Here is a 288358-nt window from a genome sequence, read left to right on the forward strand (position 1 = left end):
GCCATCCAGAATTCACCGGAGAAAAAGATCACCCTAAACGGGATTTATCAGTTTATCATGGAGAGGTTCCCCTTCTACCGGGACAACAAGCAGGGCTGGCAGAACAGCATCAGGCACAATCTGTCTCTCAATGAGTGCTTTGTCAAAGTGCCCCGGGACGATAAGAAGCCCGGTAAGGGCAGCTACTGGACTCTTGACCCGGACTCTTACAACATGTTCGAGAACGGCAGCTTCCTACGGCGCCGGAGGAGGTTCAAAAAGAAGGACGTGCTGAAGGACAAGGATGAGCGCGACAGACAGGGCAAGGACCCCTCTGCCCGCACCCCTGGCAGGGAGCAGGACCCGTCGGTTCAGGGCTCTCAGCCGGTGCGGATCCAGGATATCAAGACGGAGAACGGGACGTCAACGCCGCCGCAGGCCGCGTCTCCGGCCCTGAGCGCCGTACCCAAGATCGAGAGCCCCGACAGCAGCAGCATGTCTTCAGGCAGCCCGCACAGCGTGCCCTCCAACCGGTCACTCGGCATAGATGGACCCGAGCACCACCAACACCACGGCCAGGCCCCGGGCTTCAGCGTGGATAACATCATGACCACCCTGCGGGGGTCTCCGCAGGCCGAGCTCTCCCCGCCACTCATCGCCTCCTCTCGGACAGGTATCACACCTTCACTGTCGCTCAACTATTCCCCCAACCAGCCGTCCGCGTACAGCTCAGCGACCTGCAACCAGAATGTCATCTCCTCCAACACCAACGCGACCTATCACTGCAACATGCAAGCCATGAGCCTGTACGCGGGGGACAGATCATCCGGCGGACACCTGGCGCCGTCCACCACGGTGGAGGAAGCTCTGCCCGACTATTGCATCACTACGACCACCGCGTCCCCGCTAGGACACGGCAACCTGAGCCAGGCGGGCCAGGACGGCCACCACGCGCACCAGGGACGGCTCGCGTCCTGGTACGGGGACCTGAGCCACTTGAGCCCGGGATACCCGGCGCAGCAGCAGAACTTCCACTCTGTGCGGGAGATGTTTGAGTCCCAGCGGATCGGGCTGAACGGCTCCCCGGTCAACGGGAATAATAGCTGTCAGATGGCTTTCCCATCCGGCCAGTCCATCTACCGCACCTCAGGAGCTTTTGTTTATGACTGCAGCAAGTTCTGAAAACCAAAGTGTGTCTTTTAAATTAATAACTCTAATATATGTTTTCTATATTTTTTGTACTTTTGGTCTTTTATTCTCACTCCGAATGGACATAAGAGAGACTTGTCTGTCGAGGCGTGTGTAACACCAAAAAACACGTAAGTTTCCTTCCCTCTCACTTTGAGAATTGTTTATAAAGATGGCTCAAATACCAGCTTTTATGACCATAGACTGTAAATTATAGCCTAATATAGTAATTTATTTTTTAGGAAAAGGGAGTGGTTGGATATTGAGGACCAAACACTTAAAAGTTTTTTCCAGTTTTCTTATTGCTGCCTTTATTTGTCCCAGTTCTTGTATAGAAATAGAGGGGGGACTGTGTAGTCTATACTGACTTATTTTATTCTTTTTGTCTTATTTGTTAAAAACTATTTTGAAGGCATTACATTTTGTTTGTTTAATAAAGTGCCGTCTATTTGATCTTAAGCTGAGTGATTTATTAGCAGTGGTAAGGGATAATTTTTAAATTAAGAGATATATAACCAGGTAGAAGTTAATATTTGTTTGGAATGTGAAATATTGATCATTATTTTTATCTTGCAAAAAAATGGTGCCCACTGAAAAACAGTCTTTTATAAAATATGTAAGGAGTGTGTAGTTTTAGTGGCGGTTTGGCCTGCGTGCATTAGAGTCTCTCAGTGAATCCACATAATTTGGATTTTCTAATTTATGAAAGAAAAAACTAATGAATTGTAAATTAGGGTTTATATGACCAGTCTTTTTCAAGAAGGACTATTTTATTAAAAGTTATAAGGGGGTCTGCGGCCCTGCCTCGCGCTGCACAGGCCAAATCTAACCGCACAGCCGAGGTTACCCAAAATATCAAACTGTGAGAAGTGAAACACATTAATATCTATCCTGACTCTCAGTATGACAGCCCCAGGCTGACCTGCAGGTTGTATATTTTCAACATTCATGTGTAAATGCAGGCGGTAAATAAATACACGTGTGGCAGCAGTTCAGCAGTGCGGTTTGAACTCACTAAAGGCCTTGTCAGCAAAACAAATCAGTCATTAGGAACCGAGCAGGCTTCCGTCTGACTGCTGCTTGTGAATCATGGGAGGGTTGGGATGCAAAAAGAACACGAAAAAAAAAAGATGCTGCAGCTGTATTTATTTTTAGGTGTCTTCAGAGGTACGTTTGCAGCACGAGCAGACCCTGAAGGTCCTGCTGATGCATGATGGGACGGTCTGATTGATATGGTGGTCTGAGGTGGAGGGAGATGGTGCAGCCTGCTCTGCGTCTTGTGTCCTGCAGGCTCCAGAATCACAGCAGCGCTGGCCTGTTCTCACTGACTGAAACATCGCTGCTGTCACATGTTTATTTATTTCAGTGCTTCCCTGATGACGTACGGCAACCCCTCCAAAACACACAGATGCTTATGGAGATCAAGCCTTTCTTTTTCTTTCTCTCTTTTTGAAAATGTTTATACGTGCAGGCAGATCCACGTGGCAGCGTGTATATCTACTGAATATCTAGATATTATCATTAAGATTATTGTATTTCTACAATATATTTACAATATTCTAGATAAAGAATGTCAACGAAAAGTTTGCATTATGAATCATTTAATAGACTGAACTTCTCAATGGTTTTGCGCACGCGATAATAAAGGTAAAGGTGACGTAAATATTTATAAGAAATTAAAATTAAAACCATTCTGACAACCTTCAAAAATAGCAGTAATAATAATAACAAAAAATACAAAATAAAATAACAACAATGATAATAATAACAATAAAAACAACATGGATAAAAAAAATTTTTTAAAAAATGGACAATTTGAATGTTGACTAAGAATAACCGGAATTTGTTTTGTGTTTATCTGAGCTCTTGCAGCGTCTCAGCCTCTTCACCTCTGCTCTGATCCTGCAGCCTGCAGGCGCTGACGAGACATTTTCACTCTCTGGCAGACAGTAAAACACCCTGGAACCAGAGCAGTGTGTGTGTGTGTGTGTATGTGTGTGTGGGGGTGTGTGTGTGCAGGTGTGAGTCCTTGCAAGGCCGAGCAGGCGGTGAAAGCTTAAACGTGACTGTCAGTTTCAGGCCTGTGTGGATGAGATTTTTAATGAGTCAGTGAAACAAAAAAATTCCAGCTCACAAACGCTCCCCAGGGCCCCCAGTCAGATGAGTCAAGCCCATAAAGCTAACGTAAACAATGCCCTTTTGGCTCCACTGCTGCACCTTCCACAGAGGGGTTTAATGCGAGCTCCACAATGACATTTAAGATCATAAGCTATTACAGAAAGCTGCCTAATGATAATAATAATGATAATAATAACCAGATTATTGCCTCTAAGCAAACGTCTTTGTGATTGATGCGGCACTCGAGGGTCAGGAAGGAAAACGCAGTCACGGCTGAGAATCATTTTTCATTGTAAGGACAAGACAGGAGGAGGTGATGGAGGTCAATGGAGAGGATGTCAACAATGCACTTTAGGAAAGGACGGCGAGAAGCCTGCAGCAGAGCCTGTCACAGCCTTATCTAAACCACCTTCACTGGGACTACAGGGCTCGGGCCGGTGCACTGCTGTATTGTTGTGGCAGTTTATAGGCCTGCAGCCTGCGAATGAAAAGACTCCCAGAGGAGGAGAGGAGGACTCTAGAGTGGAAGCGCTGCCAACACGCGTAAAAAGCGCACCAAAGACGCATTCAAAAGGCCTAATTAAGGATTTATTAGGTTATTGTGTCATGTTGTGTTTGAGGTATTTTAATGTTCTTTTAATAGACTTCGGTTTCAAATACACATCGCCTCAAGGGATCACAGTTGTGGAGGTGTCTGCAGATGTCATATTCGGCCAATTCACCGCAGTGTTCACACTATAATGAGCATTAAGACGAGTGCATTATTAACATATCCTACTGACGTGTTATAGCGAGTCTTAAAGCAACCCGATAGCCCACATCTAGTGTATCAAATGTCTGGCAGATAGAAGTATTTACAGAAAACGTATCAGCGGATTCACTGAGGAGGAACTATTTTCTTGCGCAGACAGCAGATTTTTAAGACGATTCTTTTTTCACCGTTGCACCGCTGAATTGAATGTATTTTTTTCATCTGATACATAGGCTAACAGCAACATTATTTATCTGTTATATTTTACTTTTAACGGTGTTTTTTTTGTCGAAACGCAAATATTAAAAAAAATCACATAGAGATAACTGATAAATAATTTTACTTTTATTTCTGTTCAGGTCGGAAGAAACCCCCCAAATATTAAATGTAATTTTACATGTGATGTCCTATACGCCTATTTAAATAAATAAAATGTGTATTTTATATAAAAACCTTACAAAAAGGACATCTAAGAATACTGGACTACAGGTTGAAGGGCTTAAAACTAATATGGAGGCCTCAGTGTGAGACTCACACACTCTTCACTTCTTCAATCCTGCGTGTGTGTGTGTGTGTGTGTGTGTGTGTGTTCAGCTCTGTCTGTTGTGTCTCGGAGGAGTAGGGGCGATGACTGATTCATTCTGTGTTTGATCCAAAAGCATTCTGGCACCAGAGATTTGCCTTTTGTGTGTTTTCAGCCTGATATGTTGGTGTTGGTGAAAACATCCACGCACTCTCACTGAGCTCAACCCTTGATACAGTTTACACATCAATACCCTCAAAGGAATGATGGCCGCCATTTAGCGCGTGTAAGGTGAAATAAAATGATAAATATGCCCTCTGACTGACTCAACAGTGATACTTTGATTTGGATTCTTTAAAAAGAAAACTTTACATTAAAACTTACACACTATATTTTTATCTCTTACAAAGATCTGCAGCCAGGGTTATTCATTTATTCACCCCCTTACAAGTTCATCCATTTCCTTTTAGTTACGCCAGGTAGCTTTTTATTTGTCTTTTAGGCATATGTTTATTTGGGAGGGCTGTAATATCAACAATGTTGTAAATTATATTGCTGGTATTTCTTTAGTATCCCAATTATACTCGGTTTCTAGCAAACAGCATCCAGTGTCCTCTGAAAAGGGAAAATTGATATGATAAATGATGCTCAGTGTATTTGAGGCCTATTATATCAAATAATGAAAACACCAGGTGTTGCCATGGACCAATGGTGATGATGATGATGATGATGATGATGATGATTTAGGTTATTAATAATACATTATTACACAACACAAACGACATATGGACATCGAATTTGTTTCCTTGGGATTAGTTTTTATGACATAGCCTAGGATAGGATTTATTACAGTAAACAGCTCTGTCAAAATGTGCTCACAAGCAGTTAACACAATATTAACTTCAGGTTTTTAATTGGCGCAGCTTTTTTTCTCCCTCCTCCAGCTTTAATTTGCGAGCTTATGTTTCCCTGAGGTCACTCACTGTGCATTAGGTCTGACAGAATAAGGCAGTAATATTCTTATCTTACAGGGACTTACGGCATCATGAGCTTAAATTGACCGTTTCATCCCCTTAAAATGTTTGTTTAGCTGCACGAAGGCCTTTTATTTCTTTACATCCGCGGTCCAAATCCAGATCAGCTCTACTTTCTTTGAGTGCCAACAGTAAACCTGATCACAAGGCTCGCCTAATTGTTGTTGAGCGGAACGCGGTGCACCTGCGTGAGGCTCCGGGCTCAGTGTGTGTTTTCTGCTCTCAGCGCGGTTTCAGGGGCCCAAACAACCTCAGAGCAACATCTGTTTCCAATCCGGAGTGCGCACAGACGCAGCGCTGTCCAGGACGATCACAGAGAAAGCTCTAAATGTCCTGTAGGTGTTGTCTCTGAAACACACAGAGGCGATCCCACCCTGCTCACACCGCTCACTGAGACCCTCCGGCCCCCGTACAAGTTCAATGTCAAACCGCTCTACCCCAAAATAACACCAGTGGTACAGAGTAACTCAGCACATTTACTCAAGTACTGTACTTTAGTACAATTTTGAAATACGTGTCATAAGTATTATATTTTCTGCTCCTATACACAGTGTCTTTTTTTTTATAACTTCTGTTTGTATGACAGCTATAATACCTATACAAATAAAGATTTTAGATATAAAATATTGGAAAAGTTCATAAATATGATGCAGGGCTGTAGATTAAACGGCATAATAATATGCAATGTGGTTAAAATTAACTGCAAGATTTAAATATTAGCCTACTTAAACTTAAATAGCTTTATCAATAACAATTATTAAATGATTTTAAATTCTGCTGCATCATGACAACTTTTAATGTAGATATTTTGCTGATGTAGGATTTGAATTCAGGACATTCATTTGTTTTTACATTGTGGTATTTCTCCTTAAGATCTGAATAGCCTACGTCTTCCACCGATAGTAAATCCCCCAAAATACTTTGAATACATCCACAGCTGTAGGCCACATGACGTTTGACGGATGAAAGACTAAAGAGACATTATTAAATATAATTAACATTATATTATAAAGCCTATACGTGCATTATATTAATTATTAAGTCGGGGGATGTAAGAAAATGAGAACTTGACATATGGATAAAGGAAACTCCTAAAAATAGCATTTTTTAAATTGCAGTCACGGACTCATTTTAAAGAGAGAAAAATATTAAAAGATGTTCAAGATTCAGGTGCTGCCATGCAAACCGCGTTGCTTGACAGAAAATGTTTTAATTATTCCCTCATAACAGTTTAAGGACTTAACTCTTGTATTGAGTGTGAACTTACTGCAGACTGAGGAGGGAAAATATGTTGTTTTTTTTAAAAAAGGAAGCAGACGTGTCAGTGGGCTTAAATAACTTCCGTACGATGGGAAGTGTTTTCAGTGTTTTAGCGTAAATAACTTACGACTATCATCAGGACCAGAGCAGCTCTGGGTCCAGACGCTCACTGCGCCCTCGCCATTAGCAGCCGGTGTGGACAGACAAGAGGCGTTTGAAAGCGGGACAGTGGGACTCCGAGCGTGGGGAGAAAACACACTTTCTGACGAAAAAAAGAGCGCAGTGTGCCCGCAAATACCTATGCATGGAATGTCAGTGCAGACAGGAGCAGAGTCTGGCGACCTCTGCACAACCTGGGCAACACACACACACACACACACACACACACACAAGCACAGACACACGCGCGCGCACACACTTGCGCGCGCGCGCACACACACACACACACACACACACTAATAATTAATATTTATATCAACATAATTTATCAGGGGTTGTGCAGCATTAAAAAAACAGAAGGACAATATGAAAAAAGATCCGTCTTTATTGTACCAAACCATTTGTTTCATCTATATGTCAGGACATTAATGATTCCTGTTTTCCAGTAAAAGATAAATTCTTCATTCTTCTATGTATTTATATAATCTGCCATTTCATCCTCTGATAGAAATCAATTCAGTCACAATCAACAGAAACAAAGACATAAATAAACCCTCAAAAGTTGTCATCAATATAAATTATGACATGATCAGTGTGGAAATATATAAGGCATCTCTGCTATGTGATAACAAAACAAAATCAAAATGGTATGATGCTGGAAATAGACACAAACACAAAGGCAATAATAGGTTGAGTCAAACCTCATTACAAATTAGAAAGGACACAATTACTTCATTTGGAAAAGTCATCAAGGTAAAAATACAACATGTTTCCTTCCACTGTCAGTAGAACGCAGGAGTGTCTAAATGGGACTGAAATGGACTCAGGCATTTGGGTTTTCCTTCATTAGCTTGATGTCTGAATCCAACATCTCCTTCACCAGCTCCTGCAGAGGGACACCATCATCACATGTTAACACTTAGTTTCATAAAGGAAGAGAACTGAACTCTGACTATTCAACTTACATGAAACAAATCTCTTATTAAAACACAGTTAAAAAACTGATTGTAATCAAAATGCTTTGTCTTTACTCATTTTATATTTAGGTCTGCTATTACTGAAGACGCCAACTCTGTTCAGTATCAGCAACAATGCAATATTATCATTTACTGACTTTCAGATGAAATGTATAATTCAGACTGAATGATGATGGAAGCTGGATACTGGACCTCCATATATATATAGATTTTTTTTCACGGACCTAAATGTGTGTATTGCACAGAATATAAAAACTGTGGGGTTAACTAGCATTTCGTGTCGGATCAGATCTGGAGTCTTGTTTGCTTATTCTTTCATCAGTTAGTGAGTTCACTCAAAATACTGCCAGTTTCATACCATATTTTATTTATGCAAACTCTGTGTTTGGCTTCCTGTGTTTATTATAAGCATTTAACATTTGTGAACTTTGCCTTTTTTTGTTTTCTTTGTAGAAGACAATGTTGTTACTTAAAAAAAACATACTTCTGGTATCAGTATCAAAACTCAAGCATCACATTAACAGTAACCAACATTTTTTAAACAATATGCAGCCATTTAGTTACTACAGCATATTATCATGTTATTTTTTTTTTTTTTTGACTAAATTCTGTTGTCCATATAAGTGCTTACACATAGTAAATGTAATTAAAAAACAAATCGTTATTTGAGTCTTTGCTTTACAAGTGTGGAGATTTTCATCTAATGTAATACAGCGCAGTCAAACACAGTTAAGAGCATCAGTTGATTTTTTAAAATGTGGCTTACCATTATTATATCTTGAAATATATTGGAAAATGATTTCCAATGTTACTACAATATTATTTTTATTAAATTTCATGTTATCCACCATGATGTTTGGCTGAAAAAACGTTTCCAGTAAAGGAAGTGATTTTATATTCCTTCCCATTTAAAATACAGTAGATTCATATCCAGCCAACGTAAGACTTGATTACTCTCTGTAAGACTATAAAAATAGGCCTGTACTCTGACATGCTGATAACTTGTTGGTTTTCTGCTGCTTCTTGTGTGGATCCATGGGCCTCTGTAGTCTAGTGACAAAATCTAGGCTACACTTACTCACTACAGAAAAAAATATCACATCCTTTATCTCACTATCCCACCCACATACCCCGCTAACCCCACCCACCTTCTACATTTGTAGATACATATGAAGACATACTCTCTTGTACTTTATCTTTGGACAATGGCTTTCTGTGACTAAATTATATTTCATCGAACATTCCATGTTCATAAGCGTGTGACAAAATATCCTCATTAATATCATCATATTGATTTCAACCACATCATCCTGTCAAGCTGTGCCAGGTGTGTGACACTTACCTCAAAAGTCACCTTCGGCTTCCAACCCAACTTCTGATATGCTTTGGTGCTGTCGCCCTGCAGGTAGTCCTGTTAAAAAGAAAGATAGAAAAGAGAGAGGGAGAAAGGGAGCAAGGGGGAGGGAAAAAGAGAGAGGGAAGAAAGAAAAACAAATTATCTGTCACGCCTAATGTGATGTCCTGCAGCCAGCTGATGGGTCGCCTTCGTATGAAGACATGCTGGATTCAACTCAATGTCCAAACTTGATGTCTTCAACAGGATGCGAGGGATGGAGGGTGATGATTACTCTCTCTCTCTAACACACACACACACACACACACACGCACACACAGTATCTCCTCTCTCGGGGAAAAAGGGAGGTCACAGAGTCTCGCTGGCCATCAATCCCCCCTCTCGGCTCCCCACCACCGATCTGTCCAGACAGCCCCCGTCGGTGCCAGAGGATGATGAATTGTGGGACTCTGGTGGTGTAACCCCCCAAGCCCAGGACCCCCGAGTCACCCCCCTCTCCTCAACCCCTTACTCATTTTCCCCCCCTGTTGTGTTTTGCACCGGGTTCAAGATCCAGCGAGACCCTGCTTAAGACCACCAAAGAGCCAGAAAAATCCTTTTCCCTGTACGTTCTGTTTGTAAAGGTTCCTTTCTTTCTCTCTCTGGCTCTCTCTTTCTCCCACTTCTATTTCCATCTCAATTTTTGGGAGGACTTTTTTTCATCTCTCAGGCATCATGCGTATTAAGTTTGTATCAAAAACACACATGTTGGCCTCAAGGGGTCTAATAAAACACTGTGGTGAAACCTGATACTGAAGAATCTCCTTTTTTCAATTAACTGACACTGTATGTTCCTTAATCCTGCAGCTAATTCCAAAATTAATGTCTACTCAGAGAAAAGCCTTTGTTGAAAGAAGAACAGAGACTTCTATTTTTCTTTCTTTTTAGTTTTTTTTTATGTTTAACACAGTCATGGTGCTTTCTCAAGAAGTATGTGCTGGTCTTCCCATTTCTTTCTTTGTTGTTTTCCCTCCGCATGGAGGTTAAAATTACATACACTTCATGGCCAGAAATATGTGGACACCCAAGAGTTTCACTCAAATGTGATTGCTGTGCATCTCACTCCAAAACCATGGATATTAATTGCTGCCATAATAGCCTACACATTTCTGGGAAGGCTTTCCACAAGGTTTTGGAACCTGGATGCAGGATTTGCTTCAATTCGGCCACAACAGCATTTAAGTTATTTTATACTTGAGCGTTAAGCAGTTGCAGTGTAGCTGCAGAGCTTATGCATGAAGCTGCTGTCGCTGACGCACCCCTTCTGAAAAATGGTGATGACGTGGATACCACATGGAAACCGGAAGAAACGCAATTGGTCAACTTGTTTCTGATGCCAGTAGAGATTGTTGAGAGCGAAGACAAAATGAAGCATGTTGAAAAACAGCACAGTTATCTTCTCCATTTTCTTTTACTAACACACATCAAGCAAAGTGAACCCCACAGCAAATTTTATTATCATTCTCCCTCATGGCGAATCAAAGTATGTAAACATCGTCAGCAACTGTCATTAAATAGTGTCATATTCACTAATGAAACCAGTCAGACCTTAAGTTGTGTCACAAAGTCAATCTAAGAATGTAAACACAATTACTGTGGGGAATATGCAGTATGCAGTACTTTCAGTGATGCAATCAACAGGTAAAATCCAAAAGGTTAAAACCCAGGACTCTGTGCAGGCCAGTTAAGTTCTTCCACACAAAAGTGGGAAAACCATTTCTTAATGGACCTGGCTTTGTGCACGCTCAATCTAACATATCAAAGTAACATAGTTCAGATTATATGAACATGAGATGAGTTCCTCATCAGAAGGGGGGGTGGTGGATGGTGTGACACATAGATGAGATGGCTAACCCCAGCCCTAACCCCTAACCCTACCAAGCAGCAGACAGCCACAGACTACTACTCCAGACTAATAAAAAACAAACAAACAAACAAAAGATATTTTTTAACATGTTGGGACATTTCAAGCTGAGATTGTGGCGACAAAACTGGGTATTTTAAGCCAAAACATGATCCTTCCGGACCAGAAACACATTGTTTTTGTGCCTGTACGTACCCATATATTAACCACAATGTTGTCCCACCTAGGATTTCAACAGTATGACATTTCTACAGTACAATAACCATATCAGAAAATATCATGGTTTCACAGTATAACTGCATATAGTATTAAACAACTATTACTATACCATTATCAGTTACAAGGAACAAAAACAGAGGTTTTTTTTTTTTTTTGATCGGACAAGTCCTTAATTATAATTAAAACTTGAAACCATTTATTTAACATAAAAAGGGAAAATTGAAATGTAAAGAAACATAAAGTTTCAACATATCTTTTACATATGAAGTGTAAAATAAAACATATCTGTGGTTTGCAGAAACGCACAATGCCAACTTTATTCTAGCGACTGGGTTGTTTGTGCACTGGGTCATTGTAATGTTAAAACAGGAAAGGGTCTTCCCCAATCTTGCCACAAAGAGGAACATCATTATTGTCTAACATGTTTGATGCTGTTGCATTACATAAATTGGAATTATGATGTTTAGCCCAAACCATGACAAACAGCAGAGACCAGAAGTACTCAGGCAGCCATATCGTGTAAAAAGAGAGCAGTGTTTTTATCTGACGCTGAACCTCTTGAAAATGTCTTTTCTGGGTGATCTTATTACAGAGGAACGCTCCCAGCAGCACTGGCATAGTTCAGCCTTTTAGAGAGCAGGGACCCACATCTCAGAGGCTCCACTGCGCTTAATCACACTCTTCTGATTACACACAAAGGCAAGAACACTGAACACACACATAGTGAACAAGTACAGGCCAATTCAGTCTGTGACACCGCTCAGTTTCAAAACGCAGTTCAATTGTGGGTCTTTTTTATTTTTAACTTCACGTGGTACACATACAGGCCAGCAGATGAAAGCTACAGCCCATTTTCTCCTCCGTCTGTAACGGCAGCACAAACAGCTCTTTCTCATGTGAGCAGCTCTGTACATTACTCACATCCATTTTTGGCTCTAAAGCCATAACTGGAAACATTTTCAGACTAATTACCTACAGCAATGAGACATAATTTATCATGGGGCTGAATGTAATTATTATAGGGTGACTTACTCCACAATTATATTAAATAATCCACTTGCTTCATAATTATATTGATTAGGGTTTGTAATGGAGAACATTTCGTAGCTGGCATAAAAGAAACATCAACTGGTCTCGTCACGAACACTGAAGCTGGTCTGAAGTCAAGTAATACAGATTAATACATTTTCTGTAGAAATTCAACCTTTTTTTTTTTTTTTTTTAAAGATTTCGATGTCCTTTGTTGATTGGTTGCTAAATGCCAAGAGGGAGGGTCTTAACCAATATTAGCCTGTCAGAGGCAGATGACAAATAAAAGGGAAGGAAAACAAAGAAAGCGGCTGCAGAGCAGTGAAAAAAAAAACCTGAAGTAGCCTTTTGTTTAGTTTCAGTCTGCGTGCATATGTAAATTCAGTGAAATGAAATAAACACCAAAATGTGATGTTGTGCCCCATTGACGACATGCCAAAGGACATTGCAACGAGTGAAAGAACGCCACAGGAGAAGGCCCCAGCTTACTGAGGCTCAGATAAGACCCTTAGCTGACCCATCTTGCTTTGGCAACAACAACCAATGCACTTAATATACACAGTGACCTGTAACTACCTGCTGAGAGTCAAGGTGCCATCCATCTCTCATTTACTTCAACTGGTACAACAGTGAAATTCAGAATATAGTCTCTGTGGGGCGTCGGTGGCTTAGTGGTAGAGCAGGCGCCCCATGTACAAGGCTGTTGCTGCAGCGGCCCGGGTTCGAATCCAGCCTGTGGCCCCCCTTCTCTCTCTCTCCCCCTTTCACGCTTACCTGTCCTGTCCATTAAAGGCAAAATGCCTAAAAAAATATTTAAAAGAGAATATAGTCTCTGTTACTAGTTGAGCTCCGATTGGTTCTGGCCGACTCACTGGTGAAAGTTCATCTATGCACAACTTTAACTAGTGAATTAGCAAAGAGTGTTGTTGTGATAAATCTTGTGTCAGGAGATGGAGAAGTCACTATTCTAACCATACGACACCACCCTGTTTTGTACAAGACTGCATGACCAGACTATAAACTGGGCTGCAGGCTGACTGTCCACATGGACTTTTGTGGAGATAGGCAGATGATTATGCTTACGTCACAAAGACCCTTGTGGCCACACGAATGTGGAATGCAAAAATGTGCTTATTGGCCGAATGCTTATCAGTTCCTCAATATGTAAGAGTGATCATTTTATTATAACCATGTGCCAAAACAGACACAGAAAATAATTACTGATAACTCATGTAGCAATGTTTATCACAGGGAAGATGATTGATTTTTAACTGTAGACCAATTACATGTTTTTGTGACTCCACCACTTGTAAAAATTCAGCTGACTTCTCTCTTTGCTCACCAGTTAAAATCATTGAGACCTGAGACAGGAAATAGTGCTGAGCATCAAATCTCCAAACTTTCTGAGTATGAACAAAAAATGTAATGCATCGGAAATTGACATCAGATGCTCTGTTAGATTGGTAATATTTTTTAATCTTGATTAAATATCCTTTTCAATTTTATTTTTCTCTGACACACTTTATGAAATTAAAACAGGATTTTGTGGAGGAAAAAAAAATTTAAACAGTGAATGTAGAGTCTGTAGTCAAACCCCAGAGACCTTGCCTTCAGAAGAAGAGCGGAAGAGCCCTGGTTTCCGGTTGTAGGTAGGGATTCACCGAAATGAAAATTTGTGGCCAAAGCCGAAGCCGAATAATATTAAACGCTTGGCCGAATACCGAGTACTGAATACCGAATATAGTTTAGTTTTTCATTAGTTTTTGCAGATGAACCCCCTCCAGATTAGTGTTGTCACGGTACCAATATTGGGACCCGCTGTGTGATAACAATGAAAATATCATGGTTCTGAGTAGTATCACGATACCACAACGAAAATGAGGCAGATGTGCCTTTTGTCATTTATAAAAAGATAAATCACTTTTCTATAACACATCAATAATATTTCAATGGAATAAATTGACTTATTCATACTTCAAAAACAGCATCAATAAGTGATTAACAAATAAAATAAATAAATAAATAAAATAAAAATCAACCAGCCACCCTCCTCCCCTGACAGTCCCTTCATAAGTAAAGAACAGTCCCTAAAGTGCGGTGAGGTTTGTGGGCCGTTACTGACACAAAGAGAGAAATGTGAACGGCTCGTTTCTCCTCTGACACATCACATACCTGTGTTCAGCTGGCCCGGCTGTAAAGGTACTTTTGGGCAGTCATGACACCAAGAAGAGGATATTATTGGAGCCGACTTCTCCATCTCCAGGTAAGCCGATGGCCGCCGTATTTGACAGGAATACATTAACGTTACTGTCTGTGTCTGTGACCCCCGTTCAACCCACAATCGGTGGGATTCGCCTTTTGTTTCTGCTGCTGGTTGAAATCTGTAGGCTGCTCGCACAGCGTGCTGAATGATTTAAGCCTATTTTGCTTGCTCAAAACTATTTTTAGTCGCAAATGCGAGTACCGTGACGGGCGCCACACTGCCGACATTTTATTCCGCCGGTCACGGCACGCTGTTTGATTGCATTATCAAAACACGCCGCTATTATTCGGCCTTGCTTTTAACTTATTCCACCGAATACCGAATGTGTTTTTTTTTGCAATATCCGGCCGAATATATTCGGTTACTGAATATTCGGTGCATCCCTAGTTGTAGGCTGTTTGTAGTCCATGTGATATTGATCAATCACATTTGAGCTGGCTGCAGTTGTTGCCATGTTAAACAGTCCGTGCTATGAACTAACGAGGCGGAACATAATTGGCGTCACTGCAAACTCTGAATCCATCAATGGTTCAGCATATTTACTTATATATAAATGGAAATTCGCCTCCTCCGCCCAAATCAAACCGGAATGCCAAAAAATCGGGGGTCAGCCCCCAGAGACTGTATTGCCGTCTGCCGGAAGTCAGATGCCGAATACAGCTGATGGGTTCCGAGAATGAGACATTCCAAAAATGTAAAATTTGTGACCAAAATCTGATTTAGGAATTAATATCAAAATGTTTCGAATTGAAGGGCACTTGGAGAACACAGACCTCTGCCTATGTTAAAAAAAGAGAAACATAATTTGCGTATCTGCCTCGTGATTCGGATCTGCTTTAAAACTGTTAAGTCTCATTCCAAGGTTGTCAGTTATCAATGATTTGGGGTTCAGTCCGACTACCAACACAAAGCATTGGTATTTGATGACCTCAAGTGAGACTCAACAATCAACTATCTTTCTCCAGAGTTACATACAGCACCTTTAATGGATTCTTCTTTGGCCCATGCTACACCCTTCCATCAAGTTTCCTGAAAATCCAGGCAGTAGTTTTATTGTCATCCTGATGATGAACAAACCAAATTGAAAACATAACCTCCTTGGGGGAGGTGATGATACCCAGTGGTAACAGAAAGTGTTGTGCCATGAATTATTATCAACTTCGTCATCATCATCGTCATGCCTGGCCTCTGAAATCTCCATCTGAGGTTGGCAGGAGAACATCTGTTGAAATCAGACTCCTGTCTGCTAAGTCTGCCGTCTTAGCAGACAACCACACAGTTCAGCATCCAGGAAGTTAATCCAGCGCCTGGTCTTTCTCAACCAGGATTTCAGCAGGTGACAGACAATCTCACCCTCTCAGATCCGTCTGCAGAGCGCGACTCAGTGGAATAAAAGCTGCTTCCAAACTGCTAACAAGAGCGTTCTGCGGCCAAGTGAACTCACCCCAAACAGAGCATGTAGCAAATAATTCAACACGAACTACTAACAGATGGAGGCACAATATAATCTTCATATGGATCCGATTTGGAACCAAACCCAACGTTTTGGTACATCCTGTTTAAAGCAGCGCTCTGCCCATGTCTGAAAATATGCAGCAGTAATAATAACAACAACTGGTACAAGAAAGCTGAAGATTAGCTGAGACAAAATGTGTCCCTCACCCTGTGAGCATTAGACACATTTTAGAGATTAAATGACATTATGGACTACACTCACTCACGATCTGACACCATGTTATAAGCTTGTAAGTCAGCATCACAGTCTCTGAGGACTGATGAATATTATGAGTAGGAATTAAGAAACCCATATGCAAAAGGATTTTATATGTGAACCAAAGTTGGAAATATTGAAAGCAGACATCGATTTCTTATGATGTCTGATGGATTTAGAGCAGGCGGAGTAGTGGGAATACCGAATCTTCACAGCTGTTACTGTTCAACATTACCACCATGATGAAGCCTATCGCAATCATCACCTTCACCACACAGTAGTGTGTGCAGGGATGGGAATTGCCCGTGGACTCACGACACTTAGGTCACGATACTTAGGCCACGATACAATATTATTGCAATATTGTGATATGCTGAGTATTGCGATACAATATATTGCAATATATCGCAATTTATTGCCTTTTTATCCAGCTGCTAATTATTTCCCCAAAAGGAAAACTTCAAACGTCAACATCAATTTTACCTAATAAGATAAGTTTTTCAGTCTGTTCATCTGACTTTCATCATTTTTATTACAACAAAATTTAACACCATCATAAAGCCTGCCAGAAATGCTACATACACCTGAACATACATACAAACTGAACTGCTGGCAGATTTAACGCCCTCTTCGAGGCCAGATTAAGCATGTGAGCACTTCCCATGCAGGTATCTTGCTAACTGAATGGCAACACCCACACTGAAGCATTGTCTGTTACAGTGACAGTCCCATATTTTTATGCTGCATTTTGCAGGAGGTCTGCAATGTTTTCTCTGGCGTGACTTTCGTGTACTGCTCTACTTTGGAGAACACGAGACAGCAGTCTCTAGTACTCTGTGAGATAATACACCGTTATATTCACATACGAATCCACTGACCTTAAATTCCAGACGCCACAAGTTAATGCCACCCTTCTTGCTGTACTCAGATTTCTCAACTTTATGCTTCACTTCCATGTAGAGCTTGGGTTCAACTGTGTTGGTGAAAAAACGTTGTGACAGAGTCACATACTGATGGTGTGTTTTTAGCATATAACAAAAGCTTCAATTTCAACAGCACTGTATGGACACAGATCTCTGCAGATGAAGTAGGTGACGGACTGTGTTATTTTCTTCGCTCTCTCACAGTTTGATGGTAGTTTTGTCAAGCTAAGTGTGTCCAGTGTTGATCTTTTGGTGGAGCGGGTTTAGCGTTAGCTTGGCTGTCAGCGGCTGACACTATCTCTGGATGGTGGAGTGGGAGGTGAGCCCTCATGTTTGTAGTATTCCCACAGTATTTTACTCTCATATGACACTGCTTGCAAATCACATAAGTCATATTCAAGTCCTTCTTTCCTTCCATGTTAAATTTTTTAAAAATAAGTCCAGACATTTAATTTAAATGCTAATGCCGCATCCCTGATTTCTTTTTTTCTGGTGCCTCCATCTTTGTTTTGATGAACATCCTGCCTCTGCTGACCTCACCAGGAAAAAGAAAACATCAGCACAATCCAGTGGACCAAAAAGCAATTGATTTTATTATTCTCATATCAAAAGTTGTATTAAAATGTGTATGTGTATGTATTAAAATGTACGTATATAATAAAAAAAACCATTGATACTCGGCGTCCGTGTATCGATACAATATCCTCATACAAAATATCGTGATACTATGCTGTATCGATTTTTTCCCCCACTCCTAAGTGTGAGCATATGCAGGTTTACTCATAACACAGAAAAACACAAGTGTTTGTTTAAGGGTCGTACCAAATGTCTTTTTCTTTAAGTTTCTATTGATATGAGGTTTCTGAAAGAAGCTTTGATTCTTTGGTGCTGATTGTTGCCAGACCACTTCATTAATACAGGTGGGGGCCTCCCCTGTGTGTGCTAAATGCCAACAAATATTGACTGAAGCAAAATATTTCCTTAAATAAAACCATATGGTGAATTTTGCGCATGCAAAACCCAACAAACAAACAAACAAACAAACAAACAAACAAATCATAATCAAGCTTCGAAGCTTTGAAGTATTTGGTACAGCCCTAATTTGTTTCAAGCTTTATAGTCAGTTTTATGTTCTACACAGTATCCATTAGCCTCAGTGGCTGATGCTACGCAAGAGACGCCAGAGCCATGAAATTTGGCACTAGCAAATTCAAAAAGCTATAACAACTGACTGCACCATAGTTGCTGAACAAATCCCAAATTGTTGCATAATCCAAAACTGAATTGTTTCAAGATTCTAAATTAAAGACAAAGCTTACCATCTAACTTCACCTCACCATATGCTGCACGGCAAATTAACCATAAGTCCTGATTGAATGTTCTCATTGCGATGATCTCAATGGGAGTTTCTCCTACTGTTGTCATGTACACAATTGTGTACATTTCATTTTTAAAATTCTTAACAATGCATTAGCTGGAAGTGGGTATGAAATGTGTTACAATTATGTGCTGGTAACACAAAAACAATGCCAATTCAAAGTCACTGAGGATCTTGTGTCCTGCGTGAAACCAAAGTCAACGTAGTTATGTGACATTACGGACTTTACATAAGCATGCAAAGTACACAAGTAAACTTCACTTACATCCCGTAGAGAGTTCTTATTACCTAAACCCCAATCTTTTTCTAAACTCAAACAAGTATTTTTATTCCCTAAACCAAACCAAATGTTTCTCTTCCTTAAACCTAGCTGTGACCTTTTCACAAGGTTAACCACATTAACAACATGTTTGAAACTGCGACTGTTAGTAATAGCCTTTGCACTGGCGTTATATTCATGTTGCCAGCACGTAAATAATAAATTTCATGTCCACCACCATGTAATGCATTGTTATTGTCCATTTCACATATTTCTGTGAGGCTGTGTTGACTCGTGGCCTCTGTTGCACTAGTATCTAAATGTCTCTGGGTTTTCTTGTTCTTCTAAAGTTCTTGAAATTCAAGTCCATATTTTATGATAAATCTCTACCTCTTCAGTGGACACCTTGTCATTTTAGCCAAGATGAATAAATAATTGTTTCGAGAGTATTCTCATGTAATACGACAGCACGGATACTTTGTTCAAATGCAAAAATAAAAAACTATTGCTAAACTTTGTGCCATGCTAAATATGACTTCTGAGCAAAGGCAGAAGTAGCATGACATGTTGTATTACTGGAAAACATACTAGAGAGGAAGACAACCATTCACACTTCATTTCTCACCAGCAGAGACCTTTAAATAAAATGTTTTTCTACCTAAACAGAACCAAATATTGCAAATCATCTCTGTAAGTGCAATTCTTAAATGGTTTAGGAAGGCTTTGACAAACAATGTCAACATCAGAGTATGTGGCACCAGATGAGAAAATGCAAAAACACTTGCTGATTATTTTGTTTGATCAGAAGCTAGCTACGAGAGGCGGCATGACCTTAGCTCTAAACAGGACTGTTAATGGCATAACACTGATGATACAATCTCACGCTCTGACATGAGGAGTGTAATTTCTCTTCAGCTCTTATAAAACATCTTAACTTCAATATCTGCTCACCAGCTACATGGCCCGTCCATCTCTCCCGTCTTGCATTTTTTCTGACACTCTCCTCTCTCATAAAGACGAGACGTCGTAAGAAAATAATCTTTTGAAATGTAAAAGTGAGAGATGAATAGAGTGTGATCATGGTCCATAAAGCACACAGGCAGTAAAAGGCACTCAAAGAAGGCATTTAACGCAAAGGAATTCTGGTATCACTGCAAGGCCTTTCAATAAATCACACAGCACACCGGGGCTGACCCCAGAACACATAAGGGCACACACACAAACATGTAGCAGCATGTGAACACACAAACACAAGCTGGAAAGGTGGAGAAAATGCTAAATTTCCCTAATTTTATTTAGTTTTCATCCTACTGGAAACCCACCCACTGACGGGAGACACATCAAACGTTCTCAAGAAAACAACTCTGTTCTCTGTTCTCTCTCTCTCTCTCTCTCTCTCTCTCTCTGTCTCTCTCTCTCTCTCTCTGTCTCTCTCTCTCTCTCTCTGAGGGGTGCATGCTGGGAGACTATGATGTGGTTTTGGAAGTCCAGTAGCGTCTTTGGTATTTGTACAGTAGTGGACATGAGGCTGCAAATACACAGACTTCAAAGAAAATCAGATAAAGCATCCGAGAATGCTGTGAGAGTCTGGAGCCCACGGTCTCCATGTCCCCAACAGACCCAGATGTTCCGGCCAGACCCAGATGTTCTGACCTTTGACCTTGTTGGGGTTATAAAGAAGGAACGCAACCCTGATCTTGAGCTTTTTATACCCAGAATGAAATGCTATTACGACAGCGACAGAGAATCAAAGAAGGGACGGAGAGGAAAAATCAGTTCTCTGTCCGGAGCCCCAAAACTGCTGCTTGGAGGCAGCTCGTTTCACCAGGTGTGTGAGCTGGTGTAAGTGTGTGCAGGTGGGAACACAAACCCAACAAAAAAAGGAGTGAGATTAATCTTTCGTAGTTGTTCAGACTCTGAGTCACAAATCTGTCACTGGTCAGTTTCTAATGCACCTCCACCAGCACTGCTTCAACTTAGCACTTCCTATAAAGCACAAAAGGCCCCCAGTTTCAGCTGAAGGGAGGAAATTATGTGGTAATGTGCATACAATAGGTTGTCTTTTTACTTAAAAATTCTGAATTTTATACTCATAGTACCCTGCACACCTTGCACAGTACCATTTGACATTAGTGCTTAATGGTCATGCCAATAAAACTAAACTGAAGTTGACTGAACAGTAGACTCATAAACATTAACTTGGGACAATGACATCACAAAACAGAAAAAGAGAAGACAGGACACACACAATTATGCTGACTGTTTAACCCAACTTTTCTGAAATATTTATGTGAGACTTTAAAAACTAAAGAGACTTTGACCTCTTCTCAGCTTTAAAACTATAACATTCCACTGCTGATAGCCGCTCACAGAAATATGAACATGTGATGTAATTTTGAAAGTAGAAATTTCTCGGTTCTAAAGGTTACGAGCCCCAAGATGTTGGGAAACTGCATACTACAAGGTAAGCAATATTTCTGATACTGTTTCATTTTCACTTGCACTTCACGCCATACCAATGAAGCAAATTTAAAACTCAAATGAAAAAGTGATGCAGAAAGAAAGTGAAAAACAGATCATACAGAATCATGTATTGAGAAATGCATTGATTGATTTACTCTGACATTTGTGGTACTTAAATGCATCATATTGCATCTATTTCCATCTGTGGACTGCTTTGGCAACATAAAAGTACATTACAGGAATAAAGCTCATTGACCTAAACTAAGCTGAGATATTACATGATGTGATGTTACAATGTATATACGTTTTTACATTTTTAAAAACTTAAAATACATTTTTTGTATATTCTCCTTTCAGTTAAGTGAAGGTAGGCAAAATAATTTAAAAATCAGTTAGCGCTTTATTTACACTAAATGTTTACACCAGGTGAAATCTGTAAACTCAAGACTTCATGCTTTTATTAGGCTGCACTGTTTCTTCCAGGAGAAACTTTCTACATTTAGCCTGATATATTTGGCATCTCACCACAGTTTAAATGAAGTTGTATAGGTTTGATTTTGATTTGTGTGGATTGGAGTATAAAAGGTTAACCGTCTGTGTCCTTGTGTAAAATACTTTGGTGACACAAACCACTGATTTTATGTTTATTTTTACATCAAGCTAATAAAGCATGACTGAAATACACTGAGATGAACTGTGAGATGCTGTGTCTCTAGGAGTCCAAGACAGTTATTAGCCACTCCCAGCCTGAGGGTAAAGGTCAGGTCCTGTGTGTGTGTGTGTGTGTGTGTGTGTGTGTGTGTGTGTGTGTGTGAGAGAGAGAGAGAGAGAGAGAGAGAGAGAGAGAGAGAGAGAGAGAGCTATGTGAGTTATAGCTCAGGTTTCCTTCCCTGACTCCCCATGCAGCTTGGCCTGCACACAATGTGTTGAGTGACCTCTAAAGGGTGGCCCTGTCACCCTGATGAGTATGTACACTACTCTACACTACACTACACCACACACACACACCCACACCCACACCCACACACCCACACCCACACCCAAACCCACACCCACACCCACACACACACCCACACACACACACACACACACACACACACACACACACACACACACACGTATGGCAATTTCAAATCCTAAAAGAGTAAACATCTTGATTTACGGACAGACCAATGCAGGACACCACGCACACACAGAATAACAACAGGAAACAATTACCAGAAAAGCAGGAAAGTGTGAATCTCCACAGGAAAACAGTAAAAGCCACTTGTGATATCTAAAAGCCAAAACATCACATCACAAACTGTCACTACACTTCATCTCCTCGCCTCCTCTCTCCTCTGGGCTCTGCTGTGTTGATTGCTCTCCATCAGTGCTCATTAAAATTCCTGGGGGAGCCGTGTGATAAATATTTACGCGGCTGAGGACACACTCCACACACACTCCAAACACACTCGAGAGCGGCTGGATCTAACTGCCGATAGTGTTAAGTGCCCAGAAGTCTCTGGCAGCTCTTTCGAGGGAGATCCGCAGCCTGCCGCGTGGTTGTGTACGTGAGGCGTTTACTGTCAAGATAACGAGAGGAGGGCGTCGATTTATGGCTGTTAATCAAGCTTTGAATTTGGGTTTCTGTGTGTGTGTCCACGTCAAAGGATAATCTCTTAATGTGTGAAGTTTATGGAAATGAAGAGGAAAATATCGCACATTCGCACATCTGGATATAAACGCATTTGCAGACACACACACACACAGTGTAACCACAGTAGAGCTGGACTCCTCACTACTGTTCCACAAAGCTGTTGCCGACCCCCCCTCCTCCTGTATTCTATTATTCCTGCGGACGGGAAACAGATCATAATTCCTGGAGTCAGCAGAAAGCTGCAGACTGAGAGAGTGAGAGATGGAGGGAGGGAGGGAGTGTGGGGAGGGGTGGGGTGGGGGTGGGGGGCTCAGGTGACTGTTCACTTCCACTGAGGTCAAACTGAAACTGTGCAGTTAAGTCATTTCCAGTGAAAAGTAAAATGTCTGTTTAGTCTGTTTGCGCGTTTGTATAATACAGTTTGGGTGAAGTAGCGCTTTGGGCTGTGTGTGTGTGTGTGTGTGTGTGTGTGTGTGAGATGAGTGCTTTTCTATCAGCCTCTGGGTGTTTCATATTTCAGGAGACATCAAAGGCAAACATAATTTGCCTTCTTTAAACAATCTTTGAACAACATTCTTTACAATTGTACTACAAAAAGAGGGAGAATGAGAGAGTTGGGGAGGGAGAGAGGAAAATGTCATCCAGTCTTATCTTAATTGTTGTGTAATCTCTGTAAAGCACTGAGGGGACTGTCTGGGCTTTGACACCCAGCCGCGATGTTTAGGTAGATGATGATTGTTGGACAGCCTCTTTAACTCTCACCTTTTTTTGGAGAAACAATCTGGCTTCAGTATTTGTAGTTTTGGCAATCACTCCAGTCAATTAAAATAAACTTGCTCTCACCAGCAACAATTCCAACAATGCTAGATACGTTTTAATAAGAGGGTGCAGGGGGCATTGCAAAACAGGCAAACCACTCATTTTGAAATGACAATTGTGTTTAATGTCGCTTATATTTGTTTTAACTTATTGTTTTGCAGACTGACACCAACATGTTCTTTATGGTTACTCAATATATTGCATAACTGCGTGCATGTTCATTCTTATCTATGATACAACTATGAGTCTCTCCTGACTGTGGTCTTCACGTGGGAGTAAGGGACATAATAGTATATTGTACTTGTGTTCTTGCACAACTTCACTTCGGGGGCTGCAGTTTTAAAGACACAGCAAACATATTTTAAAGTTTGTATTTTGTGTATTTTGTAACACAGACCCCAGGGTACCCAGGCCTAACTGGGGATCACCGGTTTGGATCAGCTGACTAAACTGGACCTGTCTAAAATACTGTTTGATTGCTGAGGTTGCAGTGCACTTTTAAAGCTGGTGGCTGATGAGTGAAATGTTATCATATCAACACCATCAATGAGAATGCTGAACACAAACTACAGTAAACTACAAAAATGTGCCAAGTTGACAGAGTGGGTTTTCCTCTATGCAGTTAGTCTAGATTTGGACATTTCAATTTGATCTACAGTCCACAACTGTGGCTCTGTATTTGATAGAATGAATCCAGGAAAAAAACATGTGGGCCGATATTATCCAAAAGTATATTACGACAGCTGTTTCGAACCTAGATGTTAGCAATCCTGTCTCCTCGAAATCAGGTTTGTATTTTACAAAAAATGTTTTCATAAACAAGTGTAATCGCTGCCTGAATTCTTTTTCTTTGGGTGAATGATACATAACATTTATGTATCACGCTGAATTCACAGGGAGGTGGTTAGGGTAAAAACGCGGACAAACAAAGTGTGGGACACTAGAATACCAAGTTCACATCCATATTGCTCTCTGTGGTTAGGGTTAGGCAACAAGAGCACTTTGGTTGAGGTTAGGGAAAGACCATGATTTCGGGTAAATGTTAAAACGAGGGAAATGATAAAAAAAATAATGCTGCTGTCACTACGAGTTAATGGTGTATTGCGAGATTGCCTATTCTGCACCAGAAATGTTGGGGTACTCACTCCTTGCACAGGAAACGGCACACCCTCCTGCCCTTAAGCGCTGGCCTCTATCACATGAACAATCTACATTCAGTCACCCATCAGCCCCGATTATACACAAACACACACCAATACATACATCCTACATGTAGGTTACATACCAACCCCCATTTGAGGAGCTGTTTTGGTAAAGGCGACATAGATGTTAGATGTGAGTGAGAGAGAGAGAGATACAGAGAAGAGTTATGGTTGTAGGACATACCGCACTATCACACAAGGTAGCACACACATGCACATACACAGTAAATGTGATATATGCGGTCTCATTCAGGCCCTGGCTGAGCGCTCGCGGTGTTGGGGTAAGGCGAAGTGGTTCCACACAAAATCTGCTGTCTGCAACTCTCAGCTCCCAACACGCTATTTATTAGTCTCTTGCTCTTTTTACCTCAGCTGCTCTCTGAGCACGCTAACGTACAACCACCTCCCTCTGACTCTCACTGCCATCGCTCACTGTGCATCGACTCCGGTTCGTTCAGGGTTACGAGAGGTGCTTTTTAATGCTTTGTTTTATATATGCACACACAAACACTCACACAGCTTGGATCAAGCAGTGTGGTAAAAAATGTGATCAAAGCCAATAAAACATTAAGTAGTTTTCAGAAATAAAAACTATTGAGAGTTTGATTTCTGATCATTGTTTCCATTCTGGATTTATTTAAAAGTTGATAAAATACCTGGATATGTTAAGCACCAAACCAACAAATCTCTTAGCCAATATTTTCTATTATTTATTTTTGTTGATGATATTTAAAAAAGGTCAGTGGTTGCAGGACAAATCTAAGGGACTGTGAGACAATTAAGAGGATAGATAAACAATTTTTCTTCTGACTTTTCTTGTATCTTGTTAATCAGAGTAAAGAAAATGTCAACATTTGGCTTCACAGATATTTTCTTCAAAGGCTTAAGCACTATACATGTTTCAAAAGGGTTCAAATTCAACAAGCAGCTTAAATTCTAGATTAAGCCTCAAGAAAATGATGTTAAATCCTGGCCCTATGTCCGAGTTGGTAGATATACCTCAAATACTGGTGATAATTTAATTTCCATAGTTCAAACAAACAAGTTATCACCTTGAAATGGCTGCAAAGCTTTTAGCATCAAAACCAGCCTTTAAGAATCCTAGAAAATGACTGAATACAGTGGATTCATATTAAAAATAGGGTGAAATGATCTCACCACAGACTGTTTTTGCATGTTTTAGGAGAAAAAAGTTTTAAATCATTCAACCAAATTAAGAAAAAGTGTATTTCTCTTTTTCCTCTGGCAGTATTTAGCCAAAGGAAAGTTTTTGACTTTTTCCCCCTAAGTTTTGAGATATCAGTCTTACTTTTTTTACACCGCAACACAATGTGGTGAAAAATCATACAACTCAACGGTAACATGTTTTTCCAGATACAGTTCTCTGGATATTTTGGATAATCTGCACACTTCTCTCAAACAATTTTCCTATGAGTGATTTATATCATTAGAAAGTGGTTCCAGTGAAACTGTTTACTGATTTTTTTTTTTTTTTGCAATGGCATTGCTAAATTTTCTTTTGCATGTCATTACTTAACGGACATTAAGTAAAAAGAAGGTAAAATGAGGGCGAGCAGGAGAAAGAAGAAGGTGTGAATGGGCATGCCCATCGGTTCTGGATCAATGGATTTTAATCCCTGCTCCTTTCCCTTCTTTCCCCCTGACATCTCTGACCCTCCACACCAGTGTGGAGAAAGACAGAAGCAGCGGAAAAGCCCAGTGTTGGTGTTGGGAGGGTTGGATGACATATTGGGAGGAGTGAGGGAACAATCTTCTATAGGCTACATCTCCTCCAGAACGGCGTTTCCTCTCTGAGCAGCATTCCTCATCTTATCAGCTCCAAGAATCTGCTGTTCTCATCGTGCCCAAACAGGGAGAGCCAGAACCTGAGAGAGTGTGAGTGTGTAGGAGAGACTCCTTCACCCACTCTCCCTCTCTCACACGAACTCTCTCTTTCTATGTCTGTTGGCTGGTGATAGAGCGATAAAGCCGGGAGAAAAACAGCCAGCTGCCTATTGCTCAGAGGAAGTGGTCGCTCCATCCCACAGACAGCAGAGTCTCAAAGAGGGGAAAGAAACTAAACACATTCAAGTACTGTGCTTAAGATCAGTTTTGAGATATTTTTGCTTTACTTGAGTATTTCCATTTAAGGGTATTTTATTCTTCATTTTACAGGTAAAGATTGTACTTTTAAAGGGATGGTTCACCCCCAAATCAAAAACACATATTTTTCTTCTTACCTGTTGTTCTATTTATCAATTTAGATTGTTTTGGTATGAGTTGCCAAGTGCTATGGAGTGAATACAATGGAACTAGTTGGCACTCAGCTTGTGGTGCTCAAAAACAAAAACAAAAAACTCAACAGCAATGTCTCTTTCCAGAAAGCATGACCCGGTTACTCAAGATAATCCAAAGATCTTGTTGTGAACAGTTTCATGTAGGAACTACTTTCTTTTTACCAAGCTACACCCACCAACTGTATGACCGAGCAGAAGGAAGCATGCACCTACTGCTAGCTCACCTAGCACCACTGAGCTAGCCAACATTACAGCTCAGCAAAGGAGGACGCCACTGACCCCACCGAGTTAACAGGTTATGATTTTTGGAAAGAGACATTGCTGTTGAGTTTTTCAAATGTAGTGTTTTGGAGCATTAAGCATCACAAGTCAAGTGCCACCTAATTCCATTATATTCACTCGGCAACACTCAGCAACTCACACCAAAACAATTTAGACTGATAAATAGCACTACAGGTAAGAGCAAAAAATATGTGTTTTTGACTTTGGGGTGAACTGTCCCTTTAATAGTTGCTTGGCTGATAAAGATTTTTCATACGGGGTGTCAGTGGCTTAGTGGTAGAGCAGGCGCCCCATGTACAAGGCTGTTGCCGCAGCAGCCCGGGTTCGAGTTCAGCCTGTGGCCCTTTGCTGCATGTAATATCCCTAACTAACTACATAACTACAACATTATAAGCTTTCTTATATGATAATGCATCAGCAGTAATAATCCAGTATAATCATTGCATCATCCTGTGGGAGGAGGGGTAGGTGTGTGGAAAAGCCTCCCAGCATGCACCGCTGGCATCAAACCTGTGGATACAAGTTTTATTTTGTGTATTCCTGCTTTGTTTTTGGTGTAAGTGAAAACATTGTGGTGCACAATGTAGAACAGTTTCCACACTTTACCTGTGGTTAGGCCGCAAGCTATGTCGGGTGCATGAATGATGACGTTCCACCCAATGTGACTACAAAGATTAGCATGTTGCTACCATAAATCTGCTGTTCATGTTGGAATCTGCTCTCCAGTCAGTCCTGCCTACCTGTGACTCCTCAATACCTAAAACACTAACACAATACTTTGAAAGGAGACATTCTGTATAACAGTGATGAAACTTTTGATAATCTAAAAACTTTCTGTAATACTTTACAGAAACACTGATATAACTTTTACTTTTTTTGATGTGACCATCAGTTCCTCTGCTTGTGATAGCTCCGAACACAGCAGCATCGCAAAGAAAAAAAAAAGGTCTGGTGGTGCCAGAAACATGAGCGGTCAAACTGCAGACAAGCAGATTAGACTAATTTATTTGGGACAGAGAACATCTTTAAAGGTAAGACTGTTATGTAAATTGTTTGTTGTAAACATCAATTACAGTTACAGACTGATTTACCGGTTGTACCACCATAACTGCAACTGCACACACATACAGTTTTATTGTGCCATAAGGTATTATTAGCAATAACTGCTGGAACGTTCACTTTCTGTTTTACTGTCAAATACAGGGGTACTGTTTATCTAAATAGACCGTTGTCTTGTTTACAATCTGTCTGGCTGCTTGTGCCATGTTGTGGAGATGCAAAGTAAAAGCCAAGTTGTGATAAAACTTTTTTGCCTATTCAAATTTAATATATTTGTGTGCCATTCTTTTAATTTGTACAGCACTTTGGTCAACTGCAACTAAATGCACTATATCACTAAACTTGATTTGATTTGATAAACTATAGTTTTTCATTATATATTCTTAATGCGGGACTTGGAGTGGAGTATTTTTACATTCTGGTACTGCTACTTTTGCGCAAGTGACAGAAGTGAATACTCTTCCACCACTCGAGTTGAGTGAGGCAGTGTAGAGGGAAGCAGGAGAGAGCACATTATGACGGACGAGCGAGTTTTGAGAATGATTAAGTGAGAAAGAGAAATAAATTGAGCAAGAGTAAGAGAGTGGGAGAGAGAGAGAGGAAAAGTAATGCGACGGAGCAGCCTTAGGGTTACAGGAATGTGGGGGCTCCTGAGTTCAGGAGGGTTCGAAAGTGTGTGTGTGTGCGCGTGTGTGTGTGTGTGTGTGTGTGTGTGTGTGTGTGAGAAAGAGAGACATATGAGTGTGTGAATAGTGGGGAGACTGAAGAGAGCAGCCCCAGAATTAATTACCCAATCAAGATAACAAGCCAGGGAAAGACATTAGGGAGGTCACACTACAATTAACCTCTTAGTCTAAACTTCTCACACAGACACACAGACACAGACACAGACACAGACACACACAGACACACACACACACACACACAATGAAAAAGTCATTGAGGTGGAGGCTCATTGCAGACAACACTGTGAATGAAAGTCACAGTTCGATATCAGCTTCCAGGACTGACTTTTGCTGACCACTTGTTTCAATGTGCTTTTATTTTGAAGCATTTCCTGTGGTCTGTTATTTTTTGGGGGGGTTGTAGTGACTCTACCTGTTCTGTTCCAGAAACTTTGGCAGAGGCGGGTTGTTTACAGTGGGATATTGAGTGAGTCGGGGGCTCGAATGGAGTCGGATGTGGTTCACACATTCCACCAGAGACTCAGATTACACTGCAGGAAACACCGGCCCTGCAAGACACACACTGCCTGACTCTGTGATTTATAAACACACCGCACACACTCTCACAGAGACACACATTAAAATCTCAGCGACTCACTCTGAGCTGGTGCTACACCTCCATCCCTCTTTACTTTTCTCTTTTTTCCTTTCCTTCCTTCCTGCCTTTCCTGTCATTCTCAAACTCTCGACTGTTAGCTCCACTTACGTTTCTATGGCCGATCACAATAAAGACAAGAGACACCAGAGGGATGACATCATCTCAAGCAGACATCATTTTAGGTATGTAAGAGGTGATTTCTTAGACTGACAACTATCACAGTAACCTGCATCCCAAGAATGCTACCAAAAGGTTATTTAAATAATATTATATTCAACACTGGCACATAAACATGTCATCGTAAGTAATTGTTGCCTTACTTTACATCAGCTGTATTTACATGGAGCCTTTCACTACAACCTCAGTAAGCATAAAGTGGTCATCTCCGATTTAAGCAAGACACATTCTACTAATGCCTGCCTTCATTGAAGGCATTATATTCAGTGTTCAAGGGAAGACTGTCCTAAGCAGAAAAACAAGTGCACTGGTCATTTGTTTCATCATTTTGTATGTTTAAAACAACTGCCTGGCTGTGTGAATAACAGCTATTGCGTGATGATTTCTAGCCTCCTCAAACCTGTTAGGGAGGAGGCTGAAGTGGATGGTTGGGCGTACAAAGTTTCTAACACAAAACCTATTTTGTCTTTTAGTTATGGGAATTTATTTGTGAGATTCTAAAATATGACAGGTGCAACAGGACAGGTGACAGTTCAGTAATCGCAGAAGTAATAATACCCAGACAGAACTGAAGCTTTAGTAAAAAGCATAGCAGATAATGATTTCATTAATTCAATAGAGAACTGTATTTTTCTAAACTTTGCACATGGCAGAACGTTGGATTTAGGTCCTGTCTACACTTCTACAGATATTTTTGAAAACGTGTATTTTCCTCTACGTTTAAGCCTTTTGTCCACATGCAAACAGAGTTTTAGGTCACTAAAATAGAGCTTTTACAATACTTCTTCTAAGGTGCAGAATTTTTAAAACTCAGGTTACTGGGCTTGAGTGTTTGAGCAACGGTGATGTAATCTCCTTAATCTGCACATCATTTGTTGCTTTGTGCAATGAGTATGCTACAGAAACAATAACAACAATGGCAGACTAGCAGTATGTTTACATTTTCTCAACACTGCTTGATCTATTGACTACTTTGTACTTATTCTTAGTACTGCTGCATCACTTCACGAATGAACGGAGGCATCTGCTGCGCCCAGTGTTATTTAGTCTGCCAGAAACGATAGTTTTGGATCAGGCCCTGTTGAACCAGCAGATTGTGGGACAATTTCAAGAGTGGGATTATTGTCGATGAGTAGTGGAAGACAAATTTTCGCAAGTCCAGAGCATCGCTTGTTGCGATGAGATCTCCAGTTGTCATTTGGAAAAAGGTAATGTTAGCCTATGCGCTTTACTGCCTTCGCAATGAGAAGAGACTGCGGATGACAGCCAACACTAGCGAGCGTTTGGAGTCCTTTTTGCATGTGAGTAGTATTTTGAGTGTATGGAGACATTTTTTAAAATGAAAGTAGTGAGGACAGAATTATCGTTTTTTAACAGAGGGGAAAAATATCTGGTTTTAAAAATATCTGTATATGTGTACACAGGGCCTTAGTGTCCTTCTCATGTTAAAACTCTTCTCTGTGTTTTGACCACTGTAAACAGGACACCTTGCTGTAATGTTTGTGACTAACTTGGTTTGCTTTATTGTTTTGCAATTTTGGCAAACATGCTGTTGTCAGTTCTTCTCAAAAGTGGAAAAAGCATAGAGTGTAGGGCTGGGCATTATGATAATACATACCATGAGATAAAAGAACTTTGTCAACAATCAGAGCTCTTTCCATAATATTATTAACCAAGGTTCCTATTGCCTTTGCACACTAACAAGCAGCACTTCCTCCTGGCAGTATTGGAATCACTGGAGTTTTGGAACAAAGTGACACACTACCTTGAATCTTTAAGTATTTACTTCATCTAATTAGCCAAAAATGGACATTCCCACTTGCTTATCCATGCTGCCCAAACTCAGTAGAGAAATCAATAAGAGTATACGATCATTTTCTTATTGGGGTAGATAGCAGCAGGCTTTATGGGAAATGTAGTCCAAATACTGACTATCAAAAATGCTGCATAACGACAGATAACCTTTAGGAACTGAACTACTTTGGGAAGATTCTTTGTTTTTTAATTTTCATTCTCATGATCCTCACATTACAGCCTAACATTCAAAACAGAAAACAACATCATTTATAAAAATGTCATAGCAGTGTAGGCGAGTGCTGGTCCCAGTTCAGTCCGGGGGTTGAGGTCTGAAAATCTGCCCAGCTCCTTCCCTCTTCTCTCCTCTGACAGTCTGACGGCCATGTTCCCTGAAGCTACTCAGTGGAGAACTCTGGGTAATCAAGTCCATCTGGGACTAGGGGGCAAAGACACAGGCTGACATAGCTCACCCTTCTCTCCCTCACCCTGTCAGCAAGACTCTCTCCCTCTCTTCCCCTTCTCTTTCCACCTTGTCTGGCAGGTTTCTCTCGTCAGGCCCAGCGCCGAGTAAGGCTGGCTGATAGCGCAGGAATCCTGGCCCACAATCCTTCGTGCTCCCTTGCTATCTCTGGGGCAGAATGCGGCCAACGAATTACTGTAAGGTGCTGAAGATACACCTATCCATCAAAAAACTGACATCGAAGTACAAATAACTGCAAAGCATGCAAATGCAGGCAACACAGAAACAACCAGACTCTCAGACCTTTGGATAGCTGCCTACAGCCTGAAGCAGAACTGGAGACACTGCCTTTGCTTGGCGAGACCACGCGTTCCTGCCTTAATAACAACCTACTCCACTGTTTGTCACCATCTTTATCAATGCTTCTTTATATTCATACATCTTCGTATCTAATGGGGCTCCACACTGCTGCCATGTCTCTCTGTTTCTTTCTGGGAGCAGTACCGGGTCAGTCTGTGGGTTGGACTGCTGAGGGGCCCAGGGTGGTTCCGCTCTGACGGTAGGAGGAAACTCCTTCAGGAAATACCAAACTGCCAGACACACACACTCACACACACACAATCCACAATCTCTCTTTTCTCCGACAAGCAGACTCAAGCTCCTGCTCAAACTGCTCGAGTTAAGAAGCCCAGCACTACTTTTTCAGTTAGTTTCAGCTCCGTCAGACTGAGCGTCAAACACAAAGAAGCTGTCAGAACACAGCTCTGTTTGGTGTAGTCTGTTATTCTCAGGTATAGTAGTTTGCATGCCAAAACTGTGGTGTTACACAACCCAGAGTTTGGCTGGCGGCCAGGCTTTTTATGGCATCAATTACAGCTAACTTTAACGAGTCAGCTCAATTAAACAATAAATCACTGTAGAGCCAAGTTTCTGCCCCTGAGAGCCCAACCTCTCCACTCAGACTAGTAAAAGCTGATTGAGTTATTTGCTACCTGAAGAGTGAGAAAATGAGGTCAATTAGCATGCAAGCATACAGACATCTTTAAACAAGATTTTACAAAAATGAGAAAAGACCTGCTGGCTGCAGTCTGGTTTAGTTTAGTATTGAGCCTCAACATCTTATTCTGTTTAAATAAGTTAATAAAATATGCAAATAGTGTGACATTTTCCATTAGACTTTCAGTTGATTTCTTGAATTAACAGACACAAAACTAACACTTTTTAACAAACATTTGAGTAGTTTTGAGACTATTTTCACTGCAGGTCAGACTGCACCTCTCCTCAACATCAGATTGAGGGATTTTTTTTTTCAGAGTAGGGGAAGACGGAAAGAGGAGAGATATGCATCCAAAAAAATAAATCATGTCCTCCTCCCCTGACATATTCAAATCCTTATAGGTGATGTGATGACGCAGCATGCTCATACTGTTTTGCATGCTGTTGACATCAGTGACGCTCAGTCAGTGTTCTCTGTAGATAAGCTCCGTCTCATTTTCATATTTTCTTGAAATCTTAATGGGCTCAAACACTAAAGGTCAAGTGAGAACATAAACTGTTTTTATGTGAATGAAAACCACACAAATGGTGGCAAGTTAGAAAACAAAGTTGCAGAGATTTCCATCATGGTATCTTCCTGATTTGATGTCTCTCACTGATGTAAGAACAGTACTCAGATTTGATAATTCAACTCACCTGAAGAATGTGAGTGCAGATGAGGTTGCTGCACTATAATTAAGAGAATGCCACTTGATTAGCCTAAAGAGAGTTCTCAAAACAAGTTGAGTCTTATTTTATGTGATGCAATGATTTCAGGTTTACAGCCATGTGCATCTGGAGTGAAACACAGAGACCCAGGTTCACTTCAACCCAATCGCCAAATTAAATGTTGGCATTGTATGTTTCTGCATATCACAGATATGCTACATTTGTACTGTTACGTAGAAGATACATCAAAAATTTACGTTTCATCTCAACAATGCTGTGGTTAAAGAGTGAATACGTTTAGGCAAAAAACCCACTTGGTTATGGTTAGTAAAAGATCATGTTTTGGCTTAAAATACTTGCTTTTTGAAGAACAATCCTTGCGGCATATGCAGCAACGTCTCAGTAAAAAAAAAAACAACAACTATTTTCCATGGTGCTACCTCTGCAGGAGATGCTGTGATGCTTTGGTACATAACGACCAGTTTTTGTGGCACTATCCTCAGTAGAAACACAGCGACGGGTCGCTGAAAAACACCAATGATTGGTGGCTAAAAAGCCACTGGAATCACAGCAACGACTTGCTAAAACAACTGGTTTTGTTGTTTGTTGGTCTTGAACAGTAGTCAGCAGCTTTTTCCAGTTTTAAGGTCAGATGCTGTTCATGGTGGCCTGATTCTACAATATTTGGCATGTTTGTTGAAAGATTCTTTTGCAGTCCAGCCCTGCCTAAGATGAGGTAGGTTTTGATTCGGACTGCAGAGCCAAATAGTTTTCAAAAAGCAAGATATTTGCCTGTTTTACATATATTTCAATGTACTGTTTGTCTGAAATGTATCTGTGTGTGTGTGTGTGTGTGTGTGTGTGTGTGTGTGTGTGTGTTTGTGTGTATTTGTGTGTTTCCAGGCTGTGGCTGACCACAGGAAATTCTAATCAGCAGCACAGTGTGGCTGCTACCTTCCCTTTCCCCTGGTGACCTCCTCCCCACCCCTCTCCCTCCACAATAGAGATACCAGGATCACATTACCGACTCTAAGGGTTAAGGGTCAATCCCATTTTTCAGCCCTCTCCGTCCCTTTTTCCCCTTACAGATCCTTTCTGAGGGGTTAAAGTCTCCTGTCACCTAAATTCACATCAGTTCACGCGTGGCGAGGGAGAGGCATACATCGGAAACCCTCCGTCATCTCTCATCCCTCCTCCCTCACCCACACACCGTTTTAGTGTCCCCTTGACGGACAGTTCTCTGATCTAAGGGACCACTCACACAAAGAATTGGACATGGTTAAAAACATGTTTAAAACACTGCAGGCCTCTTTGTGTCATTGTGTTGGTGTGTCTCTGTTACACCTCAGTTAAAGTCTGCACTTTAGTGCCACAGAGGATCAGGTTACTGGGAGGTAACACTGAGCTTCTGATGACCTCCTGCAAAGACAACAAACCATTTTACAATAATAATGCAAAGTAGGAGGATATATTTTGGGCGTCCAGGGTTTGAGGGGTAAAAGGCCTGTTTACATTCTGCACAATGAGCTCTTTTCCAGTACAGAGAAGGTAACCTGCTCCCTGAGGCTTCTAATAACCTGAACCTTAGGGCCCGAGAGCCTTTGGTGTTACTTGCACTTCTGTATATTTCAAGTAATGGGACATTTAGAATACTTAATAATAAGGCAACAGCCAGGCTGACTTCATAATTTTCATGTGCTGAATGTAGACAGACAAAAGGAAAAACTGGCACGGATATCATTACCGATAAACATAAGATACTAATTTATATGCCGTTAAAGAAACCAGCACATTGCAAGGGTCGGCACAAACCAGTCAGCGGCTAGCATATCAGACTGCTTTGTCATTTCTTGGTTTGCTCCACCACACTATGCTGTATTTTTCTATAATCTTACTACAGCTTTCTGTTTTTGTCCCTGCAACATTTGATTGCATGTAATATTACCATTTCAGGCTCTGGGATGTGTTTGTTGTAGTTGTTGTGATGCAGTAACACATCTGCGTGACCAGCCACAATTGACAGAACAGCTGACAACCCTTGAATATTCCTGGAACCTGTATTTTGTATAACCTTCTAAACTAATCTAAAATTCCTCCGTTAAATCATCAGAACAAATACTGAGCAACTGTATTAAAAAAATTATCTGGTGCTTTTATAAACAGTCAAAGGTTGAGAAGTATTTTGGTGAGAGGTATAAGCTGCTAACAGTGAAGACAAACTTAACATTAGGTTTTACATAGGACTGGGCAATATATCAATATTATACTGATATCATGATATTAGACTAGATATCGTCTTATATTTTAAATATTGGAAGAGTGAAAGCATTGTTTTTCCTGGTTTTAAAGTCTGCATTACATTAAAGTGATGTAATTTTCTTAACTTACTGATGTTCTAGCTGTTCTGTTATTTTCCTTTACCCACTGAGTTATTATATCCACATTACTGATGATTATTTATCAGAAATCTTTCTGAAAGCACCAATGATCAGTAAACCCATTATTGTCGCAATATCGACATTGAGTTATTTGATCAAAAATGTTGTGATCCTTGATTTTCCCCATATTGCCTGGCCTTAGTTTTGCGGAAACCTGATTACAACGTTCAGCAGGTCAAATCAGCACAATTTGGGGTTCTGGGTCACTTTTGGCTAAATTGACTATCTATTGTGCGGCATGGTGGTGCGGCGGTTAGCACTGTCGCCTCAGAGCAGTGTCAGCATGGGTTTTCTCCAGGTTCTCCCACAGTCCAAAGACATGCAAGACAGCTTAATTGGTGACTCTAACTTGCCTGCAGGTGTGAATGTGAGCGTATGTGAATTGCTGTCCCTCTGTATGTGTCAGCCCTGTGGTAGTCTGGCGACCTGTCCAGGGTGTACCCTGCCTCTCGCCCAATGTCAGTTGGGATAGGCTCCAATCCCCTCCATGACCCTAAATGGGTAAGTTGTTATGGATAATGAATGAATGGATAAATCATCTATGGCTCTGTGTGTTGTTTACAATTGCTACAACAAAGTGTTCTGAATTTGCTCCAGCTCTGATTCAATCCTCTGATTGTCCTCCTCTCCATAGCAATGGTCTCAGAGGCTCATGGATGTTGAAATCTTCTGCTTAACTTATTAAAAACATTTTTCTCACAAACCAAGCTGAAATAATTAAAAATGGTGGCCATATAATATAAATTTAAAGTAAAGAAGAGTCTCGTGTCTCTAAGTTGGGGATATTATTAAAAATAGGACATTAAAATGGGATTCAGCAAAAAAAAAAATACTTCTGTCACCAGCGGCTCCTTCCACTCTGCAACTCTATACATGTGGCTTACTCGAAGAAAAAGAATACAAGTCCAACAAGCCACTTAGTATGATATACACATGGCTGACAGCAGAGCAGTGCTTTAAATCATAGCTTCTATACTAAAGAAAACCGCACCCAAACCTAACATGAGTATGTGGGTGAACTGTGCGCAAATGTGCTCTCCCTCAACACAAATCTGCTTTTGATCATGTTGTGGTTCCTCAAGTACATAATCACTTTTAATTATAGTTTGACTCTCAATCAAACAAGGGAGCAAGAGCTTAATGTCACTGAAACTGACAGGTGATCATTTCCTCACATACTTCCACACACACATACACACATTAGATCCCCACATGTTTTGATGCTAACTCAGAACTAAACTTGGTGAGATTCATAGCCCACTTGCTTCTGTGGGTGTGCAAGTTTCTTTCTGTTTTTTAAATTTACATCACTTTTTAAAATATATTTATTGTAATTTCTGTCATATTTCTTTCTAACGTGCTTACTGCATGTATTGTGTACTCTGTTCATATACTATAAGCTTTGGCATCATGTTTTTTGATCAGTACATGTTATAAGGAATCACTAAACTGAACTAAAAAGAGAAGGAGGAAAGAGACAATGGCTTTATGAGGATAGAGTGATAGCTGGTGTGAAAGATCAGAGAGGAAGTTAAAGACCTTACCAGCCATCATCAGATAAGCAGGCATATGGAAATGTGAGTGGAGACATGACGAACATGCTGCCAAACAATAGATGGAAGCTGCTGTTACCATGAAGACACATCAAACCCTGCACTTTAACTCTGATTCATGGCTCAGTGGTTGGATGGATAAAAAAAAACTGAAAATAATAATTTTAAACAAATTTATTTCCATTTATACACTAAGCTCAGAATGTCCTAAGTTGATCAAGCAAATCATGTCCAAGACCTATAAAGTTATTGATCAGTATCTGCTATTTAAGGCCCATTTGACTGCCATTTTCTGTAATGTTAATCACTGTTGTAAAAACACCTACATTTAAGGGGAGGAGATGAAAGAGGCAGGAGATGAACTTAAATATGAGTCACACATATAGTAATTGTCTCAACGGATTGATGCACAGACATGTGATGTGTGTTTGAAACTACTGTGTTTATGGTACACCAAAAATCTGTAAATGTATAAAAGAAAACAGCTATACAAACATCTGCAAACAGCACCTGTGAACGTTCATTGACATGCTGTCAGGTTAGCAGCTGAACCATCAAGCAGCATCAAAAAAGTGATATCAAAAAAAGACTGTGAATGTCATGTACCTAGCTAATTTGGATGAATAAAACAGACACAATATCTCTATTTCAGTCACACTTTTTCCAGGTGCACCACACTTCTAAAAACACTGCTGTTGTTTTAGAATTAAACTTGAAGCTCAAATACATCATTCATGCAATGAAGAGGGAATGTCCAGGCCTAATTTAGGTGAAGTGTGCACTGTGCAGCTGTAAAATATTTAAAAACAACATGAGTGTTACAGGACAAAGGGCAAAAAACTTGACTGACTTTCCAAGCATTAAAAAGTCTACTAATCTAGACTAAGTAGATCTAGTCTAGTTGTCTAGTTATTTTAGCGAAACATCATTTTGAAAAGTTTCCGGTTCTTGCTTCATTAAAAGCATATCTAAATATATGTAGAAACTGGCTGACAAGCTGTAATGGACACTGACAAATTTTAACTATGAGAAATGTGCGACCACTTCTGCAACCTCGCCTTTTATCGTTTTTATCATTTTCCATCCAGAGCAGCAGAGAGCCTGGCTGTCAGCAGTCTTTCCAGGCAGCAGAATTCCAGGTAAGGGGAAAGTCAATGGCTTTACTGTGAACCATCTTGGAAAACGACACCCAATTTCTCCCTAATATACGGAAACCTTTTAAAATAATGCTAATATTTCATGCTTCCTTTCTGTGAAAGTACTGTGGACCTCTGCCAAACATCCAAACTCGGCACTGATAGGCGCTTCGTGTGTCAAGTACCATAAATTCAGCCGGCAGAGCTCGACAAAGCTTGTTCAACGGATAAATCTTGCTGCTCATAAAAGCCATTTGCTCCTTTATGTCTGTCTGGTGTTCAAACATTCACCTCAATCCATCAACGCTGCAAACTGCTGTCAGAACACTGGCCTCTCCTTACCTCACATTTCCCCTTATCACTGGCTTCTACTAAGAGGAATCTGAGGAATCCCGGAGCTCAGTCTGTTCGCCAACACCCAATATGACATGGTGAAATGCAGACACATGCTGCTTTTAAAACACAGACTAAATTCTGACACATAAATCACACAAATTGATCACAGATGCTGGTGCTAACTACTGCGGCTGAGAAACAAGTGTGGAATCAAACACCATAATTGACAATGATGTGTGAATCTGAGCTTTGGGACGATGTTTGCATGATAATAAAGTCACACACTGGCTCACAGCCGACCGCCACCTCTTCTTGTTTCAAGACCTATAGTACAGTATAGGAACTCCACCCAGTGAAACAGACTGAGTATGCTGCCTCAGCACTTCTCAATCCAAACGGCTGCGGTTCAGTTAGAGGTCTCGCTGCCTCGGCCCCCGAGATGAAGCACCTCAGAGAGCCAGCAGTCCTAACCGGGCCCTGGCTTCCACCGCCGGCCTCTGACTGACACCACTGCACTGCCAGAGACATAAAGCAGGATAATAATAGCTGCTCATTCCTCCCGAGCCTGTACCGACCAAACAGGCCCACATTGTCCAAATCCATATTTAACAGCATGATAAAGGTGAATGCCTCAGTCTACAGCCTTACTGAAATCAGATCTAAGAGTCCACTTCAACATATTTAGCGGGTCACTATCTTGGCAGGTCACTGACTCTGATGAATTTTGTGACAGTAGAAAAGAGATAGTCCCTTAAAAGGAAAATTCCATTATTCTTAATGACCATGGTGTTATTTTGGTCCATCTTTCCTTCTGCTTACGATGATACTACTTACTGATTGTGATTGATATAAACAGCTTTAACAGCGAATGCATATTGGTCATCACTAAACTTAGAAATAAAAAATGGCAGACATTCCCAAAACATCCACTGGACAAAAACAGCATGATCTACAGCGGAAGGGTTCCAAGTGGCATTGCCACATGAGCTATCAGTTATTTTAAACAGGTCCTCATTTAAAGTAAATTACCCAAGAAATCATCAGTAGTGAGAACTGATATATTAATACAAGAATGTTTCAGGCAAATGTGCTTCTTTAGCTTGTAAACTAGCGAAACTGGGAGCACAATGTCTGCGTGAATGATAGAGTTTTGGGTTTGTGTTTTTGGATTTAGCAACCAGCTATATGCAGTGGAGCGGAGTGTGTTGATTCATCATTAAATTCAATTACCTAAACCATATACTGAAACAGTCTGCTGCATTGTAAAACTGTGAGTGTTCACTACCAAGGCAGATACAGAAGGTTGAAGTTGGACCATGAAAAACCGCTGCAGAGTGATGGATGTTTAAGAGGGACAGACTGGAATGACTTTGACTTTTATTTTTATTTCTGACTCTGCCTGAATTTAAATTTTCCAAGTTGAATCTGAATCTGCAGTTTGTGCCATCGCTCACTGAAAATGTCATGGGCCAGTGCTAGTAAGGTTAGCATGTTGTATTTATGATGAAAACATGTTTAACAAAAGACAAGCATTTTTTTCTGTGAATCCTATAAGTTATGATGGAGCTGCATTTTGTACTTGTGTTTAATGTTGTGGCTATTAACTCATGTTTTATGTGTGTTTAAGGTATGTTAGTCGAATCAATCAAACTTAACAGCACTTCACATAAACTCCACTGCCAACTAGCATTTTGGAGATGTAATTGCAGAGTGACACAGACACGTATAAATGCTTGCAATGGCATAGGCCATTTGCGTAGGCTCTGCTCAGAGCCCATGCACAACTATAAATCAGCCTTTAGACAACACTACAGGAAGCAGAACATGAGTGGTAGCATGGTTTGGGAGTTACGTATGTAACGTGGTTACGAGGAGAAGTGAGCAGAAACAAGGGTGAAAAAAGGGGCAGCGTGTCCTTACAGTCCTTTCTACACATTTTCCATCACTCTTGTCCCAGTTTTCATTACAGTGAGGTTGACAGGTATGTAATTTTGAGACAAGATAGATCTGTATAAGTTTATTCTCTGTTGTATGTCTGTTCTTTATTGTAGTGTAGTATTGCAGTGTCACCATGGCATTGCATCTTTATAATCAAACTGGTGGTTAAAATGCTGAAAAAAACACAAAAGAATAATGGCCACAAGAATGAAAATAAGACCCACATTGTAAAAGAACTGCAATTTCCTTGAAGAAGAAGAATATGAAACAGCTGATGGGTTCAAGAGCCTCTTGTGCTTTGAAAAACCTCTCAACTGGATGCCTGAAGAAAATTCCAACCTAATACTGGGAAACTCTGAAATAGCCTCCATATTTCAAGCTTCATTAAATAGCAGATATTACGCAACAAAACAGGCCAACTGTTAAAATCTTCTCTGGGGCACAGGGACAGAAGTGTATGAGTTACTGCCTGCCAGGAGCCATTATGTCAGCAGCACACACATGTGTGTGTGGGGCCATACCTGTTTTTCTCATTGTTAGGATAAAGAATTTGCTCCACAGCGGGATCTGACACTGTGGTTGCTGAAATCTTACCATCTCTCACTGTGTCTATGCATGAGTTGTCTACCACTAGTGTTATGGTGTAATAGAAAGTTAAGAATGTAAAAACAGTAAGTGGTGTAGATTTAAGAAGTGTTCAACACTATCTGCTGAAAAACTATGACATTTTACAGCAACTCAAACAGAGCTTGTTTCGTCCTCTTTCAATCAAAGAAACTGTAATACTCATTCTGTGTGTGGAGACAGCACTACAAGGACCCTGGGAGTGGATTTATGAGGTCTGGACCGCCTGCACGGAGTCAAATGAAACCCAACACCAGCTCTGTTTCTTCAACAAGGCCTGAGAACCAAGCACCTCATGTCTCCTGCTGCAACAGACACCGTACTGACTCCAAAGGTGTCACTCTGCTTCCACCAAGATGCTTGTTGCAAAGTCAAACAGCATCTATAAACCCCTCTATTTACAATCCTCCTCAAACCAGTTATTGGTATCAGGATTTGGACGTCAGACAGAAATTTATTTTCCGAACTCAACAATGTGACAAGCAATGGTGGCAAAGCAGGCAGGGTTTGAACTTCTTTCTATGGCTCTTGTCTTTGTCCTTCATGCCAATACTTCTGTTATATTTCAGGCGAAAAACTATAAATGCCTTTGAGGAAAGGATGCCCAAAAGTTGGAAGCTTTATCTCCATTTTAATGAGTATAATGACTCTATAATGGACAGCAGTTAACCACACCTGCACTGTCACCATTCAGAATGGTTACAAAAATGCTTGCTTTCCAACATGGTTGGACGACACCTTTTACAAACTTAAGCATACCCTCTCCTTATGGTCCCTGATTGTCCTGATTGTCAATTGTTAATGGTCTTGTGGGGGAGTAAATCACAAGTTTCATTACGCTCAATATATTGATTCTTTGGATATCAATACGAAATTTGCTAATACTGGAATATATCCAGTCTTTTCTTGGCAGCCTGACATTGTCTGTCTGGTGTTAGGCCGCTGGCACTGTTTGAATATTTAGGCAGGAGGTGTGCTAGAATGGAAATGGTGACTTGCCAAAGGGAATTTCAAAATAAAGGCATATCTTCAAGATGACAATATGTATCAATGTTTTCACTTTGCATCAATGATATTGGATCGTAGATCAGTAAATCAATATATGAATCCAGATCATTGTAATGTTACACCCCTACATACATGAATTCATGACCTGCTCAAGGAATTATGGCTCAGGATTGACTCAAACCTGATACCTTGAAAAGATTGTATGGTCTACTGCTACTGCTACTACTGTAACTAACTTTGGTGAAATTTTTGGTTTACCTTACTCAATCTTTTATGTGTTTTAGTTCCTTGAGGAGTATTTATTTTATTTAAACACAGTTTTCCCATTTGCTTTTTAATGCTGTTGGTTTTTAATGATTGTCTTATAAGACGACCTGGTTTTGGAATCGTGTTTTACAATTTGGAATTACTATGAAATTATATTCTTTCCATCCCATAACTACTTTGTCAACCTTCATCTTTGCTTGTACTAAGACAGAAATGTAGTAATAAAATCAATCAAATGTTTTAGATACGTACTGTTCCTCTGCCTTGTTGTTCCAACTCTACTGAGCGACAGACTGCATAATCCTACAGCTGCAATGTAACATATGAAGTTTTATTTTTTTTCATTCTCTCTCTCTTTTTTTTAAGAAAGTAAGACGAGATAGAGATAAGAGAGATCAGAGATAAAGGATGGGGGTTCCACAATACTGCTCATTTGTTCAGCCCTGTACCACCTAGCAGACCTGCTTTATATATCATGAGGCTGTAAACTCTTGAACTCCTATTTTCTGCCTTAAATTTCTTTCTTAAGCAGCCCTGACGTTAGAAAATACAGCTCTTTTCCACACTGTATAACTACATCTCATATATGTTATGTCTCTGCATGTTGTAACACTTCATTGAAACTATATGATGCTTACACTGAATGAATTATTGAAACCACCATGTTTTCATGGCTGCACCATAACATCATTTGGAATTTTCAAGCTGTCATGTGATTTTGTACACACTTGTCATTTTATACACATTTTCCCACAGTTTCATCTGAAACGTTTTATATCTCTCGAGTCCTTAAGACCTTGACTAGGAGTTAAAACAAGGTTTGGTGGGTTTGAACAATGCCTGGCTATACAATCAATCAATTAATCAATCAATCAATTTTATTTATACAGCCCAATATCACAAATCACAATTTGCCTCACAGGGCTTTACAGCATACGACATCCCTCTGTCCTTATGACCCTCGCAGCGGATAAGGAAAAACTCCCCAAAAAAACCCTTTAACGGGGTCAAAAAACGGTAGAAACCTCAGGAAGAGCAACTGAGGAGGGATCCCTCTTCCAGGACGGACAGACGTGCAATAGATGTCGTACAGAACAGATCAACATAATAAATTAACAGTAACCCGTATGACACAATGAGACAGAGAGAGAGAGAGAGATGCAGGTAATGACAGTAGCTTACAACAACATTATTGAAAGTAATAATAAGAGAAAACTACGGAGTCCGACATCGTTTTTGCATATTCACACACCGAGGCAATATTCATTTTAGTGACCTCCGATTGGCGTAATCGGGTGTCATTGCCGCCGACGTGAATAACAATCTTACTGAATCTACGTTTAGCTTTAGCCAGCAGTTTTAAATTTGATTCAATGTCGCCCGCTCTGGCCCCAGGGATACATTTGACTATGGTCGCTGGTGTTGCTAACTTCACGTTCCTCAGAATAGAGCTGCCAATAACCAGAGTTTTATCCTCAGCGGGTGTGTCGCTGAGTGGGGAAAAGCGGTTGGAAACGTGAACAGGCTGGTGGTGAGCCGTGGGCTTGAGCTGTGCTTCTGGCGAACTGTAACCCAACCTCCCGGCTGAGCGGGAGTTACCGGAGGACAGTTAGCAGAGGCTAAGGCTATGCTATGTGGCTCCGCGGCTACAGGGGGCTGGCTAACTACCGCAGCTACTGAATGGTTTTCCATGGTGCGGAGCCACGCTTCTAATTCACTAAGCCTCGCCTCCAACGCAGCAAATAAGCTACACTTATTACAATTACCACTGTCGCTAAAGGAGGCAGAGGCATAAGTGAACATTTGGCACACAGAGCAAGAGAGAGCAGAGGGAGAAGCCATCGCTAACTGTAAAGCTAATGTAGCTACCAAGGCTGGTAACGTGCAAACAACAGCTAAGAGATTAGTGAGAAAGTCGTAGAAAGGAGGAGAGCTATAACGTTAAGTGCTTAAACAGAACCAGTGTGGGTTAAGACTTGAAGTAGACGTTAAAGCAACGTTAAAGCAACTGAAGTGAGAAAGCAGGCTAGTAGAATCCACCAGAGCAGTACAGAGACGCTGTCACAGAAACACCGGAAATGACACAACTCGCTTACCACAATACGTCAGCACGTCAACACCAGTGCCACATCCGCTCCGTCATATCTTAGAGAGCTCATAGTGCCTTATTATCCCACCAGAACACTGCGCTCTGAGAACGCAGGGTTACTCATGGTCCCTAAAGTCTCCAAAAGTAGATCAGGAGCCAGAGCCTTTAGCTATCAGGCTCCTCTCCTGTGGAGTCATCTTCCTGTTGCAGTCCAAGAGGCAGACACCGTCTCTACATTTAAGACTAGACTTAAGACTTTCCTCTTTGATAAAGCTTATAGTTAGGGCTGGCTCAGGCTTGCCCTGTACCAGCCCCTAGTTAGGCTGACTTAGGCCTAGTCTGCCGGAGGACCCCCCTATAATACACCGGGCACCTTCTCTTCTTCTTCTTCTCTCTCTCTCTCTCTCTCTCTCTCTCTCTCTCTGGTATTCTATTACTGCATCTTGCTAACCCGGCCATTCTGGATGTCACTAACTTGGCTTCTTCTCCGGAGCCTTTGTGCTCCACTGTCTCTCAGATTAACTCATATCGCAGCGGTGCCTGGACAGCGTGACGTGTGTGGTTGTGCCGCTGTCGTGGTCCTGCCAGATGCCTCCTGCTGCTGCTGCTGCTGCCATCATTAGTCATTAGTCATACTTCTACTGTTATTATACACGACTATTGTCACACATGTATACTGCCAGATATTAATACATACTTTCAACATATTGTACCATACCACATTATACAACAAACATTTGCAACAACAATTCAAGTTGAAAATGGTTCAAGGAAAAATGAGCTCAAACACACTTTGACAAAGTAATATATGAGTACCATACATTGTGTTTTTCTCGGTACTCTGAATATTTGGACAAAGACATTTAAAGTGCAGCTACAATTCAGCTTAGACCATTTTATTCACTCCATTTCAGTCCACTACTCTGCAATGTCTATATAGCTGTCTGTGTTTTGTTGTTTTGCCTCTGCTGATTGTTTCTGTTTTGTATTGTAATGTGTTTTTGTTACATAACAGATAGCAGCTGAAAACCAGTTTTTAACTGAGTTACGCCAGTCTTAACTGTAACACATGATGTTACTTTTAATTCCCTTGCTGTATAAATAAATAAATGAAATGAAGTGGTCACAGGTTATCATCTGTCATTTATAAGGCAAGTCTAATATAACATATACACAACCAATGTTCATGCTACTATCGCAGCAGGAAAAGAAGCACTGTCTCGATAAAAAAGACCAGCTTCATGTGCCTAGTAAGCTGCAGGAAAAACAGTGACATATTGCTACAAACCCCCACGTCTGGTGCCTAAAAAGCCGCTACAAACAAAGAAATGACTCACTAAATCAGTTTTGTTGTTTGTTGGTTGTGGTCTGCAGCTTGGCAAGCATCTCACCTGAATGTAATGCCATACATCATCCCCTTTTACCTCCCAGTGACAATGTCAACTCATATATTACATCACTTAAAAAATGCTGGTATGATACATATGAAACATGCACATGTAACACATTCATGGTTTGCATAAACGTACAATGCCAACATTGTCTTCTGGTGACTAGGCTGTTTGTGCATATGCATGTCAGGGCTCAGGGTCTTGTACCTTGTACTCTGCGATGGCTTTAATAGGGGTTTGAGTAACACACTGCTTGCAAACTAGTTTTCCCACTAGCTAGCAGGTTTTCTCATGTCCACCTTTGCTCAGTTGAGGCCCCGTCTGTGGGAGCAATCAAAAGACACTGTGAGACTCATGAGATCACTAACTGAAGTAGTAGAGGCAGGTCACAACACTTCATCACAAAGCCACAAGGAATGCATCACACACTGATCATATCTAACTGTGGCATAGTATTCAAGGGCAGAATTATCTTTTAAACTCAATAAAGCTTGACAATGCAAAACATTATTCAGTAACCCGATCAGTCAGGTATGTTTTTGTCATGTTGATGACCTCAACAGGTAGGATAACTCTGCTTGCCAACAGTTATAAAAACAGTTACCACAACAGCCGCCGTCTTTATTCTCCAGAGTCACTGGAACCATTGTCTGAGCTACTCTTCCAATGACGACAGGAATGATGACGTTTGAGAATATGCAGCATGCGTTTCTGGTGAATTCGTTACGTACATCTCACTACTGGAATGACAGCCATCCAAAGCAAGAAGGAAATTTAGAGTTGAGACTCTTGCACATGCATACCCACTCATGGACAGGAGGTTGACAGACACTGAGGTGTGGTGTGTCAACAGGGCTATTTTTAGGGGCTGATGTGGGAGCTTTTGATTCTTACCTACAGCCTGGATAAAACAAAAACAGGCCTGGCAACTGCTCTGTAAGAATCTCACAGGTGCGAATACAACCTGCATTTTTCTGCGTAACATTTCATGCCAGTTTTCGCCATGCTGCAGGAGCTCTTTAATTTCTGCATAAAGTTTCAGCATTTTGCATTTAACTTTGAGTTATTGCTCTCATCCAGTGTGAAAAAAGTGAAATTTAGCATTCAGAGGACTCCTACTGCCAATAAATAACAAACAACGGCACCACTAACCAGCCAGAACATGGTCTGACGCAGTATCAGGATGTTGCTTGGGGTCAGAGCAAAGATAAGAGCAGGATTTATTTGATCAGCGTCTTTCCTCTCTTTGCATGAACACAAAGATAAACCTTAACCTGGAATGTATTTTAGTGTGTCTGTTAATGTGTTTGCAGCATAAACTCAAGACTCTGAGTCACACAGGCCAGTGCAGCAGCAGTGGTATGCAGTAATCCTGCTTTTCACACTTGCTTGTGCTGCGCAAGAATTAACTTGCGTGTTTAAAATAAAAAGATGATCATTCACGTTATGACAAAACATGGCAGCACTACAGGGAATGTGTGTACGTGACTCTAACAAAGCCTAATTTACATTAGTCATTTTGGTACATGGGAACTTTTGATGGTGATTCCTCTCTGTCAATCAAAACATACCGCAGAGATAAATAGCCTCCAACTCATGCCACTGTGAGCCACAATAAATCAGCGTCATGATCAAACAGTGATCTTGTGCTGAATTACTTGATTAATTGACTAACAGAAAATTAAAAAACAATTTTGACAATCAATTAATCTTTGGTGTCATTAATCAAGCTTATCATTTAAGATGTCACTTTCCTACTATTTTCATATATATTTTTTTTAAACTAATATTGTCTTATCAATTAAAAAAAGATTGTTGATGAAAAGAGATTAGATAAAAATAAACGGCTCCACCCTGGAACTCAAGCAGAGGTGCCTCTGGCTAGCCTGCCTTACAGCTGCCAAGAGAATGATAGCTCATAGATTGAAATCTCTTCAATCTGTCAATAGACAAAGACAACTTCTAGATTTTATTGATAAAGATAGTGTGGAACACTCGGGAGCTATGCATCATGCTAAAACTGATCAAATCTGATGCCCAGAGCATGCTGTTGTCATCAAAGAATCTGGTCATGTATGAAATCACATTCTTCTCACTCATTTTTCCCTCACTCCTAAAAACCTGTGCCCATTCCTATGCCATTTTGATGGAACTTCAATATAAGCAATCAAAACAAGAGGGATATTGTTATAGTTGTAGTCCTACAATACTCAGAGTCTACTTCCATCATCAGTCCTGGCTGTCTGATGGAAAGATCTTCGGCAGAGTGAGTAAGTGGTAGGTGATAAAGGGGGCAAGTGTCTGACTGCTTTTTCTTACAGCAGGATAATCTTGCCTGGAAGGGCATTCCTGTGTTGCCGATCAATGCTCGTTACATCACTATGACAGAGACACAGACGTAAGTGCAAAAGGGTCATAAGGGCGAGGAGGTGTGCTAAGAAAATGACAGTGGAGGAGTCATACGAAACACTGATGGGCTACAGAGAAAGATAAAGACAGATTGAGAGACAACTTCCCATTAATCACCACTTCTCCTCCTCCTATGCATGAGATGTTGGACAAAAACCACAACGCTGTCACTCAACTCGCAGCAGTTTATCCCCCACAGCGACACATGAACTTGGAAGAATGACAGCCAGGCTGCATTAGCACGGACACACACAAGTGTGTGCATGCACATGGACACGCACTGATGTAAATACATGCACATACTGACTTGTGTACAAACATTATCGTTGCAGTCCAAAACTAAGTCTCCATGAACAATTCCAAATCAAACTGAGACAAACTGGGATTTGCAACAAATATTGTGAAAGAAACTCAAAGAACTTCTACAGCTCTTGTTAATCACATGACACAAGTTTTTAGGTACCTCAAAAACACAAGATCAGTTCATTGTACATGTGTTTTGTTTTGTTTTTTTTTAATAAATTTTTGGGCCAAATCAAACTGCTATACTGGATAGTAATTATGTGATGGGAGTATTAAAGGGAAACTGGAATGACATTTAAAGGAAACAATATTTCTGTATTAGAAGTCAGAGTAACATTAAACATTAAAACTTAACAGTAACATTAAAACTTAATTGTGATTGTAGATTTTGTTTTAGAACGTCTGTCAAATGACTATTTGTGGGATCATGTTTATTTTTATATTATATTAACATAATGTTGGATTTTTCCTTCTACGTATTATAATTTAAAGGTCTCTCCAGTAATTTTACATGTAACAAAAGATCAGTTTACAGGTCATGAAAATTATCCTCTGTGGCTTTGGCGGAGCTTTGTCAAGTCCAGGAAATACCCCTGATTATTTCATATTGATGTCATCAGGTTTATGATGGCTTTTCCTGGAGGAGTAAAAATTTTAATGCATGCAAATTCTAATGACGAACTGGGGCAAGGCTTGACGCTAACTTTTTTCCCAAGGAGCACATGTGCTCCTAAGTTGAAAAAGTAAGAAGCACACAAAGAACTTTAGGGGCACAATGTAAATTGATCAAATAATGTGTTTTCCGTGATAAACGTGATGCAAATAGACATTTACAAGCAAAATTATTTCATGAATTTGTATACAAAATGTACAGAAAGGTAAAATCATCAAGTTTTGAAAAAGTATTGCAATTTAATTTTGTCTTTAATATTATTATGTTATATATATTATCTTTGTAATATAATTATCTTTTATAATGTTATCTGAAACTCTGCAGGACTTATTTCCACTCTGCCCAGCAGCGGTACTGTGGCGAATGGTCCCTAACCGCGGGGAGAACGGAGCAGGCTTCCCTGGAGGTCTGCCACTTCTCCCGGTCCCTCGTCTACGCCACACTTTGACTTATCTCCACCCAGCCGACAGCCTGGCCATCCCTAACTGCATCAATAAGTGATTAACATGGGGGGATCAAAATAAAATAAATAAATAAAATAAAAATCAACCAGCCACCCTCCTCCCCTGACAAGTAAAGAACAGTCCCTCCATAAGTAAAGAACAGTCCCTAAAGTGCAGTGAGGTTTGTGGGCCATTACCTGACACAAACAGAGAAATGTGAACGGCTTGTTTCTAACATACCTGTGTGCTGCCATGGCTCGGTTGTCCAGGTACTACTGGGCAGTTATGACACCAACGAAAGAGGAAAATACTGGACCTGGAGTTGGACTTCTATGTCGCCGGTAAGCCTTTATCTTGCGCCGCAGAGCACTATGAGCCTCCGCCGTCATATTATGAGTGAAATAAGTTGCCAAAATCATGTCTTAATAGTTTCGCCATGGAACTGCAGTTTGTGCCAGTGACAGTCTCAAAAACACAGAATCAGACAGCAAGAGTTCCGTAGGTCACGAACCTTAGATGTAAACACAAACCTTACACATCATTAGCATAATGCCACAGTGAAACAAGGAGTATCAGAGGAGAAGCAGGTATAGCTAAGTAGCAGTGTTTTGCAAGCTAAGTTACACTTCCACTTGTCAGCGCTGGTGATCAGGACCACGGTTTATCTAACATTAGCAACACATTATGAGCTGTTTAATAACGCAGTCAAACTAAAGAATCATGCTATCTATTACTGTTTACAAGCAGGGGTTTGTGTGTTGAATTGAAGAGTTGAATGTCAGTCTTTGGAAACTTCGGAATTAGGAAGCGTAGGATTCAGCATTTTTTGTGTTGGACCCATACGAGAGAGTAAAAATCAGAATATGTTGGCTGAAAACAAATTGAATCCTTTTATTAAAATCCAACTCCCTGACTTACTGTATGGTGCAAAATTAAATTGCTGCAGTGCCCCTGTAATGGCTTTTGTAGTCTGCACTTTTCTTCTTTCTGACATATGCTTGTCTCAACTTTGCATGACAAAACACATGCACAAACCCCTAAGCGCAAGATTACTCCACCTAATTTGTCTATTATTGTGTACTAATTCACACATGAATTTTAGGATTTCTGCGCCCTTCATGAACCTCATTCACACATAGACAGTGATCATTTCCAGCCTTGTAAATCTCTCAACAAGGTCTAAACACAACCATGAGAACCAGACAAAGGGAAACATCGGAACACACCAGAAATATCCATGGCCATGATACTGTGTATCACCTGGCAACCAAAACTAATCGCAACTATTAGAGCATAATATGCAGTGACACACCTTTGCAAAGGCTCAGGCAGAGTCCGCTCACCTGAGCCAAACCTCAGCGCTGGCAGAAACCCACAAGCTGACAAGCGAGATTGGCAGCTCTGCAAATACAATGGAAACAAACAGCAGCCATGACAGTTGGAGCAGTTTTAAACTCACCTGGAGCTTTTTTCAAAACAACCCTGACGGCTTCAAACCACACATCTTTTGCTTTCACATCTGCAGAAAATGGTGGTAGCTTTACTTTTCTTTTTTAACCTACATGTTTCACATCCAGTAAACAGCTCCCACAAACAAAGACAAACTCGCCGTCACCTCTGAAGCCTCGGGGCATTGTACCCCAAATAAACACAGACAAGTGCACGCACGGTTATACACAAAGAAACACACACTTACACCACATGTGAAGCACACCTGCATATTTAACCCCCTCACACCCCACCCTGGTTGCTTGCCCCTGTCCCAAGGGGCTTGGGAGATAAATGAGCTTATGTCAGACACACACACTGACAGGGATAATGATGAATTACATATATATTAGCACACAGCCTGAGGACTCACTTCTCTTACGTACAGCCACACACACACACATCTGCACACAGGCCCCACACTAGTCCAAATTTTCTTGCACCTCAACAGCAAACACAACACACAGAGAGTCTTAGTCAGCTGGATTCTTAATGCACACCAACTCACACACACACACACACACACACACACACACTACTTGATGACAGGTATTTCCACTTCAGGAGAGCCACAATGCTGAGCTGTGAGCCTGGTGTCAGTCACTTCCTGTCTGAGGGGGTCAGAGGTTAAACACTCCTCAGCCTCTTTAACCCCTCACGCAGAAAAGAAAAGACAGTGAGACAGAGCAGAGAAACTGCCTTCTGTAACTGAACCTTTTCCTTCTCGTTATCTTAAACTGTGGTTAAAAGATTAAACAATGCCGTTTCCACATCACAGTGGAATTAGTAAAAGACTATTTTGTTTGCTAAAGGGTTGAATAGTATGTCTTGAGGTTGTAGTTAGTGGTGGCATTGTATTGGAGTTCTCTGCAACAAAAGGTGTTTTTAATATTGTTTACTTCCCTTATATGGAAGAGCAATGCTTGACAAAGGTCCATGACAACAATGTTGTATCTTTGATAAACTGAGAGCTGACTGTGCAGGAACATAACCTGATAAATGTTTTCTTTTTTCATAAGCACCTGTCTATCAGGAGCACACAAAATTTAATATGGAGGAGAAAAATCTGAGACATCTTTAAATATGATACAATTAGAGCCAGGCAATATGGCCTTCAAATAATATTGTGAACATTTGTGGGCTTTATAGCGATACACAATATAAAAATCTTAATAATTTGAAATCTCCTCTAAACTACTGTAGACTACTAAAATACTAAACCAATAAATAAACAACTTACAATAAAGATAAATTAAGTACTGTTACAACACAGTCAAATAAAGTAGTGTTGTAATAAAATCAAAGTACTGTTATAAAACTACAATTATCATAAAGTTATATAAAGTACTGTTATAATGAAGTTAAATTAAGTAATAAAATAAATCAAAGGGAAATCATTGTTGGTTTTGTTCTGAAGCACCCAGCTTGTCTCAGGCCCGAAGTGTTGATGTATTTTTACGGTTCGGTTAGCTATCAGCAAAAAGTTAAACCACTACAGTGGCACAGATAAACTTGACAATTTATTCATTGTGAGCAGGAAACAAATGAACAGCTCTCCAGTTCATATATTAATAATATTTGCAAGTTGCACTTGTGCCTCTCAGATCCAAAAACACACGCCTGGCCTGCTCACGCACTTATCACCCTGGAGAGCGGTCTGGATGGGTGATGGAGTGTGTGTAATGTATCATGTTTGTGTCTTTGGCTGAAAAAAAAGAAGTAAAATTGTGACAATTTATACCTGACGCTCAAAATATAGTCATTTCATACATCCTACATGCAACAAGCAACAATACATCAAGTATAATCAATATATTGCCCTGCAGCACCCCCTGCAATCCAATACAACAACACCACAAACACCAGCTGCCACCTAACTAACCTCCAATATAATAATAATAATAATAATAATAATAATAAATAACTCAATATCTCAAAGACCGCAGATTTATTACAGGGTAGTTGTGTTGGATTGCATTACAATGTACAGGAGGTTTTGTTTCTCTGGTCCCTTAACTTATAAAATATTGTTCAAAAAGGACATTTGGCATCTCTCAAATTCACCAATTAATCTCTACATAAACTATTTTTTTGTCATTCTGGCTGCCTAAGAGCCACCCTCACAAATTTCATCAGCTAAATAAGTCTGTAAGCGTATGTTGCAATTAGTTCTAGCTTTATTGATGGACGTTGCCTGATGGGTAGGAAGTTACTGACTACAGGGAATATCGCCCATTTGTTCATGTATCTCAAAGCTGTTGTTACATCCAACTTTTCCTTTACTGATAGGTCACCATTGGCTGACTTGACCAGTGTCTGGATTAGTTTTCAGTGTGGATTCAGGGTTAAGATCTTGAATGAATGAGCCAACATGCACAAAGAATACAGGCCCAGGTGTGTGACCAGTGCTTCCATCACCTCAGCAGTCAGTCAGCAGGGCCTCCTTGTTAATCCTCCGCTATCACTCAACGGGATCTTAGCTCTAATCTCGCCAGGCCAAAGCTCAGCAGAGGGGCGCTCCAGGCTTTTAACTGAGAACCTGACAGCTAATCTCAGCCACAACACCCCTGGGTAACCCTACACTCTCCCCAGGGAGCAGCCACAATACCCCTGGGCCACAGCGATGAGAGAAAGACCTCCCAAATATCAGACACTTCACACCTAGAGTAATCGAGGGATAATATGATGGTTCACTTTTGGTTTTGATGCTCACAGCTGTTATAAACATGAGTACAGGCACACTTTTCCATGTGCAAGCTGATAAAACAGACTCATAATTTTAACCTCTCATTCAGCAGAATTGCCTCACCAGCTGAGTGAGTCAATCCAGCACACGCCCTTCTTATTAAAGAAAAAAATTCAAGGTTGCTGCCTGAATATGAGCACCCATTCAGCACCAACTGGCAGGATGCAGCCTACATTACTCTTAAAAAGGCGGACTGGCTAGTTTCCAGCTGTTTAAAAGCATACAATAAGCAGCCTGAGCCTGTCAACTGGACCCGTTACAGCTGATAAGTGTACGGTCGCAGACACAATGACCGGCGATCAGATACATGCAGACAAAACATGTTACATTTATGTTAAGGTCAGGTATATAGAACAGGAAATATGTGCTGCGCTATGTCATGAATTATAGAGAACTACATGAATTGCATATTATTATAGTAGGCCACCTTCATTCTGCAGCAGTGAGTGAAGTGTGTTGATGCGGTCTGCAGTCCTGCCTGATAAACTGCACAGCAAGCAAGACATCAGATATTACAAACCATTTGATTCAGTTTATAAGTAAGTATCACATTTTTGTAGTTATTTAGCTTAAACATGGAAAACCACCAGTATGGTCCTCTGAGTTATCATTACGTGACATGTAAGCTTTGGCTGAAGTCATGAATTTCTAAAGTCAAATGTACAAATGAATATGCAGAGCGTGAAGATCACACTGGTCTGTGTGTTACTCAAGGTAATGTCAACAACACAACACACCAACACACATGACTAGGACAACTGCTGTCAACTTTGCTGTAGGTGTAGTCAGAGACTGTAGCAGCGCTTCTTATGTTAATATCAAGGAGCATATTTGACAAAATAATTTTGACTGAACAATGGGAAATGTGTCAGCTAATGCAGTTAATGCTAATGTGAACACACATTAAAGGAATACTTCCAATTTCTTAAAGTTGACTTGTAAGAGACCATTCATAGTCACTGTGTTACCCACAGCAAACAACAGTGGGCACGCTCCCTGGGTGGCATAGCAGGCAGTAGTACCACCATAGTTCAGCAATGTACTGCTGTGGACAGGGGGCAGCAGCAGAATGTATTTTAGATGCCTTAAAAAGGGTCTTTGTAAAGAAATAGCTATCAGTCTAAGTGGATGCTACATTGAAAATAATTTTACCGCTTTACCTCACCATCAGACAGCCTCTTTCATCTGGCACTACATTTTCTCAGCTATTGAACTTTGGTATTCCTACGCATAAGCACAGTGGTGTCGTGCACTGTATTATGCTGTCTAGGACAGACTTTCAGCTGTTGATGGAAGAGATAACAAATACAAGAAAACAAAACTAAAATTGCCATCCTGTGGTTGTGTGCCTCCTTGTACCAGTCAAGTTTCTCTTACAGTTTTAAATAATTCCCCTTCTGTTCCTGAGATATGGTGCTGAATAATGGACAGGAATGCAGAATATCATGATGTCACAGTGATACTGACCTCTGACCTTTTCAGTATAAAATGTCATCATTTCATCATTTGATCCTATTAGATATTTATGTTAAGTTTTGTCATAATTAGCATAAGAATCCTTGAGTTATGGCAAAAAAATGTGTTTTGTGAGGTTACAGAAGACTAAAGAATATCTTTATGTACCAGTGTATACAGAAAAATAACTGTTGAAGAGGGAGACTGAACCTGCAGAAAAAAAGAAGGGAACTTCTGTAGAAACTGGAGGTCGAGAAAGAGCCCAAGCTAACTGTGTGAACTGTAAACCCATGTCCATGGACCTACAGAGCTACTGCTGCCTGGACTTGATCAACATTACTTTATTTTAAAATTTCTCTGAACTAGAGGATGCAAGTGCCTAACACTTTACTGGTTATTTGGTGAGTTGTTTCATTTTTTTGCTGCTTTTCAGCATAATTGTACCTGACGGATGGGTAGAGCAGTGCTCCTCACTCTCTCTTGTTTATTTGGCGGTGGTTTAACATTACTGTCTTGTGAGAAATGTTTACCACAAATGCTAAGTTGTCTCAGTCTTGCAGCTGAAGTGCTGATGCTTAGTGCAACTAGCCACAGCTATTTTCATTTCTTTGTTTGAAAAGCTCAAAAAAGAAAAAGAAAAGCACTTCCTTTGAAATCTTGAATCTTGAAAGTGAAGTTTTATATTAGTCTGATCTCACTTTCTGACCTGAACATTTGACCCTCGGTGTAATACACTGCACAGCACAGTTGCATCTTTGCATAGACATAGCAAAGTTCTACAGCTGTGAAAATGTAGTACCAAAAGACAGGGCTGCCTGACGACAAGGTAAACTGTGAAAATATTCTCAATATAGCATCCACATAGACTGATATTGATTTTTTTTAGGTGGGCCTTTTTTTAAGTGGCTAAAACACATTTTGCTGAAAGCCTCCATCCACAGCAGTGCATTGCTTTGCTTCTATGGTGGTACTCCAGACCGCTTTTCAAACTTGGAGCGTGCAGACTGACAACTGCTGTATGTAATACACAGACTATGGTGAAGTACCTCATACTATCTCTTTGAGTTCCTTCAAAGAAAGCTAAACTCTAGCCCCATTGATGTTATACCAAGTAAATAACTCTTAAATACGTTGTTAAAATATTGTTCCATTAAGAAGGTATTAATGCCTAAATTTCAAGCCAGTAAATGATTTAAACCACGATAAACAACCAATACATACTCAAACAAAGGGAAAACTTTGACTTACCACTTCAGTAGGACGAAAGTATTTAGGGTCCACCTTCACATGTACCACCCCTGTCTCCTGGCAACGGCCAACTTCCTTCTCATCCTTACCTTCCCACCTGAAAAGACACAAATATTAGCAGGAAGGAAAAAAATTCCCACAGCTGCTGGAAGGCTCAGCTGTATGTTCCGCCGTCTCCCTGATAACTTCTTGTGTGGTTTGTTTCTTTAACATCTTGTGCAGACAAAACATGTCACCTGTCTTTATTTTCTGAAACCAACACAGCCGTCACATACGCCTTCACCAACATGTCAGTGTCTTCCAAGACACAAGAGGGAGGTGAATTAGAGGTGAGACAGAGGAGGGGACTGAGATGTGGCAGAGCACAGAAGTTTCCAAAATACAGCCTCTTCCAAAATACAGCCTCACAGAATCTGTAACATTGCCTGATTCTTAAATTTATTTACTTTTTTTTGCATTTTATAGCCTTGTCTTATATAATGTCATGTTCTCTCATATTATTTTGTGGTTTATTAGGTTTATTTAACTAACCTTTAAATGAAAAATTATAATTATATGACAAATTTATTACAGAACTCTCAAGAAGATGCAAACTGTGCATTTAGTATCTCTATGAGTGCATGCTATGACCTTTTTGTTGATGTGACAGCATTCAAATCAGGGTGGAAAAGCGTTCAAAGTGTTATAAAAGTGTTCACAGATATACTGTGATTTATGGAAAAGTGACTTGGGGGCTTATTCATTACAAAGACATGTAAAATTGGCAAAACATTCATATAATGTCTGAAATACTATGGTGTATGTGTGTCTGCAAGCACTCACACAATAGTCTTCCCCACATGTTTGAAGGCCTTCTCCACAAACTCCCTGACACTGTGCACCTCCCCCGTCGCTATGACAAAGTCCTCCGGCTCCTCCTGTTGTAGCATCAGCCACATAGCCTGAAAGAGACAGAGGGACAGAGAGGTTAAACCACTGAGAGATCATAAAGACAGTTCAGGGCTCCACGCTGGACCCTGCCCAACTTGGTGCTGACAGACAGGAAATGAACCTGCGACCTCTGAGCGGGGCATTCGCCCGTACCTCTGCCCTGACGTCACTGCAGGGGCTCATGGGACAAATACCGTGGGAAAGGAGGACAGTGGACTCCCACAGGCCCACTGTGGTGCTGGCACACAAATGCACACGTGGCCATGAATGCATATGCACCTATGCCCACAAACACATTCACACACAACTGACATGGTCCAGTGGCACCAAAACTAATGGCAAAGTTAAGGAGATGAAAATTTTCCAGAAATTAAAGTGCAGTAGCATCAAGTTCTAACTAAGTGACAACAACTGGGGCTTAATGATAAAGAATGAGGCTGGCTCCAACAGTCAGTTAATCCCCATAGACACCCATGTTAAAATGCCCAACTTTACAGCAGGCTGTAAACATGTTTACAGCCTGGTACAAATAACAGTTTTGTCCATATAGCTAATTTCCCGCTCCATGGTAAGTGAAAGGTGGTTGCATTTTTGTACAACTTACTTGTTTACATTTTATTAAGGTTTAAAATTACGAATAATTAAGGGTGTTGCCGCTGCGACTGACAGGCTGTCTGCAGATAGGGTCCTCGGGCGCTCAGTCAGATCCACCTGTCACTCCTCCACAGCTCTACCCGCTTGTCCAAATACAGTCACTTCTTGCTCCAAAAATCCAAGATGGCGACAGCCAAAATACCAAAATACCTCGAAGCTTCAAAGTGTGAGTCCGCAACCCAGTGGGTGATGCCACAGTGGCTACATCCATTATTTTTATACAGTCTATGGTTCTGAGTTATATTTCTAACTACACAGCACAAGCAGTATTATCATTAGCCTATATACCCAGTGAAAGCTGATAGTCTGAGTCCCTTAGTGGACCCAGCACTATATTAAACAGCCAGCGAGGGCGTTTGTGCGTGGTTCCATAATATTTATGGTGAACCAGAGCCAGCAGGTCAGAGCTGCAGACCTCTGGCACATCTAGCCTGATTAAAAGAGCTTCGAAGGGGACACAGACAGACAGACAGACAGACAGACAGGCAGGCAGACAGACAGACAGACAAATGCCCACATGCATGGACATGTATAAACAGTAAGGGTGGGTATCAGTTCGATTTTATTAATTCTGCTGATTGATTTCAGTTCATTCTAGTATGGACTCTTGGTAAACTATCAGAGCAAGAAACTAAAACCAACGTATTTTGAAATCTAAATCTGCTCATTTTCAGTACATTCACATTGTCATTAATAGTCATAGATGTCAACATATTCTGTGACTCCTCAGTGTCAGCCCTTACATATCTTAGACAAGAGTTCATGATTCCTAACCATAAAACTGCAGATAAAAAACTCAAAGCAGACGTGACATTTCCTGTCTAGGTCTCAGTCCAAATGCTTTAGTTGTGACACAGTTGCATCTTCTTGTAGTCTCAGTACCTGAAATTGAAGAGTCATTGCTGCACAAAAAATGTTTACATAGAGAAACTGATATTTTTTTGTGCATGACTCAGTTTAAAAAATTATAAAGAGGAATGCATAAAGAAGAAACAGCTGAAGTGAGCTGAGCAGATGAAGAGATAAATGCAACAAGTGCTTACAGATGTTTGGGTGAACATCAAACCTCCAGCACTTCATGAAGATAAGTGACACCTTTTACCTCTTCTGTTGCATGGAAAACTACTTGTGCAGTGAAGTTTTAGCCACACGGTTAACCACTAGTTCTGGCCTATTGTAAATGGGTCCAGCCACACACAGCTGCTGTCTGTTCTCTACAGCAGAAAGGTGGATATGTGTGGAGTTAGTTTCCTCTCTGTCTCTACAGAGGTAACTTAAACACTTTGCCTGTCTCATTCTCTGAGGAGCACATCAGCACAGTTTATGTGCTCTACTTCGATTTGTACGTAATGGTGTGCGTGTGTGTGCCATTTTTCATGTGTGTATATGCGTTCCATCCAGCCACATCAGGATGTTTTATGTGATGAACTTGGACGGGGCCAAGGCAGGCTGTCTCCCTACATTTAGCAGATTCTGTGTTCCCTCTGCAGTAGTATTCTTAGGTGTGTCTTTTGTAGACACAAACACAAAAAGACTAGCCCCTAGAAGCTTTAACGTTCGTCACAACTAGAGTTGTACGCAACTCAGAATTGTGTCAGTCGACTCAGATTTGACTGTTCAATACGAATATTCAATGACTGAATTTCTTTATAAAGTTTTAAAGTTTATTCACGTAATACAGTAAACAAGCTAACCTCACTAAATGTGCAACAACATTTTTTGCCTACACTAGATTTCAAACAAAAGCCAGGAACTGTTTGATATTAAGTAATTGTGAACTGTAAATTCACCACTTCCAAGCAGTAGAGAGAAGATTATATTATCTCAAAGCCTTGTGGTCCGGAGCCTCTCCTCCTCAGTGCTGCTGCACGTGTTCACAGCTGTCTGTATTAAAGAGTATTGTAAATGTCAAGAGCGCTCACTCTGCAGCAAAATGTGGGGCCAAAACGACCCCAGAAGTACACTATGCAGCACACTGACTAGCAAACAAACAAACAAATAAACCCAAACTGCCTGACTTGATGCAATCTCAGTTGACTGAGGCCATCTCCGACTGATGATTCTAATCTCCAACATTAAAGGAGCGGCCCTAATCACAACCAACAAAAAAGCGCAAAATGGAAACGTCCCCTTATTTACTGAAGAGCATAAATGTGCTTACTGAATGTCATAACAATCTGGCCATTAGATTAAGATATTTAATTTACATAAGTTAACATCTTTGCAATAAAGTGGTGCCAGAGGAAATGTCAGGGTGTCACCAAATTATTAGGATAAATGCTATGTTAGCCACAAACATCCACTGCAAATGACCATAAACTGTTTTTTAAAAGATACTTCTTCATGAGGACAGAGGGTCAAGAGAATCTTTGAAAAATCATCTTCTGGGGACCATGAATATTACAAAAAGGTAGTATGACTGTTAGACATGCAGTATACAAAGATTGCAATGTTTTGGGGGTGGGGGGTGTCACCAAAGTAATAAGGCATTATTCTTTGGAAGCATGCAACCTGATACCAACTGATATGTCTCTCTGGACCTAAGTGTCAAACAGGAAAGACAGATATGATATGTTGTGAAACGTATGTGCTAAAGTACTGTATGTGCTGATTGTGGTATTAAATAAGCACATGCCTTGCTCTGAAACACACTCATACACACACACACACAAACACACCAGCGGTGATGGAATGCTCCTCCTCGGGGAGGCGAGGCCATCCTATCTCAGGATCGTTCAGGGTCAACTGACCGCTCAACACTGATGGCTCCCCTGAGCCTGACCTCTCACCCTCCGGCCCCTGATGAACACACCAGATTCTCACACTGCCACATGAGCCAATAATAGCACCTCGGTGTATGACTGACAGCCGAACAAACGAATCAAAGCATGTTCAATTTTCCACGACCAGAGTGCCATCAGAATCTGTGTTTCCAATTATTTCCACATTTTGAGCTTGTTAAGTTGACAAGAGAATTAAATTATCTTACAAAACTATGTGCATCCTCACAGGTGTACGTGCAGGAGATCAACAAAACAAGGATCCACTCATAGAAAGCAGCTCCACAGTGCTACTAGACATCTAAAACGGCACAAGGGAACCTTTAAGGAGGTAGAACCATGAAAAACATACATGGAACGTCTTTTTCCTCTGTCAATGATAAAACAAAGCAGCATTTCAGCACGTGTAGGAAAATAAGTTACTGGTTAGGAAACAATGAAAACAATGAATTTCAACATAAAGTCAACAGACATAAAGTCAACTTTATGTCTATTTTTGTTTTTTAAATACATACACAACATACTTTGGATAACTGAAATAATCCTTTCATACATTCCTTTCAAGCTAAATGAGAAACTAAGCTGACATTTTAGTTTCTAAAATGTAAAGATTTGCTGCTTTTATGTCATTGTAAATGGAATATTTCGGGGTTTTAGAGGTTTGGTTAGACAAAACGAGCAATTTATAAGAAATGTGATGGCATTTTTTTTTTATAATGGTGGGGCTATTTTCTCAATAATAATAATTATAAAAAAAGCAATAATGACAAAAAATAATTAGTTGCAGCCTGATATATACACTGTAATGTCTAAGAACACATAAACAATACAGACCATAGATCTAGCCTGAGAATTTAACCAGATAAAACATTCACATTCTGCCATTTTAAAACAATTCAACCTTCCCCTTCTCGATGTGAGCAGGATTAATTATCACTGAAAACGGTGAAATATCAAACACTGACATCTAGACTGTGATTCTGTTTTGATCATCTTGACTGGCTGATTATTTGAACTTGTAATGAAGCAGGCTCTTTCCCTTTTCCTGCCGACCACACTGATGAATGTGTGGCCTGTAGTAAACTGGATGGCGGTGATGACGGGAGTTGGGAACGCGGCTCGGCTTCCCTCACAGCCAGAGAAAATGTTTACCGCCAGAGCTGAGTGATATGGCCTCTGCTGATTTTTAACCAGGAAATGTGATAAATAATATGATGTGTATTTTTCTGCGCATTGTAGTGGGAATAATGTGAAATCATGGGAGACTGTGGTACATTCTTCTAACCCCGTTCAGGGATAACTGCTGAGGGGGAGAGTGCTGGCTTTACTTTGGGTATTCCCACATTTTACTCATCGTCTTCTCAAACTACTTTGCATCAGCTCACTCTTCTTTCTCTTTCTCCTTTTACCTTTTGCCCCCTTTCTCTTTTCTGTCCCCCTCTGCTGCCCCCCTCCCATCCCTCTCAGGACTGCTCTGCTTCATTAGCTATCTGATAAACAGCTCAGAGGTTTGGCCCTTCACACTGAACCCGCACCTTCCTGTTCACATGGCCACAGGATGACCCCCATCACACACTCCACGCTCAACCCCAGCTCAGAGACAGACACTGACCCCTGCAACCACCCACAACCCCTTTACCTGAATTATATTCTGACACACACACACAAGGGGAAACCTGATGACCTAAGTTCTAATGCTGTGTTTTGTTCAGAGACAGCAGGAAAACATGGATGTATAAAATGTTTGCGACACTGATAATGTTGACATGCACAAAATATCTTTTACCCTTATTTCAAAAAGACAATATTCCTAGTAAGCTGTTTGCATGGCTAATGAAAATGAATATTTCATTATACAGAAAAGTGGAATGTCTGGAACTGCTTGTCATTTTGTTTCTTTGCATCAAATTAAGATTTTTTCATTGGTGGCAGTCTTGTTCGCCTGTGTGAACACAGCCTCCCTCTTTTATTCCTTCGATCACCGTCTTGAATAGGTTGGTGTTGCAGTATTTGCACATATCCAAAAACCTGCTGATATCCAAGCCTTTGATAATGTTGCCTGTTTCTCCTTCCAACCAGACATTTAGGCTTTTCTCCTGAGCATACATACATGCAAACTGTTGGCAAGTTTATTTGTGTACAACGTATTCATGAAAATGCACAGAGCTGACCATAAACAGGCAAGAAGCCACATGTCACAAACTGCAGTGAAACCCCAAATGCGATGCATATTTTGAATGCGCTGTATACATGTCCAAAGAATGCTCCTAAAACCCAAATAATAACAACATATCTCACATGTCTTAATTGGAAAAAGCTCTATTCGGCCTTATATATTGGAATATTAGTGTACATGTAAACAACGTCATTTTAAGTTTCTGATGAAATGATTTATATCGGGTTTACAGGATTTTTACACCAATGTGACTAAGTTACCTGTTCTGTCAGATAATCAGCCAATTTTTTTTTTTTTTTTTTGAATAATAACAATAAAACTAATATTAAAAACCAAACTAGTCAAATAGTTTCAATAAGATTTTAAATGAATTTAATATGATAAAATACTATTCAACCACATTACTGGCTGAAAGCCAACGGCTGAAACTACTTTTGGTCGAGTGAACCTGCTGTAACATACTCAACTATGAGGTTTTATATCTTCTTAATGGTACTGTAATTTTCAAAATAAAACTTTAAACAGCAATCACACACACACACACACACACACACACACACACACATTACATCAAAGTGAAAAAAAGCAGCAATTCTTCACGATCAGCAAATTTGAGGATGTACATTTCTGGTGAAAACTAAAACAGTGACTTTAATACAGTTTGAGTTTTCATGGCTTTAGTACTCAGCTGTGGTGGCTGCCACTTTTTTTTTCCTGAAAGTGTATTATATTTAATCCTTTCCATATGCCCCTGTCAGATAGAGCACAGATAGAGCACAACCAAAGCTACTAGGCTGCGGGAAAATCCCTGGTACAAACCAAAGGCAGCCTGCTGACTCAGAATACTTCTGTATAGGTCACACAGTGCATTCTCACCACTGTGATACCAAGGCTGCAAATATGCTCTTTCAGGCATAAACTCTTTATTGCTTATGCCTGAATGTATAAGAATGTAATACATTATCTATCTCTGTAGATTAAGCCATTCTAAATGCTACTACAAACCAGCCTCTCAAAATAAAAGAATAAATAAGTGCCTTGCTTGAAGACACCTCAGCAAGGTGAATGTTGAGGGGGTAAAAAAAAACATAAGTACAAACCAAACTCCAAACCGCAGCTTAAGTGATGACTTATCTGAACCTCCCTCTTCTGCAGCCAACTGACCCCTCCATCCTCCCTTTTCCCCCCTCTGTGTCTCGCCTCCCTCCCAGCGTCCCAGCCTGTTAGGGCCCCTCGGTCCTCCGTCTCTGCCTGCTTGACTACAGCTGACATGTGGAATGGCTCACAGTAAACACTTAATAGAGCTGCTATTATGGTCGCAGAAAGCCATCAGCCCCAATCACGGCCTGCTAATGCCATTAACCCCAGGGTTTCTCTCTCACTCACTCACACACACACACACACACACACACACGCACTTACACTTTCAGCCTCACCCATACATGCAAACATATGACAGAGTTGCTTTCACATGAAAGCCATAAATGCCCTTCTGCAGGGATTCATTCAAATTCCTGCACAAAAAAACAGAGCTTTAAGTTAAACATTCGAACTTTCAAACAAACTATAAATATATATATTCTAATCACTAAAGCCACATGAGTCTGTCTGAATAACTGTGGCTTTGCCAACAGACAGTGTATTCTCACAGAATTTAACATGAGCCTTGATGGTGGTGCAAACAGTTCTGCAGAAGCTGCAGGTTCACATCTTCCCCACTACAGATCTCGACCAGAGCCGGCTTTTCCAGACCATTAGTAGCTTAAGAGGTTCTCAGCTCTGTTCCACAACATGGTTGCACAGCTGCCAGACAAGAATGCATAAGTCTGAAAAATAAGAAGAAAAGTGCTCTTATTCTGGCGTGGGCCAGAGGGAAGCCTTGAATCGGAGCATACACAGCCCCAGCCTGCCAGACCCACCTCATACCACTGATAACTAGATTAATGACCTGCACTCACAGCTATGATACAAGACATTCATGCAACACAGTGTGACGTCACATTCGCGCTCAAACATGGTCTCGATCATGCACGTCATAAATTGGTGTTATCAGCTGGTCTTTTCGGACCCACATCCATCAAGGCCACTACTTCCCGGATACACTGGCAATCATCTGCAGCCATCTTGTCCTGAGATTAGGCAAATAGTATTGAAATTACAACTCCAGAATGACCTAGGCCCCCAAAACTAATACCACACTGAGGCCAGATAACCTCCTACTACTGTACATGTTTACATACGACTATATTTAACTCCAAATTAATCAGATTTCTAATTATGTACAGCTTAATTTGCATCACAACATTTCAGAGAAGAACAAACACCCTGGGTTCCTTCCTCTACATTCTCATACAGATCTCAATCTTGACTCCAGTTTTAGTTTTTAAACTTGGCCAATGTTTGAATGCCAAGCTTATCATTGTACAACTATGAACAAATACTTTGTACGTGTTATGCAAGTGCTTTTTGTATACTTTTCTATACTACTTCCAGTGCACAATGTACTGTATAAGCCGTTGTGAAAAAATGTCAGTGGGTAAGACCTTGTCCCTATTAAAGAGACTAAACTTTAAAATACGTATATTTCTCTCAGCTCTGGCCTTCTATCACCACAAAACAAGTATTTTTCATATTTAAAAACAATGTGTTCCACAGTGGATAAACATAGAAATGTTGGTCTTGAATTATGAGGTGAAAGAGGCAAAATGCAGATGACATACTGTGTGCCCTAACATATCACACTTACATTACTGGGGTGGCAGAGAACAACTGAACACATTTGCACAGAATTTGCACTGACAACAGAAGCTGAGATGTTTGTGCTGGTCACTGTTGGATTTGAATTTTTTTTTTTTTTTTTTTAAAGAAAATACCTGAGTTTATCATTGAGGTGCAGCTGCAGTAATAGGGGCTTACTTATTTTTGTCTCCAACCCAGATTCGTCTAGTGGTTAATTTGCCTGAAAACAGTACCATAAGAACATCTGTACTATGATTTGCTACACTACAACACTAGATAAATGATTATGGGGAGTAACTTATCCTGGGATGCACAATTTGAACTTTGCAAACACAATTACAAGCTCTGTTGCTTTAAAAAAATGTGTCACCTGGGAACTGCAGTTTAAAGAGCTGCAATGAACAGCTCTATAGAAGGCAACAACAAAGCAGTACTGTCTGTCAATTTAATTTTGGTCTTTCGCCATCATCCACATTTTTTGGCGATGAGTTGATCACCATCAGCCCTGATTTTTGGAAAGTCTCTGTGCCGTGTAGTCCCCCTAACGGATTTAAGTGTTAGTGCACCTCTCTAGGTACATAAAAACAGGAGTTAATTTATTCTTTTAAATGTATGTGTTTCAACGGCATTGCCATTTGTGTTTGCATACATAAGAAGAATATGTCTGTAATTTAACCAACCAGGCTGTTAGCAGTTAAAGAGAAGAGGCCGGACAGACGCTGCCTGTATCATGTAGACAGTTTACATTCACAGCCATTTAACAACTGGGTATGTTTGTCACCTGAGCGAACAGAGAGTGTATGAAGTAACATATGAGTGACTGACAACACTGTCTGTGTGTTAAACAGCATTCCATAACAGTGCAGGATAATCCCAAACACCGGATTAGAGAAGAATGGACACGTCTGACAGCTTCCTCTGAAACTCTGCTCTCAAAGGATCCCTTTGTTCTTTGAACGTCCTTGCTGCCATACACATAACACACATCTTCTCATACACATACCGCGCGCACACACACACACACACACACACACACACACACACACACACACACATACCGCACACACACACACACACACACACACACACACACACACACACACACACACACACACACACACCCCCTCTAGGCTCTGACAAGCTGTTTGTAACTCTAACAATATGCTAAGTGGCATCTCATATACCAGGTGATTTGAGTCCTCCCTGCCTCTTCCAGACAGCATATCACATCACATCTGCACAGTGCTGCCAACACAAGACTGACACACAATCCATATCAGTACAAACATTTTGACACAGCAGAGCAGGTACACTGAACAAAAATACAAATGCAGCACTTTTGTTTTTGCTGCCAAGTTAAAGATCTAAGACTTGATTTTGTTTTGCACTAAAGAATTATTAGTCGCAAATTTAGGTTGCAAATTTGTTAAAATCTGTGTTAGTGAACACTTCTCCTTTTTCAAAGATAATCTATCCACCAGCAGGTGCAGCATATGAAGAAGGTGATTGATCATTACTACACAGGTGTGCCATGGGATGCTCACAATAAAAGGTCACTCTAAAATGTGCAGCTTTATCACACAACACAATGCCACAGGTTGCAGGCTTTGATGGAGCATGCCATTGGTATTGTGACTGCAGGAATGTTCATCAGAGCTGATGCCCGTGAACTGAATGTTTATTTCACTACCATAAGCTGTCTCCCATGTTTTTTTTTTCCATGAATTTGGCAGTACATCCAACCCAATTCAGACAAGAAATGGGAAACAGACGGGAAATGGGAAATATTTTGTTTGGTGTATTTTCACAAGATTTTTCAGAGACAATGAAAATACAGAGGTCATACTGTGTACAGTATACCATGGGTTGTATGCCATTGAGAGCACCATACGAAATAAATATTTGGGGCCAAATATTGATGATATATTGACCATGAAATTTCATGAAGAAAACATTGATATTCATCTGAACATGTATTTAGTATATGAATGTCCTTGAACAATAAACAAAGCTTATTATACAGGATCCCACAAAGGCTATATGCAGACTATTTCTTGAAAGTATGTTGCATAAAACAATTTCCTGTGACACTACGTACAATCACCCATAACAACAAAACAACTCATGTTTCTCAAATTGGGCCTGCAGAGACATTCAGTCTGAGGCTCAGTGACTAAGTCCTGCCATCCATTATAAACCAGTGCAGATAAACCAGCTGGTAAAAATAACATTTAAATGAATCTCGGTTTAGCACAATGACGGCCTACACCCTTCAACATGCAGCCAGGGGGAACAGATATCAAGTGGGAAAGTGCATTAAAAGTACTGAAATGGAGAGCGGTGGGCTAGCATTCCAGGAGTTCCTGAGTAGAGAAAGTTTCATCAAATGAGTTTTCCTTTCCAACATATTTTATGTGACTTTACTCCGTTATGTTTGACTATGGTCTCTTTTCTCATATAAGGACTAGGTTTTTTTATTCGGCGTCCGCCTGCATCCCACAATCCCTGATGGTCTTCTTGTGAGTCAGTAAAGGGCAGGGGTGGATTTGGCAGAATCATGAACCAAACCAGACCATACCAGGACAAACTGGGCTAGAGTAGGCCAGGCCAACTCAGAAAAGACTGGGCCATATCAGCCCAAATAAGACCGCTTTCCAACCGTATTCTGCGTAAATACAAGAACCTCAATTATTTAATTTAGCTCTACATTTACGCATACTGTATATTGCTGCTACACACACACACACACACACACACACACACACACACACACACAGAGTGACATGCTAGTACGCACAGCTAACTTTCCCAGGCTCCACCTCAGGGAGCACACATCATCCAAATGGCTGCTATGGAGCTGTGATTTTTAGCAGAACAGCTTTTTTTTCTGTTACTGAGCCCCCTATTTTTAGAGATGGCTGAAATGATTAAACCCCCTCCCCTTCACCCACACACACACTCCTCCTCCTCCTTTCCTCTCCTTTCTCCTGTTGTGTTTTGACCAAAAAAGTCAGAGACTGCAGCGTTTTTCCTTGTCAGACAGAGACTGTCTGGACGTCGAGTTGAAGACAGACGAGGCTATATTTACAGTCTGACTTCACCCCGAAACGCACATACGCACACAGAGACACATGCACACGCTGCTGTTAACATGGTTGGGGATGACGCAGAGATGACCGCACCTCGGTTCTGTCTGTTTCACTCTGACCATGTCTTTCTGGCCGAGCTTCATGGCGGTGGTCAACCTCAGAGGATGCTCTTTCACAGACAACAGACCCGTTACCCTGAAGAGGTCACACAGTCTGACAGAGGAGGGAGGTTGCAGTCGATCATAGTGAGTCCAAAACATTTTATTCACACAGTGCTGCTTGTGGTGGGTCCCCAAAGGATTTTAAATCAAGACTGTGTCCAAGACAAATAAAACTTAAAGTAACACACCAACATTCTGAGGGTTTTTACTCACTCAATGACAAAATCATCCCTGTTAGCCCAACTTAGCAGAGAATAGTATGGACAGAGTAGTAAAGTATTTTAACATATAATATGTAACTTTTCCACATTAAATGTCTTAAAACAACTAGACTTGTGCTGTATATTTTGTTAAGGTCTGTACTGACATTATCCCAAACATTTCCAATGATGTTAAAATCCCAAAAAATCTGTAATTTTTTATTTAAAGGCACGGTCCATGTCATTGCTCAACAAACACAAAAATTAAAAATTACAATTAATGGTTTTAGAAGGAGTTAGATGGTGGAGCTGTTTCTTGGTGAATAAAAGCTAACTTTGCAAAGTCCTGGAATCATAGTGACGGTAACTACAAAGTTTAACCTTGAAACCCAGATTCTAATAAATTCTTTTTATTTGTTTCATACAAAAACTTAACTTATCAAGCTACAGATATAGTAAAGCTCCTACACACGTTGTCCACCCAACGGGTGTTTTCATTCATCTGCTGGATTAGACTTCCACACAGGACTGTCACTTTGTGCTTGACTGAAATCTCTCTCAGTTGTACCTGTTAAGGTGAGACTGTTTACACCTCTATCATTTGTGTCAGTAGATAGACTTTGGTGACCTAACATAAATAATAGCATAATGCTGCCCAACTTGAACCTGTCCAATGAGCCTATTAGCCACTGTTACCCTGTTCCCACCAACTCCAACCAAGTTCTCATTCTGGGCTGGTGCCAGCTGGTAGTTAGTTAGCTAACTTTCTAAGAACCCGATGGTTTTCCACAGAGAGTCATTACACCACTGTATATGTCTTGGGTTTCCTTGCATCGCTAGTGCCAACTTCAAGCACAACAACAACAACAACGATGGACTACATTGTCAGTTTGCAAGTGTTTTGCTCTGATCCTTCTTCGACTTCATGTTGAATTTCTGTGGAGGACCACACTGCAAGGACACCGTTGGTCTCTTTCAAGGACCACTTACATGATTTTACATCCATAAAAGCTCTGGGTTTTAAAAAGGGGTGATCACAAAGTTATGGCTGACCATGATAAATCCCGCCCCTCAGCCTGTGACATATGCAGTACTTGGTTCTTGACCAGCCAAGTGTTGATGCCGCTGCTGAGACAGTTTTTCTGGCTGAGAGCTGGTAACTTCACAGTTGAAAGGGACATATGTGGCTGCACAAGGCCTTTAAGTTATCACACACAACAAGCATTACATTAAAAGCAAGAAAAATTAATCTTTTTGCAGCTTGAAGGAACTATTTTCAATAACGCAAGTGATCTTGTTAGGCTTGTTTAGGGGATTATTAGAACAAACAGAAAGGGCACCCTGTGTGACTTCTCTCAACAGCAGAAAATCTGTCATCCTGTGAGCATTCAACTGTAGCAAAGTTAAGACTGCTACTGTCTTTAAATAGGTGTTCGTGAATAGGGTGCAAAGGTGATGAAGATGGAAATTGCGCTGTTGGTCCAAAGAACTGAAATAAATAAAATAAAGAAATAAAAATCAATACTAACTTGTTGATTTATCTTTATAGGGTGATGCATGTCACTGGATTTCAGTGAAATACTAAAGCTACTAAAGCTTTATGGACATGTGCAGTGGACAGAAAAGGATAACACCTCATAAACTAGATTCTGGTGCATAACCTCCAATAATTTGGTACTATCTTTGATAATAAGCTGTTGCTATGCCATCTTAATGGCTTTCAACACTCTTCCTCACCAATCAAACCACTGTTGCTGCTGATGAAAACATGAGAGAATGTTTTTTTGGCTAAAATGTATATATGACAGGTCCAGCATTATGTTTTAGTGTTGTACCACAACAATATCTTACAGATCATATCAACATGTAGACAGATACATTGTGATGAAGCAAAAACTCTCATAAAGGAAAAACAAAATTCCCTCGCCCACCTAACATCAAGCCTGCACCCATTCCTTTGATATTATCAGTGTGTTCGTACATCTAAACATAGCTGCATGCACGGGGAAGTCCACAAATTCATACACACACACACACACACACACTTGAACTTGGCTGTGACCTCTGGCTCTATGAACAGTGAGTCCTCAGTAAACAATCTTTCCATGTTTTCACCAGAGGAAAGGAAGGGGTCTCATAAAGACTGTCATTCACTATTTAACGTTAAAACACACACTGCAAACTAAATCGCCCATGCATGCACACACACACATAAACACACCAGCACACACACAGGTTGGGCTCAGCTCCATGTAACGTGGACAGAGCTGCTCATTCTCGGAGCTTGGCGATAGCGTCATTTTTACACCGTGAGAACATGAGAAACACATTTCTCAAAGGAGCCCTCTCATTTGCCGTGGGTGTGTTACCATTTTTGAGGGGAAAGGGGGGACAGGAACACACACACACTTTATTTAAATATAGTAGCTACATGCTAATCTGTAATAGCAGGGTTATGAATAAGCAGCGTACAGGGGCTATAAAGGATATGAAAGGCATTTAAAATAGTCGGTTCAGATTTTTCTGGATTTTTTTTAATGTACTGTAACCCACTATCACACATGCATATGTACACACATCCTCAGCTGTCAGAGAAAGAGTATCAATAGCAGAGGGCCCAGTGATGTTGGGCCAGAAAAGCACTTTATTTATTTTTCCTTCTTTGAACAAGCAGGAAGAAAAACAAACATCAGCAAGAGGAGGAGAGCGACATGAACGCTGCCTCTCAACTTAACGGACCCACTGACTGTTTAGATTTACTTAAAGATCTCTCACCATGCACCTCAAACTGCCTGCAGAATGGAATATCACAGCACTTCGAGAGGGAAAAATCTGCAGGATTTGCAGTCAATATGAAAGAAATTTCCAAATGGAAACGGCGGACTCTGATGGTATGGGACAGGGAATAGGGCATCAACTTATAAATCATATTAGTGGTGAAACAATTGGTTGCGAAATCAATTTGTCAATTGACAATTTTGTCAATGCCAGTTACAACTGCTCAAGCCTCAAATGTGAAGATTTGCTGTTTTTCTCTATTTGATATTCTGAATCCATTAGCTTTGGACTGTTCTTTGGGTCTGTACTTTAAAACATAACCGGGAAAATGTCAGTCATCTCAGTAAACTATGTCAGATGATGTTGCCTCCCTTGCTATGCACAATTAGTGTAAAAAGTCATGCCTAGTGGTAAAGTCACACTGACTGCTCTCAAATGCTGCAGAAAGTCAAATAAAGTCAATTGGCAAGATGTCTTCACAGAGTCAAAGCTGGTTGGTCATTGTATTTTATCATCTCTCTTATTTACAAGTGGCCCCAAATAGTCAACCATTTGATCTAAGGACCCTGAATCAACTGCAAATCTCATAGTCAAATTGAATAAATGGTTATATAGTAACAAAGGATCATTCCGCTGGGTCTAGATGGGAGTTTTGAATATCTGACTATACATAGAGATGCTTGGTTTCTCCCAGTAAAGCATGATATATTGGCTATTTTGGTATAAAAGTATTAAACAGAGCACTTACATAAGAACGTTGCCCTAGCAGAGTGCTAAATATTTTCTGAACTCATGAATGAGGGCAGAAAAAGTGGTTTGCATCTCTTTCACTCTCTAAGAGATGGTTAACAGTTCTATTTACAGCCATGAAAAGTAAGCAGGCTAAGAAAAAAAAAGTGATGTGTTCTGTCTGTCTGTCTCCTTCGCTTAATTTCAGTCCTATGGACAGCACCGCACCTACACATCCACCCCCCACACAGCACAATGCACAACAAACAGCACTGGACGGAATATGTCTTATTACTGAAAATTCTTATCCCAGGTGCAAAGTCAAGAAGACAAATTGTTTATGGGCAAAGCCACATGGATGGGACCTCAGAGAGTGGCACTGTCCATAAGGGCTGAAAACAAGAAAAAAATGAACACTCCCTTTCTACAGTCCTCATACACTCATCCCACTGCCACCTTGCCAACCACAACTAATCATTACACATTGTAACGCAAAAAAATTTACAAAGATAGACTTTTAACATTTAAAAAACATCAAGCAATGACCTTAATGCAAGGTGGACGGAAGAGGGGGTGTGTTTTGTCATGCTTTGTTCCCCCCTCCGCTGTGTGTGAAGTGGAGATAACAGAATACACAACACAGGAAGCTCATTTTACGTATTTTTCATTATCAGTGATAGTGTAATGTGATTGGCTGCAACAGCACGTCTGATAGTAGGAGATAGATGCAGTTCGAACTGTGGGAGTTGTAATATTTTTAGTCTTTCCACGAAATCTGAAAACAGATAATGCCATGGGAAACTGGGATCAGACAGACTAGATGAACAAATGACTAATGTTGTTTGTTTTGTTTGTGGAACAAAAGGGAAGAAAGGAAAGAGTGAGGAAACAGAGTCAGTGGAAGTAAAAAATACAAGAAAAGTGAGAAGTTTAAGTGAGAAACCAGAAGCAGGGATGGCAGTAAGGAGGCGTCAAGTGAACTGTATGGGTGTCAGTCCGAGCTATCTTTGTAAATTGAATTTCCAGACTTCCTCCATGGTTAAGTTTGAACTTTGGCCCAGTGACACATGACCCCTGACCTTAAAGCTGGAACCAGGAGCAGCACTGTTAAAAGAAGACTCGGTTTACACTGTAAATGTTCATAAACCCTCCACTGCTGCTCATCTGTCGCTCAGAACAATGCCTGCTTTCCTCTTCACAGCTGTGTGTGTGTGTGTGTGTGTGTGTGTGTGTGTGTGTGTGTACATGCTGGGCTCAGTCCCTCTGCTTAGAATACAGTTCCAGCCGCAGTGATCTCATGTGAGATGCTATCTGCCTGTTTACTGTTTCTCTGCTCCCCTGCGGCCACTGCATCGCTTACAAATTGGACAATCAAGAGCAGGTGTGTGTATGAGATACGACTGTGTGTTTGTGTGTATGTGTGTGTGTGTGTGTGTGAGAATGACTAAAGCAGCTCAGTGTAATGGAACTATATCCTCTCCCCTCCTCCTTTATTCTCCAGTGCAGGTGGAAGAGGAGCTCCTTCCTCGTTGAAAGCGGGGTACACACAGACCCAGCCTGTAAAGTTAAACGGTATTTTGTCACATATTTAAGAAAGCTGTTAGTGTATTTATGGAGGTGGAGGGGCCATGGACCCTCCGTGGGCTGCCGTCTTAACGAGGGCCATGTTGAATTGATTAGGCAGGCAGGGAGGGGCTTCAGGGAAGTAATCACTTGACACCAACAGTTTTAGGGCAGATCTCACACTGCAATTAATGGAGTCTGGATGAAAACAATAACAGCAATTTTCATCACACCTGGGCGTCATTTTTAATATCTTTTCTTCTTTTTTGGGTCTAACAACAAGGTTTTTTTTCTCACATTGTTAACCTGCCCCAATTTAACTTGATGTCACACTTTCATGTTGCAGAGAATAATTGTTGTTTTTTGGCAGTGTAGAAAGGGACAGACATGGTTGAGACATTGATGCAATACTTCGTCCAGTTGAGTCTGTCTGTGAGAGCCAAAGACCGTTCCATATGTTGGGTTTAAAGGGGCTTTATGTAAAATTTACCTATGAGTATGCACATGAGTTGTCTGTACATAGTCCTCAACATGAAGGTGGCTGAGCTTGCAGCTAGCAGCAAACAGTGCTTACTCCAGAAACAGGGCTAACAACAGCAGAAGTGCTAACAACAACAGAGAAGCTAGGATTACAACACACACAGATGGAGCGTGACTTCACTCTCTGTCCAGGACGCCATTACTCCACTATATCTTTACATAGCAAATAGTGGTTTGCTACTACATTTATGCTCTAGATGTCAAAAACAAAACCTTTAAAGTCATACTGTCCAGCTCTGCAGCACGTGCTTAATGTTCAGTCAATGTTCAGTGCCAATAAGGGAAGTACATTGGGTTTTTTGCAGCAAGACAAAAAACTATTGGTGGGGGTATCGGAAATGTGAATAAACACAAAGAACGCATAGCTTAATGTAGAAAACCAGAGTTTTTCAGAGTAGTTTCAGTTGCCTTAACTTTATCACACCATTTTCATATTGCAGTTGCCGTATATTGAAGGAATGAAAGAACAAAATGGCAAGGAAAGTTCAAAAACGTCAGGACTGAACATATTCTTAGTTTTACAGAATCGTCCAACATCAACGCTGTCTGGCGAGTGGTTTGCTTTATCTTCATATGCTGAGACAACACTGATAAAGTACTGGGTGACAGAGAGAGAGAGAGAGGGCTGTGAAATGGTCGGTGTCTTTGGGGACAGCTGGGAAACTGCACATTCATCATTTTTACAACACATGAGGTGGGCACAACATAATATTTTAGAAACTGATAAAATCCCCTTCCATCCTCCATCCTCTTTATCTTTCTTTTGAGTGACTATTGATTCATTAATGTTATCTGACCACTGCAGCAGGAGCGATGGGAGCTATGAAACACGACAAACACAAACACACACACACTCACCATTTCCTGAAGCACACAGGCACACACACAAGTTTCCTGTGGGAATTTATTTTCAAATCAGCTATCTGCGATCACCTGCTGTACACTGCTCCTGCTGCCAGCCTCATCCTCCGGCTTCTATTACATCATTAAAACATCAATGTGTACGAGAGAAATTAGAAAGAAAGTGAGAACTACAAGGATAAAAGGATGGAAAATTGGATGACAAACATGGTGACATGGAAGGTTAAAGAGAAGAACAAGGCCATGAACTGGAGGCAGAATAAAGTCGTGACATGAAAAATAAGCAGAGATGAGCGAATATCAAGATGAGTGAGCCAAAACCTGGGAAATCATCAAAGCAGTCATCTATGAATGTCTGATATCAGAAGTAAGGTCAAATATAACCAATATAACCATATAAAAAACTGACATACACTCACATGCCTGAGGTGCTTTGGTTACAACTGTTATTGTTTTACACAGATGATGACTGAAAGTAAACACACGTGTGTTGATTTTGGCAAGGATTTTCATTTTAGTTATTTAGTAAATGACATATACATTTTAGTCATGAAATGAATTTCAAATTGTCAAATTTGTTTAAAACTGAGAATCCTAGTTTTGGTCTTGCAGTTCAAACACTAATTATTTCTTATATGAATTTTATCTCAATAAATTGTATCATACTTCTTTTATACAAGTTTATAATCAGATATGAGATTATCTTTCCTTTCATATCAATGATATGATATTAGAAGTAATTTTTTAAGGTCAGTAACACTGACATTATAGGTAACAGTTAACTGTTTTAATAAAAATATCAGTCAGTAGATGCTTTCAAAGTGTGGCTGAAAAAAATCAGTATTGATGCCACACTGACAAAGAACATCAGTGTTACATTGAATCTTCTGCCATACTGTGACCCTTTTTTAAATTGAGGAGCCTTGAAATAAACCACACTAACATTAAGATGCAGTTTTTCATTAGGGCGTTTAACGAGATGACCCTTAAAATGAATGAGCTGTATTCTGTTTGGCTGACAGTACAGTTAAATATTCTGCTTGCCCATTTTGGTCAGAGAGGCTTTTTTAATTTTATAAATTTGTCAGGTTGGTAATAAAATACAGATTCATGAAATATCTACTCTGCTATGTTCTCACTAAGATCACTTTTCCATCATGCTGCATCATATTGCTTGTCAACAAAAATGCGTCGTCATGACTCAATGACAAAATGAAAAACTCACACAAGCACAGAAAAGCCGATGCACTATCACCACAAACTCAGATCTCAATAAATGTAGCTCTGCTACCTCAGGAATCTCACGGTATCTCTCTCATCCACACACACACACACACACACACACACACACACACACACACACACACACGCTTGCTGGTGTTATCATTAGAGAGAGCAGATCAGATGAGAGCAGTGTCCCTGTTGATACTGAGGTGATGACATCCGGACATTAACACAAAACTCAGGGCCAAATGACACTGAAAAGGACAAGCAATTACCAGCCAGTGTCATCAAAACACTGCCCATGGTCGCTCCATGGTCTGTCTCTCTCTCTCGGTCTGTCTCTCTCTCACACACACACACACACACACACACGCGCACACACACACACACCATCTCTGGGCCCATCAGAGGTGTGTGTTTTTGAAATGTTCCTGTGATGTGTCCAGTGTGTAAGATAAGACAGGAGTAGTGTAAACAGTAGAGTGTGTATGCGTGTGTATTGAATGTAGTGCCTCCAACATGTTGAGCATAGGAAACAGATGCCTCACCCCTGGCTATGAGAGAGTGAGACTGAGAGAGAGAGAGAGAGGGAGAGATAGATTTCCAGCAGGGACTCTGCAGTCTTGTGGCTGTTGTTCCACATCGTTCCACAGTCAAACACCCAGAGGGCTACAAGGATAATAAAGCAGCGGTGAAGTTCGGCCAGTTTCAGTGGTTCATGCTGACCTTTGCAAATTCTTCACATATGGCAATCTGTGCGTCAAAGGTTCTCGAGAGAGGTTCTCAAAGTCTGCACTTTTATCCCATGAAATACACACGGAAAGTTAAAATGGTACAGGAGCTTTGTGGAGGTAACTTGTAATAGCGTCAACTGACAGAGACCCACAAGCCAGTAAAAGCCTGTAAAGACTGTTTTTGGTGGTCGTTTTTCACTGGTGACACCCATGTTAAATCATGTCTATGAAACTTAAAATGTGCTAAACTCAATTTATGTCATTGACTGTGGAAAAAATCTTTGAAACATCCATTTAAACACGTCCTGAAACTTATCTTTTCTTCTCTTTGAACACAAACGACAAAAGTTCAGTTCCTCCCTTTTTTAGTTCTGCCAGTACATAATTAATAACGTACAAAAATCATTTATTTGAATTTGTGAATCAACTAAGAATGGTTGAAGACGTGGTTTTCGTGAATTCCAAGTTTTTCTTAAAGCCCAAACAATGACCAGAACAATAAGATATCTTGCCTTCTATTACAGAAAAACAAGGTTACACCTGCATGCTTTCAGGTGTAATGTAAGATGTAAATAACCTTGGCCTTATAAGCTCCTGAGCACAGACGGATCAACTCATCAACAACTGGCAGCTGCATGAGACACTGATAGTTGCATGGTCAGCTTTAACACCTGAGATGCTACAAAAGAGTAACTATTACAATGCTATCAAGGCCAAAGGTGGTCTACCAGTAGTGACCATTTCTATTTTCCTGATCATTACGGATGTATATAAAAAAATTTACCCATCCATCTCTTCCCTTCCTCCCTCTCTTTACCTCATCCATTTCTCACACGTTCTCCCACTCAGTCTCCTTCACTCAATCTTATCCCATTCTGCAAATCCCTTCCCACCATCTTTGCCCTGCCTCCCTCCAAAACTAAATGGATGCATCCTAGTGATGGTGCCTGAGGGTGCACTAACTCTGCCCTTACACTTCTCCTTCAGCCCTTCCTGTGGAGCTGCAGTGGGAGTCACTAAAGGAAGTCTTCATCTCAGAGGACAGCCCACTTCCTCCTGAGAAAGCGGGATGGAGTTGACGGGTTGAGGGTGAGAGAATTACAGAACAACAAACCTGTTTGTTTGCAACAAACTGAGCAACCCCTCTATGTTTTAGGGCAGTAGGTCCAAAATATTGGACAGAGGTCTTTGTGGATTGTGAGCGTGTGGTTCAATCTTTTTTCCAGTGCAATGCTGAAATTTATCAACAACTTTGGTAATTTGTTTTTTATTCTCTTTATCGTTTTAAGCAAAGCAACATTTTTTTTCCTTGTCCTTGATATTATCAGACCTATTAAGATGTTATGCTGTAAAAGTGTTAGAAGCCTGAATAAGCCTAAAATAGCTCTAACCACTGTTATAAACCTTCTGAATGGGCGACTTGCCGATGCTTTGTATTAAAGGAATGTGGGTAGTGTGTGTAAATTAACTATGGTAAACGCCATATAACCAGCGCCCAGTTCTCCCTGCTGATTTGCTCAAATTTGGCAGATTTTCACTGACTCTCGGGTTGGTGGATACAAAGGGTACAAAGATTATAGAACTGGATGAAGAGAGACCTCAAAAGAAACACAAACAAAACTGTAAAACTAGGCTTTGCTAATCAAATATAAACCAAGATTCTGTTACTTCATATGCCCAGTCTCCAGAAACATATCTTACTGCACTGTTTAGCTGTAATACTAGAATCTAAAAACATTAAGTGGGTACCATACTGTTTCCTGCATTGTAAAAACAGAGGCTGAAAAAACTGAGATCAAACTGCAAAACTACGCAGCGCTGATCAAATATGAGCCAAATCTCTGTTACTACGTTGCCTATTTCTTACCTCACGTTTTCAGAAACATATTTTAGCTTACCGTTTAACTGTAATACGAGATTGTTTGTTACCAGCTGGTCGCCATATTCTTTCCTGTGTCAAAATGGACAAGCTGCCATTACATCACCCACTAGTAGGAGCGTCTATTGGTTTAACCCTATGGGCCCTAGGCCTTTTTGGGGTATTTTTACTGCCTATACTTTTAAGCTCATATCACAGTCATTCTAAAGGCTACATACACATGCTATATCTTGTTTTTTTTTTCAGGACAATCTGGGCTAACCAGATTTGCCATCATTTCATGTCCTTCTGTGTGCCTGTATTTTATATTAATTTTTATATCAATGAAAAAAAATAATCTGTATGACTAAATTCTTACATTTTGACATGTATCTCAGCATAGCAAGTTGGAAAATGACATATTCTACCATATATGAAGAGGGGAGACTCTCTGGAATCTGGCAATATGAGAACCATGATGCTGGGACATTCTGTCACTTCACAGCTGTCCAAAACATGTGGTTTGTGCCAGGTGGACATGATTGCCAGTATTTTTTCATTATTGCAAGAAATTCCATTGACTCATTCACAAGTCAAAATGTGTTTTATCTGAAAGAAACATGCAATATTTACATCTAAAATAATAGAAAAATAGTCAACCAAGTGCAATGATGTCCTCCAAGATAATATTTGTTTTTCAGTTTCAGTTATATATTGGGGGGTCATTTTAGGCATGGGGGGGACACATGTCCCCCTCAATGTATATGGTGACTACGGCCCTGTCATGCATGCATAATTAGGCTACAGTCGTCTGGGTGCGCAAAGGTGAAGTGCGGAGAAACACACGCAAGCCTAAGACATGGTAAAATACGATATTCCTCACTATGTGAAGTGACTGATAACAAGATCTGTATAATGGATTGTAAAGAAATTCGTCAGGTTTTTATTTTGTAGACACTTGATCTGTATTTATAGCGTAATGGGATGCACAGCACAATGATGTGTATGTGGTGTCATTGGAAATCTCTGGTCCTGCGCTTTCATGTGGTATGTGTGGCATTTCTGTGCAACCCTGCATTCGCGAGTAATCCATCCAAGAGTAATGTGTGTGCAGAGCTGTATGAAAGCTCTGTTATACATAATTTTAGTGTAAATGTATCTTTTTTTTTCGCTGTGAAAACACTGGACTACCAACAAGTGCTTGGTCTTCTCGGAAAGCTACGATTTCACTGTTTCACATGATATGCGTGGCTTCTCGCTATGACGCACAGTTGCGGAGAAAATCCATAGAAAAGAACAGGTGTGAATTTGGATGCACTATGCATCGTTCGGGCCCATAGGGTTAATGCAGCGCAGTGCATTCTGGTAGCTGTAGGTTTTCTACCTTTTGAGCAAAGGCAAATGCCACAGTCCTTTTATCGGTTTTCTCTGGTCCCGCAGTACTAATTTCAAAAGCTACTGCATCTTTCTGTTGCACAGCCTGACAGCTTAGTTTTATGAATGTTTTCTTTCCAGCAGTAAAATTCTTCTTGAAGTTAGCATACATTTTACAAACCTATCAACAAGCAGAGTGTTGATATTTGATGATCCTGTGACAACATATTATATATAACAATATTATTTAACAATATTATTCTTTTTTTTTGGTACAATTTCAGTGCATGGTGACTACGGTAGGGTTAAAGTAAGGTTAGGCAAGTAATACACTTGATATATTTTGGGAAAAATTGTGGTTAGGGTTATGAAGACAAAACAAAACAAAACAGACAAATTAATTGTTGGTCTGCAACTGGAAATGAACATCGATCTGCAGGAAATCCAGATGGGCCCATCCACTATATGCCCTCCACACCCTTGTTCTCTGCACACTATATCCTGCACTGGCACTGAACGTTGGCACTGCACATACACCATGCACTACATCATCATTCAACATGAACATGACATAGCGACACCAGGTTGGTGTTTCAATGCATAAGAATGATTGTGCTAGAGCATGAATCAGCTGGTAATCTTTGCTCAAAGGAGGCTCCTGCTGAGGCATGATTGAGAAAAGAGAACAGGCTCAAAAAGTCTGATTTGAAATTCAATGTAACGCAGTCAAAAGAAAGGTAAGCTGCTGGGCAGTAAACAGGTGGGTGGTCATGTGTTCAGTGCATGTGGGTATGTGTATACCAGCAAACTTTATCCAGGAACCTCATTGTTTCCTCCTCACGGTCGAGTACAACTTCTGTCAAACTCTCGGTAATGCTGCATAAATCAGTGGAACCACTTAATATTTCATCTGCTGCTGCTGGCCAAAGGCCTTGGCATCTACAACCATGAATTTCCAGCGTTTCAGCTGTATGAGCATGCATAAACATTCTGAGTAATGAAAACATGCACCTGCACGCGCACACAGACACACACACCACATCATAAACATGCACACACACTAAGAAATACTGTAGACCAAACTATAAAGTCGATCCAGCAGTGTAGTAAGACAGGGTTAAACAATTCATCTCTGCTGTAACCAGCCTCTGAACAATAGAGCCAGTGTGATCTGAGGTATGTACTATGAAAAAAAAAAAGATCTGTCATTCTCATTCACTTTCTCTTTCCCAAACATAGAACACACAATCTTTCTGTCTCTACACCGCACGTTATTGAACAAAAACCTCAAAAACTGCATGCACTTCCAAACTGGAACACTCCTAGCTATGGACGCAAACATGAACAAAAATTTACAAGAAACAAAAGCACTTTATACACACTAGCGACAGTTGGCAGGGAGTGCTGTACAGAACAAACGACATGAGTGTTTTGAATTTCCCCCAGGCACACTCGCCGAGACTTAGTGGGAAATATTTTCCTTCCTATCACACACACAATTGCCTGAGGGTGTTTCCCTGCATCTAAATATTCAAAGAATCCTTTGTTTTGATAAGATAACAGTTTAGACTGAGAGGGAGGCAGCAGCTTGAGTGAGGCACTCATGCAACAACAACAATTCCTCTTTATGTATCAGTAAACTGTGATAAAAGGCTCCCTCATCGTACTGAGTTTATTATACACAAGGGGATGTAAAGACACCAAAGGCAAGCTTTACTCTTTATTCCTCAGGTTTCATTTGTTTTTGTTTTACTGTAAATCACCCTTGACTACAACTTTTCCATTACAACCCATAACTGGCACTTGCAGCCTCCATTACCTTCACAATCAGGATCATGTTGTCATGTTAAGTCAGCTCTCCTAAACCCAGACTGATCTGGGGAAATCAAAACTGCTGGCACACTTACCTTCTGCTAATTCTCATATAATTAAGGGATGCTCATGATGTTTTTTGAACAATTTGAGTTCAGCCTGACATTTAAATGCAAATGGGGGCTGCGATATTAAAAATGAAATCAAAATAGCATTTTGTAGCTTTACTTGCTACAGATAAGACTATACCATTACTGTGAAAAACTGCAAACTGTGGGTTTACCTTAGAAATATGAGCTGCTATCCGGTCTCTCTTTGGTAGTGATTCATGCAAACTGTAACTAATAATATGAGATGATTAAACTAGTGAGGAGACATTAGAAAATGCATCGCAGGTGCACATTTGATTTAGAGACCATAAACAGCTCAACAAAAGACAGAATGTCTTGTTTTTGCACTGTTTTGCTTTTTTTGTTTTTGTTGTTAAATTACTGTGCAGATTCAGGGGATGATTCTCTGTGAATTCATCAATACAAGGCTCCTACAATTATTTTAGTTTTGTAATTTTCTCTAGTTTTTATTTATTTCATAATTTTTCTTTCCAAATTTTGAGTTTAGTTTCAGACAGTTTTTAGAGTGTGTTTACTCATTTCAGTTTAGTATTTATAGTTAAGGGTTATACTAAATACATTTCCAGTATATTTTTATTTCATTTAGCTATATTTGTAAGTACACAATATTGTTTCAGTTAGTTTAATTTTTCTTATATTGTATAGTTTTTATTTTTATTTCAGTAAACTAAAACTTTTTTTCACGCCTAGTTTTAGTTTTTAACTTTAGGTTCAGTTAACTACAGTATAATATAGACACGAGCGGCACCTTTTCCACTGTTTCAAACTGTCATTTGATACATCATTATAAAATTATGAATTATAGCCACTTTAAGTGTCAAAAGCACTCAACATGCAAAATGGCTATTTAGAGTGTTATTTTACTATCATATAGGCTACTGTACATTATAATTTGTATTACCATTAGTACATTAATGTGTAATCTGCTATTAAATGTTGTAACTGGTCAGGGTGGAGCCAATTTTAACTGCTGGCATCTGGCATCATGGTATGTAAAATGGAGAGCTGCAAAGTAAATGGTAACTTTAGCTGTAAGACGTATAGGGAAGTAAAAAGTACAATTTTTCCCTCTGAAAGTTAGCAGAGAAAAAGTATTAAGTAGAAAAAAATGACAGTACTTCAGTAAGTACTTCAAAACTGTACTAATGTACAGTAAAAGGACTGCATCACTCTATGGTTACATTATAGACCTTGTACACCCTGCTTTAGCAGGCCTGTATTCAATTGTCGTCATGCCATTAAAGCTAATTTGAGAAAGTTAAAGAGGGAGAGGGACTGAGGGAGAACAGGGGAGCAAAGATGCAGGCATGGTTGGGGTTAACCTTGAGTGGACCTTGTGGGTGGGTGGTACAGAACCAGGCCGGCTTCTTTACATACTTGAGTTAAAAGCTCGTTAAAAACCAATTAGGCAAAATAATAATCCACGCCAAATTAAACAAAAACTCACAATGTGCAGCTCTGCCTTCTACCAAAATAAAAATGAAAGCAGATCATTTTGAACAAAGGAAATATGATCTCCAGTATTTTTTTTTTTACTGTGAGTGTGTGTGTCTGTGTGTGTGTATGTGTGGGTGTGTGTGTGTGTCTGAGCAGAGAGGCTGGTTCCCAGGCTTGTGGACCACCAGAGTGAGCAGGTCGAGGTCCGAGGCAGTAAAAGCCACAGGCACTGTAAAGGACTCAAACTGCGAGGCCAGAACTGGACGGGGTCTTCTTTCAGTGGGACAGTTTATGTGACGAACACGAGGGGCCATGTGTGAAATTTAAGGGAGGCTAATCGCTGGGATTCCAGCAGCCTCAACGAAGACACCAAGTGGCCATAAAAGCACATGGTAGTGATTAGGCAGCACCGATAAGCATCTACAGTATGTTCCTGTGTCTTTTTCTTTCTCTTCTCACACACTCACGGAGCTATTTTAAAAAATGATGCAAAGCAGGTATCTACAGATAAGCATCTGGTAAACACACACAATCTAAATGGAGCTAAGAAACACCTGCAGTAATGACATCATACAGGTGCGGTGACAACTAACAGTTAAATGCGCGGTTGTCTTCACGCTAAAAGGCTCCGATTAATAATTTTCCATGCCTGAATCAACACTGATAGTTACGTCAAGTACACGCAACCACACAAAGACCCTACGGCTGAAACAATTATCTGCCATGATTGACAATGTCGGCAACAAATTATTGAATAATATCTCTGTTGTTGATTCTGCAGCTGATTTGTATGCTTGCACTTGGCAGAGGATCATCCTGACCTAATGTAAACATACAATGTATGAGCATTAATGCTCAAACTTGGATGACATCAAATGCAATATTCCTTAATGACATGTTACGACACACCCCAGATATCTGGAGCTTGCTGTCTGCGCTGCAGTGGCATCTGAAGCTAATGTTTGTTTAAATGCAGAGGCAAAGGCTGTAACAATTCCTTCAGTGTCTATCTTGACAAAGTGAGATTATACATTGTTTGTAATTCTCATCAGCACACACGTTTGTTTTTTTTTTGCTGTTCAAATACTAACTCAAATAAAGTATGAACAAAAGTGTTGGATTTTGACTGATGACTCAAAACACACTGAAAATCAGAAAACTATGACAACATAAAAGTGGAAGTGTTGACTGTATCTTTGTGTGTACTCATGTTATTTCTAGTTTTAAAACCAGAACAAGATGAACAAGTTTGGTGATACCGCTGCCATTGTTCAAACATGGCACACTGCAGTGCCAGGGCAGTTCCTTACATACCAAAATAACCTCAGAATACATATTCATTCAGAAATAGATGATCATCTGTGCTTGAAAGCCTCTTTGTCAACCTGTTCTCATTCCCAGCTTGTCAAATGCCGACACATTGTCACACTCCTTGGTGTTTCATAGCAACAAACAGGGCAGAGAGGTGACAGAGGATTCACAATTGTACTTTTGAAGGCATAACTTGTAGAGGTACAAAAACTAACTTGTTAAGGCGCGTTCAGATAGAAAATTAAGTTAATTTTGACTCCACATCATTTATGCAAATTCAACTGCTGGACTATGTGTGCAATTCGTGCTGATTTGCCCCAAATAGCCAAAGTACCAACTGCACGCTGTAGCTATAAGCATACACTTGGTATGTAAGCTGTTTGTTTGTTTGTTTTTTTATAGTGGAAATTGGAGTTTTTAATCCTAAAACTGCTGCTGGGGTTCAGGCTCGGACAGACACAATGTGGGTTCTTGTAGAGTCAGGCATGATTTTTTGAGCCTGGTCATAGCTCTAATTCACATCTAATCTTACAGTACTACATGGGAATACCTCAACAAAAGACATTTTGTATTCCAAAAGAAACATTTTTGTCACATTTTCTAAGACAGTGTTTATTGTACTGCTACTACACTGTCGCTCCTCCTCCTCCAAACTGCACAATTCTGCAGTATTATTTCAAAACAGATGCACTGTGATGGGACATCTACAGTGGCTTTCATATCTGCTGTATGCCCTATCTCACCACTAATCTAAGATGTGCGATACTCTGCTGCTGCTGTATTTGAGGTGTACAAACACACATTCCTGCCCACAATTACTGTCCTCAAATCCAGATGTAGACCCTGGAACAACCTCGAGCAACATAACCTCACCCCCATGACACACAAAAAGTAAAAACACCACAACCTGCTTGTTCATTAAAACACGCGCTTGACACTAACAGGCTAAATCAGTACCATGTGGCTCACAGGGAGCCTCCCTGCCCTCTGCTTTTCAATATAGTGGGATGCACATCAGAATGGATGGGCTGACGAGATACATATGTCTAACACTACATTACCACATGTGGGTGTACAGCAGCAATCTCTTTAGGTCAAGGGTTTCACATTTTTCAGCTTGAGATCCAAATTATGTCTAAACAGTGATACCCTGGGAGCAAAATGTATTCAAACACAGTTCTTCCATCAGACATTTTGGGTTTTAGGAAGATAGTTGGGTAATGCTGCATTAAATTACTTCAAAATCAGTTTCTTCGGTAAAGAAATATGGGGTTCCCATCTGGTCTATTCGCTACTAAAAAACCTTAAACCCAGCGAGATCCACAGGTAGTCTACGTGGCTAGAAACTTCAGCAGACATTATTGCTGTGTAGGCACTCGAGCCGTCCCTCCTTGGAATGTCTTTGTCTGTTTTCCAGAGGGAAACCGTATCCCCGGTATTCCTGCCTCCGTTAGACCGTCGAGGAACGCCAGAGAGAAAGTGAGCCCAGCCCGCCCAGCACATACCTCCGGCCTCCCTCTTATTGGAAAACTGGGATAGCACACAGAGGAAATGCCTGGCATATTCCCAGAACAAAAGGGAGTGATCTAGACATCGAGGGCATAGAAGAAAATATATTAAGTTAAAATTAAAGACATTTTTGTCATATTCAATACGCAAAGTCAAAAATCAGAATCAGATGAGGTTAACCAGGCGGCAGAAACGAGAGGAGCTGGGTGATACTTTCAGCCTGGTTTGGATACAGCTCTAAGCAGTTCAGACACATATGTGAGTGTGTGTGTGTGGAAGTCTGAAGTGTGTTGTGACTTGTGAGTGGTGTAGACATTAAGTGGCTGACATTAGATCTAGTCTTTGCGGGCTGGTCCACTCGCGTGCCTCCCGATGTGTGTATGTGTGTGTGCATGCGTACACGAGTGCTTTCCAGAGCGTGCACCTGTGTCATATAAATCCGCCATGAGCTTGCTCCCGTAGCAGCGCTACATTTCCAATAACAGTCACAGAGAGGGCTCGAGGCGAGGGGTGGAGAGATGGCTACTGTACATTGCCGTAATAGAGCACAGCTGTGTATGCATGAGTGCATGTGTGTGTTGTATGCACATGTGTTAAGACAGTCAGAGAGGTTCCACAGACAAACGTGTTTCCAAGGGAGGGAGAAGGTTGGCGAGCTGCTTGTAAATTTAAGAAATTGGCTTTTGATTGCATTTGGCTGCAGCTGAAACAAAGCAAATCACTTTTTGATGGGAGACCAGAATAACTAAAGATGTCTACAATCGTTCTTTCTGAAGAGTGATATACTCGTACAGCACAGAAGTCATGAAGACCATATCAGGGCGGATGGTCTAGTGTAAAAAAAATCAATTGCAGGGTTTTGACCCAGGGTTTGCTTCATGGTCCTACGTGTTGTTACCTTGGGGACAGATTGTGGTTTTGGTTGGAAAAAAAAGTTACTGCAACATGTTAAGTCTGCACTGACTTTTTCAATATTTACCCAAGACCACAATCTTCTACTAAATGTGATCAAGTGCACTGAGTTGGCTATAAATAAATAGAAAAACAAGGGCTGGATATCGTTGGGATTTTTTTTTAAATTCTAGACTACAAAGTTCTCAATAACTAAATGCTGTCATGCACACAGCTTAGAATACAATAGTCAAAGATTGTTAAAACTGTGATTTCATTCTGAAACTTCCTGATCAAAGATTACAATAAACACATAAAAGACGAGTAATGGCAGATATCTTTGACAGTTCTCATTACACTATGTAATGGACATGTCTGGTACCAAAATAGTATTGCTGTTTATCACCCAGCCCTTATTTACAACCAAGCCCAATGGATGATATCAGAGAAAAATCTGGATACTTGACATTGGGTCAGCTCCATTTCTGTGTGCCAGTGCACTGCTTCACATGTACAGTAATGAAGAGGGCCGGGAAATAGGAGTGTAATCTGTCAGCCAGTGGCAGCAACCATGTTATTGTCAGCTGACAAAACAAAGAACAATGTCAGCTTACAGAGCAAAAGCCACAGCAGCTTTCCTCGTTGAAAAATACTTGCCAGCATGGACAGCCATGTTCACAATATGATTGTATATAAGCCTGACTGGGGTTCATCAGGCTTCTGTTTTATCAGTCTTCCTTGTCTTGTGTGTGTTTGTCTGTGCCATGTGGTCACGGTGACGTAAATGCCACTCTTGCTGCTAATATTAAGCTGCAGATCTGGTGTATCTACTGGCTACTATAACTGTCAAATGGTATGCAGACTCCACCTACTTGGCGCAATGAAGGTGTTCATCGGCATCTTAATCATGAGGATCCAGTGAATGTTTTATGGATAAGTACAGCATGAGCATGAACAGTTTGCAGATATGGTCAAAATAAACACTTAAGCATTATGTTGATAAAGAAACATTATCTAGATGGCAATATGTTTCCTACAAAAATTGTTAATGCAAATTAGTTGTGTGTGAACTTAAGTTTTAGGAGATAGGTGATTTTTGTGTCTGTTGGTTTGACTAGAAAAGGAGAAAAGTTCAGATACATGGACATATTAAGAAAGAAAACAAACACAAGGAGCATAGAAAAGAGAGACTGAGAAAGCATAAGAGAGTAGAGAAGGTTCTCGCCATCACAGCAATAGCATAGCAGCAGGCTGTGTGAGGGCCCAGGATGCCTCTCTGTGTTTTAACTCTGTGGTTTCACTCTGGAGTTCTTCTTCTCTCCTGGGAAATAAAAACATTCTTGTTTTCCCTCCAAATGAGCGTTCTGGGGGCAGCCAGATGTGCAGGAGGGGAGGAGAAGGAGGAGGCTCTCCTCTCAGACTAAACGGAGGGGCTGGGCGAGGGGACCTCCAACACCAGCTCCTCTCCTCCAGGAGAGACAGCCCGCAACCTCGCCTTTCACCTCTGACCCTTCACCTCTGACATAAGGGATGGGGGGGGGGGGCTTTGAAGAGCTCAGGGAATGTAAACAGCCAATCACCACATACAGAGTGACTTTCCCCAAGTAATTTTTTTTCGTCCTTCCTGGAACAAAGCCCAACAGATGATGCAGATAGTGTTCTTCTTTGGTGATTTGCACATATGCATACATATACTGTATATGAGTGCATGTGGGGGTGGCCCTCCTTTCGTCTTATTTTGGCCTTCCTCCCTCCCTGAGGTAATTGAGAGAATTGCGTCAGCCATCTATTCCGGCCTGTTGGACGATCAGGAGGAGAATACCATCAATCCTTCCGGGACCTCGCAAGAGACCACCGGCTAACACAGAGGAGCTGTCGAGGAGGAGGAGGACACGGGTTCGAGCCCTGAACCATGGGTGGAGAGACAGAGATGGAGGGAGGGAAAGATGTAGGCAGATAAGAAGGTGAGGGAGAGTGGGATGGAAGGGAGCAAGGGGGAGGACGTGAGGTGTTAAGAAATAGAGGATGATACAAGTGTGAGGGAGTTGAGAGAGGAGTATGAGGTAAAGAGAGCAGGGAGGGGGGAAAGGAAGAAAGGAAGGATGGAGGAGGTCTCAAGGGAATAAACCCAGTACAAGACGTCCTAATGTAGCGGAATGCTACTTCACTTTCTTCATCCCTCCCTCTTTCATCCAATCTAACTGAATGTAAAAAATAACCCAGCAAAATTACCTGACATACTGGAGGAGTCTTGTCTTTATTCATTTAACATATTTCGGCACAGAGCCTACATCAGCCCATTTTACAGAATGGCAAAAAACAAACAACAAACGAAGTTACCAATATACACACTAAACTACTCACAAAAGATAGCTGAGTCTTTATCAGGTATAATCAAACATATTGGGATAAAGTTGGAAACTTTTAGTTTCTCTTCAAAGGCATTCATGGTGTTGCACTTAGACGCACAGTACACATGAAATCTACAAGAGGAAACCTTTCAGAAAATTCTGCGAGCAGAACTTGGTCATGCGAATGCCAACAACTGCAGGGCTCGACAACAAGGACTACCTGATTACCCGGGACAGGTAAAATGTCTCGTTAGGCTACAGAAAGTCTAGCAACTCGCTCGCCGCAAGTGGTAAAAAAGAAATGTGCAACGTTCTTTTTCTGGAGCTGATAATGAAAGTAGCTAAGGAGTGAAGCATCTCTCTCATTTCTGAACCAACTGGACACCCACAAGAAAATGATGGTGGTTCAAGACAAAGTTCATTAACTAAAGCCCAAGCTAGCATTTCAGTTATCCTGGAAACAGGAGTTTAGTTGGGTGGTGTTAGAAGATTTAGGCAAAGCTCCGACTATGTATTGCAAGTTTGACAGCAAGAATACAGGGATTAAATGAGGTTGTTTTTCAAAGACAAATTAACTTTAGTCTTTGTTGTTATTTGATAATCGCTTATGAAAAAAAACTGTGTCAGAGATTTCTGGCTGAAAGGATTAGTTGGACAGATGTAACTGCTAAGGTTTTTGTTATTTTTTTAATATTTGATGTGTGTCTTGTTTTGAAATTTCTATGATGGAAATGTAGTGTGCTTTATAGAGAGTGAACATCCATGTTTCTAGTCTTCATAGATACACTCTTAACTACCATGTAAAGCACCCTGATAAAGGCTGTACGTGGAATAAAGCGCAGTAAGTCATTAAGTTATTTTCCCGTTTGTTTCTCTCTTTACTCAAGCACATAGTTTGTAGCGACAGCACACTCTTTCTGAACAAACAAATGTCCTCTTTTTTCCACCTCCGGGTACAGGTCACTGAGAAAGCAGCCCACACGGCAACAGTCCAGTGTTACTTTCACAACCTCTCACACTAGTTGTGAGATTGCTGAGAGTCAGATAGCTGGCATGGCATTCTTCTCCACAGGAAGCGGCTCTTTTCTCTGCTCTCCCAGACCTGGCATGCTAGGGAAATCAATGCACTGCCCTCATAAAAGCCCTCACTTCCTGTCTATACAGGAAACAGTCACTCACTCGCTCTCTCCTGATATCCTGCAGGTCTCAGTCTGTCTGTGAGATTGTTCTGCCAATCAAAACATGTTTATCAATGAAAACAAGTGCAAAAATGTGACCTTATCAGTGTGTAGTTTGTTGTCTGCGAGCAAACGCTGAGATTGAATCATGTTGTGTGATGAATGTAGTGTAAGGGAATAAAAGCCAGTGAGACATAAACTGTCTAATCACAGACATGTCAGTTCTATGGGGGCTGGCTGGTTGCAAAACATGGTTGAATTTAATGTACACACACACACACACACACACACACACACACACACACACACACACACACACACACACACACACACACAAAGTTTCACTGGGTCTGTCTTTATGTCTTTACGGCTTGCCTTCCTTTCTATTTTTCTGTGGCCTTTTCGACATTACAAGTTTTCTATTGTTCCTTTTCTTTTTACAGTTAACCTCATCTGTACTAATCCCAGCAAGTCTCATATTACCTGCTGCAAAAAATATATTAGCCAATGTAAAACACAATGCAGCACTATCAATAAAGTCTACTCTTGCCTTCTGCAAACAATCAGCACCTGGTTTGTGCATCTGCAGGGACCCAAAATATTACATGGTTAAGACAGAAAGACAGAATCCCCAGTAGCATCTCTTGTGGGAATCATTTTATTCTTCCTAACATCACTAATCCCTGAAATTCTGCCACATTACTGCATCTCACCAACTCCCACACCAGAGGTGCTAATCCAACAATGGTTATAAACTCGTTGGATGGTTGTCAACTCTGCTTCCTCTTCAGGTGAAATATGCCCCCTCCCTTCAAATCAATTATCCCCTCCCTCCTTCCCAGCTGCTGAGCTCTTATTTATGGACTGAACCTGGAGCCTGGGATTATGGCAACATTTGACCTCCCACCTTCGACCCTCCAAAACGACCTTGTATGCCATTAAACTGCCTCTCTCCCGCTATTACCCAATCTGATGACTCACTTAAGGGGGATCCCAGGTAACATGAGAACAAGATGGCAGATCTACCTGCTATAATGGCAGCTGAGGAAAATGGCTGCCAATTAGAGGAGAGAGAGGGGTTTCGGCAAACTAAAACTTCTGAGATCACCAACAGCTCTTGAATGCAAACAAAGCTATCATCTTACATCTCTATAGTTTGCCATCCAGTGGCACCTCAGGCAACATCTGCATTATGGTAAAGATCACCTATAAGCCTAAAGGCTCAATACTGTCTGGGCTTTTTGCTTTCAGTTTCCTTTTCTAACTAGAATTACTGCCTCACGGTTGAATGCCTCTGCAAACCAGTTAAGTTGCTGTTACAATTTACATCTATGTCTGTCCAGAGTCACATATAGCCATGACATAGACAATAATTCAAATATGTATGTTCTGCAAAAAAGCTACATGTTCTAAAACATGGATGCTTCACACACATCTTCAACCTAACAGCAGAGAAGATCTATACAATCAGCACAGTTTCAAGGTGGGCACCCAAGATTAGTGTCACAGTTTTATTACTTCACTTTTACAACCAAATGTTTTCCCTCCTGTTCTTGAGTTATGTTGTTGAATACTGGCCAGAAAAGTGTTTTTGCAGAACATTATGATGTCACAGTAAAGCTGATCTTTTACCTTTTGACTTTAATTACATCACTTCTTCATTTTAATCTATTGGACATCTGTATGAAATTTTGTTATAAGTATTATTCTTGAGTTAAGGCCAAAATTATAATTTGTGAGGTCACATTGACCTTAACCTTTGACTTTTGATCACCATATTTTAATCAGTCCATTCTTGAGTCCACATGGACATTCACGCCAAATTTTTGAAAATTCCCTGTAGACAAGCTTGAGATATGGCATTCACAAGAATGAGACGGATGCAAGGTCACAGTGACCTTGACATATGACCACCAAATTCTTAATAGTTCCTTGTTGAGTCCACGTGAACATTTGTGTCAAATTTGAAAAAACTTCCCCAAGGCAGCCTTGCGACCATGAGTTTATGAGAATGGTACAGACAGACGGACAGATCGACAACTCAAAAACATAATGCCTCCAGCCATAGCTGTTGCCGGTGCAGGGGCATAAAGAGGTAAATAAAAAAGTGGGGATTTATGAGTTTATTTGAACTATTGAAAAATAATAATATAAAAAGCTGTATTTATTGTTTTTTAATCACTTAATCACTTTCAATCTGGTACAGCTCACTTTCATTTTCTTCCCAATTTTCTCTCTTGTTCCAATAATCGGTGTATTCTTGCAGCAGGAAGTATGACAACTTTTGGATGCATGGTGAAATAAAATCCTGTCGAAAAATGAAACCTTTGTACAAGGTCTACCAAGCCAAACATCAAATAATGTTAGTGCAAACAACTGTTTGATTTTGCTTTCCCTCCCAGTCTACAGCATATTTTTTAGGAAAACCCTTTAGAAATCAAAGAGAGCCATAAGTACAGTTTGGTCAGTTAGGATCCCTCCCTAAGACACTAAATAGAGGTTTCACTGAAAATCAGCAATGGGTGAAATGAGTTGAAAAATGAGGTAAACCTGAGAAAGCAAAATGAGAGCCAGAGCCAGCACCCCACCTGGCTTTGCCATGTTTATTATTACCATTATCCAGTGGTAATGGAAAGCTGAAACAAACACTGGTGCACCTGTTAATTCTACCCCCAGGGAAACTCTCCAGCTATTTCCTGTGGCCTTGGGGAGGGTGCAGGATGGGCAAGCAGAACCAGATGATGGGGTGTTTGGCGGTTATGGAGGTTACAGCTCAGTAGTGCAGTGGCCATCAGGGAGGTAGAGTCAGGGGGTAAAGGCCAGGGTGGAGGGGGGTTTGAGCCGCACCCAGCAAGACAAGATGAGACTGGGAGGCGGGTGAGTAGAAGAGGACCTGAGCCCTTCATGGGAATCTGTTCCAGATCCAGAGCTAAATGACAGTATATTGGATCCAGACATAAGCAGGAGGCTGTGTGTGTGTGTGTGTGTGTGTGTGTGTGTGTGTGTGTGTCCACATGTATGATGTGTGTGAATCTTGAGTGATTGCTGATGATAAATTACATTAAGAGATTCACTTAGTGATTTATTATATAAGAGTAAGTAAAAATGATTTGTCTGTTCCAGTGTGGGCCCTGGGGGATAAAATCATACAATGTGTAATGTCTAATGATTCAAATTGTTTGCCTTCTGATATAGTCACTGCCCATAATTCTTATTATGACCACTTTAAACATGTTTTGTACTGAACAGAATAAATAATCATATTAAAACTGTCCAAAACTGCACACAAACCCTTAAGTAGTGCGGTGTGCCATGAGTGAGAGAGTATTATTTTATTATCCACTTCATCAGGTTTCAATGCAGATCCAGCTGAAGTTCATCTCTCTCTTAGGAAGTTTAATCACTTCCAGCTCTCTTCTGCAGAGTTTAGAGTTCTTTTTTCCAAAAGTCCCTCCATTCACCATCCAATTCAAATTAAGCATTTTCCCTCAGTTTATTTACCTTTTCCGCACGAATTAGAGCATGGATTAGAGCAATGTAATATGGAGCGATTAAACTGTTTGAACTGCATCCACTTTTCGTAACGTCGGATGTGATATGTAGCTTTTGTAATATGGTTTTGTTGTTTGGTTAAATGTTTTGTATGTTTGTATTTATGTGGATTCTGATAATAAAGTGAAATCACATCAAATCAATCCAATGGGCAAACAGCTTTTCATGGATGTTCATGGATGGATGTTTGTCGCATTGTAACAAAGGATAGTTTGGGTTCCAGCAGGATTTCGGGAATTTTAAAACAACACAACTCTTATTATAAACTACGTATCATCTTCTGTATTTACTCAGTTGTTCAACAGGTGATCCTTGCTGACTGCTTTGCTAAAAAATATCTGTGTATGTTGGTAACTTAATGTGTGGGGTGTCTGGTCTTTGTAAGTATCATATTTAGAAATGCTGAAATATGGGCACAGTGACATTTCTACAACAAAGTCCAGCAGGGTAAGCAATGATCAGTGACATCACTGAATCACAGACTTGGTGCACCCAAAGTGACAGTTATAATCCTGCTATGACTCAGTAGGTAAAGCAGATCGTCCACAAATCACAGGGTTGGTTCAGTCCCCAGCAACTCCTGTCCACATGTCAAAGAATCCTTGAACTTTGTATGTGAACAAGACACCAAACCCCAAATTGCTCCCATGCAAGGTAACTATCTGAGTTTTGATAAAAGCACTTTACAAACCTACCATACACCCAGTATGGCAGGCTTAAGTTGAAGCTGGAAGTTATTCTGTAAACTGGAATGTATGTTTACAATTAACAGTTTGGGTAATAATGTTATAATTTCCCTCCTTTTCCTCTTTCAAATAAGTTTGGGTAGCCTGGAGGTTTGTTTAAAAGCTGTCTGATAGTCTGACCACTTGTGTTTATTTACTTGTCTGACTTGTTTTTAGCAATGTCACTGTGTTCTCAGATCTCCGCAACTAATAATGTGGGTAGAGCTGGGCGATATGGAGAAAATCAAATATCACAATATTTTTTACAAAATACCTCAATGTCAATATTGTATTGTAGGATCTATTATTGGTGCTTTGATAATTTACACAATGACATTTATGGGTAGCTGGGTAAATGCAAATAAGACAACACCCTGAACAGTCTGGAAGGTTCAGAAAATGACACCACTTTACTGTGATTGATAATAGACTCATCACATTATCAATATAACATTGATATATGACCCAGCACTACTGGTGGGTACAATGTTTTTATTAGCTGTAAGAAAAAACAATGACGCCCAGGTGGTAATAAACTCAAAGTATCCCTTATGGTCTGTTCCTCGCATTATTTTGTTTCCCTCTTTACTTTAGGCATCACTATCTCTAGGCCTCCAGACTTGAAGCAGACATAAAACCATAGATGTACACAGATATACAAAGAGACGCTCCCTCAGCCCACCCGCCTGCTTCCCTTCGGTGTGAAAACATGATTCCTTCACTCTCATCATCCTCCTCCCCTTTATGCTCCTTCTCTTCTCTATTCCCCCCTGCTGCTCTGCGCTGAGGGGAATTAGAAAGCATAACAGCCGAGAGGTCCACTCTCATGGAACACCCAGGTTGCTCTCTTCTCCCCTCCCCTTCCCTCTGCTCCACCTCCTCCGAGCTTCCTGCTCACACAGCAGGCCCTTTCTTCTCTTAGGCCCGTGTTTCAGGAGGAGCCAGTTCACCGCCGCACCACACCACTGAAGCAGGGCCATAAAGAAGGGCTCTGAGCTATGGGGATGAACCGGTTGATGAAATTGAGCATGGCAACACTAAATCCATCCCAGAGTGGAGAAGGGGGATGCACATAAATATGGTCTATAGAAGACAGGGAGAGGGCGGAAAGAAGCAAAAAATAAGGGTGATGGGGAAAGAAGGCAAAAGAGGAGGAGGAGGAGGACTGAGCTTAGGTCTTTGCAGTGGGTGTAACAACAAAATCCTGATATGCGTCTGTGTCAGGGTTTTGCATAGGCTCCCTTGTTCGCCAGGCTTTATGTGCACTTTCATCAAACTCGCAACTACACATCATGGGTACAATTAAATTTTAACAGGGGGGACGGACCCTCGCTTGAGTTGTAATGCACAGATTTAACTAGCTGAGTGGCATCACATGAGATGATGTCATGCATGCAATTAGTCTGTGAATTTACAAGTAGCAAAAGCATTGCTACAGTGCTGCCCTGGTTAAAACACAAATGCTCCGTCAAATATATAGTTTTCAATAATTGATTGGTTTTAGGTCTAAGTCTGGATAGGACAGTGTCTTGGTCCAGACCTGGATGGGAGAGGGAGAGGGTTCTTTTCTTAGTAAGGGGGATGGCGTCCCCCCCCCCCTTGTCTTCTCGTACCTCTATATCATTTTGTAACTGGTTGCTACCTGTATGAATGTTTTTTTCCACCTGTATCCAGGTATAAATGCACAGGTTTTATGTGCATACCTTATATTGCTGTAATTTGCTGCAAGTTTTTTTTCATAGTTTTAAATATTTCCAATATTTTGTCACAATGTTTTCAATGCATTTTATCTCACCTTTTACATTCTTATATATTTTGCTATTTTTCAATATTGTTTTATTTTATGTTCAACCCATTGAGACATACTTAGTGATATTGTGATATTGGGCTATTATAAACTCTGACTTGACTTCTCCACCAACACAGCCACATACATATTTTATTTTAGCCCCTTACACCCACCAATTCATATTTATAATGCCAATCATGACATAGTCTGAAAAAAGAATACAAGACAAACAAATATTATATATTTAAAAAAAGCTGTGGCTCAGGGCATAGAGGAGGTTGTGCACTAATGGGAAGATCAATGGTTTGATCCCTGGCTCCTCCACTCTGCATGTCAAGTAGCCTTGGGCAAGATACTGAACCCTAAATTTCACCATTCACATTCACAATCTATTTTTACCTCCGCCAAGGAGGTTATGTTTTCACCGGTGTTGGTCTGTTTGTCTGCAAAATAACTCAAAAAGTCCCGAACGGATTTTGATTAAATTATCAGGAAAGGTTGATAATGGGACAAGGAACAGATGATAAAATTTTGGTGGTGATCGGTTGAAGCAAAGTGGATAAAATAATAAAATGGCAGGAAATCCGAGCTGCTTGGCGGAGGTCTGCGCTCTCCGAGTGCTCTAGTTGAAAATGAATTCAAGGTAGATGTCATCAGTACATTGAGAATCACATCTGACGATAAAGCCATGGCAATAAAGCAGTTAGGTCCTGCACCAAAGGCTTCTAAGGCAGGACCTCTTAGGCACCTTGATGAAGAAGCAAGCATCAATCTCAGGTGGGTGAAAGTGTAAGGAGGCTCATTAGGACATTTATCAGCTCATCACAGTGGGAGCTGGGGCCACTGTGTGCCACTGCGCTCTGTGACAGAGCCGCCTTCATGCTCTCTCTGTCTGTCAGTGAGTGTGGGGCCTCGGCACCGACAGAAGGCTGAGCGAAGAGGGCGCACTGACAGACGAGACAGGGAAAAAAACGGAGACTGAGACTGAGAGAATGAAGAGACAATAAAAAGAAGAGCAGGGGTGAGAAAAAGAGGGAGGTCAGAGAGACAAATTGACAAAAGCGAGAATGGTATGTTGTTCCATTTTAAGGAGGGGAGCTGGAGATGATTTACAAGAGCTGTGAGAATCCCTCTAAACACAATCTGACCAGACACAAGCACAAATCACTGTTCAGTGGATGGCTGCCATCACCGCCATGAACTAACCCTCCTTTTTCAGACCTGTGGCATGTGCCGAGGAGGATACTTCAAAAGAGTAGTTACATTACATATTACCAATCCATTATTCCTCATCTCTGCTGGACCGTCGCATCTATTAATCGTCAAACTTGTTAGAAAGGAGTGAATTCAAAAAGACGGCTATCTTTTTTCTCTCCCACCTGTGCAAGGAATTCCCTCTCTGTCCTCATCTCATATAACATGTCACATTAGATTTCATGTTCCTGCATGGCCTGCTGTGTGGGAATGTAGGCAGGTTAGTCAGTGGCCAGTACAGAGAAACATAACTCTTCGAGGTTGATACCAGCCTTGCGACCCTGGAGCCAACTTTATCGCTATGGAGATTACCTACTTTGATTTATGACCCCGACCTCTGGCCAGGGATCCTGCTGGTAACATCACTCAAGCACACATCGACAAACACACACACCTGTCCCTGACCAGCTGTGAAAAATCACTTTACAAACGGTGTCATTCTCTCCCTGGCCTGACTGGATGCATTTGGCCAGGTTGTGCAGCCGCTTTGCCAAACTCTTCTTTTGGTCTGGCCCTGTTACAAGGAGTTGCCACACAGTATTACATCTGCAAAGTTAATGGAAGCGGCCAAACCATTTGATACGGGAGAGTGACCATGGGAATTTATGCTGGCAGTAGATTTCTGTTAGTGGGAGGATAAGGTTTGATAGCTGGAGGATGAATGACTTCTGTTAATTCTGACCAGAATTCCTGCACCATGTTGTGGACACCTGGTGCCAGGGCTGCCAGTCTATACACTTTGAACAGAAACACTCTAAATAGTAGTCATTTTGGTTAGATCTCAAGCAATGTAGTCACTGAAATGGCAACAAAAGTAGGAATATAGTAATGACTGTGTTTGAAACTTATTTTTTCTTTTTATTTTTAGTAATGAGCTACTCTTATATCCTTCTCATGTATCTCGAAGTTTTGACTTGAATATCAGGTGATCATGCAAATAGCCAAAAAGTGAATGAAGCCAAATGTATAAAAAGACTACAGTGGATAAAGAACTTCATCTTTGTTTTGCTTGTATGTCTAAGGTCACAAAGAGGCTAAAGCCTATCCTGAGGATGGGGTGACAAATTTGAACAAGTAGAAGATATGAGTGTAACAATTAACTGTGCCTCACTATACAATGATACAAACAAGGACTGCAATATTAGCCGAATCTGATTAACTAATCTGATTAGAACACCCTGCAAAAATTTTCCCTCTGCATACTGTAAATGCCAGAGGGATATTAAATGTCATACATTTTCAGTGTAAGCTTTTAGTGGCCACAAGCGCTTTTTGAAGATGTTGTGGCCAACTGATGCTTTTGGAAAAGGTTACTACAACCAAGTTCAGACTTTTGCTCTTTACCTTTACAAGGACATTCTTACTTATCAATTTTGTTTTATGAAGGTATATATATCTTATTTTAAAATGTGTTTTAAAAGAATGCATTTTTAAATTTAATACATTCTATTATTTGCAGTTTGTACTAAAACCTATAAGCAAAATAACATTTCAGGTTTTGGGAATTTTACACCCCATGAGGAATAAGTAAATAATTTTTGTTTAGTAAGTTTGTTTTCATTACAACATCTTTTAGGCTTCTCACACTACAATCTCTTTGCCCAGGACTGAGGACAGCCTGGGCTTAGAGTTGACCCTGGACTAACTTGGATCCTGTTCACAAACACACTGTTAACCTTAGCCCAGGGCTATATGATTTACACTGCACTTCTACTAGCCCTTGGTTACATGTCACTTTGAACATGTAACTTAGCCCCATTTCACTGTGGCAACTTTTAGCCCTTGATTAAGTCCGTTTATTAGAAGACAACACTGCAAGCTCGGGGCTAACCCTGCTCCAGAGTCAGGCTAGCATAAAGTCAGGGTTATCACACTTCAGTCAGGACTGTGCCAATGTGAATGCTATTTCAGCCCAAGGCTTAAAGCCCCCTTGGCCTGGGGCTAACAGCAGCGTGAAAAGCTTTTTTTTTTGTACATTACAAGCAAATTGAGCAGTCAGCCCTACAGTGTATCACACTGAATTGTGCGATGACTAATTTTAGTGTAAATGTTTTTTTTTATTCTGTAGTCTAAAATAATTGTGAGACACATACAGTAGCAACCTGTTAATGCATATCCCAATAAATATAAGATGTAGACTGAGCTAAGACTTTTTATGTCTGACATTACTAATAGTTTAACTGTCTACCAGTCGAACACCCATGACTACTCAAACTCAACCCCCCTTCACTCTGACATGTGAGGAGAGAGTGAATCAAACAAACTACTGTTCCTTTAGAAATGTGAGTGCGACCTCTGACCTTGGAGTTGGATCGGGGTGCTGTGTCACAATAACTAACACTCCTTCAGGAGCAAGAATTTCATGGTGAGGATAAAGCCAGCAAATGCAACAACAAATGGCAGATGTCAGCCATGTTGGCCTCTGATACTAACGCCCACATCTTCACCTCAGACTGGAGGACCCCAGAGACAGAGAGAAGATCTGCAATGGAGGGGTCGTATACCAAATAACCCTAAACCCTCTCACAGAGAGAGTAACAGAGAGACGACAGATGGTGGTTTGTGTTACACACACATGCTAACACACATTCTCAGGCACTCGCACTCCAAAATCCATCAAACAGGGATGATTCATGATCTCTGGAGCCACAGGGGAGTAACAAACACACCGGACACACTTCATGCGTGTGTCATGCGTGAGGCTGGGAACCACAAAGATCCTGTTATGCATGTTATCTTCACTGTAAAACATACTGTCCATTAAGTCAGTGTCTATAGTCCTTCAGAGGGGATACAAAAAGAAAGCCACTGTACTGAGTTTGTAGGCCAATCAAGGCCATTTGTCGGAATTGAATGCACAATGCTCCAAAGGACTGTTTCTCTAAAAATAGGCTAACACACGCTCCTAAAGAGAGGCACAAGGCTATTACCATGCAAAATAATGTCATCTGACATTACTACTATGGCAAAGGCATGGCCTGCCTTACTCTACCTCTGATTGGCTTACCCCGATATTCTTGCTCTAACCCTAACCAGTCTCACTCCTCATGCCTAAGCCTAACCAACAGGACTGACAAAAGCAAGGAGCAGTAGCCAATCCACCATCCAGTTACGTTATTCTGCATAACAATTAGCCATGTGCTTTGGAGAAAAAAGGCCCTTCAGAGCAATGCTCATTTGATTATGGTCCAATGGGACATTTCTGGGACTATCGGGGCTTTGTAAATACAAGGACCAAGCACTTGTTCTGCGAAGCAAAAGCAACAACTCATAACTCAGATGCATCAACCAAAGCAAGCATCTTAAGAAATGTATCCTTCAAATTGTTTTTTAAAAATAATAGATGGAGGTGCAGGTGGAATGTTTGCCTACATGATAAGCCTTAATATGTTCAAATTCTATTCTTCGTGTTCATGAAGTCAACTTCAGAGATATCCAGTTGGACCTTTCACGATGTAGTACAGAGGTATACATCAACACCTGACAGATAAGCATCAGCCTCAAGCATTTGACAGCCACGACTTAGGTGAACAGATGTGCTGTTCACTGCTCATCATAGTGATCTGATGCATAGTGTTTGAACACTGAGTCAAAAACTGAAGAACCAGATTGTGGGTGTAACACTACAGCCCCAGTGCCAATATCAATTAAGTCTATATATTTGGTGGAGCATAAAAATGTATGGGTTGTTTGTATCTAGTTAGCTGGTTTTCACTTTTATGAATCTTGACACTGAAACTGAAAAAAACTGTAATAAAAGAACATAAAATTAAATTACAAACAATTAACAATAGAGACCAAAACATGTACAGTGTCCAGTATTTGAAGCTGTGAAACAAAGACAGCCAGTGATGTTTGTGTGCTCATGGTTAATTGTTGAATGTGCGTCGACATGCTTTGCTGCAGGCGACTTGTCATCAGTAGTGTCTGAGGCAAAGTGGAGTGTAGCAGAGTAGATAGAAAGGTGCTAATACTCAGACAGACAGACACATGACTCTCAGTTAGAGATGAGCTGCAAACCCGTCACAATTCACTGGTCTCCTTTCAGCACTCTGGATTCTGCTGGAGGCTTTTACATGCCACTCAACACCAACAGACCAACACACACGCAAGCACACAAACGCACACTTGGGATCAGAAAACAGTGGTTCTCTCTGTCTCTCCTCACACACACACACACATACACCTGTCTTCACTCAGCCAGCATATACATCGATAAAAGACTATTGTATCAGCAGACAGCAGACAGGAGATGAGGGAGAGGGGGCGTTAGTATTTGTAAGTTAATTTTTTTTGTCCAAGAAACCCCTTCACCCAAAATCTCATTTCAAGTTCTTTGTTTTCTGATGTTATCGACAATAAGTGCTCTGGGGATAAAAAAAGTCAGTTCACCCGATCGAGAGAATAAAATATTTTCCCACAAGCGCTATCTAGCATGTAGATAATTTCAGTTTTGTTTGCCAAGGTTTTAAGAACTTCACTGAGAACATCTGTGAGAAACACAACTGCAATACAATAGACGTGAAGCTCAATCACAGCTTGACCAGGGGAAGGGCTGCATAATATGTATCAAGTTTTTTTAAGGTTTTTTTTTTTTTAAATCATCATCGTGATTTCAACTTGCATGAATAAACCCATCGCAAAAGACTGCGAAATTGCAATCAGGGATTTTTTGAGCTAGTAAAAAGAGAGTATAAGAAGAAAACTGCACTTTTTTGTCTAAATTGGTGCCTTTTGTTTTTGGTTCAATATTCAATTTGTTCAATAAATGTTGATAATAATATCCTTTTTATTAAATTTATCAGGTAATTTGATTTATTTTAGGAGTAAAGTCACAATATTGTCATTGTGATATTCAAAAACATTGCATATTCTCCTTATATGATGCAGCCCTGTGTTACAAATTGGAGGTAAGGGTCTGAAAACAGTGTGAAGCAGGGAGGATCTAATATGCTCTAGACTTGCATTATAGGAATGATAGGATCCAGTGATTTTGGAGCATGACTCATACTAGTGACTATAAGTCAAGATGTCTCTTCCTATACTGTTTTTGAGTTCTCCATGTACATGTATTTATTTTTGTGGCCCAACAACAGATTTATACTTTTAATGCATTATAACATTCAACTTTATAAGAATTCTACACTTGGCAATGCAACATAATTAACCATGTGTGGCGACAAAACAGAATAGCCACAGCGCCACACAAATGTTTCAACAATATGCTCCCAGCTCACAAAATGACTTAAAATCCTTATATGACCCTTGAATGATACAATATTGTTGCTTTTCTCCTACTCTCTCTACTGTAAAAGGAGCTGAGCAGAGGAATGATAACATACAGTGGGATCAGGATGATGTAACTGTAGGTCACATGGTGAGACGAGATGTTTAATGTCAGACAAAAATAATCAACTCAAACTCTATTAGATATCATTTTGTTTTGTATTTCTATGTGTTGTAACTAAGGAGCTAACTGAAGAGAAGTGCAGCGGACACTGTGGTCAACATGATGTCAGTGGTCAAACAGCCTGCATGCACACATAGTTTCACCACAAATGTCCACTTTCCTGTTCACACAACACATCAATAACCGCTGTCGTTTCACTCTCAAGCAGGCTGGTTCCACCTCATTGGCCGTGATTAATTGTCTATCATGTTTTCCCATGATTCTCAGTGTGGCCAGCAAAGACTGACTCCATCCTAGCATTCTGGGAGTGGACTCTGGTGGTGCTTCTCACTGGAGCCATGACCTCTCCTTCCCTCCTTCATCGCCCGCCTCCTTTAACCTTTCCACTCTACCCTCTGTGGGTTCAGGATGGACTGGCAGCAGTCGGGTGAGGAGGCCGTGCTGGTGAATTATGGCCTGAGCCGGGACATGGTCAACATGCCAGGATTTCTCATGCAGGACTGAGAGGCATGGCAATTACAATTTTAGCCAATAATTGAAGCATAATGAAGATGGATGGGGTCAGCAGCGAATGCGGTGAGGTCGCATCATGGGCTAATTCACAACATTTATCTCAGCACATAGCAAGCTAATTTGTTGGGACACAACAGGTGAACAAGGGTAAACAGAGGAGGATGGCTTCTACAACAGGACAATAATCCTAAACACACATCGAAATCCACAGTGAACTACCTCAAGAGGCACAGGCTGAAGGTTTTGCTATGGCCCTCACAGTCCCTGACCTAAACATCATTAAAAATCTGTGGATAGACCTCAAAAGAGCAGTGCATGCAAGACAGCCCAAGAATCTTGCAGAACTAGAAGTCTTTTGTACTGAAGAATGGGTGGCGGGGTGACCAATCTTTTGCTTCAGACCCTTTTCCTTTTTTTGATGTCTTGAAATTCTAAAAGATTGAAATTAAAAAGTAATTTTCCTTAAAATATTGAAGAAATGTGTCATCCTTAACTTCATGCCTTTTGGAAATCAGTTCATCTTCCACTTAACTCATCACAGTAGATGAAATTTTGACCAGGAGTGTCCAAACTTTTGCTTTTTACATATATCTACTGTTTCAGTGACAGTGGCTTTTTGTTTAGCCACTCGCTGGTGATAAAGGCATTGCACTACCTAAAAGCTGCTACCAACGCTTTTCGCAAACTGTAGTCCAAGCTACAAAAACAGCACCAAAATCCCTCATGCTCTGAAAAATGATCTCGTAAGCAGTGGTTGAGAAAATACACAAGAGCAGGACACGGATAACATGTTAATAAGTTCTAGTCTGTTCACCGCGAGCTGTATGAAACACAATAGGTCAGGCTTTTGTTCATAATCTGCGCTCAATCGGCCATAATCGCTTCATAAGTCGGAGTAATGCCAAGTAATATGAACAAGGGATGAGTCTTGGAGTCTCTCCTCCATGAGTAAATATACAACAACCTGGGAGCCGTGGTTCTCATATCTGACCCATCTGAACACACTAACAGTCAAACACAGGACCATCTGTGGATCTTTGGAAGGACATTGATGCCTTATTGGCTTCTTGTGAGTGGGTTTGTGTTAGCTACAGTAAGCCTCAGCCATGCCCTTCCCAGAGGGAAGAGGGGAGTGGGCGGGTTGGGGGATTCAACAGGATCTGGTTCTGTCTGAAACCACTGGTGGTCTCCACAACAAGCTCATTACACAAGATTACACATACTTACTGCTTATTAATCATTTTCCTTTAATCAGTCTTAGTGAGATGCAAGATAAAATGTCCTAATATGTCAGTAAACAAGTTGCACAAACATGCAGGAGCACACACAGCACGAACTGGACCTGAACCCAGCTCAGTGTCTGTTTAAACTAAACGATCCAAGTTAATGCGAACAAATATCCAGTGAGCTGCTCAGAGGTTTCCTCATATCCTGCCTGAGCCCACACACGCACACACAATATGGAGGCATACACACAAGCATACACAATATTCCCCACCCCAAAAGGGGCCCCCTGGCTACTGTAACAGTGTTAAACCATTCCTGTAGCAGTCGTGAGAGCCAGTCAAATCCCTTCATCAACAATGCCCTTTGTTTTTGTGTCCAGGGTGTATTTTAAAAAATGGCGCCTGGACTCGTTTGTCAAAATTGATATTTTTGTCGCTCTAAAACTCCCCAGCATTCCCCGGCTCTCTTAGACTCTGGGCGTACCTCCGAGTGACTTTGCCAAAGCTTGTACAAACGCTTGGTAAAATAGTGCAAATGCAGTCTGAATAACTCGCCAATGCGTTTTGGCAAAACCTGCCTGCATGTTTCTCCGACAGTGACCCACTGTGTTTAATATGACGCTGCCTGCCAAGGGTCACTTTCCATTTGGCTTCAGCACGTTGAGGCTCAAACCGAGAAAGACGTGGAGAGAGTGAGAGTGAGAGAGAGACGATGCAGACAGACAGAGCAGCCGACCAGGCATATGATGCTGTTTAAGCAGGAAACACCCTTCCTCAGTGACAAATAGATGAACAAGCCCACCTCACACTTTTCCCCTAATCAATAATTCAACAGTGACCTCATATGAATATAAACAAGCTTTGAAAATTTAATAAGCACAGCTTTGTCCAGCGCAGCCAAGCAAATGTCATGTGTCTGCAGTTTGCACTCTAAATATTCAAATCCTATTATAAACCTGGTGCTGTTAATTCAAACTTTGTGTGTCTGAAGATGTGGGAATGTAACACCCCAGGGTGTCAGTAGCCTGACACTGACTGCTCTATGTGTTTACAAAAGCTAATTCTCATGTCAAACTGAGCTCTTTCTCACAGCTCCTGTCTGCTTGACTGGAAGAGCTAATGCTTCTCTGTCTCTTTCTGTTTCTGTCCACATCTGTCTTCCGCTGGCAGTGATCGTTGTTTGGAGCACAGCAGGAGGTCAATAACAACTCGTCCCTCTGAGGTCTGATTTCAATCTGCCAGAGCATCAGACTGACGTCTGAGAACAACAGAGGAGGGAGAATCTGGTCTGTGGTCTGAGAATGTCAGGACACAAGACGAGGACGTCAGAAGAAAACGGTGGACTGGAAACTGCTCATTTTGGGCTCTGTGGAGAGTGGGACAATACCAGCTGAGGCTGAGAGACAGACGTATGCACAGACAGGGAGAGAGGGAGAGAAACTGACAGAGGTGGAAGATGATAGATAGCTTTCCATGCGGAGCCCATCCATTTTCCAGAAGCTAAAAACGGGCATAGCAACTGAATCCGACTTGCTTTCAAAATATTTAAATATGAAATGTGCTTTATTTGAGCCCCACAACTAGACACACCATTAAAGGGTAATTGTGGCTTTCTACATGTTAGATCTTATTTTCATGGTTTTGGGCATCTTTCTGTTGGTTCGGATCATAGCAACATCCTTACAGAGTCCAACAGGGCAAAAAACAAGAGCAATAAGACAATGAGTCGCACTGTAAGCAAGCAAACACTTTGGACAGATCATCTAAACCATTTATGAAATGAATGTGATCACAACCAAAGTGAAAATTCTAATCCTGTGTCGCTAAAGAAAACTGTGCTGTAGCTTGAACAACTAACAACAATAGGACAAAGTACTTTCTGAAAACAGTGGTATGAGAAAAAGTATTTTTCATCTCATGTCCACTTCCTGGGGTTTTCTAGAGGTCTCAAATGCAAATCACAGCATTCATCAGAGGTTTGCTCAGTTTTCATCATATATGGGGATGCATTTTGACTCCAGCCCCAACATACAACTACCTGTTATCCCAGAGTTCTATGCTTAGGTCAGGTGACAATATCCAAGTTATCTCCATGACGACTGCTCAAACTCCATCAGCTGATGAAGGCTGTGAGATGTGGCGGCTGATGGTTCTAGAAAAATCAAGCTGTAGTCAATCAATCATTTGTCACATGGAATCAACTCCACTGAAATGTGATCCCGTCAGCATCTTCATCTTGTACATTATCATTTAGTCCTTTTATGCTGTTTATTACATGACAAGTTGTCCCTTTATAATTGTACATGTTTCCAGATGGCTCTGGTAATTCACGGTTTCTGGTTGTGGAATGGGTTAACTGTAGTTTTGGGTACACTTGCATCTGTTGTTTTACAAAATTAATCTACCACAGACTGCTGTCATCTGTGACTTCAACGCTGGTGTCCTAGAATGTTCTCCTGACTCTGATTGGCTCTATTTCTCACGTGGGAATGTGTCGTAGTCCATCACCAGATACTGACCCCAACAAGACAGCCGCATGGTTGCTCTTCGTGAATGTGGGCAGAGCCACTCTGTAGCTGCCTCTGCACGGGGTACAGCAGTGAGCAGGAATGAGAAAGCACCTCACATTCTCACTGTCACATCAGTCACCATAAATCACACGCCTCCTGTCCTTCTCTCAAGTTTGTTATTTTCAAAACAATTCTTATGACAAATCTCTTTTACTCTTAAAAGACTGTTAGATAAGTGCAACCTTTAACTCTTACTGTGTAAGAATTCTACCTAAAATTTAACATTTTCTGCCTGAGCAAATATGTCTGTGGACAGCAATGAATTAAAAAAAAGTGGGTAATGTGTGGAATATTTTTGGTTCTTTTTAACAGACTGAATGAAGGCAGACCCCCATCAGTGGCACCACCCACCCAATTTTACTTCTGTTGCCAGCTGGAGATATAAGGGGCAAAAACGACAGTTTAAGGATGAGAAAAAGTGTGTTTAAGTGTGTATGTGTGTCTGGGATATGAATAATGTATGAGTGGCAGGTCTGATTGATGTGGCGTATAGGGTTTCCAGCCAGCCAGTGGAGGGGCTGTGTGTCCGTGCCCAAACCCCAACACACTGCACTGCTGACTTCAAAGGGTGTGGTCTGGACTCAGTCATATACAAACACAAACTCTCTCTCTCTCGCTCTGTGTGTGTGTGTGTGTGTGAGTGTGTGTGTGTCTCTCTCTCTCTCTCTCTCTCTCTCACACACACACACACACACACACGCACACGCACACGCACACGCACACGCACACAAAGATGCACAAACTCATTTAGTCTCACTCAGACACACACATGCTCTGAACCACTCACACAGATACACATCTGCACAGTCTTTCCTCACAATTTTACACTCTCTCTCTCTCGAGCGCGCGCGCGCACGCACACACACACACACACACACACACACACACGCTGGACTTCCTGTGCTCCCAAACAGGAACACACAGGGCGCTGTGTGCTGGACGGTGGGTCTGGGACCTGGGTGGAGGGAGGCCTGGCTTTCCACACCTGTGTTTGCAGCAGTAATTAAGGGTGCATGCTATTTTGGGGGTAGTGAACATCCACGCACTCATACACACTCTGAAGCACACAGAGAGAGCTCTCAGTGACTGCAGCGTAAAGTACACGTAGGCTGGTGTTTGCTGTGCAGCAGCTTGTGTTTTCTGTGGTTGGAGAGTGTGAATGCCAGTGGAAAGCTCTAAATGGCCTGTAAATACAAACAGTCATATTTCCAGTTCCAGGCCATTTAAGAGCTCATCATGGTCTGCCCACGTAGGCCTTTATGACATGACAGACAGCAGACCTCGAGGACACGAGCTTAGCTAAGACATTAAATCACGTGATCAGTCCACGTCTCACATTTAAAAGGTTAAAACTGGCAACATTTCAGCTTCTTATTATCATCAAAAACAATCTGGGGGACAACCAAAACCATCAGTCTATCCTGCAAACAAGTATTGTGTGTGTGGCAACAACCTGATATAGCTCATACATATGCAGTAGAACTCTACCTCATAGTCCAAAGACACTTTAAACCCCATTAATCAATATATATTTTTTATAGTAACAACAACTCAAATAATGGCATGGAATTTAAAAGATCCCAGTGCCAGACAGATGGAAAATAGTCCCCTCTACCCTACAAAGCTTTACAGCCTTTATTAGCTCATTGTTTTGGTTTCGCAGCACATTGACTATTTGGTGAAGCATCATCCCTCTCATCAGCAGTGATTCCAGGAGAAGGCAGCTGCTTTTTTTTTTTAGCAAACAAGCTCTGATGAACCCACTGTAGACTATCTGCACAGTATCAAACAGCAGAAACAAGTTGAGTAACTGGTGAATAAGTGATGTATTTAGCAGCTAAAGAGACAGATATCCAAGAGTTGGTGGAGACCAAAGCATAGCTAAAGGTGAATGAATACTGAACTTACATTCATAAGGTGAAAACAAAAAAAAAACTCCAAAAGAGGGATATGATGCTCTGTGCCCTGGATATATAAACAGGTAGTTGTAAATCTGACCTGATGCCCCTCGTGGCTAAAAAACATGAACAAAGCTTTAAAAACACAGAGGAAACATATACTTGTATCAGGTGACCTATTTTTAATGAGCACATTATTTTGAATGAAGTCCGCAATTGCATTTCAATTTCTGAAAAATATTTCATGTCACACAGATGTCCCTGAGCATGCTTAAGGGCATAGTTCAGCATTTACAGCACTAGCTTGACAAGCTCAGGGGTACAAACTATGATTGCCGAGGATTTGCAATGACAGATGTGATGAAATTTTCCCACTGCTTAATCAACTCTTGACACACCAGTGTTACCAATTACACCAGATATTTAAAAAAAAAAAAAAAGATATCTGTCAATGACGCTCAATATCTGTAGAGCACTGTATTAAGGTACTGCTAATGCTAACTAAACATTTCCTGTTGCTGCAACTTAACATTAAAGCATTTCACTCGCAAAACACGAGTTGAATTTAACTATAAGGTTGTCACTGACAGTGAGATCAGCATTAATGCTTATGTTCATCAAAAATGCATCTACAAAAGAAGACAGCTTTCGTTTTTTAAGCATTTGTTGACTGCAGTTTGAAATATTGCAGGGAACAATGGAACAGTCAGGAATGGCAGTGAGCTGTTAAATAGGGCTGCAGGCAACTGGCTGCTCAACTTAATTTCTTATCTAGGTAACCAACTCCCTTTCCTCATTTACATTATCAGGTTCCCTATTAGCATTAGATTTGAATTCAAAATACTGCCAAACAAGCTATTGTGCTTTTTCCCCTCAAAGCCTCCGCCATCATCTTGTTAGTAAACTCTCCTTACAAGCAAAATTGACTCCTACTCCTCTGCGCTACTAACCTGCTACTGCTGTACTGAGCACACATTTTGATTGATCATTATATATTCATCTAACCTTTATTTTACCAGGAAGTGTGAGTGGTCAGTGATGTCCAACGCACCAAATCATGAAGAATGCAGTGGTGAGTTTACAATTGTAGCATACATTGTCTGACTCTGTATTGATTAAAACCATAATGATTATGGAAAACAATAATCAGTGTATGCCAAAACACCATGTAACACCAATAACGCCGACTACCACAACAAGTCTAAATGAAAATACATGTCAAATTATTCATCCATATGTTTTTTTTATATGCTCGAAGTGTTGGCATTGTATGACACAGAGTCATACACTATATCAGGTTGTGGTTTTGGCATTTTAACTGGATTAACTGATAATATTTAAAGGATAATACGACACCAGCTTCATCACATAATTATTCAGCCCTCATTCAATTATTCAAGTTGTGTTGGGGTACATGAGCACTGGTCAAAGGTCAAATGCTGGGAAAAGCTTGGAGAATCTTTGTCAGCCTCTTCAGCAGATAATCACACACCTCTCTTACAGCAGAATCTATTCTGTTCTGGATTTCTAAATTTGTAACTGATGTATTTTTGAATCCTCCCACGTGGCCGGCACATGAGAGACTATGCTACCCACCTCTCGGCATGTCACATCAGTCTTCAGCTCAACATTTCAAGGAATAAAACAAGCATGACAGGCCGTGACAGTCACCAATCTGCGAGGTCTATACTTTGAGGTTGCGCTGGTTTGGAGAGCAACGAGGCAAGCTATTGCGTCGTGAAAAACGTAAGATTTGTGAAGACGGCGAGTAAACACAGGGAGGGTAAAACGTGCTTATTCATTCTCTTTCCTCCTCGCTCCCTCGCAATCTCGTAAACACACACGCACGGTAATTACGTCTCATTAGAGCACTCAGGGCCTTTCATGTAGCTGCTGAACATGGCCACCGTATCTCCCCTCTGGCCCGCAGACATAAACAAACACTTCAGCTGGCCTGCCCCCTGGAGCCATGGAGCCTCCGCTCCACAATGGAGAGCTAGGGATTCCCCTTCGCCGTGGCGCATGGCCCCACCTCTCACTCCACAGCGCCACCCACATCATTTTCTTTTCCTCTCATGCTTTTCTTCTGTTCTTTTCTATTCTGTTCTCTAAACAGACGAATATATGAAAAACAGTGGGGTGGGGGGTGGGGGGGGGGGTTGAAAACAGTAAAAGAAAGAGGGAGACAGAAGTCAGAGGGCTGCCTGCCTGCTGTGGGTCGGTAATGATATAATGAGAGGACTGCAGTGTTTAGTGGGCGGCTCTTTTTATAGCAACTGTCAAGACAAATGTGCAATCATTCACTTTGATTGAGTGAGTGTGTGCTCGCTCATGTGCATGCATGTATATGTGCACAATAGCTGTGTGCATGCGCGTGACGGCAAGCTGACGAGGAGATTGTGAGGTGGGCGAAAGAGAGAGACATAGAAAGTGAGGGGAAGCCAGGAGGGAGGGAAGAGAAAATGGAAGGAAAGGACGTGACTGGAGAAAAAGAAAAAGGCAAACAGAGAGGTGTCAATAAAAAAAGGCCTAGCCCTGGCATTGAGCAAAGGGTCAGCAAGAGGTGACGGCCAGGTCAAGCTGAGGTCAAATAAGGTGCAAAACCAGTGACTCTGGGGCAAGTTTAGAATGAAAACAAACCGCTGCTATCACTACAGGTCACAGACAGGGCCTCCCCTCAGGTTACACACACACACACACACACACACACATATTCCTGGGGCCACTTAATTAAAAAAGAGATTGCTGGCACTCCCTTACAAAGTCCCACCTTCTAAAAGCAAATACACGGCTCTCCATCGAGGCTGTTTTAACAAGGATAGAGTTCAATACGAGCAGCGCCGAGTGAAAGCTTCATTGTGGTGGAGAAAGAGGCTCTGAACGCCGAGTCAGTTCTCTCCTCATCCATCAGACCAACACCTCAACACAGCATTTCCTCACCAATTACGAACAGGTCTCCAACCTTGCCGTACATTTGCCCAAGTGCACACACGCCTGTTGTTTTATATAAAGTCATCTCTACAGCATGTATGTGTGTCTGAATGTATGTACACCAATATTTACTACAATGTATTGTTTATAACCCTGACCTTTTTCCTTAGATTGACCCACATGGAATATTGCAAATGTGTGTTTGTGCATCAGCATATTTGCAAGTGCGAGCTCGTGTGCCACACAGGGAAGTACGCCCGGTTTAATATCATAAGCCTGTGTGAACGTGGATCTACTATAAGTCTAATAAAAAACAGACAACATGAGGAAGCCATTTGGTTGTGCGATGAGGGAAGACAGGCTTTCAGTGCTCTGACCCAACAAATGTTTCCATTCCATTAAAGCCATCAGGGCCTGTTTGAAGTGGACTGGTTGGGATGCTGTCTCTGCCACGCTCAATAGACTACAGGCAGCTCTCAGCTCTCAGTGGGCCCGGCGGGAAAATGCTGCCTTGATGTGAATCACTTGCTCTCTGTACCTGGAGTTGTGTTCAGCTCAAAAGAAAACACAATCAGGTTGTGAAATGAGGCAGTTCTGCGTAAGTATGGAGATCTCAGCGAAGAGCAGTGAGGACAAAAGTAAGTAAGTAGTTCTTTCACATGATGCTTGCAGATCGTTGAAGGACAAATTCTTGTTGTTGAAGATTACGAATAATAATAATGTAAAAACAGTAAGAAATCTTAAAATAGCTCTTATGAAAAGCAGCATTACTACGTGCCTGACAATAAGCACAACAAAACAACAAACAAGGCATTAGTCATCAAGTCACAAAAATAAAAATACACAAACTGCTGAAAATACAGTACAAATCAAAGTCTATCTACTGCAAAATGTAGTTTATGGTGAACAGAGTTTAATCTCGTCATACAGGTACAGCCCAAAATACTGCTTTTGTTGGTCCACCACTAACTCAGATTATTTACAAATGAACATATTGTATTTCAAAGAGGATTTCTGAGGTTTTACCGATTTCGGCCAACCTTATGGATATGAACCAATTAATAACAGCACACAGTCTTAACAAAGAACCTGTACATACAAAGAGCTGAACCTGAGAGCCAGACTCCACACACTGTGTTGACTGCTAAGATTTCTGCCCAGGTTATAACTGATTTGATGGCTAAGGCAGTGCTGTCTATAAATCAGTAACATGTTCCATGAAATAATGCTTATTAAACCTTTCTTGTCCTTTTTTTTGCACTTCCCCAACTTTATTATTAATCAATATAAAATTACAAAATGGGGTTTTTATAGTTTATGTTTCTGTGGTTAAACTGAAGGGGAAACACAGAAAAACAATCAAGAAGGAAATAAAGCAGCTGGAGTAGTATCATGATACCACAGCAAAAATGAGGCAGATGTGCCTTTTGTCATTTATAAAAAGATAAATCCTCCTCCGAGAACCGTCACCTTATCGTGGTGGAGGAGTTTGAGTGCCCTAATGACCCTAGGAGCTATGCTGTCGGAGGCATTTTGCCCCTGGTAGGGTTTCCCTTGGCAGATTGGTTCTGGGCGAAGGGTCAGACGAAGAACGGTTCAAAAGACCCTTCATGATGGTTATGATCAAGGACAAGTGTACCCGGCCCGGAGGGTTACCGGGGCCCCGCCCTGGAGCCAGGCCTGGGGTTGGGGTCCGTGGGCGAGCGCCTGGTGGTCGGGCCTTCGCCCATGGGGTCCGGCCGGGCCCAGCCCGAACCGGCTACATGGGTTCGTCCCCCTGCAGGCCCACCACCCGTAGAGGGATCCAGACGGGTTCGGTGCAATGTGGATTGGGCAGCAGACCAAGGCGGGGGCCTGGGCGGTCCGATCCTCGGTTACAGAAGTTGACTCTTGGGACATGGAATGTCACCTCTCTGAGGGAAGGAGCCGGAGCTTGTGGAAGAGGCTGAGCGTTATAGATATAGTCGGCCTCACCTCGACACATAGTTCTGGCTCTGGAGCCCTAGTCCTTGAGAGGGGTTGGACTCTCTCCTTCGCTGGAGTTGCTCCGGGTGAGAGGCGGAGGGCCGGGGTGGGCTTTCTGATAGCCCCCAGACTCTCTGCCTGTACGTTGGGGTTTACCCCAGTAGACGAAAGGGTTGCTTCCTGCGCCGGTCGGGAACGGGTCCTGACTGTTGTCTGTGCTTATGCACCGAACAACAGTTCAGAGTACCCACCCTTTGGAGTCCCTGGGACGGGTGCTGGACAGTGCCCCAACCGGGACTCCATTGTTCTGCTGGGGACTTCAACGCTCATGTGGGCAATGACAGCGGGACCTGGAGGGGCGTGATTGGGAGGAAGCCTGCCCGATCTGAACTCGAGTGGTGTTCAGTTATTGGACTTCTGTGCGGTCGTCGCAGTTTGGCCATAACTAACACCATGTTCAAACATAAGGATGTCCATCGGTGACGTGGCACCAGGACAGCCTAGGTCGCAGGTCAATGATCGACTTTGTAGTCGTATCATTTGACCTGCGCCATATGTCCTGGACACTCGGGTGAAGAGAGGAGCAGAGCTGTCAACTGATCACCACCTGGTGGTGAGTTGGATCAGATGGTGGGGAAGACGCCAGACCTGGCAGGCCCAAACGAACAGTGAGGGTCTGCTGGGAACGCCTGGCGGAAGAACCTGTCCAGATGATCTTCAACTCCCACCTCCGGGAGAGCTTCAACCGCCCCGAGGGCGGAGGGGACATTGAGTCCGAATGGGCCTTGTTCCGCCTCTGCCATTGTTGAGGCGGCGGTTGTGAGCTGTGGCCGCAAGGCGCTGGTGCCAGTCGCGCGGTAATCCCCGAACCGCTGGTGGACACCAGAGGTGAGGGGAGCCATCAGGCTGAAGAAGGAGGCCTACAGGGCATGGTTGGTCTGTGGGTCTCCGGGGCGGGCCAAGCGGAGCGCGGCGGCGGCAGTCGTGGAGGCAAAAACTCGGGCGTGGGAGGAGTTCGGTGAGGCCATGGAGGAAGACTATCGATCGGCTCCAAAGAGGTTCTGGCAAACCGTCCGGCGCCTCAGGGGGGGAAGGCGGCAACTTGCTCACACTGTTTACAGTGGAGGCGGGGAGCTGCTGACGTCCAACTGGGGACATTGTCGGGCGGTGGAAGGAATACTTTGAGGAGCTCCTCAATCCCACCAACACGTATTCCAGTGAGGAAACAGAGACGGGGGTCTCAGGGGCGGGTCGTCAATTTCTGGGGCAGAAGTCGCCGAGGTGGTGAAACAACTCCGAGGCGGCGGAGCCCCGGGGGTGGATGAGATTCGTCCCGGATATCTCAAGGCTCTGGATGTTGTAGGGCTGTCTTGGCTGACACGCCTCTGCAACATTGCGTGGACATCGGGGGCAGTGCCCCTGGAGTGGCAGACCGGGGTGGTGGTCCCCATTTTCAAGAAAGGGGACCAGAGGGTGTGTTCCAACTACAGGGGGATCACACTACTCAGCCTACCCGGTAAGGTCTACTCCAGGGTGCTGGAGAAGAGGGTCCGGTCGATAGTTGAACCTCGGATCGAGGAGGAGCAATGTGGTTTTCGTCCCGGACGCGGAACCATGGACCAGCTCTTTACCGTCGCCAGGGTGCTGGAGGGGGCATGGGAGTTCGCCCAACCAGTCCACATGTGTTTTGTGGATTTGGAGAAGGCTTACGACCGTGTCGCCAGGGGCATCCTGTGGGGTGTGCTCCGGGAGTATGGGGTTGGTGGCCCCTTGCTAGGGGCCATCCAGTCCCTGTAGCAAAGGAGCATGAGTCAACATGGCCAGCAGTAAGTTGGACCTGTTCCCAGTGAGGGTTGGACTCCACCAGGGCTGCCCTTTGTCACCAATTCTGTTCATAACTTTTATGGACAGAATTTCTAGGCACAGCCGAGTGGTGGAGGGTGTCAGGTTTGGTGACGGGAGGATCTCGTCCCTGCTTTTTGAGGATGACGTGGTCCTCCTAGCTCCATCAAACAGTGACCTCAGCTCGCTGGGCGGTTCGCAGCCGAGTGTGAAGCGGCTGGGATGAGAATCAGCACCTCCAAGTCCGAGGCCATGGTCCTCAGCCAGAAAAGGGTGGATTGCCCACTCCAGGTCAGGGGGGAGGTCCTTCCTCAGGTGGAGGAGTTTAAGTATCTCGGGATCTTGTTCACGAGTGAGGGTAGGATGGAGCGGGAGACTGACAGGTGGGTTGGGGCGCATCAGCAGTGATGCAGCGCTTAACCGGTCTGTTGTGGTGAAAAGGGAGCTTAACCAAAAAGCGAAGCTCTCGATTTACCGGTCGATCTACGTTCCAATCTTCACCTATGGTCACGAGCTCTGGGTAGTGAACGAAAGAACGAGATCGCGAGTACAAGCGGCCGAAATGAGTTTCCTCCGCAGGGTGGCTGGGCTCAGCCTTAGGGATAGGGTGAGGAGCTCAGACATTCGGGAGGGACTCGGAGTAGAGCCGCTGCTCCTCCACATCGAGAGGAGCCAGTTGAGGTGGTTCGGGCATCTGGTAAGGATGCCTTCCGGACGCCTCCCTTGGGAGGTGTTTCGGGCATGTCCAACCGGGAGGAGACCTCGGGGCCGCCCCAGGACACGCTGGAGGGACTACATCACCCGGCTGGCCTGGGAACGCCTCGGGGTTCCCGCGGAAGAGCTGATGGAAGTGGCTGGGGAGAGGACTGTCTGGGCTTCCTTGCTGAGGCTGCTGCCCCCGCGACCCGGACCCGGATAAGCGGAGGAGGACGACGACGACGACGACGACGACGACGACGAAAAAGATAAATCACTTTTCTATAATACATCAGTGATATTTCAATGGAATAAATTACTTACTGACTTATTCATACTTCAAAAACAGCATCAATAAGTGATTAACATAGGGGGGATTAAAATAAAATAAATAAATAAAATAAAAATCAACCAGCCACCCTCCTCCCCTGACAAGTAAAGAACAGTCCCTAAAGTGCGGCGAGGTTTGTGGGCTGTTACCTGCCACAAAGAGAGAAATGTGAACGGCTCGTTTCTCCTCTGACACGTCACATACCTGTGTGCCGCCACGGCTCGGTTGTCCAGGTACTACTGGGTAGTCATGACACCAACGAAAGAGGAAATTACTGGACCTGGAGTCGGACTTCTCTGTCGCCGGTAAGCCGTTATCTTGCGCCGCAGAGCACTACGAGCCTCCACCGTATTCCTGTCTGTGACCCCCGCTCAACCCACAACCGCCAGGATTCGCCTTTCCTTTGTGTTGCTGGTTGAAACGTGATAATAGGGGCGCCCCAGCACCCACTCCACTAACTTGATGTGGAAATGAGCGGTAGTCTAGAAAACTGGCGAGTTTGGGGTTTTTTTGGGGGGGTTTTTGGAGGGCGCTCGTGTGCCCACATTGCCCATAGCGAAATCCGTCCCTGCGAACGGTCCCTAACTGCGGGGAGAACGGAGCAGGCTTCCCCGGAGGTCCACCGCTTTTCCTGGTCCATCTCCTCCACACTTTGACTTATTTCCACGCTGCCGACAGCGGGACTTATATTCATTGTGCCGACAGTGGCTTGGAAAACCGTCCAAAACCATGTCACACGGGGAAGAGGGAAGGTAGCTGGAGTTCCTCCAACATTTGCGGTTAGATTATCATATTTTTTTATTGACAAAAATATGCTGCTTCGGTTGATTTTTTTATGCGCACATGTGCCCCTAAATATTTTTTACAGTTCGCACACACCTATTTTTAGTCGCAAATGCGAGTGAAACGCTCGCACTGTTGAGCCCTGCATTCACTTCCTTGTTGATAAACTGTATATTTGTGTGTATGTATAAGTGTACCATGGATATGTCTTGATAAAATGAAACGCACTGCAGAGGTGAATATTGTGCGTTGGAATTTTCTTTGTTTTCTCTGAGCAAACAAATGCAAGCACTAAGGAGCTGAAATCAACTTAACCATCTTAATTCAACACTCCTATTTTGCACAGGCAATTTAATGATATCCCCACAGTTGAGGTCTTGACCATTCTTAAAACAAAATCCCAAGTCCCCCGTGTCTGAGACTGAGAGGAGACTGAATAAAAATGCGGTGGATTCTGAGACCTTCAAAAAGTGTTCTTGAGACTGGTCTACAACACTGGTATATATTAAACCTTTAGTAGAAACAATATATCACACAAACACAAACACATGCAAACAAATACTTTTCAGATGTGCACAATAGGAACTATTTATTCTCATAGAACAAGTAATGTTGATGCTCCCATGAATGCACATAAACACAACCATGCAAAGTGTGTCCACAGAGAGCTAAGTATCAAAGGGGTCAGTCAGTGAGACAAAAATGTAATCGAGAGAGGGGAGGAGGGAAGCTGTGAGAGAGTAAAAAGAGCCGAGACTGTGACTGAGCTCTTGTGATATTTGGCTCAGTTTCGACACTCTGCAGTCTGGACGGAGAATCTTCCCACGAGCCGCTCGACCGTCTGACAGAGCGAGAGACACACGGAGAGCGAGCGAGGGAGTGTGAAGGAGCGGGAGAGAAGGTCACACACATTCCAGTCCCAAAGAGTCGGCCAGACTCTTCAGACAATTAAAACATGATGACCCCCACCCCAAACCCTCTAAACATCCCTCTGCTCCATCAGTCCTGTCTGGTAGACCACTGAAAGCTTCACTCCACTCCCTGATACTCCCTAAAATGTCACTACAGGAGACTTAGCCTTTTTTGTATAACAAACACACACAAGTACAGACACACAAACACACACAAGGGCCTGGGAGGGATTATTGCATTAGGGTGCCTCTCACACTTGTGCTTCCCAATCAGGGAGTGTCTCAGCTTCACAGACCAGCTGTGGACTCTCTACCTACTGCTGCTGCCCTCTCTCTCTGTTCAGTGCAATTTAATTCCATTAAATAAAACTCTGATGGCATCACTGAGGCTGGGTATGGAATCAATACTTGGTACCAGCTAAAATGTGTCTGTAGCACCAAAATATGGCATCGATTGTCTGTTCAGTAATCTTGTTTATTTTTTTCTCTGATCGATGAGTTCCTGATTCAAATTAAAAATCCTGTCAATTTTAGACTATTTTATTTAGGAAAGGCAGGTTTAGCAGTATAACAGCTTTCAACAACAAAATTGTTCAAAGTGCTTCATATATGAAATAACTTTAAACCTTCTTGTGTTTAAAAAGCATTTAACATTTGAGAACTTTTACTTCTTTTGTTAAATGAAAAAGATGTAAAAAACAAACAAACAACATGCTTATAGTTTTTGAAGTAAGGTATTGGCAAAATCTAATTTTGGTTTTCTAATAAAACTGAGGTAGACTGTATCACCACCAGTATTTAACATTCTAAAATGCGACATGTGGCATGTGACACATGTGACATGTGTTATAAATTATTATTTTGGCATTGGCAAGTATATTTACTGATTACAAACACAAAAAAGAAATGATTCACAGCACAGGAATAAAACAAATTGTAACTGATAACGAAGGAGAAATAATTGTTGATTCCAGAAAAAAAGGCACATTTTGCACATAGCACAATATAAAAGTAAAATCAATACAGAAGATTCAAGTTGCCTTGCTTTTCGACAAGCAGTAATATTTAACAGTTTCACCAAGGAGAGTCTGTGTGAAGTATTCTGCTGAAAGGAAATAAAAGGCTGAATTTGAAGGAGAAATTTGGAGTAAAATATATTTTGTAAAGTCAGGGTTGTGACATATTAAATGATTACAAATATTTTGGGAGTTCCATGGACTCCCTTCTGCTTCAAACACTCCCCTCTCACACCCTCTACTCATCACCCCCAGCTGACACCCTCCCTCCTGCCCTGACCTGTTAAACCCCCAGCAGGGTACTGAGCCTTCCCTCCACCTACCCCTTCTGGAACCCTCAGCCCATCCATTTCCCCTGTTCCTTCACCCTCCTCCTGCCCCTTATCCTCCTGTTCTGCTACCCCTTCCAGGTGGGAGGTGGAACTCTCTGTTGCTGTATGTGTGTGTGTGTGTGATTTTACCTCACACACACAAACCCATCACCAAGCAAAACCTGTCAAACGCAGCACTAAAACCACAGGACAACACAGATGCTGCACTAGAAAATACATGTAGACTTTATGGCCTTTGTTTCCTGTTTTAAATCAGGATAACTGAAATTACCCACATAAATACAGCATTGTAAAGTCAGTGAAAAAAATCATTCAGTTGAAAAAAATATCGCACAATCACTGGCAGCCTCGGCCTTCATTACCAGAATTATGCATTGTAGAGCATTAGGACTGGGTATGAGACCACGTTTGATATCTGTACCAAAACCTCTCTGCTTTTAATTTATAAATACTGGTTCAGATTTTGTAAGGAAAAAAAAAAAAAAAAAAAGTTACATTTTTTATTGTATTTAAGATTCAAACTTCATATCCTAAATTTTAGGTTAATTTGTCAATGTGCATATTTATTGTCATTAAAAACTGTACTTGGCTCATATTTCTTTTCTTGCTTGTCAAAACAAATGAACACAAAGCAACAGTTTGCGAGTGGAGGCAAGACAAGTATTCAAAGCTTTTTATGGCGAGGGTACAACAGGGTTTATGGGAAAGATATTGTATTTTTTTTTTTTTTTTTTTTTGACGTGTCGTATCTTAAAAGAGTTTGCCATTGTGAATACATTAGGGTAATTTCTGTCTCCTTTTCCCTATGATTTTGTCTTTGCATTGCTGAAGCTTGTTATGGAGGACAGGGTTGCATTTGGGAAGCTGAAAATATTTTGTGTATCTTTGTTTGGATCTTTTTGTTTATAACTTGGAAAATTCAATAAGGCGGCGTTGAAAAAGTTTGCCACAGAGTGCTGTATTGCAGATGACTTTGGGGTTTCCTTCTTTTAATAAATAATGTGCATATTTTCATATCTTTATTCATCTGTGTTGTCTTTCTGTATGTCCATTTGTCTAGCTAACTGTCCACCTGTCATTATCCGCATGTGTGTCTTTGCTTTCTGCAGGACTCCGGGGTGCAAACTATCCTGCGGGCTTCATATGAAAGCTGAGGATTCTGGTTACACAAGGCAGCGAGGAGGAAGGAGAGAAAAACAGATCAGGAGAAGAAGAAGAAGAGCATCTGCTTTCATCTTCAACCCAGCAGGGGAGAGCTTAGGCCTGTCACTCTGAGAGAGACTGCCAGCTGCTGCTGCTGCTGCGCACACACATATACACACACACACACACACACACACACACACACACACACACACACAGATACAAACTTGGGGGAAAAAAACTGAATATTGGTGGCTTGATTGTTTCTCTTGTTCTCACTATTAAAAAGATATATTCATAATATTTAGGCAATAAAACAACACAGGGAAAAGCTCATACTGCAAAGTAAAGTGTCTAATTAATCCAGAACTTTCTTTTCAGCATGAAGAACTTTCAATGTATCTTCTCTCCTTTAAAAAAAGACTTACAGTATAGAAAGACAATCCTCACACCAGAGCCATCACAGCAGTCCAGCTGGACAGACCCTCTTTAGTTTGCACTTAAGGCAAAGACAAGCACTACTTGGGTGTTTTTGACTCCATCAGGCAGAAAAAAACCTACCTGCTATAAATCTAATATGAATTTTTGGTTCCAGATATTTAGAAATGATTTGCACTCACCATCAATACTGTAATAAAACCCTATTAAATCTGACATACATTTGCATTACAACTTCCAAAAGTTGCTCTTAAACTGGAGGAGGAAGATTATTTTGGTACAGTATTTTCGTATGTTCTTGACTTCCAATGTTTTATGGACTGAAACAGCCTTGAAACAGGAAAGTAAAGTCATTACTTGTGTCAAATCTAATCACATTCAATGCCTACTCCTGCAAAAAGGGGACAATGAGAGCTAGTTGCTTCATTTTTGGAAATGCTGAGCCAAACAGAGTAGAGACTGGAAGACGAAACCACAACACTTCTCTAATAGCACACACAAGGTCCATGTAGTAGCAGTTCTGGAGCTTTAAGTTGTATCGAACAACTCCCTCACCAGATGGAGTTGATCGAAAGTTCACTCTGAACTTATAAAGAGATTTGCTCGCACTACCGTTTAAAGTATATGGAAAAAGTAAATGTAATTATATTATTTCAGTTGAGTTAAGCCTTCAACTAATCAATCATCTAATCTTGCCCTGGCACACCAGAAGGTGGAGTTTTGAGGAGGCTGAAACAAAACACAAAACAAGCAATTGGGGACGCTTTGGCAAGAAACAGTGCCAACTAATAATAAAAAAAATCTTCCTTTCTGGTTATCATTTTTATGGAAACAAGTAGCAGATCAGGAGACTAGTTTGGATTAGGAGGTGTGATCTGTAAAATATGTTTAAAGAGCAAAGAATTATATCAAAACAGAAACATAATCGTATCATGAACTTTTGTACATCTGAAGTTCATATCATTTTTGCCTTGTTAGCTAAAACTACTGTTGTTGTGTTGTTTAGGTAACCCTCTTCAGGCTCAAACATGAACTAAAGATGTTGTATTTATAAACTTGATAACCATTAGGGGTATAATTCACAAGTTTCATCATGATACGATATTATATCGATTCTTTGGCCAATAATACCATATTTGCTGATATCACAAAGTCTGCCACCATGCGATTCTGATTAGATTCAATTCAGGGGCCTGTGATCAGTGCGAGACGACATCAGTAATATCCTCGTTGTCTTTTTTTTGGCTGCTTGCCATTGTCTGCCTGGCGCTAGGCTGCTAGCACTACTTGAATGTTTTGGACGGAAGTGTGCTTGGACAGAAATGGTGACACAGACATGCCATGGGAATATCAAAATAAAGGTGTATTTTAAAGATGATGATATGTATTGATGTTCTCACTTTGCATCAATGGTATTGGATCAGTTATGGTTGAATCTATGTATTAATCCAGATCAATGTATCGTTACACCCTTAATAAAACATTAAGGTACAAATCAATGGAAAATGGTTAATAGACTTGCACTTCTTTAGCTCCTATCTAGTCTTCTGACCACTTAATGTGCTTTTATACCACAGAGTCACCTTCACCCATTCACACAGACATTTGCACACTAATGCCAAGATTACCATACACAGTTCAACCTGCTGCTCATTTTAGACATTCACATGCACTCACACACCAATGGCACAGTCATCAGGAGCATTTTGGGGTTCAGTATTGTGTTCAAGGACACTTGGGCATGATACATGCAGACTGGAGGAGCCAGGGATCTTCCAATTAGTGGACGACTTGCTCCACCCCCTGAGCCACAGCTGCCCACTACAGGTGAGCCAGGAACTTACCTACAAATCACAGCTAACGACATGATACTGTTCACCAACTGCAGAAAACAGTATTATACGTGATGCTGAGGTCCCGACTGGAGGACTGCACACACTGCAGCAATCAAAGTGCGTTGTAGCAAATTAGAGGGTTGCAAACCTGCCATATTGCCGGTAGAAACACTGCAATATTGATTTTATTTGTAGAAAACTCCCTGTTTGACAGAGAAGGCCTTCCAGCCTCCAGTAACCCTTCTGTCATTCCTTTTACAAAATGTGTTCCAGCCAATTTCAGCTTCAATCCAACTCTTAGAGCCAATCACACAGAGCTGCACTGCCAAATACTGACTGAAGAAACAGAAGGGTAAATGAACAGAACAGGAAGGGAGAGAGAGAAAAAGTAAGACTTTCACTGAAAACTCCTGAATCTCACCCCAAAAATGAGGACACCTCCTGGGTCAGGTTTCAGTCTGTAAAGCTGCAGACCTTTCAGTGGCCCCTTCACAAAAGCAGTAACCCTAGAGTCTCTGCTGTCATGGATCTGTCTGTTATCTGTTCTTCTATTGTTGGAGCAGCAAGAGGGAGTCACTTTTACACAACCCTTGTCCATTTATCTTTCCTCAGCTCTAAATGATTTTGACTGTGAAAATCCACGGTATCGCTGCTCTATGACTCCCCTTGAACCCTTTCTCTGTCCCTCTGGTACAATGCCACAGTAAATACTCACCCCATGCCTGATGATTTAGTATTTGGACTCAGATGGTGCAAGAGTACCTCCCTGGAGATATATTTTAAGTCTCTCACCCAATTCATTATTCTTATAGTTATATCTCAACTCCTACGCCTCTTTCCTGTGTGTTTATCCAAGTGCAACTCTCTTCTGTCTACCTGTGTGTGTGTGTGTGTGTGTGTGTCATGCCTTCATCAACAAATGCCAAACAAAGATTACTCGCAAAACCTTAGCCTACGTTTTGTATGGATTTCTTACTCTAAATATGAACAACGAGGACTAACTGTTTGCTTTCAAGATATACAACATAAAAATGTGTCTCTCCAGCTGTGTAAAACACCCAGATCTTTCCAAAAGAAAAAAAAGACTTTGGGATTTTACCAGATCTTTTGTTGAAAACTGACTTTTCAAAAGATCACACTAACGAAACAAAAGAAACTTCACATATTCTACTTGGAACGTGTCTTTGATAAGAAAATAAATTAATCCTAAAAAGTGATGACTGAGATGCCCTCTCCGCAAGTTTTCATTTCCTTCAATTTAATCTGGCACAAATCATTGCTCATCTTTGTTATCTGCTGTGATTGTTGCAAGAACAACTCTTCTTGAAGCAAAACAACAACTCATGGTTGCAAGAACATGGGCGCGGGAATGTGAGTGCTAAGGCTGCTGCAGCACCCCCTACTGACAAGGGGTGGAACACAGCAGTCTGTTTACCATAACTAATGGGCTATCTGATTATCTATCTTGAATTTTGAACAGCATATGATAAGATGCCTGTCAGGGCACTGGGGACTTCTGCTGTAGGGCCTTGCCATTGGGATGGAGTTTATGCCAGATAATGATAGAGCAGACAACGAATGGACATTATATGTTATGATTTGCCCAGGGCAAGTAAGTGGGTTTAGCAAAGAGACAACTGGATGTCCGACATGATTCAAAATGAAATACTATCCTTGTAATTAATCCACATATTTTTTTTCTGTTAAAGTCTGTGCACCTTAACAATTTAATAACTTCCATTTTAATTCTAAATCCCTAAAATACAAGCAATTAGTCTTGTGAACCACTGCAAAAAATGTCTATGGTTGAGCCCGTGTTCTAAAGGACATGTTTTAGAGGCTCATTGAACCTATTAAAGTCTATAGGCCAAGGATCAGATATCATTTATCAGTCCAGGCTCTGAAAATGAACAAGTTGGTGAAATAAGCCCTGTGTGTGTGTGTGTGTGTGTGCGTGTTAATGCATCAGGTTGCTGGAGTTTCAGCAAGGTTTTATTGCTCTGAGCCACAGGGGGGCAAACCTCAGTTTTACTAAGCTGCTGCAAAGGCCATGGGTCGGATTTCACCTGCAATTAACATCACAAAACACACACACACACACACACACACACACACAGCTGCTGATGTTTACTCATCCTGCATATGTGGGATGCCAAGTCGACATGACAGTAGCTTCTGTCATAGTCTCTCACTAAATGATCTATGCTTAGTCTATCCCTCCTGCAGAGCACACACACACACACACACACACACACAAATCTCAAGAGATGACATTATGATTATGCCAGGCTGGATGTGTTGGGGCAGCAGGAGTTGAAGGAGTGGGGAGGTTGTAGTTGTAGTCAGGAGGTTTTGGTGATGAAACCTAACGCGCCCTGTCCTCTGCCCTATTAGCTCCCATTTGAGCTCTTTTTCACTCCAGCTGTGTTTATTAAAACCTTAAAGAGCAGGCAAAGGTATTTATCAGCACTATGAATCACTGCTGTAAAGATCCAGACACGCATATAACACACAGGCACGCGCGCACACACACACCTCCACACGCACGCACGCATACATACAGTACAGGTGCAAACACAGCAAGGAAACAGCACTCTCTACAAAGTGCTCTAGTGAGCCTTTATAAGTCTCAATGCCAATGTGCAACACAGGGCTGATCATTAGTGGCAAAATCAAATACTGAACCTGGAGGTTGAAGTAAGAGGTGCAACAAATCACTGCCCAGCAACAAGACATACAGCATCTTTCCACTGCAAACAAGATCCTAAACTGCTCACTTAAACCCCCCCAAGCAGACATCTAATTCTACTACTCATGGACATGCTACTATCAGTATGTTTATTTGTGATATCTGCTATATGAGGACAATAAATATGAGATATTTAGCCTATGGTGCATTGTTAATTATTACTATTGCTGTGTAGTGGCACTAGTCAATCATTCTGTTGAATAACAGAAAATGAATCAGCTTAGAAGACCAAGACTTAGAACATACTTTTAAAAGACAAGATGAATTTGTGTGTAAACTGTTTGCAGAAGGAAACATATGTATTTCCGCATTCATCAATATCTTTGTAGCTCCTATCTTTGCATAGGTACTAACAAACTACTAGTAGGGACTACAAACCTAAACCTGCTTTTGACTACTTGTTGTGCTTGTGTAAATAAGGAATGCATAAAAATATTGCTGTTTCAAAAACTAAGATTTCTACTTAAAGGGAAATTTCGGTTTATTTCAACCCGTCTCCTATCGTCCTAAATTTGGTTCAAGTGACTAGTGACATACAGATAATAGTTAGCATGTTAGCCGTTAGCCTAGATACAGCCGTAGCGTCAGACCTGTTAAAACGTAAGTGAACGGGCATCCCTTCAAGTGCAAAGTTAGTCCACTAAACAAGCTTTTTTCCACAAAGACCGCCTCATATCGTTAGGATAAATGTCAGAGAACATATAGAAAACGGCATGTAAACGTGTTGTCTTACCTTACCGGTGTGCTGCCATGTTTGTTTACAATTTAGCTCTGCTTTCCAAAGCACGGCGGAAATATCGTGAGAACAAGCAGCGATCTCATAGCGTGCCTGAACAAGCAGCAACAGCGGGAAGGCAGAACCGGACGGTCGCCTGAACGGAGGAGGAGGAGAAGAGAGAGAGACGCAACAGGTAACGTTAGAGGACGAGAGGGGAGGAATGGCTGCTGCAAGGCTGCGTAGTTCTGGAGATTGGTGGTGTACCTGTGAATGCTGTGCCCCAATGCCCACAGAAGAGGAATGCCTCTGTTGCAAGGAATGGGACCGGTTGCAGCTTTATTTTCAAGGTCTGGATGTGACCGAGGACGAGACACCTCCACCTGGAGTAACGTTAGTATCCAGCTGGGCTTTATCTAGAGCTGGCGAGATATATTTCGGCTGCGCTTTGGAAAGCAGAACTAGAGGGATAAACAAACATGGCAGCACACCGGTAAGGTAAGACAACATGTTTACATGTCGTTTTCTATATGTTCTCTGACATTTATCCTAACGATATGAGGCGGTCTTTGTGGAAAAAAGCTTGTTTAGTGGACTAACTTTGCACTTGAAGTATGCCCGTTCACTTACGTTTTAACAGGTCTGACGCTACGGCTGTATCTAGGCTAACAGCTAACATGCTAACTATTATCTGTATGTCACTAGTCACTTGAACCAAATTTAGGACGATAGGAGACGGGTTGAAATAAACCGAAATTTCCCTTTAAAGTAAGCACTGTTTGGTGGATCAGATACATGGAGAATCAAACACCGACTCTTGTTCACTCCACAACTTCATTAGTTTCTCTTTTGTTTCCACTGTCAAAGAGAACCAAAACTTGTTCACATTCTTGTGCCGCCCTGGAGTTCCCTCCAACATAACTGCCTACCCAGTTTGCTTGCTCCTGTTTGGTGCTGAAAAGGGCGCAGCTATTGGCAGTTGACAATATTCATGTTATCTAACTTCAGTATTTGACTTTGTCAGAACTTCAAGACAAGGAAAAGACTGTTCAAAGACAGCTTGAAATGATTTTTATGACCACCTTACACCTAACGATCGAGATCACAGGAGTGCACATCAACTGAGGTAAAATTCTAATGCTTTTCTGACACTGAAATTTTTCTGTGACAGTAAAATCTCTTGCAAAGTTGTTTGGTGTAAGGCCAGCATTAGTTAGTTACCTGAATTTAACAAGTTCGGATGAACCTCAAAAGCTATGTAAAAAAACATCAAGGAAATCAAGTTCCTTCACCCCTCCCCTGACTCGTCGTACGTCAGATCTCCAACACTGCCATATATCCAGTGTCCATCAAGTTTAACATTCTGTCAAAATGTCTTTCAGAGGATAATGAGGCCCTCTTGCATGCTGAGTCACACTGGATAAATGCCTCAGCAAAAAGCTCAAAATGGAGACGTACATGTCTAGTTTACTGTACCAAATCCCAAAGCCTGCCCCCGCTGTCACCTTCCAGGCCAAAAACATGTGATGAATGGCCCAGCGCTCTCATCAATCATCTGTGATTGGCCCTGATCTGCGCTGTGATTGGCTAATTAGCCTCATCTGTAACCATTACTGCACGGAGAGGCAGCTGCGGCAGAAAAAAAGGATAAGAAAAATAAAGGAGGTGAAAAATTACACCATCAGGGCTGTCCTGTCACCTCGCTGCCTCCACACAATGCCAGGAATCAGACAGCTACCACCACACAGGGGCAACCACAAACACACACACACACACCTGAAGATTGCAAGGAAACACCTTCCAAAGCCCAGAATTTCACAGGTAATTATGTTTTGAAAATAAATATGCGAACAAGACAAGAGCAGGGAGGAGGGGTTGTCAGGACTGTGTGTCAGCGGGTCAGCTACATCTCATCTGGCAACGGTTTCTGGTCCGCTGCAGCAGCGAGAACAGCAACGCCAGCTCCAGCCAGGGGAAAAATAAGAGCCAGTTATTAGATGTCAGAGGGAAATATCTGGTAACTGGGTGGTAACTGCTCACCAGATGATAGCCGGACAAGAGGGAGTGACAGTTTGGTGGAGCACCGGTTTAGTGACGCAGCTTTACAGGAGTACAAAACATCAAAAAGTAAAAAGGTTAAGAGGCGGGAGGAACATGAAGAATGAAAAACACAAGGCGGGAGAGGAAACAGACAAACAGACAGAGAGAAAGTGAGGCAGAATGGAGCCCGAGGGGAGAGAGAAGGCCAAAACCACAACGCCGACTTCTGCTCCTGCTCCCTCCCAGCCAGCCCTCTTTTCTGCACAGGAAATGGCTCTGCAGCCAGGAGGGGAGGTGGTGTGGGCGGGGGGCTCCAAACAGCTGTACCCACTGTGGGCCAACTGAGCCTGGGGCACAGGCTGAGAAGAGAGGTAGGAGTAGGGAGGAGGGCAGCCCTTGATAAAGATGGAATACTCCTACATCTTTATCGGCTCTGATTGAGTTTTTAGTGAGTGATTGCTGTGGGTTTCCTTTTCTCCTTGGCATGCTCAGATTCAGAAATTCATTCTGCATCGCCAAATCCTGGAAAACCACACTCAACAAAAGACCAGCCAAATGTTTCAAACACCATCACCAAACTGGAAAGGCTTTGAGGTAAATGAGATCAGGAGGATTTATTTATTTTATTTGCCGTTTTTATACGAAAGCGTTCAGCATCTATTCCATAATAACATAATAATAATAATAAAAGGGCTCTATTGAGAGTAGCCGGGCAGCTCCAGGTCTGTCTGCCTGCCTGGGACAGACACCCGATACCCTACTGAGACGATGCCCAGCCAGCCGCACGCCTTCAGACGTCGTTAGAGCAGACACACAGCACGCCCCTCCTGCCACCCGCAATCCATCCACAGCCAATTACAAGCAATTTCCCTGTCCTGGGTGGGGTGAGGAGAGGGAGCGAGAGAGAGGGAGGAAAAGCAGTTGTCAGCCTAAAGCAGACACACATGGTTCTGTTTACAAATTGCCAGTTGTTTGGCTTTGCCATGGTAACACAGTGCTGACGCTGGCTGGACGGATATTTCAAAGTGAGACAGAGAGAGGGGGTCGCAGTGACAGTTGCAGCCTTTGATGGTCTGCAGGGCGGGATGAATTTTCAGCGGGAGGGATGGTCCATTTATGCATAATGTACAAATGTTCAACAAACACGCATCTGTTTCCCTCCTGCCTTCATCTTCTCCCCCTTCCTCCTCCTCCTCCTCCACATCAGTTCCCCTCAGCACCTCGGGCTTCTGTTTGGCTTCCCGAAATCCGCCTTTCCGAAACTGGAGACGCACAGCGAGGAGGTGCCTGATTCACCAGAGCTGGAATGTCAGCCATTCCCACAGGAAACCTGGGGCGTCTCAAGCCAGGGTGCCCTGGACAGGCGAGTGCACACACACAAATCAAGCAACACAGGGTTGCACGTACAACACATAAGTACAAAACTGGCCGGTCAGACTAACATAACAGGATGAGGAGACCTGCAGAATGTGACTAAACAACCAGAATTTTATTTGCACAAGAATGAGTCTTGTTTTACATAGGAGCTCAGTGGGCAGAGCAGCAGGTTCTGGAAGTTGCTTTTTCCTCACTGAAAATTTACATTTTTAATTTGCTGTTTTTTTATGACAACCTCAATATGTCTCTAAATAGCAACATTACTATTCAACAGTTATGAGCCTCAGTAACTGATGGGATGAAGAAGACAGCAACCCCAGTACAAGTGAGACATACAGCATTGCTTCCCCTACCATTATATTAGGGGGGAGGCCCGTCCCTCCAACGGCACCAACCACCCCCCCTTGAAGGTCAAATTAATTTTATTTAATCTTACTTTCTATAGCACCTGATCACAACAAAAGTCATTTAAAGTTACCTTTCCTGTAGAACAGATCTATACCTTGTCCTTTTATTAAACAAACTAAATAGCCTTATGTTATTTGTCTTATTTACATGACAGCATGTCACTTCTGTCTCTACATGGTTGCGCATTTACTATTTTCCTCTGCCCTCTGTAGCACGCACGGTGGAGTTCCGCCCCGATGCGCACGCATGCACACACACACACACACACACGCACACAGGTGAGCACACTCCCACCAGCGGACAGAGAGCGCGCATCGGAAAATATGTAGCTAACTGGCAACACACTGACCATGTGTGCAGAGTGTCTCTGTGTGACAGCTCGGACTGATCTCACAACTTAAAATTCCAGTTTTCTTTCATTTTCATCCAGATTTTTACCTTCAATCTTCTGTTTCTGTATGTTCATGAAGCAGAGTCATGAAGAAACATTATCAACCCACATGGGCACGCCTTTACTGGGAATCAGAGTCTGTGTGTGCCCACTTGGGTTTTTCCACTGACTTTGTATGCAATTGTGCCGCTTCCAAAATTCGCTTTGTATTTAGTACACTCCACCGACAAGTGGTTTCATGTCTAAGAAAAATGAACTGGACATTTAATACCAAGATCACGTCACTATATTATTACATATACCATCCTTTGTTTGACAAATCTGAATCATCTATATGACAGCAAATACCATCCCAAACAGTGTCCTATTCAAAAACCACCTTTTTGTGCTTCCATTTTACCAATCCCAATTCAAGTCAGACTTCCTACCAAAGGAGGCAAATATTATTCAGTGTGGTTATAATCGGATATGACTGAGCTAAAATCTTCCCGTATCAGGCGGTGACTGCTTCACTGACGCCATCGACGCCTACGCAACCTGCCTTAACAGCGGCTTTCCTGCCACCCTGCTCTGACGCAGTGACCCCACACTGTGATCTGCAGTTAAACTGAGGTTCCCAACCATAACCTCCTCACCCCCACTCCCATCTCAAAGAGCGCCCCCCACCTCCTCCACCGCCATCACCTCCTAATAACAACACGGCCCACTGCGAGGGGTCTGCTGTCAGACATGGCAACCCATCGAGTCTTTCATCTCGACAGCCACACACACGTGTTCCAACCTTAACCTATCACATACACATAGGAATGTGCGCTTCCTTATGCGCACACACATGCATGGGGGGAAAACACACATTCAGACACACTGAGCACTGTCTGCTTCTGGACGTGGCGACCCCACTGTTCGTTTCATCTCCCCACTCCTTTCTCTGCTTGCTGCTGGCACCATTACGTTAACACAAACACCATATTTCTGTCATCGTCCCCAGGACGCGGCGTTCCCTTAATATCTCTCTTTCTTCTGCGGGCGTTCAGGGAATGGCGATGGGGGCCTGAAGGGATCTGGGACATGGGTGAGTTGTGGGAAACCAGAGTGCAGTCTGTGGCCTCACAGCATGCGGCCCTCTCTCTCTCCTCCCGCTCCCCGTCTCTTTCTCTATCTCTGTTTCTCTTTTGGCAGAGAATCATAGAAGGCTTCATGCAGATCGCATATTGCGGCCTCAAATGATCTGGGAAAACATGCCCTGTTAATGCTATGTGCACATCTGAACCCTGCTCAACTCTGAAGCAGTGCACGCACAGTATGTGTCTATTTCTCTGGGCTTGTGTGTGGTTATGGTTGTGTGTGTGTTTTACCTCCACGTAGTCTTTGGCATGGCCCCAGTCCCTCTTGGAATCCAGGTTGCCCAGGCTGAAGCTCTCCAGTTGGCCAAGGTGAATCTTTGCCACAGAACGGCTGATCTTACGCGTCACAAAGTTTGAACCTAAAACACATACATTAAAAATGCTTTGTTGGCATCTTTTGAATTCAATAACAGTTTACATGGGATATAAATATTACAGAGGTTCAACTAAGTCCAACACATACAAACACAGATAGTTGAAAACAAAAAGTAGATAAGTGAAATCGAGGCCTACACGTGGAAGATGGAGTTTAGAGATCCCTAACAAACTTCTATAAAGAACCCTATCACCACGCACGCACACACAGACACAGACACACACAGCCTTCCAAACCTCTACTACTGCTCCAAGTCCTCTTTAGCCAAAGCAAAAAGCCACCCTGAGTCAAATCAATTCGTTACCACCTCACATTACAGCCACTAGATCCTTTTAGATTCCCTCTCTCTCATTTTCCTCCCTAATTCACTGTTTCAGTGTCAAATCTGGGCTGGATGCCAAGATAAATCTCAGAACATCAGTCTGTCTGCACCGTAAAAAGCAACAGGGAAGTGCCACAGAAAAATGACAACCAAACAGGACCACCCTGGCTCTGGCGGCGTGCAACGTCCAGTCCAGAATCACCACATCGAGAGGCCAATTCATCTGCCAGATCACACAGTGGTGCTCCTCGATCCGAGCTGACACACGTGGCGATATTATCTGCGGGAAAAGAAATGAGCTCCTAATGACTATTTCTGTGCTGCTAGGAGGGTTAGAGAAGTTTTTGGGTGTTTTTGGCGGGACACTGAGAGCCGGTGTCATGTTCTCTGTTCCTGCTGCGGGGGGAAAGATGCTGCGGAGAGCCTGTGAATAAATGCGCCAGTCCTCCAACCCAAACACAGCATTATACTGATGGAAATCAACACTAAATATTAGGGTGTCATGTCTAATAATGCCACCATCTTAGTTGAAACAGCTTATTAGAGCTTGAGGGGTTTAACTCTGGCTAGGCTCTTCGGTCTTATGTTCAAAAGCCAAAATGGCAGATATGTGGGGATATGTGAAAGTCTTATTTCAAAGGAAAGCTTGAAGCTTGCATCAAAGAGTTGGCTATTTTTAGCCTGCACAACATCTCTGCTGTACATAAATCTCCCACAACCTTGCGTGAACCTTTTTCAAGACCCCTTAAGAGCTCCTCCATGCTGTTTTTTAAACTCATCATGTCTGAGATGAATGTTGCCTTTTAGCTCTGCGCCCATCCAGTCCATAATGCCGCGGCTCTGTCTCGACACTGTATCACTGTTGCCCTGACACGGAGCAGAGCCTCCATTTAGACACAGGAAAATCCCATGAACCCAATCATGCGAATGCACCAAATTTGTAGTAATTATTTCATAGAAAAGCGACAGCTCTGGGCAGGCTGAGCAAAAACAGACCAGAGAAGGTTAGACACACGTATTTGAGAAAATACAGCATGTTGTGTGTTGGTTTAAATGAGGCTCGAGTTTAAATGAGGCTCTATGCAGTCTTCAGACTTCCTCTGGATGATAAAAAAATCAACAAAAATCTATGAAATCCAAATCCTTCTATTACTAAGAATTCTGCGAATCAATATCATTGACACGTTTATTAGGAAATAGCATGTGCCTACAGAGCGAAAATAAATTGTGGATGGAAACCCCCTTCACTGTCAGACCTGTCCTGTCTTTGCATGATCGTCTCATCTGGCCCCGGGGCCATTCTCCAGCATGGCAGGTCATCTGTTCTGGCAGGTACCACTGCTCCTGCTACATTTATTCATCTGACACATGCATGATTGTCAGCTTTGCTCTCATCCATATCAGCTAAAGGCTTATCACAGGATGAGGGATGTTTGCCATACAGCTACATACACATGAACATTCTCACGTCATAAATCTGGTGCTCAAATGATTAAGCAATTGGTCAATGGACAGAAACTTAATTGACAACTATTTAAAAGGGGAACTCCACAGATTTTACATATAAACATCAGTTACCTAGTCGTGGGGAATGCTACTCAGCCAGAGACAGCTTTATAATGTTTTCTGTGGCTCCAGAAGGAACTTTCTCAAGTCTGAGAAAACAACCTCTTGTGATGTCACCAGGGTTAACTTAGCTGGGCCTTTATAATAGAGAGCCTGTGTTACTAATCTGAGGGCATCCATTCTCGGAACCCATCGGCTATATTCGGCGTCTGACTTCCAGCAGACGGCAATACAGCCTCTGGGGGTAGACCCCCAATTTTCTGGCATTCTGGTTTGATTTGGGCGGAGGAGGCAAATTTCCGTTTCCAACTTCCGTTTATATATAAGTAAATATGCTGAAACACTGTGATGGATTCAGAGTTTGCAATGACGCCAATTATGTTCCACCTCGTTAGTTCACTGCACGGAGCGTTTAACCTGGCAACAACTGCAGCCGGCTCAAACGTGATTGATCAATATCATGTGGACTACAAACAGCCTAGCACCGGAAACCAGGGCTCTTCCGCTCTTCTGTCCCAATGCTGTCCCGACCAAACAGCGTTGCTGTGGCCACAGTGTGCCCACCCTCTGGTCTCCTCCCCAAGGTCACTCCAGTGAAAAAGAAGCACTGAGCTGCAATTCCCCTTAAGCATTGATAACTATGTTATCGCTTTTATCATCGTTAGCAGTTTCAGCACAACTAGTGGTGCTAACATAGTTAACAATGCTAAAGTGGTTTTGCATCTCAAAATTAAGCTGCTTATATAGCGGAGTTACCTAGCGGAGACCAAAGGGTGGCCACCATGTTTAGGCAGCAACGTTGTCCCACCACTGAGACAGCGTTACCAGCAGTAACTGTGAATGAGAGGAGCTGCTAGCTAGCTCCCACTCGACCTGGGTGGCGCACAGTGCAAAGCAGCAAAGGCTAATGTTTGCTAACCAGTAAAGACCGATGGGTGGGCAGTGGCCCTATGTTTCCGAATTTTAACACGGCTTGCCAGCTGTCTGTCAACAAGGCTAGCAGAAAATACAATAAAAGGCAAGAAACTTACATTGCAAAAATATCAAAATGTCACCACCTCTAAATGCATAACATTAGTGCTTTGAAATACATATGCATCTTAAAGGCTGCAATGTGTGCACAATTTGCACACACTCAAATTTTTGTTTAATACTGTTTTTGTTCCTACTGTTTCCATGTGCTTTTCTATTCTATGTCATTGTAAATTAAAGATTTAGGTGTTTTCAACTGTTGATCTGATAAGCATGCCAATTCATGTCACTGAAACTTGTGAGGGTCAACTTCCATTTTTGATTTTAACATTTGTAGTTACAAACTTTTATCAAAAAAATAATCAATAGAGTACATGAATAATTACCTTTTCATAAGCTGTAGCTCTCTGCGGTATTTTGTATATTAGGACCCAGTGGGGTGAGGCAATGTAACAAGAGCCCGGATTGGTAACTACAGTAAATTGGAAAGCAAGGGCTTGATTTGATCCAAGATCCAAGGGAAACTCAAGTTTGCAGGTTAAACACAGGTTGTCAAAACTCTGCAGCGCCGTGTTGGCTCTTAAAAAGGTGGCAGAGGGATACAGTGTAGCACAGTACACCCAATCAGTAATAAAGTCCATTATTTCCCCCCAAGCACACCTGTAGTCTCCTTGTAAAGCTCACACCTCTGTTTGGAGTGGCTCTGCTCCCTGCCTGCTCTAATTGGTGTGGTGTGGACCAGAGCGTGGGCTTAATGGACCGGCCTGCCTGGCTGTGGACAAAGCCTGCTCTGTTACTGGCCCGGGTGTTAATGTGTTTCCTTTACTGGCAGCAGCGCCGCAGGACAGCCAGGGGGAGGGGTGGAGGCAGGCAAGGGGAGCCGGAGGGGGCTAAGAGGAGGTTTCGAGCCCAAACGGGGCAGCGGTGGCCGTTTAACCTTGCCCGCGGCCCGGCGGAAAGTCTAATAAAACCACGGGCCGTGAAAACTGAGCAGACAGCAAAACCCATGCCAGAAATGGACACTCAATCTCTTTCTCTCTCTCTCATTCTCACTTAACCAGTTCTTTTCTTTTTTTCCATCATTCCTTTTCATTTTTTGGCCAGAGAAGTGACAGGAAAAGCGTAAAACACGGGCTGCATTGGCATAGCTGGGCTAAAGCGTGGAGAGAAAAAAGGAGGAGGAGGGCAATGAGAATTGTGCGGAGATGTCTCCCATCCAGAGCCAGGCCATGTGGGCCCAGACAGGATGGGGACGGGAGCTGTCAGCTGGGGGCTCGGGTGTGGGGGAGTCAGGGAGGGGACTGTGGGTTTGAGGGGATTTTGGCTTGACTGGCCTCGGTTACTCAACAGATTCTGTTGTTAGAACCATGCTGCTAAAGAAAGGTGACTTATGAAGTCTGTCTTCAAACTGTGTGACGGCCCAGCCCTTTCTGTATGCACTCAGACCTCAAGATTTCTGCCTCACACTCATCTATATAACTGTCTGTGAGTGTATTTATGTGCATTTACTAATTGAGATTCAACCACAGTGTGATTTATTCAAATCACTCTTCTGTAACATTTATTTTGTGTGGTCATGGCTCAGGCCAATGGCGCGTTAGCTCTGGAAAAAACTGAAAAATGGTGTAAATTCAAGTCTTGAATCATGTTGAACATTTATCAAGTTAATCTTTTATGTTACATTTGCACAGGTGAAAAAATCTACTTCCTTCTTAAGCCAAGTCTCCTCTTCTAACTTTAGACCTGGCATGTGTTTCTCATCACGACAGAAATCAGCTGCCGGGCAATTTGCAGGATGTTACTAGGTTCCCCCTTTTTCTTAATAAAAATGTGGAATGACTTGGTAACCCAGACTGCTTCAATGAGCCACATTCCAAAAATAGGACAGTGGATCGCCTACTTTCTTAAAAAAGTTAAATACAAAGACTCATTCCAAGTATTTTCCAGATATTTGAAAGTTGAGTCATTTCTTTCGTGAGCTTGTCTGAACTGGCCACATTCTGAAGCTGGTAAAGAAAAAATAGCCAAGACTTAATTTTGATTGCCACATAGCTATAACAGAGACCCTTAGGTTACCTCAACACAGGATTTACACACCTGTTTTGGAATTCAACCAGAACTGCAAATCCCATAATCCCATTCTGTCTTTGACCAATGGCCTAGGGGAGTAAAAGGCTTTGTGGTAGACTTGAAGTGGAAAACGCAACCCTTAATTTCAACCTCCACTCCCATACGTTTCAGGATTTAGGTCAAGCCTGAAGCCCTGTTTACATCAAAATAAATGCGCACTCATCTCATACCCATCTCCTTTATCTGCACTAACATATGAACAAAATACCTGACTTGCAGGAGCACTGAGTGATTCTGCAGGAGTAATCTTCCCTTAGTCGGTGATTGGCCAAATTCCACCCAGGCCAAAGACCTGTCAGTGTCTGCCATCACCGTTATTGCACAATTCACATTCTGACTGATCTCTGGAGACTTGATGAAGGGAGAATATTTGCATTACATCCAAAAGAGGTCATGCGCTCAGCTCCGCCAACACAGCATCTATTCACACCTGACAGACTGCTGCACTCATTCTGAGCTGACTCAACTGACAGAGAGGGTGCAGAGGGAAAGAAATGTGGTGTGAGGAGGGTTGGAATGGGGCTGGAGGGTTGTGAAGACAATGACTAAGAAAGTCACTTTTTAAAAAAAAAATGGGTGTGATGCAACTAAATGGATAGATGGCACAGGGTGTGCAAAGGTGTGGGGAAAGAAAGGGAGGGTGTGGAGAAAGAGTCAGGAGTAGATCATACATGTTTTTCTTGCGCTTGAACACTGACAGCACCACCTCCACATTGCAGAACCGAGAGCAAATGAGACAAAGTGTTTCACCCCAGTATCGAAAACAATGATGTAACTGTGTCTGGCAGCATCCCGTAGTTTGACTACATAAAATGACCTTAGAACGTTATCTTAGGGCTCGAGTGTCCTCTGAGAGGAACTGGCGAAGCTTTGTAGAGGCGACAGGGAGCCCTCAACTGGTGGTGCAATTAGCACGGCTCAAAGCGAACACTCAGTCAACAAGATTCTTGGATACCATGGTGATCTAGGACAACAAACACAGATTTAAGGGCGGCAATAGGGATGAGTGAAGGTAGAAACCTCAATGACCACGTGACTTGTCTGAAACCACGGTAGGCTGAGGCGGAGGGAAGCACCTTTTTTGGCAATGTGACACAAGGTGGTGGAAAGCATGGAGGGAGGGGAGCATCTGTCGTCAGCAGTGCTTCGGGGCACCAGACTACGCTCTTCAGCTGGCCACAGTTCAGCTGATGTTTAGACTGCTATCGCTCAGCCTTTTCTCATCAACATTCAACGAAACTAAAGACCAAAAACAAGAAGTTCTTGCTTCATGCCAAGTTCCTTCTTACGAGATAATTCCAAATCCCCTCGACGCCCCCCTGACCGAGTCATTCCTATTTGAAGATTTCCTTAGAAAATAACCTCTCCAATAAATGGAAAACATATCCTCTTACAAATCTATCATACGATCTGACCTTTTGGGCTCAACCTCAACGAAAGCAGAAAGATGAAGCCAAGGCATGTAGCGGCTCAGTGGCTGTATGTGTGAGTATTTAAGGGGGCAGCATTGACTTTGGCAGTGCTATTCTAACTTCCCCAATGCTAACCGGTCTTCTCTCCTAACATAACAGTATATTATTCTATACTGCCAAGCATGAACCACAGAGCTCTCAGGGTGGAGAGATGGATGGGACTTCCCCAAATAAACCAGGGGATTAGCCTACAACTGGAGCTGGTCAGTAGCAGCAACGGAGGATACTCACACAAAACATATTACTGTGCTGATTTACTGTACCGCCTTGGATCAACACACTGCTAATAACTATAAATTAAACTTGGGTTTGTCTTATATTGTCAAAATTAGATTTTGGGGGAATCTGAGGTGCTGTATGTTTGTTGAATATGACGACCAAATAAATACATGAACTGGTTATTTACACAGGTTTCACTCTGATCACTTTTCAGTAGAGACTGTAAGTACTGCACCGTCTCATATGTCAAAGCAATATGGAGTCTATTTAGCACCCCTGCTAATGCTAATCCCCCTCTTCAGTGTCAGTGTGAGGGCTGTTTGTTATGGCTAACAAGTAAGTTAACCAGAAAGGAGCTAGCTGTGGTGTGAACTGGCCAGCAGATGCAGGCTTCTGTTTGCTTTGCTTCATGCTGGATTTCCACCGGGATATTTTTTCTCCCCGACTGTCCGATTACGACCTTTTGCTGTGGAACAATGGAGATCGGCTGATTATTTGCTGAACAGTCAGGTGTTTATGAGAACTGTAAGAGAAACTAGAAGCACATTACTGCTGGGATTAAGTCATCCTGGGTACTGTGAGAGACAGAGCTCCTTGTTGAATCCTACAGAGGGACAGTAAGTCAGAGGGGAAACTGGTGTTGAGCCTCACCTCCCCCCTCCAGCCATTCCCAGCAGCCATCAGAACCATCCTATGTGACACACCACACCACGCCACACTGCACTACGGACACGATTGGCCACTGGTAGGTCACTTTGGCAAACGCAGCTAGAGCAAGACTCAGTGAGTTTGTTGTTGAAGGGAAAAACTCCCTCATAAAGGCAAACATCTATTTGTTTCTCAGAATCAGGCACACACAGCCACTGGCACCCGGGGACAATGACATCACAGCTTTTCCTGTGTGTGGGAGGGGACGCAGGAGAGAAGTGATGTCAGGGCCACTGACACCGACATTGTGCACTTCCTCCCTCATTAGTGACTAATTTGCCAGACGCACAAGTGTGCGTAAAAGGACAAGAGGGGCAGCATACAGGTAATAAATAAACCTTTATCTCTGCCTACCGCGAGAGTGTTAACACACTTAGGGACAAAAATACAGAACAGAGATGTTCAGGGTGTGGCTGGGAACAGAGGAGAGATGAAAATTCCTCTGGCTCTGGTGATCTACAATATGTTTCACTAGCTTCTTAAGTGATGTCATTGTTTTGGTGAGTAATTTCCCCAAATCACTTGGGAATCAAAGAGAGCAGCCAGCAGTGCGAATTTATTGATTTTTATTTGATATATTTTAGTGTTTGGGGTGTAGCTTTTACTGTTGAGACTTTTCCAGTTTCTGTTGGTGCAAGTTTTATTTTTCCCTCGGTAAGCATTTGTTATTGTCTTCCATTGTCATTACTTATATATTTGTTCATCAGTTGATTTTTTTCCCCCAAGAATTGTGTCCCAATCCGACACTCTACACTAAAAATATATAGTACATACTGTATGTACAGTAAGGTTCATGTACTGTTTTGAAGGTTAATATAAAATAAAGTGATGTTGGTCCATCTACGTCTATTTACTAAAATGCAGAGATGTTACACTTTGTACTAATCAAAAATGCCACAAGGTGTAATAAAAATGGTCACTTCAATTGAGTTTGCGACTAAGAGAACACTATCAACTTAAACAATTTTGAAGGTTAAGGAAGTGCATATGTTAAAAAAAGCATTCCAACTCAAAAGTAGACATTTTAGTGTGTATGTTTGCAGTTTTAGTATACGTGAGTTTGCAATTCTTCTGGTTTGAATGTAAAACATACTCATGGCATCAAATATGTGAAAACATTCATAAAAGCAACGTTGTCTCAGTATTCTCTGTATACAGTATCAGTGCAGTAGTCATGTATCTCACACTGTGTAATTTATAGTAAAATCTTACACTCCAACAATGACAAAATGTGCCATGCCATGAGGGCATTTTAGGAACACAAAGCATCAACTCCTCCCCTCCAAAGCCCTACTGTGGGTGACGGAGTGCGTGGCCAAACGCCCCCTCAGTGTGGCAGCGGCCGGGTCATGGCGGGCCCAGGGGGCCTGGGTAAACACTGTCCAAACCAGCCAACACAAGCGCCACACCGGGTTGTGCAAGGCAGCAGTGGGACATCTGGCCACATCACAGCACCGCGTTCCTGCTTTATGAGCTACAACAGCCGTAACTCTGAGAATAGAAGTGGCGGGAGTAAACCCAATGGCCCGCTGCAGAAATGCTGACTGTGGAAAAAGGAGGATGAAGACATGGAATGAAGCAGGAGAGAGGAAGAAATAGGAGAGGAGTGTGGACAAAGAATGGAAAGATAGAAGAAGAATCAGACAGGAAGATGAGAAAGAGCTGACCAAGGACCAAAAAGCTAAGAACGTGATATCCAGCAAGCAGAAAGCTTTGCCCTTTTAAGGTCATTGTATGGACTTGTGGAAAAAGGATTCAAGCATCTCTGATTTCACAGTTTCACAGGGCCACTTAATCAGCCTGTTTGTTTATCTCTAGGGCTGCAACTAATGATTATTTTCATGATTAATAGCTCTGATGCGTATTTTTCAATTAACTGATTTATCCTTAAGTTTTACGATTTCAAAAAAACATGAAAAGTTTCCAGAGCCCAAGATGAAAAATGTTTTTTGTGTCTCACCAGCTATCTAAACCTAAAGATACTTAATTCACTGAGGCAGCTGATCTTCCAATTTAAAAGGCTGGAACCAGAGAATGTTTGGCATTTTTGATTGATAAAGGACCCTTACCAGTTAACCAAGTATTATTATTGTTTTAGACTAATTTTCTACTTATCTCCATCTCTGCTCCTGTCATCCAACCAATTTTTCCACTCACTCCTCTGCATCACACATCATTCCCAGATAGACTGTGTCAACTAATTCTCCATTACATAGACCTCGCGGGTGACCACATCGTCTTTGCTGAGCTGGCTGTAAACTGCACCAGTTCCCACACCTATCTATCTGTGGTAACCCATTAGGGTTTACTGGCTGACCCCTGACCTTGGCTGGGGTCGTGGCCAGGGCCTTCATTAGGGGATAAATCATAAACACCTGAGCGGCTGACCTGGGCGCAGCACTGGGGCTGCAGTCATGTGGTATTCATTTTGGGTCGCGGTGGCGTGTAAATCGGGTTAAACCAGCGCCTGCGACCCTCAGGGCTCAGAGCACATATTAAAAATGTGACCACAACCCACTCACTATGTGTCAGAATGTGTGTTAGTGTGTGTCAAGTAGTTATGAGAAACCTGGCACCACCGGTGAATGAATATGACTTTATATAGAGCATGTAATTGAATACTTTTACACAGTCCAACAATGGTATACCTTCTGTTTTTACTGCTTTATCGTGGGTTCTGCCTGTTGCTCCGGCTTAGTGATGTCATTTTTTCACAGCGTAATTTTTACTATACAAAAACTGCCTTGCATGACATGATCTATTCATTTCTAATTGGCAAAATAGTTCATCAACAGGTCTTCTAATAAAAAACACAACAGCTGAGGTAATAATTTACATTCAGTATCATTCACATGATTACTAAGATTACTGTTTACATGAAACAATGTTCAGTTATGACAAATTCAAACTAACCCTGTACCCTGCTTTTGTTCATGTTTAATTGTCAGGTGGTGCTTTAAAGTGCCAACTTTATGCATTACAGTGTCACAATTGTCAGGACTGAGGACTGAGACATGGACAGAGACTGTTAGGACTGAACAGCAGGCCGCTCTCCAAAGTATGTGCATGTGTGTGTTTGAGAGAGAGAGGAAGAGAGGGTGTAAGGTGGACTATTGCGAGCAATGTTTCTGGAGACCTAAATATCAATAACTTACTCCAAACACTGCTTTGTCACTTTTTGACCTGCGTGCAGGAACCCATGATATTGATATAACCTTGACAGTGAATTTAAAACACAAAACAAAAACAACAACAACAACAACAACAACAACAAAAGCCTTTTTCTAATGAACCTATTGTTCTTTGTTTTGTTTTGGTCTTAAATGACACCACTCTTGTGGTGCTCTGATGAAGATTTGTGTACTTCCATGTACAGCCTAAGGAATAAAATGGTAACTTGGAGACAAAAAAGTTTTGAGAGATTTTTTTGTACTTTTCGTGCCTGCTACTATAATTACATATTGAAAAAATTTTTAATGTCCTTTTATGGCTATAAGCATATTTTTGCTGAGGAAAAAAAAAGCTTTTTTTGTTAAATTTTATTAGTTTCACAGTCTATTTGTAAGTGGAATTATTTAAGCAGTATCATACTTGAGGTCTCACTGCTGGACCAAATATCACCATACAGTTGTATCATAAGTTATATTTGGTGTGCAACGTGTAATCTAAATGAAGTAATGCAACTCTTTTCCAACTCCTGCCTGATCCTTCTAAACAAAAGGTGGCAGACAGGAAAACTTTAATAAAAAAATATTTTTCATCTTGAATCAAAAAGCTCTTTGAGTGGCATATTTTCTTTTCTTCTCTTCTCCATTATTACTATCAGATGCAACCTCATTTCCACATAAGGATAAAAACCAACCGCAGTTTTGTGGTGGCATAGAACAGCAGGATGCGTGTTGTGCTGTGCGCTCACCTCTCCTAGGGCTCTCGTGGTTAAAGAGGATCCCGTTGACAGAGAACATGTTGTAGGCCTCTCGAAAGTTCACCACGATCCAGTAAGCATAGAGCTTTGCGGCACCTGTGAGGAGAGGTGGAGAAAGACAGGAGCAGAGGAAACAGGGTGCCAGATGCATATTAGTACCAGAGAGTTGAAGCGGTATGACTTCACACAAAAACTAACAGTCCTCTCAGATCCACAATCGACTCTTCTCTCTGACATGATGCTTTTATTCACCCCATCAGTAAATAAAACGTTGATGCAGCCATAAGCACAGTTAAATCTTATGACAATGTGAGCAGAGAGAAACACTGATATTTCTTCTCAAAGCTGCAGGAAGACCCTAACAGAGAGAAAGACTCTGTGTTGTAACTACACTACATGTCATATTTGAACACTGCAGTACCGCAGATCATATTTCAACGTCAGGAACGTGAACCGCAGACTCCTGCTGACTGACCAAAAGCAGGCTTGTACAAAAAGTTCTCCCCTCTCTTCCTCTCACCATCCTCCTCCTCCCTCCCTCTGCGACGAGGGGAATACCAGAGCAAGCAAAGGGAGGTGCCCACTGATTAAGCCGTAGGTCAGGATGTACACTGGAGGTGAAGGGAGGTCGCCACGGCAACCCCTGCCTCCCCCTATCCTAAGTCTAATTAATAGAGGAGCAGCCCTCCTCATGATGGTATGTGCCTCCCATGCAGCTTCAGATTGAGTGCTGACAGATGGGGAAAGTGTCAGTGAGGAGAGCATTTAGACAACAGAGAACATGAAACCCTATCGCTCACACACGTGTACAGCCTGCCTGCGTGTGTGTGTGTGTGTGAGTGTGTGTGTGTGTGTGTGTGCGTGTTGAAAGTGAGTGCTGAGTGCTGTGGATATAAAGGTGTCTTTGTTAAAGTGAGAGCCACTCCAGTCTTCACTCAGACGTTTTGGCCTCAGGGTGTGTGGAGAGCTCAAACGCTGCTTGAGCACTGAAGCCCCCCTCTATTCACTTACACACACCTACATATACACACACACACACACCTACACACACACACACATACACACACACACACACACACACACACAAAGATTCACAAGAAAAAAGTGCTGTGGAGGTATCAAGCAATCTGTGTTTGTATGCCCTTACATGGCCATGCGCAATGGTTTGACAAATGGTGCAATGTAGAAAATGTTAGGTAATCCTAGTGTGTGTGTGTGTGTGTGTGTGTGTGTGTGTGTGTGTGTGTGTGTGTTTCCACATGAAGCTACAGCACATTATGTATGTCTGTATTACCATAAGGTGAGCGAGGGTAGAAGGGCGTGGTTTCTTTCTGAGGGATCTCCTGAACTTTGCCGTACAGCTCACTGGTAGAGGCCTGGTAGAATTTTACGCTGTTGGTCAGACCGCATGTCTTTATGGCATCCAAGAGACGAAGCGTACCAACGCCGTCCACGTTAGCGGTGTACTCAGCTAACTCGAAGGAGATCTAAAGAAGAGAGAGAGGAGAAAAAACAGATGGAGAAATTATTTAGGGACGCTGATAGAAAAATTTCCTCTATGCAAATCTGTGAAGAATTCATACTATTTGATGTAGAACATAGAAAATAGTGACTTTGGACTTGTCTCTGTTTGTAGTTAAGTAACAACAATGAGGACTCGAGACTTGACTTTGACTGTTCAAAACTTAAAGTAAAAGAATTCAAGTCTCAAGTCTTGACCTGGTGAAATCCCAGAACAGGAAAAAATAAGTCCAGTCTGGCCCTGCATTTCTGCACAGTGTGTATAGTTACTTATTAGGCTTGTACACAGAATGTATGCATGGTCTTAGCTACGTTAAAAAAAAAAAAAAAAAAAATATTTATATAAATATATATATACATATATATATATATATATATACATACATACATATATACATACATACATACATACATATATATATATATATATATATATAGTGGTGGAAAAAAGTTTTCGGACACCCCATGCATTTGTGAAATATTGCATTAAGAATCACTCTTAGGTCTTCAAGTGCAATTTCTTTCAGTACAGTCACAGCCAAAATACTAAATAAATCCTAAAAAAGCCATTAAAAACTTAAAATTGATTGGTTCCATAAAAATACATAAGAAATTTTGAGTATTGGGTCATTTTGGTACCAGTAATGAAGGTCGTTCTTTTTATTAAAAGACACAATTTTTGTTGCCAAGCTTCGTGTCTACATAAAGCCAGCACATTTGAAAGTTCTTCAGACACAAAAATGGCTAAAACAAGGAACCTAACGATTCTCAGCCAGGAAGGGTACAGCTGCCGCCAGATAGCCAGGAAGTGCAGATGCAGTCCTTCAGCAATTGGATACACTCTGCAGAAATACAGACGAACCAACAGCTTGGAAGACAAACCAAGATCTGGGCGTCCAAGGGTTTCTTCAGCAAGAAATGACCGCATCCTGATCGGCATGTGCAGGCAAAACCGCCGAATGACATCACAGGAGCTTCAGCAGCAGTGGTCAAACCAAACTGGTGTCCAGTGTTCCACCCGTACTGTACGTGGCCGACTTTTAGATCATGGCTTAAGGTCCTACAAGGCTATCAAGAAGCCCCTGATCAATGAGAGACAGAGGTTAGCCCGGCGTCGTTGCGCCCAGGCACACAAGAACTGGACAGCCAGAAATTGGAAGAAGATTTTGTGGTCAGATGAGTCCAGTTTCCAGCTTTATCTTCCTCCTACTAATGTGAGGGTACGCAGAAGGCCAGGCGAAGCATTATCTCCAGCATGTACAGTACCTACTGTCAAGCATGGTGGAGGCAGTATCATGGTTTGGGGATGCATGAGTGCTGCTGGTGTTGGTCATCTCACTGTCTGTGATGGCACATTGAACTCTACCAAGTATTGTACCATTCTCGAAACCCACATGCTCCCTTCTGCGCGTGCACTGTTCCATCAAGGTAAAAACTGGATGTTTCAACAAGATAATGCCCCTTGCCACACATCCAAGGCCAGTAGAACTTGGCTGCAGGAGCACAGTATCCAGGTCTTAGAGTGGCCAGCTCAATCCCCGGACATGAGCCCCATTGAAAATCTGTGGTGGATTATCAAATGTCTGTTTCAAAGCATAAACCAAAGAATTGAGAAGAATTAAAAGCAGTAATTCAAGAAGAATGGGACAAGATTACCCCTCAACAGTGTGAAAGGCTCGTGGGGAACATGCCAGCCAGGATTAGAACTCTACTACGTGCCAATGGCAGGACTACTAAATATTAATTTGATGATGTGATGGTTTATTTATTTTTTGTTCAGTTTTGAACACATTCTCTGTTATTTGTTGACTTTGATCCCGACAATGTTGAGAACTGACATATTGAAACTGTCAAGAATTTAGTTTTGTTAGTTTTTCTTGTAAACAATAAACAAAAAAAATATAATTTGTATTTGTTTGTATCTGTCTAATGCAGCCACACCTTTTGAAACACAAAAAAGATTTTTCCACAAATATTTCATGATAATATTTGAGATTGTGTAAAATTTTAAGGGTGCCCGAAAACGTTTTTCCACCATTGTGTATATATATATATATATATATATATATATATAGATAGATAGATAGATAGATAGATAGATATAGATATATATATATATATATATATATATATACAGTACAGGCCAAAAGTTTGGACACACCTTCTCATTCAATGCGTTTTCTTTATTTTCATGACTATTTACATTGTAGATTCTCACTGAAGGCATCAAAACTATGAATGAACACATGTGGAGTTATGTACTTAACAAAAAAAGGTGAAATAACTGAAAACATGTTTTATATTCTAGTTTCTTCAAAATAGCCACCCTTTGCTCTGATTACTGCTTTGCACACTCTTGGCATTCTCTCCATGAGCTTCAAGAGGTAGTCACCTGAAATGGTTTTCCAACAGTCTTGAAGGAGTTTCCAGAGGTGTTTAGCACTTGTTGGCCCCTTTGCCTTCACTCTGCGGTCCAGCTCACCCCAAACCATCTCGATTGGGTTCAGGTCCGGTGACTGTGGAAGCCAGGTCATCTACTGCAGCACTCCATCACTCTCCTTCTTGGTCAAATAGCCCTTACACAGCCTGGAGGTGTGTTTGGGGTCATTGTCCTGTTGAAAAATAAATGATCGTCCAACTAAACGCAAACCGGATGGGATGGCATGTGGCTGCAGGATGCTGTGGTAGCCATGCTGGTTCAGTGTGCCTTCAATTTTGAAGAAATCCCCAACAGTGTCACCAGCAAAACACCCCCACACCATCACACCTCCTCCTCCATGCTTCACAGTGGGAACCAGGCATGTGGAATCCATCCGTTCACCTTTTCTGCATCTCACAAAGACACGGCGGTTGGAACCAAAGATCTCAAATTTGGACTCATCAGACCAAAGCACAGATTTCCACTGGTCTAATGTCCATTCCTTGTGTTTCTTGGTCCAAACAAATCTCTTCTGCTTGTTGCCTCTCCTTAGCAGTGGTTTCCTAGCAGCTATTTGACCATGAAGGCCTGATTCGCGCAGTCTCCTCTTAACAGTTGTTCTAGAGATGGGTCTGCTGCTAGAACTCTGTGTGGCATTCATCTGTCTCTGATCTGAGCTGCTGTTAACTTGCCATTTCTGAGGCTGGTGACTCGGATGAACTTATCCTCAGAAGCAGAGGTGACTCTTGGTCTTCCTTTCCTGGGTCGGTCCTCATGTGTGCCAGTTTCGTTGTAGCGCTTGATGGTTTTTGCAACTCCACTTGGGGACACATTTAAAGTTTCTGCAATTTTCCGGACTGACTGACCTTCATTTCTTAAAGTAATGATGGCCACTCGTTTTTCTTTAGTTAGCTGATTGGTTCTTGCCATAATATGAATTTTAACAGTTGTCCAATAGGGCTGTCGGCTGTGTATTAACCTGACTTCTGCACAACACAACTGATGGTCCCAACCCCATTGATAAAGCAAGAAATTCCACTAATTAACCCTGATAAGGCACACCTGTGAAGTGGAAACCATTTCAGGTGACTACCTCTTGAAGCTCATGGAGAGAATGCCAAGAGTGTGCAAAGCAGTAGTCAGAGCAAAGGGTGGCTATTTTGAAGAAACTAGAATATAAAACATGTTTTCAGTTATTTCACCTTTTTTTGTTAAGTACATAACTCCACATGTGTTCATTCATAGTTTTGATGCCTTCAGTGAGAATCTACAATGTAAATAGTCATGAAAATAAAGAAAACGCATTGAATGAGAAGGTGTGTCCAAACTTTTGGCCTGTACTGTATATATGTATCAAAACTTCAAAACTAAAATGTTGTATTATTTTAATGATTGGCCTAGTTTCACTGAAATCATACGCAACACATCACAAATGGCTGTTGTCTTAAGAGGTTTGATTCACTCAAAGTGTACTGAAATCCTTTAAATCTGGGTGCTGAATTTGCACTGAAAAGCTGCCACTTGTCAGGTCAGCCATATTCCAGGTGCAAGAGGTGCTAGTATTGTCGTATCAGCCAGTCAGGATCCAGGATTTAAACTGTTTTGCCTGTTAGATCTTAAGTTTTGAAATTCATTCAAGACATACTCTTTCATTTATCAACATATACATAATGAAGGTTATCGCTTAAGTATAACTGAACACAGAATGTTGCAAAGTGAGGAACTTAACAAATGGCACAAGGTCACTGCACATTTCACACAAATTCACCAAAATCTACCATCAAAGAAGGCAGGGAGGCAACAATGATGTGGAATGTAACTGGAGAATGTGTCGTTTCTGGAGTCCATCAGAGCTGATCAGAAAGCTCATTCCTCAAACTAAACACTCCAACTCCCAGAATGCCTGTTGCCACTGCTGAGGGCTGGGGGGGGGGGGGGGATTTTAATGAACACTTGGGGGGAAATTAAGTTTAAATTAGATATGGATGTGTGCATGCACGACTGTGTGAGTTTGTGACACTGTGCACTTGGACTGTGTGTGCTTGTGTGAGTGCCAGCTTGGCCTCAGGCTCCAAATCAGGCGTGACGGTTAAAAGCCGTGCTGGTTAGTGGTCACCACACCTGGAGCGAGCGGCATGAGCCACGTCTGTATGGAGGAAACGCTTTGGCCCTTTAGTGCTTCCACACCGGCGCTGTACGCATGGCCAGATAAAGACCCCTTATTTAAAGCTGAGACCGAAGAACACTGGGCCTCTATTCTACTCACACACGCTCACTCACACTCACACACACACACACACACAGAGTGAGCAGGTTTGATCAGGTTCAATTACACTCCACAGCTCGGTGTAATTACCTGTGACGCTCCACTCACGCTTTTACTTTGCATTCTGGCATTTTCATTTACATCATTTACAACAGAAAGTCAGGGGACACTTTATGCATAACAAATACTTTGTGTTACATTATGATTCCACAGCAAACACAAGGGGTGCACACAGCAGTAGCAATATCTATATAATCAACACCAATCTAAAATCACAACAACCAAAAGCCTAAAAATGGACCAGCTGAAGAAATCGACAAAGACACACTATCATTTACTGAGAAGATGCTGTATGATGTCCATCAAGATGTCAGAGGGAAGTCTAATTGTTGACCTAACAGTTTAAAGCTGTGCTTGCCAGCACGAGTACCCATGCTGCTCAGTGCTTTTATTTTTAATGCAACTGGTCTATTCTTTTTTTTCTCTACACACACCTCTGCAAACTTTCCAGCCTCTACCTCAACTGGTAGAGTGTGCATCCCGTAAAGGTTGAGTCCTTTGCAGCGGCCCAAATTCAATTCTGACCCCCAGCCTTTTGCTGCATGTAATCCCCTTCTCTCTCCCACTTTGTCAATAAAGGCAAAAATGCCCGAAAAGTAATCTTAAAATGAAAGAAAAAAAAAAACCAAACACCCCCCTTCACCCTGCCTAGGTGACGTGTTGTGTCCATGCTCCATGTCTGCCAAAAGCCCAAAAATCTAAGGTATTTCGTTTTGTTGTTTTTTGGGGTTTTTTTGTTTTTTGTTTTTTGTTTTGGTTTGGAACTAAGAACAAAAGCATTTTTAAAACCGTACCCAGGAAATGTCTGGTTACACAGTAAATAAATGAGTAAAGCTAAAAGTTTCAGTCACTCTACTGATTTGCTGGTTCCAGCACTTGTTAAACCACTGCAGAAGGAGCATGCGCAACATAATGACATGCAAAGAGCTTAAGACAAACCTTAAATGGTGAAAAACAATGTAGAAAATGTGATATAAATACTGCATTTATTTGTTTAATATATTGACGAATGGGACATTACTGTTTCCTCATTGCTCCACACAGAGCTGAGGTGTAATCTGACATTATTTTCAGTCTCTTCAGCATTTTCCACTTGGTCACACACTTAAATGTATGACTAGGGCTACTACACTATACAATATTATTCACATCACTGAGTACTGTACAAGTCAAATAAAGAAAGTTGGCACCAAATATCAGGTAACATTTGTAATCTTCTTTACTTGTTTTTTTGATCAGACAGCTCACAATTTAAACAAATATGTTGTCATTTTTTTGATTATATTAAAATAAAATGTTTGGATTTGGGTTTAGACACTATTTGACAGGCTTAGCTCCTCTTGTTAAATAAAAAATAAGGGTTTCATCAAATTAAAAAAGGGGTATATATTTCCTGGCACTGGCTCCTGATGAACACACACTCACAGATCTCCTGTCCAGCAGAAGACATAATGTAATCTCAGCTCTCTCAGGTTCAACTTCAGCTCTTCCTCCTCCCCTCCTCCACCTCTTCCTTCCTCACACATTTCTGCTCCTGCCTTGTCACTGCTCACTCTCCCTGGACCTCATAAACCTTATTTTATGCTACTACAGCACCTACCTCACCGACACCCCTCTCTGTCCTGCTGTCTGTGTGGGAGTCCCTCCATTCCTCTTGTTTTTCCAACACCAAGAGGTCTATGACACACACACACAGACTCTGGGTATCAAAACCAGCTGAGAGGGGCAGGGTCCAGGACGCCTTGACAACTTAAATCAAACAAATTGCCTTAATGCCTCCATTCTCTGTCATTATGTAAGGCAGGGTCTCAGCGCTGACGGTTTAAAGGCCAGACGTTTGTATTCACTGCTGTGTGTGTGTGTGTGTGTGTGTGTGGGGACTGCTGGGCCCCTCGGTCGACCTGGCAGATATTGTTCTGTTCTGGGAAGTCAGCCAGGCTCTGTCAGCATTGGGGGTCTGCGCCGGCCGGGGAAAAAAAAAAAAAAAAAAAAAAAAGCAATCCGTTTAAAAGGTTCTAAATGTACAGGATATACGTGTCGCATTTAGTGGTTTCATTTCTTTCCTGCTCACACAAGGCCTGTTGAAATGCAAGCTTGAAACTGGGGAATGTGACTCTATGCGTGCATATTTGTGTGTGTATGCTCACATACAGCAGAGTGTTGGTGTGTGTCTTGACAGATGTATAAATATGAGCTACATTTATTCAGCCGTGGCCTCCCTCTGCATACCTGCATGGTCTTCCATACAGGATAATATGAAGGCATTAAATTGCATATACACAGTGGTGGAAGAATGTGGAGTTCTATTGTGCATTCAGAAAAAAGAACGAGTCAATCACTCAGGGACAGAGAAAAAAAGAGTGAGGTTACTTATTTTTATGATTGATTATAGAATAAATAACATTTTTGGTGAGATCCTCAGAGTATTATAATTATCTTATATTATTAAAGCATTAGCTTGTTTATTCTTTATTTAATGTCATGAGAAGAAATACATGCATTTGGCAGTAGATCAAAAAAATTATCATATTTTTGCTATACCAACTGTGATTTACTAGCCGTTTCTTATTTTTTGTTTTATTAGTATTTACGTAACATGTATATATTTACGTTTAAATGTATGTTTACTAATTTTTTGTTTTTGTTTTTTGTCTTTTTAGAAATTACAAAATGTTACAGTGTTCTGGATGAAAAGAAAAGCTCTGTAAATATGGGCCTGCAAAGGTATTAATACACTTTAATGCTTTTAAAGAACTTTCCAAGACAGGTTTTAACCAAATGTAAGGCAGACTTTTGGGCAAATCATCTTTTTCTTGTTCAAGCACTGTAGGTAAGTATATATACAGACCCATGCAGAGGTAGGTTTTACATAGAAATATGGATATTAGAGTGGGTTACTTTAATCTTCATTTTGCTCACGTGTAAGTGCAAGTATAAAATAACAATATAACAAGACAATATTAGGTAAAAAGACAGTATAAGGTTCGGATTTAACTTTGAAAGGTTCTTTACAAATAAAATTACCATTAAAGACTTGTAACATCAGCAATGTGGACTTTTACACAGAAAATCTTGATTCATTTTGACAAAAATATTTTAAAAGATAGATAAATATGATTAGATAAAATGCTTGCTGCAATAAATAAATTCAAATTTGAGACAATTTAATGACTTTTAAGGCCCAAAATTTATATAATTGAATGTGAGATATTTATAAGACTTCTCAAGGACTTGTGGACACTGAGGTTCTCTCCTTTATTTGTTTTATATATGCACTTCAATGTTCATGATTAAACGAAAACTGTACATTCACATCCAAGAAATGCATATTTTTGAGCTCCCTTTCCAATTGTGATGAAAATTTTGGTGCATGGGATTATAAAATCGTGGTCAAAGTATGTAATGTGTAATTTTTACTTAATTACCAAATTTCATCCAGACTCTTCATTTTTTATTAGTTTCCTAATGTCCAAAGTAAACAAAAGAAAATGTATTGTATTTTTTTATGAGCCCAACACAACCCCAACCTGTTCCCTGATCCACTGCTGTTTGTTCACTGGAGTTAAACTGTGATGCGGCAGATTAATAACCTCTGTGGTAAACCGTCATAACACCTCAGATTCCAGAGAAGTTACAGGAGAAAGACCGCCCCTCTTTGAGCGTCACTTTCTCGTTATCCTGGACTATGCTGTCAAACACTGAAACTCCGGCACATTCCTGCCAACCACAAACACACAAATAAAGAAATCACTAAGACACCCTGGAGGTGGAGATGACTGAGAGAGGGAAAAGGAGAGGTAGGTATGGAGGAGAAAAAAAAACAGAGACAGACAGTAAAAGGAGAAAGTGTGTGTGTGTGTGTGTGTGTGTGTGTGTGTGTGTGCGCACGCACGCACGCGCATGAGCATGGGTGGGGGTTTGTTGGGAGAAACCACAGTCAATTACACCTTTACTCATCACATTACAGGCCAACTGAAATTAGAGCAGTCGTGTGTTAACAGGGTAAAGACAAACAGGCTGAGTTCCCTCCAAGGGAGAGAGGTTTAGACCCGACCTGGCAACCCACACAACGCCAGACAGATCAATTACTCTGCTTTCATCAGCTCAACTACAGTGTCACTCATCTGCATTATGAAGCCAAGATATAGACCCCACTTTTCCTTGCAAACATAAAAACTTAGTGCAGCACGGCTCCACTCAGTGTAGGGACAATGAAATTTTTCTTAGCATCAGTGATTGAAAGGTGCAAATACTGATTGGGAAAAGTAGTTTGTGTAAAAAATGTTTTACTACTAATTCACAGCAGCCTACAAAGGCTGCAGCTGGGCTAAAGATGTAAAACACAACTGCCAGAATAAATTGGCATTATACATTTTTGTGAACTACGACAAAGTCAGCTTAAACAATTTCCCCCCGAGGATTAATAAAGTATTCTGAATCTGAATCTGAATATTCTGTCACTTCTAAATCGTTGAGACGATATGTATGAAATGTACAAATGTAACATATTTGTGGTATGCAGAAATAAACAATGCCAACATCTGATTCTGGTGACTAGGCTTGGACGTAACACAAAATAGAAGCCTGGGGAATTTGTTCTTTGATAGGACATTAAAGTATCTAAGATTAGCTTCTAATAATTCACTGATAATTTTGATTTACTGGAAAGTGCAGTTCTTACAGATGGTACCTGCTGTCTCAGTCTGGCTATTACTGTATAAATCCCCAAGTTTAGATGAATGTTGGTCATCTGATTCCTCCCTTACTGATATATGAGGCTGTTTAGCACTTCAAGAGAGATCATCTTCAAGGTTGAAAGATACTAACATTGGCTACGGTTACATGATAGCTTCTCGTTCAGAATAAACTGAATGAAATCATTCGGAATTAAAGTTTTTACAAGTAGTTTACATAAGAAATATTCATTCCGAATGAGGGTTTACATGGGAGATCAGTTTAATCACCTTTATTCGGGTCTGCCCAAGGTTTGGGGCAGAGAAAGTTTCTGACTGGATAGGGGGCAGGGCGGGTGTTATGTGTTTACGTTTACCAGAAGAAAACACTGTAGTCCTCGCTCCGGATAACAAGATGCTTGACAAGGCCGTTCTTAGTGCCTTTCTCAGGCTTGTTTTGTTTATATTCTTGAAGCAGCAGTACGAAAACAACCTTGTTCTGCTAATGCTTCGTCTGTTGAGGAGGGGAAGGGAGGTAGAAGGTCGAAGAAGGGAGGAAGAAGGTCGAAGAAGGGAGATAGAAGACCATGCTTAGGCGAATGGAAATCGGTGAGTGCAATGAGTCCGATTGCTCTATCTCACCCCATTGCTATGCATGCTATATACGTCATCGCGCCAGAAGGGCAAGGAAACGAGCATGCGCAGACAGACCGGAATGAACTTAAAGAGGAATGAGTGTATACAAGTACACAAAATTCTTTCATTTGGAATGACAAACGAAAAACCATCCTCTATAATTGGATTTAATTTTCAATCGGAATGACCATTTACATCACTACTTTTAATCGGAATGGCTTTTCATTCCGAATGAAAGTGGAATTAAACTGTCCATGTAAACGTACTGAGTGACTGTTGGTATGAGACAGAACGTGAACTATGATCTCCAGTCTCAAACATACACGTTTTGTACTGCCAACCACCCAATCCAACCTCCTTTCAGAAAGAAAGTTATTTTTCATATGATGGCAAGAAGACGACTGTCAGGAAAATCTAAATGTTTGAAGAGATGATGGATGCTGCCATTTTTCTTATACTAACGGTGCAGTTATTTTCATGCCAACTTTTTGTTTATGGTCATTATTTTCACACTGAGGTTGGAGAAAGTGTGAACAGGCAACTTCTGCAACTATTAGACGCACACGTTTTCATGTACAGACTGAGGTTTACCGATCACAATGCAAACTCATAATTCTGTCCTCGCCTTTCATTATCTTCAACACATTCACCACTCTTCACCTAGTAGTAGTATTGGATTAACCAATTGCAAAATAGTTGCTAGTTGCTGGTTCTTTTTCTTTGCAGTCAGTTACTGAATTGATTTAACAACTTATTGTTGCAGCATTAATGAAAACAAAATAAAAGGGTTGGGTACCGTTCACATTTGAACCTACCGTAAGCCAGCAGTGGTTCGGGTACTTGGAATTCGGTAACGGTACCCAACGGTGCCTTACGGTACTTTACTTTGTCTGTAACAGTAAAATTTCATTTTTGTAGAAGCTGCAGGGGTCGAAACCCAGTATTCTCACCTAGATGCACTCTCAGGTACCAACATTTGACACAGATGGATTTAACGTGAATCTGTACTCAATGGTACCTACGTTATCTGGTTGGTACCCTTAACAGTACCAACCCTACAAAATAATGTCACTGTTGGTAAAAATATAAGATGCTTCACAATGTGCACTATTTAAACTATTAATACTGAGTATAACAGAAATACATTCAAGGAAATGTCTACAAAAATATAGATTATTACATCAACCACACGATGGCTAAATGTCAACACAAAACATTACATTTCTCTGTGATTTGTATTTCAAAGCTCAGTAAAGACTGGTTGTAGCGCAACATGATTCAAAATTACCCAACAATTTTCCATGTTGTCACTCGCTACCTGCTGTAGCCTAAGCTACTGTTGCTGTATGGGGCCCACACTAACAGCCCACTCTCCAAACAGAGCCATATCTCCATCCTCATGTGTTGTGATGAAACTTAAGGGGGAATCTCTACACCGCCAGTTCTGTCTTGCTGGAACTGTGTCACTCAAGCTCTTCTCTGCATAAACACACACACCTGCTAGAAAAACAAAGCACTATTTTTTCCTCGCACTGTGCCAATTTGCCTTTCCCTGAGATGCAGACACAATACAATTCAAAGAGGAGCAAGAGGGTAAGAGTTGCACACAGTGAATGGTGAGTGACAGGGAGAGCGAGACAGAGGCGGGGATGTATGACATTGCATCATCTGCCTGGAACGTGTGTTGGCTCTTTGAGTGTTTCATGCTGGGAACCAAGTGTTCTTAAAATGGATCACAATAAAACTATCACTCCCTGGCCTATGGAAACACCAGGTAAAACTACAGGTATGACTCTCTCACACTGCAGCAACCAATTCCAAACATTACAAGCATGTCAAAGATTCTCAAATAACACAGTGCATAAAATACACACACACGTACACACTCAAGTCTCACACTCAAGAATTTCCTTGTAGCCAAAGTCCTTTGTGTTCAACAAATGACATTTGAAGGCAGAAGATTAAAGACAAACACAGTGACAAGCGGAAACAATACAAGCCTCTAAAGAGCGTCAATTATAGAGTGCACCTAAAGAAAATCCAAACAGTGAGTCTATTAATAGAGCCTGTATTTAACATGGGCTCCCAGAATAGCAAAACAGGTTTACATGGATTACACCAGCTGTTTTATAGTTGGCTTAACAATGGATATTAGTTTACAGAAAAAGTGTATAACAAAAAAGATGCATGTCTTTGAATACAAAGGGCTGTAAGGTTTACATTTTGACTTGCAATTTCCCTTTGAAGACATATGCCTTGATTTGGATTTTTTGAAAAAATATTTGCTCAAATTATACTCTCCACAGCTGCAAGGCCACAAGGTTTTTATTACCAGAGGATAAAAAGCAGAACTTTGTACAAGTCCACTGTCTGTACCCTTGCCCAATTTGAAGTCTATCAAAACACCATCACCAAGAACATCGGTATTGAATGATCTTGCAAAACCACAGATTATGAAAGATCATGAAAAATAGACTATGGCCCAGGCAGGGTTAGGTTAAGGCAACTTAAATGCTTGGTCAGTTTGGGAAAGCATGTGGTTGTGATCAATAAAAAGATTGGGGGCGTTGGTGGCCTAGCGGATAGAGCAGGCGCCACATGTACAAGGCTGTTGTTGCAGCGGTTCGGGTTCGAGTCCAGCCTGTGGCCCTTTGCTGCATGTCATCCCCTCTCTCTTTCTCCCCTTTTCACACTTGGCTGTCCTGTCCGTTGGTGCGTGTCTCCACCGCTGGAACCACCCCCGAAGAACAGAGTTCCGGAACTTTTACAGGGGCTAAACAAGTCCCTGCCTTGGAGTAGGTTTTTCACGGACCGTTTATTAAGTTACTGAGTTATTACAGACACCGCTAATGGTTAACGGCGTCCCTACGCCCCTACGTCACCCCGGTCAAAATGGTCACGCAACGATTATGTCACATCCAGAGCCCGGTAACTTCACAGGAACCTTCCTCCTACTCCGCTCTCTCAGTGGAGACACGGCGGATGAGAGGGCAGAGTGAGAGGACGTTCCTGTAGTACTTCCTGCCCCCCAAATACTACCAGGAACTTCTTCAGTGGAAACGGGCCTAATGTTTCCAAAACAACGCCACTGAGTCGCGACGGCATCACCAGCAGTAATTGCCAAATGAACACTCCCACTAGCTAGCTTTCACCTGGCCCGAGTGGTGCACAGTGCAGTAAAAAGTAAAAGAAGAGTAGCAACATTAACCCACAGACCAGAGTCCTGCACTGGGTCGGGTACCCGTTGGGTACCCGCAAAAACAGCTGATTTGCGGGTGGTTTTTAAAAAAACATTTTTTCCCGGGTTCGGATCTGGGTGGAAAAAATAACATGCGGGTCGGACTACAGGTTTTAGATAAACACATCAGTCATTAGTTTGGTAAACTACAGATAACAATCTTGGTCATTATTTACTCTCTGAGGATCGCCTCTGCTATTTCACAACTGTCCTTGGTTCAGCTGTTTACACGCGTTTCACCATCTAATAATACAACTTGTGATTGGATGACAGAATCAACATGGCTGCCACCGTCTAACAAGCGCCGCTTCCAAAACAGTAAATAATTATTTAGGCATTTGAGAAATAAGTGGATAAAACATACAACTATCACTATAATGTTTCTGAAGTGTTTCCCTGATGGATTACTTCTCTCCTCGATGGATTCTAAAAAAAACGTGACGGCTCGTAACTGCTGAACGTCATTCTGGACAGAAAGTAAGTCTATTATTACACATGTAAAGTTCCTTTACATAGATTAAAAGTTTAAAAGCATTGAACGTAACAAACGAGTACTTTTACACTCATATGGGAGAAGAACACAGAGGGTTGATGATGGAGCAGAAGTCAGGTTTTTATTGTGAGAGCTGCTTCATTCAGGTCGTTGTTTACTTACTGGCACCTTAACTGTGGCGATATGCTGTTCAATATTCAGCCAATATGACCCAAAATGATTACTTTAATTCCGGGTTACAGGTCGGGCTGCGGGTCGTGTTTCAATGGGTCGGACCGGGTTGCGGTACTAATTGGCCTGATGCATGGGTTTGCGGTTCGGGTGCAGGTTTGTACGTCGCCGGGTCGGGTCGGGGCAGATCTTGCTACAGACCAACATACATGATCGGCCAAAAATATAATAAGTGGTAGGGCTGCGCGGTATACCGGTTCATACCAAAACCCGGTATTTATTTTCGTTATAATATGAAAAACCGCAATACCGGTGAATAGCACAAACAACGTCCGGACCATGCACGGTGGGAAAGTGTTTCAGCTGGGACCCATGTCACCGCTGCACACCACAGGCTTGCAAAAGCCAGTGAGAGTGAAAAATCGGGTAAAAATTCTGACATGTTTGTTGTGGCAAGTCAAAACACTCACTCAGAGAGTGAAAGTCTGGCTCTGAAATCTCACGTCTCACGAGATTTGAGTTGGTACAGGAAGTTACTGCTGGAGTGACCTTACAAACAGGAGGAGTTACTCTGTTTGGAGTAGTCATGGCTGAATTTTTACCCGATTTTGACCAACTGGATCTGGATGAGCTATTTGAATTTGATGACTGCCTGTATTTTTTTGAACACAGAGTACATGGACATACACAGACGCAGAGCTCATTGAAATTGAAGAGCAGATGAGTAGAGAGAGGGAGCAGCAACAAGCAGAGGAACACGTCCGAATCCAGCTAAAGGTAAACACAGACATTCATTTCTCCTTTCCCTTATGTTGTCAGACAATTACACTAACAATCCGAGCCTATCTGTGTGGAAAAAAATGCACTTTTGGTGGATGCATTTTTGACGTTGTTTGACACTGTCTGAGAGCCCTATTATTTAATATAGTGCACGCTCACAGGCTGCAGGCAGGTCAGCCCTAGTGCCGTACTGGAGAAATGTCAAATATTGAACATCCTATCACTCATTTAGACAATAGTAGATCGGAAAATAGGGCCCAGGTTGAAAAAAACATTAGTTCCCCTTTAAAGTAGCTAAGAAGTAGCTAAAAATGAGAACTTGTTATATTCAGTGTTTTCCTTATGATAAAGAATCTTTCTCAGAACTTGAACAGAGAAAGAATTGTTGTAGTGGCAAGATGTGTTCAGAATTCATTCTGAGAAACAACTGATGTAGTCCCACTAAAGTTTAACTTCACTATGGGATGAAAACTATTACTGAAATGGCTTTGTGTTTCTTAGCAACCACCGTTTATACAGAAAATGAAACGCACCAGCATGCTTTCAAAATATTTTTTCTCCCTCATTTACTCAGGTGTTTCTTTTATTGTGGTTATTCACTGTTAACAGATTTAAAGTGCAAATACAGTGACAGAATGTGAGGCTGAATACCAAAATGTCGATATACATACGGAGAGCTTATAAGATAGGATTAAAAAAAATAAACTTACGTACCTTAAACTTGAAGGCAAATTAACATTAATTTTTCAAATCAGGGATGCATGTCATGCCATGTACATGGCATGACATGCATCCACCCACCCACTAATCCCCGTCACTGATGTTCACTCATTATTGCGATCATATCTCCATCCCTGTGTTTTTGTGTCTAATTACAGGCGTCTTCCACTCAGTTAGTGTGGAGGCCGCTGCAGCTATGGCAATGAACAAATACAAGTCAAACAGATCAGGTGGATCTGAAAGAGACAGATTGAAATGTGGGAGTGTGAGTAGCGCACGTGTGGAGAACTACGTGCTGCGGCAGCGTATGTCAGGGCAGGTAGACTGAGAGTTGGAGATTGGCTGTCAAACTCAGGATTTATGCAGCCGAGTCTGGAAAGTCCCTGTCTGCCTCCCGGCACTCTACTCTACCCCTTTCACTCCTTCTCTCTTTTTCTCTGCCTCGTTTTCTCTTGATGGCATTAATGTGAACAGGTGGTGGCCAGTCTCTCCACTGTTGCTGCCCTGCTCCATCTCTCAGGGCAACGACATGAAGGAAATTTCAGGGGTGCCGGAGCCAATGCAATCAATTCGTGGTCCAAAACTCCATCATTTTATTTTGATAGTTTTCCCGGTACCACTGCCAGACACACAACCGTACCAATGAATCATGTTACAATGAGCTTCGATGCAAGTAACATAACTTTATTAAAAGTAATACTCTATAAAAAAAATAGTTTTCAAGGCAGAAATGTGTAACAAAAGTTCCACAGAATCCTCTCAAACCTCTAAACGGTTCGACCATATTTGGTTGTTTGACCAAATATGTATAATATATATGCTATATTGCTCAAATAAGCTCCAGTATTTTAAGAGTCAGAGAAGTAGGAATCTGATCAGTAATGAGTATAAAGAGTGTTTATTAGGAGAGTTAAGGTGCAGTCAGTAAAGCCCATTTCTTTAGTATTGGATAAGAGCGCTTGGAATGGGAACTCCCTGGATAAGTCAATCAAGAAAAGAAGAACCCCTCCATTCCTGCCTTCCCTCAATCGCATGATCTACCCTACAGATATTTACCACCAATCAATCACTCCAACCTCACCAATATAAACATGTGTAAACATGGCAACAGGTCTTAGAGCAGCAGATTGTGGTCACACCTCGGGGGCTCTGTGGAGCAATCACACGTGTGCACAAACTGACATACATGATTACACAGGTAGAAACAGCTTTGTCATCAGTGACACTCTTTTTAGGGATTTCACTAGTGGATTTTGGGGATGTAAGGCCATATCCACACTACAACCAGCTACAGCTACATCAGTTGTCAGTCAACTAATCGAGTGTAAAATAGTGATGTTATCATGAGTCACTGAAAGGTTATACTATGCGGGATTTCTTCTGAAAAAAAAAGTGTTGGGGTTTCCCATACATTCATGTATTTGTAGTGGCACACCACAATATCAGCATTTGCTGCCCCATATTGATTTTCTTATGGCCGAGGTGAACGTTGCACCTCAACACTGACAGCCAAACATAACCATTGACTCTTGACATATTATCTCACCTTTACATTATTTTTTTTTTTTTACCCCATACATGGTCAAACTTGTTTCTTTTCTGGGTTTTATTTGTGACAAATCTCTAAGATCTTACACCTCATCAAGAGAGAGACCTGAAGAGGTTGTCAGCAACCTTCCTGACAGCATACAGCAGAACACCACAACATCACAACAGCATCCTTAATAAGTGATAACATCTCTTTTTCTCCCTCTCCCCGGTGGTTTTCCCACACTTTTTATCAGCTGCCCAGGGCCAGATGATTTCAAAGTGAGCACTCAGAGGAAAGGTGAGAAGGACCTCCCACATCTAAGACCCCCTGCCAGGACCAAACTGATCCCCTTTAGACTGCCCCCCCCCCCAATCTTCTCTCACTCACCTTACCCCGCTGCCCCCCCAACTCCAGCTGTTGCCCTTGCTCCATTTGGCTGTAATCAGCACCTAGCATCATCTGTGATTAGAGAAGGTGGGGGTAGTGTGAGGTAAAACTTGACAAATTGGCCCATTTCTCTCCACCCAGTCCCCTTCTTCCCCATCTCTCTCAATCCTCTCTTCCCCTCTCGGATGCCCAAAGACCCCACTTAAATCTGGCAGCACCCCTGTCGACCCCTCCACCCACTCAATCCATGCTGCACCACTCACTTGATGAATGCTGTCCTTGTGAGCAGAGGAAGCCATCAACACACCAACCACCTTTACACACACACACACACACACACACACACACACACTTCCCCTGCCCTGGCGTTGCTTGCATGATCCTTAAATAGAAGTGAAGTTTGGGGACCACCGCCCCTGCAGGTGCTACCTCTCTTTGGTTACACACACACATAAACACACACACATATATATGGACTTGCATAGACCACCACAAGAACACACTCCCATAAATACACACACAGACCACAGTCAGCCACAATAACACATACCAACACACACACAGGCTGCCCTGGTAGCTGTCACAGAGCCATGTGACCAAAACAGATCCCAGATTATGATCCAACATTATGCCTGATTTACACAACCTCCCCTCTCTCTCGGCACTGCTGCCCCACCTCAAACCCCAGGCAGTCTATCCCGGGCCCACCCAGGACCCCCCGGACAGGAGCAGCACAACAGCTGCATGTGTGTATACGTGAGTGTGTGTGTCGTAGAGAAAGGAGAACAAGCAGGACCCAGGTTATGGCCAGGCAGTTACATGGTGCCTGTTCAGTTATAAATACCTTCTCGCCTGTCTTGCAGAATTACTGAAAGTGTCTCTTTAGAAATGTTTATGTTGACTGTTTGCAAGCCTCTAAGGTTATTTAAAAAACAAAACAAAAAAAACAAGACTGATCTGAAAGTACCATGGCGTGACAGAGCAAGAGGCCAGAGACAGGCTTGAAACAATACCTCTTTTAAAACAGAGATTTTGCAACATTGCTGTGAAAAAGATCCGCCATTATGCCAGCTTTGCTTTTTTGCACTGAGCCAAACAATGCTTGCATATTGTTGCATTGACTCAAACAATGCCAGCATAATGCTGCTCTAGTGTATGATTTAGGACAGCCTGCCAGCATTCCATAAGCAGAAGAGACGTGGCGTGTAACACAACAGCATCAACGTCTAGTGTGTAGTTTTACACAGATGTCATTTGGCTACATTACTACCTTTGCTGCCAGCTTAACGCTGGAAGAACAATGCCCTCCATTCAATGTCCATGCCTTTTATGAAGACTGGCAAGGCAGAATAACAGAGCAACATTCCCACCTTCAACAGGCTCTATAGAAGAGGCTAATAAGTGTGTTCACAAAAGCCGCCTACCTACTTTGTTTATACAGAATGCTCCTTTTTCGGGGCAATGGGGGTGTGAGCAAGTAACAAAACGTGTAGCTCAGCGTGTGATGTAAACAGTGACTTGGGAGGGAAGCCGCGGCTGGTCAGGCCTTCAGCGATTCTCAGGGAAGTCGGCCCATCCTTTACTGTTCCCATCATTTGACAGTTAATGGCCTCTTCGTTTGCGAGGGAAAGGAGGGCACGCAATTCCCTGTCTCCTCAGTTGCTCATCTTTACAGTGTCTGTCAGGTTTGCGTTGCCTTCTTGGTACTAGCTGCTCGCTAATTCCTGCGATCAGCTGTTTCCTATTTATCCACCGCAGGTGGGTCGCACATTTGGTGTCATTAGCAGCTCCTCCCACAAGTCATCAACAGCCCCTCCCATGGCAGAAGGGCGCCTCATTCTGTCTAAACCAAAAAGGTTCCACCAATATCACTACCCTGTGAGGCGGAAAATTGGGCACCTCGGATCAACTCGCCAATCTGGTTCTGTGTGTCTAAATGTTCACAGCTTGCTGGCAAAACAGCTCAACATTCGCAGACAATCTGGCAGTGTAAAAGGGGCTTAAGACACCAGAGGGATGTGCTAGCCCCTTTACTGGAGCGATGCAATGAAGCACCACTACAAAATACCATCTATCACCATCCAAGTAGTGATTTAATATTGTTAAAAACTGTCAGCTCTAAGTTTGAAAGAGGGACTGAATAAGTAACAGATTTTAGAAAAGAGGTAGCACTGAAAGATTTTCACTGACCTCTATGCTGCTTTCTAATGTTTACTAATCTGTTTTCTGACCTGTCCACTATGTCAAATGTGACAAACCAGGGGGAAAAAAAATACTCTATGGCCATACAGCCATAGTTTGTACATGGCTTTGATGTACTGGTAATGGGAGAGGAGACTAATTCCTATTTTTAGCAGGTTGTCTTGCATTCAAAAAACGTGCACATGCACACTGTGCGTTTAGTCTCTTTTACAATTCAAGAATAAGCCTGGTGATACTGTTTTTTCTGAAACACAATGGTTTTGGTCTGTTCATTTGTTGATAATGACAACAATATTTAATATGATCTACCTTATGCTTTCAAATAAGTAAAAATCTGATGACTAGCCTGAAGCAGTCAAATGAAAGGTGGAATTCTGTCCCCTATCTTGTTCAATGAGCATATGGATGACCTTTGAAACAACTGAATCTGTGTAACACAGGCTGCCTTGTTGGAAACTCTGTTGGCAATCAGCGCATGTATGCTGTAAATTCTTAGTCTATTTAGTGCTGGACCAGCACAGCAAAGATTATGACATTAAATTTAATGCCAAATAGAGTAATGTCATGATAGTGAGAAGAAGAAAGGAAAGGAAATTTGTCTTCCTGTGTTTCACTTGTGAGATATTTATCTCATGACGTGGAAATAAAACACCTTGGTCATTTTCTAATTGATAAGTTGAATGATGAACAGAATGATTTATGAACAATATTGTAAACTGTATGTTCAGGCCAGTATGTTCCATTTTTTGTATGTTTCCTGTCAATGTAAAGTGTTCATTATTTAGCACTTTCTGCACATCTACAGTACAGGCCAAAAGTTTGGACACACCTTCTCATTCAATGCGTTTTCTTTATTTTCATGACTATTTACATTGTAGATTCTCACTGAAGGCATCAAAACTATGAATGAACACATGTGGAGTTATGTACTTAACAAAAAAAGGTGAAATAACTGAAAACATGTTTTATATTCTAGTTTCTTCAAAATAGCCACCCTTTGCTCTGATTACTGCTTTGCACACTCTTGGCATTCTCTCCATGAGCTTCAAGAGGTAGTCACCTGAAATGGTTTCCACTTCACAGGTGTGCCTTATCAGGGTTAATTAGTGGAATTTCTTGCTTTATCAATGGGGTTGGGACCATCAGTTGTGTTGTGCAGAAGTCAGGTTAATACACAGCTGACAGCCCTATTGGACAACTGTTAAAATTCATATTATGGCAAGAACCAATCAGCTAACTAAAGAAAAACGAGTGGCCATCATTACTTTAAGAAATGAAGGTCAGTCAGTCCGGAAAATTGCAAAAACTTTAAATGTGTCCCCAAGTGGAGTCGCAAAAACCATCAAGCGCTACAACGAAACTGGCACACATGAGGACCGACCCAGGAAAGGAAGACCAAGAGTCACCTCTGCTTCTGAGGATAAGTTCATCCGAGTCACCAGCCTCAGAAATGGCAAGTTAACAGCAGCTCAGATCAGAGACCAGATGAATGCCACACAGAGTTCTAGCAGCAGACCCATCTCTAGAACAACTGTTAAGAGGAGACTGCGCGAATCAGGCCTTCATGGTCAAATAGCTGCTAGGAAACCACTGCTAAGGACAACAAGCAGAAGAGATTTGTTTGGGCCAAGAAACACAAGGAATGGACATTAGACCAGTGGAAATCTGTGCTTTGGTCTGATGAGTCCAAATTTGAGATCTTTGGTTCCAAACCGCGTGTCTTTGTGAGACGCAGAAAAGGTGAACGGATGGATTCCACATGCCTGGTTCCCACTGTGAAGCATGGAGGAGGAGGTGTGATGGTGTGGGGGTGTTTTGCTGGTGACACTGTTGGGGATTTATTCAAAATTGAAGGCACACTGAACCAGCATGGCTACCACAGCATCCTGCAGCGACATGCCATCCCATCCGGTTTGCGTTTAGTTGGACGATCATTTATTTTTCAACAGGACAATGACCCCAAACACACCTCCAGGCTGTGTAAGGGCTATTTGACCAAGAAGGAGAGTGATGGAGTGCTGCGGCAGATGACCTGGCCTCCACAGTCACTGGACCTGAACCCAATCGAGATGGTTTGGGGTGAGCTGGACCGCAGAGTGAAGGCAAAGGGGCCAACAAGTGCTAAACACCTCTGGGAACTCCTTCAAGACTGTTGGAAAACCATTTCAGGTGACTACCTCTTGAAGCTCATGGAGAGAATGCCAAGAGTGTGCAAAGCAGTAATCAGAGCAAAGGGTGGCTATTTTGAAGAAACTAGAATATAAAACATGTTTTCAGTTATTTCACCTTTTTTTGTTAAGTACATAACTCCACATGTGTTCATTCATAGTTTTGATGCCTTCAGTGAGAATCTACAATGTAAATAGTCATGAAAATAAAGAAAACGCATTGAATGAGAAGGTGTGTCCAAACTTTTGGCCTGTACTGTATGTACACAGCTCACCTTTGGTGTAGCTACAGGAAAAGCAGTATGCAGAAGGTCACAGTGGCTTACAATAATGCACAATAATGCACTGGGGTTAGTGGCACAGTGCCAGTCAACTTTTTGTGTCCTCTGGTGTTCCTACATTTGAGGCATATCTAAGACATGTTCTGAACAATTTTATGTGTCACTTGGATGAGTCAGAGAACAGCACCATAGAGGCTTTAACCAGCTCTTGCATGAGCTGCTTTCAGTACTCACTGAGGCCCCGAAAACACTGGCAAGAAAACCAACATATTTAAGTTTTTTTTTAGATTGACTAATAAATTGTGGTGTTTTTTATCGTGTATGTCTTATCTTTTCTTTTACTGTGAAAATGCACTTGTGAGTCTGAGATAAAGTTTAAATTGAATTGATTTAATTGAAAGGTAGCATTATTATATAACATTAAAATAAAGTGTGGTAGATTCTTGTAGTCTAAGTAAGTCTATTTCCATTCCTGAACAGTAAAATTGGCAGTACAAGGAAGAAGTGTGGCTCATTACTACAGAGTTTGTAGTAAACTTAGGTTTGATTCAGAAATATGGTCACGGTGGGAAAGACATATGTAAATGCTAGATAAAGTAACAAGCAACTGCAATTATTAGAGAACATTTCTTTTCCAGTGACGTTTTCATATGTAAATATCGTGCGTGATGAACATAGTGTGGTGATGATACAGAAACCTGCAGAGCCACCCTGCGCTGGCACACTGCTAAAACAAAGACAAGCAAAGAAAGACGAGGGCTGGGCAAATGAAACTGGCAAACCACCTTTCCCCTCAGTTGGATAGGTGCATGTTTGTGACCACGTGTGTGTGTTGCTCTCTTTTATTACTATGGTGATGGGTTCTCTGACTGCATGAGGAGGCCGAGTCATAAAAGATGGTGTGATGTAGGAGTGGCCAACCTTTCCCATCCTTTCCCAACCCCATCACACCAACAGCTTTCATCTGGAACGGATTAGAGACATTAGCACTTTCTTATCTCTACGCCTTCCTCTGCGTCTTTCACCATCTCCCCCCTTTTCCTGTCTCTGGCCTCCCACACATCACCCGCCCCTTTTATTTCTCCATCTCTGTACCTGTGCATTCTTAAAATACTCTAAAACGTGCCAAGGAAAAGAAAGAAATCAAGCTTTGCTAAATAAAAGTAAGAGTAGACAACAAACTACCCTCTACACTGTTGTTAGAGTCTGTTGTTAAACTATTATACCTCTATTAAGAAAAATCTGGCTCACATTCAAGAACATAAATCAGCGCACAGGCTCATATTTTCATGTGAGCGCCAGCCAAGTCCACTCTGCTCTGTTTGAACACACAAAGAATGCAGCTTAGTTAAGGGAAGAGAAATTGATCAATCACAACTCTGACACCGGGTGTGCACGTAGACACACAGATATTATGCATTATAATGTGACCTTACTACAACATCTAAACGTGGTTGTGTTTGTGTGTGTTGTTGGTGGAATGTGGAAGAGGCTTACAGATATTACAGGAGCGTTTGCACAGAGACTAAAATTAACCTCGTACTTATGAACAAACACACATACACACAGCGGTAATCCACATTAATACCAGTCATCAATCTTGAGGTGATGGCACGTTAGGCCGTCCTTATTGGGAAGAGATATGACAGCGTGCTCAGTGGGAGTACGTGTTGCAGAGCCTGGGCTGTGATGGGAATTTAATCTCTGTCATCTATCTCTATTAAAATGGCTCCAGATAGCCGATGGGTTTGACACGGGTCTGACAAGGCTACGCTGTTGCCGATTCCGAACATCATAATACATATACAATATTCTGAAGCAATAAACATGAGTAAGACTGTCAACTGAACAGAAAAATGTGTGCATAACATGATAACCACCCTGCTTGATAACAACTGCTGAATATTTACTGTACATAAGCCAAGAGCAATCACATAAATCTTCTGGTCCAGTTTGTTTTGGTTTCACACTACATTTACTGTATGGTTCAGTCTCCGTGCTCAGAGGTTGATACTTTTCTCAGGATTCAGTAAAGACAAAAATAGAGCTAAGAAAGAGAGTGAATATGAGACTTTGATTCATTAGGTAGACAAAAACTGAGAATGCTAATGTTGCCCCATGTCTACAGGATTTGTTTATAGGTATCTACTTGCTAACAGGTTAGCCATATCAACTTTCATATCAACCGCAGGGGACGGTGCTAGCACCGTTCCTCTTCACCCTCTACACTGCAGACTTTTCATACGACACCCCCACCTGTCATCTGCAGAAGTTCTCTGACGACTCTGGCATAGTCGGCCTCATCACAGATGGGAACGACAGGGAGTACAGAGAACTAAACCAGGACTTTGTTGACTGGTGCCTGAGGAACCACCTTCAGATCAACGCGGGGAAAACCAAAGAGCTGGTGGTGGAAGTCCTTGACATAGCCAACTAGTAAACAAGCCAGATAAACAAGAGAGTGAAAGAAAACAGTCGGTCTGACCGTAGGGGTAGCCACTTCAAACTAATTATGATAAAAAATAAAAACAGAAGAAGAAAAGAAGATAGACTTATTACAATTTCTCAGTTTTCTTCTTTTTATATCAAGGGTTCCCACACATTTTCATAATCAAATTGTCAAAGCTTTTTCATAAGTTATCCTATTTCACTCCATTTCCATGACATCATTTAAGCAGTTTAAAAAAGGTAGGCCTTAATAGCAATACAGTCATTCATAATTTAACAGGCACTTCCCAGGCATTTGCAGAAAAGCAAAATGCTAGCACCTTATACACTGAACAAAAATATAAACGCAACACTTTTGTTTTTGCTCCCATTTTTCATGAGCTGAACTCAAAGATTTAAAACATTTTCTATACACACAAAAGACCATTTCCCTCAAATATTGTTCACAAATCTGTCTAAATCTGTGTTAGTGAGCACTTCTCCTTTGCCGAGATAATCCATCCCACCTCACAGGTGTGGCATATCAAGATGCTGATTAGACAGCATGATTATTGCACTTGTGTAACTTAACTTGTTTGTTAAGACATTCCCACCACCAACCACCTGCATATGCCAATAGGCCAGACCAGTACATGTGGGCACTTTGCAAAATGTCAAGACCACACCCCATCCTGTAGATGTCACTGCAATTTGATGTGTTAGATTATAATTTTAACTGATAAAAGTATTTCTTGTTGAACAAATGTGTTTTACGAATTTGTCAAATAATTGTTTTGCAACCTTGCCTGAACCTGAACATTCGTGATACCTTCAAAAACTAAGGTTGACTGATTTCATGTCCCTTCAGTCTTTCCCCGTCCATGTGGATCAATGACCCAATACACTGACCAGCTTTTGTTTTTCCAGACATCTATACATGCACAGATGTCCGGATCACAATTCCTCGTAATTAAATCAAATATGTATATTTGATTAATCACCATGAGTTGTTGGGCTAATTGTTGTCCATAAATAGAGTGCTCCAGGAATGACATTTTCGTATAGGCTGATGCACAAGTTAGTATCGCCCTGGTTCCCTTGTCAGAAAGCCTATAGGATTTTTTCTTTTGTATTTTGGATTATATTTTGAATTGCAGAAAAAAACCTCTGTTTTTATTTATGATGAAGATAATCATTACAAATGAACACCAGTTTTATGATTTTTGAAGCCTAATTGCAATCGCCGGAAGTTAAAAGCTAACATGACTTGGTCACGCTACCACAGTAAGGCTGTAAAGCTGTGTTCCATGTGACGACGTTCTATAGTCTTATTTAGGCAATTGTTAGCAACTGGCTTTTTTAAGACACACAAAAACTTTAAAATTGGCATTTTTTTTTATTTTGGATATCTAACCAAAAACCCATTTGGGATTTTATGAACATATTTAAAAAATAGCCCAAAACATGCTTTTATTTTCCAAATATTAGCTTTAGAAAATAGTTTTTCTTAATTGCTAACTTTTCCAGGAATATTATGACCGTGGGAATCCTGTATATCTTTTTTTTTTCATTCTGATTATGTGTTCGGGGTTGTTTATTGTACAGACAACAGGGGTGTCTTGAATTAGGAAAGCTTTTGTGATCATGCAATACGCTGTCATTATTTTTCCTTGGAATGTACTTTTTTTCTGGGCTTAAATTCCTGTTTTTGTTGTTGCTGTTTCAATGTATTTGTTTTGTTTGCGAACTACACAGCCTCTGCAGTTTAATGTTTGTTTGCGTGCTTATATGTTACAATAAAGGTAATAAAACTTAAGTTAAAAATAATGATATATTACCACAATACTACAAAACAGCAGTGCATTTTGTCTGTTTTACCGGCACTCATGTGAGCTGAACATAATTTTTTCCAAAGCCACTGCCCTAAATGTGACTCATCTCTCGTCACTTTAACAACGACTGTCTCCCTCTGCGAGTGTTTGGATCATCACTCTACGGCCATTACTGTCTGTGACCTTAAAATACCAGCAACATATCATCAGCAGAAACTCATGATTCACACTTTAACAGACCCACGTGGGCACACACACACACACAAACACAAAGACACACACACACACACGCACACACACACCCACACACAGAAAGGTTAGCAGAAGACAATTGCTTGGGTTCAAGTCCAGCCCGCCTCTCTCAACAGGGCGGGAACATCGGAGCAGGGGTCGGCATGCCGGGTCGGACCGATGTGGAGTGGCCGGTCTTTGAAGGAGGCCTAACGCGGGGAAGGGTTTTTCGGGAAGGGGAAGTGCTCTGCTGGAAGTTTTGGATATCAATGGAAAGGCTCTCTCTCTGCCATGCAGGGCAGCAGAGTGACTTTCCTTTATCTTCCACTACGTATCCCAACACATCGGAAAGACAATGTCAAAGAAACATGTACCAGTAATATTTCCAGGAAGCAACAGTCTAAACAACTGCAATCCAATCCCTGAAAAACGAGATGCTTGTATGAAACTAAGTATTGAGGCATTAAGCATAAAGTTAAAACTGCAGTTAAAAAATCTGAATCTGATAGTGTTGATGTAGACAGACCACATTCATACATACAGTTGGAGCCTGATGGACAGATGACGTTGAGCCCAAAGGAGAACATGTAGGAACAAAGTCTGCTGACCCTAACTATCCCACGATCCAACAGAAACCTGGCTTAACCACAAGCACAACCTCTGGCTATCCAGCTGTTTGCTCCAAAAAATATCACGAAATTCACACACACACACACACACACACACACACACACTCACAGAGACACACTCAGACACACCAGCAGGGAGTAGTGTGAGACTTACTCTTAAGTTACAGATAAGGCTGAAATGTGCTCTCTTAGTAGATGGTCTGACAACGCCTCGCTCATCGGTTTCAAAAAAGGCAATGGTACAAGCATTATGTAGCAGCTCTCCCTGGGATTTGTTAAGTGGAAACCGTTAATACAATTGATCGATAACCAAGCTACTGGAAAAGAAATATTTTCTGTAAAAACGTACTACACAGGTGCTCTCTGACCTTGATGCTAGTTCTACACATGGTGGCCTTAAAGACAATGAGTGAAGGTGTGCAAATAGTCTATCAGTACTGTCAAGTGCATAACAGGGATGTGCACGATTAGTCGACTTGTTGAATTGCAACCCTCAATAGTCAGCACCAGACTTTGGTTAAAATTATCAATAAGATACGCTGTGGAAAACAAGAGGGGTTTGGATCAGCATGCGAGACCAGCAGGTCTGATCATCAATAGCTCCCTCTCTCTCTCTTTCTCACACACACACACACACACACACACACACACACACACACACACACGCACGCACATCTCAGAGTCAATGGATGGTTCCAACTGACAGTACAAGTACGCAACTGTCTACGGATGTTTACTGGGGTCTAGCTGCATTTAGAGACGAATCCTAGTGCAGGAGCATAACTATGCTATTTTCTGCCTTTGAGGACAAAGACGAGCCTCATCTCTTCTGATTTTTAAAGCCTTTGGAAACACAGCTTGAAATAGTAAAAATGCATATATTATTTCAAAGTCGAGTGTCTCATTAATCATCCACAAGTCTGAGTGAAAATAACCATTAATAACTATTAGAAAACCTGGTTTAAAAACAGCTAATTTGCCAGGGCAGAGTGGGCGTGGCAGATAACGCTCTGATTGACAGCTCCCTCGTTTTGATTGACATCTCCCTGGCTCAGCAATGGCTGCCACAAATTTAATCCAGCCGTACATGTTTGAGCCCTCTGATGATGAGAGGACGAAGCAGAAGCCCTGCCAGCTGAAAATGATTCCTTTCAGGTGGTCACTGAATGGTAAGTTTCAAAATGTTTTGTGATTCATATTAATGTTACTTCATAGAATAGTTAGCATAACTTTTACATGCAATGTTATGGCCAGGCTCCACCGGCTGCAAACATACAGAGTAGCGTTGCGGTGTATTCATTTGGGCTCCACTGACTGCGTACGGAAGCGACTCGTAGAGAAGCCAGCAGGGTTGTTTGCTGAGCCGAGAGGCTGCATGAAATGTTTTTCATTCAAACACATCCAGTCTTAATAGATTAAATATTAAGACTATTAAAATTGTGTTGTTTTCTGCAGCATCACCTCCGCGATTGTGGATATGTTTATGCATAGCAAAGCTAACTGCTTGGGGTTGGGGTTAGGGGTGAGGAAGGGTGCACAATACGTCCCCTCCCCACGAGCCGACACCGGCCCCGGGCCTGGGCCCGGGGGGCAAGCCCGGCCGCTCACAAGCCGCCTCTTCCTGCAGCTCCACGAGCTGCAAAGGCTCAGATTGTCCGGGCTCTGGAGCCGGTCAACCTGATTCAAGTGCTGCTGGGAGCCCGCCAGAGGCAGAGCCTCCGCTGGGTCTCAGCCAAGCGGTTCAGCCAGTTTACAATCTGTATTTTCTAAACATCAGACTAGAAAGATGAGTTGGCTCAGACTCAAAGAGGCAGATTTAGCTGGAGCAGAAAGGTTTTGTTGCGCTGCCACTGGGGGGTGGGATGAGACAACTGACAGATGATTTATGATCGGTTTGGAATTTACTGCGTAATAAATCTCAGAGATAACCACAGCCAAATCAAACCCAGTTTCAAGAATGTACAAAAACTTAAAAGACAGATATTTCGAATTTGGATGGAAAGTGATTTCTAATTGTTTTACATGTTTAATATTATGTACATAAGACCCTAAATTACATAGTTAGAAGGCTATTGTGGATTTGGGTTTCCAGAGGCTTTAAAGCCAATTTTAATTTAGTTATGGCATTAATTTCTTACAAACAAAAAACAAAACCAAGCTTTTCAGTCTAGGCTTTTTTGAGTTCTCTCCTCCCACAGGGGCCCTGGGTAATCAGTCCCACTTTTCCATCCACTATGATACCCCTGCTTGCACCGGCTGGATGTTTTCTCAGTAGGCTGAATGATGGAGATGAATTTGACGTGTGCATGTGACAATTTGCATGCAGATTCATGTATGAGAGTTAGCGTCGGCGTGTGTATGTGTGTGTTTTTGAATAGAGAGGAGTCAGGTTATTAAAAACCCAGTAAATAAATAAATAAATAAATAAATGTTATTTGGTAACTTTTATTCAATGAGTTGTCATACTCTATAGCATAATGAGTAATGTGTAATATTACGTTATTGAAAAAAAAATAATTGACCATGATTCTTATAATACTGAAGAATCATGGCCAGTGTTTTACTAAAACAATTTGATCATTTTGCATTGATAGTGTTTGCTTGCTTCTAGGCTTGTTGACTTGACTAAGTTTAAACTTCCGTTTAAATGTCAGGGAAGTTAGTAGTAAGGATCATCCCTAGTGCAGAGCCTGATCTTGATTTTAGTCACTGAGCAGTGGCTTATACTGATGCCATCTAAATGATAGTGGCTTATACTGAAATGTAAATATTGTTGAAAAAGTAATTTGCACAGCGCTAACATGCAACCTCTACGTTTGTCATTCAAGTTCAGGTTTTATCCTGCCCAGGGACTGCCGATGTTACTACCCATTAGCCATAACCTGGCTAAAACACATAAAACACGATGATGTCAACTAATGTCTACAATAAAGTCAATCAAGTAACAGCTTTCAAACTGTTCAGCATTTCTAAGGTAATAAATTGAACTTTTTTGCTTACTTAGGGTTGCTTCCAAATTGTCTTCAAACAATTTGTCCTTAAATTGCTGGTTCAAACTATTCAAGAATAATGAGAACTTAAAAAGAAGTTCATTTTCTCTTTGGGTGTACATAATATACATGCACAAACGTTTACCAGCCACAGTGCATTTGCTACTGTGCACACAGAAACACTATGATCCTGTCATCATTAAGAAAGGTATAAAAAAATAATCTTAAATTGCTACGGCACTTTTCTTACAAGGCATCAGTCCACTGTAATGGTTTTCAGTCACTTTGTGGAACATTATTAAGCCAACCACAGTGTATGTTGACATTTAGAGTTGAGTGAGATCCATAAAGACATTAAAGCCTGATTACCATGCATGAGAAAAACAAAGTTTCACAGTAAAGCAATTTCACAGTTTAATTTTCAATTCTGCACAAATCAGTGAGCATTATCAACCTGATTTGGTACAAATTACCAACTACCAGATCATGCAGACATGGGTCTGTCTGACCGTGTCCCCCCTTGTTTATCTTTTCTCTGTCCTCACCTCTCCTCCACCATAGCAGCCAGAGCAACAGAGCTCTCTCCTCAGACCTCCGCCTTCCCGGCGAGGCTAACCACAACCCGTCCAGCCCGGGTCGCCTTACCCATTTACCGCGTGGGAGCGGATACTGACACAGAATCACAGAGACCCATTCAAAGCCCTGCATATGAAATCTCTTCCTCTGCAGTGATACCTTACACTTCATCTGCATATTCACATATTCAGAACCCGGTATTGACTTCCTGTCTGTGCAAGATAGCGAAGGAAAACTGGGCACAGACAACATTGGTGTGTTTTTATTAGTCTTCAAAGGGTTTTTGTCACTGCATCACAGAAACCAACGGAGGGGCAGATTGTCTCGTACAAAACTCAGACTGAGCGGGCATCAATGATGAAACTTCTTAGAAATGAAATATGAAATATGATATATCTTAGCAGGAATCAAAATTCTATGAGATAAAGTGAGCCAAGACAGTAAGCCAATAATGTTTATTTCTTTTCAGACATAGCATTGTTGAGGAAAGCAATAATAAAAGAAAAAAATCCATTGCGAATGTAACTGCCATTTGAGGAATTCTGCTGAGACCTGCCCATCACGTAGCTGTCACGGATCATCTCTCAATCCGAAAGCAAGTGTCAACAGACGCACACATGGAAAAATGAGAGCTGCTATTGTGTGACAATCTCCCAGTGCGGTTACACTTGTAAGCAAACAACAACATACCACAATGACACTCCTGGTGCTCTGCCAAGTCAGCCCTGGCAGCTGCTCTGCTCGGCTAATCACCGGCTCATTGAAGTTGATGGTTTATTGCAGCATTTTCTGCTGCTGTGTGTGGAAAACGTCTGGAATAGTTGGAATACAGATCGACGCAGCATTCCGACTGCATTCAAACAGTCAACGCGTACCGTTCTTGATGCCATCAGCTCTCACATTTATGTCCTTTCCCATGAGGTCACCGTCTGAGGTGTGACAACCTTCTAGAGTCTTCAAATGTCATGGCAAATAAAACTATTACAACTTATTAGAGAGGCTTCAAGCTAATGACTTGAAAGGACAAATTATAGGGTGGCTTGTGTATTGCACAATATTTGCATATACAGAACAGCAATGAGGGTCTGATAAGAAAAACAAGGCTCGTTTCCCAGACAGAAATTAAGTCTAAAGCATGAGTTAAGTGGTGTTTTGAACAAAATTAACCCACACTGTCTCTTCTAGTCTCAAACTTACGAATCTGACTTCCCAAACGCAGATGACTCCAGGACAAAAAAAGCCTTTAGTTGTTTCATGGCTACATGTTCATTTTCATTTCAGATATATACCGTGTTTGAGGAGCAACCTAGAAAATCACTTCCATAAAATCAATTTCAAAGATTGTTGCACATACAAAAATTAAATGCAGTGGAGATAGTTTCACTGCTGGGGTCCAGACTTCCATTATTCTCAGAAAAAACAAAACAAACAAACAAAAAAAACAGCTGCATCCTCTTTCCTTCAAATGTTGGTCAGTTTAAGGTTTTTGGTTTTGTGTTTTTGAATGTATTTTTTTTCTGCTCCCATTGTTTTTGTCAGTTTTTATTTCTTCAACTTCTCTAAATAAGGTTTTTTTGAGGTCTTGTTCCAACATTTTTGAAAACCTTCAAGCCAGTAGTGAGCACACATACCCTCACTAAAAGGGGACTGACAAAGATGGTCAATAGGTATTATTATTTTAAATATCATGATTGTGCTCACTCACTATAGAGGTCATGTTTACAATGTTAATCATAATCATTTGCCAGTAAGCACAAGAACACTGTTTGCAAAGTTTAATCTTTTTTTAATGGACTGAAATGCTTTAACATAACATTATTAACAACAAATCTACTGTTTGATAGCACAGAGCTCTCAATATTTATGCTCTAGTTTGTAAGTTAATTGTCTACATTATTAATTTGCAAGTTACATAACTAACTTACACCTTAAGGTTTAAGGATTACTGCCTGTCAATAAATTTGTTGATTTATCCCTTAATTTTGTTTTAATAAGAATCTAACCTGTGTAACTCAAATTTCCTAAATATTTGGATCGTCATAATATTATTATATAAGCTTAGATACTTTGTGTAACTGCCCATAAAATAAAACCATTTCCACAAACCCCAGGCTTCGTTAATGACTTTTAAAAGAACAAAAATTCCACAACTTTCCAAACCCATTGTTTACTTTTTTAGTACTGTGCTGTATGTTTGAGTGGTCAGCTGTTTCTGCATGTTGTGAGAGTCACACAGACTCTTTAAAAATCCTAAAATCATCTCCATCATACCAATTTCTTAACTTGTCTGAGCACAACATAATGACAGAATCAGTGTCACGCTAATTCGGTTGAGAATAACAAGGCTTTGACACAGAGCACTCTTTAAATTACAACAACTTCGGTAACATCCACAGTGTGATCCATAAAACTGCAGAAATACGAAACAGTAGCATTGAGACTTCACATGTGGTTATGATGGGCCATATTTTCTTCCTTAACCCACAAGTCAAAGTCAATAAATGAGAGAAGAACCAACTCTAACCAGAAAACAGGCCTGCAACAATACACTTACCCATGGCTAACTCTCTGTAACAGTGTATATGTGTGCACGTACGTGCGAGTGTTGCTGCGTCCCTCCCCGGGGCAGTGAGGTGCTGACTGACACTTTGGTAATGCCTCCATGTCTCTTAAACCTGAGCAGGGTCCAAACACACTGAATGAACACATCTGAGAGCAGAGAGAAAGAGAAACGTCTGGCTCTGAAACGCTCTCTTGCTCGCTCTCAGAGGCCTCAGCTGCCAAAACGCTGCAAGTTAAGACACAATCCAGAGCAACAAAAGACGCCGCAAAACTATTCTGCAACAGGAGGCATCACCAGCTGTGGAGCTCACACTGTACCGTAAATATCTGTATATATTTAGTAGGCTATAAGGTTACTTTTATTAAATAATGGCATGTTCTTCAGTTGATATTGATATTGCATTATTATTATTATTATTTTAATTAAAAAAAATACAAATCTGAATTTTCTGTCATTAAAACACTAAAAAGTAGAATACAATTCAGAATAATGCTGTTTACTGTAAAAGTAAAACAATATTAAAACATTTTTTAAAACAGATTAGCAGCATACAAGGGTGGAAGCACAAGAGGAACACCTGTATAATTTATTGCAATTCAGTACAAAAGTACTAAAACTTACAAGCACTTTTTATAGCTTTTAATGTTTCATTTTTGTTTAGAGTGTCAGTAAGGTACTGATGAAAGTCTATGGTATTTTAAACAAAGGAACCTTGGAATTATGAACCTCATACAATCAGGTGTTCCTTTTATTCTAACCAACCCTGTAATAGTCACATTTGTAGAGCATGTTTGAAAAGTATTCAACACAACCATCCACTAAAATGATAGGAAACTCTGTTGTCTTAAAACTTCAATTGATGATAAGCATGAAATCATTTTTAAACATTTCATGGACTAAATTATCAGATCAACTGATAATGAACATATCTGTTAGATGCAAACCTAGAGGGGATTATCATGTGTTTATTAAAAATTTTCAAATGAAGAAATGAAAGAAAACCATATTTTTTCCTCAGAATGTGTTTTAATTTTAATAATGTTGGAGGGTTTTTTTTAAGGTAGGCTATGTTTGATATATTGCCCTTGTGTTTATAAGCATGTTTGTTTACATGAGGATGTTAACAAAATTTTAGCCAAAATGATGCCAGATCAAGAGCAAGGTTTTTCCAGTCATTTTAAGACTTGAGTGCAGTACCTAAGATTTTTTTTTTCACAGCACCTAAGCCACATGAACAGATTAAGTGTTTCATTTATTTAGTTTGTTTTTACATTCCAATTATAATGTCAAATATTCTTAAGAATCAAATGTTTGTTGCTTTTTTAAAGCATGTATTTCCACTGTTAGGCTATTATATTATTATAGTGGGGGCATAAATTGGTCTTAAAATGACAATCATAATTTTTCGCAGTTATTTCTAGGACAATATGTCTTCCAGTAAAAGTACTTATTGTGAGAGGCCTACTTAAATCCTGTATTTACTACAGTATTGTAACAGTGTGCACAGAGCTAATTTTGGCCAGTACATTCACACTGTGAAAGTTTCATAATATAAGTGTGCCCCATATTAAAGGTGTAGGTAATGAACCTCAATACTTTTGTGGTACCAACCAAAATATGGCTGTAACATCCAGTCTCAGGAATGTTACTTAAACTTATCATTAGATACTGTATCTGATCTAAATATTTATCTTGTTTAATTATTCTTTCATAAGATTGTTCCCGTTTTAAATTATGTTCCTGATTTGAATTACAAATCTGCAAACACCACTATCACACATATTTGGTTTGGACATCAACACACAAAACAGTAGTGACTTTTAACACAACAAGAGTTATGTGCTTGAAACCACTTCTCACCACAGTGTCTTCACATGCTGAACTAGCTGTGTGTCGTGTACACAATCAGTATCACACCTGTGTATGATGACCATGGAGGTTCTGGCGAGCGTGAATGTGTTTTTATTTGAGTTCCACGGTTTAGGGCCTCGCTACCCGAGGCACGACAGTTTAATTTGACTATAATAAGATCAGCGCGACAGATTGGTTTAACTGCACTGGGCGAGACGCTTGACTTTTATTACAACAGGCATCACTTGGAGACTATTATTGTAAACGTTTAACTGTGGTGGTGGCCTGCGCCGGCCACACATGTATGTAAACTCCAGGTTTAGATTACTGAGCCAGAGCAGACATTACCATACCAGTGGCACGGATACGTAGGAAAGATTTAGCATGGGAAGATCAAAATCCCAGGTGTGTGTGTGTGTGTGTGTGTGTGTGTGTGTGTGTGTGTGTGTGTGTGTGTGTGCGCGCGCGCGCGCGTGTGCGTGTGTGTAATGGTCATCACTGTCAAAATGACTGGCCTTTCAGGGGAAAGTGTGAATACTGCCCTGGACAGTGTTTGTGTATCTATGGCTTTTCTTTCCCCGTCATTATGTTCATAATTTGGGGAAGGAATGCTTGGGGGAACAGTTAGAACCGTCAAGGGACCCTCAAGATTTGCCGCTAAGCTACGGCTACACCCTGACACCCAGAATGTGACAAGGTCACCTACAGCAGAGAGTGAAAGAGAAAAGGCCTAACGCAGTGGAGAAACGCTTTTGGAAACAGATGCACATTAAGTGCACGCTCACAAAAAAAACAAAACAAAAAAACGCAACACCCACTCTTGTCTGTGTCATTTCTTGCTTAACTCTCTGTAATCGTTTAGTGTGTGTGCGTGTGTGTGTGTCTGTGTGAAAAGCAGAGAAAAGTAAAGAAAACAGTAGAGTGTTTTCTTTGGAGTTTACCCACACTGCACACACAGACGGAGGAGAGCAGAGATTATCTCCTGACTAATCGTGTTCTGTACTCTGTGAGATGGCACTTATCATCGCCCCCTCACTCAACCACCCACCCCCTTTCTCATCATCATCTTTATTACCACCATCACACATGGATGTACAATCATGCATGCACACACGTACGGATGCAAATATGTGCTCAAGGCACCCCAAACACATAAACACAGATGTGTGCGCGCAGTCGTCGACACATTTGGCAAAACACACATGCACAAATATCACTCATATCTCAGGGTCACTTACTGCAGCTTAAGCATGTCTGAGTTGCACCATCCGCTAAGAGGGCACTTTCAGCAGTGATTTACATGGCTGAGAGGGGGCAGGGCCCGCCATGGTTTCATCCTAAAGAAAACAGTTCTGAGATGTTTTTGACTTGAAAATGGTTTTCTGCTCACTTAGACCCAGTGTAATGGTGTACTCAAAATGGATATCTAAAGCTGAAATTATTGGTTGATCAATCAGTTAAGGAAACATTTGTTGACAACAATCCATTTATTATTGTAATCATTCTTGAGGGAATAATGGCAAAAAATAATTGGTTCCAGGAGCTCAAATCTCAAGATTCCCTGTTTTCTGTGTTTGATATAATTGTAAATTGAATGTCTTCTGGTTTTGGTCTATTTATAATCAAAACAAGCAACCCCTTGCTCTCAGGGAACTTAAGTTTATAGGACCTTGTCAGTGTATTCTTGAAAAAGATTGTGTGATATAATTAAATGCTCAAGTACAGCTACTAAGATTTCAATGCTCAGTGTTAATAAGGCTGGGTATTGTTTAAAGAAATTTAAATACCAGAACATTTTAAATAATACTGATACCAATATGGTTCTAAATTTGATTGATTTATTTTTACTACTTAATTTGAAACCATAGACTGTATAAAATAATGGATGTAGCTACTGTAACATCACTCATTAGACTGTGGATTGTCACTTTGAGACCAAGAGTTTGGCATTTCGGCCATTGCCATCTTGAGTTTTCGGAGCCAGTATGCAAGACAGCAAGTGACCGTGTTTGGACCAGAGGGCGGAGCCATGGATGATCAAGGGGTGGGTCTGACTCACAGAATGTAGCACCTTGCAGACAGCCTCAAGTAGCCATGCCCTTAAATATGCAGAACTTTGGGGCTTAATAAAATGTAAATGGATGAGTTACACAAATATCCCTGTGCTGTTTTGGAGCCAGCCTCAGGTGGCCACTAGAGGAAACGCAATTTTTTTTGCAACTTCCGCACTGGCTTCATTTTTCAGCCTCAGAGGTTGCCACTTGTTTGATACCCATCATGTGTTATGTAAAATGCCACCGGACACCACAGGCATGTAGTATAGCTGTACTTTCGAACATTTTTGTGGCATCTCGGCACGCTGAACTACCCTAACCCTTAACACTTCGTAAACACAATACACTTGACTTCACCACACCACAGACTGTGCGGGATGTAGCTGCCGTAGTAGCAGGCCAATCACATGTTACATTAAATTGAAAATTGCTTGCACTAACTGGCTGCGAGCAATACCAGAGAAGTAGTAATAATTGTTTTTTTCTTGATCTGGGTACAAAAAGGATCAAATGCACTTTGACTGATACAACTTGATACTGGACTTTTTCAATCAATATCTTCAGTATCAAATACCAATAGTGATGTTAAGAAATAATTTTCAGTCTTAGTGTTTAGTTCATTTAGAGACAGTGTCACTATCAGCACATAGTTTATCCACCAGAGAGCACTGACAGGTTTATTTTTCACCTGAGACAACAAATGTCAGAAATTAAGGTATTAAAACGCTTGTGTTGTGGCTTTATTATATACATATATCAGTGTAAGTACTGTATGTAATTATCTGATATTGGCCTCTAAAATCTAGTATCAGTCAGGCACCATTACAATTAATTGAAAAAATAAACCACGAGATGACCTGATAAGGAAATAATTAACTGCAACCTTACAGATAACCTCAGTTTCGTTTCTCTTTATGTTTAATGATTACGCCACTGTTGGCTGATTTATGTGATAATGATGATGAAACCAGGTTGGATTCAAACAAAAACAAAGACAGTAATCTGTCTGCAGGATGAGCTCAGGGAGGCCGAGAGGTTACAAGCTTTAAGTCAACAGTTGGAAGTTGGCGCCCTCTTGACAGTTCAGTGCTCGTCTGCCTTGCATGTCCATCAGCCTCACCCCGTCTGTCCGTCCGCCTAACCTGCCCCTCCAGACGCCAGCACAGATGATTGATGGTACCGTGGAAAACTGGAAACCATTCTTCTCAGTGACAGATTCAGCGTTCCCAAAAACCAGAGCAAGAGCCATTTATCACACTTTGTAACCAGCTTCTCATACTACAGGAGACGTTTCTCATCAATGCTGTTATGCTGTTGATACCTGTACTTATGATGATAATTAGGAGAAGTAATCATGATCTTAACTGCAATCCTACAGCAGCCTGAGGGCAAGAAGTGACACCGTTACAGCCACCCTTTACACCTTTGAAAGATCCTGAGATGATTTATTCTGTAGTTAGGATGGAAAAAGTGAGAGGCAAAACAACCAAGGCAGGAAGACGAAGAGAAACAATGAACAAGTGATGATAGTTTGATTAATGATCGCTGTTTCTATTTGCCACTCACACATCTGGCAGCACCGAACTGCTGGACAGAAGGTACTGGTATTGGGCCATGAGTGTGTGACCTCACACTCACCTCCTGATTCACACATGCACACACTCAAAGACGGGTCAACAACATTGCTACAAAGAGGGGCATGATATCTCATTTTCATACATTTAATTCCCTCTTTAACTTCTTTTTCCACCTTTATTTTATCTCAATCTCATCACTTAAAAGCTCGAAACAGCCAAAAGTATGTGGACATCATTGGCTATATACTATTGTGTATGTTTGGTCTGTTTTTAGTTCCACATTTAAAAAAAAAAATACTGCTACAACATACAAAGACATTTTAGGGCCTGCCACACCAAGCCAACGGTCAGCCGTCTGTCGATGTTGGGCTGTTTGTGAGTATCTGTCGCCCTGGTTTTTGCAGTGTGTCCTGCACTGCCCTCTCGGCCCTTGACAGCTTTTTTTTGGCTGATTCAGCACGTGGAATCTGAATGAAATCACTCTGACTGGCAGGTTACATAAGTTAAGATTTTTTTAAAGCCATTGAGGTCTTTAACAGAAATGGTTCATAAGGGCATGCTAAATATCCTTTGTTCTTTCAAGATCAAGTTGTGTTGTTAACGTGCCAAATGACTCACTAGCATCTTGAATGTGTCCTCTCAGTCATTTGTTTGCCTTTTTGAATGAGGAATAAAGACTACCTCTGCCTGCTGCTATGAAGAGTTATTTCATCTCCCATAGACACAGAACATACCTGCTAGTTGTCTGTTGGCTGTAGTGTTTATGGTGTGTTCATTCGCAGCTTTTTTAGGCAAGAAACAGGTAACATGAGGCAATGCAACATGAGGCAATGAGGCAATGTCAGCCTCCGTCACCACTGGTTCTTTGACGTTGGTTTGGTGTGCCTAAGCCCTTAGACAAAAGTGTGCTTCCAACACCGGCGATGATTTGTGCTTGTCCCTTTCCTGTTTTTCCTGAAATCTAAACAGTGGAAGCAGATTGATGCCCATGAATTTGGAATAACAAGTTCAGCAGTCATGTATGGGTGGAACATTTTGATGTCCACATACTTTTGGCTATGTAGTATATTTATCATGGATTCTTTGTGCTTTTGTGAGCAGGCTGGGCCCCTGAAAAGTTTTGGTATATACAATGTTAGTTTTTGTTGTTTTAAGTTAAGTGATGGAATTAACATACTGGTTCAACATAAAAAGTGGTGATCATTGCTTATATTTCGGATGAACATGACATTACTTCATATGGGAAACCAGAACATGGACTGATAATTGGGAGCAAATACGTCTCCTGTGGTCCACAGCAGGTGATTCATGGCAGAATATGATCGTCAAATTCTGTGTTGTGTGTGTGTTCAGAGACGGAAAAAATGAAAGGTTTTGATCAGTCAACCACTAAGCCTGAATCAAAGATATTCAGCTGAAGTATTGGTCGTCATCATTTAAAAGTAAAATTTGAATTTTATCAACTGCCCACAAAGCTGTCGCATGACCCCTGAAACATCAGGTCTTGGAGTCAGAAGAAAGCAATGTGAGGAGAGTACATTTCTTACGCTGCTCCCTGCTGACGAGGCATTCACTGAGCAGCTGTGTTCACTGTTTATTGTACCTGAATATCCCGCACTCTCTCTCTGAGAATAAAGGCTGTTTGTTTGGTTGACAGCAGACAAGGTAAGAGTGGCCCAACCCTTCATACAGGTATGACAGCCTGATTTAAAGCTTCAATTAAAAACACACAGGCAACGACAGCAGCCTACACACACAAAGAAGCTACAGATAAAAAATAAATTCCACACTGTACAATAACACCTTTATTAAGTCAACAAAAGAGTAAAACAATTACACTCTCTTCTAGATTAGTATCTAATGTCGTAACTCATCTCGTCTCTGCCCTTGATTCAAACTCTGCCTCTCCTTTCCTTGTTTTTGTTCCCCTGATCATCATTCCATGATGTGATCCAAACAAGTGAGATCATGGCTCATTACAGCAGGCTTTTGTAAATAAATTGCAATCCTCAAATTACCCAACAGACACACGTTCGTATGCGGAGAACACAGAGTACACCCACGTGCACTCTTAACCAAAGTAATATAGGGAACGGTGCCTCTTGGAACGATTACAGATTATGACACTCTAAAAGGGAATTTAGAGATTGTGAAATAACAATTACACCGCCCTTTTTCAGGGACTGTGCCTTTCATCCCTAATTGGAATTAAACACCATCATTTTCTTTTCGAAACAGTTAGAAACAATAGCTAGAGCAGGATCTGACTGGAGGCCACACTCAGAAGAAAAACTCCAAACAAATGGCTGAATTACATAAACATGCCATTAGCAGGGGAAGTGATGGTGTGTGTGTGTGTGTGTGTGTGTGTGTGTGTGTGTGTGTGTGTGTGTTTGCTGTATCTATGAGGGTGTGAGCACACAGCAGAGTGGGCAGCAGCAGTCAGGACTTGTGTTCACAGATTAGCAACAATGTTTACTGTGAGTAATGAGCTTATGTCACTTATGGAAGGATTGAGTGAGGCTGCATCTTTTCACTGTGTGTCACAGCCAAGTGTGGGTGTTTGGGGTTACGGTGTAATTAAGAGGCTGCACTGATGACAGAAGGAGGAGATATTATGACTTATTTTCTTCATGAAATAATAATAAAGTCTAGGTGTTGTTTGACACCCACCTCTGGATACAAACAAGTGAAAACAGATGAAATAAATGCACAGATCTTTTGACGCATCTTCACTAAGCCTTTCTGCCTGTGTGCATGAATACAGTCAGTGAGTCTGCTGACAAAAATCCCTTTGTACATATGATATAATGTCTATGTAAACACTACTATGTATACACACCGGTGAAAAATACGAATACTGTCAAATCTCTATGTCAATTGAGCTGTCTCTGTGTTCACTGTGTAAACTCATTTAGACAGTAAGTTCATACAGGTATTTTTGTCAAAGGTGTGATTTACCCTCTAGCGCCACTAACTAATAATCAATATTGAATTAACACAAATAGCACACAGCACATGTGTGAAGCTTTTACGCAACACAAACTGTATATATGTTACCTTTGGGTGCAGTTGCCTCAGTATTTAGCTGCAGCTGAAGCGTAAGAGGCAATCAGTGAGGCATAAGAGGCAATAACAAAACCAAACCCTACACTGACTGGCTATGTTAAGTACCTCAGGGAATATCGAATTATGACAGATGTGCCCATTTTAATTTCAAAGACAACCACTTAAAGAGTGGGAAATATCTGTGATAGCTATTTAGTAGGGATGCAAGTAATAGCACATCACTGGTATCAGCAGATATGGGCTTTAAAATAATATATCAGCATCGGCCTGAGAGAAACATTTCTGCTGATATGGCAGGCCGATAAGCTTCAATTATGCAACTTTAATTGGCCAAAACAGGTCAGATTTGTTCTGGCCTGTTTTGGCCGCTGAGGCGCTGTGATCAGATAGTTGCCAGAGAATAAACAACTATAAACAGGTACAAAAATACTGGCAAAGTTCCAATAATTGACAGCCGACAATATAGAGGTGTATTACATAATTCCGCTTCTAAAAAAGCTGAGAATAAGAAGGAAAATGAAGTCTAAGAGGAAAACAGCTACACAAAGAGAACGCCAAACAACTGACTCGGCATCTGAGGAGGAAAACGTGGAAGGATTCACTCAAATTTTGAGAGAAATCAGAGAATTCCGCCAGGAAACCGCTCGGAATTTCGACGTGTTGAAGAAGGACATAAGTGACATTAAGAAGAAAATCAAAGAGCTGGATAAAAGAATGAATGAAGCTGAGAAAATACATTGTCAAAGGTACTGATTCATAGCCTTCATATTCAAAAGGACTTGGTGGAAAGTTGTGAGGACTTTGAGGGCCGATCACGAAGGAAGAATTTGAGAATTTATGCAGTGCCTGAAAAGTCTGAGGGAAGCGACATGATCAGGTTTGTGGAAAAGATGTTATGAGACACACTGAAAATTGAGGGGGACATACCTATTGAAAGAGTGTACCATTCTGGACAGCTGACCCAGCGCAACAGCAACAAACCCAGATCCGTTCTAGTTTGCTTCCAAAGTTACAAGGTAAGACAGATGATGCTCAGTGCCACTTGGACAAAGAAGGAGATTTGGCTGGAAAATAACACCCAGATTTATTTTGATAAAGATTTCATCACCAAAGTGTTCCAGGAGAGGGCAAAATACAGGGATGCCAGAAAGCAACTGAAGGAGAGAGGGATAAAAGTGTGTGTGCTTTTTCCTACAAGGTTGAAGATAACAGAGGCAGGAGGAAATGTGAGGATGTTTCGTGATCCCTGGCACACAGCAGAGGGGCTGCGCGACTATAGCCTGATTTATGGTCCTGCGTTAAATCAACGACGTACCTACGTCGTAGGGTACGTGGCTACACAGGAGGCTCGCCGTAGCCCCCGACGTAGCCTGACGTGCACCTCCCAAAAAACGTAATTACACGTTGAGGCGACGCAGACCGAGAGGGCTGTGATTGGTTTGCTTGGCAGCAACACATTTCTGGTTCCGTATTTCCAGATTGCGCCATCCCCACCATCTTTAAACATCTTCTGTTGCAATGTAGATGTTGCAGTATTAACATACTTTCTTCGACATCCAACAACACCAACTCCAGCAAGATTCTCTCTCTCTCGGTCGCCATTGTTCACTGTGACCGGAAAAGCCGGAAGCTCAACAAAGAATCAACTAGAGACGACGATAACCATTCAGGAAAGGAACGCAGCCCCCTACCGCTCTGGTGGTAAATTGCACCGCGACGAAATGGAGTGACGGAGAAGTTCGAAGGGTTCACGACGGCGTCATGGCAACGACATAGGTACGTCGTAGGTACGCCGCACGACCATAAATCAGGCTTACAGAGTTGCCATGGAGATGACACCCAGAGAGTCCGACTTGGAGTCCATGCTGAAGTCTGCCGGGCTGGAGGGGCACAAACCCGGTAAAGCAGATGATGTCTGGAGTAAAGACATTGTTGAGCGTAATGAAAAAGCACGAAGAGGGAGAAGAAGAAGAAGAGGAGGAGGAAGAAGAAAACGGCAAAGAGTAGGTGAACCATGAAGACTTCAAGACACTGAGGTAATCTAAAGCCAAATGACTTTACCATCACGTCAAAATTTTGAGATTTGACTACACGGACTATAAACTTCATGATTTTGAACTTGAGGTAGATCCGGAACACCATGTGTTTAATTCCGTCTGTGATACATGTGAATACTATACTGAGGATCAATTAAATAACAGTGTTGATATGGGTAATAAATTTTCGTTAACACTGTACATTTCAACTGTAGAAGTCTCTATACAAACTTCAATCAGGTCGATGATTTTTTTTTACATATAGTTAAAAGTAAGTTTAAAGTGATAGCCCTTTCGGAAACATGGTTGAAACAAGAGAAAGGTACTGATTTTCATATGGATGGTTATGATTTGTATTATGTCAATCGAACCAATAAGAAAGGAGGGGTTAGTGGCCCTATTCTGTGACAGTAATATGAAATGTAGGCCAGTTGAAAATATGACTGCTGTAATCGATGACTTAATGGAATGTATAACTGTGGAATCTGAAATTAAGAGGACGCATAATATTGTTGTTTCGTGCATATACAGATCTCCAGGGTCAGATATTGAAATATTTAAGGACAAAGTGGAAGAATTGTTGAATAGATTAAGTGAAAACAAAACCTATATTCTCTGTGGAGACCACAATATAAATCTGTTAAAAATATCCACAGATAGAGCAACATCTGATTTTTTGGATACATTATACAGTAGGGGTTTATACCCGGTGATAACTAAGCCTAGTAGGATTACTTCAACTGCAGCCACATTAATTGATAATATATACATAAATGTACTGGACAACAATGTCACAAGTGGGCTAATTATAAATGATATAACCAACCATTTACCTATATTTGTAACTTATGGCTGTCATATGGAGATGAAGAATGAGAAGAATGTTTATAGGCTCGTAAGAGTGAGAACTGATGAAACAATAGATAAGTTCCGGAATGATCTCCTCAAGAAGAATGGACTGGGGTGTATGTTGAAGAAGTCAATGATGCATATGAGGTTTTTCTGAACAACTACCTGACACTGTATGATAAGAATTGCCCAAAAATACAATATAAGCGAAAAAATAATTATGAGAAATAGCCATGGATAACAAAGAGTTTACGGTGGGAATGTAAAAAGAAAAATAATTTATATAGAGACTTCGTGAAATTTAGAACACAGACAGCAGAAAAGAAATATAAGGTATATAAAAATAAACTGACAACCATATTGAGACAAGCAAAAAAGACTATTACAGTAAAATGCTAAAGGATAATAAAAGTAATATAAAGGGAATGTGGAAAATCTTAAAACACAGTAATACGAAATAAACTTGCATCTACAAGTCTGCCTAGGCATTTCACTAATGGTAAGGATGTTATAGAGAATATGAATGAAGTAGTCGATGAATTTAATTCTTTTTTTGTAAATATTGGACCTAATCTTGCAAACTCAATAGAGAAACAGGATGGGCAAATAAACACTGGTTGGAATGGAGAAAATAAAGTGATGCAATCCATGTTCCTTATTGAGGTGAGCGAAGAGGATATTAGATCTGTGGCCACAAAATGTAAAAACAATACTTCTACGGACAGTGATAGAATTGACATGATTATTGTGAAAACGACTATTGACTGTATAATAAAGCCTTTAAGTCACATTTTTAATCTTTCTTTTTGCAAAGGAGTTTTCCCAGATAGAATGAAGGTTTTTTTAAAGCAGGAGACAAACAGAACCTTACTAATTACAGACCAGTATCTTTGCTGTCACAATTTTCTAAAGTACTTGAAAAAATATTTGTACAAAAAATAAGATTCTTTTATTGGGAAGAATAATTTGTTAAATGAAAGTCAATATGGCTTTCGAGGTAACCGTTCCACAGCTCTAGCATTAATGAACATAATAGAAGAATTCACAACTGCAACAGATAACAAAAAATAGACAATAGGAGTTTTTATTGATTTAAAGAAAGCATTTGATACATTAGATCACAACATTTTAATTTCAAAATTATACTCATGTGGTATGAGAGGAGTTGTTTTAGATTGGTTAACAAGTTATTTACACAACAGACAACAGTACAGTTTGCTGGGAAAATGTCTAATTGTTTAAAAATTGAATGTGGAGTTCCACAAGGCTCGGTTTTGGGGCCGAAATTATTTCTTTTATACATTAATGACATATGTGATGGATCAAAGATAATGCAGTTCATTTTGTTTGCTGATGATACAAGCTTTCTTAGTTAAGGAGCTGATTTAAAAATGTTAGTACAGAGCATAGAGAATGAGATGGTTAAACTCAAAAAATGGTTTGATATAAACAAATTATCGGTAAATTGGAATAAAACTATGTTTATGGTGTTCACAAATAGAAGAAAGGAAGAACATGTTTCATTGTCTATTAATGGTGTTGCGATTGAAAAGGTTTCAGAAATTCGTTTTTTGGGTGTAATAGTGGCTGATGAACTAACATGGAAACCACATATTGCTTATGTACAAAAAAAGGTATCTAAAAACATTTCTGTTTTAAGTAAAGCAAAATATGTATTAGATTATAAAGCAATGAGGATATTATATTGTTCACTTATTATGCCATATTTGAGTTATTGTGTTGAAGTATGGGGCAACACATATATGAGTAACACAAAGCCATTGTTTTTATTACAGAAAAGAGCAATAAGAATAATGTACAATGTTAATTTCAGGGAACACACAAATAAGTTGTTCATTAAATCAGGATTGTTTAAATTCAAAGAATTAGCTGAATTAAGGACATTGTTGGTTGTGTCTAGAGCAAGAAATGGATTTTTGCCTGCAAATTTTGCAGAGATTATTTGTTTTAGTATCACAGGATGAAAATCATAGAAGGAGGTTTAATTTTAAACAGCAAAGGGTAAGGACTAATGTAAAGCAAATGTGTATTTCTGTTGTGGGTGTCAGAATGTGGAATTCTTTGGAAATGGAAGAGAAGAGCTGTACAAATATTTTTCAGTTTAAGAGGTTGTATAAGGAGAGAATTGAGAAGCTATAGAAGAACATGTAATGAAATAGTTTTACTTATGGATTTGTTTATTTTCTTTGACTGTTGTGTAAACTGTTTTACTGTAATAGCTGTAATGGCAACTTATCTGATGTAAGCAGTTATATGCTTTAAGAAAGGGGCAGGTATTCTAAGTTTACTTCATCCTGCTCCTTTCCAATCATTTAGACTGGAATGAATAAATAAATGAATAAATGAATGGTTGTGACTGGTGTCAGGATTGTCTCAGGGAGTGCATTATCCAAGCCTGTTAAGGTAGAGAGAGAGCAGGTAAACAGTAGACAGCACCATGAGACAGCACCACGGAGGACAGAAAAATTTACAGTGGTTACTTCTTTTAATCTCTTACTTAAGGCCTAAGGCCCTGTTTAGATGACAACAGTTTCTCTACAAACACAAAAGTCTGTCCTTTGCATTTTAAAAAAACTTGTGTGTTTATATGACGATGTTACTGAAACGATCCCCGTTCACACAGAGTCGCAAAATCTACTGGAAACGCTGTAGTATGCACACCAGGCCAATGGGTGGCAGCGTAAATTTGCAAAGCAACACCACAGCATGACGGCATGACGCCATGCACCTGCGCTGAAGCGCCTTCCTCTACAACGTGGTGATTACAAACCAAAACAAAGAAGACACAATGGCGAAAGCTTGCACAGATAACTTTGTCTGGATGGACGACGAGGTGGAGTTGCTACAGTAACAGATCTGCACTTCACTTCAAATCAACAGGGTGAGCGGCACAAACAGAGCTCGGCATTGTTGTTGTGACGGTCGACTTGCGCATGCCTAGTGACTGGAAACGTAATGCGCGTGTGCAAAAAGTCTCCGTTTTCAGAGGAACTGCATATTGCAAGTTTACATGACAAAGGAAAGGCTGCCGTTTCCAAAAAATTGCACTCTGGAGCCCGTTTTCAAAACGTTGCGTTTTCAGGCACCCAAAACGCCACTGTCGTGTAAACGATCGGCCAAAACGCAACTAAAGTTACCATTTTCAGTAGAAATCATGGTCGTATAAACAGGACCTTAATCAGTCTCTCTTTAAAACTCAGCGCAGACCAATTTGGATTGATGTTTGAGTGCTGTCTGGACAAAGACGGACGGTGTCTTGTGATGGCGCATCATTGCATCTCGCCAGTTAAAGGGATAGTGCACCCAAAAAGGAAAATTTGGCCATTATCTACTTACCCATATGCCGATGGAGGCCCTGGTGAAGTTTTAGAGTCCTCACATCCCTTGCGGAGATCGGCGGAGGCAGCAGCTAGCACACCTAATAGCAGACGGCGCCCCAGACTAACGTCCAAGAACACAAAATTGAATCCACAAAGTATCTCCATACTGCTCATCCGTAGTGATCCAAGTGTCCTGAAGCCACGACATAAAAAGTTGTTTCAAAAAACGTCATATGAACTCTGTTTTTAGCCTCACTGTAACCTGTAGCTCTGACTGCTTCTCTGTGCTCCGCACTCACTGCCATTAGGTGTGCTAGCCGCTGCCCCCGCCGATCTCCGCAAGGGATGTGAGGACTCTTAAACTTCACCAGGGCCTCCATCGGCATATGGGTGAGTAGATAATGGCTGAATTTTCATTTTTGGGTGCACTATCCCTTTAAGGGGCTAAATTTAGCACGTTAACCCCGGTGTTCTGTTCCCATCAATGCCAATCTGAGCTGAAGGCGATAAATACCTGTGACTACTGCAGAGCCATTAGACCTGGGTGTGAATGCCAAATAAAACCACTTCCATTGCATTAAAAAGCCAGATGTAAGCAGGTTTTTTTGGGCAATGGGAAAGTGGCTTTACAGTGAAAAAAATCGCATTGTTTCAGCATAGAAATATCAGTCTAAGACTACTGTGATGATTACATTTCTTGTTCAATTACTTATTAGTTGTTGTTGTAAGGCAAAACTCACTGAGTCGAACTGTTAAGTTAAACTCATAAGAGTTGTTGGTTCACCGTGATTTCCAGTTAGGATTATTTCATTTTATTGAAAAGCTGTTTTAGGTCAGAATCATCACCACAATGCCTGATCATTACAGTTTTTGCTAAACTGATAACAGCCACATTTAAACCAGGATAGAGCTGATATATCAATATAAAATCGGCCACTTTGTCTTCATCATGGATTGCATCGTTTTCATTTTAATGAGATAAAACCATATAACTCATTTAAGACACTTGTATACAAATGCACATATCACATTCTAATTGTTAGCTGGTTCTGCAAGTCCAAAAGTTTCCAGTTGAGGACAATGTGTTGCTATTTGTGGTTTTTCAAACTTTGCTTTTGGCATAAGGATTTATATCAGTATAGACAGAGATATTTATAGATATAATAATGAGCTAAATACCACAATACTTACTCTAATTATAGGTTAGCTCTAATTATCAGGAAAAACAAGTATCTTCATGCAGCATTTTTCTACAAAGGCGGATGAAGAATCTCTTAAGCCATGACATGCCTTGTTCACTGATCACACAACCAGCAAAGCTCCAGATAAATCATTACAGAACATAAGTATGAAGCCATGAAGCTGATTATTATTGCCAAATGTCTCCCTGGAGGACATAGCAACAAGAAGATTGATGAGTTTGATAAATATTTGGTGTAATCCCTGGTTACCGTCTTCTCACCTCAGCTCTGCCCTCTTACCAACTACACCAAACTAATTAAGCAAACGATCCCAGCTTTGAATGTGTTATTGTGGTAAGTTCTCGTACCGACAATCACGCTATAGGCTATTGTCAGTCACTCACCACAGAGGTAAAAATGGAATAAATGACATGCAGTAGGAGGGAGGAGGAAAAAGTTAGAGGGAAAGAGGCTGAGAGATGATGATGCAGATGAGGAAAACAGTGATAGCAGCTCAAATCCTACAAGTTTCTTTAGGGGCACCATTTTACCAGTTTTGATGTCTTCCCTGTCTACCTTGCCAATCTTTCCCCCCCTTTTTTTCCCATTTATTTCTCTCTATGTTTTTGTCATTTGACTGAAAAAGCTGAAAAGTAGGCATTACACCATGACCTCCATCTCCTCCATCTGCCTACAGAGGAGCTGTAATGTGACTGACTGACCTGCAGAGGGCCTCATCCAGACCTGGCATCTGAAGCAAATGCATCAATCATCAAAACAAAGATAAACCAAAGAGACACACTATTGTAGGACTCTAACAATTTTTTACATAATCAGTTGATGTGCTGATTGTTTTCTTGAAAAAGAAACAATAATAATAATAATAAAGTATTTTTTTCCAGAGCCCACTGTGTTGACTTCAAAATTAGTCCAAAACCCAAAATGTTCTGTTTATTTTCACACATGACAAAGAAAAGAAACAAATCTCCACATTTGACAAGTTAAAACTGAAGAATGTTTCGCCTTTTTGTGTGAAAAATAGATCATGAAAAATAGTTAATTTTCATTTCAACTCTGAGGACTGTATTCATTATCGAGTAACCTGCCAGTTACTTTTCAAATAAAAATAATTAAAAATAAATTCTAAATAAATTTAAAATTTTCAACTCTTTTTTTTTGTCTATAACGTGTCAAAAAACAATGAAATGTCCATCACATTACTCTGGTGTACCAGAGACCCAAAAGATGTTTTTTTTTTAAGTGCAATAAACACAGAAGGACTGTCCTGATTGTAAACTGAAAGTTTCAAAAAGTGTTCAAAAATGCAGTCCAAGCTGAAAAGTCCGAGGCACTCCGGGGTAATATTAAAAATGTATTAAGCACAGGGATATCAACGCGTTTCGACTCAACAAGTCTTTATCAGGATATGAGCTAGTCAAATTACAAACAGGTGTTTAAATCACATTAGGAATGTGTGAAAAGCTCATGTGACTGGATCATGTGACAAATCAATCAGCCTATGCTGAAAGAAAGAAAGAAAGAAAGAAAGAAAGAAAGAAAGAAAGAAAGAAAGAAAATGTATAAATGACAATTGCATGACTGTCTGTGAATCACAGCAGTCGTCAGAATAATGAATACAAATACAAAATTTATACACGTGTGACTGTCAGATTTCAACAACAATGAATAACAAGACATTGATGCAGAAATGTATAAATAACAACATCAAAGGGTCCTGTGACCAGCCGTTCAGAATACGACCAAAAGAAGAGACAAGCAGGAGTAGCACAACAACAAAGTTTAAAACATCATAAAAGGGTCGTAACAGAAAACAATTATTACAAGCAATATTACAAGAAGGGAGAAAAGTCTATCTCTTCATTGAGACAAGGATGAGTAGTGGCCTTCAATGTGTAAATCCAAAAAGTCTCACACTGTAGGAGGCGCTTCAGTCTGTCCCCTCCTCTCAGGCTATTGGGGACTGCCTCAATGGCCATGCATTTTAAAGTGTCAGGACTGGTGTGACCAGCAGTTTTGTAATGTTGGGCCATGGGGTAGTTTGGGTTTTGAGTTCATATGGCGTATTTGTGTTCAGCCAGTCTTTCTTTGAGCTTTCTTTTTGTGCGACCGACATAGAAGCAACCACATTCACACTCCAGTCGATAGACAACATATGTTGTTTTACAGTCAGCAAAACTGCGGCAATGAAATGTCTTTTGACTGGAAACATCAAAGAAGGCATTGTCTTTTTTCATGTTGTGGCAGTGTTTGTATGCCCCACACCTAAAAGTGCCTTTAGGTTGGGGGAACCAGGACCAGGACTTGTTTTTTTTAAAATTTGGTTTTGTTCAATCAACAGTCCAACAGCACATCCTCTTGAGGAGCTGGAACAAGCCAATGTTTGATATTTTTGCTGAGTTTATGACTTAAACTGATTGACCAATTAATGGATCAATAAATAACCTTTATCCAAACTATCAAACATGTTTATTTTGGTTTTTTATACTTGTAAAGCAAGTTAGTAGTAGCATTCTCTTTTGTTAATTAGCAAAAATTATATCAACAAAAGTTAAAAACAACAAAAACAGGTACATTTCTGATAAAGGTTTAAATTTACTTCAGCAAATCCTCATATTTGAGAGGCTAGAAACTGCATTGCATTTTTGCTTAATCAGTGACTTTATCAACCTGTTATCAAAACTGTTGCTGATTAATGCTTGATTGATTGACTAATTTATTATCTCTAAAGCACTTTTTTTTTATTAAAAAATATATATATATATATATCATCTTTAAAAATAATTGAAAATTGATTACCTATATCCTACAATTAGATCCTACAGAAACCCATCTCATTACATTTTATTCCCCAGACATGACTGGGACCCGCTGCTGTTATAAATTAAATACCTGACTATAATCCTGTCTGAAACTGTCAGGGGAGTTGTCCACGTGGCTCACTGCTGCCATCTATAAATCACAGGTGAAACTACATCTGCACTGTTTATTTTGGCTTCTGTATGTCACACGAACAAGACAGTTGATCTGGAATATTTGGGGTTTGATTTAAGATACAGACTTAGATGCAATCATATTTAGCTTTGTGATACTATTTATTGACTCTGTATATTTACTTAACAAACCTCAAACCCCCCTCCTTCTCCTCCTCCTTTCCCAAACTGCATGTTTCCATGTGTTACAACTTTGCTGGAAAACAGAAAAAGAACTGACTCATGAGTGGAGCAACGAATCTGACCCACAAAGCACAACCACAAAACATTCCCTAACTCTGAACAAGTAAAGTGCAGACTTGTTTCTCTTGGCACAAAAGAGGCTATTCTTAAGCTAAAGTTCACTTTCGATCCAGGCCAGGCGGGCTGCCTTGTACGAAGGCCTAACCTTTCAAAACAGGGATCGGTCTGCTCAGGGAGCTATTCTGACCGCTGACTACCAGGCCACCAATGCAACACAGTCCTGTTTCTGCTCATTCAATAGGCGGGATGCATGAGAACATGTGGACTGGGAGATTATACTTCATCTCCATTTGGCCAAAACCACCAGGATTATGATCCTGAACGGCAATTTTAAAACAATGGAAAACATGGCACCTTAAATACACACAAACCACATACACGCAGCTAATGAGTCCTAAGAGACAGAAAACACATACTTCAGTGGGGAATGCGCTAATTTGGTTCCATGCAAGTCTTTATCCTGGTGAGATACACAAACCACAGCAAGCGTGCCACTGAGGGCTGATTGGGTAGGAATAATATAAACACCAATCAGAGAGTGAGTAAACCCAGCCAATGGGCTGTTACAGAGACAAGACCGCTCATCATTCACTGAGGGGTTCGTTGCTGTCCTGTGAAAATCAGGTTTCTCCAGAACTTTTTTTTTAAAAAACTTGTCTGTATTAAAGACGCAGTGTGTAAGATTTAGGAAGATTTAGTGGCATCTAGTGGTGAGGATTGCAGATTGCAACCAGCTGAAACTTCTTCTGGTTAGAATTCCTTCAGTTCTTATTGTTCAAGAGAAAGCTGAATCATCCGCAGATGTCTCATCCTCTCCAAAACAAATAGATCCAGGGATTAAAACTGGTAAAAAGACTGAATAAAGCAGTTTTGCATTTTAAAAAAAAAAATGTTGGGCACTGTGGTCACAGAGGGGTTTCTAACTCTAATGACCAATGCAAAAACGCTAACAGCCCTATCTAGAGCCAGTATTTGGTTTGTCTGCTCTGGGCTTTTGTAGAAACATGGTGGTGCAACACAGCAATTTCTGCAGAAGAGGACCTGCTCCCTATGTAGATATAAATGGCTTATTCTAAGATAATGAACCACAAAGATTCGTCAGGTGATTATACACAAAAGAAAACATTCTTACTTTATGATATTCCATTTCTGCCAATAAATCCCCCTGAATCCTACACACCAGACCTTAAATGAACTTTGGAGACGATCTAATAGGTGTCAGCAGGAGAATGAAGAACTGGCATGTCCAAAATGATGTGTCTTGTCTGTGTCTTCTGAAAGATTTCAGCTTTTCTCCAAGTTAATTAAAGAAATTTTGCTTTGAGCTTTGTAATAAGATTTTTTTACTCTACAAAAAAAAGTCTCCACAAAAGTAGAGAAATAGTGATTCAAAAATCATTATCACTGTCTGTGACAACCATGATCAAGTGGTCAAGACAGTCTACAGACTGATTTTTAAGACAGTCTAATGAGGTTTTCAGAGAGTGTTCTAGCTTTATCCACACCTCAGTTTTGGGTTTTGGGGTTTTGACACTGTACTGTGATAACCAAATTTCTCAAAAATGTCAGCTCTTTATAATTTTATGATAATCTATAGGCGTATCTTGTTTTAAGCTTTAAGACAATGCACTTTTTGGGTAAGTAGGACTGGCATTTGCATAATGATCCTTGATCAAAACTATATTTCCCAAAAATGTCAACATATCAAGAAATAACAGAAACAGTCTTGTTTAAGGCTTTGCAACAGTGCAGACTTGAGATAATCTAAAAGTGTTTTTAAAAGGGTTTGAAAAGCCTATAGGCAGTATTGGCATTTTCGATAACAATGTTAACTTTTCATGACTTAAGAACGTCTTGTTTCAAGCTTTTGACAAGGCATTTTTTTCATAACCCAATGAGTTTTTAAAAGTTAGTGCTATTGGCCGAAGAAGAGGGAAAGTTTTGGGAGTTTTGCTGCAGTGTGAGAAAAGCGTGTTTCTCAAAAATATACTTTCTTAAAAATTTCAGGTCTTATTTTACGCCTCATGACAACACATTTTTGACATAATCCAACAGGCTTTTGGAAAGAGTTTGATTAGCCTCTGATGAATAATCCCAACCCATACAAGAGAATTTAATGCTTCAGTTTATCTAAAAACAAAAATCCCCATATTGGGAAAACACATGCTTTTCACTGGAAAGTGAAGTGATGCTTTTTTTGGAGCAGAAATGGCAAGTGTTGTGTATAAAAATGTGTCCTCAACAGTGAGAGGGCTAATAAGGCAAGACATTTGGGTCTAAATAGACTCCAACATCCCCTACCCACACAACACACACTACTGGATGACACACAGAGAGTCAAAACAACTGAATCACATTACTAACGAGTTACAAGGATTGCATAACATGCCCACAAACTGTAGTAAGTAGTGGTATTACCGCCTCAATCTGAGAGTAAACTGCTGGCATGCTGCACAATAGCTGCTTCAGGCCTATAAATGCATCAACACAGCGAGCAAACAGTGCAGAGCTTTGTGGGGAAACAGGCGTGTTAAATCCTGTGTGTGTCTCTGGCGTGGGAGCTTTTGCAAACCCGGATGGGGGAGAGACCAAAGGGTAGCAGAGAGAGAGCGAGCTGTAAGAAGATAATAGGATGATGATAAGTCCGTCTGAGAAGGAATTCGGATATGGATAATGAAGGATATAGATGAAGGAAGTCTGTCTCCTAGATGCAATCTGCACTTTTGTCTTCAAAAGCCATCAAAAACAATGAAATGGAAACCTACCGCTGCTTCAATTTACCCTCTCACCTCCCAAAACTCTTCCACCTTCTCTGTCTCTTCACACCCCCCCACCCCCTCCCTGTCATGTCATTTTCCCTGTCATGAGCGAGGTGTGTTAATAATTCATCCCATCTGTGTCTGCTGTGACAGCTGCAGGTGGGAACACTCGCACGGCGAGAGCGACGTTGAGGGGTTTTGTTCACGGCTTTCCTGTGAAGCGCTTCAGTGGGAGAACACAATGGGGTCGTGTTGAACCCTCAGATGCACAACAGATTACTGTGAGCAGCCTGTAAGAACTTCCCTTTTCGGATTCGTTGTCCATGCATATTTCACGAGTTTAGTTTCCAAAGTATTTTCTCAGAAAGATGGATAATTCATTTATTATTGCAGTGTTTATGTTTTTCTTTGTTTTTTTTATCAGATTGGTCTCTTTTTTAATTTGGTGAGAAGCTGTTAAATAGTAAGAACAAAGACATCAAACATATCCATATGTTTGTGTTAGTGCTTATTTCTAGCACTTCCTGCTACACGCTAAGAATACACTCTGTAAAGCAAAACACATTCAATTTTCCACTTTGGAGATCCAACATAAAATGAAGCCCACAAACTACACACACTACCTGACTACTACACGACTCCGTGCTGACCTATGACAACAATGTTCTACCCACTGTAAGACAAGCCAATGTAAGTAAGTTTGTAAATGGATATTGCATTTTTTACCCTTTAAACAACACGTGACTTTAATGATCCGGAGTTTCACTGAAGCACCACCATGAGGTCCAAATTGTAAGGTCCTCTGACGTCATGCTGATCAAAATGTGACTCTAATACTTTGGTTTATGACCAGATATTTGCCATCTAATGACATCAGGGCTGTGCCCACCTCAGAAATATGTCAGTCAAAACTAAAATGGCTGTTCAATATTAATGTTTGACTATATAGAGTTTGAATGGGGTTTGGCAGGATGTTCAGGCTCACAGCAATGGTCACATAATATAGTAAACAAGCCAAGCTAATCCTCCAAGCTTTTGCGTGGCAACCACTCAACAGTTCTCAAATGTACAACAACAACTTTCCGACACAAGATATCAAACAAAAGCCAGAGACCGCATCATTTTAAGTTGCTAGGAGCTGTAAATTCATCACCAAGCAGAAGACAGAAAATAACATTATCTCAAAGCCTGACCAGGCAAAGCCTCTCTTCCTCCTGGCAGCTGCCTCCGTCTCACTCAGACTCACCCTGTAGTCAAGAGCAGCGTGAAAGTGAAGAGCGCTCACTCTCCAGCTAGATCTGGGGACCGAAACTTCCCCAGAAGTACTCTGCACACTGACTGACATTAAAAAAAAACAGAAGAATCTCAAACTGACTGTGTGGTCTCTGGGACGGACCTAAATGACATTCTCAGCCTAAGCCTCAGTTGAACTTTGTCTTTAGTAATAAAACGCAAAGGTTAGCATGCTAGAATAAAATGATGAACACGTTTAACATGTTAACATGCTGCTAAACACAAGAAGGTTAACATGTAACTGAGTTATCATGCTAACATTAGCATTTAGCTCAAAACACCTCTTAACACTACATAGGACAACCAATACAACCAATGGCTATAGACACTTTGTGACAACTAGTGAAGTAGTTTACTGTTTGTATAATTAATATTATTTACTTTTCTGATAATGTGAAATGGTCATAATTATTTCCCTACAGCTTATACTAGTTGAGTTGGAGCAAAGCACTATCATAAACAATCCATGAGAAACTCATATCTGAAATACTTTTTTTTTGTTTGTTTTACAAGTATTTTGGCCATTTTTCCTATATTTGGAATTTTGCTTTCAGGAAAGAGTACAAAGATGAATCTGATCAATTCTTCTGCTGTTACAGCCACATATAAAAGACATAATATCCCTTCTGTTTTGTTTGTGTACTGGTCTTTTGATACTGCAGCTGGCTGCCTTTCTGCCTCTCCAGTGTCCGTCCACTATTCCCTATACACCTCCACCCCTGCAGCATTACAGAATAACCTTCACTCTGTTCTCAGTGATGACTCTCTCCAGCGGAAACCAGCACCCACACACACAGACACCCCATCTCAAACCAATACTACAACTCAAATAATTCAGAAGGGATTCCCTGTAAGACGGCGGCAGCAGGGAGAAGTGATGGGAAGGAAGAGAGAGATGCTGAGTAGCCGGTGTGAGTGATCTTTTCCTCTGTGGTGGGACAGACTGGAAATTGCTCCACACCACTGCTGCCAGTAATCCAGCCAGCTCAGCTGTTCAGAGCGGGCAGCATGTGGTGAGGAGCTACCAGCGCCGGGTTTATTAGTGTAGAAACAAATAAACATAGGACAGCCTCATACAGGTACAGGGATTTTCTGTCACTCAGTGTGCGTGTGTGGCCTGAAGATGATCTACCATGTGGGAGGTGGGAGCAAAGTCATGGCCTCTGACCACAAAGGATGTGGAGAGAGGAGTCATCATTTATCTCCCTTCTCACTCATTTTCCCACTCTCTTCTTTTTTTCCGTCTGTCTTCCTTCATTCCTTTTTACTGTCTTTCCTCTTTTTTCATTCTTAGTCCCACTTTGACGGTCATTGAGCATTAGCAAACAATTATCCTTAACAGTGAGTAATCTATTTTTCTTTTGATCATTTATCAGCAAACACAAGATGAAAACATTGTCAAATGCCCTTTATACAAACTGAGAGGAAAGTTGTTATAAACCAAGTGGCAACCTCCTGGGCTGAAAAAATGAAGCCAATGCTAAGTGCCCATTGACTAATCCCCATTGACGCTCATGTTAAAATGTTAAATGCCCTTTAAAAAGAAGTAAACATGTTTACAGCCTGGTACAAGAAACATTTTTGGTCTCTAAACCTAATGTTCCCCCTCATGACAACCATATGGGGGGTTGGGGAATTCTAATATATGACCCACCTGTTAACAACTGTATTCTGTAAATCAGATCCACCCCTCACTCCTCCACAGCTCCATCCTCTCGTCCAAATATGGTCACTGGCTCCAAAGAACCAAAATGGCGACGGCCGAAATGCTGAACCTCAGGCTTCAAAACGGGAGTCTGCGACCATTATTTTATACAGTGTATGCTGTAAACCAAATATTTTGATTAAAAATCCTATATATTTTTTATACTTACAATGTCTCGAATAACTCTTTAGCCTTTTTCACTATATGATCATAGTTATTGTATGATTGACTCTCAAAGGTCATCTTGGGTAGAACTGTTTTGTTTTCATTATAAATTTATTTGCCAGTAATGTTCTTGATTAATCATTTGGTCTTTAGTTAATGATACAATGAAATGAAACAGTAAAGCAGTAAAGCAGTGCTTAAAAAACAGACAAACAGTTTATCATCAACACACTTAACAAAAACATAGAATGGCTTTTGTGGTAGTTCTTGCTACAGTAGGTGCCACCAGTACTACAGTTTGCCGTGATGATACACACACAAAGTGAAAACAATACCAGTCGACACAACATTGTTGCAACAAGTAAGATCTGATAAATCCATGGTTCACTACCTGCCCAGCACCAAACCACAGACAGACATAAGCCCCTTTTACACCACCAGATTTTTGGCGAATGTTGGGCCGTTTTGCCGGCAAGCTGTGAGCATTTAGACACACAGAGCCGGATTGGCGAGGATTGGGAGGAGCTGTTGATGACGCCACATGTGCGACCCACTAGCGGTGGATAAACAGGAAACAGCTGATAGGAATGAGCAGCTAGTACTAGTAGCAAGAGGGAAACGCAAATCGGACAGACACTACAGTAAAGATGAGCAACTGGTGAGACAAGGAATTGCGCACCCTCCTTGTCCTCACAAACGAACAGGCCATTAACTGTCAAATGCAGGGGACGGTGAAGGACAGGCCAACTTATGAGAGAATCGCCAAAGGACTGACCAGCTGCGGCTTCCCTCGGAGTACGTCACTGTTTACATCACACGCTGAGCTACATGTTTTGTTACTTGCTTACACCCCCATTGCCACGAAAAAGGCACATTCTGTATGAACAAAAGTAGGTAAGCGGCATTTTGCTGTACTCCCCAATTTGGTTTTTATACTGCCAATGCTGAAAAAAGACTAAAGAGACTAATATTTCCCTCAAAAGTTGGTGGAGACCAAACCAGAGCTATCAGGAGAGTGAATAAAGGACCTACATTCATCAGATGGACACAAATACCACTCCAAATGACTGATCATGTTGCTCTGTGTCTGCTTCGTGTGTAAATAAGCAAACATTTGCCACCACTGGTTTATTCGGCAAATATTTTTGTCTGTCAGCTCGTTACCTAAAAGTGCCGAAAAGCAAATTAAGTAAGATTTTCTACTTCATTTTACTTCATTTGGGAAGCATTATTGACTAAAATTCATACGTTTCCTGTTGATTTACCAATAAATTAATGAATCAATCTTTTAAGCAAAGCTTGAACTACACCCCTGAGACATGCAGGGTGACCTGGCTCTTCCAGTTAAACTCAGGGATTCAAAGACTGGAAACAAACTGAGTTGAACTGGATGATGAAATGATTCCAGTCATATCCAAATGTGGCTGGATTCAATGAAGAAGAAACTACTACTATTGAAAAGCAATGTCTCATGTTCTTATTACAAATGGCCTTATTATCTATGATCTGACTAAGCTCTTGGCTCCGTATCCCACCCAAACCACCATGGTGAAGCAGGATCAGTGCTGCCTGGAGAATGTGTGTCAGATCCTGGTGTGGAGGGGCAGAAAGAGGAGAGGGGGGGAGGCGCCAAGGGATCTCCTGGGATCACCGCGGAGCTCTGAGACAAAAGGGACATTGTGGCACAGACTGACCCATCCAAGAAAACATTACTTCCTGTCCCATCAGCTCTAGCGTCCTCCGCACATGAGCAGCTCACTTCCCAGAACTGAGTCCCTTTTTAACATCATCTGCTTTTAACCATTCACAGCAGCAGTCAGTACTGACCATATGCACTCACTGACACTCAAACACAGTGAACTATATTTGTGGAGGAACTGGCATCCACTAGGTCTCAAAATTGATTTGACATTCACATTTTTTAGATGCAATAGTGGAAAATAGGTGTTAGAGACTGTTAGAGTGTGTTGAAGGTGCTATGCATACTGTATGTTTCAGCCCATTAATCACAAGCTCTTGCACCTTAAATGACTGCAGATAAAGTATAACTCCAGTCTTTGGAACAATTTGGTTTCTTTGCAGTCTGTCTTCAACTCATGTTGTAGGTATGCTATAAAAATAAACTTGAAAGCATGTGAATGTTGCTTGACATGCTAGTTATCCTTCTTAAAATTCAGTTGATCAATATGTTTTTAAAAAGGAGAAACTTAACACATCAAAGTATGAAAAATAAAAAAATCTTGGATTATAGAGTAAAAAAAGAAGAGAGCTTGTCAGACCTCTGTAGTCCACCTCTCATCTATGCTTTAGGCTAGCCATTCGAGGCTACTATTACAAGCGTAACACATCCAAATCTCTGACCACACTATCTAATAACAGAATCTAAAATGTCACTCTTTAGAATGCCCTTAAATGCGACAATAAGGAGGGTTATCATTACAGCACCTGCTCAAAAATCTATTATCATGTGATGATAGAGTGCCACTGAATATAACCTACAAAAACAAATATAAATTGTTTTCCATGATGGATTACAAATCAATCAAACCAGATCATTACCTAAAAAGGTGAGTGACCTCTATCACCATTTTACATTTTGAGTCAGATCAGACAGAACAGAATGCAGTCTTACTCTGGAAGTAACACACAACCTTATTCATTACTCCTGGTCCTAACACTCCTGTTAAGACTTTTATGAACTCTTTTACTTTGTCTGGCTCTTTAACACAACCCATGCGCAGTGATTCCAGGGAAAAGGAAATTACTTAACAATGTTAATGGGGAAGGGTGTTTAAAAAAGAGATGGTCTTCATTTGGAGGAACACAGTGAGAATGCTGATTTGTTTGTGGGATCACCCTACCTTGACATGACTCTGAGCGCCCAGGTTGTAGATCTCTGTAGGCTTCACCTGATTGATAATCTTCACTAGGCATGTGCTGTCAGTCAGATCGCCATAATGCAGCTTCATGTCTGGGAAACACAGGGACAAACACACAAAGATACACTATCAGTAAATCACATTATTGATTATTTACATAATAAATCATCAGCCACATCTGAAAATGTGACGTATACAGGATACTTACTGCCTTCAGTGTGGGTCTGGGGGTTCTGGTAAAGATGCTCAATGCGGCCTGTGTTGAAGGAGCTAGAACGACGCATAATACCATGAACCTGTGAGGAAAGGAGACAGGTATTAAAATACTATATTTCTTTTATTTTTACTATAATTGTTTAGACCAAATCAGTTTTAACATTATCATTATTACAATCATTACTATACTTAGTTACCTTTGAAGACCACATTCCTACTGTCTTGAAACAATATTTTTTAAACTAGTGAGTTGTTTATGCAAACTGCAAGACACAGCTCCTTCACAAAATAAGCTCCTACAGAAGGAAAGACTGCTGATGATTGTTTTTACTGTGAAGCAGCTAAAAGAAATAGTTGAGTTACCCCCACATTTACAAGAACGGACGGGAGAAGCAACAGGATGCCATTCAATGTCAATCAAATGTTAACTAAACTAAATAAACTGAAAAATGTGCATACAGTAATAAGGGGACCAGCTTTAACATACAGAGGACCTCAATGTAGATCAATTTTCCATTGTGTGCTATTATTATATTTGGAGCTGTTCACATGTTGCAGTCTTTTGGCTGCACAAATTCATTATTTAAATAGAGACCCAAGACAAGCACGCTCAAAACCGAAAACAACATTGTTGTAATTCAAAAGGAATTACTGATTTTTTTTCCATCCAAGGATGTCACAACATCCAGCTGAAAGGTCAGCAAATGAGTGAGGGATTTACATTGCTGGAAACCTTTGTTTTGACTTAGTTAAGTTTGGTCAGTAAGGCTTACTGCGAAATTACCGCAACTTCATCATTATCATTATCGCAGCATGCAGGTTTTGGTTGCTTTGTATTGGCAGGTGTGTCAGCAGGACACCTCCAAAGCACCTTTAGATATAAGGATGAAAGTTGCATGGCTGAAACAGTTCCTCACACAGTTCTATTAACACATTCTTGTTCATCAACACTTTGCATGGTAAATATAATACAAAGCTAAAAACTATTCAACACAAATAATAAGTGGAAAAGTAAAAGCTCCAGACTCATGAGGCAGCCAGCCACCGTAGTATCTGTACGTGGGTGAGGTGTTATGCTATTTTGAAGATCCAGCTTTTTTCAGATGGGTTCAGTCTTAACCCCAGTGAAAGTTGGTCTTAATTATTTTCTATTATTTTAACACTTTTCTATGAGCTGATCAATTTTCTAACCAAACTGGTTCTGAAAGCACCTACTAAACTGAGTCAATTTGATTATAAAATGTGATCATATCATCTTGCAATACATCAAAACAGGCATATTCTATTTTTGGCGGCACGGTGCTGCAGTGGTTAGCATTGTTGCCTCACAGCAAGAGTGTTCCTGGTTCAATCCAGGGTGGGGGATCCCTTCTGCGCGGAGTTTGCATGTTCTCCCCGTCAGCGTGGGTTTTCTCTGGGTACTCCGGCTTCCTCCCACAATCCAAAGACATGCAGGTCAGGTTAATTGGTGACTCCAAACTGACCATAGGTGTGAATGTGAGTGTGAATGGTTGGCTATCTCCATATGTCAGCCCTGCAAATGTACCCCATCTCTCACCTAATGTCAGCTGGGATACGCTCCAGTCCCCCTGCAACCCCCAATAGGATAGCGGTGAGGTACATAAATGAATGGATGGATGGATGGCTGGACGGATGAATTACTATTCTATTTTACCATCACTGTTCTGACCTTAACATAAACCTGGGCTCTTCTTACAGCTGGGAGGTTGTTATAAATGTCACATATCATGATCATGCTTGAATTTAGATGTACAATTTAGCTATAGTTTGTCATGTTTACTGTGTGATATGTATGTACACAGTATGTATTGTTCTATGTATTTATTTTACTTTATTCGTTTATTTGAAAGCTTTTTTCTTCAGGTCCGTAGCAACATATTTAAAAGATCTCTAATATAGTGATATAGTAGCCAGCTTTGATTTACTGTTTCTCCGAAAGATTTTTGGACCAGCAATATTTTGGATTGCAACAGTTGATCATATCAATATTGTGTCTCATGGCTCCAGCTTGCTGTGTTTTTAAGGTTGCCTGTGATCTGTACTCCATGTTCTACTGGGAATGTGTGAGGAAGCTCTGCTCAGAGATGATAACAGAACCTGATCCAAGGGGAGTCCATTAGTGGGAGGACGCTGTGCCCTGACCTTACTTCCTTTATTCACTGTGCACTTCCTGCCTGCCTGTAAGCTCCTCTTTAATGCCCCACCACCCCCACCCCCCATCCTCCATCCCACCCCCTCTACATGCAGCATCCCAGACCTGGACCCTGTCCATTTCCTCTGTGCTGTCTCTGAGGCAGGCAGCAGATGGCGAAGCTGACCAGGCAGGCTTGGATGAAGGTGTGTGTTTGTGTGTGTTCTGCAACACATGTGAGGGGAAATGAAGTCATGCAGCTACTGTCAGGGAAACACAATGTGCACTAGAGCAACGTGTATGTTTATGCAAGTGTGTTGAACTTTATGTGTAGTCACTGTTTATGGTTGTGAAACCAATGCCGAAGCCTTACGTAGCAGAAACAGCTTGTTAACCACTACATCCATCAGCGGGCTGTTGACTTTTTTTGCTCCTGAAAACACATCGTGCAGCAGGTCAAAGTTAGTGACCTCACTCGTATGACCGTATAATAACAACCATTTCCCTGTTAATGGTCTGACCCTGCGGTAAAAGGTGAGGGGTTAACAGGCTTGAAGCAGCTTATCAGGGTGAGGTGTGAGACAGTCCATGCACAAAGTCACAATTACGTCAGGAGCTCCCACACACTGCTAGGGCTGGATGAAGCTTATCGAGAGAATGTCGCTCTGTGTGTGTCTGTGTTCGTTGGCATTCACCAGTGTCTGCATTCATTTCTGTGTATGTGTGTGTCTGAGCTTTCACAGGACCAATTCTTAGTACTGTTATGCCTGCAGTCTGCATTTCTCTCTCACCTCATAGCCTTTGGCAAGAAGGAACTCAGCCAGGTAGGAACCATCCTGAAAAGACAGAAAACAACACGGTTTAAAACCTGTAAATTAGCAAACACGCAAGTTCATGGTTCAGACACACTGATTAGAGTTTCTTGCACTGATTGAATTACACAAAAACAAAAAATGATAAAACCTTTACTGTCCAAGTTCGGGCAAACTGAATTCATGATATCACCAACTTTAAATGATTGGTGCACTCATGGGAGACAAACTCTGCAGCATGAAGTTTTTTTCTACAGGACAAGAAGAATAAAAACTGATGGCCTGATGTGCAACCAACAACAGATATACACATATAGGCAAGAGGATACCAAATGATGATGTAATAACTGCTATGTAAAGCCCCTTTCACAAGTGCACTGAAACCATGTGCAAACATTATCCGAAGAAGCTGGCCATAAGGCCATTTTTCTTTTTTTTTTTTTTTTTTTTTTTTAAAGTCTATATTTTGCTTTACAAAAACGTGAAAAAGCAGCTGTGACCAAGCTATCACGAGGTGAGTAGCACTGTAAGCATAATTAATAGCGATATACTTCAGTTTGTCTGTGTGTTTTTGGATGCAAGTGGGTCTGCTGCGGTCTGCTGATAGTCCAAAATGGCGACGGTAGGACGAAACCATGGGCGAGTCTGTTGCTATGGGGCGTTCTATTGAGCTTCGCTTCTTGGTATCCATGCTCTTTGTGTAAACAACATAGCACATGCCTCACTTTCTTCCTGGGGTGCATCAAGGCTATTCAAGAGAAGACTGAGACACGGGGTCAAACATGGGGGGATTGCACATGCGCAGTAAAATCTGGTCTGCACTTCCTCAAAGGCTCAGTAGATGGCGTGAGACCGCGGAATAAAGGGGATGTGCATGCATGTCATTTTCACAGCTTATTACTGGACTGTCACTGGTGGCCTGCGTTGTGGGTGAGAATGACAGAGATGCAATTCCAGCAACTTCAGGCAGCCGCCGTCCAAAGGTCCAAGCAGACCGCACCAAGCGCACTCCTTGATCGCCTGAGTGGATCCTGTGCTTTTTATCTAGTGCCCCTGCTGTCACCCTCCAGCATCGCAGCTCAAGTTACACTGCGCATGTGCAATCCCCCCGTGTTTGACCCCATGTCTCAGCCTTCTCTTGAATAGCCTTGGGACAGATCCGTCTGACGTCACACACCACACCCGGCGCACTAACGTCTCATACCTCCTACATCAATTACACACATACACAGCTCCACACACACACACAAGCCACACACATCAGGCTCAGCCTGTAACATAAGGCTATTTAGTTTGTTTAATAAAAGGACAAGGTATAGACCTGTTCTATAGGAAAGGTAACCTTAAATGACTTCTGTTGTGATCCAATATGATGGTAGGGGAAACACTGCCATATGATAAGAAAGGGGTCCAGTGGAAAGCAATCAGATGCAGTCGCCATGTATATTGCAAGAGATATGGTGCCCACATATAGGCTACCGTGGAAAAGCCGGGGTTTATTCACATGCTGAAAGTTTTGGACCCCAGGTATGTGCTACCAGGCAAATATATATATTTTTTTAACTAGGAGGGGGAAAAAAATCGATTTAAATTGTGAATCGGATTTTTTGTGAAAAAATCTGAGATTTTTTTTTTAGGCCATATTGCCCAGCCCTAAATAGCACAAGTTATTATATTTTAAGCTGTCGCTATTAGGTCAAAATATTTTACAGCAAAAGCAGTACAAAAGACACACACATATCAACATCCAATGGAGTGGGTGCTGGACCAAAGAAACATCTGTTTTTTTTTACTTTGCCAAAATATGTTACAGCCCTTAATAATTACTAATTGCCTAATAATGGCGTAACAAAACATATAATCTCTGGCAATACTGAACATTAATATTTGACATTAATGTTTCATACAGTTCGCTGCTGCCGAGAAGGCAAAAAACGGCAGCAGTGTTTTAATACAGTGTAGGATACGGATTTAGTATTATACTTTACATGTCCAGAGGAAACGTTCAGACTTTCGTAAAGCAAAGACAGCAACTGTCTGGTTGGGGGATGTACCAACCAAGAGTCCAGAACAAAACAGTTTGGTGTAATGTTACACACAGATTGGTGTCCACTCAGCTGACAAGGTGTGAAGTAGTTACCTGATTAACTAGTTAGCTCATGTAACGTTGGGAAGACAGTATCATAAGAAAGGGACATTGTTTATTTGCTTAGCTACTAGTATTGCGTCTCACCAACTAGGTAACAACATGAAGTCAAAACTTACCAGACTCAAACCAACACCGCACCATCACCTGCTGAGATGCAGGGAGGTGCTCTAGGCTTGCATTTCAGTCTGCTAACGTTAATTGCATAACTTTAATCACATAACTGTAACTTACTGACGAACTAACTAGCTAACGCTACCTTGCTAACATGGCAAACAGATGGATTAACCGCAACAGGTTTAATGTTATATTGGTTATACCAATAATAGAAAATGGTTGGGTCATTGTTTAACGTTATTTATATTCCAGTATGTATTTCACAAACTAGTTTGTAACTTAAGGAGAGGAGACCGCTAAATCCTCAACAACCGTGTATTTCGATGTAACGCACTTTTGTTCATGTGCTGTCTGCACACGGCTCCACAGTGCTGAGGGCACTGTTAACAATGGAGTCGAGCGCGCTCTGCTGGACAAAGTATGTAATTACATCATTGTTGAATTCCCCCAAAGGTTTGTGTTCTGTAAAAAAAAAATAAAAAATCATATCGGTGTATATCGAAAAACATGTACGTCAATACTGATATATCAGTGATAAGACCATACCGGCTGAATCGGTCGCACTCTATAAAGTTTCTTATGCGTTCAGTGAAGTATATGTCTCAAGTATGGACAATCATTATTGTGTCTTAGGTAGGCTACAAGTACATAGCTAATAGGATAATCTTAAGCAATGCAAATTCAAAAAGAGAAACATTAGAGACCAGTGACAACAGAAAATGAGGGTGAGCATCAATGCGGTTGTTCAAAGGTGGACAAAGGACTTGTCAGTAAGGCAGAAGTTGTTTTCTGTTGAGTAGGTGTGGTAAGTGGCCTACTTGTTATCATTCTATCTATGCTTACGCCAGCAGATCTCCAAATGTGGTGTTTTATGAGATGTTTTAGAGAGGTCCCACCAGGAAACCTCTAAATGATCTTTTAATACATTTCTTGGTGAAACTGGTTGGAAAGTAAACCTGTACATTGTTCACTCCATGACACATTAATGGACATGACAAGAAAAACTCTTTTATGGAGTTGGACCTCAACCCTCCTGAAACCTCCACACTGTTGCTACACACTGTGTCCTGGGATCGTTAGGTATAACATCCACATGAATTACGAGCTTTGGGCAGACATTGGGCCAATGTGTGTGTGTGTGTGTGTGTGTGTGGGTGTGTGTGTGTGTGTGTATTGGTGTGTGTGAGAGAGCGAGCCCTGTCAATAAGGTCTTGTTCCCCTCACCCATGTTACTCCTCGTCTTTTTTCCCTGCTCAGACTTTCCGACCGCACATTCTGGAACACTCTGGAACATTCCGAACTAGTCATGGCATTCATCCCTCAATCCCCCTCACATATGTGCGTGTACACACACACTAAACACACACACTCATACTGCCAGCCCCATGCGTCCTCTCCAGGTCTGGGGGTAACCGTTGAGGTGAAGGGCAGGGAGTAGTGAAGGGAAAGGGTTTAGAGGCCTGGATGTTGGAGGACACCCAAGAACCTGCACTCAGTACTGGGGCAGGAACACGGCTGCATTGGCGCATGGTCCTAGAGAGGCTGTACAGGTGGGCGAAGTCTGACATGGAGCAATTTGCCTGTGGTAGCTTTACCCTCCCAAACGGATAACTACGTGCTGGAAAAAATGCTGGTAGTTGTTCAAGTAGAGAAAGCCAAGACTTTATCTCTCAGGTTAAGTTCTCAGTGAGTAGTCTTAAAGCGGTAGTAGCTGATTTATGGCCACTAGGGGGCAGAGGAAAACAGGCCGACAGACAACATTGCCCTGACATGTTGCAGGTAGTGAACAGTGGGTTTATCAGAACTTGTCTGATGAAAACAGCTTTACCATGCTGTTGTAAACAGGGCTGGTGTAACAAAACAAAAGACAACAAAATCTCATATACATGTTCATTTTTCTGGCTGCTGATGTGGCTGTTATTTGTAAGTATTGAGGCATGCATCAAGCCATGACAGTGACCCTAAAAGTACATTAGCTAAATAGAATCAAGCCATAGCTATTTTTATTATGTAGACCTGTGCTTTTCCTACTGTAACATGTCAAAATGTCATGTTAAAAAAAGGCCTACAGTCAGTCTCCATGACATCATCATCCACTAATGAAGACTGTGAGGCATGGTTAAGAGGCGTGGAAAATCTAATATGTGAGGATAGTTAAATAAAATCAGGTGAAAAATGGTGTTTTCTTGATTACATTGCATATATACTGTACCACCTAGCTGTGGCTTAAACACTCTGAAGAAGGCGTAAGCCAAAACATGTGGCTGTTTTTAGCATCTTTTTACCCACCTGAATAGGCTTTTAATTTGGATTTACATACTTCTCACTTACGTCATTGTTTTTGCTCTGAAACAAAGTTGAATGGGCTAAAGCATTAGTACAATCCTCTATAGACTCACTACTAGCCTTTTTTTTTCTTGTTATATAAAAATGAATGTGTGCCTATGTACTACTGAAATGTTTTCTTAATATAATTTCAGTTCTGCAGGTTGAGCTTTCAGGTTGTGCGGCCGTTGGCACTGATACCCAACCTGTTTCTGCCTAATCCAGGGAGGGGGGAGATGGGCACGGGCACTGGCAGCCCCTTGCCCGTCCCCACGGTGTTCAAAGCTCCGGCCGGTGTCATGTTTTCCTGCCTCTGTGCCAGGGTCAAAGCGTTCCACGCCAGACCAATATGGAAAACAAGCCTGAAGAGCTGCAGCTCTGTTTCAAAACAAGAAGCTCCTTTGAGGCCGTATTAGCCCATAAACCCTGGCCTCACCTCGCTGTTTCCTGTTATGGGGAGCCGGGCGCTTGGTGGGAGCGGGGGGGGGATCCACACACACACACACACAAAAAACACACACAACTACATGCTCACCTGCCAGGTCAATGTCACACCATGAACTTCTCAAAGACTCACTTTGGCCTTTGACACAGTGAGATCTCTCTGCTCTATAGCTACATGAAAATAAGCCCAAGGGCTGGTTCAGCAACAGTACATTGAAAGTTACTCGAAGTATAAGACAATGTTTGTCTCGTATTCAAATACTGGTGTTATGAAAGTGTTACGTGAATCCCTCCTCTAAATGCCAAGGATTGTCTGCAGTAGCATGAATCGTCTGCAGGGGGCGCAAGAGTGTAAAAAAACTCATGAGCTGCATATAGTTTCGGGTGTGAGCCTTTTCCTACTCTTACACAGGGGTAGCAGGGGTTAGAGTAAAATCAGAATAATTTTCTGAAATTTGATACTTTTACTTTCATGTTTGAGGAATCTATCTACTTTAGTCCTTAAATGGACCTTAATTCTTTTAAATTATTTCTTATATATGTGAAAACAATTGACAAGTGTGCACATGTTGCATATTTTTAGAGTACAAAAAGACAACACATTACAAATCAAAAAGAAGATAAATCTAATTCCTGCCAGTAATGTAAAGGCATATACTGTATAATCCCACACACTAACCATGTTCAAAGATCTTTAAAAATAATTCTTAAACATTTTAAGGACTACAGTGTGCAAGTGGAGCTGTTTGGATGCATAGCTTTGTGTGTGTTAATATACACTTCTCAAAATATTAAAATTAAGGGAACACTTAATCATCACAGTATAACACCAAGTCAGTCAAACTTCAGGGTTATCAATCTGTCCATTTAGGAAGCACAACTGATTGTGAATCAGTTTCATCTGCTTTGGTGCAAATAAACGTGACAACAGGTGCAATGGAGAGGAAAAAGCAAGACAACTCCCAAAAAGGGAATAGTTTTGCATGTGGTGGCTACACACAGTTGCTCTCTCCTTATCTTTCCTGACTGATTCTTCTGTAGTTTCGTCCTCTGCTAGTGACCTTGTCACTACTGGTAGCATGAGGCAGAACTTGCATCCCATCAGGTTGCACAGGTAATGCAGCTCCTCCAGAATGGCACATCCATACATGTGGTCGCAAGGAGGTTTGCTGTGTCTCACAGCACAGCACAGTCTCAAGAGCATGGAGGAGATCCCAGGAGACTGGCCATTACACGAGGAGAGCTGGACAGGGCCATAGTAGGGCATCAATCCAGCAGCAGGACTGGCATCTGCCCCTTTGTGCGAGGAGGAACAGGAGGAGCACTGCCAGAGCCCTACAAAATGACCTCCAACAGGCTACTGGTGTGCATGTTTCTGACCAAACTGTCAGAACCAGACTCCATGAGGGCAGTATGAGGGTCTGATGTCCTCTAGTGGGACCTGTGCTTACAGCCCAGCACTGTGCAGCTCCATTAGCACTTGCCAGAGAACACTGCCACTGGCGCCCCGTTTTCTTCACGGATGAGAGCAGGTTCACACTGAGCACATGTGACAGTCAGTGGTGGTCTGGGGAGGCATATCCTTGGAGGGTCGCACAGACCTCTATGTCATAGCTAACGGTACCCTGACTGCTGTTACGTTCCAGGATGAAATTGCCAGAGCGATTGTCAGACCTTACACTAGTGCAGTGGGCCCTGGGTTCCTCCTGGTGCAAGACAATGCCCCGCCTCATGGGGCCAGAGTGTGTAGGCAGATGATGAAGGCACTCATGCCACTGACTGGCCCTCTCGTTCCCCTGACCTAAATCCAATTGAGCACCTGGGATGTTATGTACCTGTGCATCTGATGCTGCCAAGTACCACTACAGACTTTACTTTGATTTCCGGTGTGATTTTGAATCCAGCCCTCAGTGGATTGATGATTTTGGTTTCCATTTACCATTGTTACATCATTGTGTTCTCAACAAATTATACAGTGTACATCAGTGAAGATTTTCAACTTGAATAATTCATTCCTTAACATCTGATTTGTGATTTAAATGTTCCCTTGATTTTTTTTTAGCAGTCTATTTCAAATATTTTTCATGTCTGTTTCTTCATTTTCTGTATTTTCTGTCCTAATTTTCAGAAAAATACAATAGGCCTTTAAAAATGTAATAATCAAAACAATTCTATTAACAATATTACATAAAACTAGAGAAAACAAATGGTGAATTCAGATAGAATTAATGAAACAGGATACGGTGAAAGGACAGAGGGGGAAAAAAAACTAAAGCTGATGTTGATGTTAGACTAAATCAGTCCATGTGTCTGAAATATGTTCACTATGTTCGCTCATCAGAGCTGCCTCCCTGAGTGCTATCATTAGCTCCAATCAACATTCCCATCATTATCACATCATCATCTCGTGGTTTCATTAAGAGGATGGGTGCACATCAATATCAGTAGGTGGCACTGCTGTGTGTGTGTTTCTTACAAGAAAGCTGGGAAGTTTTTGGTCTTTCACTTTAAAACAATTTCTTCTATTGATGTGCTGCTTCTGCAGTGCAGAAAAGAAAAATAATCATGTCACTCCAATATGTTTAATTGCAACAAATGCCTCAGACACTAGCTATGTGTTTTTCAATGCCAGTGCCAACACAATACCCGAGTTTCAGGACAATCTAAAACTCTTCATACCTCACTTCAAGAATTATAAACTTGTTTCCACAAAAAACTTTTTTCATTTCATCATTTTCTACCCAAGAAAAGAGTGGAAGAATCAGTAAAATTCTGATTGCAATGAGTGTTTTTGAGAATTTCTGATGAAATATTTACATTTATATACCATCTTTTCAGTGACATATAATGAAGTTCTTCATCTGTTGTCATGGAGGTCACTTTCACTTGGATGGAAAGTCTAAATGTATACTGTGTGTAGGCCAATTACATTGCAATATGTCCTATCCTATCCTGTCTGTAATTACCCAGGGCCCAAATAGACTCAGATGTCCAAAACCCATATTCAGTTTACTACCACTAGAAACCAAAAAAGTAGCAAACATTCACATTTCAGAAGCATTTTTTTGGCAGTTAAAGATATATTTGTACATACTAGTAAGGGTGTGCAAATATAATGTAGTAAGTAGTTCAAACTTCTTTAACTAATAGGACTATCAACCAATCAATGTCATCTTCAGCCAAAGCAAAGGAGGGAGTCTGTGATGTCTTTGCACAAACCCCAGCACTATGAGTTTAGTGCCCCCTGCTGGTGGAATGATGAATTATTGGGACCTTAACCAAATCGTATCACTAGAGACGCTCTGTGACCTTAAGTACCTAATCAAGGTTAGGTCGCCTGCCAGCATTAAGGCAAAAAATAACAAATGTAAAGACCAAAATTTAAAGAGCGTGGTCCGTGTGCCTGGAGGCACTGTGCATGTATTTATGTAAACATAGAGTTCATGGCTGTACGTGCGTTTGTCATTGTGTGTAAACTACAAATTATTCACTTTAATGTGCTTTCATTAGACCACAAGGAGCAGCTGCTAAGCACGCCACTGGTCTGCAATTAGGCCTGAGATGGTTTAATGATGCTGTAATCACAGCCCACAACGCATACAAGCATATGCACACACATAAACACACACAGACACACAGCAGTAAGTAGGAACACTTGGTGTGCTATGAATCTCTGTCTCCCCCCTCTACTTCAGGAAATCAGGTTGGTCACTGGAAAAAATGACGAGAACTTCCTGGTATCAATATGACTTCCTGTAATCTTCATTTCACTCACTAAACGTACAGTACGTATATAAAACTTGAGTTTGAATCCATATCCCTGTGTTCACTCCAGCTGAACTTACATCTCTTCCTGTCTAACTACAAGTTACCAGACTTCATTCAGATGAGGAATCAGCCTTGAAGGAGCCATCAGCAGCCATTATGAGCGACAGAGGGGATGTGTGCACAGATTCTTAGCTTTATGATTATTATTGCTGGCATTCACTCAAATTCTATCTTGTGCTGCTAACAGAGGAGTCAGTGGAAGGAGGCGAGGACGGAATGAGAGAAGTGTATCAAACGGCAACAAAGGATGAAGAAAAGAGACTCGTAGGATGAGCATCAAACAGCTCGGGGGGATCGTATGGCGGTGCAGCCTTGTTTTCCCAACCAGAGGAGCACAAGAAAGACGTGTGAACCTCAAAGCCAAAATAAAGTTTTACCGTCGAACAACACAGAGGCTGGAGCTGTCCTCTTCATAACCCCGGATCGTAAAACAGCACCATGAGCCAGAGCCCCTGCCCGGCTCTGCAGCTCTGCCTTGGCACTCAGGTGGTCTCCCATAACTCACACCCTCTCACTCCGATACTTCACACTGAGACAACAGTCAAAAATATTCAGACTGAGCAGCATGCTGCCCTGAAATATATGAACAGTTAGCCAGCCGATTTATGGCATCACTGTGACCCTGACACACCAGCTAGTGACTTCTGAGATGATCTATCCAGATGCTGCTTGCCTCCTGCCTCACAGTATTCAACAGTATCGCCATGATCAGTGATATAAAAATGAATTAACACTGTTATTCTTTGTTTTTTTTGTTAAAGACAGTGAGGGGAGGAGGAGCTTTGGAAAGTGCTGCTTGAGAGAAGGAATGTGAGATACTGAAAATGACTTTCCAAGATCTCTGATCGTGAAGGGGATAGGGCTGCATTCTGGGAACGGTCAACTTACAACTTTCACCTCAAACAATTAAACAGTCCCCAGGTCTCTGCTTATTTGCCCTGTTTTGTTTGAAAATGAACTCCCAGAAACTAACAATGCCCTTCTTGGACACACATTCAAACACCTATATTCAAATGCAAACTGAGATGCAAATGTATCTGACAGGTTCACACTGCTGTCATCGTTCGAGAAATAGCCATGCTGAGAAATTTAAATACAGAAAAGCTAGCTTACACATTAAACTTTCTGAAGAGCATCAACCCACTTCTTTACTGTAGAGATGGCCAAGAGAAATGGTTGACCATCTTCCATGATGGCTCTTCAATTCTATTCCAAAATGTATTCCCAATATATATAAATATGTAGAACATTATGCAATATGCATTTATAGAAGATTTTATGTCAGTGCAATTGAATTTGTAGGTAAAATATCAGATTGGAATGTCTGACAACTATCTGACAAACCAAAGAACTTGTATAAAAATCACGTAAATTCCTTGCAATGGCCAAACAAAAAGAACAGAGCAGCAGGAACAAGGTGCGAGAGAGAGAAAGAGGTTGGTCTTTAAAATCAGCTTTTATACTCTTGGTGTCTGTGGTTTCACAACAAATAATAAAAAAACAAAGACACACATTAAGCATAATTACAACCAATATCATTATAACCTAAACCCAAACTATGACACATTATTGTTTGCAATTAGGGAATCATAGACGTATTAATGGACTTAAAAGCGTGTGATATGCAAATCTGAATACTGACTACACTTAAAGGTGAAATGAACCACAAAAGCTGTTTTAAATCTGCTTACATAAGGCAAGGTATTAGCCTCAGTCTCTAACCATGATAGTGAATGGACTTAGGCATGTTTTACTCTCAGGGTAGGTTTTTCATGACAATCAATTTGGGCCTTGTCCTTTCTCATTGTAACCATGACAACGACACAACTTCCTGACCTCCAGGCACAGAAACGATGACAAAAAAGCCATAGTAGTAAAATGAGAGCAAACACGCTTGACAACATCATCACTCTTTCACTTAACATTTAACGTCATAGTGTCATTTAAAAACTGACCCATGCTGATGTAATTTACTCTGTAACTAAATACCAGTAAGGCCAGTAAGGCCAGTTCTGCCAAGCTACCACTCCTCTATATCCATTGTTTAGATCTTTTGCTTGGATAATGATCCTTTAGGTAAAGGTCACAATTATGTCTTACACAATGACAAATGTTTCCCATCACAGTAGCAGCATGTTGTCAAACAGGAAGTCCTTTTGAAGTCAACCTGGTACCTGCCTTCCCATAGATCATATACAGAATCACCAGATGTTTCCTAAATTTTCTTTAACAATGACTGAATTGTGTCCATAGAATAAACACAAATAATATAACAATCCTCCATTTAAGGCCTCCTAAAACACAACTAGTATGGTCCAAAGTTTGACACAGACCATACATTACTGCTTATAAAGTCCATCAAATGACTTACTCTCAGACACATCACATACATACACTGTCAAACACATGATTATCTTTATCCATGTTGGCCCACACATCCAGTCATTTTGGTCGAGGTCATGAGTAAACTGTCAAGGCCTCAGCATCCTCTCTGCCCTTACATTTTCCTCTTATATTCCTACATAATTCAGACATTGCTTTGGAGTGCATGCAAACAGCTTGTTCATGCTGCCCCCAGATGGACCAAAAACAAAATTAATTACTGCAGGTTTTACCACTCAAAGGAAGATTGTACATGTAAACTGGTGGGATCTAATTACAATATCCATTATTCACTGATTTAATTAACATTTAAAAAAAATTTAACAGCAACTGAGTAACATAAACCTAAAGGACCTTATCTTATACCAAAGCAAAGTGTAGCGCAGCACAGGACAACTGTTATTGCTAGTTTCAGACCAACACAACTGTCATATTCATGGCCAGTATCCACACTGTGTAAGCAGCAAATGTACTTGAGCACATCTGTGTGCCCATGGGCATGTAGCTCTTAAAATGAGGTTTGTCCAAGCACATTGTTGGTGGACTGCTATTTTGAGGCAGCTGAAAGCAACTGACCCCTCCCTAAGCTCCGCCCCTTCGTAATGGTCCATCAAGCTGTCGGAGTTAGCATGTAGCCCACAGTAACGAACTGCATTCTCTTAAGAAATATTATCAATTTTATTTTATTTTTTGTTTGTTTTAAAGTGATTTCAGAGAGAGGCAGACAGAGGGATCTACTTGTGTTTGAAGGGTATATCCAAGATGTCAAACTCACTCTGCAGCAAAAACAGGTTGGAAAGAAGCTATTGTTAAAGCCTATGATCGCCTCACTCGCGATCCGAACAGAAGACAATGAATATAAAAGGAAACTTTGCCCAATTTCAACCAGCTGTGCGTCATCACAGTGTGTGTGAAGAAACAGTGTTTGTCTATCCCTGTGACGCCAGCCACCAGTCATCTGGCGCCGGACAGGTGGGGAGCTCCATGGGAAGCTTAACAGCGTTCATCTGCACACACTGCAATGACACACAACTAGTTGAATATTGTCAGTTTCCCTGCTTCCCATCCCTGGTTCCTCTGAAACAGGGTAGGTCTTTATTCAGTGTTATAATCATTAAAAAGCAAAATCAGCATACTTATAATTTAGGATATAACTTTGGTAGTTTTCTAACACTTGTGCGGAAGAAACGTTTATCCCCTTACACCCTCTCCAGGTAACAAGTATCATTAATATACGTGCCCAGCTCAAAATCCACATAACGAGCCTGAAAATGAAGGCAATCTGAAATGATTGCATGAAAATATATGGAGTATAGCTGTGTACTTGTTGGCCCTTTGTTGGAGCTGGTAGATGCTACACTGTGATTGCAATTCAGCATTGTACCATTGACCAACAAAACACCTATGAATATGTCCACAAACTGTTGACTTTTTAGGAGGGCTGACTGACAGGTGTGTTTTGTTGCCCAGGTGTCTCCCAGTTACATTGATTATTCAAACAATAAATAGCACTGAATGTCTGAGCTCAGTTTCAGATTGGGTACGATAGATTTTGCCTGTGCAGACTGCATTTAGAGGTGGAACCAACATGAAAACCAGAGAGCTGTCTATGGGTGAAAAAGAAGCAATTGTGAATCTGAGAGAAGATGGACAATCAATCAGAGCCATTGCACAAACATTGGCCATAGCCAGTACAACCATTTGGAATGTCCTGAAGAAGATAGAAACCACTGGTGTACTAAGCAACAGACGTCGAACAGATAGACCAAGGAAAACATCAGCAGTTGATGACAGAAACATTGTGAGAGCTGTAAAGAAAGACCCTAAAACAACTGTTAGTGACATCACCAACAACCTCCAGAGGGCAGGAGTGAAGGTATCACAATCTACTGTTCGCAGAAGACTTCATGAACAAAAGTACAGAGGCTACACCAGAAGATGCAAACCACTCATTAGCAAGAAGAATAGGAAGGCCAGGCTGGAATTTGCCAAAAGGTACAGAGATGAGCCTCAAAAATTCTGGGAAAAAGTTTTATGGACTGATGAGACAAAGATGAACTTTTTCCAAAGTGACGGAAAGGTGAAAGTTTGGAGAAAGAAAGGATCTGCTCATGATCCCAAACATACAAGCTCATCTGTGAAACACGGTGGAGGTAATGTCATGGCTTGGGCTTGCATGGCTTCTTCTGGGACGGGCTCTTTCATCTTCATTGATGATGTAACACATGATGGCAGCAGCAAAATGAACTCAGAAGTCTACAGAAACATTTTGTCTGCTAATTTAAAGAAAGATGCAACCAAACTGATTGGGAGATCCTTCATCATGCAGCAAGATAACGATAACTGCCAAAACAACAAAGGAGTTCATCGGGGCAAGAAGTGGAAGGTTTTAGACTGGCCAAGTCAGTCTCCAGACTTAAACCCAATAGAGCATGCATTTTACCTGCTGAAGAGGAGACTGAAGGGAGTAACCCCCCAAAACAAACAACAACTGAAAGAGGCTGTGGTGAAAGCCTAGAAAAGCATCACAAAAGAAGAATGCAAAAGTTTGGTGATGTCAATGGGTCACAGGCTTGATGCAGTTATTGAAAGCAAAGGATTTGCAACTAAATATTAAGTCTCATTCACTTTAATCTATTTTAAGTTTATATGTTCCAATACTTTTGCTCACCTAAAAATTTTGTGTTCCATTACAAATAATGCTATCTTCTAAGTTGTGTATCAGATCCAGATGTAAATACCTGGAAATAAAAGCTGAAATGTTGATCTCTTGTCTCATATTCATCTTTTGATGTCAAACCCAAATGTTTTCAGTCTACAACAAAAGTAAACGAATTGGACTCACTGTTCCAATACCTTTGGCTGGCACTGTATGAGCAAGCTACTACCTCCACTTGGATCACCTGACTCAACTGTAATAAAAGTAAGTTGCAACTATTGTGATAACTGATTAACTCTTTAAATAACTCTCCCAGCAAAATTGCAGACTTGCTGGTTTCATTTACTGCTTTTCTGTGCCATATAGTACACTGAATATCTTTGAGATGTCGAAGTAGGGAATTTGAAGAAGTCACCTTGGGTTCTGGGAAATTATAGTCATTATCACTATGGTATTACATTTTATGGCAAATCAATGAATGAATCAATCAATCAATTAAGTTTTATTCAAATAGCACATTTCATACAAAGTAATTTCAATGCGCGTTTACATACAACATGTGTGAATAAAAATGAATTAAGTCTTGAGAGTAATTAAGAGAGACAAAACAATTAATAGAGACAGTAATCAGCAGTATAATCAATAATGTAAATAATCATTCATTGCAACTCTATATATTCTATATAATGTATATACTGTAACAAGGATGTCAACCGCACTGCCCAGCCTTATTCTACATACTCCACACATCACTTTTGGGTCATGATTCTGCTCTATTTTATTCATTTACCATTCAGTGTAACCTAATTAGTAATAAATTAAGAGTTAAGAGAAAGTAGTTACAAGTTAACCAGAAGGAGTATATTGAATCACAAACAACTACAAAAAAAAACAAACAAATAATAATAATGTCAAGGATGACACCACAAACTCCAGGACGTGGTCCTTGATTTAATGATAGCACTAATGCAGAAGTGTAGGTGTCAGTGAGGCATCATACATAGTACAAACCTATTAGCATCAAAGTATATGCATTGTAGCAGAAAATGGAAGTACTCAAGTTAAGTACAAGTACCTCGAAATGGTACTTAAGTGCAGTACTTGAGTGCATGTACATAATGTCCATTACTGTTTAGCTGCTACAGAAGGGATGTCAATGGAGAGGTGGCTAATGTGTAACCTGACAACTTCCTTGTAGTGGGAGTATGTGTTTGAGATAAGAGAAATAATGGGAGAAGAAAGGATGACTTCGTGGAAAACGTTTCTCCTCTCTTCTGGCAAGATATGTCAAAACTGAACGGTAAACAGCTTCAGGCACAACTTCAGTGTAACTTTGTTAACCTAAATCAACAGAGGGAATTAGCACACTTCAAACGCCAGAGGTAGAAGACAGAAAAGATATCATTTCAGGGCAAATGGAGATTTAATAGTGACACACTGAGTTTTTTAAGCACCTGACATAGGTGTAAACGCCACCGGCAGTTTAAACAAGCATATCCCCATGAAATAAATCACTACAGAGAGTCGTTAAAGTGTTTTTCGACAACAGTCTAATTAGCTAGGTGTGCCTTAGGTATGAATGAACCTCACCTGCCCGGTGATGCCTGTGATGACGGCCACCTTCCTCTCCTTCTTCAGCTGTCCGTTCACCGCAGAGCTAACGTTAGCAGGCTCGGAGCACAGGGCCATGTCTTCTCCGCTGGATGTTTAAACTCAGCTGCAACACCGACCGAAAGAACGGACAAAAAAACCTGCCTGTCCGGTGTGTTGAAAGTGAGAGTACCGACAGGTCTCCTCAGCATCCGTAAACCAAACTACAGTACTACAAAGTGCAGTACGTAGCAGGAAGCGGCTGACCGATCAGCCAATGGGAGGAGAGAGAGTAGGAGCAGCGGAGGAGGCTTCACTAAAGAGGGCAGAGTCTCTGAGAGGGCTGCGGGTCTTTTAGCACAGCGCCACTCACAGGACGGAGGGAGAAAGTTAGCTTTCTGTTATATCAATGACGGGTGTTTTTTGTAGCTATTTGTCAGCAGCAATGGTGAAATGTGACCAAGTACATTTACTAAGGCAGTAAAGGTAATAATAGGTGATAATAGCGATAAAATGATAACAGTGATAATAGAATATCACTACCGTTATTATTAGACCTATAATAAAAACTATCCTCATTTTTATACTCTCATCACATTGTGACAGCACAGCAATACACACAGTTAAAGGCTAGTGAGTAAAAGTTTGCTTGAAGATGACTCTTAAAAATCTCAGTGGTGGGGGAGAATCAGATGGCGGGAGGAAGAGAATTCCAGTGATAGAGAAGGCCCTGTCCCCACAACAGTTAGACCTGGATCTCGGGACAGACAGTAATCTTTGGTCAGATTATCTCAGTTCTCTCAAAGTGTGATATGAGGAGAGGAACTTTACAATGTAAGAGTGGGCAAGACTTTTAAACACTTTGCAGAAAAATACCAGAATCTTAAAATTTGTCCTGTAGCTAACAGGCGTAGGGAGGCAAAAACTCTTGCTACTGCATTTGGACTAGCTGAAGACAAGACAAACAAGAGTGAGTAATACCAAAATATAATGAGTTGCAATTATCAAGGCGGGAGGATATGAAAGCGTGGATGACCTCCTCCTGGTCAGAGGTACAGAGAATTGATCTGAATTTGGAGATGGTGCGCAGCTGCATGAAACCTAATTTTACTACACAGTTGATCTGTTTGTCAAACTTCGATTCAGAGTCAAGTATGACTCCAAGATTTTTAACATGTAATTTAAATGATGCGGCTAATGGGCCAAGATGAGGAGAAATAATGTTGGTCAAATGCCCTGGTCCAAATAAAATAACTTCAGTTTTATTCTCATTGAGCTGGAGAAAACTGGCAACCATCCAGGATTTTATGTCATGAAGACAGTTATTGAGGTCAGTCAGTTTGTCGATGTTGATCAGCTCTGAGGGGAGGTAGATCTGTGTGTTGTCCACATAACAGTGAAAAGATATGTTTTTGAATAATGTGGCCTAGCGGAAGTAAATACATGAAGAAGAGAACTGGACCAAGTATGGAACCTTGGGGGACACCACAGGAGATGGGAGCTGAGGAAGAAAATTAGTTGCTGATAGAGACAAGGATCTGTTGTATAAATATGAAGAGAGACAGATTAAAGCAGAACCAGACACCCTGACCCATTCCTTTAATCTGTGAATGAGAAAAGCGTGATCTACTGTGTCAAAGGCTGTGGTTAGATCTAGGAGCAAGTGGGCAGAGCAGTTTCCTGAGTCAGCAGCTAGGAGGAGGTAATTTGTTGTTCTTAGTTAGGCTGATTCAGTACTGCGAAGAGCTCTGAAACCGGATTTGAATTTTTTTTAAAAGCAGTTCTGGAGCCAGATGGGTTCATAAATTACTTGGTCAGTAGAGAATGGGGGATTAGTCTGTTCATGTAAGAGTGAAGGATCTAGATTCTGTTTTTTAGCAAGGGGCTGCACAACTGCATCTTTGAAATTTTGGGGAACATGGCTGGTTTCCAGGGATCTATTGATAACTGAAAGAATGCTGGGGCCGATGGTGCCAAAGATTTCTTTGAAGAGTTTAGTTGGAAACATGGCGAGAACAGGTGGAGGTCTTCATAGAAAAAACAATAGGATAGAGCTCTGGTAAAGTAATAAAGTTAAAGGAATACCGAACTGCAGTGCTCTCAGAGACTATTTACAGATGGAATAAAACTAGCTCTGATATTAAGAATTTTGTGTCTGAAAAAGTTTAGGAATTCCTTACATTTAAGGACAGAGGCTTTTAAGCAGGAGGAGGGAGTAGAGGAGGTAGAGTTTAAAACACGAAAAAGTACTCTGGGATTATGACAGTTATGACTGCCTGCTGGTATTTACTCAAGAGACCATACAGAATTTGAAAAGAGATCTGCAATTTATCCCGCTTCCACCCTTACTCTGCCCTTCTACATGCTCTCCTTATTTCTCTTGTATTGTTGTCAAGCCATGGTGAGGCTAAAGGCTTATGTTCTTTACTTTTAACTGGCGCAACACAGTGAATAGTGGCCAAATCAGTACTGTTCAATAATAAGACAAATATCTCTGTGCTTACATGAGATGGTGCAGCCTTACTGCTAGTAATGATGGGAGCTTCCCTGTGGGCCTCTGCAGACACAGTAGCAGTGGAGGAATTCATGATGCGGGAGTGGAGGAGAGCAGGACGAACAGGAGAAGTTTGTTGCAAACTGAGATCAAAAATGATAGTCTTGTGATCAGATAGGTGAAACTCTTGTGTCACAGTGTCGGAGACAGATAAACCAGAGAAGAGAGCTAATATAGGGTGTGGCCCTTAAAGGGACATTGTTTAGCATTTTCAGTTGTTTATCGGCAAAAATCGATGTCTGCATTCATAAATATGTCATCACTGGTGTACTATTACCTCCACCAATAATCTGACTTATTCTCGTAAAAGGAGAATTTCGGATTTGTTTGTACATTGGGCGGGTAAGTCGTCTGGGGGGTTCCATAACGTTTCGCCATCTTTAAAATACATCATACGTCAAAAGACAAGACATGATTGGTTTTCAGTTTACACCCGCTACAACAGTCCTACGTTGTAAACACAGCCAGCATGGTGAGGAGGGGGTTTGTCAAGTCGCGTCGCATGTGTCTGTGTAGGAGAATACTCCATGAATTATCAGATGACATGGTTTCATCAATGTTATCACAGCTTTTTGGTACACAGCGGCTACCGTAGTTGCAATTTGAAACAGTGAGGCGCTAGAGCACGCTATCCGTTTAACGCAATATATGATTTCACCGTTAGATGGGAGAAATTCCTACAGACTGTGGCTTTAACATGTGTAAGGCCATTCTGTAGATCAAAGGATTCAGGTAAATTTATAAAATCACAGGTCATGGCTTCAGAGGGACAGCAAATGTGGATGTCACAATCTCCAAGAATGAGAATGTTGTCGAATTTCTGTGGGAAAGGAGATCAAAAAATTAATATCTGGCCCAGGGCATCTGTATACTAGCAGGCACAAATCGGGCAGGGTGCCATCTATCATAACAGTCAAAGATTCAAAAGATGAAAAGGGGCCATAAAAGTAATGGAGCACTTGAGGGCATTAGTGTGAATTAACCCCTCCGCCTCATGCTAGGTTGTAATCTAGGTTGTTGAAAGTAAGAATTGCCTGGCTTCAGTGAGAGAGGTCATCAGGTACACGCCATGAATCAGTGATAAAGAAGCAGTTTAGATTTTTTGACAGAATATAATCTCGACAGATAAGTGATTTGTTTGACAGTGATCTCTTGGAGGGAAGGTGAAGGGTAGGCTGGAGTTATTGTGGGTTTTCTAATACTAAGATTGTCGGCGTTAACTGAATGAGATGCTTTGGAGACAAAATTACAGTGTCTGAGTGTTAGACAGACTGGTATGTGACTTACAGGTGGAGCAATTGACAGTCCATGCCCCATGAGTGGTAGAGGATAATTTTGATCAGGTGTTCCAGAAGTTTCACTTGTACCAGGAACCCTATACCAGTGTCTTTACAGTGGCACTTAAAATTGATTGTGTGTGTTACCTCATGGTGTCAGTTGTCACTCATAGTACTCATAGTCAATGTTTGCAGAGAGCAGCTTTGACCCCTGCAGGTTTGTATGAAGTCCATCAGGTCTGTACAGTTGGTTATGGTTCCAGAACAGGTCGAAGTTGTCAGTAAAGTCCAGATTGCAGTGCAACTTCTCCTTTCAGACAGGCGTACAGTACGTTGTGAACGTTCAGTTCTCAGATTTTAGGGAAATGCATAGACATCACCCCCTTCAGTAGAGGAATGTGAAAATGCCTCTCTGGTGACAAACCTTGCACAGATACAAATCAGTATAGTCAAGGTCAGACATTTTAGGGTACATACACAAACACATGTTTAGTGGAGGGGGGCTTAAATTATTGCCTTCATTGTTACACAAGATCTTACATTAGACTGCACAGAAACCTACTGTGGGGCTACTCTAGGGCAATAATGGCAAAAACAATGATTGACCCAAAAAATTAATAAAGCTTCTCATTTGAAACCGATATCCCATTTCAAAGTACTTAAATAGACCCCTCAAATAAAGTATAACCAAAGATATTTTGCCACCGTAGGTGGCACCAAATTCTGACCCGGCCCATGAACTAGTATTATTCTTGTACATTTGAGCATGTATGGTAACATCTGCTCCAGCTGAGAGCATCAGTAGCACTGCTCAGCGTCCCAGAGTGCACAGCATGATGGGAGATGAGATTTCATTACAGTCTTAAGTAAACATGATCGTATAAAAGTGGGGGAAAAACAAGTGCCTGGGGTCCTGAGAAGCACAGCAGTCTGCTCATCCACCCTGCCTGATCAAAAGAGAACAACACACAGCTCTGTTACAGCTCGGGGCTCTTCTTCTTCTCTTCTCTTGTTTGGACGACAGGTGTCTCGCTGTGTGCTTCGAGGTATTTGACTCTCACTGTGTGTCCACTGCTGTGCAGAAACCATCATCCTTCACACATGTGTTGTGAGTGGGGGAACACTTAAGAGTGCAGGGTTAGGTCCAGCTGAGAGGAAAGTCGATGGAGGGTCACTCTCATAGAGCAGCTAGCAATCAGCACAGTTATACTTTAATTCTTCAGCAAGTTTCAAGTTGATGCCCCCCTTGGCATTGACCCTCGGGTGCATGAATACACAAACTGTGGTAAAAGCAAGTTTCCCAAGTGGGTTAGTAGTAACGAAATGGAAAATTACTCTCACTTTTTTGGTCCTCTTGCAAGTGTTCTGTTGATGTGAGACAGACACACCCTGAGAAAACCTATAGCTATATCTGCCGCCATAAAGGAGCAGTGTGTAGATTTTCGTGGTATCTAGTGGTGAGGATTGCAGATTGCAACCTGCTGAAACTTCTCCCATGTGCCAAACTTGAACTCCTCCTGCATGATTCCTTCAGTGTCCATTGTTATAGTGTTTTTTACTGAGAGCCAAATTATCTGCAGAGTTCTCCCCTATTTTCAGCAAGAAGAGAGGATCTGAGTATCTTTATGAAAAGTTTCGGTCCTGATGGAAGTGGCCTCTTTCAGGGTGACATGCTGACAGGATTGATTATGCGTATCTGCCTGTGTTTGGCAGCATCTGTCTAAGTGTTTAAATGCTCAAATGGTGAATATCCATCTGTCCCATTCTCTATATGCCTTATATTCATTACTGCAGAACAGAAAATATGTTTCTGTGTAATTTACTGATAGTTCAGACATAAATAAAAACAGATCTTGGAGATTTCATTGAGATGAGGTTGTGAAAGTATTTACCTGTATGTTAACTAAATTAATTTAGCTTAATTTCCTCTTCTCTTCCTGTTCCCAGAGCCCCTCACTTGCTTTAAAGATTTGACTTGCGCTGATAAATAAAACTCATTTTGGGACAGCAATCTGATATTTTGATAGATGTGAAAAGTCATAAAGGGGTTTTATGTGACAGTATAAACCCAGAGCTATAGTCTGTTATGTTTATGGGAGAAGATGTTTTATTTCTCACTTAACTGACTGTAATATATAATACAGCCTTATAATACATCAGGTGATGAGAGATGCCTTCCAGTATCTCTTCATGATATTCAACTTCAATTCTACTTATCTTCTCTTTGTCTCTCCGATACAGGGAGCGATCCCTCACTGCACAGAGAGGTGTTTGTTTGTCCAGGTGAATGATACAGAGGGGAACACAGTTGGATTTCAGTTGTTAAATGAGGATTTGATTCTCTGCAGCTGACTGTGTGAAGAGATGATGAACCCTTCAGTCAGTTATCATCACTTAACACAACCATTAATAAAGATATGTACATATTTGTGTAGCCTGTCCTTATTCAGGTTACATGGTGGTGAGGAGGTTGTGTGGCTCAGGTTCAATCAATCAATCAATCAATTAATCAATCAATCAGTCAATCAGTCAATCAATCAGTCAAACAATTTTATTTATAAAGCCCAATATCACAAATCACATTTGCCTCACAGGCCTTTACAGCATACGACATCCCTCTGTCCTTATGACCCTCAAAACGGATAAGAAAAAACTCCCTTTAATGGGGGAAAAAAATGGTAGAAACCTCAGGGAGAGCAACTGAGGAGGGATCCCTCTTCCAGGACGGAGAGTGGATAGTGGTTCTATGTGGTTAGAGACACTGGAAGTTGCTTGACATCCTCCTGGACCCATATTCTTTATTTATGTTGACATTCTATATATAATTTGTGTGTGTGTGGGGAGTCTGGGGACAGAGGGTGTCATATATGTACAGACTGCAAAGTGCCTTGTGGCAAATTTGGAATTTGTGATACTATATGAATAGAACTGACTTGACTTGAGTCCAATCACATCAATAAATGGAATTTAATAATTTCTCTTCTTTTACAGTTCCTCAGATTGACAGATTAAATGATAGTCTGGGAATTAAGTGGTATAATACTGCTCCTCTTGATTAACAGCTGAAAGTCCCCAAGATAAAAAGTTTTTTTTTTTTTTTTACAACTTTCATTTTGTTCTTTTCATTTAATATGTATGATGCCATTTCTTCATTAAAAAAAATCATTCTATGCAGTAATAATGCAGTATCCATACAGGTACAGTGAGAGTAGTTATCCAGTAGCTAAACAGGTACAGCAGCACTGGTCTAGTATTGAGCCCCAGGGCCCTACATTGTTGAAAGGCATGCTGAGGGCCTCACAGTGTTTGTAGGAGGGAAACAGAAAAAAGCAGCATTTCAGGTTTTAAGTGTGCAAGTAGCCAGATGGTAAAAAAAATGGATGCTTTAGACTGAGAAATGAATACCTGTTATGTTGTCTGTTAATAATAATTATTGTCATTATTACTATGTTTTACTCATTTACAATAAGTGTAACTGTGCTTTGTCACACAGATTGTCAAGTCTACACTGACATACCAGTTCAAAACCTACACTGAATGTGTTTTATCTCCATATAAATGCTGATAAAATAAAAAATTGTCGTCAGACGATAGCCGATGTGTTCTGAGATTGGATTCCAGCCAGTGTGTTGCACCTTTTTTGTTCTCCTCATGGACCGCTTACCTGCATGCAACAAGAGCCAGCTCAGATGTGATTGGTCAGTTTCTACTCAGACTAACTAAATCAAGAATGTTTATGATGCCAAAATCTTGTACCACTGACTACAGATGCTGCAACTATATGCAGATATCTGTTTATAGAGATTTTTGATCCTGCACCTCATTAATCCCTGTTCTAACTCCTGTTTTTTGTGACCTGGCTACTGACTGCTGTCTGAAGTTTAACCCTCTAGAAAGAAACAACATAGGGCTAAATAAGCAAATATTAAAATTCTAAATTGGAATTGGAGTTGGCTTTAAATTTAGCTTTTTATGATGCAATTTGCAATTGTGCTTCCTAATTTCAGCTGGAAGCCTCCACAGTTATACTTTTTATTTTATTCTATTTCATTTTAACTTTTTACAATTTATACTGTTTTTATTTAATGTGTATGATAACATTTTTTTATCATTATTTTTATGTATTTCTTTATTCATTTATGTTATCATTCTGTACTTCTACTCTTGAGGCAAGGTGCCCTTACAGGAAATCTCATTTTTGCCTTTTTCTTAATTCCTTAGCAATTAATTAGTTTTGCTTTTTTCTTCGAGGCTTCTGTAGAATGCTGTGCTGAGCGTGGACACGCAGGAATATGAAAGCTACCCAATAAACACACCATATGTGGATAGGCTGACACATTTACAATGTCAGTATGCATGTACATTTTTTTGTATATGTTTACAAAACTCAGTTTAACTTTCATGCAAATGGTCAAACAATTTAAAAATTAAACATAATCCACAGAAATACACTGTAAGAAACACTGCAAATATTTTCTAGTGTGCTTTATTTATTCGCTTATTCATATTCTACATGTAATTATGTCTCATCATTACACAAGAAAACTTGAAAAAGGTATCATAAATTCAGTTACACAAGTATTCATTATCACAAAGCTTTTCCATTTCCAATTGGAGCAGCCAAAAACTGAGTGACAGACATTCATCCAACTTCCTATCTCTTTGAAAGAATGGGACAAAAAAAAGCACTGCCTGATGTTGTCTCTGCTCTGTTGTTGGCTTTCCATCAAGTTCAACTGTTCATTTACACATACAGTATTTGCAGAACTAAGTGAAATACTGTTTGTCTCTCATGAAAGAAATCCCATCTTGAGTAAAAGCTTTGCACTTCAAGTACAATCTGGTGTTGAACCAGTAAATAAATGAACATAAGAATCCACTTCAGTCATAAACATGAATCATTCATAGGTAGTATTCTGTTGTTCGTTATGCCTTCATGGAAGGTGAGAGGGCTACTCCAAACTGCCCAAGCAAAGGCGAACTAGTGGCATGAACGCATACAGAAGGCAATCCAGTCTACAGTGAAAACGTACCAGAGGTGTGGGTTGACTTTGGCTCGAACCAGGAAGTACTGAGTCATTGAGATATTCTCACTTTACAGGGGAATGAGAATATGTAGTGTTGTGGTATATACAAAATAAATTAATGTGGTGCGACTTCAACTTCAGCAAAGTTTACATGTTTTTTTTTTACTTTATGTCAAGACAGAAGAACATTTTTATAAGACTTGTAAATGAAAAGAAAGAAAGAAAATCTGTATTCACAAAAATATATTATTTAAATAACAGCATTCAATCTATAAATCGTTTGCTAATCTTGAAGAAATAGGCCAAAAAGTGCAAAGCATGCAACAAACCAGGACAACATGATGAACTGATCACTGTCAGACGAGGATAACAGTGTCTGTTTGACGCCAAACTGCTGATTTTCAGTTTTTCTTCATCTTTTCAGTGGTATATGTGGAAGTTGTAGAAGTGACAAGTAATTCAACTTCTTAGTCTAACATTCTGGATTCACCATTGCAGCAGGTTGTTCTGTACACCACCATAGAGCGAGCAAGTCCCCACTGGAACAGTCTGAAGTTTTGAGCTCTACAGGACAGCAAGCATGCTAGCAGGTGGTTTGTGCCTTGATGGCAGCGTTTTTAAAAAGTCTCTTTCTCTCCTGTGGGCCTCAAACTATACAGGTTGGAACTACAAGCTGCAGCACTAAGCGTACAATTCAAGAGTAGTTAAGCAGTAGCCATACAGGTACAGCGAGAGTAGTTATCCAGTAGCCAAACAGGTACAGCAGCATTGGTCCAGTATTGAGCCCCAGGGCCCTACATTGTTGAAAGGCATGCTGAGGGCCTCACAGTGTTTCTAGGGGGGAAACAGAAAAAAAGCAGATTTCAGGTTTTAAGTTTGCAGATGGTGAAAAACTGATGTTTTAATACCTGTTATGTTGTGTGACAGGAAAATATCAGTCTTACCTGTCTAGCTATTTGAAGGAGGAGCATGTGTGGAGTGGCACTTGTTTTTCTGCAAAGAGAGAGAATCCACTGAATTAGGAGCAAACACCTGTATGTGTGCCAATCTATTAGGACCTTTTTTAGCTTTTTGGGGGCCTGATTTAGAATCACTGTCATTGTGCTTTGTCACACATATTGCTCCTCGGGTCCAGAGTGAAGTTTTAGTCTACACTAACAAATCAGTTCAAAACCTACACTGAATGAGCTTCATAGAGTCTGGAATTACTGTAGAACTTTTTCATGCATTATCATGATCATTTGATTAAAATTTCAAACTCTAAAGTGATTAATTCAATGATGTCTAAAAATTCAATGTCAGGATAGCCCTGGTAGCCTGGGGACACTGACGGTGTAATCTCAAAACCCTATCGGTTTGAAGCAATTTAGCCCCTGGGGGCAAAGGCAAATGTTTCAGGGGTTCCAGTGTAGCCGACGGATATCTAGTTAACCAACGCATTCTCGACTGAACTTGTCAAATATCATCGTTTTGTCAGTGGATTTATCATCCTGCATCTGTTGCTGACATTCTGGGACGCCATAATCAACACCAGATCGTCAGCAAAAGTAGATGGTTAGGTTTAGGCAACAAAAGCAAGTGGCTAGGTTTAGAAAAAAAAACATCATGGTTTGGCTTTTCATTCACATGGGAAGCAAACAGTAGCACGGGTGACAGTCTGGGGTTTTGTGGACACATCCACCTTCCCTCCTACCTGCCCTAAAGGGACATGTTCCTCCTGCTCCTTATTTTTCATTGTTACTGGCAGCATTTCAAACTGACGCTGTTTATGGGCTTTGTGAATTGATGCTGCCCAGTGGTGTACCATACCAACGTTGTTACTGTTGGAATTTCAAAATGAGGCCATCCAGCACCGTTATACACTGCTGCGGCCCGGTGGTATATCATTCCATTATCGGTTATGGTTAACCGATAATGAATATTCAACCCAACACTTCCTGTTCTATGTGCTGGTCATTGTTTGCAGTCTAATTAGCAACTTGAGACATAAGAACTGTCATCAGACGATAGCCGATGGGTTCCAAGTTTGCCTTTATGCCAATGCTTTCTGCCTCTTTTGTTCTCCACACTGACTGTTTGCCTATCTTTGAGAAATAAAAAAGGATGGACTTGCAAATTTTTTTTATGAAAAGTCTTTGAATTTTGCTTTCAATAAAGCAATTTTCGAATGTGTCTATGATATTCCATCTCACGATTGTATCTCCTTGGCTTTAACATTTACAGTTTCAATTGCATGATTGCTTTAATTTAGATACAGCATTAAGCATTGAGCCACTACAAAAAGCCCACAGAGTAGCAACAAGAGTTCTAATTGGCCAGCTGCTATGTTTTGTATACTGCGTGTTTACTATAGCAGGAAATCATCAGAGCTCTGACCAAACAGCTCTGTTTAACAGCACATTATGATGATGTTCAATAAATTACCTTTTGGCTAAGTCGATAGTGCAGACTCCGGTCTGACAGCCAGGGATGTCTGAGGGACTCTGATGCGCTCATCCTCCAGCTCTTGCTCTTCACCAGCAGAAGGGTGATGAAGTCTTTGGCCTCGTCGGAAATGTCTGCGAACTCCTCCTCCTCAAAGTTCCATTGACAGGCCAGGATGTTGTTTAGTGTCTCATTATCGTCGTCCCCGAGAAACGGAGACAAGCCACTCAGCCTGGACCAACAGAAAACAGAAGTCAGGGATGCTACTGAGTGTTTTTTTATCTACAGTATATACACAGTATGAGCATCCACAACTGTAAATGAGCATCCACAACTCACAGCATGTATGTGATGACACCAAGGCTCCACATGTCTGTGGGGAATGAAACAAACTCATAGTTGATGACTTCAGGAGCTAAAAATTCAGGTGTCCCAAAATTGACCCTCAGCTTCTCCCTGGGCTTATACCTGTCAGAGACACAGGAGCAAAAACATGAAGTGAAGATACACCTGGGGCTCACAGCAACAGGTGACAGTTAACAAAGCTTTAAACTGTAACGAGATGACAGATTTTACCTCCTGGCTAGGCCAAAATCTATGATTTTAATCTTGTTAGTGGCTCTGCTGACACAAAGAATGTTCTCAGGCTGAAAAAGAACAAAAGAGAAGTATTACAATACTGTACATACACAGATAAAGAATCAAATGCAATTCTGTTCAGTTGCTGGTTATGTATACGTTTTTGGCTACAAATTCCTAAGGGGACTGCAGTGTATGGAGTATTAAATGTAACTAAGAAGTTGGAAAGAGCTATACACAAATAGAGTATAAAAAGTGGAAAACAATATTATAGTTGGGTTTGGGTTGTAAAACAGCAAACTTAAAGATGAAGAGTAGAGAGCATGACAACAAAAACTGGTTAAATAATAAAATTGACAGGGACATTGCTGACTGTGAGAATACAAAATCCCAGGCTGAAGCAGCTTTACCTTGAGGTCAAGATGAAGGATGTACATCTTATGCATGTACTGCAGCCCCTCACAGATCTGGCGTATAAACAGCACCGTGTCCAGCTCTGTCAGGTTGTAGTTCTCATCAATGATGCGGTCAAACAGCTCCCCTCCCTCAACACTAAGATACAGAGGGAAGCACGAAAACAATTACAGTGAGGAAGCATTTGTAACTTTGTTAAAATGACAAATGAGAACACACACAGCATGCAGGTACTCTGACTCACTATTCCATGACCAGGATGATGTCATGGCGCGACTCAAAGGCGGCATACAGCTGGATGAGGTTGGCGTGGTTCAGCTGGTTCATCACCTGGATCTCATTCCTCACCACGTCCTGAGAGACAGACAGACAAAAGACAGAAACACAAACTAGTTAATTGAGGTAAACCCACCAGGTGTTAGAAAACCATAGATGTTTATAATTATGAAATGATTTTTGGTTTCTAAGACTTTTAGACTTGTAAACTGGAAAAAATGTATGGAAGTTCATTAGTGACAAAAGTCTGTGAGTCAAGATTTGAAAAAGAGCATCTAAGGAGTTGTTCAACCAGGGAACGTAGCTGGACTTCATTTGCTCTGTAGAAAAAATCAAAATCATTATTTACACTCTTACTATGTTTGTGTGGTTTCTATTCCTCACAAGATTACTGTGAGCTGGAAGTAAGGTGTTATGACGTTAGACCACACCCTTGTGCATTCCCATTTTTAAAAAGTGTGTAAAGACTTCTGTGAAAAGCAGAAAGGATCTGAATCAAGAACCCTGATATGATGCATGGACAAAATTCTGTAAATCATTTAAACCATTAAATTGGGTGCATCATATTCCTTGTTAACCCCTTGTTAACTTGTTTATTGTTATGCACCAAAGCATCAAGGTAAATTCCTTGTTTCTAAAAATCTACTCGATCTAATGTCAAATCACCAAATTTTGCAGGAGATTAATCCAAAGAGAGGATGCTGGCATCAGGTACCTCTCATAGTTTGGGTAGCTTTTTCTAGGTCATACTGTATCACGGACTCTGATCTTTGCACACTAGTATCAGCTACAGTATACAGACTATATAGGACACAATCAGTTTTGTCATGGATGCTCACTGACAGCAACATGAGCCAGCCGAGGATTTGGCTGTGTGTTTGGTGGGCTCTGAGTCGGCTCCAAGCCTTTTGAATATCTCAGAGGATAACGTAGCCGCAGAGCTATGCTTGGACATCTGACCTGTCTCATCACTTTCAGATGACTGAGGGCAAGAAAGACACAATGAGGGTGACAGACCTCCACATGCCCACGCCCTCTAGGCTATTGAGCTGGGTCTATTTTTAAAATGTAATCCTTTATGGTGCTTAGCAATGATAAAAGAAACCTTCCATTAGACTGTCTGGGGAAACAGACATCCCAGTGCCATTGCAGAACATGTATTCTGTTACTGTACATATTCAGCATTCATTGGCCGTCATTACTGCACCTTCTCTTTCTGGCTCCTGGCTTTGATGATCTTGGCAGCCAATGTCAGACCAGATGAGTTCTCTACACACTTGTGGACTTGTCCAAAGCGTCCCCTAATGTAAGAAAAGCAGATAGATGAGTCAAACAAATACGTAGATACTAGAGACAGAGTATAAGAACTATCTAGAAACTTCATTTGGGATTTAAAAAAACGTTTATTCTAGTGCTATTTGATTTTTTGTGTTCTAATTTACGTAATTTATCTTTGTCATTCCAAATAACTGATGGTTACACCATCTCAAACAAAGGACTAACCCTAACCCTGCTCTATATCATTGTCTCCTTTAGATTTCAGAGTTTTGGTTAGACGAAACACACAATCTGAAGATGTCCATTTGGGCATTGGTAAGTTGTGACAGGCATTATTTATTTATTTAATATTTATATATATGTTTTACCAAACAATTATTCATTGTAAAAATAACTTGTAATAATTGATTATGAAAATAAGTATTAATCATCATGGCTCCTTCAGTCATGCAGTAATTAGGGCTATGTAATTTGAAAAATGTGCTTGCGTGCTAAGGGGTAATCTCCACTTCTAGAGGCAGGATTTAGTGCTGCTCTATTACATCAGAGAGGCCCGCTATTTCACAAGAGCCCTCCGAGGCTCTCAAACAAATGCCCTTTAGCGGGACAATAAAAGGCCTTGGAAAAAACTATTAGACATCCCCTCACAGGCTGTGAGATCCTCTGTTATTTCATTAGAGAGGACCAATGTGTTTGTGTCTGTGGCTGTAACTGAGCGAAATGAAAACAAACTTTTGAGAGTCAGGTTGTCATTGGTACTCACCCTCCCAGGACCTCATCCTTGTTGATGGTGTAATAGGTGGCTATCTGATGAGGTTTGGGAGTCACTATGCGGTGGTCAAAAGGTGCTACTGGTGGAGGGCTTAAGTCTGAAGAAACCATAAAGAAATGCAAAATAAAGAGAATTAGCTGTTGCTGAGAACAGAAAGTATGAAACGTATGAGCTGAGCCCCCAGAAACAAAGTGGATCAAAATAGCAGCATGCCGGTGTCTCATTATCTGCTCTGCCAGCTGTGCCAACTGACATGTTAGTGACGCTTGAATAGGCATGGTGTTATGACACTGGAGCTGCTTCAAAGTCTGAGGAATGAAAAGATAAATATCACCAACTAACAACCAAGTCGGGTCTACTTGGAGCCGGCAACTCATGAATATGGCAACAAACAGGATTAACTTCAAACAGGACCGTAGTCAGAGTGGGATGCATCTTTTATGGACATTCTTTTGGTGTAAATTGTAAACTGCAGTCTCATGTTTACACTACTTGATCATTACTGGGCGTTTTTTGATTAAAGAAGTATGTCTCGGTGAAAAAAGATCTTGTATTTTACCACATTGTTTTCTTGGATTGTTCTCATGCATTCATGCACTGTAAAAACATGTCTCACCAATAGTAAATTCCTTCTCTGATGACTCTCCCTCCTTCCTCTCCTCTTCTGTCTCTGCCTTTACTTTGTCAGATTTGGAGGCCTGAGGCGCGCCCCCCTCCACCACCTGTCCATCAGCATTTTCCACTTTACTGTCTTCCACTCTGCTCTTCTTGGTGTCATCCTTCACCAGGTCTTCCTCTGTGACATGACGTTTGCTGCACGTGGCCACATCGCTGTTCTCCTCAGTGCTACATGTGATAATTCAAGAAAACACAGAGCACATTTAAAATTTCACTTTATTTATAATCATTTGCAATTTTTTCCCTCTCTTCCACCAAGGAATTTGCTCTTAGCCAACTAAAAAAGACAACACACTATTTACTCATAGTTATATAAGTGACAGCATCAGGGTGAACTGTGATTGGCCAGAAATACCTTTCTTTTGGTAGGGGAGAGGTCTTGCAGATATCTCCGATGACACACGGGGCCGTGCCTGAGTTTGAGGACACTTCTGCCTCTCCTTTATGCTTCGTCTTCCCATCATCCTCCACTTTTTCAGCCTGTTCTGGACTAACATCTTCTGCTTCTTCTTCTGACTGCGAGTCCTCAAAGACATCCCCCTCCTCTTCCTCCTCAATTGCCTGCTTCCTGTCCTCTGGCTGGGTGGCAGAGGTGTGAGATTCGTTTAGGATCAGCTCTGCAGACTCTTGTTTTCTTCCTTTGTCCTTCCCCCTTTGATTGTCAGCCTCTGCTTTTCCATGGGAATGCTCAGTGTTCTGCCTGTTGAGCTTTTCCACCTGTTCCTGTAGCTCAGGCTCATTCAGCAACGAAGTGTCTGAGGTGGGAGAAACACAGCAAAAAAACATAAGGGATTGCGCCACTCTCTACGGACATTTATTACTACTCTGTAAATCTGTGACCCTGGAATGGATACAATTCAATCATGATACAAATTCACATTCTTTATATTTTATGCAATATTAAACCCACTAGGGATGGCAATGTTTGCCAAATCAGGTTTGAGGTAATTTGGAAACAGTGTCACCACGACATACTTTGTCCACTAGAGAGCACTGACAAGTTGATTTTCAAGCTGTAAAATTTCACATTCACTATGTATTTTCGTCAGAATTTGAAACGCAAATAAAACTAGGGGATGTGTATCAAGGCTGTTTAAAGCTACAGTAGGTAAATTTTATTTATCTATCTATATATATATATATATATATATATATATATATATATATTGCAGAACATATATATATATATATACATATACATATATACATATCCTGACAGTAGTACATAGGAGAGATGATCTATGAATAATTCAGGTTCCTTTGGCTCCTCTGTCTCATAGTGCTCCTAAAGGTATTTGCAAAAATCCGCTGCGCCTGAACAAAACCAACCAATTAGAGCCAGAAGGAATCTCTAACACAGTGTCAATCACTGTTTGAGCACACGAGGCACCCTTGGTCTTGGTCTGTGAAAGTGAAAGTGAGAGCAAGCTTTTTCATCATCCATCTTCTTCTGTTTACTTGTCTTTGTCATGTACATTTTTGTTGGTAGCACAGCATGTGCACAAGCATTGACTGACAATGTGTTAGAGACTCCTCCTGGCTCTGGTTGCTTTTATTCAGGCACAGTGGATTCTTGCTATGAGATGCTCCAGGACGAGCCAGAGGAACCTGATTTTTTCACAGACTATCAGTCTACTTTGCTACTGTCAGGAAACAAGTGACTGTAGCTTTAAGTTATGGGATTCCGTTTTTAAAAAAGACTATTAGCTGATAAATCACCAGTTTTTTAAGTATTCACATCTATATTGGCTTCAAAATATCCAGTATTGGTCAGGATATAGTCTATATCTACTCCAGCAGATTGTCAAAGATTAATGGCTGTGCACATCTCTGCATGAATTCAGGTGACTTGAGGTAAAGTGGTATTTCTTGTTTGAGCCTACCTGATGAGTCTGCAGCCCTCCTCTTCTTCTGGGCCTTCAAGCCCTTCAGACACAGCTTGGCTTTATCCTTGTCATCCTTCGCCTTGTTGTTGAAGGAAGAAAGAAAGATCAAGGATTAGACAATGGATCTATAAAGTGACAGATGTTGACAAACTCGAACCGTGTTTTAAAAAAAGCCCAACTGGCCCCTGGCATTTTTTGTCTTTTCACTTGTCAAAAGGGGTCAAAAGTAATTTATGAGTCTGATTTTTGACAGGAACAGCAGCGTAGTCATATATGTGTTATCATTTGCACAACAGTAAGACAGCAAGCCAAAGTGTTTGTTAGTGTTGCTATGGTTGCCCCTGTAACTCGAGGATAATGTACTGCGCGATGGATGCCTCCTTCATGAGAGAGAGGAAAGGTCACATATCATCTGTAGCAGACGATATGCTGCACAACACAGGAAACAGTTCTATTCACGGTTTCCAACATATACTATACAGTGATTAAAGAACAAAATACAATGGCAGCATCAATAAAAGATATTTTTTATGCATGACACTTGACAGGATGTCAGAGAAGAAGTTCAGGTGATCCCTGCTGTAGTTTCCTTGCCGTTACTTAATATGTCTGACAGAGGCTGTCTGGTGTAATAAATCTGTTTGCTTGACCGCACGCCCATTCCTAAAAACAGCCTCTGAATCAGCAGAATTCAAGTATGTAAGATATTCCATCTCATACAAAAACATACACAGATGTTCTGCAAAGACAAGGCAGTACATTCTTCATATTACTCCAAAGACCAAGAAAAACAAACATGCGCAATGTGATGCAGACTAGGTGTGACTTTAGAACAGGCCAGACTAGTGCCAAACCTGTGCAGTTGCAGTCCAACTCGCTGTTGATAAAGACTTGGTTAAGATAAGATAACCGGTGTGACTCTAATCATTAACACTTCAGGGGCAAATCACAATCACTGCATGAGGGAAAATTACTTAACATTACAGAGAACACCATGTTGGAGTACAGCAGAGCTTATAATAGATGTATAAGGAGCCATATCAGAATTATGAGGAATGAGAAGCAACTTTATGTGCAAAGCAGGAATTTAAAAAAAACTGTTAAGAGCCATTTAAAGATTTACTGTATGTATTTTGCTTACAAAAATCAAGTTTCAGAGACACTCACTGATAACGTTGCTGCAAACAGGTCACATATTCCATCACAAGGATTAGGAACCTTTCAGGCAGCACTTAATGCCTCTGTAGCTATGATCACAATGCAATTAGACCTTTCACTATGTTGCCTTTAGTGACATAGCACACAGTAATATAACCACTCCTAAAACATTGCACTACACCTTACCTAATGTACTCTATGTTGGAGATGTGAGAAGGAAACTAGATGGAAAAACATTTGATTTTGAGGCCACCTCTTGTGGGAAAATCTCACTTGTGATGTTGTCAAACCTCTCACCTTCTTGTTAGCCTTCTTTCCAGGCTGTTTAAACAGCAGCTCCACCAGCCTGGAGCTCTTCACCACCTCCCCAATGAAGCTGATCACCTGCTGGGTACCCTCCACCAGCTTCTCCACCCCTTCCAGCCTGCGTCCCTGACTCTCCACCCGCTCACTGGCCCTCTCCACGGCCCCACACAGCTCCCTGCATGTCGCATCCATCCCTGAACCGTGTCTGCCCCCATGGCCCCCTTCTCGCAGAGAGGTCAGATCCAGACCCATACCCCTGATGTCCAGGGTCAAGCCGTCGAGCCGGGTCAAGACAATCTGCTGCATGTTGAGCAAGCGCTCCATCTGAGAAGTCAGGGAGTCCATTCGGTTCTCCATGCAGCGCAGGGCTGCATCATGAGGGAAGGAAGGTGATGATGAAGAGGCTTGGGACTTGTCTGATCCGTTAAGCGAAAGCTTCCTTCCACCAGGCTTCTGACCATGAAGAGGGTTTGGATCATAGACTTTGGCTAAAGAGTTGACAAGGCTGGCGCTCATGATGAGTTACAGCAGACCTCCTCACAAACAGCAAAAACTTTTCACTCTCCACTTAAAGTTCACTTTCATGCAGGCTTGGTGGAAACAACAAAAAGCATATTACCAGACAAAGCTACAGGCAGGAGAAAAAAGGTGGAGGGAGAACAGAGATCTTTCCCTCAACACTGCACCACAGAATTGAGTTTTAAGAATAGCAAATGGCTGTCCTCCAAATTAAAGTGCAGCCCCCCGAGGACGTCAGGGACTGAGTGGCCAGTGATAAGAGCTGAGGACTCTGGTGTGCAGTTGGGGATTGATGTGGGTTAGGGGGGAGATGCTGGAGAGGATCGCAATGTGACATATGAGACACTTTAAAAGCCCTTCAGTCAGGTGTCAGAATCCCAAGAATGTGGGGCTGAAATATGACACCGTAAAAAATAAGACAAACAAATAAAATGTCTGACCCCATAAAAAACAGAATAGAAGAACACCAAATTTCACAATCACGAACCTCTGCAACGTTACCGGAAACTCAGTAATATGAGTATTTTGTTGAAACATGGATCTTATTTTCGGATTCTCTATAGAGGCTGAAGATGGTTTTCAAATTGTTCCATAACAGGAAGTGGAGTGACAGGTGCAAGTGTGTGCAAGGCCCTAAAAACTTTATTAACCACTTGAACCTCTGTTAAAAACACAAACACTGTGGGTATTTCTGAACCTCCTCAAATGCCACACAGTTCTCAAAAGTGATTTGTTGATTGTCAGCAGAACATTGCGGAACTGCCACAAGTTCCCAAGGGCGAGACTTTTTGCAAAAACTTAAATCTTGTTTTTAACGTTGGGAAAATGCATTCTTGTAATATGTAATATTATATATTAATATAGGCTATATAATATTATTCATAATATGTAATTGTGTATTTAGTTTTAATACTGGTAATTATCTGTTCCTTGTTAATATTGTTGCTCATTTAAAATGCTACTGATTGAATTACATCCTTTTGTTAGAGCCTACCCAATTTTTGTATAACCCCCAAACTTTTTTATCCGTACTGAAAGTTGTATCTAAATACAAATAACTTTTTGGGAAAGGAAAAAAACATACATAGCAATGAATAAATACATTAATTAGTTTATTAATAGTTCACTGAATCTGATGATGAATGTTTTCATTTTAACATTTTGCAAAGAGGAAAAAGTAACTTAAGGAAATTAAGGAAATTTCTTACAAAAAATTGATTTTACTTGGAGTCGGAAAGAGGCGCAAGGTTCCCAATATAGACCCACTGTCAAGACAAGACAACTGAAGAAAACAGGAAACAGGTGATGCTACTGACACCTAAGAGCTGTTGATACAGAGCAGACGGGGATTGTGGGAGAGGAAACTTTCTGCACGTGTTGTTTGCTGAGACTTAAAGAGGACAAACTGACACAGATATGCACATGGACACGGAAGTTTGTATTCATGAACAAACGATTGACACTTATGGAGACGTGTCTGACTGTGCACGCTGGTCTCAAACTTTTCCACGTCTCGGTACAGTGATATCTGGAGTAGGAAGGGTGACAAAGCGCCGGCGCCTATATACTGGCACCCATCTGTCAGCACCGGAAAAACCTGACCTATACCCTGTCCCTCGCACTGTTCCCAGTACAGACAACTCGTCAGCTGTCAGGTTTAACACTCGTATCCCCATTTACCAGCTAAGGTGAGACTGAAAGAGGACACTGTACAAGTGCAGACAGGGTACAGTGCATGCCGTAAAAATACACTGACCGAACAAAAAAGATGACTGATCAGTGCTCTTTTTTATTTACGCTAACCTGGTTTCTAAATTTTAATTTAACAACTTTGTTATTTAGAGCTCCTACTGTATGCACTGCAGCTATCCAGGGGTTTAAAGCGCCATTTCACACAAGATTAGATTTTACCCAAACAATGAACAGAAACATGTCTTTCCAAATGCAAAAATCAGTTACTACTACTCTTAACTGACATTTAAAAGCCAACTGTATCTCTCCCTTTAGGACAAATGGAGAAACTTCTCACATCATGGCAGATCAAGTAATCAGATTATATTTAGAAAATATGATGCTGTTGAGTTTTGCTGTTTTTTGCACTAGCTACACAACAACAGATATCTCCAAACCCCAGCAAATCTCATCAAGATCACTACTTAGATGAATAAATACCAAAAAATAAGCTTTTAACTATGTTTTGAGTGAAACATTCCATTTATCATGCTGCTAACGTCTCCACAAAATACAACACATGGACATTAAAAAAAATACATATTTCTTCACACTGGTTGGAGGGACATCACCAGTTTTGGGAAACTTAACTGTTATTCTGACTGCGAACACACTTTAAGCAGCAGTAACTGACTTTTTGGCCACTTGGGGGCAGCGAAGGCACGAAATGTGTCATCCAGCGGATTTTCCTTGGCTCTTGGGTTGTTGCTCAGACCACAGATTGTATTTCCCCATTTCCGTACACCATGCCACCATGGACACCAAGAATGTAGACATGGATCAAGAGAAAGAGCCGTCTCTCTCTCTCTCTCTCTCTCTCTCTCTAACACAGACCAAACTCTGATCATACGGTAAAACAAAACAGTGCTAAAGCTAATCAAGATTCTGTTACTGTGTTGCCTAATTTTTGCCTAAAATGTTTGGAGAAACATATTTTAGCTTACTGTTTTACTGTAATACAAGAACTTTTGCTACTACCCAGGGCCACCATATTGTTTTTGGATGATTAACTCACATTACATCACCCACCAGCAAGAGCATATATTGGTCTGGCATGTTGCAGTGCATTCTGGTAGTTGTAGGTTTTCTACCTGTCGAGCAAAAGCAAATGCCACATCCCTTTTCCTCAGCTTTCTCCTGAGATTCTACAAGCAGCCCGTTTCACATCAGACAGTCATTTGATCTACTGTTAAAGGGATAGTTTGGATTTTTTGAAGTAGGGTTGTATGGGGGTACTTATTCATAGACAGTATATTATATACAGTGGATGTCAGCTGGCATGCCCCCAGTCTGGAGAAGCAGGCTGGAGTCCAAAATTTAAGCTAAGCAATCTAAGCTGTGGAGGGATCACCAACATAACATATTTTAGGCAGTTAAAAAAAGTTCCACCTAAAAAAATCAGTATCAATTTAAGTGTATACTATATTCATAATGTTTTCACTGTTTTTTCTTAACATCAGAGAGTGATTTCCTGCTGGCAATTGTTATGTTGCTCTCTTCAAAGCCAGACTCCATTGAGAAAAACAATGATTTATCATTGCTGAACACAAGAGTTGATGGTCTACTTCTGCCTCGAACCAATATTTTGTGTGTATACAGTAATTACGTGACTTTGTTAGTTTGGTTTCACTAAAGTCACACAATAACACAAACTAACTAACTGAATGAAGCAGCAGTAGACCAGCAGCTCCAGTGTTCAGCATGCTAAAATTGCTATTTTTGTCAGTGGAGTCTGGTGGTTTTGACAAGAGCATAGATGGGGAACTGAAGCTGTCAGTGGTGTTCCCGTCAGAACGGGCTGTCTGATGAAAAGGTAAAGAGGTGAAAATCTCTCAATACAGCACAGACTTAATGATAGACTTGATTTTTTTAGGTGGCTAAAGTATGTTTATTGCTGACCCCATCCACAGCAGCACATCATAGCCTTTGTGTCAGACTCCAGCCCACTTCTCCAAACTGGGGATGTGCCAACTGACATCTACTGTAGATAAGATACTGATTATACAGGAATTATAATGCATTCATGGATGGACAATAAGGACAATAACGGAATCAGTGAGGGAAATGGTGTTTCCCTTTCTCACAGACTTCTCTTAAAGCATATTTTCCTATGGCAAAAAAAGGAGGTGACCAAGGCACTCTTGAGGTCCAAATATTAAAAAGCCTTTATTTGAAGTGGCTAATACATTGTAAAAGATAAAATGCACCAACTTATTTTCCTATATTGGACTCATCATGTTTTAAGCTATTGCTCACACAACAGCCACTAGATTAGGTGTCTGAAAACATGATAGATGACTGCTAAAATTAAAGACAGTTATTTGGTCTAAAACCTTCCTGTAAATAGATGAAACAGTACAGAGAGCAATGAGGAAAGGAGCAAAGTGGTGGTTGATAGGTCTGGGTCTGGCGTTGAGGGCAGAGGGAGGTTTAACTGTACCCTGTTGGACAATCTCCGAAATCCCCAGTCAGAAAAGGTTACATGGTAAGATGAGAGCCAGCGTGGTATAGAAGCACTGTTTAGGAATGAGACTGACGCGGCCTCGCCTGCCACTCTCACTGCATATAGAGTTACTCAGCAGGAAGACACAGACAATACATAATGCCTATTCCAGTGTTACACACTGTCTGGTAATCCATATCACTCCAGTGCCAAGACCTGAACAACATGAATGCAACGAGCTTTGAGCCAAGAGACACAATAATAGACTGTGTGACATGCAACAAACATGTGCCTCAGGCTAATAGCTGCTGTTGTGGTGTACCCAAGTCAACCCAGTTACCAGAATAAATGTTGGCATTGTATGTTTCTGCAAACGACAGATATGTTGCATTTGTACATTATTTTGTAGTGGATATTTTTGCACTTTATGTTTATCATTAATGTTATGGTGAAGATGCAGTTAGGTTTAGGCACATAATCACTTGGTTTTGGTAAAGAAAAGATGCTGTATTGGCTTAAAACACTTATGTTTGGTGGCACAAAAGCCGCTGGAAAAGTGGGGAAGGGTCAGTGGAAAAAAAATATTCAATGGCTCAAATGCAGCTGGGAAACACAGCAATGTGTTGACAATAAACACATAGGTTAAATAAAAAAAAACACAAAGATTCTGTGTCACAAAAACTGGTGGAAACGCAGCGAAGGATCGCCAAAAAACAACTGGTCTGCAGCTTGGCAGCTGTCTCACCTTGGTGTCATGCCATCCACCATCTATCATCCCCTCCGCCTGCCGTTGACAAAATCAGCACATGTACTATGTCACAAATGTTGATATGTTACGTATGAAACATACAAATGTAACATATTGGTGGTTTGCAGAAACATACATTGACAACATTTTCTTCTGGCAACTGGGCTGATACAGTATAGGCCTAGTACATTACAGTAAAGTAAATATTTTCAAGTACTGGCATTTAACTTGTCTATTTCCATATTGAGACTCTACAGTTTTTACATTTGCTGCACTTAATTTATCTGACAAAGTTTTGAATTTAAAGATTGTGCTTCTGTTATATCTTGTTTTGGCTTCCTTTCCATTTTTACTGTTGAAAATTCAGACTCTTAAGACAGCATGCTGTCATTTAAGTCTTTAATGACGTATATTCATTCATAGTGTATTGGTACTCTGGCCCTGGATACAGTTTAGGGGACCGTATGCCATGAGGGACTCAAGTCTCATAAGCTGAACCTGTTTCTACTCCTTTAATAAGACAAACTGGTAGTACTAGGGATGCCTAGTAACCGACTAGCAATTTTAGGCCACCTGACAACAGCTCAGTGACAGCTCTCTGATCCCTGGTATGTCCCAGGGCTGTGGTCCAGCTCTGGGGTCTCTGAATCATCCAGGGTTCCCTTCCCCCTGCCCACAGAGGATTCACCATACCGTCACGATGACGCGTCCAACACAGCCTTACTGAGACGAAAAATAATCTATTAATTAATTCAAAAGAGTGCATTCAAAGGGTCCTCAGCAACTTGTAAGGCCTGTTGATCCCCAAGTTCACCACCAGCAGGTTTCACTTGAACAGCCAACAAAGTGTCAGATACTCAGCGGTAAAAGTGAGTAACCATCATTAATAAATGGTAAATTGATGATTGATCAAAACCTAGTTCACCATTCAACAAGAAATTATAATCATCATTTGCAACTTAATAATAGCCATCTAAATAATGTATATAGATGGTTTACAAACCACATATTACCATTAACAAATGCTTCATAGAGTACATTAAATGTTGTAATGAGTGCAAGACTATTAAAATAACTAACTAGCATTATTAATAATCAGTACACATGATTAATTATCATTTCATTGTTAAGGGTAAAATTATTATTAACTAAAGTTTACCATTTATTAATGATGGTTATTATAAAGTGTTATCAAAGTGTGGGTTGTGATGCACTTCACCATGTGATGGATGACTGACTTCCTCTTCTCTATCATAATGTTATATGTCTTTACAAGCCAGTGTTTCGCAGTTATTAATAACATATACAGACTGCTAAGCACAGGCAATATCAGTTAATGCACTGTTTGAATTATATAGCCTACATTTTAAAATAGCCTTTTTTATCTGTACGATGTACAGTATTTACTTGTGCCATCTGACCAAATACTCAAACCAAAGATGCCATGATTTATAGCTGCACTGTTACATAAAATGGAAATATTTAACAGCGTATTTTCCCATATTTCATTTGGACTGATTTAGTATCTTTGGAAACACCTGCGTCATGACTAGAATTTAAGCAAAGTTATGTGCGTTTGAACAGTGCTTCATGCTGCATCAGGCTACAGAGGGAGTCACTGGGAGGTTTCTCTCTTTATGGCTTACAGTTCCTCAGTACTTGAGGAGGGATGTCTGGACTGTACATGACAATGGAAAGAAGGCTACACATTATCTCTGTAGCTCCACCTGCTGCTTTTCTATCTGACAAACCTACTTGTGTCACCACTGGCTGATGACAGTCTGTACTTTCACAGTTCAGCTGCCATGATAACGTTCGTCAGGCCTGCTCTGTTATGACCTCGGACAGACGCTAAAAAATTCCTTTCATGGAAAGGAGGTGCTGTAAGACGTCAGCAAAATGTATATATACTTGTGTTTGTGCTTGAGAGGGCAGCCTGTAAATATGTTACATAAGCAACACAAGTATGTGCACAGACTTTTAATAATATCCCTTGGTTATTGTGAGTTTGCTGCTTGCTTTCAGTGTTACATAACATAAAGACAACTGGGTGTAATGGGACTGGTGTTTGAAAGAGGATTCAGGATAAACTGTGACCTTTGACCTTTGTGGAATGACTGTCAAGCCCACTGCCCCAAAACACACAAACACATATAACCAGCAGAGCTTAGTGGAGAATTCAAGCAGAGGATCTCATGTCTCACTTTGTTTCTCAGCATCACAGCACAAGTACAATCTGGTGGTGTCAACTTGCAACTTGATAAAAGTAATTTAATCAAAAAGTTTTTGATTCTTTAATGCTGTAAACAGGCCCAGAAATTCATTGATACGAAAGCTATTAACATGACCACAACAATATGGTGGTTAGAGACAGTCCTTGAACTAGAGGACCAAGTTCAGGTATAGTATTCAGCAGGACTCTGCCCTGCTGCAGTGCCCTTCAGCAAGGCACTTACACTCTGAACTTTCTCTATTTCAATTCTGATAAAAATTTAAGCATCAGTGCCTTCTATGAAATGGAGTTAATCATTCAGTGCTATTACTTTCAAGGTACAGGTCATGATTGCCTCATTGTGCTACCATTTAGTGTTTGAAATCTTTACATGCAGCCCATTTTGTAATGTCAGATTACACAGCTCAGCAAATTCATACAAGGACACTCCTCCCACATAGTAAACTAAAATCACCTAAACAAAAAATAGAAACAACTGTGTACAGAGATACATTAATACGAGTGACAATTAATAAAAATTAGTAAAGATACTGATGAATGTAATAGGGAATACATGTTTAGATGTATTTCTGCAAACATTGTTTAATTGTATGTAAACAATAGATACATTTTATATATATATATACATATATATATATATATATATATATATATGTCTAAATTGTCTTTTGATTGTATTTGTGTTTATGTTGCATTTTATGCGTTTATTGTATTCTTGATTAAATAAGCCCTAAGAACATTTGTACAGTAAATTGATTAACATGTGCAACATTATCATTGTATGTATTTCACTGCAATGTGTTGTCTGTAATGCACACAATAGTATAACTTTGACAACAATAAGGTCGACATGATGTGTCCTCTAATGGACAACCTAGGTTGTTGCCATAAAAACTCAGTTTTTGTTTTTAATCAAGACATCTGGTATGTTTTGCAAAAATGTCAGCAGCAATGTAAAGTATATATGATTAGGAGTAAATTAGCTAAGACATGCTAACTCTTTGGCTAGTTATATGGTGTTGTAATTTTAACAAAGGTGCATTTCTGTCCTGCTCCCACTGGGTGGCAGAAGAGGGCCACAAACCTGCTGATGACTACCTGGGAATTTGGAAGCAGCAGGCAGGCATTTTGGTGGAGGGTCAGAGTGTCTCACCCAGCTGTTCTCTGATTACCTTGAACCCCAACCTACTAACCCTCTACACACACACACAGTGTTCATACAAAGCCAAGTAGTCAATGTTTGCCATGCAAGATCTACTGTACATGGTGACAGATCATAAACACTACCAGTTGTGACTTCATGTTGGCCTTATGTTCAATTTAGCTTCATTTCATCCTGCTATCATTCACTACATCTGCACTCTTCATTTAACAAGCCACAAAACTCCCAAGTATTATACTAATCTGTATTGTAATTAACTAGCCTACTCATCATGTAGTACCACAGTGTTTTACACTGTCAAAGGAGTCCTTTAAATCAGGCAGCCATTGCTTACCATTGATTTACGGATAAAAAACAACTTGGACAGATATGAAATTTGTTAAATAATTCACAAAATAAACACTGTGTCTGCTAGTATTATTATTTTGGAGTGATGTTTCCTATTTGTTAACTGCAGCTGCATCCAAATATGACACATTGTACACACTGGAACCTAATAGGCCTATGCAATGCATCCTTTTAAAATGAGTGGTCTATGTAAGATGACTCTGCTCTCCCCACTGTTTGCTCTACCAACCTGTGTGCTGCTGCTGCTACACTGGTCTAAAGACACCCAGGTGAAACTGTGCTAATCTTGATTAAAATGCACTTGTCATGCACTCAGTTAACACTTAATTTGGGACACAACAAGCTGACATTGATGCAGTCTAACAGCTTTGCAGTAATGTTTATGGAGAAATATTATTTTAACTTTTTATGATAACTAACTGTATATCCATAGCCTATATATACCCCTAAATCTATGCACTTTACATTGAGACCTATTGTGCTCCATTTCTGCCAGTGTTTTGTAATTATGTGCAGGTGAGGGGACTTACCTGTTTGAAAAAGAGATTTTGACAGTGCATACTGGTGAAAGCTTGTTACTCTTCTGCATCACAAACAAATGAACAAAAAGCAAATACGGACGTAAGAACACTGCTTTTGGACTGGTTTACATCTCGCTGGTACTAAAAAACGGAACATTCAACAGAGTGTAAGTTAGCACCTTTTACTATGGCGGCGTGCGCCGAGTGTGATTGCTGCCGCTAAAAGACTGATAAAACAGAACTGGTGAATGTAATTCAGACGCATATAAAGTCATGCTGTGAACAGTACTGTTCATGCAGGCAATTTGTCAGGTAAGCTATGGTAGCTAATAAAGCTACTGTCACAGACTATTCTACATTGTATGTCCCTCTTGAGTTGCCATACGGCAGAAAAAAATGGGGTGACATTCTGCAGTTTTAAGGGGCACGCCTTGTGAATGTGTGAGAAGTTTGGGGGGGTGAAAAAATAAATGGGCAGCGGTTGTTTCTCGAGCTGTTACACAGTCTTCCGTCTTGTTTCTTGTTTTATTAATTCAGTTAAGCGAACACAGGACGCTCGGCTACTCTACCATAGCTTTTGGCCTGTAGGTGTCGCTGTTATTTGTTTTGTCAGTTGACAGATTACACTCCATTCAGCGGTGCACCAGCGCACCAAAATGGCGCGGACCAAGGTTTTCTTAGCTGCTTTTGGTGTTAGCTTGGAGTGATTGACTCCTTCTAATGATTTGTTCACCAAAGGACCACTGCTTCACTTCACTACACTAAGTATTTCTGCCTGTGTTGACATGTTTATTTGACTGTATGTTTTGGCTGAATTCAGTTTAATTTTTTGCTAACATACTTCACAAATTCCATAGATGTTGCTAAGCTAACCTAGCATTAGCCTAGCTGTTTTTGTCTGTCCATTTCATTTTTGCAGCAGCATTTTCAACTGTTCAAAGGTAGGAACAGTTCACTATTTGTCCAATTTGTTGGTTATTATAATAAATTCATTAATATTGTTATTATATTATTGCTGTTAAGTTTATTAGCCATTACATGGCATCTACTGGCATTTTGAACTATTGTGCTGTCCCTGAAGGGTGTCATTTTCACATGTATTATAAGCTATTCTTTGCATTGCGGCTTTTTGTTATTTTGTGATTTAAGACAGCCCTGCTCCTGCGGCTGCTGCATCTACTTATTTGCACAGGTACAAAATAGTTACCTGCCTGTTATTGAACCTTGTCAACTTTGGGTTTTCTGCCTGCCCTTTTGGAATGGTTTACCTGTGAGGGCTGCCTTCCCAGTTACGTGCCTCTATGGTGAATAAATTGCTGAACTTTACCAGTGGGCCTCCTTGATCTGCATTTGGGTCATTTCTCTGCTATCCTGTACCCACTGGTCTCTAGTACACAACACTAATGCCATTAGTGATGTAGTGACTGCTGCCCATTCAAACTTTCCAGTAGTACTAGCTTAAAGGATAAGTCAGCATGGCTTTTTACACATATTCACATTCAGTATTGGGGAAATACTCTAACTACTAACTACTCTCTACTTTAACCTAATAATTAAAACTTTATTTATTTGTCTCTACCTTTCAGTGTGCTGTGGAGAGGTATTTGAATGGAGGAAAGATCCTCTGGGACAGTTTATCAGCCTTGACCACAAGGTAAAAAGTTATTTCACTTGATGAACTTTCAGAAAATTAGACAGCCAGAATCTTGAGAGCGTGTGTGTTTTTGTCTATGTATGTGTCTATTAGAGCCCCACCACTGTATCAGCAAAGCTGGTAATGAGTTATGCAAACGACTGAAAGTGGACACCAACTGGGAGGCCAGAGGAGTCCAGGCGAAAACAGCACATTCCCCTTGAGTCCTCATACCAGGGAGACACAGAGGAAGAAACGTGGAGCCAGGAGCTGAGGATTGACAGTCCAAGTAAAATGTAGGTGTCATTTCAACTTTTTTTTCTTTTTTTTTTTTTTTTAACTCAGTGCAGTCCCCTTTCCCTTCAGTTCACACAATATACAAATAGTCTATGTCGTGTGTAACTGATCAATGTAGCACTGGTAAACTGAATCACAGATGACTCAAAATTTCACAGAATTAAAAACACATTTTACATATGTATTGTAAGGGCCTGTCACAAAAATATGTACAAATACAGTACATGAAGTTTAAAGCAGAAAGCCTGTAACTATAGAAAAACAGTCGTATACTGAGGAGTAAAATGTATCCATCAACATTCTCATCAGATCAGATCAGATTTTACCATAAAATAGATTTGACAATTTATGCCAGTGGAGTGAGAATTTTTTAATTTATGTTGATTTTTTAGATACTTAAGTCTTAGAGTGGGTTATATTATCATGTACCAGTAGGTAGTATGTAAACAAATGTTCAAATATTTATATTAACAGCAGTGATGAAAATGTGACTCAGTCCAAGGTATAATAAAAGTAAAGAACAAGCAACAACAACAACAACACTGGTTTGCTTATAGAAACCATTTTGGAGTTGGACTGGATATTGTGACGTTTCCGTCTTACTTTATGTCCTATCCAGACATCAACAGGAAAATAGTTGAAGGACTCAAGATACTGCATTTTTACATGTGATTTGCCGATCAATTGGTAGAACTAGCAAGAACCTTAACACACATTCACTTTTAAATGACCTTCTTTGTTGTTTTTAAATTCTTGAATCCATCACATGAAACTATATCTGGCTCTGTTCCATGATCCCTCCCCTATTTGTTTGTGTGCTAATTTCATCTGAGCTATGTGAGTGTGAGAATCTGAGGCAGGAGAAGCCCTTGTCACATTATTTACACTCATGCGCATTAGCACAAGCTACAGTTTCCTCTGTACACGCCTCACTCAAAATCATTTGTTTGTTTGTATGTGCCTGTTCTGAAACATGCATAGATCTTCTTTCCTTGATTCTGATGTTTAAGATATAATTATTTGTTTAGTTTTAGGACAAAAGGTTTTATCACATCATACAAGTTTAACAGTTGAACCCATATGAAAGTCAAAAATACAAATACAGTACTGTACTGTATTGTCTGCAAAGACAAAATGGTTCATTTTAAAATGATTTAATGCCAATTGAATTAATCCAAACTGAAAAACTGCATTTCATTAAAAGATCTGATTCCCTAACAGCACTAAAACTATTTTTTCAGTTAAATCATAAACTTCTTTGTTGCATTGACACAAACAACAGAGCATTACATTTCAGTCTTATCATATTCTCATGAACTCCATGCAGATTCAATGAAACATGGGCTTGTCTGTCTGGTTAACATTTGACACTATCTGTTTGTTTTTCCTAGGATGTTGCAGGCTGCCTTCATGTGATAACTTGGAGTTCACAAAGAAAATCCTCTCAGGTCAACTGAGGATGCTCCCATCTGTATTCAGGTTAGTGGGGCTTTGGTATGAATGATACTGTAAATGGCTTCAGAAATCAGGTTTTGACTGACGTCGCCACAGTCTCTGATTTTTATCAACTTCTCTACGCTGCTCCACCATCCTGTTGAAATACTGTCGCTTATGGCTCCAAAAATCCAAGATTGCAACAGCCAAAATGTCAAACTCAAGGCTTCAAAACATGAGCACACAAACTGCTGATTGGTTCAGAAAGAATTGTCACTTGCAAGACACGGGACGTCCTGCAAAAATCCACCAGTTTTAAGTAGCCAAGCTATGATCAGTAGTGACCACAAATTTTTTTATTCACTTGACCCAAATTTTAAAAAATGCCAGCCCCTAAAACTGCGTCATGTAATAAACAACTCGTGCAAACGTTTCTCTGTTTAATTGCTGATGAAAGGATTTAACAAGTGTTATGTTCAAGATGACGTCACAGCAGTTTCACGCTGCATCACTATGGCGATCAGCTGAGAATCCCACCTACACTGAGGGGGTACTATCCATGGTGGAAAACTGAATAGATAAAGAACCTGGTACCAAAAGTGAGTTGAGCTAAACCATGCAGTGGAAATGAGGCATTAAACTGGATCAACCTGTTCTGCAGCAGGTTTCAAAAAGCTTAAATCTGATGTTCAAACTCTACTTTGAATTCTCTCGAATCAGACTGCTCTATTATGTGTTATTATTTATTATTCACCTTAAAACCAACATAACATTACAATGTGCCGACATATTTGGACCCAACAGTCCAGGGTAGTAGAAATGATAAACAGAGTTATAAATCTAGCAGTAATAAGTCCACTGTCAGCGGAGACAAGAAGACTGACACTAATAAAAATATTGAGCTGACACTGACAGGCTTTAACAGCTCCAAGCACCACAACTCTCACACTTTATGAGGAGTCAATTACATTTACTTCCTGCTGGATTATGTTAACATAATAAACTGGTTTATACCAGACACGGTATGTGTGGTGTAGAGGGCACAGGCTCGCCAGGATAGTCATGGAGTTAAATGCTATCAGACAGAATTTAGATGTCATTGCTGTTGACAAGTGTGTGACGCATGTCCGATGACGTTATGTTTTCCACTGACTGTCCCATGCTCACAAACTGGCTACAGATGGATGCTTCACTTGCTAAAGACTATTGTTGTTGCATTGTTTTGTCAAAGTGACATGTTTAGTTCACTTCAGTTCACCCCAACAGTAGAAATGTTACAGATGCCAGAGATACCTCGCTGTACACCGTATACACAGATCCCATCAGTCATTAATGTTCCACTTAATCCAGGGGAAGACCGGTTCTGAAACATTTAGGCCTGTTAACACCACCAGAAACACAACTCTTGGACTTCTTGGACTGACAGCAGAAACTAGGCCACCCACAGATAACGCTGGCATTGCTGCCCTCAAATATTTCAGGGTCTTCTTCCCAAAGTCAAAGATACAATAATCTAGCCACCTACAGAAAATGCGATGTCTCCAGGTATATTATGATAGAGAAAATAGTCACATATTGCATACATCTTCCAGTGCTTACAATCCTCTAAATCTTTTCAATTGTTATTAATAAAATCATGTTTTAAATGTTTTTAATTCTGCTCTTAGTCTCACTTAAACTCAAGAAAAACAAAATAGGTGTAGAGTAAAATCATTGATAAAGCCTGAGCTGACATGTTTGTCTCCCGGGTTCTCTTTATTCAGATCTGCATCGAAATGCATGTCATGGAAGACAACCACCAGTTTTTTTCTTTTTTTTCTTTTTTTTTTTTTAAGTGTAGTATTTAATGAAAAAGAAATGAAAATGAACAAAAATGCCCATAGTTGTAATGTTAAGATCTCCTTTAAATTTCTAAATCTCGATCCATGGCAAAATCTAGTTGCTTGGTCTTTGGTCTACGGCCTAAATTTCTGCCAAACGTCATTATACTCAGTTAACAGGTTTTTCAGATTTCTAGCTACCTTACAGATAAACAAACAGGAAAACACCTTCCCTGGCAACGGCAACAAACAGTAACAGCTTTGGTCAAATCTGTCAAAGTGACAAGAAAGAAACTATCTAGATTGCATCACTGTGGCATTAAGGCAGCATTAGTGTGAGTGATAATGTGATAACATCCATTACTTCATTTCCATTTCATGCAGGCCTGCCGCTTGTTGGCCTCTGCTATAATCCTCAACATGACAGCTGAGTACAATAAACAAAGATTAGGTGATTTCAAGAATGACCTTATGGCATGTTTCCAAATTCACCTACTGAGCACAGGTGAATGGACACTGTCTTGCTGTATTACCTGTATGTCTGCAGTCCTGGTCCTTCCCCTCTTCTTGTGGGAGAATAATTTCCACAGCCGTCCCCACAGGAAAGTGGCCATGAGACACACACTCCCAAATATCCAAATATCTTTATCCCTTAGGAAGTTCTCCATGATGGAAACCTTCCTCTTCCTGTCCCTGCTGTCCGCCTGCACAGGCTGCCTGTCTTATCTCAGCCTCTCTGCCACCTGTGGCAAAGGAGTCTTAGGTGGCGGGCAACAAGTTGTTGACATTGGATGAGACAGCGGGTGTTGATCATGAAATAGTCAGGCTCCTGCGGCTGTGCATTTAATGCTCAGTCAGTTGCTTCTACAGACAAAAACAGGAGCTCTGCGCTGTCAAGCCACCTTCCCACCCAGCCAACCATTCACCCGTCACCCGGCTTCCTCCCTGCCTCCCACCCTGGGACCTAAAAGGAGAGAACATGCTGTCTCTGAGACGAGAACAGGACAGGTGGTGTGGGGTTCAGGGTGTCGTTGCTGTACGCAGAATCAGATGCCTACTGCTGCTGCTGGCATGTTAGTGAGACCCCTGTGGTATCCTTTAACTTCAGACACAGCAATTCATGCATGCATGCATACTCCTAAGTATATCTGTCAGGCAGACACTTTGCCTCTCTATACCTCACAAACAGACAAAATCATGTGCGTGTATCATTGTAGATGCTTAAAATGGCAAACAAGTCAGCAGTCATACACGCATGTAAACAAATACCTACATCTGTATGATGGTAACTTTATCCTCTCTGTGGCCACATGTTGCACGAGGTAAAACAAGACACGTATGTCTTTTTCAGTGACTTACTATGACCAGTCCATATTGTGAGCGAGTGAAAAAAGGAAGAACTTATAAATTTTGATTTACATGTATTACGTTAACAGCTAATATTTGGGGTTGTAAAAAATTTATTCGCCCTGACTAGGAAAGAGACAGAGATAGATATATGGCAAATTTCTGATATTAAAGAAAAAGAAAGAAAGAAACACAGAAGCACACCGGTTCCTGTATACTCAGTATACGCCACCTACTGACAAAGATGTACAGATCCACTCTATCTGTGTTCTCAGCAGAGGACTGCAGAGTTCCCTTTTTGGACTTTAAGTGCCTCTGTGTGTGTGTGACAGATATCTATCTGGATGGTAGCTGATGATTTATACTGGATAGTGGAATGTGACTACTGCAGTGAAACAGATCAGATCCCGCCCCACACCCTGCCAAACATATGAGGGATGTTTAACCTTGGTGCCTTTGCACATGTCTTTATGTCTTTAAGAGAAGATGAGACATTTGCTGTGTGTTGAAGGGATATACTGTGTTAATGTTGATTAACAACGTCAGGAAACTCTATGAACCCCTAAGTGTGTGTGTACATAGACATGTGTGTGTATATATATATATATATATCTGTATGTGTGTGTGTGTGTGTGTGTGTGTGTGTGATTCTACAAAAACTTGCATATTTTGTATATTTAAAAAAAGAAAAAATAGACAAATGAGGTTGTCAAAAAATTATCTTAAGTTTTAAGATATCCAAGATTCTGGATCAGTCCAAGGCAGCTGCTTGATTGAACAAGCAGCAACAGGTGGGGGGGCAGGTTGAAGGGTCAGAGGGGTCACAGATCAGGACCCCTGGAGGTAAAATATTCCCCAGTGGGAATCTGAGGAGAACCTGTGCACAGAGCAGGGCTGGAATGACAGTGTTAATGAAGCTGATGGATCTGGTGGCTGACCTGCACGTTTTTGACGTGTGTAACAATTTGTAGTTCAGCTATGAAGGAGGATGGAGAACAAAAAAAGCGGAGGGAATAGAAGGACTGGTGGAGCAAAGGTGCAACTGAGGTCGGAGTTCATAGATGGAGAGAAAGATGAAAGAGTTGTAGGCAGTGGGACACATGACAGGCTGAGGATCTTAAATTATTTGTGGTAACTTTGAAAGCACCCCTGATTTACAGTTGGACTAGACAAAAAAAATAGATAAAACAAATCCTCAACATAGTTTAAAATATTCACACTGCAAACAATTTCTGCAACTTTCCTCCACTTACAGTTAAGGAGCACAGTAGTTACACTCAGGTTAGACAGCTCCTGGACTCTCTATAGAGGCGATACATACACAGTAGTATACAATAATAACAATTAAATATCGGCATGCTAACTCAGTAACCAACCCCACACATATATATAAAACTGTTTTGATATGAATATATGAAAGGCAGTCATGTCAGCATCTGTGTCAAGAGCTATCACCTTAAAAAAGGACAATTGATTTTGCTGTAACCACATAATCCTTCATACTGACTCAAAAGTATTTGTAATATGTTTTACTACAAAATCTGTTGGTTCTTTCAACCTGCGCTATTGTTTACGCACCTAATAACAAAATAACTGTTTATTTTAACATTATAGATTAATCTCAATAGTTTAAGACTACCATTACACAGCTAGTATGAGCAGACCTCCCTGGCTGCAGAGTTGCTTTCTGCTATATTTTACATTGTATTTAATTGCTGATGTCACATGAGAGTATCTGATATTACACCTAACATCTTCTGTTGATGGTGTCTGCCTCATATCAGAGTGCAAGGCCTTGATTTATTTTCTAACTGAGCAAAGCAAACTGGCCCATGGCCGCCATCTTGTGGCAACTAGATCTGTGTGCATGACCAAGAGCCAAATAGTCATGTCAGTTAGTGGATGTGTGTGTGTGTGTGTGTGTGTGTGAGAGAGAGAGAGAGAGAGAGAGAGAGAGGCTGTTGAGTTGAGGAGGTTCAAACAGACAATAAAAAAGCATTAAAAGATCTGCAGCTCCCTCTAGTGAGCTGGTTGTATTCCACCTGTCAGGGCATGTTGCGCCTGCCAACAGGTGCGGAGAACCAATAGTGTTTGCGGTGGTTTATTTCAGTTCCCTTCTTCATCCTCTCTGCACAGACTGCTGATTGTGGCTCAAGTTAAACACATGGCATTATTGCCATCAGGGGCACAACATTGTTACAGAGACAGTCATTCTCATGTAATCTCACTCCCATAAATACCGACTGTATGATGGACCTGGTTAGATTTAGTAGCTCAGATTTTTTCATTGGTAATAAAAGACAGATTAACAATAGATTTAGAGAACCATACTGGTGTTTTTGTGTCAGCCTTTTTTCATACAAATCACATATAATTTTCATTAATTTTGAGTCTTTTTCAGAAACACGACTAAATGCTGGAATGGAAAGTGGACAGCAGTAATGATACTTAAGTTTTAGTCAGTGTACTAAAAAGTAAGGTGTGTTTTTTCTTTTTTAGGATTATTTAATCAACTAGATCCAGTTAAAGCTGGGGTAGGCAGAAATCTGTAAAAGGCAAAAAAACAAACAATGCCCTCCCCCTGCAGCTCTTCCCTTTCTGCCCAAAGCCCCTCCAAACCAGATGACTCCGGCCATATGTTTCATACAGTAACCCAGTGTTTCCATACACTGATTTATTTAATATTATTTTACTGCAGAGCTGCACGCAGCACATTCACAGAGCCCTTCCTTGCCCAACTCTCTTTATCAGACCACAAATGAGTCAAACTTAAGATAAAGGTCGGAGGGAGTAACAGGAAACAGTGTTTTCTAATCCCAGGAATCACTGATTTATCTGATCGACACCAATTCTCAGGGAGTGAGTGTGGATGATAATGAGAAGAATAAAGGCAGTGTTTGTTACCTCATGGTTTCTTACCTCCATCTCCACATGTTTGAGCTCCCAGAAACAGCGCATGGTCTCCACCTTCTCCAGGTGACGGTAGAAGGCCAGTCGGTCCAGGCGAAGGTTGTTGCTGCGGTTGCGGATGTCCTTCAGCCCCTCCATCTTCTCAACAATGGGAGACATGGGGATCGGTGGTGGTATGGCAGATGGGTGTTTCATATTCTTCTTGCCAGAAACAGAGTCCTTACAGAGAGTCTTTTTGTCTGACCTGAAATTACAACAGTCTTCTTTTTAACCTTTATCCTTTAAAAAATATCATTACATTTAGCATGAAGATCTCAGTGATCTCATGCAATGTCAAAATGTAAACTGGGGCCAGACCATGTAGTGATTCATTGGTGAATAAATTTTTTTAGAATCAAGCAGCAACCTCCAGGGCTGAAAAATTAAGCCAATGGCAGTCCCTCTACTGGCCACTTGAGGCAGGCTCCAGAAGCCACTCAATTCTTACAGACCCCCATGTTAAAACGACCAACTGTATGGCAGATATAAACATGTTTACAGCCTGGTACAAAAACTGTTTTAGTTTCTATAGCTAATTTCCCCCTGTTCATATATAATTAAGGCTTAAAGTTACGCATAATTAAAGGCGGGCCACTGTGAGTGACAGACTGCTGATGGTGTCCTTGGCTTGTCATTCAGATCCACCCCTCACTCCTTCACAGCGCCATCATCTTGCCTAAAAATGGTCACTTCTGGCTCTAAAATACCAAGATGGCGACAGGCAAAATGCCGAACCCAAACCACCAATAGGTGACATCACAGTAGGTACGTCCATTATTTTTACAATCTATGTTCTACACTCTATGGGTAACCAGTGTAGATTAGCCAAGACTTTTAAAATGTCTGACCTACATCGTGTATTAGTTAGCAGTCTAGTGACCACATTTTGGACCACCACCAACATGGATCAAAGCAATTAGTTAATCACTTTTGACATTTTATTCTTCTTCTTTTCTGATAGAAAACTGCTGGTTCCAGTTTCTCGGATGGGAAATTTTGGTGCTTCTCCTGGTTTTTAACTTTGGAAATTAGATAAATGTGGGTTTTGAATGGTTGATCAGGCAAAATGAGCTATTTTAAGGCATCAGCTTGCACCTTGAGCCTTGAATTTGTGATGGACATTTTCCAACACTATTTAGATCAAACTATTATCTGACTAACTTGTGAATGTAAAGTATTTGTTAGAAATGTGTTGCAGCCTGACAATTTCTATTCATAATAGTATGTGAAATATTTAATTACAATTAAAGCTAAAATAAATTTGTAACACTATGAAGCAAAAGGTCCAGATGTAACCTACAAGTAGCTCCTTTTGCTTTTCTGTCTCTTGTGTGATAGTAAACTGATCATCTTTGTGTTTTGAGCTGTTGATTTAAAGTTTAGGAAATCTGCAGAATAATTGATTTTTTTTAGAAATTGGCATTTATTTCAATTTGTTTTTTCGCTAACACAGTGAATCAAATACAAAACAAAACCGATATACTGCATCACATTGATGCAAAAATCCTTTAAAAACAACGCTGTCATACAGCAGTCCTGTTCACTGGTTTGCTGCATTGCTTTAAGGAATTGCTGCATTGGTACAAACAGTATAGCAGAATCTCTTGCTTCATCTATATCCCAACTCTAATCTATACTGTAGGAACAGCAGTTCACACCATATGCTTGGCCCCAGCTCTCCAGTCGACAGCAGTATCTCTGATCCAAGTGGTATGACTGATGATGTGGTGGGGAAATCCTCCCTGACGCCTGTTGGCGACAGCTGGCTTTCTGCTGCGCTCTACCTGTTGAGCCTCTGGGGGAGTCATGGAAGATCACTGGGGATATTTTTACCTCCAGAGTGTAAATGTCCTGCCTTTGCTTGACAATTACAGAGGTCAAAGAGTGGTTGTAGTTTCAGCTTGAACCCTTGATGCAGACTGTATGTAGCAGCCAAGGCTGTTCTTCAGCATCTCAGGGTAGAATTTCAACTCCAGTGCTAAAACCAAGTGGCCAAGGATGCACCTGTCACTGTTTTTTATGTTGGCCTTTTTACCTTTGATGATTTATTTACACACCCTGTAATAGTATTTTTTATTGTTATATATTTTCCTACAGGAGGGAATGAGTTTAGGCTGCAGGTGCACAACTTTACACAGCTCATTCATTTATATTCGAATGTTATAATCCTAATTTATATTTGAATTATTAATTCATGACAAAATACTTAGTGCATTGGAAATCTTAGAGTAAGTAAGTTTGCAAGTTTGCAGAATGTCTAACATGAATCTTTGTGTAAACCACAATAGGCCAAATGCAGACCACATTACATATCATAACAAAGCTCTCAATAATTACATTCATTATTTCTCATATTTGTCATATGTTGCTGAGATTTGCAAAGTAGGTGTTTGTGCAAGGTAATGGGACTCCATTAAATTATAAAGGTACTTCCCTACATGAATCTGTGGACAGAAGTAGGCTAATTTTCAGCTCAGTCATCTGTTGGCATTTTACAATTCTGCAAACTATGTATACGTTATAGTTGTACATTTTATACGAATCAAATTAATATTTGTAAGTTACATTGTGTGTCATCTGATGTCAGCTGCAGACCACCATTCAAGACCAACAAACAACAACACCAGTTGTTTTTAGCAAGTACTTGTTTCCAGCAGCTTTTAGGCCACCAAATGTGGGTGTTTTTTTAGCGACTCGTCACCGTGTTTCCACCAGGGATAGTGCCAGAATAAGCAGTTGTTTTTTATCAAGACATTGCTGCATTTCCAGCCAGGATTGCGTTACCAAAATGGGATATTTAAAGCCAAAACATTATCTTTTCCTAACCATACCCAAGCTTTTTTTTGTACCTAAACTTAACCACACGGTAACCATAGCATTGAAACTTTAAGTTCTAACATATCCTCTACAAAATAACGTACAAATGTAAAGTGTCCATGGTTTATGGAAATTTACCACAATTATTTTGGCGATTGCATTGTAATTTTATAAATTAAGATTTTATACTGAACATAAAATATAATGAGCCTACAAAATATTGTTCCATAAAAATCATTCCTGAAGTGTACATTTTTCAAAGACTACATCCTTGTTGTAGCTTGATGCTAATGTATCTGACATGAATTTTCTTGACTTGTTGAGGAGCGTGTAATCTTCCAACTAATTTCAATGCACAGAAATCCAAATGGTTCATCACTGATGCATGTTGGCACATGTTCACAATCAATACATTTAAATACATTTAATAGGTAAAACATTTTAGCTTTTCTGAGAAAAGTAAAATAAATGAATGTAGGTGTTTTTATTTGTAGTATTTTTACATGTATGTATTACTGCTTTTACTTGAGCTGAGTACTTCCTCCGCCACTCACTGTGAGACACAACAGTTGTCTGACATGGCCACCACCCGTCCAGTTTCTTTGAATTTGGTGTTTTGAAGAGGACCTTTCAAGAACTCTAATGCCTGTTTTGACGGTGTTGGCTGGAGCTGAGATGGCTCTCCTGGGAGGCTGGATGACCCTGGGTCACTCACTTTAAAGGGCTTTATTTTGGGTGCTCTGTAGTACAAGGCGAGGGTCAAGGGGCACGCTATCACCAGAAATGGAAAATGTCCATCGGTGAAAAACCATTAAGAGGCAGGAGCTGTCACAATGCTTGTTGCCAGGCAGACAGGAATTAAAGCTGAATAGATTGTTTTTTCATTGTGATCACTTTGACTCATTGCAGTTGTTGCTTTAACCACCCCTTACATAAGGGTATTGTGTATGGTATGTGGCTGTGTTTTATGTGTGATTGTGTGCTAGTAGCAAGTGTGTCACTGTCCAAGCAATGCTGTAGTTTGTGTATGTTTACTTTGCTTGGCGGCCTGCTGTAATCCCCCTCTATAAAATGGCAGGGGGGTTCCTATCTGTCTTCTCCATCATAATCCTTCCATGTAACTGATAGGAAGACCTGCATATGTCTCATAACTCTTAAAGTAGCAATGAATCATGGAGACCCCTGAGGGCGGTGTGAGTCCATCAGAGTATGTTTAGATGATTAAAGAGCAGAAGCAAAAAGAAGGGGGGTTGGCATCGTTCAAATCCCCCCTAAAATGCCAAATGTGCTACAAGAGCACAGTGATGAGAGGAAACATCAATGTAAAAACCTCCCCACAGGAATTAAATATCCCCAATTCTATTTATACTGGCTCTCTATGGGGGTTAAAAAGAATTAAAAAACCATATGCACGATAAGTGTTGATTATGACAATAATGCCAATTGGAGGTGGCAGCACTGGGTGTTTTTGGTTTTGTAAAATAATTTCTTCATTTTTAGGACTGTGGCCAAATGCCGTATTAAAGGCTGTAGCTACATAGCTGTGGGTTTATTGTGCCAGGCTAATTGAACAAGCTGGGAACAATAAAGAGCGTTAAAAACAGAGACACTATGAAAGACAGTAGCAACAGGTGACAACACATTGCTCTTGTGTCACTCTTCTTTATGTCTTGTTAAGGACACAGTAGGGCACCAGGGTCATAAAGAGTATAAAAAGAAAAGCTGCTGTAGTGAAAATATACAGGTAATCAAGTCTGTGATACCATGTGTGCCACCATGACAACTGTAACTAATGATAAATACAAAACACATTTAGGCAACAGAATGAGCCTAATTGGCATAGTCTATGAGCTGACTCTGCCATTGGGAGGTGGAGGGGATGGTGGATGGCATGAAACATAGGTGAGATGCCTGCTAAGCTGCAGACTGCTGTTTGAGACCAAAAAATAACAAAATTTGTTGACTATCAGTGAGTCATTGCTTTGTTTCCAGACGCTTTTTAGGCACAACCATGGGGGTTTTGTGTTTAAACCTAACCACATGTCAAACACAGCAGAGTCAAAACGAAAAGTTTCAACGTATCTGCGACATAATTAAGTGCAAAAGTAACATATCGATGGTTTGCTGCGACATTTTTTTCCGGACTTGTAGCAGCAGGGAAAAACGGCTAGTCTTGTACCATGAAAGCAGCCCTTCAAACAAATCTTGTGCTAGCGTATTTGCACATTTTATCTTGTGTATTTAACACATGTATAAATAGAATATGTGGTTTAACAAGCAGTAAGCTTATGTAGTTGCACCATTTCTTGATTATCAACAGCTGTTATAACAGCTAAAAAAAACCCTGATGAGTCACGCTTGTCTCGGTAACTTTCTTTGTAACTTACAAGGTAGAACATGTCGAAAAGAGAGTTTTGAGTGTGTTGGAAGGTCTTTTGACAGGTTAGTCATTTCTTGCTTTTAGCCTTTGTGCTAAGAACAGGTAAAAATATCTTGGACATGGTTTGCAAAAAAATGCACTGAAAGGAAAATGTAAAAGTGTTCGTAAGATGGCAAACAAGTCTATTTCCCAAAATATCTGAATGTCTTCACCCTTAAGATATGACTTTACAAAGCAGAGTTAGTGTTTGTAAGAATATATTGATATAAGTCAATGTGAAATAATCCAAGATGTTGTTTTTTAAGTGGCAGTGTGTCTTCACATTTGATCTATATATTATTTATTTTTGTCTGACACAGCGGTGGGCCTCGGTCTTTATCTGACCTGGTGTAGAATAACAAGCCAGGCTTTAATATTGCACAATGACTCAGTGCGAGCAAGTTCAGCCCAGTCAACAATCCATGTAGCATATTCTGAAAGGAAAAAATAAGGAAATCATCCAGCTTCTGCTTTGTGTATCCGCTGCTAGGTAAACACACGTTACAGATGGTCTAAGCTCAGATAACGTGAAGTGGCGAGGGGAGACACTGAATCTGCTACATGCATGTTTGCTCAGGTCATGTTCACGTGTGTGTGCAACCATGTATATACTTATACTAAGTATACTAAGGCAGATTAGGGGTCTTTTTTAAGTATCAGGCGAGGGCAGAGGGTCTAGTCCCAGATGGACTGAGTAGGAGTAATGGCCTCAAAAGGAGAGTCTTCACCCCAGGGTGCTATCTCTCTCTCAGGGGCCTCCGTAGTCATATGGAAACAGCCATCAAAGCCTATAAACCTTAGGAATGTGGGGGAGGTGTCTCTGAGTGTGCGTGTGGGCGCTGAATAGAACTGTACAGAACATTTTTATCCAACCAAATTTATCTTTGGTCTCAACTCAGGCAAAGTAAGCAAAAATCAAAGTTCAAACACTGAAAATAAATGACAATAAATACATACAGTAAAAGTTCAAAAGACTTCTAAAGGGTCCGCAAGTGCAGATTTCCAATTACCCTCTGCTAAAAGACACACTGTCCAACTGCAACATCGTTCACAGGGGGGGTAAAAGCCCCCCCAAAAAAATAAAAAATACTGATCATATTTCCCTGCCAACACTCCTTCATTAGAGAGGATACTCAAGTGACTGTAGCCAGTTCCCAAATTAATAGTCATCATATTGAACATGTTGACTGCCCAACGCGGTAATATCAAATGACCAACAGGTTTATTTTTCCCCATCTAAACTCCACATTCCCTCCTTTCCAGGCTGCCAGCTTGCTGTAACTTTCATCTTGGCTAGAGCCAAGTCATGATCAACGTATCATCGCCATTGCTCTCTGTGGAGTGTCCAATGCAAATAGTTGGACTGAGGATGTTCTCTTATGATGGGGCCAAATTGTCAGTAGACCTGGGTGACCCTAAGATTCCGCTGTAAGTGCCATATACAATACACATGCATAAACACATACATGGAGTACATACTGTGTGGGCACAGTGACTCCCCTGCAGGCTTCCAAGAAAATGCACAGATTGCACAGTCATCACACTGCAGCTTGTGCACAACACGGCTATTACATGTCTATATACACACGCATGCCATACAGTATGCGCTGATAAACACATTCATTTGTGCCCATGCAGACATATTTGGTGCCCACAGCCCTCTCCAATCTGTCACACTGACAACAACTCAGCAACCTCTGTAGAAGATTATAACTTTAGAACTTCCACACAGTGTACTTTGAGTAAACTGTACTCAGTGTGCTTTCACACCCCTGGTAGTGTGATGTAGGACGTAGGAGTTTTAAAATCATAATACCAAAATAAAGATTTGAGGTTGTTTTTGTCTTTAAACTCAACAAATCAGTGTGTCGGGTAACATCACAAGTGGCACCTTGCACTGTGCGTAACTGACACCACAGGAAAGGAGGTGTTAGAATTTAAAACATGGTCATTATGCACATCTAAGATTGCTTTGCATTTCCAAGGAATAACACAAATAGTCAGCATATGCAGGTAAAAAAAACATGTCTTTAAGTATTCCAATTAGGAGCAGTAAAGATATGCCTGAGTTGCAACAGAAGACTCACCCTTGATAGTTAGGCACATTCGCAATCACCAAAATGGTCTTCTCCTTTCCTCCCATGTCTCTCATGGGTGTGATGGAGTCTGTCTCTCCAGGTTTCCTCTCTTCCTCCCTAGTTTGTGTTTCCTGGTGCTGGTGGATACTCAACACAACCAGGCAGCTAAGACAAAATGATCCAGTGTGACTGACAGACAGACAGATAGATCAGGACAGACAGCTCAGTGGGAAGCTCTGGCTGCTTGTGGCTCTCTGCAGTGGGAGCCACAGACGCCCAGGGATAAGCACCAGAAGGGGGCGGGTGAAGGAAAGAGAGGGTGTATGGGTGGAAGAGGATGAGGAGGAGGAGGGGGGGTGCTTTGGGACCCAGGGACCACAAGCAGGGACAGAGTGGAGGAAGTGTTCCAGGGAATGTGGCTTGTTACAATGGAATGAGTGGCACGCCAGAGTGCTATGTGTCTGTGCAAGAGGAGGGATGATAGACTGAGAGAGAGAGAGAGAGAGAGAGAGAGACGGAGGGAGATACAGCGTGGGGGAGACGGGGGGGGCTGAAATATGGACAGAGCAAAGATACAGAGTGAGCTTTAAAAGTACATTTTGTTAAAATCAGCAGTAACTGATTTTTGGCAACTTGAAAGCAGTGGAAATTACAACACAATAGTGACATACTGTACCTTTTATGGCAACCTTGGCAAACTTGTCTACACATCCCACAGATATGGAGTAAAATTAAATTATTCACTCTCCCTTTAGCTCTGTTTTTGCTCCATCAACTTCCGCTGGAAATATCTCTCGTTAGCCACTAAATGCTCCAAGGTGTTCACCAGCTAGTTTCTAACTTTGTCTGTTGTTTGGTGTACTGGGCAGTGTAGAGTCTGTTTTTAGAGCTAAACAAAACCAGCTGTCTGCTGTGGCAACAACTACACTGATGAAGAAAAGAAACTCTCTGAGTCAAACTGTGAAATGGTTCAGCAGGCTGATTGGTGAGTCACAGCTTGACCCAGTGTCCCTGTCCACCAGACAGTTACAGCGAATCACGCTCGATTTTAAAGTCCCTCACAAGATGCATGTAGATATTTTGTTTAACATGGTTTTCCTCCATTATAGTTAAAAAAAATTGGCAGTGGTTGGTTATGAAACATATAATAATATCTGCTGCAATGCGGTTTTGGTAGACAGTGGAAGGAAGCTCCAGGATCCACTTTATATCTAAAAACTGCACTCTTCATGTTGTTTTCTGTCAATGCAAACTCTCTGCACTGAAAAATTTGCTCTGTGCCAGAGGTTTCAATTTCTTTGCCAGTGTTGAAGTCTGATCTGATCGATAGACGTTTTCTGGTTTTAGACAGTGATTGGCTTGCGTATTAGGGTAAATCACTAATATGCAAGCCAATCACTGTCTAAAACCAGAAAACGTCACTTCTGCAGTTTGTAGCCCACTGAGTATGCACAGTATTGATTCTCCTGTTGGCCCCGCCTGCCAGTGCCTACTCGGCCCTTAGACTTTACATTGTGATGACATCACAGATTTTGAAAATTACTTTTCTCAGCTCAAGGAGAGTTTTACAAATATAAAACCACCATGGCTCAAAAAATCATGGTAGAAAGAGTTGTAATTGACCTTGTTTGCAGTTCAAGGTGTCTTTTCATCAGTTTTACAGACATGTCTTCTATAGTGGTGGCCTATGCTAAAATGCTTTTGGGGCTACAGGGGATTATTGTGCTGCAATATTGCTTGTGGCCACTAGGAAAAATTGGCTGCTAGGGGGAGCAGTGTTCCTGGGGGCCTGGCTGGACGTACCTAATCTAGCTTCCCTGGCATATTTTTGAATCTCAGATTTTAGGGAAATGCACAGACATTGCCCCCTTCAGTAGAGAAATGTTTAAACACATCTTCAGTGACAAAATTTACAGAGATACAAGTCAGTATAGTCAAGGTCAGACATTTTAGGCAACATAAACATAATAAAAGCTCATTTTGAGTGAGAGGCGGCTTTAAATGACCATCCCCACCCTTAGCACAGTGAATTTCAGCATCCTACATATGGATGAAGGTTTATAGTGCCGTTTAAGATCAGCTTTGTTCTACCAGACATTATTCAGATGAACAAGTCATAGCAACATTGCACAGACACTACAGAGGGAACACTACTTATTTATTATATTTTAGTGGTTTACTATAGAGCTGAGAGGAACAGAGCTGGGTGATAATTATCTGTGAGTTTGTTACTATGCACAACAGCTCTCACTTTCACATAATCATTTAAGACATTGTTGATACAGTTTAAAGGTATTGTTGTAGCAGCTGTAATCTCCAGTTAATCTGTTTAATTGGAATGGAGGGGCAAGCATTGCAAATTAAACCATAAATGCTGTGCTGTATGACACCAGTCTATTAAGTGAATGTTCACTGCTCATGTATCTGTCTCTACAAAATAAATTAAACTAGATAAAACGTTAACACATGGAATCAATTCACAACAACAACAAAAAAAACATGTTCCTTGTGTCGGTGTCCAAATCATTTTTTATTTATTTAACCTTTATTTAACCAGGAAGTCCCACTGAGGAACCTGGCCAAGGCAGCAGCTGGTCAAGACACATTTAAAATGCAACAAATACAACATATAAAACAAAAATCCACAATAAAACAACAACTATTCAAACATAGTGGCCTCTCAAGAAAAAACAAGCACATGTCTCTGTTATCACATTCTTTATGATTCCCTCAAATGCATTGATGGATATAAGTGTTTCTAATTTTAGATCTTTTTGGAGATTGTTCCATGTCCACGGTGCACAGTAGGAAAATGCAGTTTTCCCCAGATCTGTTAAAACCCGGGGTACATTGAAAAGCAACCATCTGGAGGAGCTTAGCTGGTAACTACCAGAGTTGACACACAGAAGGGTGCAGAGGTAGACCGGAATTTTGCCCAGTATTGCTTTATAGATAAAAATATACCAGTGCTGTTGTCTGCGAGTGGTCAGTGACATCTAACCCACCAAATCACAAAGAATGCAGTGATGAGTAAGTGACTTAGCATTTGTAATAAAACGTAGAGAAGCATGGTTGACTGAATCAAGGCTACATAAAATGGAGGAGCTTGCATGCATATGTCATATGCAATATGTCACCATAATCAATCACAGACAGAAAAGTGGCCTCCACAAGTTTTTCCTTAGCACTGAAAATAAAACAAGACTTACTTCAAAAACAAAAGCCAATCTTCACTTTAAGCTTCCTGACTAGAGTAGCAATACGTACATTAAATGAAAGCTTGTCATCTATCCATAAACCCAGGTACTTGTATGAGGACATTCTTTCAATGGATTTAACGTCAGAAAATACAAAATCATAAAAACCAAAGGATCATCTCACAGGACACACACATGAATACACTCAGCCATATAAGATCACACTGACAAACACACTCAACTCAGGTTGGGTGATTATTATGATCATCAAATAACTTAAAATTCCCTTAATCTTTTTTAGTAGTTGAATAATTCTTTTCATTTAATAGATTGGTAGCTCATGTCAAAATTCACCAACAATAAATAACTTTTTGGAACGAAAGACAAGTTCCTATGTACGAGTCTTTTACAGGATTGTCTCATTATCATCTGTTGTGTTTATCACCATCACTTGTTGTTCTCTCGACCTTCCCATTAGTGAGCTCAGTCTTTAGTCTTTGGTCCTGACACTGAATCCTCCCTTACCCTTCTTTCACCCTCCTGTCCTGTACCTTCTCTCTGTGCTAATTGGTGACACTGGTGCCTGTTGCTGTCGGGGTTTAACAGCGCTTTACATCAGTCTAAAAGTGTCGCCCCAGGCGAAATGTTTGTATTCCACTTGTGCTATACTTAGCTCACGCTCAATTAGATTACCTTAGGACAATAGTTGTGTTTGACACAGGAAACATGACAACATGGAGTATTGTCCCACTCTGTGTATGCCTGGTGTGTGTCACAAAAATGCCAACAAGAAGAGTTGCAGCTACAGGAACACTCAGAGTTACAGCTTCCATGAACAGCTCTATAACTCACTGTGAGATAAGATAAACTGTGCCAGACTCTCTGTTGTTCAGACCTGAAAAACAATGTACTGTATAATGGCGGAAGCAGCAGTGACATCTGTATCTGTAAATAGAAAAAAAATGCAATTAAAAAGGAAGCAAATGATAAGACAGCTAAATAAACAGTTGCTAGCTGACCTAACCACCACCACCTGCCTTCACCACATATAGTTTGGCTCCTTCTGGAACCAGCATGTCTGCTTTTACCACACAGCCACAAAGTGTTATTCATTTAAACATACAGTAAAAATGAATGGCCCTATCTAGAGCCAGTGTTCTGTTTTTCTGTTCTGGGCTGCAGTAGAAACAACTTGGTGGAAGCAAAACCCCCCAGGAACAGTGCTGAACTTTGAAGCCAATTTTACATAGTGGCCAAATATGGAATTACAACTTCCAGGTTCGTCATATATACCATTAGTCCCAGAAAGACTTTTTCCTATAGACTTACATTGTAAAAGAGACTCAGTAGATACATTTTTTTAGTGTCACAACCCCCGCAAAATGACTCAGGGTTTGATCCAGTCTGATAACATTTCAAAAGTCTAGAAGAGCTGCACCATAAAAGCATTTATTAATAATGTTTATACCCATTGCAAATTTTATCTTGTCATTCTGACGCAGAGTCGATACAGCTTGGGGTTTTACCTGTTCAAAGTTTTTTTTTTTACAGTGTCAAAAACTAAATAAATGATACTTGCTCTTCCAAACATAAAGGCATTAAAAAAACTCCACCCAAAATAAAACTGTCCATATGCAGAAAAAACCAGAGCCTTGTACTGTAACATAGTTTCCCCAGACAGTAAGTCATGAAGCAGACACACTGACATGCTTCGTGCATTCAGGTCAAATTTAAGAGCTGCGTTTACTGCAAAGTATTTTCAGCTCAATATGCTGCGTAAACTGTCTGGTATGGTTGTGGGTGGCAGAGTTTTGAAGAAGTATCAGATCACGTTTTCTGCAAGGGTCACTGACATAGCATCAAGTGTTTTTCTTTCAGTTGCTGACTGCACGCAAGCTGCGAAACAAAAGATACACCCTTGATGGGTGGCACACTGTTTACTTGACACAGATTTCCAGGGGCCACACTTAATCTTACCTAGAATCTCAATCAAGAGGGCAGATTCCTTGATGATCCCTGAGAAGGTCACAGCTGTGTGGGCACACAATGAGGCTGGCGTGCCAGCTGACCACGACGGCCGGCTGCAAGGGCCTCTTCCCTCGACTAATAGAATTGAGGGCACCCGTGTTGGCTTTGACCTGATGCACATTCGCGGAGGATAGGGATGGTCAATACAATACACCGACATGATCTCATTTCTCAGAAATCTGCTGCATATTTATGGTTCTGTTACCTGGTTACAGTCAGGTGACGATAGAGGGGTTTATTGTGATTATAACAAATTGTGAACAAGATACAAAACAGGAGCCAGCTCTCAGAGCAGCACCTAACCTTCAACACTAAACAGCAACATTAACATTAATAGTGAATTTTGCACACTACATACAGCGTGTGCATCTTTTTGTATAGTCATATGTTGTTGTTTTTTTTTAATCCCACATGGTTTCACTTTATTACTGTGTGCTTTTACTTGTGAACCATTGCCTACTCAGGAGAACTCTCCATCACTTTATGATGATCAATTTTCTGTATGTAGCTTTTTCTTTAGATCAATGAAGACAGATCTTTTATAAAACTCTGTCTGCTGTGAAGATTTTCAGAAACTCCATTTTCAATGTTGACATGTAGACAGGGAAAATAGAGTTTTTTTGGCTTGAGATGTCAGAGTGTGTGCTGTTACCTCCTTTGTGAGGCATCACAAATGAGGTGACATTTTGTGCAATGATAGACACGACCAAAATAGTGCTGCCTCTAACCTTGCTAACAGGACTATTTGCATGTACTTAAATGTACAGTTCCTCTCTCACTATATTGGGGATTGGTGGTGTCAGATGAAGGTAAATGCTTCAGTCAGTCCCACAGTAATAGCTTGCTCTTCTTCCTCTTCTTCTTCTTTGAATGGCTTTAGGGTTACAGTTAAATCGCCACCTGTTAGTTGGCATCCACTTAACAGCCCTTCAGTTGTGTTTTACGTTTTCATTTATAACAGTGCTCTTGTGGACAGGACTTTTTGATATCTAAGGAGGAAAAACCCTGTTTTCAAAAATACTCCCACGCTAACTAGGCCTGAATCTAATATTCAATTACCTGCTTTCACACTGCACAGAGCATGTGCAGGTCCTCTTCATTAAAATTAGCTACCGTTTCTCAACCTCTGGGTCAAGACTCTATGTGGAATATACAGTACATGTACTTTTTACAGTCAACGTGGCTGACTAATTATTGTATGTAAATACTCTTTACCTCCACCTTGTTCATTTGGTCGGCATTACGGCTTGTGTTACAAGACCTTGACAACTTTCTGAATGCTGAGGTCAGTAGAATTGTATTAAACTTTACAAACCTCTGCCTCACACATGCACAAGTGTTTACTGTATTCTTAGACCAGTTTGTGCTTTGCTAGATGATCCTGTGTTGATATGTCACAACTATAGCACTGACTGCTGAAGGTGCAAGTTACCATCTAAAGTTTATATTCTGTAGGAGCAGCATCAGATGCAATTCTTCAGATAAGAGCATGTAATTACAAACAAGTTCTTTGACGGACGTGTAAGTGCATAGCTAAATAGCCTGAGAAATCTGAGCGAACACAGAAAGAACTGGAACACAGTGTTCACCTTCTGTTGATTCAAACTGAGCAGCTGAATGGCTTCAGAATCTGTATCAAGTACGTAACACCTTATTTAATTGCATCTGAAGGGAGTATTAACTCTAGAGTCATGCATTAAAAGGAGGTCAGTATTGTGAACATGCAGACTAGGTGGTATCTGGTGATATGTCATGAACTATTTACTGTGGCACCATTTGTTCAGCATGTTTTCAGTCAGATATAGTCACAGCCGCATGCATTTTGTACATGCTGATATATACATGCACTGATATATACCCGCCATAACTGATCGCCTTCACTGCAGAATTTTGATTTATAGCTCCACTTAATGATATTTGATTTATATTAATTAAATGACCCATGTAATGTGACCGGGTGAAGAGTCAACAGAGAATTATCACCCAACTCTACAGCTCTACGGAGCTTTGTCGCCACTTTTAGCTGATAGTTCTGGTTTCACTGCACCATTTACTGTCTGGTTCAGTCTCGGTGGTCTTATCAACCTCGTTATCAACCATGTTCCGTGGAACATCTATCAACTTAAGAGTCGGATATTTCCCTCAGGAGTTGTTGGAGTCCAAACCAAAGCTAAGAGGAGTGTGAACATTAGATTTGCATTTACCATGTGGACACAACACAACTCTGAATTAATGATAACTTTGCTCTGTGTTTGCTAAATGTTAGCCGTAACAACTTTATATGGTGATATAATGTCAAGGGTGAGCCTGTCAGCTAGCTTTAGATTTGTTTAGCCTTGTGGTGGCCAAAAATCATTTAAAGGTCTAATGTGTAGGATTCAGTTGCATTTAGTGGTTAGGTTGCAGATTGCAACCAGGGGCGTGTCTGGGGAGTGTCCTGGGGTGGCACAGGCCACCCCTGAAATATGATTGGCCACATTATGACTGGCTGTCTGCCCACTCAGTTGAAATTATTTGACGAGAAAACTGAATTTTTGTTGACAGGTGCAATTCAGTCTTAAATCTGAGAGATAGTAATGTGCCAGAGTGTCAAGTCTGCTGAAAAGTCGCAATAGGAAGAAGATCTGTTTTGATTTGGAGCGGAGCCGTGGAGCAGAGCTATCTAGTGGAGCGGTTAGTGGTCAGCTTGACAAGTTCTCGTTACTTGCTGTGGCTCCTGAAAGAGCTTTGTTTTACATTTGTGTGGTGTCAGTCTATTGTGTGGTGATAGATAGGTTTATTTATCTTTTAAACTATAAACTATAAACAGGAATGTAAGACACTGCAATTTTAGTAATTAAAGTAGGTATGGATAGTGGAAACAAAAATGGTAAGTTAAAGCTATGCCAACACATGCAGTGCTTGTTTTTCATGTCAGTCACCCCAGTGGAAAAAAAGTCTGGATATGCCCCTGACTGCAACCAACTAAGACCTCTCCTGTGTCCCAAGTATGTAGGGGAACCATGGTGACCAATGTGAAAATGCAAAAACTCAAATGGCCCTATCTAGAGCCAGTGTTTCGTTTGTCTGTTCTGGGCTACTGTAGAAACAACATGGCGGACTCTGTTGAAGAGGACCTCTAAAGCTCGCAAATTTACATGTATCTCGCTTGTTAAGTTGGTGAACAAACAGAAATGTATTTTAGCGCTCCCGCTTCCCTTGTCATGAAGTCAGCGAGTTTTAAATGAGTTTTCGGCTCACGTGTGTGAGACATGGGCACCGCCTTCATGTGTGTTCACGTGCTTTTGCTGGTCTTGCACCAAGCACGCACAGGTGAGTGCAGTGCACAGAGAGGCAGTTAGAGCTGCAGGCTGCAATGAGGCTAAAAACAGAGTTCAAATGACGTTTTTCCAAACAACTTTTTATGTCGGGGCTTCAGGACACTTGGATCACTACGGACGAGCAGTATGGAGATATTTTGTGGTTTCAATTATGTGTTTTTGGACGTTTGAATCTGGGGCGCCGTAAGCCTCCATTAGGAGGAGTTTTGTTGCTACCTCCTCTCCCCTAGGAATTTTCATTTTTGGGTGCACTATCCCTTTAATCTTCTCATTTCACTTTCAAATCAGAGCCTTTCCCAAAAGAATAGAAGAACTACTTGTTGTATTTAACTCTAAAAGGCAAAGTAAGGCCAGAGTAAGAGACCTGAGAGACTCTGTAACCTCTGGCTTCATCCAAGAACTCACATTACTGGATACTGCGCAGGGTTGGGATCAAGTTATATTTGATGCCCCATAAATTCATGTTCAGTTTGGTTAGCTGTTAGACCTTGGCTTTACACCAACATCCAACATTGTCGTGGAACAAACAACTCATGGCATGGCATCTGTTTACTGTCTCTGCCTTACATTTTTTCCACAACACCGCCTTATACAGACTTCTGTTTTTCTGGCTAAGTCCTCCTGTGTCACGGCTGCCGCAGCTCAGTGAGCAGGCTTTAGAGGGATACAGGCCATTATTTGTTTTGTAATTTGTGCTGCTGGAGGGATCATTTGAGCCATGGTCCCCCAGAGTTTGTAACTGTTTAACTGCTGGTCTGGGGCATCAGAGTGTCTTTCATGTGCCTGCTCAAGGACAAAGTTAAAGTAAATTAAACAATGTGAAATACACAAACACAAACATACACACATCCCTCAGCCCCCGCCTGCTGGAGGCAAGCAGCTACGCTTTCATCTCACACTCATAAATAAGTCTGATGAGATTTATGAAAGATCATATACTCTGCCAACAGGCCCCCTCTCCTCCTGTCAAGTGTAATAAATTGAAGATACTGAATGGACAAGTGGGCCAACATCAAACTGAGGCAAGGGGTTATCTCAGGGTGTGAGAAGTGAGGCCAATGTGGTAGTGCCTTAAACCTGCAAGCTTTCTAATTGCCAGCAGGGGGGCGACTCCACTGGTTGAGTTCATTCATTCATCTTCTAACTGCTTCATCCTTTTGAGGGTCGCGGGGGTGGGGGGGGGCTGACATCGGGCGAGAGGCAGGGTACACCCTGGACAGGTCACCAGACTATCGCAGGGCTGACACATAGAGACAAACAACCATTCACGCTCACATTCACACCTACGGACAATTTAGAGTTACCAATTAACCTAGTCCCCAATCTGCATGTCTTTGGACTGTGGGAGGAAGCTGGAGTGCCCGGGGAGAACCCACGCTGACACGGGGAGAACATACAAACTCCGCACAGAGGGGCTCCCACGCCTGGGATCGAACTGGCAACCCTCTTGCTGTGAGGCGTGAGTGCTAACCACCACACCACCGTGCCGCCCCACTGGTTGAGTTTATGGTCTTAATCTCTAGTTTCAAGTCTTTTTACAGCATATACAGCATAGTGTTTATTAAGTGAACTATGCTCCCATCTAGAATGAAATAGATGATAAAGCAGGGTATGCTTTAGGGCTACCTTGTGATTGACAAGTCGCTACCATGGCGGTGTTGTTGAGTTCTGTGTCAGATTCACCTTTTGCTCTAAAATAACAAGATGGCAGCAGCCAAAATGCAAAACTTGAAGCTTCATATTGGGAGTCCACAAACCAATAGTTGATGACGTCCACTTCTTTTATACAGTCTGTCATTGTAGGTGAGTTAAAGTAGTTTGTAAAATTCAACATGCAAGTTTGAAACCAGTTGTCTCTCTCAAACTGATTGATGAACAAAGAGGTCTTTGGTGTTTTGTGATTCTGTTTTTGGATCTTTTTAATGTCAATTATGATTGGTTGTAATGCTGATTGTCCATTTAAAAGACAAACCCCACTGGTTTGACGTGTTTTACAAGTCAATTTGCTATTAATGGGGAGTGAAAGGGAGGTTTGGAGTCACGTGATAATTCTCTGTACGCTCATTAATATTAGCAATCCCTTTCACACTGTCACCTTGTTATCATATCGCCATTTGATGACATGGATGTTAGTTTGATTGGTGGAAGAATGGAATTGTGTGTTTTGAGAGGGTTAGGGACTCAAGGTCTGGGTGCAGTATGCTTGAAACAAATTAGTTTCTACAAAGTATGTCTGACGAGGGGCGTCTGTGGTTTAGTGGATAGAGCAGACGCCCCATGTACAGGGCTGTTGCCGCAGTGGCCCAGGTTCGACTCCAGTCCCTCTCCCCCCTCCTCCTTTCATGCTTGGCTTTCTTGTCGATTAAAGGCTAAAATGCCCCAAAAAATATCTTTAAAAAAAAAAAAAAGTATGTCTGACCACGTCTCAGGGCAAAAGATCTTCTTATAGGTGACAACGGCGGCCATCTTGGGCAGACAACACGTTTTTTGCTTGTTTGTTTTTTAAGTGGAAATTAAAAGGCAAAAGCTATCTGGAGCACACTAAAACAAAACAAAACTAAAAGAAAGATGAAATTAGCAATTCTGCACCTACACTTTTTTATTAGCTCAGTTGTTTATTTGTGTTGATTTCTCATCAGCTTTTTTCTTGTTTGTAATAAGTACAATAAATATAAAAGATTAAAAAATGTGTCAACCCCATGTCTGCAAAGAGGACTGGCATAATATCATATATAGCAAAGAAGTGTACTTTATTCAACTGGAACCAGCAAAGACCCTCAACATTTAATTTGTTCAAACAAATATTGAATGAGGTTAGCACTCTCACCTCACAGCAAGAGGGTTGGGAGGCGTGGGAGCCCTTCTGTGTGGAGTTTGCATGTTCTCCCCATGTCAGCGTGGGTTCTCTCCAGGTACTCCAGCTTCCTCCCACAGTCCAAAGACATGCAGGTTGGGGACTAGGTTAATTGGTAACTCTAAATTGTCCGTAGGTGTGAATGTGAGCGTGAATGGTTGTTTGTCTCTATGTGTCAGCCCTGCGATAGTCTGGCGACCTGTCCAGGGTGAACCCTGCCTCTCGCCCGATGTCAGCTGGGATAGGCTCCAGCCCCCCCCGCGACCCTCAAGAGGATGAAGCGGTTAGAAGATGAATGAATGAATGAATGATGCATATTAAACAATAAGGGGAAAGTCTGAACATGAACCATTTCCACTGACCATTATTGTTTTTTATTTATTGATATTGTTTCATTTTTGTTTTTTGTTTTTTTGTTTTTTCTTTGTTTTATTATTATTATTTTCCCCCATTAGTCATTACTATTATACTTTTTTCTTGTCTTTATTGTCTGTGTACTTGTTCGGGGGTGTTTGTAAAATGTTAAAAACAAACAAATAAATGGAAAAAAGTGTTGAAACAGTAATCAAAGCCCAAGACCCACCAGTGGGTTCAATTTTTACAAATATAACAAATTCTTCAAACTTTTAAGAACTTGAATTTAGTTTCAATAGACCCCCAAAAGTTTCAGAAGAAACCACGAATGACTAAATTATGGAGAATTATATGTATCTGGTCATAAATCTTTATATAATTTATATTAATTGTTGGAACATGTCAATTCAGAATACTGTGTGACTATGTCAGACTTCATGGATATATTGAATAGCATTCAATATAGCTTTGAGTAACTTTCCTACTACTGCTGCATTAGCGTCACATGCACGTGAGGTTTGACATTGCCTTCAATTTCCTCAAGGCTAATCCTTTTTCCATGTTCCCTTTCCCCTCACAGATGACACGGATGATGAGTACAAAAACGGGTTGGGGCCTTGTGATGATGGACCATGTTGACAGAACAAAAAGATGCTGCTGCTAATGGACATGCCAACGTCAACTACAGTACAGAACATCTCAAAGAGGGAGGGTCTGAGGCTGGCATGTCAGGTTTCCACCCTCCTCACATTTAGAGAGGTGTTAGGGGGGGGGACTGTAATGGATCCCCCCCAAAAATCTGAAAAACTGCTCTCATGCAGTAAATAGCCCTCATACAGTCACAGTCATTTACAGTGGAGCATAAAGACCCCACCGTTTTGAACATTAAATAATATACAAACATACAAATAATATAATTTATATTATAAGAAATAATTTACTGAATGGTAACTAACATCCAAAGCAGTGAGTGGTGATAATGATTTTCACATGACTGCATGTGCCTTTTTGTACATTGTACATTTTTATGTACACTATCTAATTCAAGTTATATATATATTTATGGATGGTGCACTGACAGTTTACAATATTCGGATCCATGAAGTGTAAACTTCAAAACAGAACAAGCCATCTTGGCCATGACAGCACATCTGTCCAGCTCCCTCTACTGGCAGACAGAGGTTAAGAGCTCTCTGTGCATGTGCATTGATAGACTTTGCTCATTCGGCCCCTGCAGCCATCAAGGACTCCCAAAATTAGTATAAAACACAAACAACAATCTTTTAGCTTTTTTCCATATATTTTGATCACTTTATTCATCTGTATGTAATTTTCCCAAAAATAATTATTCAACATCAGTATCACTCAACTTTGCATTTTATCCTTTAACAACTGAAGGCTTATGCCTTCTTGATTACACGTGATGTCTCTTTGTGCTTCTTTTTTTTTCACTGTTCAATTTCTGTGAGAAGAAAAGTATACTGAACAGAGCATGTGAAATTCTTCTTAGGGCCCAAGTAGGCACATAAATGCACGTAAACTAAATGTGTCTTTTATTTAGACAGTACAGTAAGGCAGGGTTTGTTATCACTTCTCAGTGCCTTTTGAGAGCCTTGTGTTTGTAGCAATGTGCACCAAAAAGTCAGTATGGAGTGTTGGCATCAAACCCTCACATTCTTAGGCTTGTTTAGGCTGCTTATTCTTTGACAAGATATTTCCTGAACAGATTAGAATAAGGTGTGGGGCAAGTTTTGTTTTGGTTTATGTATCAAGTACCATATTGGCACATGATTAATTAAAAACTGATGTGTAAGAAAGAAAGAGGGGAGGAGGGTTTCTATAGTGGGACAAGATATAGGATGGCTGTTATGTAACAGGGACCGCCTGGAATCCTTGGGTCACCATAAATCAGAAATGTTTATCATGTTTCAGTGGTTGGCACGGCTACACTGTAAGCCTGCGTGACGGGTGGAGACAAGATATAATCTCTGCACTGTAAATCACACAGACACACCTATCTACACATGAAACATTTCAAAAGAGCAACCGCTGCTTCGTCTTAGCTGAGGCAAGTTAAATTTACCCTTCAAGCACGTATATATAGAAAAGGTTTATTTACATTTCTATGTTTAGCCAAAGTGAGAAGAGACTCCTGCTGTACAGTGGTCAGGTCTAGTGAGTATACAGTGAACTAACACTGAGGACAAAGGTTACAGAATGATTCCTGATTTTGTATTAAGTTTTAATAATAAGATGTTCCAGTAAAAATGAAAAAAAAAAATGCCTGCAGATCCACTTTCGCTTGACTGTGTATTCTGAGAAGATACCCAGAGTATTTATAGTAAGGCAGACATGAAAATGTATTTTGTTTATGAAACCTGAAGACCCCAAAGTAAACCTCACATTCCACATTGTGTACATGATTTCTGGTTACACCCCGTACGCTGAAATCCACTGAGACTCTATTGAATTTGTTTTTGCTCTTGTCTGAGCTCCAAAATGACAAGATTGTGCTCCTGCAGTTTTGGATAAAATGACATGAGGCAATAAATGTTGCAAGATTACACACTTTTGACACATCTTAGTCTCTGATATCAAAATACTCACTATTTTGTTGGCATTTCGACCAGGCAGTGTTGACTTAACATTTATGTCAGGAGATAATATTTACTGACTAATGAAATTGAATGGTTAAATGTAGAAATTAAATGTGAAATTTGCTATTTTATGTTTGATAGGCCACTCTGAAAGTTGTGCAGAGTTTGGTCTGTGTACAGACAGAGCTGTGTGAGAAGGGTGGGGTTCTGCTGGGTGAGTTTGCACTTGTGTGTCTAAAACCCTGGTTAAGGCCCTACCTACATCCACGCACAGTCGTCCGTAGTAAAAAAAATAAAAATAAAAAAAATCTAATGCTGTCAATAAATATTGAAACTTGCAGGCCGCCGCCTATAGTTGTGCAATTATTTTACAGCACAGTATCGGTGCATGTATTCCCTCCTCAGTAGCTATAGTGGCATGTATTGTTACCGGGCAGTGACTTATCGCCCAATCACGCGTCCCACCCACAGGCTGCGTTGACAACCACTGTTTGTGTTCCGTAGGCTTTAAATGAGCAGCGGTGGACCCCTGGGTTTAACCACCTCCCCTACACTTTGTGATTTCTCTATTTGTAGGGGATATTTGGGGACTTTTGCTCGTCTTTACATTTCGCTTTCACTTCTTCACACGTTGAGCACGTGCGGGCAGATCAAGCTTCAGTCGTTGCGGGAGGAACATCAGGTAATGTACCAATGCAACTTACAGGCCTAAAACACACACGCACAACACCCGCATCGTGTCATGATGTCGCTTAATCCTGTCAGGATGCACGATGCTTTACGTATATAATACCAGCTAGTGAGCTATTTAAAGATGGAGGCGTGCGAATTAATTTCCGGGTACCTGAACGCATCCTTACACGCTTTAACTGTGATTTAAGTACAGTTGGAGACATGTAAACAGCATTTGACGACAATGTAGTTGATGAATGTCTTTAAAACT

General features: G+C 41.0%; 4 protein-coding genes across 6 annotated transcripts in view; 2 read left to right on the forward strand and 2 right to left on the reverse strand.

Moving 5' to 3' along the window:
• LOC125896303 (forkhead box C1-A-like) overlaps nucleotides 1-1626 on the forward strand; it is a 2153-nt gene extending 527 nt beyond the window's left edge. The window contains exon 1 of the mRNA XM_049588753.1: nucleotides 1-1626. This exon is cut by the window's left edge and continues 527 nt beyond it. Within this exon, the coding sequence (XP_049444710.1) occupies nucleotides 1-1161 (1161 nt within the window). The 3' untranslated portion in view covers nucleotides 1162-1626.
• A 5751-nt stretch (nucleotides 1627-7377) lies between these two features.
• gmds (GDP-mannose 4,6-dehydratase) lies at nucleotides 7378-228203 on the reverse strand. Its single transcript, XM_049588801.1, has 11 exons — nucleotides 227938-228203; nucleotides 212426-212470; nucleotides 209475-209562; nucleotides 209249-209358; nucleotides 147754-147946; nucleotides 146451-146555; nucleotides 135001-135128; nucleotides 58618-58736; nucleotides 57796-57892; nucleotides 9332-9400; nucleotides 7378-7898 (listed from the first exon to the last, which is right to left on the reverse strand). Exons 1-11 carry the CDS (start codon nucleotides 228034-228036, stop codon nucleotides 7836-7838), a joined length of 1116 nt encoding a protein of 371 aa, XP_049444758.1. The 5' UTR covers nucleotides 228037-228203; the 3' UTR covers nucleotides 7378-7835.
• An 8055-nt stretch (nucleotides 228204-236258) lies between these two features.
• mylk4b (myosin light chain kinase family, member 4b) lies at nucleotides 236259-273796 on the reverse strand. Of its 3 annotated transcripts, XM_049587949.1 has the most exons (15): nucleotides 273742-273796; nucleotides 273075-273230; nucleotides 265722-265956; nucleotides 245100-245181; nucleotides 243572-243971; nucleotides 243155-243384; nucleotides 242530-242635; nucleotides 241696-241789; nucleotides 240457-240566; nucleotides 240209-240350; nucleotides 239796-239866; nucleotides 239559-239687; nucleotides 239220-239451; nucleotides 237740-237788; nucleotides 236259-237629 (listed from the first exon to the last, which is right to left on the reverse strand). In XM_049587949.1, the coding sequence occupies exons 1-14, from the start codon at nucleotides 273774-273776 to the stop codon at nucleotides 237744-237746; spliced, it is 2067 nt and encodes a 688-aa protein (XP_049443906.1). In that variant the 5' UTR covers nucleotides 273777-273796; the 3' UTR covers nucleotides 236259-237629; nucleotides 237740-237743. The 3 variants fall into 3 exon arrangements, with proteins under 3 accessions (XP_049443906.1, XP_049443907.1, XP_049443905.1); XM_049587950.1 differs by lacking the exons at nucleotides 265722-265956; nucleotides 273075-273230; nucleotides 273742-273796 and adding an exon at nucleotides 261989-262386; XM_049587948.1 differs by lacking the exons at nucleotides 265722-265956; nucleotides 273075-273230; nucleotides 273742-273796 and adding an exon at nucleotides 246558-247341.
• Nucleotides 273797-287640: 13844 nt separating this feature from the next.
• Nucleotides 287641-288358, forward strand: part of serpinb1 (serpin peptidase inhibitor, clade B (ovalbumin), member 1) — a 7244-nt gene continuing 6526 nt past the window's right edge. Inside the window, exon 1 of the mRNA XM_049587951.1 lies at nucleotides 287641-288097. Coding sequence (XP_049443908.1) covers nucleotides 287927-288097 — 171 coding nt within the window. The 5' untranslated portion in view covers nucleotides 287641-287926. The remainder of the gene's footprint in view (nucleotides 288098-288358) is intronic.

This window comes from Epinephelus fuscoguttatus, linkage group LG10 (assembly GCF_011397635.1).
Source record: "Epinephelus fuscoguttatus linkage group LG10, E.fuscoguttatus.final_Chr_v1".
NCBI classification, from domain to species: domain Eukaryota; kingdom Metazoa; phylum Chordata; class Actinopteri; order Perciformes; family Serranidae; genus Epinephelus; species Epinephelus fuscoguttatus.

Excerpts from the sequence above, each read along its gene's own strand:
- gmds (XM_049588801.1), bottom strand. The coding sequence starts at position 228,036 with ATGGCCCTGTGCTCCGAGCCTGCTAACGTTAGCTCTGCGGTGAACGGA. Across the intron at positions 212,471-227,937 it reads TCACAGGCATCACCGGGCAG|GATGGTTCCTACCTGGCTGA; the intron begins GTGAGGTTCATT and ends CTGTCTTTTCAG. Across the intron at positions 7,899-9,331 it reads AGCCGAAGGTGACTTTTGAG|GAGCTGGTGAAGGAGATGTT; the intron begins GTAAGTGTCACA and ends GTCCCTCTGCAG.
- mylk4b (XM_049587948.1), bottom strand. The coding sequence starts at position 247,082 with ATGAGCGCCAGCCTTGTCAACTCTTTAGCCAAAGTCTATGATCCAAAC. Across the intron at positions 241,790-242,529 it reads AAGGATGAGGTCCTGGGAGG|GGGACGCTTTGGACAAGTCC; the intron begins GTGAGTACCAAT and ends TTCTTACATTAG. Across the intron at positions 237,789-239,219 it reads ACTATCGACTTAGCCAAAAG|AAAAACAAGTGCCACTCCAC; the intron begins GTAATTTATTGA and ends CTCTCTTTGCAG.